This window comes from Enoplosus armatus, chromosome 2, assembly GCF_043641665.1.
Source record: "Enoplosus armatus isolate fEnoArm2 chromosome 2, fEnoArm2.hap1, whole genome shotgun sequence".
Classification (NCBI taxonomy): domain Eukaryota; kingdom Metazoa; phylum Chordata; class Actinopteri; order Centrarchiformes; family Enoplosidae; genus Enoplosus; species Enoplosus armatus.
The window spans coordinates 13,913,449-14,193,250 of NC_092181.1; the positions used below are offsets into that span (position 1 = coordinate 13,913,449).

Here is a 279,802-nt window from a genome sequence, read left to right on the forward strand (position 1 = left end):
CATGTAGATGTAGACTAAAAAAGAGACTTGCCTAACCTCAAGGCTCCTTTCTAGAGACTAGCACTGCAGACCTGGTGTGCGAGATGTATGAGAGAAAGAGAGAAAAGCACAGGGCAAGGGAGAGCACAGCTATCAACTCCTACTCCAGATCACATGGATTTTGGAGTGTGAAAATACAACCTGCAAGGGGACTAGCTGTGACACAAACTACAGTAGGTTCAAGGGCTTATCCATGAAGACAGGAACATTTTAACGCTCATGATTACATCACCATAACTTGCCCTCTGCTGGCCTCCTGGGGAACTACAAGTTTTATATACACAAGTGAGTCCACAAAATGGCTGACCTGTATCATGCTGTATAATGTCAGAAGACTGCTAAAAACTACAGACCACATATTGTTCATTAATGTGATGGATTTGATTTTTAGGACGTTGAGAATGAAAGAGTTTGTCTTTGTCTTCTTGTGAGAATCCATCCATAGTGCCAAAAAAAAAAATTAAAAAATTTGAAACACAGGCTAAAAAAATTACCATTGCAGGTTACCACACTAGCTGGGTTAGTATTTTTCCTGTAACATTAGGTTGGACTGTTTTCTCGTCTCGTGTGCCATTTTTTAACATTTTTTAAAACCGAAATTAAACAAAGCGCAAACCACTCAAGGTCACTCACATGTTGGGTAGTTGAACACATAGAGGACAACTCAAAACACTTACATCCCTATGATGCATCACCTACAAACCTACAATGTCACCACTGTCTGTAGTGTAAGTTTACAGACAATGTTTCAGACTGTTGTTCACCTGACTCCTCCTCCACAATATAATCCCTCCCCCTCTGCCCCACAGTTCGTCTGTCGTGGACAAATCACACACCCCTCCCTTTCCATGCTAATACTCCCTGTTGTCCCTGGTTCCAACCGTCGGCTCTGTGAGGTTGTTTCGACTTCACTGCAGTTTGATTGCTTCAAGCAGAGGTGCTGCTGCTCTAAAACACGCCTGATCATCCATACAAACCGATCTATCGCGTCCTGGAGCTGTTCATACATACCTTGCCGGCTTTAGCTACCGACTTCAACACCGCCGCGAGTAGAGAGACTGGAAAAAACGGAAGAAGACTACCGTTCAGTACGAAGGCAACGGTTGGTCAACGCGAGCGGGTCTGTCGACCAACCGCCGCCGACGGCTGACGTATGGTTATGGTGGATTTTTTTTTTGTGCACGAAAAGAGGAGGAGTCTATCTGAGAGCGAAAGAGGACAGCAGTCGGTTGAGTCCGCGAATGCACAACTACACAGTTGTTGTGGCATAGCTCACTAGTTTACCAATTGAATGTTGAAACCCATGGACTGATACCACATCCTGACAGCAACGGAGGTACGCAAAAGGGTCCGGGAGAGTTCCGACAACGGCAGGAGGTGGAGGAGGAGGAGGAGACAGTCTGCTACAGACTGAGACTGAAAATCGCGGGAACATCGCTTGGCGACGCGTAGAGTCGGTGAGTCGTGGTATTGCAACTAGCATGCTAGCCAAGCAGCTCTCACTTGCTACAATTTTGTAGTGCAAATGGATAATATCCTTCTTTGAACTTGGGCGCATGAATATAAATGAAATACATTTGATCATGAATTATAAAACAGATCTCTCTGTTTTTGGTATGTGGATGACAGGGTGAGATTGTAGCGGGCGTAGAAAGCAATGTTAGCTAGCACTCACCTAACATTAGTTACTAGTTTAATGGATAACACATATAACATTTTAATGATAGCAATGTTACTTTTTTCACTTTATGGTAAAATACAACCAGCTCACGTCACTGAAATGTTGTCATTAATGAAAGCGTCCTCACGAGTTTCGGAATTGCGTAAATTGCTTTTATGAAATAATTTAATTAACTAATGGATATGAATTCTGAATGATGTTCTGTTAAATATTACCTTAAGGGAACATTTTCTTATTATACAGGTTAAGTGTCCTTTTGTTTTGTGTAAAACAAATGAACATAGCTGCTTTTAAAGTGTGACGCTATTCTTGTTGCTAAGCTAACATTTACTTGGTTGAAGAATGCTTGTATACAAATTCACACACAAGCATATGAACAAAAAGAAAATAAGGACCCAGTTCTGTGTTTGTTCAAGTATGAGATGCCCTCACACCACTCAGTCTAATGTAATTAATCAAATACTTTTTGATGTAATTCAGTGACTTCCCCATTTAGCAACTGGAAACATACATTTGCGTCTACATTGCGAATGTATTTGTACCTCACTAGTCTCAAAGGTCCAACTAAATCCAGCAACATCCAGCATACTGCAGAGGTCACACTTTGGGGGAGGGGCAAAAATGAAGACAGATTTTGGTGAGATGTTGTCTGACTTGAGATAATAAGTGGTGTAGGTGATAGAAATATGATAAATTAGCTTTGTTACTTTAATTATTGCCCTTGGTAGAGCTTTAATGAAGAGTTTTTGGCTTCTTTTAGATACTTCCACAATTCAAAGAAGATTATTAGAGAGCATCCCCACATTGAAAAGCAACACTAAATTGGGGTCTAAATGGCACAGAATAAAAAATGTGCTGAAGTGAAGAGGAAACTGCTGCATTCCCTACATTGTGCAGTTAAACCCCCCTCTTGGTCTAAAGTGGTACAGCCCAGTAATTTTCCATGCACCACACTGTCCCAGGATGTGGGTGTGGCTTAATGTCAATGGCAATACAAGAGTTTAGCAGTTTTTCATCTTGCCCTGTTCTGGGGGATTTTAAAAGAGAAAAAAAATCTGCATCTTTTTTGATTTAGTGAAGTGATGTACAGATAAGTGGCCAATTGAGTGTTTGCTATATGAACATGAGAGCCACAAGTCAGTAACAGTTTAGGGAATTTGGCAATGTGCAGATTTGGACTATTTCACCATATTCATGATGTGTTTTTAAAAAATGACTCAATTTAGTCCCTACAAAGTGAGCTGTTTCAGGGATACTTTTACCTTTTGGGAACATGGTACAGCCCTGTTTCTACTTTCACCTCCCCCACTTCACCCAGTGGCAGTGCTCACATGGTGCACTTGTCTGTTTTCTTTCTGCTGAAGAGGAAGCAGCCTCGAAAGGCTCCACCTACATTTTTCAAAAGCTTTCCTGTAGATGTTAGAAATGATTTGCTTAGCTTAATTTGTTTACCTCTCATCCAATGCAATCAATGAGAATTTCCTATTGATCATACAACTGCTCAACAATTTGCAGAGCTAGCAACATTCAAATGTATACTAATCAAGAATGTAGGAAAATTTGAGGTTCTGCCTGGCTATAGTTTAAAAATGAGACCTTCAAATGTCCTTCATATGGGGAAAAAGAAGAGTTTATGTGCCTGGTGGTGGCACCTTTTTCCATCCTGGTAGATGTTCGAGAGGAAATGGTTATCTTGACAGATGTTCTGTAGAGTTGGAGTTAACCCTGTCTATATTTTTTACAATTCAAAAATGAAACACACGCCATGGATGACAAATCAGTCATTTCATACAATTTATTATAAGGGTGCTACAGTACAGTAACCCTATATTTACAGACAGAATTGATTAGTTTGTCTGTAATGTAAAAACAGTCTGCAGCGTGTCTCATCTCATCATAATTGAAAATATCTGCCTAATTTTAATGCCATATTTTACAGACTTTGTTGATGTAAATCAATTCGGGAGTGATGGTAAGTTTTTTAAACCATGTCAACTCCATAAGATCCGGTTTCAACCAGTTACAGCCGGTTTCTTTTCTTCAAGCTGAAAATGCGAGTGATAAGAAATATGATCTTAGTTAAGTCTCAAAATACCCCGTGTTTGTTATTCATCATTCATATCTTGCTATGCTGATAATTAGCCTTGTTTAAATTAGTATTTTGCATTTCACACATAGGCCATAATAAATTAGTCAGGCATACATGTTTGTGTGTCTATTTTAGGGGGCCCTATTACACAAATTGTATCCTTATTTGTAATTTTTATGGACTACATTAGTGCTTACAATGTGTATACATGCAACATATGAACAATTCAATCATGTTCGAAGTAAACAATTTATTTGTCATTTAAATATAAACTCCCATTTTAAAGAGAGGTTGGGGCAAGAGCAGATGTCTCACAAATATGTTCAGGCTTGCACATAGATACACCTGTCTCCTCCCACTCCCATTGCCCTGTGCATGTTTCAGTGTGTCTGCACCATTCATTTAGTCGTGGGAGAACGCTGTCTGAATTAACAGCGCTAAGGCAACCCCCTCTGCGCAGTATTGCCCTATTTATCGCTCTTTAGCCCCTTTCAGACATGCACATCGTTATGTAAATGAGAAGGCAAGTTAACATGTTGCTCACATGTCTGCATAAGTGCCCAAGACATGGCGGCAATCTCACTAGGTTGGATCTAGTAAAATGTCTGACACGTGTCTGAATTGCCCTTAGATTAACACGAAGCCCACAGCAGCACAAGGTAAAAAATGCACAGAAAGACGCACGTCGTCTTGTTCGCCTTACCAAGAGCACTTGATAAATTATTACTTAATTATCATTTCCTTTTTGCACAAAGGGAATAAAGTCCGTTTCATAAAACATGAAACATTGTAAGTAAGCCAGTTTTCATTTGTTGAGGAGATTGTTCTCATGTCAAATCAGTCTTTAAAAATTATTTTTTCCTCTTGCAGTGTGAGGACAAAGAAGGAAAAAACAAAAAAACATCCTCCTACAACCACAGCATTAATTGACCAACAGAAAACACTCCTTCATATAATTTATTTACATGTCACCACAGTGGACCGAGTGCTAAGTGCAGCTCTATTGGAAAAAATCCTGTCATGTCTGAATAATGCCAAAAGGAACATTTATTTAATAAACACCTATGTGTGAATTACAAAAAGCCATCACTTTATTAGTCTGCATATGCGAGCGAAAATGAGTGTGTGAATGTGAAAAATGAATTGGCCCCCCGAAGTCACCAAGGAATACACAGATTTGCTAAATTCGCAGGGTCAATGCTGTTAGCAGGCTTCTTAGTTTTTTTCCGAAGCTTTATAAACATTTATTTCAAAAAGACCAATGGGTGTGTTGGTAAATAGCTTACTGTTCATGTCATTTTCCAGCCTGTATAGTCTGTTTACCTATCTCTGGTTTTCTTTTCCATGGAAACTACTGAGTAAGCTCATTTTATTAAAAATTGTGTCGTTAACTTGCAAGATAAACTGACTGGATTTTGTAATTCACGTCAGACGATGGGTTCAGAAATTGCATTTCGGCCAATGCGTTCCGCCTCTTTTGCTCTTTACACGGGCTGTTTAGAACCTTTCCTTAGTTTTTACCTTGCATTTTGATTTGATCACTGGAATGTTTGTGCATTCTGTCTTCAATAAACACCAAATATACCGACTGAGATGTTTGCCGTAAGCTAGCTAGCAACATACAACCCTGTGTGAAGAGTGGATGTGTGTGTGGCAATTGCTTTGCCATTGTGCCATGTCTTAAATGTGCTTTGCTTTCTGTCTGAACACACCATTCGTGTGCTGATTTTGTTTGTTATGGTGGTTTTAAGGCTTAAGCATTCTTGAAACAAAACCATGTCTAAAGACAAAAGTGTTTATACTTATTCCAAATGGCCAAAATTGAAGGCAGGGCAAAAATCCAGCAGTTATAGGCTCTTCCGGGCTGCACGACAATGCCTCCCTGATCTCTTTCCACCCTGGCTTTTGCTGGTCTTTGTAGTCTTAACCCCAAGGCTGACTTGTTCAGAGTTATCTGCAAGCTTGAGCTGCTTGAACAAGTTATCTCAAGCCACACTTTGGCCATACTTTAGAGAGAGATGCTTGTGGTGCAAGGGGTTTCAGAAACCACTGAGGAAGAGCCCACATTGCCCACCACAGCTCTACCAAAAACTCTGGGTGGTGGGTTGGTGTTAATTCCTGGAGACTTGAACCAGCAACTACCTTTCTGGCTTGTAGTTCTGCCAAAGAGTCTAATGTAAGGCAACTGGGTATGGTAGTTCCCCAGCAACAGTTCCTTCGTGTAATGTATAGCAACTGTTCAGTGTGTACGCAAGTAGCAATGTTGGACCATGATTATGACTTACCAAATTCATCTTTGGTGGTAGTTGACAACTTGGCGCCTCAAGCTTTTAGAGTCCCAGTCAGTTGATGTGGCATTCTGAATCTTAGCACAGAATCCTTCCAGTCAATCTAGTCTTACTATTGCATTATCCAAAAATATTTTGCAGTGTAATGTTTTATTGTCCCTGTTGGGGATGCTAATTTAGATTTTTTTCCCCCGACTGATAGCCGACCCTTGTTTACCAATGATTAACCCTTAACCAACAAGAGTCAAATTTAGTATTTAGGATGGATGAATGTCTGTGGCCTATTGATAAATACCAGTAGGTCTACAACAAATGTTTTTGTTTTTCAGAAGGTTTTTAGAAAGGGTTTATTTTTACATGTGCAATAGCAGCATTAACAACAGAACATGAGGATTCACACATAGTAGACTGACTCACATTGAATCCTCTAGCACTGATCGCTGTGTAGAACCTTTAGTAGGTATAACAGCGTAAATCTCCCGTGTAGAATTTTTTTATGAATTAAATGTATAATATATAAATAAATAGCCTAGCAACAGGAGCCAGACTTTTGTAATAGGCTAATCAATCAAAACAGCCAACAGGTAAACAAAACAGAAACTTGTGGTCGCATTTTGGCCAGGCCTACCTCAATCCTGACTCGTGGACAGCTTGTCTACTGATTTTTATTCAGAAATATCAATGTGTCGACATGCTATGGGGTTAGTCTGGTGCGCAGTCCGTTGACTGTGGGACCCGCTGCAGATAATACCCGCTCAGATGGTACTGATGTCCGGGAAACGCCGGGATAGCGCCTCGCTCTGGAAGCGTGTCTGAATACTTTTCCACCGGTCAAGAGTATCCAATGAGGGGGGATTGTCTCTCATACAGGTGTCCACCTCTGCCTCTGGGTCATTAGCTTGATGACGGGTGCTGTAGTCGTCTCCCAGGAGCAACATCGTGGCTATTATATAATTTTTCTTTAACTGTTTTAATTGGTCAAAATTCGTATTGTCGGTTAACGGTTAAACGATTCATTATCAACATCCCTAGCTGTCAGAAATCTCTACTAGAGCTGGTGTTAAGGTTACATGTCAACATTGTCTTGCTGGCATTATCATGGGTTTCCTTGAACCATCAAGTTTAAGCAGCTGTAAGGGCTGTGGCATACTCGATTAGAACTAGTTTCTACGATGTGTTGTCCGACCATGTGGGAAAAATGTGTTCATGGTTGTTCCAAACACCCACACTGTAAGATGTAGTGAAAAGCCGGTTGTCATAGTGATCGGGGAGATGCAACGTTGTTTAAATATGGGTAAAACAGTGCACATTTTCAGACATAAGTTTCAACCCTGGTTCCTTTCTCACCACTGCTTAACTGGCCTATGACGACGTGAAGTGGGTGTGGATGTCTGATTTTATGTACTTCCATAGTGATGTTCCGTGACACAGTAAATTAGGCTCTTACTAGCCACTAACTGCGCCGGCCCCTCTGCACACCACCCCCACACTACACAAATGCATTATCTCGCTCTCCTTCGTTGGTTGGGTATTGCATCTTTGGGTACTTGTATTGGTCAGTTGTTGACTCCCTGAAGCTGAAATAAAACCTTTGCCACAGACAAATCTGTAGCTGGCTCGTGAGGAAGAACATGATTAGCTTAATCTTGAAGCATGTCTGCGTACAAAGTGGTGCGGTCATGGTGCTGCCAATCGCCAGAAGGCAGAGGAATGCAATTGTCGTGCCGGAGTAGAGTGTTTGAACATGGTTTGGAGGTAGGAAGAAGCAGTACCCTTAACTTCCTTGTAGGCCAACAGAGTATTAAACTGGATGCGAGCTGCAACAGGGAGCCAGTGTAGTTAACAGAGAAGTAGAGTGGTGTGGCCTAGCTCCAGGTGGGAGGTCAGGTGTCCGAAGCGGCTCCCATAGACTTAAGGAGGGAGTTGCAGTAGTCAAGAACCTGACAAGAACCTGCATGAGCACCTGGACCGTTTCACTTGGATAAAGGGGCGAATTCTCCTGATATTGTACAGGATGAATCTACATGAACGGTTTACTGCTCTGATGTTTGCTGAGAACAACAGGTTGTCATAGGGTAACACCCAGTTTGCTGTCCAAGTTGGCATCACCACAGTATTGTTACTGGTGATAGACAGGTCTCGGAACAGGCATTCTTTTGTCTTGAAGGAACACAAGTGTGGTCTTGTTTAGGTGGTGCCTTGGTATTCACTGCCAGGAAAGCAGTGATATGAGCTTACACCTAAGCGTCAGATGAGCGTAATGAGAATAGTAAGGCGTTGTCAGCATAGCAATGGTAGGAGCTCAAATTCGCGGAATTTACGGTGGTAAAAAATAACTAATGGAACCAGCAGCTCATTTTCATTTTGCAACTCTGTAGTCACGCGATAAAACTATCCTATGTAAAGAAACAATATGCTAAAGCAAAATTTGGATATTTTGATTTATCCATGCAAGGCAACTCACGCTAGTTAAGTTAGCTTGCTTTTTATACTACGGTTACCTGCAAGAGCACCAGTCACAGCTCCAGTTGGTTGGGGTTGTCCAGTGTAGAGCTTGAGAAAGAAGTTAAAATCCTCGAATTGTCGATTTTGGAAATCTTCAGAACAACCCTCTAGGGCTTTACGTAAAACGCTGTGATATCTCTTAAAATGAATGGCCAACAAAAGTCTCCATCTCAAGAAATTTTCTTAAAGATAATTGTAAAACTATGAAAAATACAGGATAACAATTCCAATGTTGTTGTTCTATTTGTCAGTGGTGCCTAAAATGATTGAGGACTGGTGTAGCCTGGCCAATCTCAGAACCCATCGGCTTTCGTCTGACGACAATTTAGCCGGCCACTGTTTCGGGGCTTCCAGTGTAGCAAGCGGATATCCAGATAACAACGGGCTAAGGCTTCCTCTTCCATGCACTGATCTTTGTTTGCGGTCTGATTAGCAATCTTGGAACGCACCGGCTATCATCTGACTACGATTTGAATGCAGATACATTTAAAAAAAAGTTAGTAAAAAGCTAATCTCTAGGGTTCCAAGATTGATAAAAAGCTAAATCGTCTTTAGACGATAGCTGATGGGTTCCGAGATTGCATTTTGGCCAATGCGTTCCACCTCTTTTGCTCTCCACATGGACTGTTTACTGGCATGCAACTAAAACAAGATTGGACTACAAATGGAAACCAGAACGCTTCTGATACCAAAATCTGGTCCTTGCCTACAGATTCTACATTCACATGCGGATATGTGTTCATATTATAGCCTAGCTTACTAGTGATATAGTTGGTAACATAACTTCCACATAAAAGGTTGCAAATGTAAGGAAAAGGTCACAGTCTGAACCTTTTATAATTATTTAATATTACTGTAGAACATGGTAGTCCCACAATACACTATACAATAAATTAACATTCACCGAGTGTTGCAGGTTAAATACAGAATACAAAATGCAACCCCTTGCAGATCAAAATAAATCTTAACACCTCAAGAGAACAAACAAGCAGGGAGAAAAGCAGCAATATTTTTTAACTAAATAGAGTAACAAGATACAGTCACAAGCAGGCAAAGTCAGCCGTGTTCATGAAAAAAAGGGATATTTTTTCCTGCTGTAACTGTGTACAGCAGCAGCAGCCATTTTGTGCTGTAGCATTCACTGCAAGCAATCTATCAAAGGGAAAGGAGTGGGGGTGGGGAAAGTGTCGAGCAGGCTAGCTTGTTGACTAATCCAAATCATTAAGCTCAGGAAATATTTGTTGTTTGTGATGCTGTTATGTTTTTCACAGATAACAATCTGTATTTTTCCTCATAGCTACCTTCTCCTCATGCCTAAATGTGTGTTTTTGGCTGAGAGGAAAACAGCAGCTTATAGCATTGGATTTATCCTTCCATAAAAACATCTTGCTTTTCATGTAACAAACTTCTGAGAAATGTGCCATGTTTATACATGAATATAGATGAGTTATTGCTACAGAGAAAGAAATATCTTATTTTTTATTTTTGATCAAATAGCTCAAGGAGAATGAGCTGCTCTTTCAGGGCCAGGGTTGGACTTTCTACCAATTTAGGAGAACTAGAATTCACTAAGACTTTTCCTGTTCAACATAGGCTAATCTAGTTTTGAATGTCTAACTACAGAGCTTGGATCGTTTTGTTAATTTGTCATTCACCTCTCGGGCTCCCTCTCTTGTAGGACACCCCTCTGCTGCAATGGTTTAGTCCATGCTTGGCTGTAAACTCCAGACAAGAGCAGACTGCAGGTGTGGGGGAGGGGTGCTGGCGCTCTCTGTGAGGCTGTAGACCTCAGTTCTGACTATGTGGTGCTAGCTATAGCTTATGCGATCTATCTTAAACTGTGGTTACTCCAAAGATGGTCTTTAGGTTGTCAGACTTTTACCAGAAAAAGGCGACTTAAGGGACCCTAGATTACCTTGATTTCGCACCTTGTTTTTTTGTTTATTCTGTAGGATGCCAGTCAATGTTCATTGGCTTTTTTTGTAGCCATGACATGAGCCTCCTTCAGGAGTGCATGGCTAAAGAATAAGCAACATGTGCTTGCTTGATTCACATGGAAACTGCCCACCCCCACCCCCACCCCATCCCTATTTTTCTTCCCTTTTTTCCTTCTACCCAGCTCTTGCTAGTCCCCACTCATTTTAAAGAAAATAAATCCCGCGTACAATGTTTGGGCAATGGTAGGCTAAGAAGCAGTGCTTTTAGACCATTGGTGAACGGGTTTGAGAATAGCTGTCTTTTAGACAGTAGTATTTTGGCATGTGTGAATTGTTCACCCTTACGTTCTGTCCTTGTCATTTTTCTACTTAAAACATTTCACTGAATCTCACAGGTCTAAAATAAAGGACAGATTCACTAATTTAATTGCTAAGATGAATCAGTGTGTACGGTAGAATGTTTTATTGGAATTGATTATTGAATACCCATCTGAATGGATGGAAAATTGGATACAAATAGACATACATGAAGGAATGTCACAGGAAAGCTGAATAGTCAGCTGCTGCTTAGAATAACTCCAAGTCTTGGCTCCATGTGGTTTCCTGTTTGTCGAATAGCAGCAAACATAAAACTGTCTGATCTTATGGGAAAGTACGAAAAGAGAATGTAGTAGGTGGTAGATGGTACATGTTTGACTGTGTTCAGTTTTCTGCAGGCCATGAGTGAGCTTAATATGATGTGCAATGTGAAGCAAATGGAAGCAATTCCACTTCACCAGGATATTCAAATGCATGATTAATATTTACTTTGCCTGGCACTTCACTTTGTTCGTGTGTGTATATCAATTGCAATTGAATGATTGATCTTGTTGCACGAATTTGCTAGCACTTGCTAGCATATCTAGAATGTATTATCACAGTTAAAGTCCTGTATTAGTTAATGTTTCTCTTGGAAATATTGGAAAATGATTACATCTATTTTAACAAAATTTTAATACCTTATATGTACAGCCCTGAACATTATGATATTAAAGTACAATAATCACACTGTATCTTTCTATGTATCCATTTAGCAGTTCATTCGTATTGCTTGTGGGATTTCACATTTAAGTGCATTCATCAGAACATTTTCTATACCTCTTGCCTAGTTCAGGGTCGTGACAGACCGGACCCTCTCCTTGAATGCATTGGGCGAGAGTCAGGGTACCTTCTTGTACAGGTCGTCAGCCTGTGACAGAGCTAACATCTTGACAGATGAACACATCCACACTCACCTCTCTGGGGTATTCAGTGTTTCCAGTCCCCCTTACTTGTCTTTGGACTGCGATGGGAAATTAGAGCTCCCAGAGGAAACGCAAAAAAGGGTAGAACATACAAACTCCATAGAGAGGCCCAATGTGACTAAATCTAGGAGTTGATTACATGGAGGAGCTGTACATTGCCCAACGCAGACACCCTTCCTGATCACACAATCACTGCAAGTAACCAGGAGGTTTTTGGTAAAAATCGGTTAGCAAAGGAATATCAATGGTGACTAGACTAGACTAGACCATAATAACATTTTTCAGCCTGAACAATGTAAAAGTAAAGGTACAAATGAAATTAGTAAGTATAATAATAATAATAGGGATGCAAGGAGGATCCAAATAGGAAATACAAACAGCATTTTAACAACTTACACAGCAAGTGAATGTTACTTCAACCATTTGCAAACAGTTAAAACCGAATAAAACACAGACTGGTGTAACAGCCACATTAGTAAGCTACCTGCTTTTGGAGAATCGTACGAAATTAGCTTTGCTGTCTTTTAGCTAAATACTGTAGTAGGTCCATTCAACTAATATTAAATGTCTTGTTGAGAATTATGCACATAGGAGTTACTTTAATTGACGTGGCGCTGCCGTAACATGATAAGATGTTATGCAAGATATAACAGGCTCTAAGGGCTCTGTGTGGCTGCGCACAGCAGACCAGGTGGCCATTTTGAGTTTCAGTGAATCCAGATGCAGGCAGTGAGGGTGGGGGAGGGGAAGACTGCGCACTGTGCGCAGTAATGTTGGAATGCAGGCTCTGCTCTCACTGGCTGACATCTTTTTTCCACTTAGTATTTAGCTTCCATAGAAAATGTCTAACATTACATAGCTGTTAGCATTTTTTAGTGTTTGTTTAATTAGAAATTAAGACCAATAATAGCCTCTGTGACAAACAGAGACAGCTAGGTGTCAGGTTTACTGGCATATTGGTTAAAGCACTAACTGCACCCTGAAGGAGAAAAAGCATTATTTTATTACCCAGTTATCTATACTTCGTCTTCATAAAACATTTAGGAGTACAGCTCTTAACTCGTGAGGTGAAAAACATGGAACCAAAGGGTTTTGTTAACTCTTTAGTCATACCTTAGGGTGTTGCTAAACAGTGAGCACAACAAATTTGGGCTGTTTACAACAACAGTGAAACTCTAAACCAGGATCTAGGGGTGATCACTATGACATATAGAGATAACATTATTTGAAATCATTCAATCAAATTTGCTGCTTTAGAAGCAAGTTTTTACTCAGTTTTCCCTCAAGGAATGGGTATGGAGATTTCTGCAGATACACAGTACTTGTTTTTTGTTTTTTTTTAGGAGGCGGGGTTTGATATAGGATCTGCTCATGCCTGTGCTCAGCATGCTGCTCGCAGCAGCGCTGGTGGCCATTTTGTGTTTCTGCAGTAGCAGCAAGGAGGGCTGGGCAAAGAACGCACTGCAAGGTTTCATTTACTCTCAAAACAGGGCTTTTGATGAAGACAGGTGAAGGTTGCACATGAAAGTTCATTGTAATTACGAATGACATTTCCAGCTTACTTCTTCAATAATACATTTCTCTGTCTGTTTTGAGTCTCAACTAGTCAAATCAAAACTAGTTAATATACACTAGTTTGTGAAGAATCCATTGGTGCAAACTTCAATGAAGGAAATAATAATGTACAAAGTATAATTTAGTTTTTATGTGGGTGTTCTTTGTTCCTCTTGAGTAAAGAACCACCCCCGTGTTGGAATGGTTCAGTCTGTTCAACAGCAGCCCTCCCTGCTGTGGGAGAGGCTAGGCGGATAGAGGCTGCTTAGTGTGTCAAGCTGTGCTCTAATTTCTTGCTGTGCGCAGCTAGCATGAGACTGTGAGGCAAAAAAGCGATATTTCTTGCTTGTAAATGTAAAGAATGCTTGACAAAAGAACTTGATACCGTTTTTGCTGAGATAATCTTTCAACCTCCAACCTCCTGTAATTGTAGCTAATCATGAGAAGTTCTATTAGTTCTATTAATGTTTCTGAGAAAAGTGCTTATTTGGCTTATATCGACTTGTTTTAAGGAATTGCACCAAAAAATCTCAGCTAAAAAAGCTAGCGGTGGTATTTCACTTTTTGTGTGAAAACCCAGAAAAATAAAACTCCTTGCCCTCATATAGCAAATCTTTAACAGCACATGTTCAATTACTTTAATACTTTATCCTTTATCTCTTTTGTTAGAAACGCCCCACCCCCACTCCATCCCCCCTTCAGAATGGTTCAGTCCATGTTTGACTTGGAGAGGCTGTTACAGAGAGAGAAAGAAACAGTGTGTGTGTGTGTGTGTGTGTGTATGAGCGAGAGAGAGAGATGGGGGAGGGTGGTTGCAGCTGCCTCTAGGTTGAGTGTGCTGTGGGTGTGCAATTTAGCGCTGGCTGTGCGCCGCTAGCTAGGCCTTAACTAAAGTGCACGCTGTGCTGCTTTGTCATGTTAAAAGTGGTTTCATTTGTTTTGTATATGTTTTACTGGTTATTGTTTGATAGCATGTATAATGAGAGATTTTCCACTATTTGGTTTGTCGTTGTTGCCACAGATATGCCTTTAAGAAAGCATAGTTGCTTTAAAAAAAGATTAAGTTTTTAGTTAGATGGAACAGTCTGAACTAGGCTCCTTCCCTTTACCTTTGACCTTTTCTCTGGTTTGGGCCATGTGGTCCATTAATAAGTTCAACCAAATATTTATCTAACCCCTAATGGAGGCCCCAGTTTCTCAAGTCCTCCTCTCTAAGGTGAACTTTTCATAATTTTAAAAATATGTTTTCCATCATAATTGTCCTTCCCATTAAAACAGACTCTTTTTTAAGACTCTCTAAAGGCTGTGTTGATATTTTGAAAGAGGTAACACAGTGGAGATAAAGTAATGGACACAAGAAGCAGCTAGGATGTGTAGCGGGACGTGTTTTGTCTTGTTTTTACAAAGAGAACATTCAAGAAACCCATCAATACCAATGATTTTCCTCAGTTGTTGATGGATTGGCCTTTAGCTTGATCTATAAGTGAGCTGATATGTGAGATCATATTACATCCTCTGTAGTCCATAGTGGTCGGGTTATTAGAGGAATTGCAGTAGGCTGAGGCTAACCTGGTACTCAGCTCAGTGGCAGCGAGTGCTCAGTTTATTGCACATAGTACCTCGGTTATATCTGCAGCTCGGATAAAATCTGTCAAAGATTCAGTAGAGGGGCCAGAGGAGGCAATATAAATTTCACTGAAAGGGATTATTTTCAGTCAGGGTTTCTAATTTTGTATTTTGATTGACTATGGTGAAAATAAACTATTGTTGCACCAGAAACCATGTTAAAACATGGAAAATAATGGATTTAAGCAGAGCTTTACACTTTAACTCAGTGGGGGGGTGAACCCTCAACATATACAGAACTACAATAAAGGTTAAGCACTGCAGACTAGTAGTATTTCTGTTTTGTCCTTGACCTTTTATTATCATTAAGCTTTCTTTGCCTACGGTGTTATTTTAGAAAGGAGAGTCCCCCCTGCCCTTTTGTTAGAATGGTTTAGTCCGTGCTGGCTGTAGATTTCCATACTGTGGACTAGTTTGTGCTAGAGTTGGGGGATGGGTGTTGCTAAGCAACAGTCTGTGCAGTGTACTTCCCCTCTGTCTGTGCGCTGCTAGCTAGGGTTGGTATTGATGATCACCACGCTGTACTTTAAAATGTTGTAGACACATGATTTGTTTGTACTTGTGGCACCTGCAGATAAATCATGCTCTTGATAGGTGCCATCAGAAAGGAAAAAAATATGAACCTCATTTTTGTTGTTTCATATTATGCATTGTGGCAGACTGCTGTGTCTGGAGCGTTGTACTGGCTTCGCTTTTTCAAGGGTTTAATTGATATCTATTATAGGCTCACATAGGTCACACACACTTTCTAGAACATACCCCTGCAAGGAATAAGATGGACTAGTCCTAACTGAGTCCCTCCTCCTTTCTTTCATGTTCTCCTGCTGGCCTCTCAGCCGTACCCTGCTCCCACAATCAACAAATACATGGAAGGCCTCAATCCTTCACATCCTGCTAAAGGTTGTCATTTCTTTGTTTTTAAAGCATGTGTAACATTTCTCTCTATCATTTAAAACTAACTCAGCTTTTGTCATTGCAGCTTCACACTCTTCTCGAGGTTAGCCTTTCATACTTACTATTAGAGAGTGTTGTGCTAGTTAAAGAAAGTAGACTTTTGGCTTATTATTTATGTTTGTTTGTTTGGAAACATTAATTTCAGATGTTGTATATGCAGTATGTCAGGGAGTGTGCTGTAAATGTTCACTAATGTAGCTGACATGTTGTTACCTGCAACACTTCGCGCGAAACCAGGAGTACGCATGCTTTTTAAGCGCTGTTCGGTCCGGGTCATACTCATATCTTTGGGCTCAGTAACGGAAGTTGTCAACTTGAGTCATGCATTTTCTCTGTCCATACGCACAAGTGACTATACATGTATGTATTTATACCACGGTCAACACATTTTGTAGTTGTGCGATATATTTGGTCTGCATGCGCTCCATTGCTAACAATCATTAAAGGGGCCATTGAGTTTTTATTTGTATGTTTTATCTTCATGCAGCAGTGTCTGGCTACATATCAAACCCATAAGATCACATTCATTCAGATAAAAGCACAATTTCTATCACTGTTTTTTAATAGGGTCCCATGGTGGATCAAATGGTGCTGTGTGTAATATCCATGGAGTGAGGAGTGTCAGAAAGCTTTGAACAGGATTCGGGCAACATCTCATCATCCCCAACATGAACTAATTGTAGAAGCATTTATGCAGTTGTCCAACAACAACGGCATATTGGAGTCATAGTGCTCCTTCAAAATGGTGCTTGAATTTCTTTTTTGACTTAAGTGGCCCGATTTGGTCCGTTTGCTGACGTATCCTGTCAGTGTGTATGTTTTCACTGAACTTGCATGTTGCTGTTTATTTGTGCATGCCGCATTGGGGTTCACTCAAAGACATATCTGTGTGTGAAGGAACAAGTTCCAGTGTTTTAATGGATCACAATATTGCGTTTTTGAAAGCTGGTGTAGCCAGAGCACAGGTTACATTAAACATAGGTTTGGAAAAATTTCAAACCAGATGTGGATGCATTAAAAAATGCTTTCATTTGTACCAGTCTAGCTTGTTGGGCAGGGACATACCCAGGGACAACTGGTATCAGAGATAAACGATACCTCATTAAAAACATGTATCACAGTCTTGGTGCTGTTCTTTGGAGGCCAACATGCTTTGCCAAATTGCACATGCATGTCCATGTACTGTATCCCAACCAGAAATGGCTTGAGATTTTGGTTTGTGATTAACTTCCCCCATTGTTTTCAAAACAGCCTTGAATCATGTTGGGCAAGATTTGATGAGCAAGATGTCATACTGCTGAAATATGGTTGCATCTTCTACATTTGAACCAATAATGTGATACTTTTTGTCCTAAAAGAGAAAGATTTGATGTTCCTTTTAACTGTGAGTTAAGAATGCCAAGTTATTGTTGTTTGCTCGGCAACAATCACAGAGGCTTAAACTTGAGTCCTCCTGCTCTACAATTATTTGGAGTCTGAGTATCTAGTCACCTGCTGTTGAAACAGTGGGTTGCAGAGGCAACGTTCTGAAACATCAAGCACCTATTTTGCAACTTCAGAGAAAAGATGTTGGCAAAACCCAGAGAGAGGTGGACATCTCTCCTTGTCTCCTGTTTTTGATGCAACTTAGCATGAAGGCATGTGGATTGAAGGCATGTGGAAATTCCCGCTCATGTATGGTAGCCTAGATATCAAAGCTTGACTGAAAACACAATGCAGTCGAGATATAAATGAAATGTGCTGGAAGTTGTGTAGGCCCTCTCTTGTGTGCATTGAAATCCGAGTATGTTGGCTTGTTGTATCCAGTTACGAGCAATCGTGCGGGTTAATGTTTTGTGTCAGCAGTCAGTGCATAGTGTCATTGGAAACAACATTTATGGGGTGTAAATTTAAACCCTTTCACTCAGAGGCATCAATTTGCATGCGGTAGGAATACAATTTGGAATTGAATATTCCTATGTGGTTATCAAGCTTTCCTGAGCGTGAACCTATGATGTTCACCAGCATTTCTCTGAGTCGGGTTCAGCGGAGGACTCACTGACGTAGCCGCAGTTAGCCCTGTTTGTAAATATGGGCTGATGAACTTGATATGAGCTTGATAAAACAAATGTACATTGAGTTCTTATTCTTACCAAAGTGTTTTATAATTAATGTACATAAAATGTATTAACCATAAAAAACATTACTTAAACCAACGCTGGTTATATTTGAACCCCAGTGCAATATAAGTGGCTGAGGATAAGCTGTAGCATGTATTATGGGGGCTAATGGGTCGGACAAATGGAAAAATAAACATTTTGATAATATTTATCTTCAGCTTATTTTCTGTTTCTGTTTTTATATTCTGGATTTTGTTTACTTTGCCAACTTGCTGAAGCCTCAGGCCGAACAGAAAATCCATATTAAACAGGGTGGTGCTGCAACCTGATATATCTGATGGAGAATCCTGTTCAGCTAGCTACTGAGAGCTGAGTCTGGCAGCAAACAGCAGAGCTGACGGCCATTTTGAGTTTCTGCACTGAATCCAGGCGCAGTAAATGAGGCCGTAGGATGGGGGAGGGGGATATTGTGCTCTGCGCAGTGTGCAATAACATTGGAATGTGAAGTGTACCAGTGATCGTGCTCGAAATTTACACTGCTCTTTATTAGTTTATGCTGACTTTTTGCATGATGCTTTTCTCAGGTTAAAATGCTGAAATATCTTCCCACTTGTTTTACAATAAGCAGTTAATTGCCATTGCAGGAAGCAGAAAGCTTTCTGATATGAAAGCAGAGTAGGAATGGTTTACAGTGTTGTGCGTATGCGCCAGCATCTCAGTGTGGTGCTCAGCTTTACGGTGTAAAGTATACACTCGGACTTCCTAGTGAACTTTGCATTTTTCCATGCACACGTGACAACCTGCTAAGTTTGCAGAATACACATGGCTACATTAAACAAGTCCTTTTCAGATGGCTCTGTTAGCTGCAGTCTTGCAGGTCAGCAATGCAGTAACAGTAAAGCTAACCAACTTCACAGTGTAAAACTGAACAGCTTATTGCTCTCACCACATAAGATTTGAAAGATCACTTGAATAATAACGGGCTTTATGAGTTCTGTTCAGATTCTGACAGATTTAACTACAATCAGTATTTACCATTTGAATACGTGTTAACAGACAGACTGATTGATCTAAGAAAATGCAGTCAACATGTTCACAGCTGAAAAGTAGATCCCTGTGGATGGACATTCTCAAGCTCACTTTCACAAAAATGTGATTTGCGTGAAAGCCTCTTTGTCGCAGTTAGACAGTTCCCTGTTTGAATCTTTTTCTTCTTCACCGTTGTGTGCGCTTTAATTACCATGTCACGTCTCTACCTGGGATGTCTTAGCCAGCCGTCTTGACTGCAAATAGCATTTTAGTCACCTGATACGTTTTTTATTTTATTGTATTATCGATTTTAGTTTTAAATCAAGCTTTGTCTTAATACTAATGCTGAATAAGAATGGTCATCAACAGTATCAAATTTTCATGTCTCAATTGTGACGTCCAAAATATCTCAAATAAAAGCATTATCTCATATTTAGCTAAAATGAAGAAAGTTAGCTAGAATTTCTAAAACTGCAAAAAAACAACAACAATCATTTTACTTTCAGAAACATGAAATAAAAGTAGAAAAAGTTTTACAATTTTTGTTGGCAAAGATAAGTGTGACTGTTAGCTCTTTTAATTCATGTCTGTGGGCTCTAGAAATCATATATATATATATATATATATACATATATATATATATATATATATATATAAATTTAGGGTTACTTTTCATGATCTGTGGATTTCATACGTAGTTGCTCTTGTCTTCCTAGTTCGAAGCAATAATATATATAATAATGTACTAAACAATACGTCTCTTTTCCCCTCAGGTAGCCGAAGAATTCTGTGGTAAATCCATGACCAGGAACCTTTCGGTTTGAAGGTGAGTTATTCATAGATGATTTGATAAGTGTATGCACTGCTCGTTACTTAATATCATAGCACATTTCTTGTTTGCTACTTATGTAAAATGAGAATAAAAAAGCAGTCTCCTGCAGCACACAGCTTTTCTGATTTAGTTTGACTTCCATAAGAAGAAGTTAAAATCCTCACATACATGTATACAACTAAAATGAATATACATAAAATGAATACATATAAAATATGACAACTAGCCTCAACACTACAATGTGTGTAACAATCAGAACTATGTACGGAAAACCCTTCATGTTTTGCATAGCTTCTTTACTGCTGACAACACAGCTTCAATTTGCCCGTTCTGATTCGCTGAGGTTTGAACCAATTGGAACGTGGGGGGATGGGAGGAAGGTTGGGTTGCTGCTGTTGTTAACTTCAATGTCATTTCTGTTCTTTGGATCAGGGGTTAGGTAAACATGAAATCCATAGGTTAATCAGAAAATGACGGAAAAGGGAATATGTCAGAGCGGTTAAAGCTTTTCTGACTGCCATGAAAAAGGCTCTCCGGCTTACTGAGCTGCACCTTGACTGTTGTCACTTTAGGACAGATACAGCAAAGTGTAATCAGGCAGTAGGGATCTGTCTGATTTGGCTTGGATACTGAGACAAATTTGTAGCAAAGAAACAGGCTGTTAGGGAACCGACCAGTTTGGTATGCAGATCTCTGTGAAAGAAGAACCTTCTAGAAAAGACCAAACAAGAAAGCCATGGGGCTCTACAGTGACCTCTAGTGTTTTCTGTGAAACTCTGCAGCCATTTCTTTACCATGCAGTGCGTAAAGTCCAGGTTCAGGATCATAAGCGGATTAGACTGCTGTTTACCCTTGCCGCTATCACTGTGTATTTTCTAGATTTTTCTTAGATTTATCATGATCTTCTGATAGCATCTAATCTCTCCTTGTCACTCCACAGGCAGCAATGGAAGTTGTTGTAACAGAAGAAAAAAAGAAGATTTTCCGTGCTCGGAAAACCATGAAGATCAGTGATCGACAGCAACTGGAGAGTCTTCACAGCACTTTGTTGACAGCTGCTCCAGGTTTGTCCGACACATCTCCACCACCTCTAATGAATGGCACACACAAGGAGGATGGACAAAAAGTGGTTGACAAAGAGCAAAACAACATCTCGGACTCAAACTCCCCCAGCGCTACATCCCCCGCCTCTCCGACTTCTCTGAGCTCTCCTGCTCCTTTCCTGTCCCTAAATCTATCCCCTTCCCCTGCCTCTTCACAAAGTCCAAAGGCAAAGGATGAAACTCTTGCTTCTCCCGCATCACCATTCCACTCTCTAAACTTTGAACTGAAAAAGATGGAGGGGGAGGAAGAGGAAGAGAAGAAAGGTACTTCGTCATCCTCGTCAAATGAGTCTGTTATACCAACATCACCAGAATCCAAGGAAAACCAGGAAAAAGACACAGAGCCGATCCCAGAGATGGAAAAGAAAGGGGTAAATGCTTGTAATCCGTTCTACAATGTAGTATCAATGACCTGGATTTGTACTGGATTTGTTCACACTGTGAGGGTTGAAATGTAGATAGATTGAGAGAACCTTTTAATAAATTAATGGTTAATTATGCTCTTCCTCAGGAGGAACAGACTACAAAAGAGGACCCAGCTGTGGATTTGGCAAAGGATTCTGTTAAAGGTTCGGTTCCATGTTCGCCTGGGCCACCTCCGGTATCTGACTGTACAGAACCAATGGATACAGATAATGATACTACAAAGGCCAAGGATCCTGAGGCCTCCCCAGCCAAAATGAAAGACAAAAAGCCTTCTTCCCCAAAATCTAACACTTCCGATTCCTCTCTTCCTTGTCCTTCGTCTTGTCCAGCATCCTCTTCATGTATAGATGTAAAACAAGAAAAGGAAATAAAAGAGGAGGACATAAAAGAAGAGAAGAATGAAAAAGAGGATGTGAAGAAAGGATCAATAAAAGAGGAAAAGATGGAGGAGGACTCTGTGAAAGTAGAGACCAAAAAGGAAAAAAAAACTGAAGTTAAACAAACCACAAAGCCATCTCGGCCATCGTCCACTCCACCATCTAATACAGGTATGAGAGAGTGGACATTGTGTCAGATAGCTTCAAGATAATTGGTCTATATTGAAATTGAAACCAAAAGTGTTAATATTAGATTCATATATGCAGAGCTTTGTGTTCTACAAATGAGGAGGCTATGGAAATTGTAGGGTCCAGGGTTATTACAGAAAGACTCTGCCTGGCAGTTGCAGGCTATATTACATGTTAATAAGATATAATTTAAAAGCATTTAAATTACATTTTAGGACGTGTTGGTCAAAATCAATGCCATGCAGACAAATATATCTTTTTGGCCCAAGTATGTAAGTAAGCTCCAGAAACACTGGATTCCATAACTCAACTCTGTAACATCTTTTGTTAGACCCTCCCTACCTGCTAAACACTCTTGTCAGTTAAACTCCACAGCCACAGTTTGTCAAAAAGGCTTTCTGTCAAAAATGTGTACTCTCCAAGCCTGAGATACCCAAGTGATGTCACTCGAGTAATTTTGTTGGACTTTACAAAGCTACTCCAGAGTCACAGAAGACATTACACTGTTTCCACAGGCTGTGACGTACTCCCTGTGACTTTGAAAATGATTTTGACATGTAAAGATGATACAACAGAAGCTCATATTTTGCTAGTCTATAAGTTAAATAAATCAGATGTTAAGGATAATAAGAACAATTTCATGTTGTATTAAATGGCAAGTATTACGCAAGAAAATAAGGTAGACATAACTGCTTGATCTTCAGGAATTTATCTGATGATGTCGCACATTTTGTATTGCCAAACCCCTTACTACCCTACAAAGAAGTATGTTACACTACATCCTTGCAGCCATAAAAATAATGTAATATTAAGACTTTTTACAAATGACCGTTGTTAGTCTGAGATGGCAAACATTTGGGGGTAATGCAAAGGACCACCACAAATAGATCCTATATACTTCTCCTATACTCCTTATACTATATTATGTTTATTTCACTGATTTCTGATAGAGGCCCAATTTGGTATTGCTTACACATCTAGTGGAAGGTTCAGTTTAAACAGAATTGGACTTGGCTCACAGTTATGCTAACTGCTAACTTTCAGAGACAAATGTGAAATTGTGAAAGGTGAAATGATGCAAAAATAAAGTAAGACACTGACTTTAAACATGAACACGCAGTTCACGCAAGAAATCCTTAAAAGCTATTAGCGTTGTCTTACAAACTGAGACTGACTGAAGACAGAATAGTGCTGGAACGCGTGTTATGCATAAAAGATTTAGGGCAATGAATGGCACATATAAGGTACTAGTCTGCCTGTGTTTTTGTTTCTCAAGCAGTGCAAGAGGAGAAGGGCTCCACCTCTGGACTGAAGCGCACTTTGTCAGAGGGTTACGAAAAAGATGGACAAACTGTAAAAAGAGAAGGGAAGAGGCCCAAGGTGGAGCGTGAGGAGTTGGAGGCACAACTGGAACTTAAAATTACTGCAAAAGCTGGCAGCCACCATAAACTTGAAAAGGTTTGTATGCACACAGATTCTTTTCCCCGAAGTCTAAGCCAACTGATCTCTGCTTTGATGCCAGTGGATATTGAACCTTTCATTACTCCATTTTGCTTTTTTTTCCTCTTTACCCGATATTCTTTCTCAGATTGTGCAAAAGCTAGTGGATGAACGGTTGAGGGTCTTGGAGCTGACCATTTTTGACAAACATTTCGAAGAGCTGAAGGGCAGAGTAGATAAGATCGACTGTGCCACTAAACACCAAACTGCCATTAACACTCTCCAAGTAAGTACACGCAGCATTGTAAAATGCTCTTTAGCTACTAAAATTCACTCCCCACACATAGCAAGGCCCAAATGTAAACTCTCCACTTCTCTTTCTTCCACTTGTTTAGGCCAAGATAGCCCGACTAGCAAAAAAGTTTGGCGAGGCCAATCAGGCGTCAGAGAACAAAAGGAAACAGGAGGTAAGACATGTTTTTCCTTTTGTTACATGCTAAAGTCTTTGCACTGTGGGATACTTTTGCAATGCATTCATGTGTAACAATTATAAAGAGTACGGTCTAGACCTGCTCTATATGTAAAGTGTCATGTGATAACGTTTGTTGTGATTTGGCACTATATAAATAGAAGTGAGTTGAATTGAGCACACAGTGAAGTTTTAACCAGCTGATGAAAGTCTTCAGGAATGTTAGATAAGACACCAATAAATCAGTAAGCCAAATGTTTTTGTTGTATCAAGCATGATCTAGATTATACTAGCGTCTGAATCAAGGGGGTACCAGTGTGCGCTCTACATGAAGTGGGAGGATGATGTAGATACCATTGAGTTCAAGAGAACACCTGGCATGAGAGAAACACTAAACAGGATTAGATGATGTAACCAAAAGGCGCTCCCAGGACCAGGTCGGTATATTGTACTACCAGAATCTGAAAACCTAGTAGTGTGTTTATAACAGATCTTGTGGCAGGGGACTTGAACCCATCTGGCCCTGGTGAGGGCTTCTCCCACAGCATCTGGTATACAAATGCTTTTGTCTGAAAATGTTCTGACAGCGTTGCTGTCTGATTTCCACAGGCACTTGCTGCTGTAACTGCTGCTGCTGCTGCTGCTACTGCCGCCACTGCTGCCAAGACTGCTACTGTTGCAAGCAACCCTCAAGCTCAACGGTAAGTGTGCCCAGAGCAATTTCTCACCTAAATCCTTGTCAACCGTACTATATATTTTAATTTGTGAATTTAGCAATGAGGTTCTCAGGTTTGTTTGGAAGTGGGGTTTTTTTCCATCACTTCACTGCAAGCTCACGTTTGCAGGCCATTTCATCATGTGACCAAATATTTAGATTTATCCAATTTACAAATGTATTTAAACATGTTAGCAGTCTGCACTTTGATATTTTGTGTGAATATAATTTGGCCTTTGTATGAACGTGACAATACCGGACTGAAGCCAGTACTACACACGGAGCCGCTCACAGCGTGAATAGTTGACATTGTCCCAGGTTGCTATCTGTAATCACTAGAGACTGAATTTAAAACTAATGGACAGATAAAGAATCCCTACGTCCTCCAAATCCATACCTTTTTGGAAACCAAGATTCCATGTCCCTTGTTCGGTTTGTCAGGATCAACTTTTTAAAACTCTTAACTTCACTCAAATATTTCTTAAGGCTGGTTTGGAATAAACAAACGCTCGTGCCAGTCTGTGTTTTGCACCTGCAAAGTAACCCCGCGTGGGTCCAGGTCCTGAGTCTTGTGACGTTCTACAATGTGAAGCCTGAGCGTTTCTTCAGGCAGTGCAGAGTGTAGTTAAAACTGCACCTCTCCTCCCAACAGCGTGCTGCGTCGGCAGACAGTAGAGCCGCAGCCTGAGGTGCCCAGAGAGGGAGTGGCGCCCTCTGTTGGTAAGACTCCTGAACTGTCTGTCAGAAAGGAGAAGGAGCAAGAGGAAATGGAGGAGGAAGAGGACAAAGATATGTCACGTCATATTGCCATGGCAAAAAAGCTGGCAGAATACAGTGAAGGAAGATGCAGAGCAGACATTAAACTCCGCTCAATCACTTCCCACTTGGAGAAGGTGCTGTACCACAACTGCAAGAGAAGCTCAGGGAATCCCAGGCCTGACCGCTACGCATCCTACATATTCCGCTACTTAGTCCCTTATGACGTCTACTGTGACTGGGTTGCGAAGGTCAATTATGTTGGATTATTGGGCAAGGAGGCACTGCCCGCAAACTTAAGGAGAACAATGAGAATGTACATTGAGCGTCGATTCCCCGTACTGTCTTGTGACAGCTGGAGAGAGATTCGTGACGTTATCAATGAAATACTGCGAGTGAAGAGAAGACCGGAATTTTTTCGAGAATATGATGAAAGAACTGCTGTGTCTTTTTGACAGTCTTATGTTACAGGAACAGAAGCATACTGGGACAATTGTCATTATGCATCATTGAAATTATTAAAACATTTGTCTAAATATCACTCTCATTGCATTTAGATTCTTGTCACCCTGGTGACTTGTACATAAGAAGTATAAGAGTGAAATTGGCATCACACTCAACTCTCTTCAACCAAATGTTAAACTAGAATTACATACTGATAAATGCTTTAATGAAAACATGTACTTCAATTATGTGGTGGAATCTCGCCACAAGTTGTTCAAAGATGACTGTATGAAATTGAATAAAGTGAAAGTATCATACAACATTCAGTCGTCTTCCTGTTGTGGACATTGACAGCTCTAAGCTTGAACAGCTCTAAGCATAAGCAATCTTTCTAAACAGGCCAATCTGGACGTCCATGGAGGTAAAGCAGACTCCAACAACTGTTTCTTCTTCCATCACAGCTGGTAAGTAGCAGGATTTCCTTTATCCTGGATGTTGTGTTGGTCTTTTCCTTTCGATAGAATAACTGGAGGCACAATGGTTAGCAGTGACACCTCCCAACAACAAAGTTGTGGGGTTTGAATCTTGGTCCTGTTTCTTTCCATGTGGAGTTTTCTCTGTGTGTTCATGTGGTTCTGTCTGGATGCTATAGTTTTCATCCACAGTGCAAATATATGTTTTTAAAGACCAAAACCAACTAGGAATTGATTATACTAAAAATTGTCTGCAGCCAAACAGGTAGTCATATGTTTCTTCATTACCATTGATAGTTTATTTTGAGTCTATCCGACGTACGTTGTCCTACTGAATGAAAGTGTTGATTTGTGACCCATTTTTAAAATGTCCATTCAAAATGTCAAATTTTCAGTAGGAATGAATGCCATGGAGCTCACAGACGGAGGAAGTCGATAAAGTATTGAGATATGAACTGACATATTGTTGGTTTTGGTGTGGGATTTATTGATGATAACACAAATATAGAAAAATCCCCAGCCTTATCCTTTAAGTTTCCTGGAGGTGTGTGCCGTCATGTGATTGAATTTGTCTGCATGTCTACCTGTCTTTTGCCCATTGCATGGTAGGACAGGTTTTAACTGCCATCACCCTTGCTAGCAAAAACAAAGGGATGGATATAATGAGGACTAATCTGCTTCTGGTTTTTGTACCCTTTAGTTGACTGTAAGTAAGAAGGAGCAGATGAGTAAAGCAGCACAGAATGCTGTTCAATTGAAAATCTCTGTGACGCCTCCTATCACGTTCTGAAACGAGACATTTTCCTGTTTTCCTCAGCAAATCCAGCCCTGGCAGCTCTGCCATCCCCTGTTTCAGCTCCAGCCCCAACATCCACCTCCACTGCCATGGTTACACAGGCTCCCATCCTCCAGCTGATCACCTCCTCCGCTAATGCCTCCACCTTGGCCACTGGCATCACTACTCAGAGTCCCACCGGCACCCTGCTGCTGAAGACGGCCCCCGGGAGCAGCATGATGGCCACGGGCCAGCCGCTCCTCATTCAGCTGCCTTTATCAATGACTAACGGCCAGGCAGGAACGCTGGTCAACATCCCTGTCTCCTCTTTGTCTGCGGCCAGCTCACTCAACAAGGCTAAAACCACTACTTCCACCGCCACTTTTATACTTAAGCCTGCTCCTGCCATCACCACGGCACCAGCCTCTGCCCCAACCGCTGTCACTGTCTCAGCGCTCCAGGCCTCCTCTGCCCAGATCTCTCTTGCCCGAGCTGTGTACCAGGGGGGCGCTGGGGGGATAACTACGCCAAACGCAGGGGTATCCGTGACCACAGCCAAGACGCCGGCTCAGTCTGTCTCTGTAGCAGGAGCTATGTCTTCAGCCTCTTCACCTGCAACCTCTGGACCGGCAGCAACAGGTTCCACTGCTCCAGGACCGCCACAAGGGACGTCTCTGACATCAAAGACAGGTGGGACTGTATTTGATTAACAAGGCTATTGTCTTTAGATGTATTCAAAATATCTTAATTGTCCCGGAATGGCTTGTAAAGACATCACACTTGGCTTTCCTTGTTTCACATGACACTTAAAATGTGTATTATGTTTGTTCAAACAGCAGCGTGACTTTCTGTGTCATCTCACCAGTAACACTGCGAACAACTTGTGTTGCCCGATCGGTTGTATTTGTCTTTGCCAAATAATAGTGAGGTGTTGCTGGCTTTTTCTTTTCTTAATGTTACGTCAACATTTATATCATTCATATATCATAACATTTATTTCTTTTTTTTCTTATATCAGACAACCAAGCTACAGGATTCACTCTATCCAAAGCAGCTGCTCCAGTAGCACGACCCAAAGGCTCTGTCATCGATCTCACTGAGGATGATGATGATGTACAAGGTAAGGTTAAAGTGCTCCTCTTTTACTAATAAAATTGATTTTTATTTCATTTCGATTTGTTTTCTCTATCTTAACACATACTGTATTGAAAAGCAGCCTTTAGTCTAATTATGTTGTACTGTATGTCCTCCAGTGACAGGAGTGAAGAGTGCTTCTGTTGCAGCTCCCTCACCTACCCAGCGTCCTAACCCAGTCATCAGCATTCCCATCAGTAAGACCACCACATTATATTGAGGGCATGAAAGGGAGATTTTGTGTATGCATGTGAAATTGTGACAAAAACATAAACCAGTGCTCTATACTTCATTCTGGCTATTGGGCACCTTTATGATAAAAAACAAAAATCTAATTTAAAATAAAAAAAAACTTGGTTAAATTGATAAAATGTATATATTGTGTAATTTACACATTATACATCTACGTTATCAGGTGCAGGTGCAAGGTCGTCCCCGCAAAGCAATCAGACCTCTTCCAGCAATCCTCAGTTGACAGTCCACCACCGCCCCCCACTGGTGAGGATTTAGTACTACATTTTACATATTCTGCACAACTGCAGTTTCGTAATTCTATAACTTAACTGATATTAAATGTGAAATCTGTGGATCTTATGCTGACAGGCTGCTTATAAGGCTACCATTAGTCCAGTTGTCTTTGCCCACCACACAGACTTTTGACTTTAAAAGCTTTAATTGTCAGCTGTTTGGAAGTTGAGAATTTATTTATCCTCTCCTATGGAAAATCCACTTTCTATATGAATGATTACTCTGTGCTTTTTAAATTATTCAAGAAATGGTGGTCATAATCACATTTAGCCCCTGCTATTTGAACAACTCCTGACAACAGTTTTCTCTTTTATAGGACTCTCCAATGAAATCCCGCACTGTAACTGCTAGTATGCCAACCCGAGGCTCCAGCATGGCACTGCCCCCTCTCCCCGTTGCACCCGCACCTCCACGCTTACCCCCAGAGGCTGAGCGGTCCTCACCTCCTCAGCAACCTCAGCTGAAGCTGGTGCCAAGTCAGACCGGTATAGTGTTGTCCTGGTGTGTGGCAGAAACTGATCGGACCTGTGCAGTTGTAGACAGCTATCACCTCTATGCCTTCCATCAAGACAACTCTAACAGCAATGCAGCGCAGCAGCACTGGAAGAAGATTGGGGAGGTGAAGGCCCTTCCTCTGCCTATGGCCTGTACGCTGACCCAGTTCCAGTCTGGCTCCACTTACCATTTTGCTGTTCGGGCCAAAGACATCTACGGGCGCTTTGGCTCCTTCTGTGAACCTCAGTGCACAAATGTTATCAGTTCCAGCTCTAGCTGAACAGTTGAGGAATGAAAAACATTTTTTGCATTTGAAAGTTCATGACTTCCTTTACTTCTTTCTTGTGTCGGGAACTCAAATATTGTGCTTTGAACACTTACAGTATCTGTAAATATCTCTCTGCATAGCAACTGGACTTCTGACTGACTTGGAGAATGGAAGTGGAAAACGGTGGGTTTTGTCTGGTTAATGTATGTAATGTATTTTTTGTGATTTAAGCTGTTGTATATAATTGAATTACTTTGCCCCTCTACCAAGTCAGATATTTATGTTGTTGACTCCTGTTACTCTGACCTGGATGTCTTTGTTTTACTTGAGAATACAGGATTATCAGTGTAAACTCAGAATTGCACAGAAATGTATAAATGTGTGGTAGAAACTGAATGATAACTTTTGTAAGTTTTGTCTGGCAACCAGACTTTGACAAACACAATAAAAGGTTTTATTAAAGTCTTGGCTTACTAAGTTTGTGACAAATCTTCTATTTTTCGGTTCATAACTCTTCACCACCAATCTACCACTTTGAATACAACAATGTCCCACAGAGACATTAGCACTCTGGTAACAGGATACAGAGATGTCTGTGACAAAAGTCCCATGTTTTACCAGTTCAAATGGATATACAGCCCTTGGCACAGAAGCACTGAATGCTTTCCCTTGCATGGTGATCTAGATAATTGGGCTGATATGCTGCCAATGATGAACCACAGAACTGCCAGCATTAGTAGTGACATAAAAAGTTCCCCGTGGCGTTTTAGACCTGAATTAGTGCTGTGGAACTGTTTTTCCATGAGTGGCTCCACATTTTGTTTATCTTGTGCATATGCACAAGGGCGCATGTGCAGGTGTCGCGATACACTGCCCTACCAATGGTGTCACATTTCCACTGTTCAACCGTTGGCGGTAACACGCCAAGATATGCTGCAACGTGCCAGCAAAGGCATGGAAGAAGACTACACACTAGTAAACATCGGTGTAAATGCTGAATTTAAAATACTTAAATCCGCTTTGTAAATGTTTTGTCAGGAAAGTAATGCACCCAACGTGTTTGTTGGACTTCAACAATACACAAAATGCGTTTTGGTGAGAAACACTACATAAACATAACTTTTCTTTGTTTACAAGAAAACTCCTTAGGGCACCTTTTAACTACAGCTCTTATCTTTCAATTTGCTGCACATCAACCACAAGAGGATGTCAGTGTGTGGTTATCTTGCATATCTAGACTTATTTCCACACTTAGGTTGAGCCAGACCTTTCTCCTATCATCATTCATTCTGGGATAGGGGATGGCCAGATGGTCCATGTAAGGGTCAATGAAGCTAACCACACAGCTGCAACAAAATCAAGAGAGGAACGGGTTGCCAGAGTACCTGGCTCAGAGATTCTTGGGGAAGATTGGATTTAGGGGAACTGGTCTATAGGAGATGAAACTTCTGAGATCGCTGGCCTAAAGAGCAGGAAACTGGAGGGAAAATGCACACAGAACTGAGAAGTCTACCACAAAGAACTGAGAGAGACAGACTGTTGGGAGCCTCAGAAAAATCATAGAGGAACAGAAACTGAAGTAGGTTCTGACAGAAAATAATCCAGATTGTGGAACAGGTACAGGATCTAACAGAGGGATGCAGGCTATGGTAGAGAGACAGACTCAGGTTCTGAGGGGCCAACACAATGTGAGGGACTTGACTGGCGAAGGAGCTGGTAGGTGAAAACAAACACAGACACTCCCCTGCAGCTGAATGCCAACCACAGCCACCTCCACAGTAAGTAACAGAGAAGTTCCTTTCCAGTTATAGAAGGGTTGAAGTACATTAGACCAAGTAAGGGAGAGGCCAACAGTGTAGTTGACTCTAGGGGTTTCCAACAGGATGACTGAAGGTGCAACTTACAATAAGGTTCTGGAGTGGTTGACGTGGACAGACTGGTTTACTGGGTAGTGAAGAAACATACCTGGATTCTGGGTGCTGCATCAATGTAAGCCCTGGAAGATGACAAGGCACGAGCTCACTAATGATGCCTGCTAGAACGTATGATGGCACTCCTGCTGATCCACTAAAAGGTTCAGAAATCTGACATAATGGGGTAGGCTCCTGGTGTGCCAGAAATTCAATGGCTGACATGGAACAGGCTGATGACTAGTCAACAAGGAAACAGACTAAAGGCTATCCAACAGAAAAACAGGCGGAGGTCTAGCTTCCTAAAGCACAGGTAACACAGGTAAAGAGTTAGCTGGCATACATGGGCATTAAGCATGTCATGAAACCCAGGCTGAGTGGAACTGTTTTGGAGGTCATCAACTTAGAATGAAACCACATGTCATACATGCAAAGTGAAAGGCTGTGATTGTTTATTGGGCATTTGCATTGAACAGCAGTTCAGTTCAGTTCTTGAAATCTCTGTGTGGTGTCTTTTAGAGTGGGCCACTTAGGGACTCCATGGTCCTGGGGAACTTTAAATGCTCTCCTGGGCAATGATAGAGAAACCTGTAACTGAGAGGAATGGCCTGTCTGATATGAAGTGGTATTATTGGACGTCTGTCACTGCAAGTCATGGATATTTCTGAACAAACACCATGTTCAAGCATTAGGTAGTTCAATGTAGTCTTTGTAGCTGTATCATTAGATCTATGGCCATATGTCATGGACACTCAGGTGAAGGGAGGAGCAGTGGACAGGGAATGTCTAATTGAGACCCCTACCTGTAAAGTCTTCAAACTCCACCTCTGGAGGACTTTTTCTTGCATCACAGAAGAGGCTGGGGACATGGAATCCAACTGGGCCATGTTCAAAGCCTCAGTTATGCAGGTTTCTGTGAGGAGTTGTGGCCAGAAGGTTGTCTATCCCTGACATGACACCAAATCTAAGGACTTCCTGGTTGACACTAACAGTGAAGAAGGCATCCAGCTGAGGGAGGCCTTTTGGGCATGATTAGATCATGGGACTCTTCAAGCTAGAGGCAGGAGGCCAGAAAAGACAAACCATCAGATGACATCAGATGAAGGGTAGACAGGCGTTACTCCAGACTAGTTTTGCCGTCGGACAGTGGAAGGAACACTTTGAAGAACTTCTAAACCCAACCAACAAGTTGGAGGGCACTGGGGAATCCTAACCCACCTTTCTGGCAGATGTAAATCCCTGCTGTAGCAAGGCAGCAGAGATTTGCCTTGAGATGTTGACATTGACAAGCTTCTTCAGTGTTAGGTTGAGGCGAGGTACCGTACCTACGGACTAGCAGACAGAAAACGAGAGACTGTAGGATGTACTCCAGTAATCGGGGTATCACACTGCTTAGCCGTACCAGGAAAGCTTATACCACTCTTTAACCTTGCAGGCTGAGTCCCTTGCAGGTGAGACACGCCCATCCAGTCCACGTGCTTTGTAGATTTACACATTTTGTGGAATTGAAAGGGTTTTCTCTAAAATAAGCATTTGTGCCACCATTCAAATGCACTTCATAAGATACATTGAGAAGCGCATCACTGGTCATAATGCTGTGACTTTTGCGATGATGCTGACGGTCTTCTGTTCAGTATGTAGCTAGTTACAGCAGTTACTTTCAGTCCAGTGCAAAACTAAGCCTATATAAGAACTATAATTTCAGTTTCACTGTCTTTCAGCAAGCTTTGGCTGAGCTGCCAACAATGCTTTCAGCCAGTGAGGGGAGCTCTGCAGCTAAAACCCTCTGATTCGTTCAGCGACATGATTTGGTAGTCAGTTCAATTTGAAGATTCAGTATTGATTTTGTACACGTCATTAGTGTAGCCTGACTGATACTATATTTTTGACGTCAAGATAGCGATATTTGGGAGTTTAACGATATATGGACAGCTTTGCAAATTTGATTTAATTAACCAATTTATAATAGCTTTTCTAAAGTGTAAATGTATGAATTGAATGTAATTAAACTTCAAAAATTGTGGTGGGAGAAAAAGTCACTAACGTTTTTCACCGCAGCAGGTGCGTTCACTGTCACTGCCCATTCAAGTGTCAACAATTCAACAGCACTAGCTGCTATATTTTCACCACCTTGTGAAGTGTTGGATATTTGGATCGCGCTGAGTGTCCTACAGAACTGCTGCTTCATTCAAGACCATTCACAACGTGGTAAGTTTGTTTGCATTTGTTTCGGTGTAACGAGTGACCCTGTTTAGTTTTTCGTCAAAACACACCTAGTCTAGTTTGAGGAGACGTGTCATAACACTCAGTTGCATTTTGAACGTTGCTTGTTTTTTGAACGTTGCTTGTTGTTACGGAATTTGTTGAAAACAGGAGAGCAAGTTGCTTCCAACAGCTGTCGTAACGACGACAACAACTGACGCATTAACAGGGTCACTCGTTAAACCGAAACACCTGTCTCACCTGAAGTTACCACTAACGTTACTTGCAAAAAGTAGCTCGCTAACTTAGCTAAAGCCAGTAGCTAGCTAGTTTACGCAAACTCAGCTTTTGGTTGTATTTCGGCCTAAAAGAAACATCAAATTCAATGACCTTAATTGGGAATTTTATTTATTTAGTTAAAGAATTGGCAATTTAGGTATTTAAACTAATTGTTATATTGCCACTGCTAACGGTTCACTAAAGATGGCGTAACGTTATTCAGACATCGTTATGGTAACACTTTTTGATAGCTAACTAGGTTACCTGAAGTGACCCTTCAATAAATCTACTCATACCACAATGGAAACTCACTCATTTACAAATAAAAGTACTGTCTTTTCAAAAGTACAGAAGTAATGGTGGTAAAATTCACTGAAAGAACAAAAAGTATATTTGTTATGCAGAATTGTCCCTTTAAGAATAATTACAGGTATTATATTGTCATATGTCATATCATATGTTTGGATATAAATGATTAATCTGTAAAGTAACTAGTAACTATACCTGTAAAATAAATGCTTAAGCAAATTGAGTGCCTCTAAATTTAACTTAAGTACTGTATTTGAGTAAATGTACTTAGTGACTGGAGGACCATTGCTGGTCTTCTGATCAAATTACAAACAAATGAACTTTTCTATATATATATTTCTAAACTTCAAGCATTCTGTAGCTACATTGACTTTCAAAATTAGCCAAATATAAAAATGTCTTCAACCAGGCTGTTAATTTGTGATCAGGGATGTAGTAATTTACCCACTGTTAGGTAGATATGAACTTTAATAAACCAATTCATACCCAACATAGCAGGAGGCATTAAGCTGACATCATAACCCTTTGCCTTTCAGAAGAATGTATTGTTTACAGAGGTGTTGGTCTTAAATTGATCATCTATTCTCCATCTAAACAGTCGATCATTTTATTTTCATCTCTGAGCACAGCGCAACAATAGAGGGAGCCATTGCTTACTTTGCAGAAACAATTTGCTTGACAATTGTTGCAACAGCCCTTCTTTATTGTAGCATCTCTGTAATTCACAATCCTATAGAGGGACCCACCTCCACATCTCTCTCTGTCTCTCTACATGTCTGTCTCTTGCTCTCCCTCTCCCTCTCCCTCGCTCTCTCTCTCTCTCTCTCTCTCTAGATGAGGGGGAGGAGAGAAAGTGAGTGCAGTTGAGTTGTGCTCTGCGCTCTTTGCCAGCCAGAGGTGTGTTTCGGCTCCACGCTCTGTATCTCTGGGTAGCAGCACCCCACCATGCAGCCAGCCTGAGTCCCATGTCTAACAGCTGTGTTGGCAAAGGGTTACAGCTCATCTGAAGGGAAGGTGGCATCTTGCTTTGAGGAGGACAGAAGATAAAAAGAAGACTGAACAGTTGCAGAGAGAGGGGGGATATAACTGACAGCCCCCCCCCCTCGCCTCACTAAACAGAGCAAAAACGGAAGGCTTTGGAGTATTCAATTTTTTCTTTCGTTTTATATTTTTCTTATTCCTCATCGCGGTGCTGGGAGGTGCTTCATCTTTTCATATAGTCTCTCTGTCCGTCATTTGCCTCCTCATCTATTTCTCCATCTACCTGGTGTATAATTTCCTCTATTTATGAGTGAGAGAAAAGAGAAAGCAGGGAGGAGTTTTGTTTTAATTTTTGTCCTTTCTTTCCTCCTCTCCACTCCTCCCTCCCTTTCGCCAAAGCACATCATACCTGTCGGTCCCTCCTTGCCATTTCATTTCTAACTGCTGCCATCAGTTCATTATCCCCCATCCTGCGCCTCTTTCTGTCTCTAAAGTCTGATGTTATATGAACTTGGATGAATTTTCTTCAAAGACAACTAAAAAACTCTTCATGAATGACTCTTTTTTCCCCCCTTTTCCTTCTCTTTTGGTCCCTCCACACCCATTTTCTTTGCATCACACTCTTGCGGGATTCTTAAATGTTACTCTCTAGGTAGGTTAACTATCGTTTAGTGTCTGTCTATCTGTCTGTCTGTGTGTATTTGTGTGTGCTTTACGTATACATAAAACACACATTAACACACACATGCACTCGCACACTAAACTATGCCTAAAAGATCAGTGTTCAGTGAGTCGATATTAGTCTGGTCTCGCACCGTTTGTACACCCTCCTCCTCATCTGTCCTTCTCATCATGGCAAAGTGCACCCATTTTTAATTGTTGTCTTTGAGAAATCTTTTTATCTGTCCACTTGTCATGTCCCTCTTTTCCATTTGATAAAGATATCAATTTGTTTTGCAAAATCTGTTGTGAAGTAACAAGGGAAGAAAAATTAAGTTTTGTCCCGAGGGAGAATGGAATTAATTTCCAGGCACTTTGGGGTCCTTTTATTTTTGATTACAATTTGGCAAAGTTAGGAATATTTTGTCTAAACTAAATGAGATTCTCTTCATGTTATTTATTGAGCTGCATTCAAAGTTTGGAGCTAATGGCCATCTCAAGTCATTAAGAGTGTATCCCATTTCATGCTTGATTTGTGCTCATTTTCATTCTGCCAGTCCATCAGCAGCCATTAGTTCTTTTACTGCCCCTTCTCATACAACCCTCCCCACACACATACACACAATCCTAAAACCTAAACACCGTCCTTATTATCATCAGAATATTTTTCAGGATTTAATACTTGTGCTTCTGCATGTTTTCAATCTCCCCTTCCCTCTCTTCGGTTGGTTTTCATCCAGAACTGGCCATTTTTCATCCCTTGAAGCTCGTCCTCCTCCACTTGTCTTCATTCTCATCCTCTATCAGGCAAGAGAGACCGGTTGGCATTAGTTGGATGTTGAACAGTGGATTAAGTGGGTAATGCCTTGTGGTGGATTTGAGGTGTAATAAGACAGTGTGCAGGTTGTAGATAGAGACAGACTGATAGACAGATTAAAAATAGATAGCACTCAATATCCCATCACATCACTACCCCTCTCTTTTGCTCTATCACATTTTCCTTCTCTCTTTACGTTGTGTTTGACGCTTCGTCTCTACTTCTCACTGCCACACCTTTTTGGGAGCGCTGTTTTAAAGCTTTGCCACTGCTAGGCTGTATGTTTTTAGCCTGTATATCCATGGACATCTACCTGAAATTGACTGCACGCTCAGCCTTAAGGTGAAAAATTACACTTAGTAGCGTAGGCCCACACCAGCCACTTTAGTCTCCTTTTTCCCCCCTTTCTTACGGACTGATAAAGTGGCTTAATAAATACCTCTTTCTTGCTTGTTCTGAGAGTGGGATGTCATCATGAAGGAATATGAAGGACCACTCGTTTTGCTCTGTCTTTGCTTTTGTGTCTCAACTCTGCTCCTCTGTAAAACATCTCCACTACAGTCTATAAATTATGTGTTACAGAAAAGAGTTAATTAGGTGAGTAGTGAATTAATATAGCACTCACTTCCTCTTCGCAACTGAGTGTATGCACATGCATGATCAGTAGGTGTGTGCAATGAATGTGTGTGTGTGTGTGTGTGTGTGTGTGTGTGCGTGCTAGAGTATAGCTAATCGATTAAGAGTGTGCATGTGTTGGTGTGTGTGTGTGTGTGTGTGTGTGTGCATTTGACTGTCTGCATGACACTGATAGAAATGTATTCTGCATGAACTTTCATCAGCAGGTTCTCTGTGAAGGGTATTTTTATATTTTCCACCACGTTTGCTTGTACTGCGAAACCTTTCTTCACCCTGCTGTGACTAATTGGCTGTTTATCAGGCCATGCGTTTGGTCTTTATCCATTTTCTATATATTCACTGTTTTATCTCTAAGAATTTCACGCACTATCACTTCTCTCAATTTGGTGCAAGAGAGATTTCTAACTCAAGGGCTATTTGTAATTCTTGGCAGAAAGCAGCCCGACGTACTCAATTAGTTAATTTGGTTAAATCTCTCTCCACCAGCTGACATCAGTTGACTCTCTCAATTAGTCCGGTGCAGTGTGCAGGTGCATGCGTTTACATGCATTCATTTGAGCCCTCTTCCTCTCCTTATTGTGCATTTTTAGTTGGTTGAGGTTTGTTAGCCAAAGCTATGTTGATGCCCTCCTCCTCCTCCTCCTCCTCCTCTTCTCCCTCCTCCATTACATTTCTTGTTCTGCTCGATGGATCTGCAACAGATCTCTGAAAATGAATCACAGATCTAATGTGACTCATACACCAGCTTTACTGTATCAGACTCTTCAGCATGACCTTAATCAGCACACTGTACACTATATATGACATCCTCGGCTGTGCGTCTCAGAGTGCATCATGTATTGCCTTAGTGATCCAGTGCTGTGGTAGCTTTTCTTCCACCAGTCGTCTTATTTTCAGTTGAAAAAGTTTATTAACTAATCAACTAAACAGCTAATTAACAATGGCACAGTTATCCTAAAGATGATTAAAATGCACCATTAGACAAAACGAGAACAAACTGAATTCACAATTGTTTACACATAGAAAGCAAAGTATGAATCCAGTCTGTATAGCATGTTTTGCCTGTGCTAAAGTATTTCTAAATAAGGCGATTCCCGTCAGTCAGGAGCTGACCTTAACAACACAAAATACTTAAGTGTCTTAAGACGTTCTGCGTTCACTTAATATTTAGAAATTAAATATTTCTTGACATTGCTCATATGCAGACTTAAAACATACCAAGGATCTTGTGGCGACTTCCTCTTAAATATTCTCCATTAACAGAGTGAAAGACTGAGCCCCTGTCCTAAAAGTTTCAAAGTTGATTTTAACTGAGCATCTTTTAACCCGAACGGTCTAAATGATTTAGGACATCCTTCAAAAGAGTGGTGTGATGTTGCCACGCTGTGAGCACACAGTAGTTTAAATATAAAGGCTTAAAAGGGCATGCTCACCTCTCGGGGTTTCGGTCTAATGAAGGATTTATGTTCAAAAGAGAAGTCATTAGGACTGTGTTTAAGATGCCGAGCACATCAAATTAGTTGATTTCACATCTAAACGCTGCTGTCCATAAAGCCAAAAATGAAACATTGTACTGACCAGAAGAGGGAGGATCTAGGAAGAGGTGTTTCATTTTTGGACAAAAAAATATATTTTGAACCACATTTTGGCTTTTTGATAAATTGAATAACATACATATGAGCATTAAAACCTTTGTTTGAGTAAAAATAGCTTTCTGGAAGAACTCACACCAAATAACGTAATTCAACATTTTGAAAAGCTGTTGATACATAACCTAGTGAGGGTACTAAACAAACAAATAAGCCTTATTCAGTTTTCTTATGCGAGGGTTTATTTAAGGATATACTGTGTTATTCTGCGTGAGTCAAGCTATCAGTGTCATTTTAATACTACGAGAGATAATTAGACTTTGAGGGAGTGAGAGAGAAAGATGGATTTTAGTAAATAAAATTTGTTGAATGAATAATTCATTACACTGCCAGACAGGATTAAAATTCTACACATGCAGATATCCTCTGACAATTTTCCTAAGGCTAAATTGTGTATACCTACGTAGCCGACTTCCTCAAAAAACACAGATAAACACACACGCGTTTCCCTGCGAGCATATACATGTTAAAATGACAACTCTTGATCTGCTAAAGACTTAAAGGATGAAGCATCAGACAGAACTTACATTACTGTAGCTGTAACTAACCATTCAACTTCATCTGTTGATTATTTTCTTAAATGAATTAATCATTGGCCTATAAAATATCAGAAAATAGAGAAAAATATCCATCACAGTTCAAGCTGAGTTCAAGCTGACGTCTTAAAATGTCTTTTTTTGTGCAACCAACAGTCCAAAACCCACAGTTCAGTTCAGTTGACTATTGTAGAGGACTGAGAAAACAGCAAATATTCACCTTTGAGAAGATGGAACCAGGGAATAATTTAACATTTCTGCTGAAAAAAATTACTGAAATAATCAATGACCAAAATGGTTGTTAATCGACTAATCGTTTCAGCTCCATTAGAGAGATTACAGCCATGCCAAAGTTATTTTCAATTTCTCCAGAAAGTCCTGAAATGTTTCATAACATAGCAAATAAAGAGTTGCCCAATTCTTCTCCCTACATCTGTTAAATTGTAAAATCAATTGATACTTTAGAAGCATAAAATCGAAAGTGAATCATCACAAATGCTACTAACTTTTTGGACCTGGAGAACCTTTTTTCACATTGGATAAAATCACAGGTTCATAAACGTTTTGTGACCCAGTATTGAAGTTCATTGTGTCCCATGGACCCTAATTAACCATCGTATATGTATCTATGTTTGCCTAAATAAATAGATTTAAACATCTCACATGTCAAACCTCATGAGATTATTTACTTAAAGTGAAAAATCTTGGAAAGTTGTCCCAGTAACACACAATATCAGCAGCTATTAGTGCAAAGGAGGGTCATATCTGTGAAAACAAACACAGTTTGAAATAATTACAGAACATTAGGAGTAGACGATAAAATCTCCACTCAAATCAAGGTACTTTATCACATTGATGCGGCGATCATGTAAGAAGCCAGTAAGCCATAAATCAGTTCTTCTCATTGAGTAGCAACAAGTGACCCAATATAACCAGAGATTTTAAAGAAGGGATACCTTGATACAAACAATACAGCAAATGACTAACCTAATATACATGTCAGGATAGCGTGTTGGGACCCGCCCATAAAGCCTCTGCCACCCACTCTGAGTCAGGACCCGTAGTTTAAGCAACACTGGGTTAAAGCAAGAATAAAACTAAAGCACTGTGAGCATCTCCTGTGAAAGAAATAGCACAGTAATATTACTAGGCAACAACGTTCTACACATTCAGATTGCAGTGAAAGGGGGCATGTAGACACGACGGCGTGACTGAATTAAGCCTTGACCTCAGAGGCAATTGGCTTGTGTACAGAGTGTCATTCAGCCTTCACCAACAACACATCCATCCACAGGCGTACTCTGCCGTCTGACTTTCTCCTCTTCTCCCCTTCAGACTGAGAGAGGGAAGAGCGCAGAGCGGGACGGCAAACTGATGATCATGACTGGCTAAAGCAAGCGCAGGCAAGGGGTGAAAGAAAGCCAAAAAAAAGAAGGAAGGGAGGGAAGAAGAAGAAGAAGAGGAGGAGGAGGAGGAGGAGTACGTACACACTAACAAACACACATATACAAACACACACACACACACACACGCACACACACTGCTGCTCATCTCCTCATCTCCACGGCAACTGTGTTCACACGCTGGCAGACTTCTGGGAGGAGACCTCGGCGAGCTGTATCACCAGCGCTGGAGGAAGTGGAAAGAGAATCGGATGGGAAGAGACGAGTGAAAGAACGTCCCTTCATCACTCACCATCTATCATCTTTTAGTTTCTTTTATTGAGTTCACGTGCACGCTGACATTTTGAGTTGACGGTCAACTTTTAAATCCCTCTAGGATCTAAGTCAAAAGCATATTTCAACCGGGTTAGATCTGCTTCTCTGCAGATTGGCCTCTTTATATGTAAAATCCTCTTTTCCTAAAAAATAACAGTCTTCATGTTAACATTAATAGTATTTTAACGAATGATTTCATGCTAGTCATTGTAAATTTTGTACATATTATTACACTTTAAAAACAGTCGTCTTCCCCCACACTGGTAACGCCCCAGCATCGCCCACCTCCACCCTCATCCAACCCAAGACTGCTCCGCCCTCGCCCTGCAAGACCCCACTTCAGTCTTCTGTGCGTGACTTCATCTGTCTACCATCCCTTCATCCGAGGCTATGAGAGGAGGAGTCGAATCCCAGATCACTCCATCATGCCAGTTCTGAAGAGTAGAGAGGAGATCCGGGCTGGCAATGTTCAAGGTAGGCCGGCCATTCCAGTAATTGGATTGTATTTGTGTGTCTGGGAGCATTTCCTGGAACTTTCCTCCAAAAACCCACTCGCTGTTTATTTGCCGAGGTGAATTTCAGCGGAACTTTTGCTTCAAACCATCAAAACTGGTCCTAACTTGGGCTATTATTTTCATTATTGATGATCTATAGACTATACTTTTGATTCTATAGACTAAAGTCTGTAAAACATCAGAAAATAGTGAAAGGTGCCTGTTACAGTTGTCCAGTGTCCAAGGTGACATCTTCAAATGGCTTGTTTTGACAATTTGACAATTAGACAATTTACTTGTCTCACATTTATGAGCTAGAAATGGAGAATAGGATGAAAATGTCCTAATATCTTTCTGACAATTGATCAACTAATCGTTTCGGCAGTAGTCCTAATTGTGTCCGAGAATCTAAAATAATTTCCTGTGTTGAGTCACCACTGTAACTGTTATATCCAACAGTTGTGAGAGTTTTGTTTCCTGTGTTGTTCATTAATTTAACCACCTCACTCATGATAATTTCAGGTTGTGTAAATTATCAGAGAAGGTGGAAATAATGGGTCGAAACACATCTACAGATGTTTCTTGTTGGATATTAGATAAAACAATATGGTGTACTTTGTGATGATCTGGTGCTTCTAAAAGCCTCAAGGATCTTCCTCATTGTTTGTTTTGGTCTTTTATTTTTCTAGTAGGGAGCAGTTCACTGGGCTGAACAATTTTGTGACGGCGATCCTGCGCGTCACACCATTAATAACAACTTCTAGAAACTGTTTCTAAACAAAATGTTGTAGATGCATTTCTTTGTGTTTTTCACAGATCTCTATGGGAATTTTTTTCAAAGTTGGTAAAAAATCATTAGGAAATAGTTTGACAGATAAAGCTCAGTATGTGCACAAATCTTAATATTCAAATGTATGTGTTGAAGCCTATGGCAATTCTTAATTTTATTTTCATTGTAAGCAAGACCAACAGAGGACAGGAAAGAGAAGGACAAGAGGAGGATGAGGGAAAAACATTCATAGAGCGAAAGACAAATTGTCTTCTTTCGTCACACATTCTCTCTCGCGGTGCTTTGTGAGCGTGTTGAGATAAGGGATAACGAGGCAGTAGCTTCAATAAGCCCATCAAAACGACGAGTTGTGCCGCTTCACAAGGGAAAACAGGTCTAGACAATAGCGACCGTATAAAGCAAGAGAGTGGGGAAGCTGGCGCCCGTTTTATTGCTGAGCTTGTGCTCCTTTCGGCAGCCGCTCAGGAGTTTGACTGATAAAAGGCACATTTAAAAGTTGGAGGGGCGTGTAAAGATAATGGAAAGACTTGTCTAAGAGGCAGTGTGACAAGTACAAGAGTACAAGAGAGGAGATGAAGTAAAAGTTCACACATGACTTTTAGACCAGTGGAAAGTGTGTGTGTGAACATTTTTGTAACAGAAAATGTGCAAAATCCTGCGTTCTGCTACAGTGTCCGGCTGCTGCCAATGGACCAAGTCCAGGATTTGTCTCTTGGTGGCATCACGGATTAGATTCTTGGCTGGATTGTTTTTTAGCTTTGGGTGAGACTAGTTAATGCTCACAAGTCTAAACTGAGCTTCTCAAAATTTGCATCCACCGACTCAGGATCTGATGTAACTATCTAATTATAATGCGCCTCTTTCTTGAAGCGTGACTTCGAGGAGGTGTGTGACAGCTGGTTATGTCCCTCCTTCACAACACAACAGCTTCAACACCAAGGCCTACCGTATCCTACTCCTCACTCACATATGCTGCACAGACACTGCGCTCTACAGCACCACAATATTTCAATCAAAACTTCATCTCCCGTCTCAACAGTTGGGTATTGGCTGACACTGCAGGCTTGAAATGGCTGCCTGTGAACTGTGTTTCTAGGGCAGATTTCCCATCTTAAAAAAAAAAAAAAGAAAAAAAAGGGGAGAGAACATGACAGAGAGCAAGCAAGGGGTTAAGGCGTGGCAGACAGAAAAAGAGACAGGCAAAGATCCAGGCGCAGGCGGTAAATCCAGAGGGAGCTTCACTGACAGTGGATGAAGGAGGCAGCTTTGTAGACAGATGTAGCTCTGAGTGCGTAAGCAACAAGGCCGAGGAGGGGCGTGTTGTTGCAGCGTCGTGATACTGCATGTCTTTGGAGAGTGGGTTGGGTAGAGGGGATTATGGGATCCGAGCGTTGGCTCACTTGTCAGGCGGGCCCCTGTTTTGATCGGTGGACCGCGAACAGAGCGGCGGCAGTGAAGTGTCATGAATATATGGGCGTCGAGATGTTGACGCTGGGACTCGCAGACAGCCAGCTGAGTCAGTTTTGGATACGAGCCTCATGTGACCAGCTTTACAAATGTTGATTGAGTCGTTGAAGGATTACAGGTGCTGAGCAGCCTGGTGTTTATTGTTTACTCAGAGCCAGAGAGGGAGAGAGAGAGAGAGAGAGGGAGAGAAGTGCAAAGTAGTTACACAATGCCTCAGAAATGCCTCCATCATCCGTGCATTTCTTCAAGAAATGATCCGACACAATCTGAAAGAAATAAGAATGTATTATTAACTCGGCCAGTTTTCTGCACGTAGGCGAAGGACACGGGGGTCGTTCACAAGGCCCTTTCTTTTATACTTGTACGTACAACTTGTGTAATGTTTACATTTTTTATTTTGCTCTTTCGAACCTGCCTGGATCAACCACTCAGCTTGTTTGACATGCAGGTCTGCACAACGCATTGTTGAGATTTGGGAGGTGTGTGCATCAGCTCCTCTGTGAGCTCTCAGAGGCATAATTCCAGCTTAATGCAACAGACTTGCATTAATAAATCCTACCTTCATGAAGGTTATAAAGTTTAGTTTTTGTTAAAACTGTTTTAAAGAAGTGTTTTGGAGGGTTAGGGGGCTGTTTTTGATATTTTATCCTATTCATATCGATGAGGGTAGACTAAATAGAAACACCTTTCAGTGTAAGCAATGCAGTTCAGCAGCACCACAAACTACAGCCTCCAAAATGGCCCCTGTAAAACTGTTTAAAACAGTTTAAACATTAAAACATCGAACACATTAGACACACCACTCGTAATCACTCACTTGAGTTACAAGCTAACGTTACTTGAAGTCAGCAAACAGCTTCAACGTCATCCATGATTTTTTTTATCTGTCGTCAAATACAAAATTCTTCTTCACATCACTTTTCAGATGGTTTGGTGTTGTGGTTGTCTTATCAGCTGGGCTTGTAGCATTCTCCATTTTGCGTTAAAGAGAACAACAATAGCCTCAGTATCATTTGCTGAAGGCAGCAGGGCATGCAAGGTGTCAGCCTGTTGCACTTATCTTGTGCACTGTGCATTTTGAATTAAAACAAATGTTTACAGATTTAATGTCAATTTCCCCCACATTTAAATGGTAGTTAAATATAAAAAAGACAGTGCAGACAGACGGTGTTGAATAAACTGGAGTGTTAGAGACAGAAACTCAAGGTGCCTCTTCTTCCTCTCCTCTTCTATACCGAGTCATGTGTGACTGTGAGAGAAGGAGGAAGAGCTAAGAATAGAGAACAGGGGGCCCAACACTGTGATGCCGCCTCTCCCCTCTAGTTGCTCAGCTTCTCGGTGTGCCGTTCTGCTACTGAAGTCAGCAGGCGCTCAACCAGTTTTCACTGATGTCTGTTTGTGCAGGCTCTGCTTAAACTGCACACAATACAAACTGTAGCGATTGTATAAGTCATTTTAATTTTCATTGAGGTATCAGATGCAGACATGGAGCTACAGATCTGTCTTTCACCCTGTATATGTTCACTAATAACATGATCAGAATGCCAGGGCTGGCACATGCACACATTTCATCAGAAACTGTCACTCTTCATGTCGTGCCAAAGGGAGGCCTTTTGAAGCTTTTCCAGTGACAGTCAGGGATGAGAGTCAGAGAGTTTTTCTTTTTCCCCCCATATAATTTTTTTCTGACGAATGGAAGAGACTGAACAAAAGACAAGATCTGCAGGCTGCGAAAAGGGTTGAGGTGCTGGAGATGAGAGGAACCGATGGAGGGTTTGATAGCTGAAGGAGATTGAGTAATATTTGATGATACTGTCCTCAAAATATGCTCAAGAAACAGACATCCGGACTCTCAAGAAAGCATGCCATACACATGGGTTTGTTGTAAGGAATGATAATTATGTTTTCAAAGAGAGAGAGGGGAAAGATGAAAGAAAGAAGAGGCACAAAACATATTTGAATCAGAGGAAGAAAGAGGTCTGTGTGATGTTACTCATCAACAGACTTAGTTTACTTTAGTGAGGAGGAAATCCTGACAGGTTCAAATTGTGCTGATTGCAGCTAATTTATTTGTGTAAACTGCCATGCATCAATAATAATACCTGTTGGAAGTAAGGGTAAATTATTATAATTAGAATATCGTTTTTATTTCCATCTTTTTATAAGGGAACCACGAGAAAAACTATGTTACAATCAGATTTTTCTTCACCACTTGCACTGTTGTCTTCTTGACGTTTCACAACTTTTTAGCAGTGCTATTAGCAGGTGGTAGCTATTTGACATCTCCAGTGGCCGTGTTTGCTAACCTGTGCCAAGTGTCAATGAATCCGTCTCCATTTAACCCTCAGTGGGGGCACCTTGTCAATTAATTATCTGTGACTTGAGACTGGGAGTGGGTTTGGAGAGCAGACATCTGCAGAGGTGAGGAGGAAATTGCCCCTCCACGTATAGAGACTCGAACATGAAGGAAGAACACAAGCTCAGTGGGGAAGAGCTGCAGTTTTCAGGTTTTTTTTTTTCTCCTAACGAAGCAGAGTAACAGGCGATCAGCGAGACAGAGGCCAGGCTGAAAGGTAGAGCAAACCTTTCAGGGGGGTAAATTGGAAGGTGAGGAAAGAGAAAAAGAGGGCATGTAACCATTCGTCTGGGGCTCCGCTGCCACATTTAGGCCTAAGTGGAGGGGAGTGTGTGGGCTTATATTACGGAGATTTGTTTGTGTGGGATTCGGTGTGTGCGATTGGATCTTGAAGTAAACGTTCCAGGTTCATGTTGGATGAAGAGCTGAGATGATTTGAAAATTAATTGGCAATTATTGTGGTGATTGTTTAAGTCATTTTTCAGGCAAAAATACCCATGATTACCTAGTTTCAGCTTCTCTGGCTTTGATTTCTTTGTTGAATATCTTTAGAAAATGGAAGATGCTACATCGGGCTTTAGGAAACTATGAAATTTTCACTATTTTCTGAATTTGTAGACTGTAATGTTTGAAATGAGAACAGCTTAGCCATAAATTCTACCGTTACAAAGATTATAATGTTCAGTTTTGATTGATTGATGCTGTCAGACAGGTATTAATAAATTATAGGTCTATTACTGGGGCTGTAGTTTGCAGTGGTGTTGAACTGGGCTGTTTATAATGTTTTGCCAACATTTCAATATAATGCACTCCAGTAATAACATATAGCTAAATTAATAGCTATCTCACAGTGTCAGTCAAAACTGAACATTATTGTCTTTGCTAAGGTAGAATTTATGTCTGAGCTGTTGTATTGGATTGCATTAGATTTTACAGGTGGACCTAATAAAGTGGCCAATGAGTGTACATTTGTGGAGAATAAAAACACAATAAAGCTACAAAAAAACAACACATTTACTAAATATTGATTATATAACAGCCATTTCTTAACCAAGAGTTAAAACCCCTCTCACTCTGCTTTTGTGTCAAGGATCCTACTAACCTAAATCTAAAAGAAATAACATTAGTTGAGCTCCCTGAGACTAAATTAAAATAGTTGGAGCTGAATTCTTTATAAATCAAAGAGACCTCTGCTAACAAAAATGATCAAGTCGAAGATATAATCAGTTGTGTGTCTCGGGTTATCAGCAACGAATGTTAAGAAAGGCTTTTTTTTAATGTAAAAGCTCTTTTAGACGAGGCAGTTCATCAAGAATCAGTAGATCCACTTCGATTTAAATGAAAGTCCAAAATCATAGCGTGATGATCACTTCTCATATAATCTTGTGTGGTATGATGATAATGAATGAGACTGTAAGTGGTTTTGGCCAATAGAACCAGGACCAGCTGCTGTGTAGACACATTGGCCCAGTCCAGTCCAATAAAAAATGAGAAGTAAAGGTCTGTCTCTACTTCACCTGCAAGTATTTGCCTCCGTTGGTGAATATATTTTTATGGCCATACCTTAGAAAATACTTAATGTGTTTTAGAAAATTTAGGAATTTAGGAAACAGCTGTGAGTTGTATTTTGAGTCTTTCCACCTTTTTCAACCTTGTAATCACACAGCAATCAGCACTAGGTCACATGTTCAAGGTCAATAAGGGCATAACTTATACTCATAACACATTTGCTCAAAGATACAGACATCAAGGTGTGCACAAAATGGGTTGGTAAAGTGGAATATAAATAGAAAGGTGTGGTTATTATTAATAATTCATTCTCAGCCAACATTACTTGTCACACCTTTTAAACAGCCATGCGGATCACAATGGTGCCTGGTGTGCTCGGCTCACCCAACGGAGAGGAAAGTGCAAACCAGGTTCTCCAAGGAGGAAAACAATGTAGTTGTCTGGCAGATTCAGAGATGTGAATATACAGCGGCACAAATATGCAGCTTTTTAAGTTGAGTGGATACTTAAACCCAGTCACCATGTTTTCTGGTAAAAAAAAAACACCCATTAATCTGTAGCTCAGTAGAGATTTTACTGGAATCCGTACTGTAGTAACATTGTCTTAATTTTTAATTATTAATTAACTAAATATGTTGACTGATTGGAAGATATATTTTTTTGTTTATTCAGCATTCTGTAATTGCCACACATATCTGTGTCTGCGTTTCGTTTGCTTTATCCTATAAAATCACAAACACATCATGATAAGATGTGATGAAAACAGATCTGGTCCAATATCACAAAATGTCTCAAAAATGTCTTCTTTTTTTTTTTTTACACCATGCACACTCTGCAGGACACAAAAATACCAAACAAATGGACCAAGAACGTTTCAATAACGGGAAAATAACATGTCGTAGCCTTACATGTGAAATGTGTTTTTGTACACCACAGAGGGGTTTGTGGTGACTGAAGTGACATAGGATCGTTCAGACTTCCTCTAAGACACATCAAAAGTGTGCTTTCTTTGATATGTATTATCAGTATATAACAGCCTGGGTATATTGTTAGCATAGCACTTAAATAAATTGACATGGCCTGGCACAGAGGGCTTGCTCGCAGGCAGTGCAGCTACAGGTGCTGGCAGAGGTGTAAGGACGCCTTGTGGGAGACTACAAAGGTCTCGGGCCTCAGGTAATTAAGAGGAATTATAAAACAGACAAAGTGGATAGTTGGTCTTTTATTACAACTAGTCTCATGGGTCTTCGGCGCCATAGGCTTGCTCTCAAAACCTCAAGAGAGCCGTAGCGGTTGAACGCTCAACTTTCTGCCACCAGTAAAGTAGTAGATTGGCTTAGAATGTGGATCGAACACTCTGGTATCATGTTTCAGCTTCTCAAAGTCCAGTGAAAGAAACCTGAGAAAATACATTATGGGCCGAGGCTGAAAAGAGCTTGTGTGACCGGCTCTTTATGGACTGCGCTGCTTCAGATAAAAAGGTAACAAGTGTAACATATTGTATCACAGTGAATTATAATACCCTTTAGAAAAGAAAAGAACAGGCTGGAAACCAATAGTGTCGGGCATGGACTCTTGCGACACATTGTACAGATTGCAGAGACATGGCATAGGTCTACATGCACTGTGTAGCTATGAGACATTGGTGGTCCAGATCCTCTTGAGGCTGTAAAGACCCCTGTATTTCTGCAGAGAGGGACGCGTCACTTTGCTGCTAAATTAAGTCCAGAGCAGGAGATATAACCTCAGTGGAATAAATGGCTTCAATGAGGTAATGAAGACTTCGGGGGATAGATAGATCCTGCCTCAACCCTGCGCTTTCTTCATCCTTGTTGCCTCTGAGTGTGTGTATTTTGTTTGTGTATATATGTATTACACTGGTGTGGTCGTGTGTGTGCACCTCGCAGTTTATTGTGTGTGTGTGTGTGTGCGCTCTCTGTCTTTGGTCAGTTTATTTGCCTCTGATGAAGAGACCATATAATGTTATTTAGAGAGCTGAGGCAGCTTCAATACGACAGTAGAGATCCGTAGTGCGTCTCATTATAAGTGCAATTAGCAGAGAGAGGATTCTTGACCAGACTAAAGTGCACTTAATGAAACACCCAAGACCCTCTTCAATAAACTAGTGATTTTTTTTCCAGCCGTTCTCCTACAAGAGAGCAGCGAGGTGACAGATTGTATTAGAAGATTACTCAAAGACTCTAATGATACTACATGTTACATGCTATCATGATTCGCACTGTCCCGTACATGTAATATGTTATATTCCCTGACTGATCTGTTTTCTCTTGCCTACACTGCTTTGCAATTAATTCTATAACAGTGTCTCCATCTTTCCCCTCCTTTTCTCTCTCAACCCACCCTGTTACTAAATTAAAAATCTTTAAGCGCCCAAAAGAATCAGCATGATTTCAGGGATAAGTTTGATGATGTTCTATATTTTTCTCATTGTCAACAATGAAAAGAAAACCAATAATGAATTGATCCAACAAACGTGTACCGTCTATGTAGCCAAAGCCTGATATAGTTTATTCCTCTGTGCCGTAGAGCTCTATTCTTGTTCATAAAAACTATTAAAAACACATGAATTAGTCACACCGTTGCACTGGGTGACATGTTCCTTCATTATAATGAGAAATAGGCACTGCAGTTTATTTCTAGTCACTCTCAAAATAACTTTCCTTGTGCTGTAAATACTCACAAGGCCACTAAATATGTATTAATCCACAGCTGAAAACAATCCCCAATCCCAAATCCTCTATTTACTACTTTTTGAGTAACTTTGCTTAAAACTTTAGTGCCCATCTGCTTTAGGAAATTACTGAGCACTTTAAAAAATTAAACTAGATACGTATGAGCCATTTTTAGAGAGTTACCTCTTCAGTAGGACCAAATGGGCCCAGTGCTGAGAGCCACAGACGGGGTAGGAAAGTTGGAGAGTAAAGAGAGTCGAAGTAAAGCCGCATTCAGACTGACTTTAGCCCTGTGTGAATGAGGAGAGTTCAGCGACGCAGCTGGGTGCCGACACACAGGGCTCCAGCAAAAAACATACACAGGGTCGTCCGGCAAAAACTTTTAGTTTTTGCCTCAACTTTTGCTGGACTGCAATGTCATCTGATGAGAGATAAAATGATTATAAGCTATTTATAAGCCTTCATACTCATGGATCTGTCACTCAAATCTACTCTCCGTGGATCATATTTCATGTCCCACCTTTACCTGAAACAACGACCTCGTGTGGTTTTAACGCGTTGCTTGTTTTGGTCTTTTCATAGGATTTGTTGACAATTGGATTAAAATGTCGAAAAACATCATCCTTCAATGTGATTGTTAAGTCATTTGATGCCACAACATGTTTTTTTATAATAGTCCTCAACGGCAGTATAATATGTATTTATTCTATTATGACCATGGCAGCGTAGTGGAGAGTCAGTATATTTTATAGCAAACACTGAGCTCACATTGACAGTTGATTTTGTGAGAGTGAATTGAATAATTACACAGGATGTAAATAGAACTTGTGTTGGCTTCCACCACCCCTGCAGGGGAGTCATTACAGCTGCATGATGTCTGATTACCTGACTGAACACAACAATGTCACACAGCTCTGACTGACACATCACAGTGAACGTCACTCACCAAAAACAACACAGTTTCTTTGGTGCGGGTGATTTAAAACGTTGTTTTTCTTAAGCAGTATTTTGATTCTGTATTGAATAAGAGTCAACAAAAAGGGTACAATATTAATATTAATAATATTAAACCGGTGGGGACACACGTGCAGTTTTAGAGGCAACAGACAGAGCTACAGATGCAACAGAATGTTTTGCTCAAACCCACAGGATGCTGTCTTTTGTAAAGTCAACAAACTGTAATTTTCTTTTCCTCTGCTTGCTTTTATTGTATGCAAAGGTCACCTGCATCGAAATTTGAATACCAGCATTTACCCAAGGATAGATCACGTGCTAACACCAGAGATGATGCCCTGATTGTGTCACTTGTTTACTCTTTTAAAAAAAAAAAAAAAAAATAGTTGTAGTCTTTTACCCACAGAGCATTTATCATAGGAAACATGTTGGGTGGATGCGTAGAAAAAACATTCTCTAGTTAATAAAATAGTACATTTTTGAATTATTGACGAAATATTGGAGTTGTCGTAAACAGAAATGTCAAACATTGTCACCTGCTGTGGCATCTCTCCAGGGGATATCTAGACCAGTAAATGAAATGACAACTCTCAACGATCTTTCTGTTTTTACAGTTGAGTCTGTAGTAGTATTGAAATGCCTTTTATAATTCATTAAATCACACTGTTATTTCTTATTTGTTTATTTGTTATTATCTATAAATCATGTCTGCTGCAGTGTGTGCTTCAGTGGAGATGACAAAAGTACAACTCTTACCTGTAACTGACCACCCACTGAATGTAAATGGGCTCCTTAATAGATATGCCTGTCAGCTTATGTTATCCACAATGCCTTTCAAATGCTATACAGCGCAGCCCACCACATCAAGTCTCTGGGGATATAGTAGAGCCTGATAATGATGGCCTACGTGTGTTTTAAATAGCGTGGCAGACTCCGTTTTTAATGTCTCTCAGGCTGCTGCTTGGAGCCTCTGCAGTATATCCACTGTAGTCTGTAATCCCCAGGAAAAAACATCTGACCATTAAAGTCCACACATATTCATTACTGTGGGAACTGACGGGGGACGAGCTGATCAAGGCACATGGTTCATGGCTTGATTGATCATGTGGAATCTTTATCGGCAGATTGGAAGTCCATGAGTGTCTCAAGCAGCTCTGGTTATTCTGTTGGTGGTTTGTGCCATTTGACGGAGTTCTGTGGTCAATGCTTTTTGTAAATGTTAAGTGTGACATGGCCGATGCCTCCGTCTTATTGGCATGATGTAGCTCAACCCCAGAGCCTGCTGTGTGCACATGAACCTCATTTTGTGTGTGTGTGTGTGAATTTGTGCATGTATGTGCATACGTAAGGGGCGCACACGTCTTTTCATATTGGAAAAACAGAAGACGGAGATGCATCTGGAGGGCTCAGATGTCATCTGACCCAAACAGTGTTTGACCCACAGTGCATATGTGTCTTTCTCGAGCACCTGGTAGAAGGTTACTCACGTCTGCAGTAAATTACTGGATGCAAGCAATGCACACGTGGGTGTTTTGTGTAGCCATTCATCGCCACTTATCCATGTTGTCTCTGCACTGCATATGTTATTGTAATTGCTGTGTAAGTGTTGTAATGGGCACACGAGAGCACATAAATTCATATGTCAACGTTGACGCAGTGTTAGATGGTTTACTTTTGTTCTATTATGCTGTGAGTATGATCCACTCTTGACACCCTCCATTTAAGTGTTATTAATTGGGAACCGTTAATGACAGTGGAGATGCTGTATGTAGGTCTGATTTAGTACAAGTGTCACAGCAGCTCCTGCTCTGTCTGCTTGCTCCCTCCATCGTGTTATTTCTGTTTATTTGCCTGTAGCCCTTTTGGAGATTCATTTTTAATGTGAGGTACACTAAAAGGCGGAGCAGTGGATCATCTCTATCTGCAGGAGTGCATTAAGTTAGCTTGCATGTGTGTATGTGGGCGTGCGTGCACACGTTTGTGCGAAGGCAACCGTGCTATTTATTTTATGTTACAAGCGTTTTATTTTTGTCAGGGAGAGTCGGCGCAGCGATATGCGCCAGCTTGGATAAAAGTAAATTGTGTATTATTAGGCGAGGGCACGCACCGCATGTAGTGTACTGCATGAATTAGTGCGAGTGTGCGAGTTGTGTGTATCTTCCTGTCCATCAGGAGTGTTATGTGGAGGCATATTTGAATTGTTACTATGGAAACCGAGCACTGCTGTTACACAGAAACGCATATCCGAATGGGTCTCTGTCTCTCTCTGCTCCCTCGTTTACTGTCACACTTCTTGCATTATTTTTAAAGATTTTTTTCCAGTAGCCCCCCCCCCCACCAGAGCAGATTCATCAGCCCTTTTTTTCCAGCACACTGTGGATTGAGACCATTTCTTTCCTTCTTGCATAGTTTTTCCTTTAGATTTCTTTAACCTCCTCCCCACCCATGACTCTTCTATTATCATCCTGTGCTAATCATGTCCTCTTTTCATCTTTCTTCAGCTGTGTTGCCCTTCCACAGCCCCCTCCCTGGCTCCCTCCCTCCTTTGGGTTTCTTATTGCTGTTCCTTCCTCCACCTCCATCTCTTTTGTGTATGTCTCTATTTATTCTCTCCCTCACCCCACTCCTCTCTCTCCTCTTCTCTTCTCTCTGCTGCCTTCCTCCCACTCGTTTCCTCCTCCTCCTTCTCTCTCTCTCTCTCTCTCTCTCTCTCTCTCTCTCTCTCTCTCGGCTCCACTGTGGCGCCCCCATGGAGAATTCAGCTCGTTTACAATTAGCATGTGCACCTGCAATTAAGCCTGACAAACCTCTGGTAATTAGACCTTTTAGACAAACTGTTTTTTATGCGGAGATCACATTTCCTCCTCTTCTGATTTTCCACACTGTCCGGCCTCTTCTCTTTGTGCTCGCCCTGTTTCACAGATTAATCATTGCTTTCTGTTTTCTGCCACTTCAGTTCTCCTCACAACTTCACTCTTTCTTCTCTGTTTTGTTTGGACTTTTATTTTTGGTGCTGACTCGATCAGCTCCACGACACACGGAGCACTTGATAAATAAAAGATTAGCAAAGGTGTTGTGCGAGCGAAGAAGAAGAAGAAACCTTTTACTCTGCTCTTCATTTGTCCCTCTCCTAAAGTGCCCCCCTGTGCTTAATTTAGAATATGAGCATGAACATGTACTCATTAAGATTCCTCGTTCTAATCTTTGCAGAAAATATGTACAAATTTGTACTCCTGATACACTAGCATGTGCGTGTGCTCACACACATACACACACAGTAAGAAACCACAATTTTCACATCAGGCTATGACTAATTGTGTTTCTCCGAGCCTGTCACCTCCCTCTGCTTACATCTTTCACTCCGCCTCTCTCGTTCTCCCTCACTTTTATTCCCCTCTCCCCTTCCTCCATCATTTCTCCTCTATACTCTGCTCCATTGCGCTTTGTATGGCTGCTAATAGAGGAGCAGTAAATAATAGCAATAATAGTAAATAATAGGTCTGCAGACATCAAAGAGCAGCGAAAGGATCTCAGAGGGTTGGAGGGAGCAACTGAAAGAACACAGGTTCGGAGGGTTAAAGGGAGAAAAGCAACGAAAGCAGTGTGGGAGGGAGAAAGTGGGGAGAGAGAGGGAGAGACGAAAAAGAAGAGAGAGAGACTCGGTTGAGCCCGGTCCGGAGTGTCTAATGGTCACTTAGCCTGGCAGCTAGTCCATGAAGCTGTGAGGCTGTCAATCTGTCAAAATGCACCCAGTGCTGTCCTGACTCTCTCAAAACACACACACACACACACACACACACACACACACACACACACACACACATACACTCAGAGCTCACAATCGCTTTCCCGCTCTTTCTTTGATGTGTGCCACAGGGTTCCTCCAAGGAAGTAACAGCACAGTATAATGGATGTGGCGTTGTCACTTGATGCTCTATGAGAGCTTACAGACCTCTCTCAGTGTGCGGTTTGATACCAGCTATGTGGGTCACTTAGTTTGGCAATTACAGGGTTGAATCGTCTGTACATTTTAAGATCCTGACCAATACTGGATTTTCTTAAAGTATTCGTTATTAGCGTTATCCATAACAGCGAGCCGACAGCGATGGCGTAATTACAGAATATTTGTTCAGTTTGTGAAACAGGCTCTACCCAGTGTGGATCCATCAGATGAGAAGAAAAAGGAAAAAGTCATTAAAGAATGAGTAAGTTAATATACACATGAACATATATAAAAAAGTAGAGCAAGCTCTGATTATCAGTTTAGTAGGAGATTGATTTAACGTAGTTCAACCATTTCATCCAGCTTTTTTCATACGAACAAAGGTTAGCTCTTGCTTCACATTTTGTGTTTGCCCATTTTGACGGTTTTCACAGCCACTCAAATGAATAACCTCATCTCTTTTGTGACAACCTCTTCTCTCTGGGTGAATGAGTGTAATACAGAACAAAAATCGAATGAACCGCTCAGTTTCGTTTTGTATTATTTTCTAAAAAGACCAAAGAATATGCATAAAAGTGGTGCAAGTTTCTCCACAGTCCCTCCACAATTGAGACAAAATTGATGATTATTTAACTTCCTGGGGTGTAAAAAAACGCAGCTATATCTTCCATGCGTATACGGGCAGATACCAACATCAACATGCAGTATGTACTGAGCTGGACATCTGACAGTTGAACAAGTACTGAAAAGACATTTTTGGACTGCAATTCTTTGTTATTTATCATCTGACATGCAATACAAGCCTATATGATATATCTCTTTAAATTGGAGGTTTTTACACTTTGTGGACACTCATGTTTTAATGCTTTTCACTTTTGGTCAAATCTGAAGTGTTTTACATAATTTTCCTCTGTCTCTTTTTCCCTCTCCTTCCCTCCAGGGACGGCATTTACACTCCTTCACAATGCTTGTCAGCCTCCACCCTTCTCCCTCCCGTCTTCAGGACAAGCGCTTCGTCTTCCCCTCTTCCTCCCCCCATCACCCTCCTCCTCCTCCTCCTCCAGACCAGCCCTCTCATCATCCTTGTTCTCAGCCTCGGCTGACCCTGCCCTTCCTCTCCTTGTCCTTCTCTCTACTCCTCGTCTCCATACTCCTGTTGCCCGTCTGCGAGTCTCGCAGGGGTGGAGGTCCAGGTACAGGGCCTGGAGGTGCCCCAGGGGGACAAGGTGGTCAGAGGGGAGGCGGCACCCAGAGGGGTGTTGTCATCCCTCCTCAATACTCTCCTGGCTTACCGGCTCTTCCCCCAATCAGTCCCAAACTGATCAACTCCCTCAGTATCGCTGTCATCCTGGTGGGCAACTCTAGTGAAGTAACCCTGGGCGTCGGACTTGAGAAAGAGGACTTCCTCCACATCCCTTACCCTCCCAAAGTTGAGGTGGTCACTATGAATGAGACTGACCCCAAGAGCATCATCAATCGGATCTGCGCACAAATGACAAGGAACTCTCTGCAGGGCGTAGTGTTCGGTGATGACACGGACCAGGAGGCCATCGCACAGATCCTGGACTTCATCTCTGCCCAGACACACATCCCCATCCTGGGCATCAGAGGAGGCTCTTCCATGGTCATGGCTGCCAAGGTAGGAAAACCTGTTCTTTGCTTTTTTTGGGGGAAGGAAAAAAACAAAAAAGACATTGAATTGTGAACTGTACATCAATAATTGAACCACAGTGCACAAACATCAGGGCCAATATATTGAGTGAATAGTGTTGTTGCTTCGTCATCCAGCAGTAATTACAATAATGTTTCTTGGATGTGACTTCCATATCTTATTTTAAAATACTTTGCGTTGAGAATAAAACACCTGGCCGGGTCTCTGGATTAAATTTAACAGCCACCTTCAAGAACCTGCAAAATCATGTTAGCTGCAACAGCTTTAATCAAGATTCACCGACTGAAAACAGATAGCTGAATCTTTTATTTCCAAGATAATCTGCTTCTACAAAATCCATAAAAGTCATCATATTAGTGCATTAATTTAGGATATTTAGTTTTTTGGTTCATTAAGCAAATTTTAAGATGCATCAGCCTCTCACCCCTCAGCGCTGCTTCTCATTCTAACCCAGCCTCTCTGCTGATTGATTTAGCTGTTAATTGACCTCCTCTGTGAGCCTGACGTCATATTGAAGCTCCTGACAGCGAGTCGACTCAACTCTGAAAGGACTCACAGCGTGAAACAAAAGAGTACATAACAAGTCAAAAAAACATCTCTGTGGGATCGGGATAGAAGAGTGTTGGCACAGACGAGGCTGCACGAGGAGGATCTATGATCCACAAATGGAACAATGGCTTTGAAATGTATGCTTAAATAATGTGTTAATAGGCTTAGCAGTGTCGTCCCTCACAGGAGAATGACAGCATCCGTACGACGCTGAGGTTGGGTTTTTGTTTGCACCTTAGAGGAAATGGGATGTACAATAGAGATTATCTGCCGTTGCCGTTTTGGTATGAGTTGTGGCATTTGTAATTTACTGTATGTTTGGTTTTCAAGGGATATTTAGTTTAGTATAATTGATATAGGTTGAGTAGGTTCAAGATATTTTCTATAATTGAGTGTGATCTTTTCTGACCTTGGAAATAACTTATTATAGCTTGTATTTATTATTATATATAGCTTTTCCAGCTATGAAGTGTACCTTGAGTAAAGATTTTTTGTCTGCAATTCGGCATTGCAGCTGGTGAAGACTTAAAAAGAGATATTTAACTTCAATGTACTCCAACGTCTCAATCTCCGAACTAAAACACATTTAAATTAAATTACAGCATTTCAAAAAAAGAGTACAAAGTCATTCAGATTCAGAAAAACTTAATTATGACACAATTATCACATCAGCCTGCACACAGAGTGAAAACATATTGGATAAATATTGTAAATATTGCTGTGCAAGAGATAGATAAGTGCATAATATGTGCTAGTTTAGCTTATAGAGATATATATACATATATATATATACATGTATATATATATATATATATTATAATGTTGATGGAAGTTTGTTAAAGAAATCTGTAAAAATCACTGAAACACTGTAGGCCTACCTGCTTCTATTAAATTGGTCATTGTCAGTTTTACTTTGTCCGGCTACTGTGGTACATGTTACAGAGGACTCTGTGTTGTCATGAGACATTGATTATTGTATGAAGGCATTCTTGTGAACAAAACATCTCAAACATCACAAACTAATACATGGCAGAAACTCCATTCTTGCCCTGCAGTTTTCTTCTGTAGAGCACCGGATCTGATTAGATTTCGGAGGACCTTGCTGCATAAATCTGCATGATAATTAGACAAAGTGATTTCTTGCAATTACTGTAGTTAAAGCTTTCACATTTATGGAATTCATGTGTAATGGGAAGACAGGTATCTTAACAAACATATTTACCAATGTCATTATCAGCTTACTAAATGCCCTAATTAGAAAAGCTGGTATGTTTGATAAATTGCAGCGATTATGGTGGATAATAAGCAACTTTTTGGAGCCTTAAAGCAGACTGTTATCTGGAAATCAGCTCTACCGGCTTCACCTGTTGCTTCACAGAACATTTAAATCAAGGCCATCTCAACTTGAATAAAGAACGAATCAAAGAAAAGGCTCCAGTTTAAGGAGATTTGCTTTAATGTCCCCACAGCAAGGCGATTCCTCCAGTGGTCTCCGGGATGTGTGTCAGGTTCAGAAACACTCATAAAGCCTACAGGGCCTTTTCTTACTCTCTTCTATACAAGTCAAATAGTGGACAAAGATGTTGATGGAGGTAGAGATGATGGGGAAGGAGAAGACGAACAACAACGGAGTGATGATACTACAGAGATAAAGACGAAGAGAACAAGAGAATAAAGAAGAAAGAAGAGAGAGAGAGAGGGTGAAGGTTATGAAATAACACGACTTGTGTGGGTGTGAAGGAGGAAGAGGATTTTGCTCAACATATAATTACCACATTTTGCAGCTGACAGAGAGTCAAAGAGCACAAACTGAGAGTGACAAGAGGGAAAGCGTTGATAAGAGTGTACCAGACATGTAAAAGCACTGCTGAGGGAATACAGCACATGAGAGAAAAGATGAGGGGGGGGGGGGGGGGGGGGTCTACCTGCATTACCCCACATCAGTGATAACCGCTAAACCTTTACTCATCCTATGTTAGGCATGTTCTCTGTCAGTCACTCACACACAAACATACATGCACACACAGAACGAGAGACTGAACGCAGTGGACACGGTTGGCATGGCGACCACTTGCTTATATATTTCTCTCTACATACAGTATAAAAGCAATTTAGAGAGGGAGAGACAGAAAATAAATGACTATTTCTGAGTCTGACAAACGCAGTGCCAGACGGGAGAAGGGATAAATGATGCCCTAGTCATGGGGGGGGTTGAATAGATAAATGAATAGATAAAAGCATAAACACAGAGGTGAAAACACAGGGAAAGAGGATCAAAAATAGGGTGGTGAGGCTTGAGAGGATGGAGAGGTGGATTGCGTTTCACTGTTGTGACGTAGTGATTGTTAGTGCTACTGTAGCAGTTTCTATGTTTTTTAATGTTTTATTTATAGCTCTTCAGTCACACAACATCAAAACATATCACACCTCAAAAAGAAAAAAAAACTAATGGACAATACTAGAATTGAAATAGCTAGTAATTCGTCGATTGTCAATAAATTAATTGGCAACAACTTTGATAAGTGATTAATGGTTTAACTTATTTTTTGGAATTCACTGATTCCAGCTCACAAATATTTTATTATTAATATTTCTATGTTTGTAAATGTATATCTTTGGATTTTGAACTCTTGGTCGACAAAACAAGCAATTGTAAGACTTAATCTTAATCAAGAAAATAATTGGCAAATAAATCAATAATGAAAATAATAATTATTGGCACTTTTATACAGTACACAACGAAAAGGAAGAATTAAAAAATGACGATCAAAAATCTAATAAATACCCTTACATAACACAAATTTACCACAATACAGAATATTCAGTTCTTTTCAAGAAACAAACAATATTAACCATGAAACGATTAGTTGATTCATCGCTAGGTTGATCAAAAGTACTAATTAATCATTTTTAAGCAAAAATGCCTCATTCTCCGGTTCCAGCCTCTCTAATATGAAGTTCTGCTGTTTTTCTCTTTATTGACCAAACGATTCATAGAGAACATTTTTTGGCAGATTCGAAAAGGACAAATTTTCCAGCTATGTCATATCATTTTTTTCCTACGTGCAGCATGCTACTTATTTCAGTCAGCCAGGATTTAAACAGAGATATGGACTCTTAACATTTTATACTGAATCAATACAATCTTCAAAAAGTCACAGTCTGCTAATTTTGCTGAACACTCTAAGATTGCAGTTTCTGGATTGTGGGTGAATTCGTTAAGCGCTGGAAAACCTCTGACCAGTACTTATGTAGTTAATGGGACGAAGCCCAAGCTGGTGATCTAGGGACCCCTTACACATAAAGGAGACACTGATGGATGTCTTGAGTGTAGTTTTATCTGAGAATAGTAGCCCATGAGTCACTTCATATTGAATTAACTGATGCCTTGAATTTACAGTTACTGTTTCTATGCTTTGACAGAGGACCTTTTGTACTGATTTTATGTCTTGTGAGCTAAAGACAGTCTTCTGTCTTGGTGGACAATATCTATCTATTCTAGATAAAGGAATAGGGGAGCCTGAAGAGCGTAGAAAACACTGACAGAAATCGCAGATGGAGAGGCAAAGAGCTGTGTGGGTGAGGTGGAACATGAAGCCTATAGAGTCATGGCAGGGCGTTGTGTGAACTTAATCATGTGTGCACATGCTTGTGTGCATACGTCTGCGAAAGAGCGAGTGATTTTCCAGCATCAATAACTCAATTCCCTTCAGGTTGCCAAGTCCATTCCTTATCAGTCCACAATTATGTCTAATCGACTCTGCTCCGAATCCTCCTGAAGTCCTTTGCTTCAGGCTTCTGTGTGGAGAAAGAAACACTTGATTTCTCCATATCTTGTCACCAAGCAATTTGATTTCCATTTAGAACAACATTGAACACACGTGTCCTTTTTATGGCATTTGATCTTTAAACCGCATTATTCCACATGTTTCCACAGTCTCAGTAGAGATGGTGCGGCCAAGTAAACTGGCCTGATACCTCGCAGCACTCCTGGCTTTATTTTCCTGTCCAGTACCTCATTATAATGAATCAGTGACAGATGCAGGTAGGCCCATTATGCACCAAACAATTTGCACGCTTCCATTTAGCCATTAATTCACTCCGTGCCATGTGTTGGTATTGGCATAATAGGACGACAGAGTTGGCCCCGGCCCACACTCAACTCAACGGCTCTGCAGACTAATGAGGTCTTCCAGATCTATTGTTGAGACTTAAGCTGTGTGTGTTTGTGCTTTTGTGCACATGTGTGTCTGTGCATGTGTGTGGACATGTCGAGCATGCTGGTGTTCAATGATAATAGCCTCTTTGCCTGTGTTTGGGGAGATTACAGCTGTTGTTTTCACTGCAAACAAGGTACCTAGAGGTGCAGAGCATCCTGATGCCATTTCTCATGAATGGTCATGTCCTCTTAAAGTTGATCCCCCCCCCCCCAGGATTTTGTTGTTCCATTCAACACTACCTACAAGTTTCTTTTTAACCATGGAGGGGGCTTAACGTTCTTGCTGGTTTCATATAAATCTCTCCTGGGGTGAATAACTGTGTGTCAGATGGTCAGTAGTAGAACTTGTGGATGAATGGACCGCTGTGCCGTGGCTCTCTTGTTGTGTGTTTTCTCCAATCAAAAGAAAGGCAAAATACTGTGTGTAAGAAGAACAAACTGTTATTGTGCTGCTTTATAAAAGAATCCTTTTCCTACACAGACGTAGCACTGTCTGTCAGTGAAAACTGACTCACCACTCCTTGATTGATTACTACAATTATACACCCTCTCTATCTTTAAATAGGCATCCTTTGCGCAGAAGTGTGTGAGGTCTTCTTGGTAGACAGACATGACCAGGGAAGTAAATTATTTCGCGGACCTGTTTGCCCACTTAGACCTCCATTATTTGACATCAGCCAGACCAGCTGGTAGCTGTACAGTGATACGTAGGTTTTTGCTAATCTGTTACAGCTGACACGATTCCTTGAGCCAAGGGTGCACTCTATTTCCTCATCCTATTGTTCTCATTCCCATTTTGTGGTTTTATGAGTCCCCTCCTGTCATCCTGCATGCACCATGTATCCCATTATTCTTGCTGGGTTGTACATGAGGGGATAATGGACTGCCTCTGTAATGCCCCCTTTTGCAATTAGGACCAGTCCCAAAAGACAACAGAATTAAGGAACCAGCTACAATAATAAACTGTGCAGATTGCACCTTATGCAGCTGTTATCTTGTGACATTCTTCAGTATTCTTGCTTCTGTCACTCTTCATTCTTAAGTCCTATTTAGGCAGGATTAGTTTGCAAGAAAATGGGTGGAACGTAATCACAAACGCGGGACATCTGTAATGTGAAAAGCCAATTTGCGCAGGAGATCTCTGTGATCAGAAATTACACAGACCCGGAGAGTCTGCTCCACTTGTGCGTCGTCGCTGCAACAAAGATGCTCCGTATGTCAAATGTAACTTCCACAACTGATGCTGATGCACTTGAACAGCAACAATATGGCTTGTTTACAAGAGCAAAGACTGAACAAGTCTGTCAGTTTGAGCTGGTGGTCCTTCCCTAATTTAAATAACACGGTAGCTGTTATCAGACAAGACTAGTTTTTTAGATAATTATATTGGACATGATAGGATTCCTTTGTAGGAACAGTGAATAAAATGACCGACCACAAGAGGACTAAAACAACAGACACGCTCCAGTGAAGATTACTTTGCCCATCTTCTCCCTGTAAAACTAATCCCAGCCTATTAGCTTTAAACACACTTTCTTTCTCTCTTACCTACTCTGTCTTTGAAAGATACTATGGCAGTCTGCCTATGATTGATGTTCCTATTTTCCAGGCTTTGCCTGTCGTACATTTAACCCTTTAAGGGTCCAACAGATGGAGCCTGGCAGAAAATCTGCCCTCAAATAAAATTCCTTCTATTGTGTGTCATTCCTGTGGTCTTTGAGAGCTAAATGTAAGTACCATACGAGGACTCACAGCACTTGGTTAAAGTTGGGCAAAGATGGTGGTCTTAGTAAATAACTGTGTTAAGTTGTACATAAGCACTAGGGTCCTTTGAGATAAATACCAACATCAGCATGCTGACATGCTCAAATTGACAATGTTAGCATGCTGATGTTTAGCAGGTATAATGTTTACGATGTTCACCATCTCAGTTTAGCACAGCTGAGGCTGATGGGAATTTAATTAGTTTTGCAGGTATTTGGTCCATAAATCCAAGTATTGAACAAATTTAAACAGATAGATAACTGGATATGTCAAAACCTGCCTTTGACCTACTGGTGGTACTAGAGGAAAAGTCAGGGATTCCCCTCTGTCCAAAATGTCACGGCAATTCATCCAATGGTTGTTGAGATATTTCAGTCTGGACCAAAGTGGTGGACCAACAGACATCCCCAGAGCTGTTCAATATTTAACCAAAACTACGATCTTTCCCTACCCTTAATCAAAGTCCTTTTGTTGCCTAAACCAAACCATATGCGGGACTCGGGATGCAAATCCCGGTCTCTAGCGCCACAATGCATCCCGACTACCTCCGTAAACACGTAGCACTTCCTTCACTGGAAAAATGTGCCAGTGAACCTAATTCATACAGCAATTACTTGTACTCTTTAAAAACATATTTGGGAATAGAAGTTAGTGCTATATAATGAATTTCAAGGAGACAGGGTCTTAACAGCTGTGTTTACAGCAGCAGCAACAATTTAAATTGCAAGTTTGTGGAGCTAAATATTTCATGTCTGCGCTGCATCCTGAGAGCGGGCCAGTAAGATTGTTTTCAGAGTGCTCCCAGGATGAGACAGATTCATGTCTCTCAGACTCATCATACTGTCCTACACTCCCTCACACACACACACACACACACACACACACACACTGGAATCAGTAATCAAGGTTGATGTTCATGAAGCTAATATCCTTCCCCTTCCTCATCACACCCTTTTTTTCATCCTTTTCTCATCTCTGTCCTCCTCCTCATTTTCGCTTCCTTATTGCATTGTTTTCTGAAACGACATCCTGAACTGTTTATGAATGTGGTCCCACCTTCACCGTCCCATGAATTCAGGCTACACTCACACAATGAGCTTTTCACTCTCATTTTTTCCTGATAAATTTCTAAATTTTAATTGTGCCCTTCAAATGGGCTGCAAATTCTCTCCTCTCCCTTTTCCTCTCTCTTTTCCTTTTCTCTCCCTCGTCTTTCTCTCCGTATAATGAGTTCGTTTTATCAGCGGCCGTGCTGTGCGTGGACAGGATGAGTAATTTTGGAGATCACAGGAGACTTCTCCGCATTGCACTCGGTTACAACAGGTTGTCAGAAGGCTTTGGTAGCCTTGCCTGCCTTCTCCCTGCCAGCAGTAACTATCTGGCCTTTTAACTGGCCCAGCATATGAGGCCTAATTACCCAGCTAATCTTATTATGTAAAGATGCCATATTATTCAAATGAAACAAGATTAACCTTTTGTGACACAGAGTGACAGTAGTGAGCAATTTTATTTCAGATGTTTGAGACAAATTAAATGTCCTCACAGGAAAAACAACAGCTGATCATTTGCCCAACTTATGTTTACTTTTACCTGACAAGGACCTCTAGTGGACATGTGGAAATAGTGGACATAGTGAATTATGGCTCTTGTCTGTTAGATGCCAGGACAGAAGTAGCGCAACGTTGTTATAGAGCCGCTTACATATGTACAGTGGATGGTTGGGTTATCAAAGCACTTTGCTTTTCACATCCTGTTTCATAGTCATCATTGGTTTCCTTTAACCATGACCATGATCGTTCCCTAACTTTAACCAAGCTGGCTGTGTGGCTAAACATAACCAAACTGATTTGATGAGATTTTTTGGAGGCAGTGCACCAAGCTGTAAACACAACACTGACATATATTATTGCCACATAAAGTTGATATGGCAAAGGCATTAGCAAACAGTTGCTTGTATACATTCGCCAATCATTTTGAGTCGTGTTTCTGGCAACGTGACATCCAACACTCGTCTCTTTTTAGCTCCGTTTTTGTCTCCACCAACTCCTGAGGGAAATATCTGGCTTCTAACTGCTCCACTATGTTCACCAGCTAGTCACTAACTTTGTCTGTCTGCTGTTTGGTGTTGAGTAGGTAGCGTTTATCAGAGCTTTTGCCACTAACAACTGCTACCTGCTGCTGCTGTAAACAAAGTTGGCGAGCTGCAAAACCAAAAGAGCCGAGACTGAGAGCTGAAACGCTTTGAGGGGAAGCTGAACTGAAGAGCCGGGTGATGATTCTCTGTGGGTTTGTCACTACGAGCAACTCCTCTCACATTGTATGTTATTTGACATCATTGTTAATGTAAAAATATGTATTGTAGCAGCTTTAAATATAGCAGTGGCAAGAAATGGCCATATGAATGATTTATTTAATGGTAATTTCTTTTGTAAGGCACACAGAAACTGTTCTGCCGATACGGACGTCAGATTAGGAAACGCTCAAACGTGTTGTTTTGGAGGGCAATGACAAACAGCATATTTTGTTGTGTAGTTTAGAGGGTTTGTTGTGATCGCTGACTGACAAAGAATTTGTTCCCACGGCCTTTTGAAAAACAAGCATTGATCAGATTGAGTGATGGACTGTTCTGTGTTATTCTGTTTATGTGCCAATCACAGCAGCTGTCTGCGTTGGTTTGAAGTCAGACCATCAAGTGGTTGCCAGTGGGATTGAACATATTAATGCTGACAGATGTCTCAGTTATGATATCATAAAGCATTTACCTGGTGAAGCCAAGGTGCTCAATATTAAAATCGTTGTACAGTAAAGAAAGTCAGCAGTATAGTAAAGGCTAACACATAGTACACGATACACACCAGTAACAGGACTTTTGGCTATGAATTTCCCCCCTTATAGCACAATATTCATGCACATTTGATTAAGGCAGTGCTGTTGCCTCAAAAAGTTCAAGATGACCCTCCTACAGTTTTCACCATTCAGTGTCATTAGGGGTTCAAACTTAAAACAAACTCTCGCTATGTTAAATTCATTTTATTCTGAAGCTGTACATATTAGAGGGACCTCTGGTACCATACGCTCATGCCTTTGAGCTTCATCATGCAGTGTTCTTTTTTTATGTCAGGGGAATACAGAGAGAAAAAAAAACAGTCAGTGAGAGATAAAAGATACAAAGATAAGAGCCAGTGCAGAAAAAAAAAATGTCACATAATGTGGTGGTTTTCATGGTTTTGCATCAGGCTGAGGAAGGGCTCTTAAATACGAGAGAGAGACGGCTGACTTGTGGGTATTTAATCCCAAACAGGCAGAAAGGTTGAGTTTGTTCTAATTGCATGGAGCTGGGGAGGGCAGTCATTTACATTCATCAGTGAGCCTCCGTTTGTTGGGACTGAGATAAGGAGAGAGAGAGAGAGAGAGGGGAGCAGTGGAGGATGCAGGGGAAAAACACAGCTTGGTGCAGAAGAGAAGTTTAGTTCTTATATCAACACAAGCCCAGTTAACCTCCAGAATGAGTCCATATTGGTGCGTATGGATACATTTCCATCCTGTTTTTATGCACATTTTCAATACAGTTTAAAAAATCTATGCAATAGCAGTGTTTCTAAATTACCTCACACATTTTGGAATTTCTCTACTGCAATTTATTGTTACTTATTGGCCGATATATACACAGATATGCATCTTCTTCCTCCTCTTCTTCTACTGTTTCCAAAGCACTCATGTCAGGCTGCCACTCATTGTTACATGCAGCCCCACTGCATCCAAAAATCCTAAAGATAAAGAATATAAATATAAAGTATTGGGGTGTGTGTAACTGCAGTGTCCATGTTGGTTCCCCTGTTGCATGTCGCAAAACAAAACACATCTTAGGTGAGAGGCAGCAATGAAATGCTAGCTGTTCAAATACATTACATTGCATCAATTTGGCAGCTGCGTTTGTCCAAAGTGACATTTGGGGTTCAGTGTCTTGCCCAGGGACAGGTGGTCATGTGTGGGACATGGGACGTGTGGACAGGAAATGTCTGGGATTGAATTACCAACCCTACAACTAATGACCAACCCACTCCACCACCTGAGCTACTGCTGAATAATGTCGTCTTGTCACATCTTGAATATATTTCCATAAAGGAAACAAGCACTGATTCTCATTTCAATTTGTTAAAATCTTTCGAAATTGGCTTAAAACATTTTGGACTGAAAACACAACTTGTGTCTGTGAGCACGAACATGTGTGCTGCGTGTTTCTGCGTGTTTTCTTGGCCACATGTGTTCGTATTCCTCGGCTTGTGTGTGTGTGTTAGCGATGAAGAGCGGGAAGTCATTTCTGTTGGTGACAGCTGGCGAGTCTCTCTAGTAGCAGGGACTGACACATGCGGCTCAGTGGTCTTTATCTATGGTTGAGATTGACACCCAATGAGTGGCACCTTCACTGGCACTCGTTCACTCACTCTTCTCTAATAAGCCTTGGCCTGATTCTCCACACTCAGCGCCACGCAGCACTCAGGCCTCCCGCTGCGCTTTACGACAACACCCGTCGACCGTGAGTGTACACTTGAAGCCTCGCTTTGCTTAATTCCACTCAGGTGGAAAACGCACAGTGTGTGCGTGTTTAAGGTAACTTCCGTCATTCGTATGGACTCCGTCGTTACACAGTTGCCGGGCGCTGGAGCCATCAAGCTGTCACTCTGCAGAGAGCTGAGTTTCCAAACTGTCGCTGAGACAGCTAAACAATGACAATGATGGAGTTATAAAATGCCTCTTCCACATAATACCTCATGTACTAAATATCAGTGGTTCTCAACGCCGGGGGCTACTTTCTATATTTAGTACAAGGGATTTGAAAATGCAAGTGCTCGGAAAGCCTGAAATACAGTCAGTGTCAGCTACTGCAGAGGTATTCTAACACTACCGAGACTTATGAGGACAGTGTGAAGAGGAAATCTGATATCTATTTTCATCTTAATTGATATCTATCTCTCACACAGCACCTTTTGAGAGAGCTGTAGTCGTGAAGAGTCAGGTTTGCTTGTCTTATGAGTGTGCACTAGCTGAGGCTGATTATACCAGGGCGAAGGCAAGAGGTGATGTGACACTGCAGCTGTTAGCCCCTGCAGAGTGTTATCGCTGTTTATTCAACACACACTGGTGGGGAGTGCCAGAGTCAAAATGTTCAGCTTTACTGTATATGGGCTGCCTGTCTTTATAATTTTCTTACTGTGTCTGTGGATTCCTCACCGTCTCTCCCTCTCTGTTTTACTCTCTATCTTTATATCACATCTTTCTCTCTCGGCTTTTCTCTCTAATCTCCCTCTCTTTCCCATTTTTTTTTCTCTCTCCTCTGTTCTGCTTCAAAGTAAGCCAACGCTCTCCGGCAAGCACCGGCTCAAAGCTTACATTCTCACCCTTCAAAGCCACTGCTTGTGTATAAGTTAAGAAAAAATGAAAAGTCATTTAACATTTTTTTTTTGTTGCATTTTTGACACTCTGCGACGAAATGCAAGTGTAAACGGGGAATAATATGAATGTGATTCATCCTCCTTCAATGACTGAGTGAACACAATACCTGAAAATAATATTGCACTGCATTATGCAGCCGGTGATACATTCATTTTCTCTGTTCTTACACACAGCACACAGAGTTGAACCGTAGCTCTGCAAAACCAGGCCTCCTTTACATCAAGTGCTGGGAAATATGAAGGAGATCTGTGCAATCGGATCGCGGCTCATGTCTGCTGCATATTTGAACAGCACAGTTGGTGATGAACATCAGAGGGAGATTACAAACTTAAATGTGTTGGCCACTGATACAGAAGATGAGTGACCTGCTACGGTCTCATACAAAGAAGACTCTAAAGTCAGCTGATTTATTGCTTTTCAGAAGATGGGGAAGCTCAGTATTTCTGGATTTAAAAGCCAACCTTAAGTGGAAGTCATTTGCTCCTGTGTCTGAATAGCCAGCAGCCAGATTTACCAAATCTTTTTTTTTGCATGAAATGAACACAAACAAATGTTACTCCGCCACCAATTAGGCAATGTGACCGGAGCACAAATCAGTTTCAGTCATTTTTCAAGCAAAAATACAGAAAGTTCTCTGGCTTCAGCTTCTCACATTTGAGTATTTGCTGCTTTTCTTATATATGACAATTTGTCATATATATATATATATAACATTTTATAGACTAAATGATTGATCAAGTAATCGATTAATAGAGAAACTAACTGGCAATTATTAAGTCATTTCTTTGATTATTGTGAAAAATGTTTACTATATCTGGCAACCTCTAATACACAGCACCTGCCTGCCAACTGAAACCTATGTCTGTGGGATTTTTGTATCACTTGCTACTTATTGGTTAGGACAAAACAAAACTAAACAATCCCGTCTTGTCTCCCGTTTGGCTGACAGCAACACTATGTCTCATGCTTTTTAAGCTTTGGTAATGTTTCAGTGAAAAATTTGTTTTGGTTCATCGTGTTGTACATATAATTAATTCAATTAATCAACAGTAAATTAATTGGCCTTTTTAGTCATTTTTTTAAGCAAACATTCTCTGGTTCCAGCTTCTCAGTTGCATTTGATGCTTTTCCTTTTCTTACATGATAGTAAACTGAGTATCTTTTGGTTTTGGAGTATTTGTTGGACAAGACATTTTAAGACATTATCTTGGACTGTGAGAAATTCTAACATGTATTTTGCACTATTTTCTGACATTTTGTAGACAAAACAATTCAACGATTAATCGAGTAAACAATCTGCAGATTAATCAGTAATGAAAATAACCGTTAGTTGCAGCCTTTCATAGTATGTTATTGTGCCTGAGGGGAGGGTGTGGTGGTGTTCAGAGACATTTTGTTCTGATAAAGCAGTGACATAACTCTGTCTCTGTTGTGATGAGGCCTCATTATATTGAATCATCAGCCATCCACCACAAAACAGCAGAGATGGTAGACGGACATCTGCACATGACTCGCACATGCAGTTCTTTATTGGCATAACCCCCCCCCCCCACTCCTTGCCCAAGTACATACAACAAATAGGCCTTTACATACAGTCCACTTCTGTCAGCCCGAGTTAGCTTGTGTTAGTTATATATAGTGTGTGTAGTGTGTGTGCGTGTGTAGATGAGTGGGTGGTCCCAGCCTGCAGACTGTCACGGTCAATGAAACTATATATGGAGAATTTTGCCCCTGCAGCCTAATCTGAAGGAACTAATTTGAGAAGGGACGTCACAACAAAACTCAGCACTGCAGCTACGAGTACAGCTAATAATATTAGCAAGACAATTTGTCACTTCTGTTCCCCGAAGGTCCAAACCTATAACTGAGCTACACCAACATAAGTGGCCTGTAATTGAGCCGTTATAATTGACCGCAGGTGTGTCAGCAGGTAAAACCGTGTGTGCAGGAATGCGCTCGTGTGTCCTCTCTTATATGAGTAACTGCAAGTGCCGTCTTTACGCGTAAGAACGGATATGTTCCCATATTTGTGTGCATACAGTGCAGTAGAGTGTAAGTATAGGTATTTTTTTCACACTAATGGCATCTTTAGCTAGACCGTTTCTATGGAAACCGAGTTGCCACGGAAACACTGCATGTCTCTTTGAATTAGAAATGTCTTTCTCTAACCCTCACTCCTCCCTTCTCCGTGTGTCTCTCCTTCACTCTTCGCTTCCTAGTCCTCTTTTTCCTGACTTCCCCCGACTTTGACAGGCCAGCTGCTGTCAGTCAAAAAGTCTTGCACTGTTAAAGAAGACGTGCACCACAAATGGAGGGAAGATGGATTTGCATCTGCGCTCTCCAAGAAAAAAGAAAAGAAAATGAGGAGGGAGGGCATCTTTTTTGGAGGGTGAGCGGACTTGGTTTTTAATCAAAAGCAACATATTGAAATAGGAAGGAAATGTTGAATGACATTCAAAAGATAATGATGACGAGGACGATGCCTCGAACAGAAGAGCGGGAAGATTGAAGGAGGAAGGGAGGGCTACAAAGACAGAGAGGAACAGAGATAGCTGATGAAAGGGAAGGGGAAAAGTGATTGATTTTTGCTCTCTCTGAAGCCTCTGGTATCTGTGTAACCACGCTGCCACACTTATCCAGCCTATCTGATTTTTTCTGCACGCGCGATAAAGGGAAGAGAGAGGGGAGATACACGCATACAGAGATGGAGAGTTTCAGAAAAAGAGCAACAGATTGAGAGAAACACAGATGGAGACAGAAGAGAATGGAGTTATTGGGGTGAGGATGAGAACGTGGAGGAAATCACCCGCGTTCCCCAGCTGCTGATGAATGTCTAAAAGTCGAGGACGAATGAGAGCAGTGCTTCAGGGGAAGTGGAGGGGGCGAGGAGACACAGAAAGGGAAACGAAGTCAAGACGCGTCGAAGAAAAGCGCGTCATGACAAGGTTTTGAACCGCATGTCTCTCATTGCACGCTGCGCTTGACTCCAGCCTGCACTCTCACCCGTGTGCTTGTTAGAGAGGAAAGCAGGATTGAAAAGGCAGGGCGTATGGATACAGGGAAGATAGACGGAAGAGGGAGGGAGATGCAGAGGGAGGGAGAGGGCAAACGTGCGTTTTGACACGGTTAAAGGCTGACTAAAGCTCTTACACCTGTAGATCAGCCAAGGAACGTGCAAGTAATACACTGCAGTGGAGAGCATTTGATACGTCATCATCATTTTTATTTCAAATTTTCATCAGTGATCGCAACTCGGGGTCACAGCACAACACTAATGTCTTATTACATGTACCGTAATTTCTCAAACAGTGGCCGTCATTCGTCTGGAAGGCAGAGAGAAGCAGACCTTTATTTGAAACAGTGGAGTATATTCTATCATAGTTTTAGTTAGAAGCGTCCCAGTTTTCTGATCTGCCCCGGTTTTAACTTGCTGATGCTGTTTGCTGTCAATGTAAACTCAACACTTCCTTCGTGTTCACCTGTTGTCGTGACAAATTCAGGATAATGTACATTTCCACAGCTCTTATGCCATCAGTACAACATCAGAGTCATGTCACTGCACCCACAAGTTTTAGAATAAATACTTTTTTATTTGCTGTTAAGATACTGTCAGTAAAACAAAATACTTCCTGTTAGTACCCTACCGCAAACATTGCAGTTGACTTTGGGAAAGTGTATCAACACTTTGAAACGGTCCTTCATGTTCAGTCAGTCTGTCTTGTTAACAACTCTGTCGCTGAGTGAGCATGTGTTTGTATATGTCACCAGTTTGTTTTTTCTGTAGTGTCAGAAAGAGGCAAAAGAGACTCAGAGAGATAGTGAATGAAGGATTTGTTAGATAGTTCACAGTCCATATTTTACCAACTTAGGAACCAGAACTAAAACCTGAACCCATCCATAATAATTACACAGGACCTGCAGTTATAAGACAGGGATTTTGTGTGTGTGCGCTTCATGCAGGCTAACTCACTCCTGTGATTCCTCGTGGGAGTAACTGTTATCCAAACTGTTCACTCGAGTAGTTTAGATGTGTTTGACTGGAGCCCGGTCATTGTGAAGACCTCACCTTCGATGTGCGAGTGCAGAGAGAGCAAATGAGAGAATACGAGTTCATTTTTCATTGCAGACATTTTGACTCATCATTACAGGAAAAGCACAGGTGCAACTAATAACATTAACGATGGCTCAGTTCCAGTAAGTGTCCCAGCAAGTTATTCCAGTAAACAATAACAACTTGTGTGCTCATCATATGAAGAGTCGTGGCATCAAATTAAAGGGGCATTTCACAGATTTTACACACAAAGTTCAGTTACCAGTTAAATTACCATGATGCATTACAAAGATGTGCATTATGGGAAATGTAGGATGTTTCTGGTGTTAGGGACTGTCAGGATATCTCAACCTCTGCTGCTCAGAAAGCCTATGAGGGTGAAAAACAGGTTAAAGTAATTGAACCAAGTATAAAATCAACAGAAAATGCAGCTCTGTTTACTTTAAGGATTTATCTGAAAGCAAAACAAGGTTTTATCAATATTCAGTCTCTCTCTCTCTCTCACACACACACACACACACACACACACACACACACACACACACACACACACACACACACACACACAGGCACACAAACACACATGCAGATGCTAGCACACCAGTTGGTTAGCCAGGTCATGTGGCACCCGGGGTCAGGTCTAATTGGGTCTCTGGCTCGTTTTGGACTGGTGGGATCTGGCCCATTCAGCACGCGGAGCTCCCATGTGTCAGTGATTAATTACCTGCGTTCTCCGCTGTGCTAACGAGCTTAATCAACTCCTCGTGACGGAGCTTTCCATTAACTTGCAGGGCCAAAGGTGGTGCTAAATTGACTTCCTCTCTACCCACCTCCTCCCCTCATGGTCTTACTAGGCTTGCTGTTTCTGACAAGTTTCCTTGTGTTAGTTTTTTTACGCAGTGATTTTTTGTGTGCAGCTAATAGGTTTAAATTTTTCTTCTGTTCTTCTGTTCGTTTCATTACTTTGAACTGTTTCACATCGGTTTCTTACCAGTCGCTCTGCGGACTTGATTTCATCTGTTCTCCATCTCCATCTCTGCCACTCTGTGTTAGGACAAGGCTTTGGGCTTGACTGACATGATGTGAGTGCTGCCGGAGCCTCAGATGTAACAGTGGGAGATTGAATCAGACAATTAATTGTATCTTCCTTGTGGTGCACACAGTGACCATAGCGATGGAGTGGTGGAGAAAGCTTGAGGCAAACACTAGTTTCTTGTGCTTTCAGAGGAGTCTTTATGTGTGTGTGGGTTTGCTGGGCATTGCATGCCTGTGGGTGTATGTGTGCGTGCGCGTGTGCGTGTGTGTGTGTTTGTATGAGAGTGAATGTGTCTGTGAGACGACGAGATTAATTTGTTCTGATTAGACATTCAGTTGATGATTATGTTTCAGTAGCTAGTGGTGCAGAATTGAAGACATGATGGAGTCTTTTAGGGAAGATAATAGAAACCCTCTGGTGTTTTAATGGATTCTGATGTTAGAGCGCCAGCTGTGGCTTCATCACATCTGGCTTACAGTAAGAGAAGGAATCATATTGAAAAAAAAAAACAACGTCATGCTAATGTGCAATATCTAAAATATATGTCTGTAGAGTTTAAACAATTAGTCAATTAGTTAATCGGTTAGTGGATCAACAGAAAACAAATCTGAGTCAGTTTTGATATTCAATTTATCGTTTGTCGTTCTCTAGTTCCAGCTTCTCAAATGTGACTATCATCTGCTTTCCTTTGTCTTCTATGATAGTAAATTGAATATTTTGGGCTTTTGGACTGTTGCTCAGACATAACAGGACATGTGAACATGTCACCTTGGGCTCTGCGAAATTGTGATGGATGATTTTCACTATTTTTTCTTACAGAGAACAAATGATTAATTGTGAAAAGGATCAACAAATGAATTGATAATGAAAATAGTTGCAGGTCAATATGCATGTATCTTAAAGTTAATACTGTTAGATACTGAATATCTATAGCTAATCATATAAGGCATTAAAAGTCTCTGCTTCTGGTAGTGTAGGAGAGCTGTTTGTCACGTGTCCCTTTTCAATTGTATTCAATCTGATTAAACAGAGGTACAGTACGGGTGTCACTGTCAGTGCTCCAGCAGGCCTCCAGGCATATTTGCATTTCATAATGGGGAGTAAATAAATGAGAGTATTGAACGCATTAATTGAATAATTGGCTTTTAAAGTGACAATTTGAAGTTTAGTATGAACGTAAAACCTTCAAATAGAGTGCAACACAAGGGACTTTTATTCCCTGAGTGACGACTGAATGCAGCCGCCTCCTCCGAGTCTGTCAGCAGTGGGCTAACACTGCTCGCTTAGCCAAGTATAAGCCATGTGGCTCTCTGCCTTGTTCATTTCCTCAGCCAGCGATTGAGCCTATGTCTCCCTACTTGGTATGAGATTTGCAGATGATGTCATTGTTACTAAGTGTCATATCAACTCGATGAATCAGGATAAAGTTGACTCATCTAGACAGCTTGTGAACATGTGGCTTAGTCGCTAGCCGTCAGATACATTGTGGGAAATAGATACTGTAACTGGTTCACTGAAAATGATTTATTACATTTAAATAAGAGAAGACCTGCTCGAGGTGGCAGTATTTACTGCAGTGCATCACAGAGTGTAGGAACGTGTGCTGAACTACATCTTCCCTCCCATTAGCAATAGAGGAGATTAAAATCAAACTGGTTTATGCTATCTGCCTATTAGACTTCACAAATACATTGTATGCAAAATGTACTTTGTGTGTTGATTGTGGACCTATAGCAAAGAGTGGGTAAGTGTTCATCCTGTAAGAAGCATGAATATTCTCAGTAAATTTACTGGCAGTTTTCCCAGCAGAAATTTGGTCTGATGGGGGTTTGAGAGGAAAGGTCAGAGAGTCTCCACAACTCAAGCTGTGAGATGACAATGAACCTTTACAGTACATTTAATGGAAATCCAAGCCATTACTTTTTGAAATACCTAAGAAAGACCAAAGTGTAGATCAAGGAGAGGTTTGACGTAAGTGCTGGTTGAAAGGTGAGGTGGGTCACTCAAACCATTGTGGGGTAATATGAACATCCATACCAAATGTCAAGGCGTTTCATCTGTGCTCCAAAGTGTCAGACGGACACCAACACCATCCCTGTTAGCTTTGCTGCTAACAGGGAAAACAAAAAACAAAACATGTGTTATCTCCCACTTTGATTAGGCACACATCTTCTATCATTAGCATATAGTCATACAACCAAATGTGCAAACATGCTGATGGCAGTCAGCATTGTCGGGCAGAAATATGCTGGGGGTTTTTTTTTTTTACCAATAACAGCTTTCTGCAGGGAACTGGTGTAGTGAGTAGGACATGATTTGCATGATTTGATTTGTGAGCTTTACTCACCAGGTGGGGAGGAAGCGAGTAAAAGCTGCCTTCCAGTCACTACTGCGAGAATCAACATATAATTATACATATATGTCTTGATACACTTTCCAGACCATTGTTGTAAATAAAGCTTTAAATGAAATGAAAATCTCCTGCAGTTCAGATCTGTTTCTATAAAAAAAACTTTAGAATTTGATGCTTTTCTGGGTATTTTTAGCCCACATATTTTGCTGAACCTACAGTACCTGGCTGAAATGGCTATGTGGAAAGGGCAGGGCACTAGAAATGATTTTAGAAAACATTTTGATATTAATAATATTTTTATATTTTAATAATAATTTGTGCCTAATCTTCCCGCGCTCACTTTTAGAATCAGAGTCAGATCTCTGCTGGAACTGTAGAGCGCTATTTTTGTTGTGCAAACTGGTAGAAGCTTGTTTCAAATCTTGTTTCCCCTCTGGAGATATATATTTGTGTGTGCGTGTGTGTGTGTGTGTGTGTGTATGAATGAATGTTTGCCAGCTCCGACTGCGTTTCATCATATTTGTAAATTTGAAATTATAAAATCTGTGTGAATATATTCTGCTTTTCATAAACATCTCTGTACAAGCATTTGCTCTTTGATTTTGTGTAGTTCCTGTGTGTGTGTGTGTGTGTGTGTGTGTGTGTGTGTGTGTAGTCAGTCCTAGAAATCTCTGTGTCATGTGGCCTCTGTTGAATCCTACAGAGAGGTGCAGGTTGTGTCCTGGGGCGTCCGCCTGGACCATTGTCTTGTTTTCTTGCATGTTGTTGCTGCCAAGTGGCCTCTGGTTCTTCTGCAAAGGTACACAAACTGTTTGGAAGTAAGTACACACTGTTAAATGCATCAAAGGCATTCACGCTTCACAACACAGCTTGTTTGTGAAGGTCACCCCCAGTGGCAATGTTGATTTATCGCTGAAACAAAAGAGAGATTTGGATGAAATTACTAAATTACTGGAAAAAGCACAATTATTTACAGAATTTCCTTCCTCTCTCACATCTAAATGCTGCTTCTTTATTTTGACCGTAACGTATCAGAATTATTCAAGCTGCACTAATGAAACACAAAACTAAGAACATCAGCTACAATTACATTACAAGAGGCAAACCATTGACTAAATGTGTTTATTGCTAGGTTGAATTCATCAATTATGTTTACACACATCACAAAATGAGCAAATGATATACGAATGAATTATAGTGAACAAATAAGATATCAATTTTACACATCAGCAGCACTTAATCAGCAGAATCAGACTTTTAAAAACAATCCCCAGTGATTATGAGTTAATACATTATATTTCTGTCTGTGTTGTTGCTCACCATGTTTCATGTTATCAAAAGCAGCCTTGTATCCAGAAGATGGTCCTGTATAGAACGCGCTGCCATCATCATCATCATCGCTCCACTGGCTGCTGTGGGAGTGAATCATATTTCAGCGCTTCTGAAATCATTTCCTCGACAAAAATAGCAAGAGTAATTCAATCAGAGCATTATGGGATGTTTAAAATAAAGTGTGCTGAATGAAGCCGGGAAAGAGACGCCGCAACAGGGTCATTGATAATTAAACAGCCGAATATGAGATTAATTAACACACTGTGTGTGTTTGATTGGAAATGTGATGATGAAGCACGTTGGGCTCAAACTGAGGAGGATTGACAGCAGCGGCGGCGCTCAGACTGTGAGGAGGAGAGATAGACAGAGGGAGGAAGATGAAAGGTGGAGAAAGACGAGTGTGATGAAGTGGAAAAAGCTGAGTGTTGGAGGGAACGATGTGTACACTGCCACTGTTGTGTGTGTTTTTATATATGTGTGTGTGTGTGTGTGTGTGTGTGTTTATGAGCCCCTGCCTCTGAGTTCTAAGGGTTTTGCCTGTTTTCTCAAGCGAGACTCTTCTCTATCTCTCTCAGCCTTAACTGCCCCCCCCCCCCTCTTCTTTGTCTGCCTCTCTCTTCGTCTCTCTACCCTCCAATCCTCTCCCACCAGGGCTTGTTGAGCAGTGGGCCGATATGTCGCTCTTCCTCTGCAAATCTAATTGGAGACAGGCTTTCATTGGCATGACATGGAGATGAGTTGCCAAATCCTTTCAGCCCTCCTGCTTGCGGCTCGCTCCCCTCAGCTCTCGTACAGTACTGCACACTGACGCAGCAGCTGCAGCCGCAGAGGCAGGCTCAGCGCCGACTACGAATCCAAAGAAGTGTCCGTAACAATCTGAGTGAAATCAAACGCACCCAACGCTCACTGTCTTAATGGGTTTAAATCATGCAGCAGCCCCTGATGCTTCACTGGCAGACGTGTTTCATTTAAATATGACACTGAGGGGGAGAGACGTCAGCACTGTGCAGATCAATCTGTGAAAAAATAGAAAACTTTGTGTTTTATTTACACAGACGAGTGTGTACATTAACATGCTGTGTATTTCCACCATCCGCTGGGCCTCCAGTGAGTTCATTGAGAGTGTGGAGTCACCGTCTTAACTGGAGGTTATTCTCACATGTTAGGCAGCACTACAGTACCTCAGGGAGCAGGAATGAGACACAGAGGTTTGTGTTACTAAGCTAGCTCTCTGGTGCCATATCTGCACAAAGGTTGAATAAAGCCTCCCAAGTGATTCACTCCTCTACCAGCCTTTTTTGGGGGGGCTTAATTCACACATCGAACTGTTGCAGAGTCAGTGCCACTACACCTAGACTATTTTGAGATTCCTGTGCTGAGGCTGAAGCACCAAAGGAGTGTTTGATGTGACTCAGGATGAGAGAGAAACAAGAAAAAGAAAAAAGATGCAACAGGGAATGTGTGATTAATGCTATGAAGAAACAAAGACTAAACGGACAGTAATACATTAAGTGGTCCTGACCTGCCACATCAGTGGATATGAGACTCTCTTTTAAACCTTTGTCATAAATTTACATGATTTTTTAAAATTAAAATGCTCAACATATAACTCTTTACCTGTACTGAATTTACCTGTACTCTGTCATCTTAGCATGATAAACATAATAAAGCAAAAAGCAGAAAAGAGGGGAAAAGCAACCCGACCAATTCCCCTATTAATTCTGAGATACAGGCCTACATGCTTTATTGATTAAATGAGTTTGACAGGTACCAAACATAACCACATCTTTAACACAAGGTCGACACTCCAGCAACCCCAGCCAACATTACCTCAGATAGAGTTACGTTGGCCAAGCACATCATTAGTCCTCATCACAAAGGTTTTTCTCTTGTAAGAGTGAAAACATTCTGTTTGAAAACATGCAGAAATATGTAAGCTTAGCAGCAAAACAGGGTAATGTTAGAACTAAATAACTGTGATCTGACATTTTTTCTTATCATACTAACTAGGCTCTATCTGCAACACAAGAACAATGCTGCTTTATTTCAAGTCTTCTATATGGCTCATCAACATCCCTTTTTGCCCGGGACATGCAGCTTTACCCTCTTTACACTTTCTTAGCACGGTAGCATGATATCATGTATGTAGTGCATAATTAAGACCCTTTCAAAAGATTCATGTCTTAAAACGAGTCAGCTTGAAACATTAAAAGGTCAGCTGGAGATGGCATTTTCAACCTTGTTATGGAGCTAACGTTAATTAGCTTAATTAGCTAGTTAGCTAGAGAGATAGTTGTAATTTCAGCCAGTCGCAGATTAAAAATGAGAAGTGCTTTGGTCTACTTCTGTCTGATATGAAGGACTTGATATTTACTACATTACTAAGAATTTCGAGTGTGAAATCTGCCACTATTATTGTAAATTGCATATGTGCCGTGCTAGCGTGTTTTTCACAGGGTAGCAACAGTAACTAAGGAGGGCGGGGCTTAGTGAACAGTCAGTTAACACAAATATATTCAAGTTGCGCAACTTTGTAAAGATTATATTATAAGATAATAGCTTGACAGTCTGCTTTTATCCATGTGAGTTAAGTCCCAGACATAATCTTAAATACCTTACACCAAAAATATTTGAATTGTAAAAGGCATCTTCAACACATCTAGCTTTTGTTGTGATTTATTTTTAAGAAGTCCTTTGTATCACAACTAGAGAGACACGCTGGTGCCCATGCAATCCATCACTTTCAACACTGTCTAACCAAATCTGACAGCACAAATTACAAACTGTAAACCACCTCGCAGACAGCAACTTGCAACTTATAGAAAGGAGACACAAAAACAGAGCTTGAAAATTAGGTGACAAACCTCTTTCTAGGGCTCATGGTTGAGCTGTGTATGATGTGAAACGACAGGCAGGAAAAGCAAGCTGGCATGGAGGCGAGCGGCTCCGGTAATGACCCACACAGACTGCGGCCTGCCCCACAGGACACTTCACACCTCTGTAATATGAACTAATGGAGCTGCAGGACATTATGTAAAAACAGAGTAGAGAGAGAGGAAAAAGATAGGGTCAAGAGAAAGAGAGGGAGAAAAAAGCCTGACACTAATGCCATGTGAATAAAGGATAGAAATAAAATAGAGGTGATTAGGATATGAAAGAGAAAGTAGAATGAGATGATGATTAGCTGTAATCTAAGAAGGAGAGAATGAAGTAAGTAGTGCCCTTGCGATCCCTCTGAATGGCAGGTTTTGGTCTCACAAGTGATTACACCTCTCTGAGCCCACTTTTAGAAAGAAAGAATCAGGAGAGAGCGATAACGAGACAAAGAGGGAGTTTAGGGGGTTGAAGGAGAAATGGATACCGAGTGAGTAAGTAAGTGAGAGGAAATGAAAAAAGCAAGATCCAGAACAGCAGTAACAGTAACTCAGTGATGGAAAAGACAGAAGTGGTATCTGCCAAGACTGACTCTCGACAAGAGAGAAAATGTATAAAGTCGAGCTGAGGAAAGTCAGTTCAGCCGAATAAATAAAAATATATTTACTCAATTACCTCTAGTGGTATCTGGCTGTTTTTCAGATATTTGTCTCTGAGATTTCTGCTGCCAACCAAAATACAATGGAGTTGTGGAATTTCAGTTGTAGTACTGAAAGCATTGAAAAATGGCATGTAAATAATTCATCATTAACGTGTCTTTCCAAATTCAATGTCCCGGTTAGTCTGGATAATGAACAGTTTTCATAGAAACTACTTTCTGCAGAAGTGGCCAGGATTTTAGAAATACTGAAGTCATGAGTCGTCCTGACATGCACCAAACCTCCCTCTGACTTGTTTTTTTTTTTAGTACTTGGACATTTTATTTATTCAATTAACTTCTCAATTATACATAAAGGTCTAAATGTTGTATTAGAGTCAGTTCTTCACTGCCAGGAACACAAAGATGGTGGAGAAATGCTAAATGCATAAATAAATGCATAAAGTAGTCAAATTTAAACTTTTTGAATCCAGGAAAACTGGAAATGCCTTATAAAATAACCTCCACATGTTGAATGTAGAATGTGAACTTCCTCACATTGAAAAAAAACCCCAAAGTATGAAATATGTATTTTAAATAAATGTCATTGTACAGTGGAGTGGAAGCAGAAACTCAGAAAAATCTCAAAATCGTGGCAAATAAAACCACAACTGAATGGTGAGATACCACTAGAGGTAAGTGAGAAAATATGTTTTGTCTTTTAAGACTGGCTTTATTCTATATTTATCATACTTTCAACAAATCCAATGAAAAGCCCAAAACCAACAATGCCTCATAGTCCACCTGTCCATTCTTTTCGATTAACCTCGCTTGTTGCACCCATCCTAAAGCTCACTTGTTCCTACTGAAGACGCAAGTCTTTAAAAACTGGTCTTAAATATTTAATTCAGTTTTAATAAAAGGTTCAGTAATTTTCCAAAACAGCTGGACGCTAGTTTTTAGCAAACGTCACGCAATCAGGAGTAAATAGCAGCAGGACGGCGTATGTGGAATTGACTCAAAATAAACTACAGTGGCCACATTCATCATAAAGAAGGATCATGTGCACCCAGTGCGACAGTTAGGCTCACTGATGTATTTTTAATAGTTTTCTGACAACAAACTGTCACACAGAGGAATGAACTATATCAGATTTGGCTACACAGACAGTACATGTTAGCAGGATCAACTCATTATTGGTTTTGGTCTTTTCATGGGATTTGTTGACAATAAGAAAAATAAAGAATATCACCAGCTTCATCCTTTGAAGACAGGAGGAGGTGTCTGTGTGGTGAACAGATGGACGAGCAGATAGTGAACGTGGTTAAAGGAAATGACTGGATCCACAGATGGAATGATAGCGTTAGGGTAAATGACATGTAGCGCTCATCTATACAATTCATTCACTCAGCATGTTGAAGCTGAAATGCTCAAACTATGATGCAGTTTGATGGAAAGTGTGAGGTTAGGGGTGGATGGTGCATTAGCTGTCGTTCATGCGTGAGACGCCTTCATTACCTTCCCGAACACAGCGGAGAGTATTATAGTACTGTCAATGTAGGTAAAACATCAGGTTTCAGCTTGTGCACACACACACACACACACACTCTCCTTCCCCCCTCATTTCCACCACTGCCAATCCCTCCACCATCACTTGACACTGCGGTGTTATTACCTCATTACCGTGAAAAGTAGGTAACAGATCATTTCTGTCCCTGTGGGTAAAAAAAGTGGAGGAAGGGGGCGATGCGCTTTGATGTAGAGTGGAGGTAGCGCACCTAAATCAATGATTGCTCAGCCTCCTGCATGACTAACATGTATGACCGATTGCACACGTGGATGGATACACGTAGTTCATGTATGTGTATGAATGCATATGAACATTAAATCGCACATACACGGAGTGTAGTAGTGCATGCAAGTGTAAGTTGTTCTTGGGGGCACGTATAAATAACCACTGGCGAGTGAATTTTCTTAATTAAGCTTTTAATTGAACATTAAAGTTCAATGCAAGTGAAGTGAGGGAGAGACATTTGATTAAAAAGCATATACTGTAGTCCTCAATAATCATTATCTGAACTGCAGAGTAAGTACACAGCAAAGGTAATGGAGAGATAGATGAGAAGATTGATACCACTGTCATGTCTGTGCATTAAGTAATGCGCTGTTAGCCTAGCTTAGCATTAAGACTGGGGGCAGGGGAAAACAGCTAGCCTGGCTCTCTCCAAAGCACCTCTAAAGCTCACTAATTAAGATGTAGTATCTTGTTTGTTTGTTGATAATTTGTGATTTCACAGCCCTATGCCACTTCTGTGCTGGGCAGACTTTGTGCTTAGTTTAAATAGGTAAGCTTTAGAGGCGTTATTAGGTGTATTTCTAATGATGTTAGTGGCGTGGCTCTAGTGATGGCAATGTTGGTCTGTCGTCCACTACTTTGGTTCAGACTGAAATATCTCAACAACTATTGGATGGATTGCTATTAAATTGTGTGCACAGTCATAGCGCCAAGAGGATGAATCCTAATAACTTTGGTGATCCCTTGACTTTCCTCTAGCGCCACCATGAGGTTCACAATTGTGCTTTTGAGTGAAGTGTCTTAGCAACTTTTGGATGGATTGGATTGCCATGAAATTAGGGACACGCATTTATGTTCCCTTCCAGGATGAATTGAAATAACTTTAGCTCAAAGAACTGCTGTGTCTATTTACAGCCTCACAGAGACGCTAGCATGGCTGTAGACTCCTCACTTTGGACAGAGCTAGGCTAGCTGCTTGCCCGTTTCCAGTCTTTTTGCTAAGCTAAGCTAACCAGGTCCTGCAGCTCTGTATTTAAAACAGAAACATGAGAGTGGTGTCAACCTTCTCATTTGACTCTTTTTGTATTTCCCTCAATGTGGAACTATTTCTTTAATCTAAACATTTCTTGAGACTATGAAACCGTTAAACAGCAGCCAGTGTTTAACCGTGACCCACCACCTCCAGTCATCTCAGTCACCTTTCAACAGCATATTTCACTCTGCACACACAAGAGGACCCCTGACATGATGCTGTTCTCGTTACAGCCCCTCTGCCGCGTCGCCTCCGGTCACCAACATTCGTGAATAATCCATCTTGACTTCTGTGTCCCGATGAGTTGCTTGGTGGTTTTACATGGGTGACTGACCTTGACCAATCCATGGCACCAGACATCAGGCTCCTGGAGCTCCAGGAGCTCTTCTTACTTTGTCTCATCCTCCTCTTTCCTTGGAGAAATATGTTTTGACAGAGCTGTCTGTAACCTACATTAAATATCATTGAACCAGGTGGCCATCTTACCTGTTGTGCTCTCTGCAGCATACTAAATGAGCTAAAATGGCTTTGATAGGGCTCCTTGATAAAGAATGAGTCACCTTGGCTGTGTTTGAATATTCATAACTATTGGCAAAACCTTTTTTGACATTGCACGGACATAAAAGTCTCTGATTAAAACATAAATACAGTAGACGAACTAGAAAAATATGTCATATTGTTGCATATTATGGAGCATAAACAGAGAATGCACAGCTCCAGGCTATAAACAGGACTATATTTGAGGCTGAGGCTAGCAGTAGCTGGACACGCTCCATAATCATCTGTGCCCTACCTTCCAGTTCTCTCTCATGCTGTATGACTCATGACCTTGTTTGCTGATTGGCTCCGTGTCTCTGGTTTCCAGGACGACCACTCCATGTTTTTCCAGTTTGGTCCGTCCATCGAGCAGCAGGCCTCCGTCATGTTGAACATCATGGAGGAGTATGACTGGTACATCTTCTCCGTAGTCACCACGTACTACCCTGGTTACCAGGACTTTGTCAACAAGGTAAATAAACACATATACAGACACTTTGATGAAGACATGTACTACACAGTATGTACTGTATACAGTATATATGGACATATAGCAGTAGATGGCACTTATCTGGTACATTATCACCGAGGCAAATGCACAATCTTTATACATGATATACCACTTGGCAATAAGTTGAGGCCGAAAATTACGAAGGATATTATCTGCTAAGATAAGTGTATTTGTTTGATAAAAACTGACTCCAGAAGCAGCAGGAGCGTACTTATTGCATCTACAGCTAATGGCCGTAAACTTTTTCAACCATGGCTTCAAATGAGAGATTCTCTTTCGCTCTGGGTCCCCAGCACATTAGGTATTATTACTTTTGTCTTTTGGGGACCCATTACAAGAGGCCTTCTCACATTGTTTTCAAATCCTTTGATAAGATGTGTGTCTTATCTTTTTTATTTATTTTTATTGTTTATTTAGCTACGACTATGTACAATTGATGAAATGATCATAACATCCTAACAATGAGGACATGATTGTCTGAGTTTAAGACATCATTTCAAACAAATGATACGTTTTGGCAGCGTCTGATATAAGTGGGCGAGTTCCATTTTCTGATTGCTTTAATGGAAAAGGCAGATTGGCCGAGTGGCTGCTTTTTTTGAATGCAGCCACTCAGTGTGGCTACAGCCTCCTTATCTCCTGGGCTGAGAACTCTTTAAAGGGGATGGTATGAGATCCTGAATAACTTTGAACATCAGACAAACATCTGAAAAGAATAAAAAGTTATTGAAAGTCAGCTAATCATATTACTTAATGTTGCAGAAATGGCATCGTCTTTCCTTTGAACAAAGTTAGAGTAACAATCTGGTTTAAAAGAAAAACATATTAATCATCTAAGTGGAGACTTTGAATGAGGATATTTAGTGCCCATACTCCATTTCATGCTAGTCAAATTAGCTCTATGTTGAATGTTTATAATGCATAGAGTCTATTATTAACTGGTATAGTTTACTGTCTCTACTGTATTTATATCAGCATCATAAATCTCATTCTATCCTGCTGTCCTCTCTCAAGCAAATGTCAAGCATACATATAAGGTTCAAGGTTTCTTTTTTTCTTTCAATACAGAAGAAAATTAGTGTTTTCATGGGATATACTACACACAAAATGCTTTGTTCTGCCTGTTGTTCAACTTGAACTTCCCTTTTCCATTGATTCCCTTAAGGAAAAGCTCAAAACAGAATTGTTTCTTTCATCTAAATGCCATATACAAGTTAGTAATCCACAATCCTAAAACATCTTGCTGCACATAATCTATTAACCCCGTGGTGTTGTGATCTGGGATTACAAGTTCCCATAGAAAAATACAATAGGCACTATCTCCATGAGACTTTCCTCTGTGCGTGTGAGGATGTGGCCTTAAGATTTGAGAAAAGAGATTACCTAATCTCTTGTTACATTTAAAAAAATCAACCACTGCGTCTTTCTCCCAAGAGACGTGTAAAGACAGAACAGTTCTGCAATCTGGGAGCTGGAGGAGGAGACATCTCAGTCAATTTTGTTCCAGTATCTCTTCTTAACAACTCCACTGCACAGCCTACACTTTTTAAAATCACACCTCCCTTTCCCATGTAGGTCCGCAGTACCATAGACAACAGCTTTGTGGGCTGGGAGCTGGAAGAAGTCCTCCTACTGGACATGTCAGTGGATGACGGAGACTCCAAGATCCAGAATCAGCTGAAGAAACTGCAGAGTCCTGTTATTCTGCTTTACTGCACAAAGGAGGAGGCTACCACTATCTTCGAGGTGGCCCATTCTGTGGGCCTCACAGGTTATGGCTTCACCTGGATCGTGCCCTCGCTGGTGGCTGGAGATGCAGACCACGTTCCCTCTGTCTTCCCTACAGGTACACCCAAAACCAGGGACCCGTTTCACAAAGATAGACTTTGACTGTGGCTCAGATCTATATCCGATGCACAAAGCAGTCCAGTTATTGACTATCTTAAGTAGGACCACTGTAATTTGCTATGAATTGTGGGTAAATTAACGACAATGTTATCAGTCGTACCATTTCAGGGTTTAAATAGAGATCTCAGCTCAAAAGTATTGTACCATTGCTGACTGAAAAAATCCAGCTAATTAAGGTTTTGCAGAGAAAGCTAATTAAGTGCCATGTGAAATTTTAAACATGAAGTCACCATTACCAAATTAATTATGATGCTTTGTTTCTAATCATAGCGTAAACAAATAAAACCAAAAAAACTCTCGCTTTTACTCTCTCTCTCTCTCTCTCTCTCTCTCTCTCTCTCTCTCTCTCTCGCTCGGTTACTGTATACAGTATAGCTTTTAGGTAGGTGCAGTTTCGTTGTCCTCTTACTGCTTTGTGTCATCAAGCATCTTCTTTTTAACTGTAAAGAAATCCAGACAATTCCCTTCAACTTCCAACCCAGGGCATAAAATATAATGCAGATGCGGCCAGGGCTTCTCTCGTTTCTTCACAGTAGTCGCAGATTTACATCTTAATAGTTTATGATTGTCGGGGTGCCCCTGTGCTGAGCACAAACCTCATCAAGCCCAGTTCAACTCCAGTCGGGGACCTTTGTTGCACTTGATTCTGCGTCTCCCTACTCTCCTTTCTCTCGTAAAGGCACTTAATGTTATTATAAAATTCTGTGTTTCTGCTATCAGTTAGATACACTCAATCACAGTGGGCTGTCAATTCATTTTTTTAGAGCCACAGCAATCCCCAACGTGAGGTTACTTTACATAAAAGTGATCCCAAAGAGTTTCACACAGTGACGTTTACAGATTTTAAATATGAGGAAAAGAGGGTGCTGATTAGTACTCAGTATCAGCAGAAACCCTGAGTTTAAGAATCAGGAGAGAAAAAGTGACTTCCTGAATCATAATATTTTTGTAAGCACACGAGAACGCATTATTGATTGTGCAATAAGACAGTCAGTCAACATATCAGTATATTATATCATTGATTCATGTGAACGTCCTTTTTACATACTTTGAATTTAAGCATATGCAGTATGTACAACTTTATTGAAGGACTGTACCGACAGGGTCAGTATCCCACCAACTAATCTGAGGTTCAGAGATCAGACGTTAAACCAAAGGGGCCAAACTCATGTAAGCAACTCCTCTGCTTTAGTGTTTAGTGTGCAAAACACTGAAATCTGTATGACATTATTATGTGAGAAGTTATCCAAAAAGTTTGAGTTAAAATTTGGGCACAAGTGACAGATGGGCTTGTTTGCATATATGCAAATGTTCTCCTGGTGTATTTGCACTACGCTGTGCCAGTCAGTGCTAGGGTGCATACTGATTTCTGTTAACCTCAGGTAAGGGAGTTTGTGATTTGTTTTGCAGTTCATTTGGTCATATCTGATCATTTTACGTCGACTTATTACACAATACCTCACATAAATATGAGATAAATGTCGACTGACAAGCTTCACTTTCATATTGTGGCTATCAGTTCTAATAATAGTCTGATCTTTGGCCTCACTGGAGTCCATCATTAAGAGAATTCCCAGTGATGTTGTTGATGGGAATCGGGTCAGGCAGGAAAGAGACCCCTTTGTCATTTTGCAGTGGCTCTTTATTGCACCCTTCCCCTCAAACCAAGCATGTTTGAAGCAGTTTATTTGAAGCATTTGCTCCTGTGGTTCCATTTGCTTGGAAAGGTGAAAATAAAATCACATTTTAACATGTGTGTGAAGCCAGTAACAACACAGAGGCTGCCTGAAAATGCAGGTTTGCCTTTTTCCAATAGATTTACGGTGCGGGTTCCAAATGTGAACACATAATCCAAACCAGCCACGGAAAGTGACCCGAAAACGCAGTTGTTTATGGGTGTAAGAAATAGATGCTGACATCTGATAGCCAGCAGTTCCTTACGCTTGGAAAGCCAAGCATAACAAAATGAGCTGAGAGATGACCACGGTCTCGACTGACGCTCATATTCAGCTATTTTTCTCAACATGTACGAGCATTTGTTTTAAAAATAGCTTAGCAAACAGCTCCACCCTGGCTTGGAACAAATTAAAATATTGTAGCTATGATTGCAATCTTAATTTTATCTCAGTGTTTTGCCACTTTTCAGCCTCCTCTAAAATGTTTTCATTTTTGTATATCTTTCCCCCCTCTGGCTATTTTTCACTGCACTCTGCCTCTGCTTGCCCATTTGTATCCTCCCTCTCTTCCTCACACTTTTCTGTCTCTCACTCCCTCCTTTTCATCTTTCTCCATATTTCTTTCTACTTCTTTCTTTTTCTTCCCACTATGGAAATACATCCCTTCCTCTCACCTCCCTCCATCTCTTTCTCTGTCCCAGGGCTTATCTCGGTGTCATATGACGAATGGGACTACAACATCGAGGCCAGGGTGCGTGATGCAGTGGCTGTCATTGCCACGGCGACCTCCACCATGATGCTGGACCGGGGGCCACACACCCTGCTAAAGTCAAGCTGCCTCGGGACACCTGACAAAAAGAGCTCCAACACCGGCCACTCCAAGGAAATACTGAAGTGAGTCAATGCTACCGTGATGCGTCGTCATGGGAGAGCAGGGCGGAGGGGCCGGGATAGACAAATGCGAAAATTGGTTAAGTCAGCTGAAAATGTGGAAGTGAAATCACGCACCCAAACATTGTTTGTCCATTCATGGATTACCAACGGCACGTCGGGTCTGCCAAGCTTTGGATTTCTCTACATGCTGAAGGCTCAAGTGTTTTAGCCTTTACAAAACTAAAGACACGAGAGCAAAAGTGTACATAAGCTAACATGTTAGCATGCAGGCTAACCAGCTTACTACCTACAGTAGTGACCTAGCATTATTTCCAAAGTTTATTAGCTAACTACGTTAATTAGTGAGATTACAGCCAAACTTATATAAAATAGTGTTGCATTTGATTCCTCATCCTCAAATCCTGTATATGAATAATAATAATAATAACTTTAACTTTGCATTTATATAGCGCCTTTCAAGGGACCCAAGAAGGACATTTAGGAGGCATACAAAACAAAAACGTGAATATGGATGATAGTAGCAGTGATTGTCGAGATTTTTAGGTTTTTAGAAACGTTTTGAAGATGTCCAAAGATGTAGCATTGCGTGGTATTATGTCATGTAAGTAGCCATCATGTGATATTTAAGACCCTTTTACAGCGTTATCGTTTCACAACAAAACGTTAAGTCCACTGTAGACTAAGAGTTTTGAACCAAGTGTTAGCATTACCTTACGCTAGCTAGCTACAGCTGATACAATTTGCTTGTGACAGTGACCTCAAAATCTGTGTTTGCCCGCTAAAAAAGAGAAGCAACAGTTGTACACCAGTGAGAAATCAAGGATCCGTTGTTTCAGAAATTACTGTGAATTTTGGTGGTAAGCCATCGTTATCATTGCACGCTGCTTATGTGCCGTGCAAGAATGGAAAGCTTGACAGACGGTAACTAAGTGGCTTTGTGAACGGTCAGATGAGTAAGGATCAAAGGCTTTGGAATAAGGCTGCCAATTGCCCCGCAAAATGAACAGGTTTGCTTTTCCATCATATTTTCAGCTCAGATCTTTTGTCTTTGAGAGCCTTAACTTCAAACAAACAATCTGTGCTTTTGATTAAATATGGTTTCGAGTTTGAGCCCAGGTCCAGGAAAGACAATCTTCCCTGCTGAAAATAATATGGCAAATGAAAAAGCAATGAGCCATGTTCACCTAGTTTTATAGGCTTTGAAATGTATTTTGGTACAGAAAATGAGCAGGTCGTCATGCACAATGCAAAAAGATGGGCTGAACAAAAGCAGATGAAATCTTTTTTTTGTATTCATATGAGTCCGAGCCAAAGGAACTGGCTGGTAAAATAACTGGGAGAATAACAGTGTAGTTTGGTTTTTGGTTGCTGAAGCGTTTCAAAATGAAACCAGCAAATTCTGCGACCACACACATGCAGTACAACATGGACTACAAATACACACAGAAATGCAGACACGTTCCCTAAAGAGTTTAAGGTGTTTAATTAGCCAATAAAAACTTAAAACACAAGATGAACTGAGACATCAGCTTTCAGACTTATAACAGCATCTTGTCTTATCTTTAGCTTAACCCACAGCCATCTTTAAAGGAAAACATCCTTCTTTTTCCTCTTCCTCTGAACCTCCCTGTTTTGCTTTTTGGCACATTACAGTACAAGCAGGAGCATTGGTATTCAATAATTAATCCCCATTTAACTTCATAGGGCACGCTTTTACTGTTCACATTGATCAGAGATTCCACAGCTAATTGAATGCTCGGGGACAACCGGATTAATGAAAAAAGTGCCAAGGAACAAGAGTGGGGTTATAGCTAGCACACAGAAACACACATGCAAACACACACACACGTATGTTGTTATAGCATGACATTTAACTGTTCTTCAGGCCTTAATCTAATTAATCTAATAGAAGTTTAGAATGATATCATTCTTTACGAGATGTATTTTAGCCTTACAAAACCTATGTGCCTGCCTGCCTGCCTTTCACCCCCCCCCCCCCCCCCCCCAATATTTAACATTTTTCAGTTTTTGCTTTGTTTTTTTCATTGTCAGTTTGAATTTGAGGAATGTGAAGAACCAGGGAAACATTATGCAACCTCCCCTGCCACTACTGCATTAATCTCCCGGTTGAGGTTGATGTATTACTGTAAATTTTGGTCTTGTCTTTACCCGTGTTTCTGTTTTTAATATCGGGGGCACTTGCGCGTGCCGCCTAGGATTCCTGCCACCAACAGGACTGAGATAACAATAACACAACAACCATGAATATTTCAGTCCCCAAGGGGCACTATCAGACACAGGGTTAGCTCTCAATCATCCTTCAGGCACACACCTGGGACGCTACTGTGCTGAGTGTGCGTGTGTGTGTGTGTGTGTGTGTGTTGAGAGTGTTGTGTTGTGAGTGTGTTTTCCAACCAGCCATTCGATTTTTCTTCATTCGACTGAGCAAAGGTAGAGAATTTGGATGGGTGGATTTTGGTGGTGACCCCAGAGGCTAGAAACAGCTTAACACAGACACACACACACACACACACGCACACGCACACACATAATTCCACCTATTCCATCCCCTCACCCCCAGAGACAGAAGCAATAATAAGGCCATATGTCTCTGTGCCGTCCTATATAGCTACAGGCCACAGTGGGCTGCATGCACGCTGGATAAGCATGCCATCCTGTCAGCGCTGATGGACGGAGATGGGAGGTCCCAGTGAGTCACGCTCTCATATTTGTTTAGGGGCTGCTTGACCTTACGGGGGGCACACACACACAAACATGCATGCATGCATAAATACATGCACACACCGCAAGCACTCACACGCCCCAGCACAAATAAGAAAACGCACACGCAGAGCTCTAGAGGCCATCCATTGTTTCCTGCCAGACGGAGAGGACAGGAACGCTAGGATAATGAGAAAATGTGCTCCAAGTGGCTTTGGATTGAGGCGCTAAGGGGCTTATTTGTGTGTGGATGTTGCAGGGAAAGGGATGTTTTCTCTTATTTGTTTGACTGTGGATGTGCGCTTGCATTCAAATTCCCTCTCAAATCCCTGCGCTGATATAAAATGCCGCACTGGTAGATATGATGTAAGAGATGATTAATATTTTGTAGTGAGTTTTGCTTTCATGTGATCTGACGAGACATTTGTCTTCATGTCTGTGGGCTGGCTGCTTGCGCTCGGTCCGAGCCTTCCAGTCGAGCGCAGTGGAAAACCTTTTCTGCAGGCCATTTGACCTCTGTGCTGCCTCTCATGCATGTACGGCGAATATGTTACTCTCGTCCTATTTCACCTTTAAAGTTTTTTTTTTCCTGTAGCGGGAAAGCTGTAGTATTGTATTTCTTAATAGGCACAATAAATGTGGCTGTCTAATAAATCCTGGCTCTGTTTATTAGAAGGCAAGCTGGGCATTTCATTGTGCTTCTGGGTATCTAGAGCACAAATGACTCTTTTCAAAGACCGTGGAAGTGGGTCAGACATTTACACATCTGTGTCACTCTTCACTATTTATTTTCTTTTTTGTGTCTGTTTTCCACCGAGGTCTCTGTCTGGACTGTGTGGATTCCTAAATATTCTCTGCTCTTCACCCATTGGTTCTTCTTTCTTTTCCTTCTCTCACTCTGTGATGCTCCTACAGCAGGCCATTGTCACTGAAAAGCACTTTCAATTAAATGAAGCAAAAACATTAAATTGGAGAGCCATACTGGCTCTCCTCCATCCCCCCCTTCATCCCCCCCTTCTCTCTCTCTTCCTCGGTCAAAAAACTGTTGATCCTAATTTTCTATATTTAAATACATTGTTAGGAGGGAGGATTAGTGTGTTTAAGGACAGGATTACTTTTATTGAGCCTGGATTCAATTTTGCTCATTTGCTCACTATTTCCTGTGAGAGACACTGAAATGCCAGAGACATAACCAATCAATATTTCATATGGCCTTGTACTTATTGGAAGGTTTACTTATTGGATCAGTGAACACCATTACACATCTGTTACATTGCATGTGCTGCTCAATACATGTTCGGAGCCGTATGTGAGATTTTGTAGGTGTATACATTCACAGACTGATATGACATCACTTTGTCTAAATTTGACAAATTGTCCTCAAAAGTAAGAAAAAAACAGCTAAATGCAAAGTACATGGCCATTATCTAGTTTTAACACTGACTGAAGTGTTTATAATGGACCTCTTCTTTAATGTACCCTGCAGCAGTGTTGCCCTGAAGACGTCTCTTTTAATTTTGTTCCAGTGTTAGCTCATAAAAATGTTGTATTCACTTATTTATTTCATTGTATTTGTTCTGTCGTATGTAGTAAGACAAGGCTCATGCAATCAATAATTTGGCACTTGTTGGAGTTCAGACAAACAAATGTGAACGGCTTTGTGCTCTTGAATCCAGGTTTTTCAAGAGGTGGTGTCAGGCCAAGATAAACCGTCCCATATCAATGGAAATAATGTCCACACACTGACTTACGAAGAGGCTCTTCAGATGCAATAAGAATCAAATTGAAAAAAGTGAATGTTTCGGTCATAGGACCGTCGTGAGTACAACTTGTAATTCCAGCGACTTATGTAGTTGTTCGAGTTTCCCTGTTGTGTTGAAGTATGCTTTGGTAAGTTTCCACAAGTAAGATGAGATCATCAGAGAAAGTATTAGAAAGCCTTTCTGACTCACTATGTGCCAAATTGCCTCCTTTTCTCTAATAATAACATTTTTAGTAATGACTGTTCATGTGCTGTTAAGGACACATTATTTTTTTCTGAGATTACAGACGGCCACTAGAAAAAAAGCGTATATGAGTATTTGAGGTCTGCAGACTGTGGAAGGTCAGTGTCCTCGCCTGTTGAGCCCTTGTTCACATTTGAAATGAGAGACGGCTCTCTGTGATACAGTGCTCCCTCTCTCCAGACTCCACAGGTAGCTCTCTGATGCCTCCTGCTCAACAGGGGTCCTCATGGGCCCAGATCACATGGAGCTCCTGTGGACTCACTTATTAAAGGCTGCAGCTCAAAGAGATTCAGAGCCTTACATCTTTTCCTGTGTGCCGTCCTCATCAGTCTGCGTGTGTATTTATGCTGTCAGAGCTGCGCCACCAGCAATAAATGAGTCAATAAATAAACAATGAATTTATCTTTTTGTGTTTAGAAAAAGTTATTGTTATGTTTGAGTGGAAATTCAAGTGAAAGCCTCAAATTTATGGTGCAGAAAAGATTTTAGTTTGTTGGCTACTTAGGAATGGCAGACGATCAGATAACAAAATGTTTAATTATGACACATACTGGAGACACCAGCAATCATGAAAGTTATTACAAGTTAATAAATTATTTACAACTAGGCTTTTTTATGCAAATGATTACAGGCCCCTGTAGCGAAATAGTTTTGCCGCCCTCCACAGATCGTTAAAACAAAATAATGTTGAAAAAAAGTCATGATTTTTTAAAGAAATACAATAATATGATGGTACGGCAGTGCAATTTTGATGTGAATTTTTTCTGAATTCTCGTACTGTGAACCTGTTATATCTGAAGGTAACAATTGCTGTGGTTTTGTAAAACGGAGGATAAATTGATTTGAGCATCACAACCCCAGCGAAATGATTCGTTTCACTATCAGAATTTGAACAATTTGGTCCGATAACATTTGGAAAGCCTAGAATGATTGAATTACTTTATCCCCATTCAAGTTAGCATAGGGCTAAACTACAGGTTACCCATCTTTCATAGGAAATAAAACATGAAAGACAAAAGAAGTGACAATAACAATTTCTGCAGTGTTACTTACCGTAAAACATGACACAAAATGTGCTAAACATTTGCATGTTTTTTTGTGTAGGTTAGGGTTGCCAATAGATACATATGTAATATGGTCCCTGAGGATAAGTCCAGGGCTGAATGTCTCTCGCAGTACAGCCCTGTCTATAGTTATACATATTGCACAGTCTCCTCACACCATCACTGCTTCTATCCTACACATTTCATCAGTAACTGGTAACTCTTCAGAGGCAGGTCTTCTGTAGTCATCCCAGATTATGAGTCATCCACCCAAACCTGATACAGTATGTACATGCGTGTGTGTGTGCGTGCACGACAGACTTCCTTAGACACATGCACAGCAGGGATATATATTTTTGCATCCCTGCATTTGCAGCGACAGAGAATTTGTGACCCTGTACGGCTTCACTCAGAGATAAAAGAAAGTCATATCGAGTGGCTCTGAAATACGTTTGAAGAGATTTTTAGAAAAAAGAGGGATTGTGTCCATGCCATTGATGATTCAGTGTCTCTGTTACTAAAAAATAAATTCCCCTCACAGCCAAGCGATTAGTTGGGGAACAGTTGGTGAGCAAGGCGCACACAAGCGCTGCATATGGCTGTGATGAAGCCGCATGAGGTTCTGTTAGTAGCTCGTCCCATTAGTTTTATATTTTTTTATTTTTTTATTCTTCTTCCAGCAGTCAGAGTCAGAGGGGAATTCTGACATGAGGAGGGATCAAACGGCACATAAAAGCTACATCAATAGTACAGGGATACAAAATGATAAACAGAGCAGCCTCCTCTGCTGTAAATTCACAGCATGCATCAGTCTTTGTAAAGGCACAGGTTAACGTACGGGCAGATGAGTCCTATTGATGTGTGATTCGACGCACTACTCTGAGGCGAGATGGAGGGATTGATCTGAAAGTGAAAGACAGCATGAGGGGAAGTGGGTAAACACTCAGATTTAGACAGAAAAATACTCCTTTCTCTTTCTCGCTTTCAACCAGCCTCTCTCGGGTGAGATTACTGTTCCCATGGCAACGCAGCTGATTGCATGAAAATTGCTGTGTGGTTGTGGGTGCCATGGCAACACATTACATTACATTATACCGGTGTTAAGAGCCTCCCTGCGTGCCTATGTTGCGGTTTTTGCGTCTACTTACACATGTCACACCGTCATGACGACACACACACACACACACACACACACAGAGGCCGCTACTGGTCGCATGGGTCGCCATGGCGTCAGGGCGGCAACAAGTTGGACCTCCTGAGCCTCCACCCACGCCGCCTTGATCTTTTTGGTTCCCTATTCAAACTGAGATTATGCTCTAATCCCATGTTACACGCGCATTACAGCACTTTTAGTGTGCTAGCCAGCCAGTATGCAGCAATAGGCATTTCACGGAGGCTTGAGTCATATTATTGACTTGCTCAAAGCATGTAGCCTACTTAGGTCTGTGTGTGTGTGTGTGTGTGTGAGGTGGGATATAAATATAGTCGAAGACATTACAGATAGAGGTACTGAATGTTCTAGTAGGAGGTACTTGCGATAAAATCTTGGGTAGGTTTCAGGCCCATTGCTCATCTGTTGTCTGCGTTTGTTTTTTTTTATTCACTCATGAATAGATTTATTGTCTTTTTTTTCACACTGTTGACTTGGTTGGAGATGATGGTGGGTAAAATGTGCATGGCACCTCCTTTAAAAAGTCTGCACACACACACACACAAACGGCCCCTCACTCCTTGCATTCAGACAAGATATTTATTTCTCCGGTGGATTGTTTCAGAGGCAGAGCGTCTCCATGGTGATGGCAGCCCACAGATAAGGACGAGGAAGAGAGAGGGAAGGAGGCGGCAGAGAGAGAGAGAGAGAGAGAGAGAGAGATGATTCCAGCCTATCTGCCACTGCTGTACACTTGTTGACACACATATATGCTGATGTGTATTCACACAGGCGGTTAATACACTCTCTGCTCCTTCCAGCTTTCACTCCTGGTTTCTTGTTGATCTCCTCGCCCTCCCTGCTCTCTCACTTACTCTCACTTCGCCTCCCTGTACTCCTCCTTTATGTGTCTCAGTCTATCAGGTGCCATATGTTTTGGCAAGCTTCAAACTGGGCCATCTTTGCCATACTTTACGCAAACGAACCACCCTTTGCACCAATTAGTCAATTAAGGTGGACAACAGCAGCATTAGAAGCAGTGTCCTTGCTTTTAGTTAACGTGATCATGAAGTTGAATTCTGTGCTTCTGCCTTTTCTGTTTTCATCGCCTCACTTCATAAATAACATACATACAGTAGATACAATATATGTGTGTGTGTGTGTGTGTGTGTGTGTGTGTATATATATATATATCTTTAACTAGAAAATCACCTCACTGAGATTTAAAATGGTCTTTCACAGGTCCTCGTCAAGATAGCAAGGGTGCATGAAACAAAGGTTACTACTGCTACTATGATTAATAATGACAATAACAAACAAAACAATAATACTAATAATACAAAAAACAAACATAAAACAATATAAAATGATAAGAAAAATCAAGAGTACTCTGAAAAGGGATAATAAAATACAGATATTTACATTTATACACAGAAATATACATATGAACACGTACATGTGTGTCTGGGTGTTTTACCAGCAAAGGCTTAGTCCTAAACTTCACTATGGGAACAACCGATGGGGTCCAACCTGAGGACCTCAATCCGTCTTTTAAAGGCATAACACACAGAAATATGAAATACATACAAAATATATAAATGGAAGAAAGTAATCAAAGATCAACAAAGCAAATGTGTTCAAAAGCATACTGTAAATCCCGTGGGTGTCAGATATTATACATAGCCATCTCCAGAATTTATTTTCTGACCCATGTACCGACACATTTCACGAAAGAACATTACTAATATTTCACTGCCAAGCATTTGAACTGAGCACTGAGTCATTACAAATACCAGCCGAATACGCTTTGAGATTGAAATGTTTTGGCTCAATATTTCAATGTTCAAGACATTTGAGAATATTTATAAAATAGGGCCCCCCCCCCTCCACACACACACTGTTTTATAGTGTGAGTGTATTAGCCTTATGAGTAATCAGTAGAGAAGTTACCAGCATCTTATAGCACGGATGTACTGGTACTTCGCTTATGTTGTATTATTGTGCTGCATTAATCAACATTTGATCATGTGCAACGTGGAAAGGTGTCGCTGTGATGAACCCACAGAGAATTTTCACTCGACTCTTCAGTTCCTCTCAGCTCTTCGGAGCGTTTTAGCGCCTGTCGGCTCGTTGTTTTGGTTCTACAACGCCACAACTTAACTGTTTGGTTCAGTGTCACAGCTCCCATGAACCAGCTGTTTTCAGCAGAGAAGCTCTGGACACCAAAAAACCTGAGCTAAAAGGAGAGATTGAGAGATAGATTGGACATATTCACCAGATGGATAGAAACACGACTATAGATGAATGCTAATGTGTGTCTGCTGGATGTGTAAACAAGCAACTGTTTGCTAACACATAGCCACAACAACTTGGGTGATAATATGTCATTATATATATATATATATATTGATATACCTTATATATACAACATGTTCAGTTCGTCTTGATGTCACCTTTGTCAGTTGTTTAAAAATGTATGAATTTCATTTTAAGTTTGTTGAAGGGCCTTATAATATATACATAATGAATTTGTAAACCTGAGTTGTGGTGAAGAAGTAATGTCAAAGGTCTAAATTCTGCCGACAGATCAGTTCATATTTCTGACTCAAACTTGAATTGTCATCCTCAGGTACCTCATGAACGTGACATTTGAAGGCCGAAACCTGTCATTTAGCGAAGAGGGTCACCAGATGTTCCCCAAACTGGTCGTCATTCTTCTAGACAACGAGAGACAATGGGACAGGGTGAATATCTTCTCCTCTTCTACTCTCATCCCCTCTCTGCGTCCTGTTCCTTCCTTCTCTCTTCCTCTAATCTGTCTGTTTTTCCTGGTTTGTATTTTTCGCCCGCTGTGATGTGTCTGCCACTTTTTCATTTGGAGTGTCTCCCTGCCACTTGACGTACCCGTTACAGTAGCCTGTATATCACACAGACCTCCTCCCACTCACTCATGCAGGTTGGCAAGTGGGAGAGAGGCTCTTTGACGATGAGGTACCATGTGTGGCCTCGCTTTGAGCTGTACTCGGGAGCGGAGGAGCGGGAGGACCACCTTTCCATCGTGACTCTGGAGGAGGCGCCGTTTGTCATTGTGGAGGACGTGGACCCTCTCAGTGGGACCTGCATGAGGAACACTGTGCCGTGCCGCAAACAGCTCAAACTCAAGTGAGAATTTAGAGTTGGATTTGGACATCAGAAAAAAAAATCGTATTAGGTTTTGTTTCCTTTTTTTTTCCTTAAGACATAAATTCTATGTCTCACAGGAGTAAAAAAAAAATCGGATTTCTTTTTACTGTATGAATCCAGTAGGATTATTACAGAGGCAAGTGCTAAAAATAGAGCTTAATGAAACGTAGTGTGATTTACACATCAATATGGCTGCAAAATTAATGATTTAAAACTTTTCTGGTACACTGTGTAACCATCTGCATGTATTTAAAGTTACTTGTCGTTCCAAATTAGTTATAAAAAACAATAAAACACCAACAGCTGCATCTGTAGTTTAGCAGAATATTATGCAAACTGTGAATTTTAACAAAGGAAAAAAGAAACGAATCAATGCTTTTATTAAACCCGCTCACAGTCATTAATGATTGTACATTTTCCTTGAGTTTTCAATTTTTTTGCATGTCTTTGGCTTATTTGTTCATTATCTTTCCATCACTGTAGCATGCTGTCGTGATTCTCTTCTTCACTGCATTTTAAAAACTTAAAAAAATAATTTCATCCTCTCACCATCTCTCAGTGTCCTGTTATTACCTCCACTTGCTTCTCTACTGCTAACTAGACCATTGTCTTGGTTTCTGTCCCCTTCCCCTGCCTCTTCACCTGACCCTCTTGCCATCCACTTCTCCTTGGTGTGTGATAATGAATTTTCTTCATTGGCCTCCTTTTCTATCACTGGCCTACCTGAAATCTCCTGAGGGTGTCCTACATCTTCTGGCTCAGTGGTTTTTTTATTGACTGATCTTTCACCCTGTTCTTTCTCCTATTCTTCTATTCCCCTTTTCTCCCTCTGTCTGTCTGTCTGTCTGTCTGTCTGTCTCTTCCTTCAAAGGCATCCCCACACACAGCATTTTAGAGATAGGCAACAATATGTCACAGAGAATATGCAGGATTTCTCTCCAGCCAAAAATACTCCACAAGCCAGATGCACGGAGCTGTGTAGATTCGTCCTTGTATGCGCAAAAGCAGAAATATGTGGACGCAGCCTTGGATAGATAAACCCCTGTGTCCACATTATTCCATGTTATACGAAGCGTTTTATCTCAGTAATCATGAAGGTTTTCATCATCGATTCATATAATTATTTTCTTGATGAATCATTTGGTCTAAAACATTTTAAAAATGAAGAAAAATGCCAGGGCCTGAGATTATGTCTTGTTTTGTCAGCCCAAAGATCTAAAGTTTATCATAAAAGACGAAGAACAGCAGCATATCCTCACATTTGAGAAACGGCAACCAGTAAATATTTAGCATTTTTGCTTAAAAAGTGATTGAAACGATTAATAAATTATCAAAAGAGTTGCCTATTTATTTTCTGTGGATCATTTATGCGTCTGACCCCAGGTGTCGTCTTTTTTTAACATGCGCTCATCAATGAAACAACCTGGTTGGAATGAAAACCTGCATACTGTCAGCACATGGCACTTGTCCTCTCTCTTCTGAATCTGATGGTTTTATACCTGAACCCAAAAGTAACGTTAATGTCAGATTGCTGAAATCTTTTTTCCTCTTTACTTCCTCTTCCTCCCTCTTCCTCTCTGTCCCACCTACCAGTAATCAGACGGGTGATTCAGGGATTTACATCAAGCGCTGCTGCAAAGGTTTCTGCATTGACATCCTGAAGAAGATTGCCAAGGCGGTGAAGTTCACTTACGACCTGTACCTGGTCACCAACGGCAAACACGGCAAGAAGGTGAATGGGACATGGAACGGCATGGTTGGAGAGGTGAGGACACTTCGCTTTTATTTTACACATAAACACAATCACTCCGTTTATTCCTCATGTTCTTGTACAACTAAACTCTTGCTCTGATGAGCATATCCCAACATCAGAAGCAGCAGCTTTGAAATAGCCACAATGACAGTTTGGTCGATTTCAAACAGACCTGCTGGCACATCAGCTGATGGTGGATTTCACAGCTGGTAGGACGCTGGAGACCTCGCCATACAACCATGACTGAACCAGCAGAGTGACTAAATAGAGCAGTATACTTAAAATTAAATTATATTCGTCGTGTTCCATCAGACTTCCATCAGAACCAGTATAGACCACCAGTATATTCACTATTACTGCAGTTCTATTTACTAATTGGCGTCCATTTAGCTCATCATTGTGTGGTGTGTCAATGTGTATGTGTTTAACTATACTACTGAATTGAGCATGCCTCCCTGAAGACGTGCAACACTATTTTCAATGACACAGCGAAAAAAAAGTGATATCCCAAAAAATAAATATCTGCTTCAAGTGGCAGGGATCAAGTTTTGTAGAGTGAGAAAAGTTGTGATTTCAGAGTATAAACTGAGAATTTGGTTAGCAAGCTTCTCTCTGTCACTGCGTTTGTTTAATGTACCCTGATGGAAGACATTTAGAAATTCACTGGTATTTACCAATTTGAAAATTCTCTCTCCATGACGGCACCAGCGTATATGCCAGGATTATGGAAACCTCCGTGGAAGTAAAGTGGAAATTAATTTACTTCACTTCATTTACTCGCTATTGTTGTGCCATTCAATTCAATTTGCACAGTACTTTGGACTCTGGTTGTTTTAAAATGTGCTGTATAAATAAACCTGATTTGATTGAATGTTGACCATTTGCAGGGGAGCTGCAAACAAGGCTACACGAATATTGACAGAAAATACCAGAAAACTGTGGCAATTAAAACCAAAATGCAATGCTTCAAAAATATAGCTATGGATTCATATGTCTTGAATTTAATGCGTTTTCATTTATTTATTGTGCTGTATGTTTATTTATTAAACGTATGTTTGTTGCTTTTTCACTCTCTTTTCCTTTGCTCATCACTTTTGCTGCTCTTATTCTTCTCACATTTCTACTGTTAAGCAGTTTGTAATTCACTTTTCTTTACAATATGAATACAATGCACAGACTGAATTGCTTTTCAAAATTTAAAAATAAAATTAAACAAGCAAGTAAATATGTAATCTAATACTAATACTAACACTGCAAGAAGCAGGGAGAGTGTTTTGGTGCCCATAGGAATTTATTTTTATAATAGGGCTAATTATAATGTCTGAATGTCTCTTTCTCTGTCAGCCATCGAACACTTGTTCCCCTCAACCTGGCCTGAGGGGGAGCTGTGATCAGCTCCGCAAAAACCTCAGGAGGAGGACAATGAGGCTCCTCATCGCAGATGGAGAAAGAAAAAGACAGATAGAAAGCGATTGAAAGAGAGAAGGAGAGAGGGAGAAAGCAGCCTCAGGGAAAGACTCACTTCTCTCCTGCACACATTAGACATTCAGCACAATGCAGCCTTTACAAATCGATGTGATGTCCAACTTCATTGATTATGGCATAGAGCAAGCAACTTTATTATTATCTTGAAAACTTAGATGAGTTAAAATGTGCCGGGTAATATAAAATTACAGTAAATCCACCTACTGTAGATTGAGTTATAAAATTCATGAAATAGACGTCAGCATAAAGTCAATGCTATGTAAATGTACAGTGCATGCATGTATGCCTGCATTAGTCAATGTCCTTGAATGCCTAAGCAAGCAGCTAATGATTTCATTTGAATGGGGGAAAACAGGACAATAGACACAGAAAAGAGAATGAGAGAGAGAAAAAAAGAGAAGTCAGGCCTAAAGAAGTGTGACAAACAGAGGGAAAAAAAAGCAGTGCGTAGGATTCCTGCTCACTCTGGCATACATATCCCTCATTAACACAGTCTTCTGTGCTCCATTTTTATTCATGGCCCAAGGCTCCAGAAACTTAGGGCTAAATTTACCTGAACACACTCAGAGGGAGGCCGGGTCATGGGGAGTCGAATACTGACCCAGTGTAGAAATTATCCTCCTGCTTCCATGTGACCAAAACAGCGTGTTAAATACTTGGCAAAGATGGTGGCTTGTGTGTGAACTGCAGCGCTGAGATACTTTTCCCATCATGATTGTGTTTTCAATATTGATCCCTGTGTGCTCACTGACCCTCCATGTTCCCCTCCGGTCTGTCTCTGTCTGTCCGTGGTTGACCTTCAGGTGGTGTTGAAGAATGCCCACATGGCAGTGGGATCGCTCACCATCAACGAGGAGAGGTCAGAGGTCATCGACTTCTCTGTGCCCTTCATTGAGACGGGGATCAGTGTCATGGTCTCCCGTAGCAACGGAACCGTCTCCCCCTCCGCCTTTCTTGGTGAGGAGAAACGCACCTGGTGCCTCTGGCAAGATGTACAACACAATTTAGAACATTTATACACACACACACACACACACACACACACACATGCACTCATCACATAGTAACGCACAATCACAGAGTACAAGTACATTTTTCACGAAACAAGTGTGATGTTGTGTACTCATGTTGATCAGTGTGTCCTAGCAGCACAAAACATAAAATGTTTGGTTACATAAAACGAGTGTTTTTCTGTGACAATTACTAAAAACCAAAACGTATGTACTTGTACGTTATCTTGTGCAATGGCTGAGACTGAAGTTTTTATTCTTGACCTCAGGAACAGTAGTTGACAAAATGGTCTCACCACAAGGTCCATTTAGTGGCTATTCTGGAGCTTTCAATCGTATCACACACAGAAGTTGTCTTTAAAAAAGTGTTTTAAAGCCCTTGTAATTGTAATCCTAAAGACTTCAGACCTGGTTAGTTCCATTACTCCCTGCAATATTTAAAATGGACCCACAAAATGCCCAAAAAGTTTTGTAGACGTATTTTTGATGAACGATTGCTGTCTGTGCTAACCTACATACATTACGTTTTCTGTTGCTGCTTCAAAATAAAAGCCACCCTGTGTTTCACCAGTCAAACACGTTTAATGTGAACGAGCAGCAGTAGGAAATGTTCAGTTTGCGTCAGTGGTAAGTTAATGCAGCTCTGGTCTGGCTGTAGGAGAGTGAACAGTAAACAATCAGGCTGTTATCAATGAGATGGCAGACTCCGCCACTAAATACAACTAATATATAGAGTGGTAATTGTAAATACATTGAATGGCTTTTGCTGAAAAACATTGTCAAAAGTGGGCATTAATACAATTAAATGCTCAGCAAAATGAAACCTGGGCAACTCCATCTGCTGATGGACCTTGTAGTGAAATTGTTTAGTTAACTGCAGTGCCGTGGTGTTTGTCACAGTCTATTCTGTGTGTGAAAATTGCAAAGCAGAGTCCAAGTGGTGGAAAATTTTTGCCCATTTCACTGAGTACATCTGTCCATTCACACCTACCTACCTACCTTCCTCACAGTTTCTCTCCTGAGAAGTGCCTGTTAGTGTTCACACACACTCAATGTGTGCAACAATAAGCACACAGTACATAACGTCTGAATACAAATAATCATGTTGATACCAGGGGGTGATTTGATCATTTTCTTTAATTTGGTTTAATGAACTTCCTCTCTCTGTCTTCCCACAACCCTCCCTCCCTCCCCGTTCCTCTTCCTCTGCACCCTGCTGCACCCTGTATCCCCCCCCCCCCCCAACCCCCCCCCCCCCCCCCCTTCTCTCTGTGTTTTAGAGCCCTTCAGCGCTGATGTCTGGGTGATGATGTTTGTGATGTTGCTGATCGTGTCAGCCGTGGCTGTGTTTGTGTTTGAGTACTTCAGCCCGGTGGGTTACAATCGCTGTCTGGCAGATGGGCGAGGTGAGAGGATTGCACATACGCACACACACACACACACACACACACACACACACACACACACACACACACACACACACAAACACAAGCTCAGACCCAATCAATCCATGCTCCAAAAAGGTGACAATGAGGCACATTTTCAGGCAGTCTCGTGTGCTAGAATGAAGACTTGAGTTGGCATGTTTTGTTACTTTGAATTCTCCATTCAGACAGAGCGCTCCATGTGCACAATCCCTTTTGAATGAGTGCAACTGGAGCGCTGGGACTCGATGTCTTGGAGTACTTATCTACATCTACAGTCACTTAAGCTCTTTCGCTAATGAAAAGGATCATTGACAAGAACCAGATAGGTGATCTTAAGTATTCTTAGCATCACTGTGTGAACAAAGACTCCACTTTTCTCACATTACAATGTCTTTTTTTATTGTTCTCAAATATTACATTGTTACACCACCACATCTAGGGCTGTAAAACCAATGAATACACTTGAGTAGATCTATTACCATACATTGAAAATATGTGTCAGGTTTAATGGTGTCTGACAGTATGGAACAACACTAGCCTGTTGAATCAAATTCGGTTCCAGCAGGCCGTTCAAATCAATTTGCCCATCAAAATCAATGGTTCAGATTCAATCAATTTTTTTCCTCCAGGTTTTATACACCCGGCTCTGTTTGACTCTCGGGATTACATTACCCTGCCGCGACGGCAGCCACTCAAGATAAAATCAGAGAAGTGTTATATTGCTGCTCACGAGAGTAATGGTGTTTGGTTTGCAGTCATGTTTCCTGCCGTAGTGTTTTCTGTCACGGCAACAGTTTATGGTGTGTGTGGTTTAATCGCTGGGTTATGTAAGGCTGTTGTCCTATACTGCTGCTCCAGCTGTAGCATAATTGTAGCCTGCTGTGTGCCCACCTACCCCCTCCCCCCTCCCTCTCTTCATCCCTGTCTCCGATGCCACAGAGCTACAGTAGGTAGTGTTTCCGTCCTGCTACCTTGTCATACTGCCGTAGAGGTAGGTGGAACAAAGTTACTCTGTAACTGTGGGTTGTCACGGCAGCGGCTGGAGGAGCAGATGTGGACCGCACAGCACAGCCTGCGATCACTGACAAACTAAAGGATGGGAATAAATCTAGTCTTTGTCGCAGCCATCCATCAAGTGCCTCCCACAACGGCAGTCATGAGTAAATACAGATAAAGTGAAGTAGTACCTGTGATCTGTGAAACTAACTTTCTTTATACCCCTCCTCCCTCCCTCCCTCCCTCATCTTTTATGTCACCCTCCCAGAGCCCGGCGGTCCCTCCTTCACCATCGGTAAAGCCGTCTGGCTGCTTTGGGGTCTGGTTTTCAACAACTCCGTTCCCGTGCAGAATCCCAAAGGCACCACCAGTAAGATCATGGTGTCAGTGTGGGCCTTCTTCGCTGTCATCTTCCTGGCCTCCTACACTGCCAACCTGGCTGCCTTCATGATCCAGGAGGAGTACGTCGACCAGGTGTCGGGCCTGTCGGACAAAAAGGTGTGAATTCAAGGCAGTGTGAGGGGTTGTGGGGTGGAGGAGCAGGTGTGTGAAAGTACGTAATGTGGGGCGTTGTGAGCTCATCATTCAGGGCTGCAACTAATGATTTTTAATCATATTTTCCAATTTATTTTATTCAATCTTTATTTATACAGGGTAGGTCGGCTGAGCGTACATGAAATAACCAAGACCAGCTCGTTATTTAAAGAGAAAATAATAATCGCTTTATTATTTATTTATTTAATCATTTAGTGAAGTGGTTCCCAGCCTGACGTAGCACCACAGCACTAGTAGACGAGGACCTAGTGATTGACACCATCCATCATGATTCAAATGTGTTAAAGTAATAAAAAAGTGCCATTTGACACTATTATATGAAAGTGTATAATATTACAATATTTTTTCATACACTTGAATAATCAATGTTTTGGTAGGTTTGGTCACAAATGTAACTGTATGACTACTATTTGGTGTGGAACAAGCTGCTTGTTTCAAACATTTATCCAGAACTTGTTGCTATTTTGACCTCTCTGTTTGCTTGCTAACTAGTTGTCATGCTCTCTCAATCGATCTCAACTCTCTCAATCGCACCAGGTGGTTTTCAGGGTGGTGGGCCTGTTGTAGCTGGTAGTTTATCGGTTGTTGTGACAATAAATATACTAAAAAATAGCCTCACACCAATTTGTAATCCTGTGTGTGTGTTTATTTGAGCCATTCCACATATTTTCTGGTACCCCCGGAGTGGAAGGTTGACAATCATTGGTGAAAATGGCGATCACAAGTTCTTAGAGCCCATGATGACAAATTGCCTGTTTTGTCGAACCAACAGTCCGAAACCCCCAAAAGATATGAAAGAAAGAAAAGCAGCAAATCCTTAGATTTGAGAAGCTAAAACCAACAAATGTCTGTCATGTTTGTTTAATACTTCAATAATTAAATAATTATCAACATTGTTGTGGATCGACAAAGCTTTTTTAATTGTTCTTCTGTGAGATTGTACAAACAAATACAAATAAACCTAAACTTAATCGACTAATTTAGAGCTGAAACAATTCGCTAATAAATCAATTAGTCGAACAACAGAAAATGAATCAGTTGCTATTTTGATAATAGATTCATCAATTTGAAAAAATTTTCAAGCAGAACTGCCAAAATGCCAAATGTGACTCAGTTACAGCTTCTTAATTGAGAGGATCTGCTGCTTTTCTTTGTAAACTGAATATCTTTGAGTGTCACTTTCTCAAACATTTTACGGACCAAACGATGAATTGATTAATTGAGAAATTGAATTGATTTAATCAGTAATGAAAATGATCAGTACTTGCAGCTAATTGTTTCAGCACTTGTCTGCTGACCTGACCATGACCTCAATGGTGGATCTTTATTTTTGAACTCGATCTGGTGTACTGTACATGTTTGTCTAAATGTGTCCTCCAGATTCTCCCTTGTTTGTCTGTCTATTGAGCACAACTCGAAGCATTTAGTTAATTTTGAGCTTCCAAAAGCGTAGTCCCATTCTCCTGCTCAACAGTGCATTAAAGGCTATTTGATGCGGCTCAGTGCCTTCTCCATGCTAACGAGCACTCCTCTGTCATTTTCTCTGTGTGGTTTCTTTTCCGGAAAACCCCCACCACAGTTCCAGAAGCCTAACGAATTCTCGCCGCCATTCCGGTTTGGCACGGTGCCCAATGGGAGTACAGAGCGCAACATCCGCAACAACTACCGGGACATGCATACTTACATGACCAGCTTCCACCAGAAGAATGTAGATGAAGCGCTGCACAGTCTGAAGACCGGGTGAGGAGGTAGAGGGGAGGATGGAGAGACGGATGGGGGATGTGAGGAAGGAGAGAGTTGAGAGGATCTCAGCAGGGAGAAAAGAGACAGTGTTATGGAGCTGTGAGGTCCTGTACTGATGCAATACAGAGAAAAGATGATCAAGGAATAAGGAGAGGGAGACAGAGGAAGAGGGAGCATTCTGGGCGATGTGGGTGGGCAGCCAGTGGATCTGTGCATCTGCCTGCCACTGGCGCCCAGAAATAGCAGCGTAGCCTGTGGTTGCTGTGAAAGCCTCTCAAAAGCTAGCTAATATCTTCCTTTCCTATTCACTCTCCCTGTCTTCCAATGTTTTCATCAGCAGCTGCTAAAGAATTAAGACTGCAAAGCAGTGATGTACCTCTGGTGTTTGAGCTGAGTGACCACAGAGGCCTGTAGAGCCCTGAGGCACCATTTGATGGTAGTTTGTCACCAAGCTGGAGACTGTCATGTCAATTTACCTTTATCAAATCACTCAGTGTTGATATGGATAGAATAGAATAGAGTAGAGTAGAATACAGGGTGTCCCTGAGATATTACAGGAGATGTGATGCCACAGACCTTGTCACAAGGTCAGTTTAGTTATTAGGTCTAAACAATCATGCTTGAACTTGAAGGTTAAATCCTGACCTTGGGAGCAGCAATTTGACAAAAATAAAATTCAACACAATTCCATACTTAGGTCACATGATAAAACCTAAACTATCTCTCTATTCACTGAGGAAGACCACAAGATTGAAAGTTAGATCTTGACTGTTTTTTTTTTAAGATGTTAGCAAAGGTGGTCTTTGTTTCAGACTCAGTGGCCCCCTTGTAAAACCCTACGGGAAACCCAGGAATAGAACAGAACAGAATAATCAGTGATTGTAACCAAAATAATTCCCCATCTGTTTTCCGATATTTACTTCATGACATTTTATTTAAGTGTACGGAAAAAGAAAAAATCTCACAATGAAAACAAACAATCAAGTGTCAATAGCATGCACACTGCCTTTTCCTCAATAACCCTCAATGCAATGTTTTGCCTGGTAACACTTTTATGGACCCATACATTTCTAATAATGTCCTTGTAAGTTTCCCTGAAAGAACTATGTGGTTCATCATTAATTATAGCTAAAATAGAGAAAGAGTTCAGTTGTTACACTTTCAAGTAATTATTTCCAATTAAATGCTAAGCTAGCGTTTTTTCAGCTGAACGTGCAAAAATGTGCACAGGCAAGAATACAATTACACAAGAATGTAAAATACAGTTTCCAATAATACATGAATGATGAATGAATATTAACATATAGCGGTTCTTACATTACGTTATTACATACAGCAGTTATTTCCAGGAAACTTGGAATTATAAGGAAATAACAAACCCATAGAAAGAAGTGTTATCATTAATAGATTTGTTAACCGGGATCACACCAGCTGACGTTCCGAGTACTCAGTAATCATTACTACATTATTACATGAGTACTACACCCGCATACTAACAGCATTTTGTGAAAACATTCATTAAGAACGACCATTAACAGTGATCCACAACTTAAAGCAAATGTGGGTCAGGGGCACACATCTCAAACACACACCTGTAAAGGTTTGTGACTGCATCTTGCACGGTTGTGATGCTATCGCATTGACAAAATCTGTCCACAGACAGACAGACCTATAAACGCTTGGCAAAGTACTCAAAACCACTTCTGTGGTTGTTCCCGCTACAGTAGGTCTCTCCAGGACCACAATTTGCCATGACAACATACACACAGTCGCAGCTGGTTATTAAAGTTGGGCAACACTACACATCAGTGATGACACAAATCATGGTGAGTCACAAGTATCCTAAAATCTCAGTTTATTATAAACTATGGAGTGGGAAGAGTGAATGAGGGAGTGATTTTGAACCCATTCATTTACCGTCACTATGATGATTTGAGGTGCAAGAGGCTCCATAACACAATGTAAAAGTGTTCCTCTCACACATTTTCCTTCCATCGTGCTCTGCAGCAAACTGGACGCCTTCATCTACGACGCTGCAGTGCTGAACTACATGGCGGGCAGAGACGAGGGCTGTAAGCTGGTCACCATCGGGAGCGGCAAGGTGTTCGCCTCCACCGGCTACGGCATCGCCATCCAGAAAGACTCGGGCTGGAAACGAGCTGTGGATCTGGCCATCCTCATGCTGTTTGGAGATGGTAAGAAATAGACTTTTAGAAATAAAGGCTTTTAAAGCTACAAAGATGACATTTCTATTTTACATTGCTTTTGATGTAACAACACTAATCCAACAGATAATAACAGGTTTTATTGTTGCTGTTGTTGATTGCCACTTTAATGTAGGTGTTGCACAAATTGTACCAAATTCATACGTTTTTGGAAATAATGGTTTAAATGGAAATAATGGTTTAAATGGTATTAAACTGTATTGTGCTATCCTCACAGTGAATATCCCATAGCTAAACATCACTACACCATCTAGGAGCTGTAATGTTGTGACAAACAAATAGATCCACTTTTTAAGAGATTCCTTTGGTAGCCTTAATTTATTTCACTCAGCAAAACCAAAAATTAACTTCCCTTCAGCGTTGAATCACTTTTACAGATTTCAAGAAACAGAGCACAGCGATCATTCGGGTCGAGAATCACAAAAGTAAGTTACACTCTCATCAGTGTAGTAAGGTTGAAGACGTGGAGTCGTCAAAGTAGCTGTAAAGGAGCTGTGTGACTCAGAAGGTGGTCGGTGCTTGTTACGGCGGCAACCCAAGAACCTGCTGGTAGATCCCTGCAGTCAGTGAGGCTGCGGAGCTGCAGGATGAGGCCTCCTGAGCCAGGTTGGCACGGCTCGGTCCTTAATCAACAGCGAGGCAGCAGCAGGCCTGAAAGTCGACACTGTAGCATCTCAACAAGGATGGTTTTTCAAATTTGTCAATGACAGGATTTGAGTTTGAGAGCTTTCTGATATGAACCACATGTTCGTGCTCTATTTCAATGTGTTTTTACTGTTGTGTAGACTTTAAAGATGTTCTCTTTCTGATAGCTAGTAAGCCACCTTAGAAGAAGCAGATATAAAAGCGGTAAAGCTCAGCCTACGGTTTTGAAAAGTGCATAAATAATTTAAACCTTTACCACCTCCAATGGTTGGTCAGTGATGTGCAGGGAGCGCAGGAGAAGGTTGCTGTGAGTGGAACCAGCACAAATACTAATGCAGCAATGATCTCAATTTGTTTGTCGGGTTTTGTTTTGAGCCCCAGCTGTTGTTGTGTGTTTTGGGTAGTGACCGAGAGAAGCCAGCAGGGCGTCTGGCGTCACTCTGAGAGAATGACGAGTGCAGTGATCCACGAGGGTCATGATGAGAGGATTGAGCCAGTTGTGGTGGTTTGTGTACATGTTTAGGATGCCCATTTGGCACCTCTGTTTGAACGGGTTCTGGCCTCAGATGAGGACACAGAGGTCGGGGGTGATGCAGGACACACTGGAGGGACATTTCCCTTCAGTATGGACAGATAAGAGACACATAATGAGAAAGTAGACCCTCAGGTACAGACATAAGAAACAACACTCGCATCTCAAAACTCTAACAGTTTGAAAAATATTACAGGAAGCCATCAATCATCAATTCTTAAAGCCAGTTATTCTGCTACCAAACTTATTGAAATTGTTTTACTAAAAATTCGACATGTGTGACTTAACTTCCACACTTAAGTCACATGATAATAACTAAACTGTTGCCACGACAACTGAGCGGACTCCATCTGTTGAGGAACTCCAAGATGTTTTTGAAAGCTTCAGGAAAAGCCAAGTAAGTGGTCCTTGAGATGAGAATTGCTTTGTCAAACTTCTATTTCCAAGGTCAAGAATGAATATTTTTGAATGATATTTAAATAGCTTTACTTGTTTTAACGTAGGCTTACTTTAGTACATAAATATAATACAAAATACACAATGGGTCAGACTTGGTCTAGAGAGAAAGGTTAGTTACAGTCAAGACAGACAAGAAGCTCTGGCCCAGGGACCTTTTTTCTATCCATCCATCCATCCATTAGCTATACCTGCTTATCCTTGAGATGGTTGCGGGGGTGCTTGAGCCCATCCAAGCTGACATTGGGCGAGAGGCGGGGTACACCCTGGACAGGTCGCCAGTCAGTCAGAGGGCTGACACATAGAGTCAGACAACACATAAACACAGAGCACCGTGAGTGGTCACATTCATACCTAAGGGCAATTTCAAGTCAATTTCAAGTAAGGGCAATTTTAAACTGCATGTTTTTGGACCAGAAAACCAGAACACCTAGAGAAACCCCACACCAGCACAGGGAAAACATGCAAACTTTTCTGTTTTCTGATATTTTATAAACACAATGATGAGAATAATCAGTTGTTGCAGCACTCAGTCTATCCACACTTTGGCGTCCTCTAAGAAGAGCTGAAGGAATTTGGTGGGAAAACGACGTATCTGCTGCTCTGCTCGCCCTGTTGCCACAGGGGCCCTTTAAGGTGCTAAAAAATGATAGAAAATGGATGGATGAATGTTGTAAAGCATATTTGTTGTTGACTGACAAGTAAGATCATTCTTATTTTGTGGTCAGATATGTAATGAATGTATTAAAACACATAAGCATCAATTACTGCTCTTGTATTGCCGTGTATCCTGTACTTCCTTCAAGTGTTGCTGCTTACAGAGAAGGAGTGATCTATGGGGAGCAGGGATGTGGAATAAAAGATTTTAAAATGTATCACCAGCCTCGACTTTGGCAGCACTTTTACATTTTGCGCCTCAGGAAAAGCTTCATGTAAAAGATATGATTGTCCCTGATGTGAATCTTTGCCTTTGGAGAATACACCTACAGTAGCACTCCACCTCCAGAGACGGCATGTGCTCCATACTGCTCACCACCTGCCAGATCATATATCGCACAGCACATTGACACATGCCTTCGATGTGCTATCACTTTCCATCCCGGTGTGTGTGATGGATGAAGGGGTCAGTGCAGAGATAACATTCACCTTGGATCAGATCTTTAGGAGCCAAATGGACTCGACGTGCACTGTTGAGTGACGTTCACTAAAGTGCCGGTGTGTGTGTGTGTGTGTGTGTGTGTGTGTATACATGGGGTGTGTTTGTGACATGTGACTGTGTGCATGCTCGAGTGTGTGTTCCCCAAAGATCAGACAACATGTCTGCATAAATTTAATTAATGGAAGTAAAGTCTCATTGTTCTGTCAACTACGTACATGAGGCCAACACATCAGACATTAACTCTCATTACTTCGTGCGGACTGATCGGCTGTCAGCACACATGCGTTAGTCCAGGTTAGCAGGTCAGACTCATCGATGTTTGGTCATATCTGTCACGTCCTGTTAAGAGTCCAAATATGAACATGATGCAAGTCATACGTGCAGGAAGAGAGGGTCAGCGACGGCCTACAAAGTGTACTCCATCTGAACAGACACAGGATCAGGATCTGGAGGAGGAGAGGGATAGAGAGATTTCAATTACATTATGCATTGTGCTTTTTGATCCAGTTGTTCAATCAAATCTTTCAGTGATTCTAATCGGTTCTGTTGAGTTGAAAACAAGTACATACAGATTTAAAATCATAGAGTGAGCATCCAGGAGAGCGTTTGTCCTGGATGCTCACTGAAATATATCAGTGAAATCTGTTAGTGAGTTAAACTGCTGACACAGAGACTGGAACTGGTTCTAAATGGGAACCAATTTGCAGTTCCCTTCGCTGGTCTGAAGATGTTCTGAGGGATATTTGGACATCCCTAGGAATTCATCTAAAAACAGGAGCATCTCGCTTTTTTGTGATTGTGTATGTTTCTTGTTTTTTTGCTGGTGGTCTTGCACCACTGTATCACTACTTATTTAGAAGGACATTTTGACTTGTCATACTAGAAAAAGCACATGTGTTACTAATAACTTTAACAATGGCTCAGTGAGACAGGTACTTTCATTTGTCCTTTGAAATGCTTCTCATTAAAGGACTAGTTAAACATGGAGAGTATGCTTATTCGCTTTCTCAGAGTTAGATAAGAAGATTGATACCACTCTCATATTTGTGAGTTAAGTATGGAGCTGGAGACAAGGAGGCAATCAGCTTAGCTAGCCGTGCATAGAGACTGGGAGCAGGAGGGAACAGTGTCCCGGGTCTGCCCATAGTTCAAAAATACACCGACCAGTACCTGTGAAGCTAATTAATTAACACGTTGTATACCATTTGTTTAATCCGTAACCAAACAGAAATGTAAAAAGCTGCATAGAAGTGCTGGGCGGATGGATAAACAGTTTGTCAAGAAATAGTTCCAGCATGTAACTCCCCCGAAAACCAAAAATTGTTGGTTGTACATTTCTCTTGTTTATGGTTTAAACAAAGGAGTAACGTGTTAATTTGAGCTTAGCCAGGCTAGCTTTTTCCCCCTCCTTCCAGTCTCTATGCTAAGCCAAGAGTGAGAGTGGTATCGATCTTCTCATCTAACTCGGAGAAAGAAAATGAGTGTATTTCACAAAACATTGAACTATTTGTTTCATAAACAAAAGAAATTAAAGTAAGACACCGCAAACTATATTACTTTTCCCTTTGCTTCCAGATGTTTCTGTTTGGTGCTCATCAGCATGATAACAACTGATGACCAATCACCTTATGACTGCCTCCTGCCACCATCACTGCACTTTCTTTTCTCTTACTGAGGTTCATTTAAAGAGAGTCTTAGTGGAAACTAGTTTGCGGCTATCTGAGACAAAAACACACACTCATCTGAACAAATATCCATACACAAAACAGTGTTATGCAAGCAGCAGGAAAACATGTACCCCCTTGATCTCACACAGACACACACAACAAAACAGACCATCGGTGCAGATCAAACAAATCTCTCTGGGCGTGTCCTCCCCCCTTAGCGGTCTCCACAGGGATGTGGAACTGAGGGGGACACATTTTAGAGGGCGGAAACACTCGTCACATGACCACACACACACTTCCTCCCTGAGGACTGTCGAGTCCCAGCAGGCAGTTGTGTTTGTGTTGCGTTTTCCCACAACAAGGAAGGGATAGCCTTGCATAAGCAGTCCTTAATGAGGATGATCCTCGGGGGGTGGGGGACGTTCAGTCAAAATAATGCATCATGACATTTGTTGCACGTACATGAGACCTGAGTTGTTTTTGGCATCAACTCCCCATTCTCTCTTTTTGTGCTCACACGTACATGTTCAGACACCGACGGGCAAACGCATCCAAGTGAGCAGGTCACACAAACAGCAACACCAACACCTCCATACAGTAACCTGTGCATGTGTGTCTCTCCTCCCTGCAGGTGAGATGGAGGAGTTTGAGGCCCTGTGGCTAACGGGCATCTGCCACAATGAGAAAAACGAGGTGATGAGCAGTCAGCTGGACGTGGACAACATGGCGGGGGTCTTCTACATGCTCGGGGCCGCCATGATTCTGTCATTACTCACCTTCATCTGTGAACATTTGTTCTACTGGCAGCTCCGCTTCTGCTTCATGGGCGTGTGCTCCGGAAAACCCGGGTTCACCTTCTCCATTAGCAGAGTGAGTGCGCTCGTGTTTTATTTTAGGTCTGACCTTTGTCCTCCTGACAGAAAGATCACAGGAGTGGTTGTTTTAAAACCACTGGCTGTGGTTGAGGTGTATCGAGTCAGTCAGGGGGATACGATGACTCACCTGACTTACCTGTGACTTTTTTAGCCCAGGCAGTTGTTCAACAACATTGCAAGTCAGTGGAGCACAGTATTACAATAATGTAATATTATTAGCAGTGCAAAAAGTAATTTGACCCTAATCAGTCCCAGTCAAAAAACTTAATGTTTCCTACTTCCATTCATGTGCCTTCAAAGTTCAAAGTTGTATTGCACATTTTCTTTATTAGGATAATCAGGACTATTTGAAAATTAAGAAATGTCTGATGGGAATAATTGCATTGAAAATTTATGATGATCATGGGTTCAGTAACACAACTAACCATTAAAATCTGTGAGGTGTAACTGACTACGGGCTAACAACAGACAACAGACGTTTACACAAAGTGAAGGTGTAAGTATGCTCGAAACAACCACATCTGAAGGTGAAAGTGTTTACACGGCCACACTTGAAAGCAGGATGAAAAGCCAGCCATGATAGAGAGGGGCGAGATGCGATAATCATGTCAATTTGGGGATAACAGCACACATTTTCAGGCAGTCTCTACTCAAAGGCATTCATTGTGTTGCCCTCGTTTTATACACCAAAAATAATTTGGCTAAAAGTGAAAAAAAAAACACCCAGAAAGTTTAAGAGAGAAGCCTAACCCTGTTGTCCTATCTTTCTCTCCTCCACACCCCTGACCAATCGCTGCATGACGTTGGCGTGATTGTCGGCTTGTTGATTGGTTGCAGCAGTGGGTGGGGGGGGCGGGGGTTAAAACACTGTTTGACCATGCAACTAACATCCGGTTTCAGCATACTGCCAACTTCTACTCAGGTTTTACTCAAGACAAACTTTGTCACTAACCTTTCTGACTTCACAGAGGCCAAGAGTGAACACCTAGAATAGTTTACTAAAGCATCATATCAACCTCTTCACCCAGTAAAAAAAACAACTAACCTTTAATGTGCACATGTCACCTGGATTGCCATAACAACACAGAAGAAGCAGTTACATCAAGCATTATTACTCGTGAGGACCATCTCTATCGATAATCAATATGTTTATGGACAGCGAGACAAAGCAGCATCAGCATCACTTAACCCTCAGTCCCTGACAGGGTTAACAGTCTAAAAGTCCTCTGTTTGTCAACATAATGTTGCTGAAATAAAAGCTACTTACTATGCTGCACATTCTCAGCCAGTGACCTGAAGGTGTGTTTGTGTGGATGTTGAACAGCTCGTCGCAGCGTGGTTACGACTCTGTTCAAATGGGTCACTTAACAAGGTGTCACAGTGTTATTGATGCAGGCTGTTTAGGCTCATATAAATAATCACTTGAGGTGTAATTCATTTGCATAATGTTAGCTTTTAAGAAGGGGGGTGGGTTGTTGTTGCATGCAAATTGTCTCAATTATTATTTGCCTGAGAAAAGGACACAAGTGTTTATGTGATGTGGTGGTGAGGCTGAAGGTGTTTCTAATTGTAATGTCATTTGGTTTACACCTACTCAGACTAACCTGACAGAGCTTAAAACACAGATCTGCCCTTGAGCACTTCACACTGGGTTTTTTTTTTTTTCATTTGATTGGCAGCAATCTTCCTCTGTCTTTGCAGCTTCTGAAACAAATATTTTTTTATGCAAAACATCGCATGGTAGCTTTAAGATTCACTTTAAGCTCGATTGTGCTTAAGATTGATTTTACTTGTTGCATTACAGCATCCATTTTAAGTGCATACACATTTCAAAAGTGGTTCCACCGCCAGATATCTGCCTGGATTAACACACATGTTGCGGTGTGAGAAAGAAAAAAGTATTAAATATAAAGAAGAAAAATGCAGTTCATGTACAGTGTATAGAAAGTGTCAGGATGGACAAGTGATGCGAATATAAAGGGCTAATAAAATACAGAGCAAGAAAGAATAAAACCGGTAGCAGGACAAAGGCAGAGTAGAAAAGGATAGACACAGCGGTGTGCCAGTAACCTCTATTACTGTTCACAGCAGCTGTAGTAGCTAAAGATGTAGAGAGATAAAGACAGACAATCCCATTGGAGCGGCTGCCGCTCACCCGAGCTCCCGGAAACGGAGATAAAACAGACACAAAAGAGAGAATGGAGGCATAAAGGGAAAGAAGGTTGACGATTCAGATTCATGAATGTAGCTTGGCGACGGGGAAAGTGACTAAGAGACAGACGGAAACTGTTTCTGACAAGTTGACGCCTTTGAGGAATGCTGGCCCGCGCGCTGTCTGGTGGGTAGTGTGTCCTCGACCTTTCGGATTTGGCTGTCGCCTCGACCACAGATTCCCTCAGCCCCCATTTGAACACGCTTATTTGACTTCACTCGCGAAGGCTTTCCCCTCTCTTGAAAATCCAAACAACCAAAACAAACACACACACACACTGATGGATAATGACATTTAAAATAGATGAGGGTTAATTAATTCACATGTCTCTGACATCGATAGAACGCCAGACAAACTTTTACAAAGTGATTTCCTTGACAAAGAAAGGAAGAAGAGTAAAACAACCCTGAGGTAGCAAGCCAGTGGCACCAGTGTCAGCCTGAATTTAAATGACATTGATTACACCTATTGATTGGTGGTCACAACCATAAGCTTACGACACCCCTGGTGTTATCAATCAAGGCCCGTTCCCCTCTCATTCAGTTCTCTGTGTCTGAGGTGGAGTGCTGAGCAGCAGCTGCGAGGGTCCAGGCTGTTCCCCTGAGAAAAGTCATTTATGAACTCAGCCCCTATTACTGTTTAATAGTGTGTAAACAAGAGGGTGGTCAGCGAGAACATGGCAATGCATTAACCTCTCTCCGCCTCTGTCTGTCCCTGTTTGCCTCTCTCGCTCTGTCTGTCTGTCTGTCCGTCTGTTTATGTGTATGGTGTTTGACCTCCTCTCTCTAACATTAAATCCCCTGTGGTTCTTGATTCCTTGCACACATTTGACTGTTGTTTTCTTCTCACTCGGGCTTCATACCTTACCACTCTCACTCGTATTCCTTCTTCCTCCCATGGCCTGTCTCACCCTCTCTTTCTCTCTCTACCTCCCTTTTCTTCTAATTTTCACACTCCAGGGTATCTACAGCTGCATCCACGGGGTACAAATCGAGGAAAACAAGTCAACCATAGACTCACCCTCGGCCACCATGAAGAAGAACATGAACAACACCCACTCCAACATCCTGCGGTTGCTCCGCACTGCCAAGGACATGACCGCCGTCCCGGGCATTAATGGCTCTCCGCACGCCGCTCTGGAGTATAGCCACAGCGGTCGTGACTCGGCTATCTATGATATCCAAGAGCACCGGCGCAGCTTGGTGGGTCACCCTGTAGACTGCAAGCCGGCGCCACCCTACCTGCCAGAGGACAACATGTTCAGTGACTACATCAGCGAGGTGGAGAGGACTTTTGGCAACTTGCCCCTGAAGGACAGCAACCTGTACCAGGACCATTACCTGCACCACCACCCGGCCTCGGCTCTGGGTATGTCCGGCCCCCTGCCAAATAGGCCGCGTAGCTTAGGCAGCGCTAGCTCGTTGGAGGGGGGCATGTTCGATTGTGACAGTTTAGGGGGAGGGGTAGCGCCCATCTTCACCACCCAGCCCCGCCCCTCTATGACTCACAGGAATACCAATAAATTTGACCTGATTGCTGGCCACACCCCTGCGGATTCCAACCAGGGTGGGTTCAAGGGAAGCAATGTGTACGGGAGGTTTTCTTTCAAAGGAGGTGCATCCAGCACGGGGCTCATCGGGGGTCATGACAGGTACTGTGGTGGGGGTGGGGGAGGCTCGGGGGGTGATGATGGGAACATTCGCTCTGATGTTTCGGATATCTCCACGCACACCGTCACCTACGGCAACCTGGAGGGCAACAACAAGCGGCGTAAGCAGTACAGGGACAGCCTGAAAAAGAGGCCAGCCTCGGCCAAGTGCAGACGGGAGCAGGACGAGATAGAGCTGAGCGGCTTGAGGAGGAGAGCCCACCACCACACCGTCCACCACCACTTCCCCCACGGTCCCCAGGCACACCGCACGGTCTCACCTCCCCTGGAGCGGAAGAGGGGAGGAGGAGGGGGTAATTCTTCACCTTACTTGTTCCGCAAAGACAAAGAGAACCTGAGGGATTTCTATGCGGACCAGTTCCGCTCCAAGGAGGGCAAGGCCAAGTGGGAGCAAGAGGGTGGAAGTGGAGGAAGCGGTGTGGGCGGTGGTAGCGGTGGTGGTATCTGTAAAAGCTTAGTACCTGTGGAAGACTTCCTCAAAGGTAAAGGCAAGAAGCCGGAGTGTAAAGGTGGGCTTGGCTCAGTGTCGGCAGGGCAGCAGGCCCACACCTGCTGGGAGAAGGGGGTTTCTGGGATAGGAGGGGGGGGCATAGCAGGAGGTGACTGGGAGTGTCGTAACTGCCACAGCGTGTGTCACCACGGTGGAGGCGTAGGAGGAGGTGGCACGTGCCCAGCTAGCGGGGTTGGGGGTAGCAGCAGTCGCCCCAGCTCCGCTGGCTGCAAACGCTGTGACTCCTGTAAGATCCAGCCAAGCAACCTTTACAACATCAGCGAGGATAATAACATGGTGTTCGCTGGAGGGAAGAGTAGCGTAGGACCCAGCCAAACACAAACTCAGGCACAGCGCAGGAAGCTAGGGCCGGGTGGGAGGGTGTTACGGAGGCAACACTCATATGACACATTTGTGGACCTGCAGAGGGAGGGGGCAGGCCGCATGGGAGGGGCTGGTGGGGGCGTTGGGGGGCAGTTTCCTCAGCCCCGAAGTGTGAGCTTGAAAGACAAAGACCGCTTCATGGAGGGCCCCAGCCCTTACGCTCACATGTTTGAGAGGTATGCAGGTGAAAGAGAGTCTTCCATGTTCGGAGGAATAGGCGGGGATAGGGCGAAAGGAGGCTCCTCCTTCAGTTTGTTCCGTGGAGGCGAAGGTGGGTTGCATCAGCGGTCGGTGGGGGAGAGAGACCTGAGGGACAGAGATAGAGCTATGATGGGAGGTGGGGGCTGTGGTGGTGGTGGTGGTGGTGGAAGCAGAGGGGCCGGGACTTACTCCTTGTCTAAATCTCTCTACCCAGATAAGGTGAACCAGAACCCCTTCATCCCAACCTTCGGCGACGACCAGTGTCTATTACACGGTGCCAAACCGTACTACATCAAAAAGCCACAGACGCAGCAACAGCAGCAGCAGCAGCAACTTCTCAACAACAGCCGAGGAGGAGGGGACTTCCGCGGCTCCATTGGGGTGACTTCCTATTTGCCCACGTCCGCCACAGCTGGGGTGATGTCCAATGTGGCCCCCAGGTTCCCCAAAGAGCTGTGTCTGGGCGGGGTGGGAGGGCCCATGGGGAACCACCACGGGGCCAGCAAGCTACTGCCTGTGGGCAGGGACACGTTAGGTTTGGGGCAGGGACAGAGACCCTTCAACGGTGCCAGCAATGGACACGTTTATGAAAAGCTCTCCAGCATTGAGTCAGACGTCTGAGGGTGAAGACGGAGGAAGACAGAGAGAGACGGGGGAAGATGAAGTGGGTGAAGAAAAGAGGGGGGACAGAGAGAAAACATACAGAGGTGGAAAAAAAGAGAAACAGCACAGGCTGACGACCTCTCTGTGTGAAGAGAATGAGGAGACACGATACTGTGTGTTGTTCTCACTCCACTAAATGGAAAGAATTTGGACGATGCACAGAGGCCACTGCAGGCTAAGCTGTGGTGAAGTCCGGCGGGAGACAAGTTTTTAATGAGAAGAGAGGATTCTGGTGCTGCTCCGACGCTCAGAGGAAGATAGGGAGGGAGGGAGGGAGGAGGGAGGAGGGAGGGAAAAAAAAGTGAAATAAAATCTCCAGTCTCTGCTCTCTTCACATGCTCATTGTCTTTCCCTCCCTCCAGCAGTTCTTTAACACCAAAACAAACATTTTGTTTAGCAACGGAAATACAATCATGAATGAGAAATCAACGCTTCTGTTGAAGTAACAGGGTAAACTAATAATAATTGTATTGATAATGTTGATAATATTATTGAATATTATTCCAGTGTTTAATGATGATCGGTTTGGATTGTTTTTCAATTTTATTTATTTAAATAGTTCATGTGACATATTTGTATGATGTTAATTATTTCTTAGCTTACCAATATTACAGGAAACTGGTGGACCAGTTTATTTTGGGTTCCTGTAATTTGGACTCTTCTTTGCTATTAATTCTTCATGTTAGATTTTTTATACTTTTCTTACTTTCGAGTGCTGTGAAGTGTATGTGAAAGGCATGACTTGCTGAGTACATTCTATGTACTTAATAAATTTGCAAAGAAGGTCCTTTTTTTCCAGCTGCAGAAGCAACATCATCATACTGATTTGCCGTTTCCTCTTGTTTTTTCTGCTCCGCAGTAGCAAATGGGTCTCACATTTTGAGCTGGATGTGCCTTAATGGATTAATACTGATTTTTCTACACACAAGATCTGTTCTGTTGGTAGACAGTATCCACCTGCAAACAATTAGTCAATTGATTTGAGAGTGAAAATACACCTGAAAAACGTCTGGTATGAGGGTGGCGTTTCATGAGCATAACAGACTTTTAGGCATTTAACATGATGTTATAATACATATAAGGTGAACATAGAAACTGCTGCAGAAGAGGAAGCTTAAATTCCTACATAGATCCCCAACAATAAAAGTAACCAATAGCAGGATCACAAGGGTTAAAACCACAGTGCCATGAGAAATAAACATTCCTGTTCCCCCCCCAAAAGTCAAACGTGACAGAGCCGCTCCGCTGTATGTCAAGATTTAAAAATAAAATATGGAGGCTGCTTCTTGTACAATTAACTCCACAATTAATGCAAGTCAATTTGCTTTAAATCGTTTAGTAAGAAGCTCAGTAGGCTTCATCACTCCTCACCTCCTCCTCAGTTCATTTTTGCATAACAGATGACCCAGGAACCAACTATCCATTAAATACATGTAAATCACATCTAATGTCTGCCTGTTGCTCTCGTCGTGTTTCATTGGGTCCGACTCAATTGGCCGTGACAGTTTTGCTGTTCAGGACAGGCGCATAATGGACTCTCAGAGTGAGGCTTCCGTTGCTGTGGATGAGCAGCCTGCCACACTAATTATTTCATGATTACGGCCCTAAGCCCTGTCTGCTGTATGAGACGGTCACATTTGAATGATGGGAGGAGAACAAGTGTTGAACATTTTCACTCTGCTGGTGTAAAGGACCACAGCAGGCTCATAGAAATATCAACCACGCTGTACAGTCTTGCATTTATTCATAACTCTACACTCTATTTTTCTAACAAAGACAAGTGTTTCTAGCTTAGAAATGGGTTGAATAGTACAACATGTTTTAACTCAATATACAGCTACTGAATAGTGTTACCCTGTGATTTAAAGGAATAGTTTGACATTTTGGGATATACGCTCATTTGCTTTCCTGCCAAGAGTTAGATGAGAAGATCGATACCACTCCTAAGTTTGTACAGTATTTAGGAAGCTGCAGCCGGTTAGTTTAGCTTAGCTTAGCATAAAGACTGGAAAAAGGGGAAACAGCTAGTCTGGCTCAGGTAACAAAATCTGCCTACCAGCATCTCTAAAGTTCACTGATCAACACGTTATATCTCGTTTGTTTAATCCAATCAAAAAATGGTATAAAAATTACATTTTGGAGGGTTATCTACAGGACTTTCTTGTCGTTGCCATGACATTGATGTGCAACCAGTCAGTCAAGAAATAGTCCGGCACATAACCTCCCACAAAACCACAACTTGTCAATTTTACACTTTGGTTTTTGTACAGATCAAACAAACAAGATAAAAGGTGTTGGTCAGGGAGCGTTGGAGGCGCTGATTTGTTACCTTTGGACGGAGTAGTTGTTTCCCTGTTTCCAGTGTTTTCTTCCAGGGTAAGTTAAGCTAACAGGCTGCTGGCTGTAGCTCATATGTAACACAGATGAGAGACCAGGCTCAGCTTTTCTTCCAGGCTAACTCAGATGTGAGAGTGGTATCGATCGTCTCATCTATCTCCTCAAGAAGCATATTTCCCAAAATGTCAAACTTTTCCTTGAAGCTATTTCCTTTCAGACTGAAGAGAACCAGGATGATGTAAGTCTATCCCTGTGTGCACTCAGTCATCATTTCTCCCACCATGTTGCTCAAACTCACATTTTTCACCAAACAGAACATAAAAGATAATTTCAGTATGCACTGTAACCTCGATTTCTCCCTCCACCGGACCATAATCTGTTTCACATGCTGAGATTTTGATGAAGGAAAGAATTTGCCCTCAAGTCCAAGGCCCTGTGTGGACTGTGTCAGCTGCAGACATTTGAGGAGAAGAAAAGAATAAAAGAGGAAGACAGGAGAAAGTAAACAGCATCCCAAAAGCAAATGGTACATTTAGGAAAAACTGATGGACTCGTATTTATTTTGATCAAAAGGCAGCTCCAAAACGCACAACATCAGACACACAGGTCACAATTTAAGACAGCTATTCTGCATTTTCCAGTTATTTATCATCACTTAAGCCTGACTTTTAGTCATATTTCCAAACCAAATTTTAATACCGAAGCACAATCTGACTGAATGGGTCCAATATTCAGTTGTTTAGTTGTACATCCCAGTCAAAACTTCAGAAGACTTTCCTTCTCTTGGTTGACAAGTCAGTATGTATGATACTAGGGGGTCTCTAGTGTTTGTGAGGACTTGCATGTATACACTTGTTTTTTTTTCTTTATTTCTGTTTTTTAATCTTAACTTTTTGCCCAGAAAGAAAATGGGTGTTTTTGAACAATATTTGGAATTTTATCAATTTCATTGGTACTGATGATCCATGTAGTACTGTAGGTGTGTGCGTGTGTGTGCTTGTTTGTGCAAGAGAAGACACCAATCTAACAATCTAAATTTTGGTTATACTTAATTAAATATGGCTAAATTTGATTACAATTTCACTAGGATAGAAAACATTTTTTTATTGTTAGTGTTATACAAAGATCAATTTTCTTGATAGTTTGTGTAAATGCTTTTAAACAAGGTTGAGGTCTTGGTTAATACATTCATCGTCACTGAAGAAGCCTTCTTCATCTCAACTACTTTTTCCTATTTTTCTTTCCTTTGAATATCTCGTTTCATTATTTCTGTTATTGTATGTGCCTGAATACATACGCTTGATTACCTCTGTGTGTGCTCATGTGGAAGAGAGACAGAGTGTGTGTGTGTGAGAGATAACCGTTTATTGTACTTGTATTATAAAACTGTATGTAAATACTTTACCTCACGCTCATGGACTTTTGATAAAAAACTGTACAAAACGGCAGAGGATAGATCTATTTGGGATAAATCTTTGATTCGTAGGTCCCCTTGCAAAATTGCTTTTGTACCGACTTCAGGCCTGGATGTGTGCAATCATTTATTACCACACAGATAATGTGCACATTTAATAAGTCGAGGTTTGTTGATGTGTTTTGATTTTCTTTTGGCTAAGAAGGTTGTTTTCTCAAAGGACAAATTGTAAAGCACTATCATTCATCGGTAACACAGAAAGCACAATAGATCATCTATTGCATTTTTACAAGGTAGTCTCGTTTCTTTTTTCCCTCTTTGGCTAATCTTCTGTTTTTGTGTTTTTGCCACAGAAGATCGAACGACTCCACCCCTGAGCTGTACAGATTGTGAAAAATGTACATACGACAAAAATCTAGTTCACCCTCGCATTTTTTTGTATGGAGAGAAATTACTTGTGTGAAGAGAGTATTTCAAATTTGATTGAATATTTAGTAATATTGAAAATGAGATTAAACACAGTCAATGTGAAAATAAGTGCTGAGAAATATTATTCTTCTGTCTCTTTGGAATAAAAGTGTTGAGTATTAATAAAAAATAAGAAATCTCAAACTTGCCTTGTTCTCTTCTTTCCCCTTCAGCATATATATATATATATATATATATATACATACATCTATATGTATATATGTATATCATGTGTTGTGACCGCAGGTTGGCAGCAACGGGACTTCTTTCATGTGTGTTTGTATCTGACATTCAAATGTTTTTTCTTTGAGTACACGTTGTAACAGATCATATCATTATGTCCCACAGGTCATCAGTGGATCTGAGATAATGGCTGCAGTGTCATCTTCAGCTCTTGCATCTTTTTATCCGTCTCTGTCTTCTCATCATGTGAGGCTGATGTCACCCACCATGTTGGACAAGTGTTTTTGTAGACCAAAGAGAAAACAAATAAAGAGATTTGAGGATAAAAGGTGGAGCGAGAGAGATGGGGTGGGGGGGGTTATTGAGGGAAGGAAGAAGTGATGCAAACTGAACCGAGCAGCAGAGATCAAAGCCCTCCTCCCCCCCCAAAAAAACTCCCCCTCACTCCTCAGACTCTCTCTTTACTCTGAAAGCCTTGTCCAGCAACAGGAGTTATTTAAAGAAACCCGCAGGTTTGAAAATGTACCGAAGCCTGGTGTATAGATTTGGTGGGAGAATTTTAACATCTGCAGCCCCCGGACGCTGACACAGAACGAGGTGAGGCGGAAGAAATAATCTCATAATCAGTTTTATCTGCTGCTTCTTAAAAAAAAAAGACAAATCTTTACTATTTTCCCTCTCAGCCGTCTATTCTGCTCACTTGTTCGCTCCTTACACCAAACCCAACAACCTCAGGATGCATTGCAACACATGTAACTACTTCTTGACAATTAACTGTTACCTAGCAACTGGCTCTTTTTTCCAGAGATGGGGAGGGGTGAGGAGGAGGCGGGGGAGGGAGGGGTGTAGAAAGAGAGAGAGGGAGAGAGAGAGAGAGAGAGATTTATACAGTATTCCCACAGCATCTTAACTGGATTGGATGCAACAATGCATTGACAATACAATACCAAAATGGAAAGTACAGCCTGAGCTTAACGCCCACACATGGCAGTGTAGAGAGGAGAGAAGAAGAGAGGGAGGGGAGAGAAATAAAGAGGAGGAGGGGTGGTTGATGTACAGATTACAGTATGATGGGGGGGCACAGGGAAACAAAAAGAGGACTTGACAAGCGGCGAGTGTTCAGACGCAGGTCGAAAATGAGAGAGAAAAAAGAAAAAGCCACACTGCAGTATGTGGTGTGGATGACAAGTGGAGTTGTAGAAGAGAAGCGCCGAGAAACTGGTTGCTGTAGAAACACTTGGCAAAGTTTTAATGAAGGCATAAAGTTCGGATGCCTGTGCCCACAACATGCACACACACACACACACACACACGCACACACGATCACCATACACACAAACAGTATAATTATGTTAGCAGATAACAGGCAGGGGCCCATGAGGACCGTTCCTCACTTCAGCTGAGCAGAAACAAACGATCAAGCCTCCATGAATCAGTTGTAATGTCACGTCTGATTACGGCAGCATGCGAGCACTGACACCCTGTGGCAAAAACATGGCATCCCCTGGTTACTTTGTGTGCGTCCTTTATGACGTGCTGCACAGGTAGAGAGAGCATGGACTTGGTTTCTCTAATGTTTTCCTGTCAGATGATAGATGCTACTGGACAATCAAACGTAAAGTTAAGGCGCACAAAAAGTTCTGGGAATTCATTGTCTTTCTCGACTTGTGGACACTGGTGAAATCAGAAAGGCTTTATTTTGTAGTTATGAGTAGTTTTTTTTTCTCATTATATGTTATTAAAGGGGTACACCAGCATTTTAGTATTACACTTCCTTTAAATTGGGAGACTCACGAGAGACAGATTTTTAAAAGAATCGCAGCAGTAGAGGTAGAGATGTCCTGGTTCAAGCTTCAAAAACACTGGATCCTACATTTCCCACAATGCAGTGGAAATTAGACCCACTCTGGCTGGTAAACAGCCCATAGCTGGGGCTGGGTGTTTCTCCTCCTCCTGAAGGTGACGCGAACGTCATGTGAAAAATAGGTGGAGTGTCCCTTTAAAGGGGAGCCCTCTGTACATGCCTGCGGCTTCGTGGCATCTCCTGTCTTATATTTTGTTCTGCTTTTATTCTGTTTACATGTGGGCGACCCAAAGTGTTCAATTTTAACTGAATAAATAAGAATAATCATATTAGTAAATACAGGCAATATAAAAGATATTTATGAAAAATCATCCCATTCTTCTCCATCTTTTTCTCACAATAACAGCGATTATTGCATTTCATTTTTGAACTTTAATTTCAGTTATTTTTCCAAAGTCCTTTTTTAATTTCATTTAACGTGGCCTTTTTTCCAAATGGCCATTTAATTTCATAAAGCTATCATCTTTTCATCGCAAAGTCACAAAGTCGACAAGCGGTGGAGCCAGTTATGTGAGTGGGTTTATTAAATTAATACTGAACACTTGGCATCTCCATATTTGTTTATGTGCCAATAAACGAAAAGGGATAAAAAAACAACAACTAAACTATCTCCATGAGATGTGAGCAACGCCATCTGCTGAGGAAGGCCATGACATGTGGCTGAAAGCTAAAGACAAGTTGGACCTTGTTTTGTGTTGACAGGGTGTTTTTCGGTCAAGCTGCTGTTTCCAGTGTCAAGGATGAGCCTTCTGTTTCTGTTTGTGTCCTGACTTTAAACTCAATCTGACATGAAGAGCTGGACAACAGCATAGTGATGATCAATAAGTTTATTAAAGACACAAGTTATCTATCAATACAAGCTCCAAGCCGTATCTATATATCATGTTGTTATTTAAAAAAAAAAATGAAATCTATACAGTTCAAAACATGGATTTCTTACATTATATAATATTTGCGGGACCTGCTACTCTTCACCTCCCTCCATCAGTGAGTGTCTCTCTCTCCCTCTGAACCAGCTTCGCTCCCCCTTTCTTGAGGACTCTCACCCGTCTCCTCCTCACCACCCGGCTCCCCCTCGGCGGACTCGCCCTCCCCGCGGTCCTCGGGCTGTACCGGGCCAGGCTCTGAGGTACCAGAGCCCGGCCGCCTCCTGCCTCCTCCTCCTCCTCCCGGTAGCTGTGGTGACGGAGGAACGGTTCCAGGGTTGCTAGGCGATGAGTGAGCTCGGTGATGCGCCTGCGCAGCAGGGAGACTTCTCTGAACAGGTCGTTGACGGACTCGGACAAAGGGCGCACCCTGCAGGACGAGCAGAGGAGGCTCAACTTCACCCAACAACTCACACGTCTATGAAGACATACTGATCTCAGATCTGGTGGAGAACAATATATGACCTGAGCAAAGATATGTTAACATCCGGGAACTACTGAGAGGAGCAGTGTCTTGTAACAGGGCTGCTGAATGTCATTTATTAAAATTAGAGGGAACGTTGTCAAACATTATTGCATTTCCAACGACACTCTCCGTCCCTCTCTTACTATATTCTTTGATGTCACTTTCTTTCTTAGATAGGCTGCAGCATAACGTAATGACGTCATCAGGGCCATAGCCAGGTTTTTAGTTTTAAAAGATTATTTTTTTGTGAGTCCAAAAAACAATCTATTTAAAAAAAAACATCAGATTTAATTATTAATTTCATCACTTTAGTTGTGAAAATGTCACCACAGGGTCCATTTAGTAGCTACTCTTGAGCTTTTGATCACATCACATCATCTTTATCAGCAGATGAGTTTGTCATGGAAATGGAAATGAACAAATTTCCAATATTTTTTCTGAGCAATGTCAGGACTTCTCGTCTATGTTGGCAATTATATGACAACTGTGTGGCATAACTGCTGAGGAAGACCATGTGATATGATCGAAAGCTTCAAAAAAGCTACTAAATAGACCTTGTGGTGTTTTGTCAACTGCTGTTTCCAAGGTCAAGAATGACCTCTGAACCTCAGCTTTTGTGTAGATTTTATCTCCCAATCAGAGACAAAAGCTGTTTTAAAGACTTCTCCACACTGCCAGCAATATAAGATATATTATGTTAAATAATTTTGATGGACAGGTCATGTAATTTTGTGTTTTTAGATTGTTTTTACGCATGCAAATGAATTGCTTGTGTTTGCGTATTTATGTTTGCATGAAAGCATAATAAAATCGAAAGGATTGTGCTCCTTCTGTAGACACAAGCTGCTCACGAGGGACTAAAGGACCTGTGATACACATGGACAGACCTAACTAATAGTTGTAGTAAATGTGTGAACAGGAACCAACTAATGATGTAAAAGTCACAAAGAATGTGTTTGAAGAGGTGATGGAGCAGTATAAGCCGAGCTCAGACAGCTTGTTTCAGGATGTATTAGAGGGTGACACAGGTGTTAAAGCTACCTGGAGTAGTCAGGCAGCAGAGTGCTCGGCTGAGAGTGCAGCAAAGTCTTGATCTCATTGAAGATGCGTTTTCCCCAGGCGTCTAACACTCTGGTCACACTGCGCACTGAGGCCACATTCACACTGTCAGCTGAAACCAAAACACAACACCATCAGGCTTCAATCTGAAGGAAACAGCCTGAATGAATCATGAATATCATTGGCCACATGTGCTGTAATGAGTTTCTTCAGTTGCTGCGTTTCATTCAGTTCACCAATAAATTATCTTCAAACGTTTCGTCACTCTGTGATTTACAGACCCCGAGATCAAACGCATTTACCTCCTTCTCTGTAGTTCCAGTACCCATAATCCAGTTCATTCTCCTGGCTGGCTGAACGGGCCCCAGTTGCTGTGGCAACCACCATCAGCACCATCAACAGAGAGGGAGGGGCCATGACGGGCAGACAGACACCGCCCCCTTTAGAAAAAAGGAAAAGAGTAAAACAAACCTTCATGTGTTGAAAATGAACAGATAAACTTTTGACATGTTTTTTTCTTTTAATGCAGAGAGAGAGATGGAAATAAAAGAAGAGATGAAACACGGACGTCAAGACTCAGCAGCATGCAGATGTGCACACACATCTGTACCCACTGGTGGAAAGTAGCTGAGTACATTTACTTTAGTATAATATGTTGATATACTTCTACCTTTCTTACTTTTTACTTTTACATTTTAGGGGGAAATATTGTATTTTTTGCTGCAGTACATTTATTCAACAGTTCATAGAACATGATGCATTTTGAAGCTGTTGAATTAAGATCCAGCTATAACAATACAACATTAAATATAATGTAGTAATATAACAGTGACAGGAGCCATTCCGCATAACAAGTGCTTTTACTTTTTAAACTTTTAGTTACATTTTGTTGATAATACTTCTGTACTTTTTTATTTTATTTGGAGGTGTCTTAAAGTCTTTCAACTTAAAAGCAACAAATCCATAAATCAATACAAGTACACTGTGATTACAGCTACTACTACACTTCATAAAAGAGCAGGTTGTGAGACAAAAAAAAAGTATGTAAGTCTGTCCAACCTGGGTAGAGCCTCAGTGATATGAGGAGAGAATGACCACAGTCCAAAACAAAGGAAGTTATTTTTTTAACTCTAATCCCATGACTCCAGGTTTGAGTGGAAAAACAAGAGAGGAGGTGAAAGCAGGCGACCCAGAAAAGAGGACAACGAAAGAGAGAAAAAAGCAAAAAGCAGGATTGCATCCACATGACAAAGCCTGTGAATCATACTGGACAATAATAAGCCGATGACTCACTGTTGAGGTATTATAAATGTTAGGGAATATGAATTTGGGGGCCGATCAAAGGCCCTGTGAAAATTAGCCGAACAATAATCAGACACAGCTTGTTTCACATCTGGCCAATCACATCAACAACACTGAGCACAGCAGTGTCCCTTCACTGTGATGCAAAACTACATGTTCAACTTTGCAGACTAACAGTGCACTGGTGGAGGCATCACATGCTGGAAACTGTTCTGGACAAACAGAGCAAATGAGCCCCGATACTCACGACTTGAAATGATGATGATGATGATGCTCTGCAGGAAGTCCTTGCTCCGATCTGTAGTTTGTAGACCAGATGCCTCTGCTTCTCTCGCTTCTCCACTCTGTCACTGCCCCGGTCTTTTCTCCTCGTTTTCTTCTTATTTTCTCTGCTGCTTTCTCCACCCTCGGCTCACAGCTGTAATGTAATTTTTTGGAGGAGAGTGTGGCAGGTCCAGTGCTGAGCCACTCTTAAATAAAACTCTGTTGTATCTTTGCACCCCAACACACGCCCAACTCCTACTCTCTCTCTCTCTCTCTCTCTCTCTCTCTCTCTCTCTCCCTCACACACACACACACACACACACACACACACACACACACACACACTGTGACATGCAGCTGCTGCCAGATGAGTTGCACGTCCTCTCTTCTTTCAGATAAGTCCCATAATTTAGCCTGTTTTTGTCTCTCCTCTTCTTTGCCCTCTGCAGGATTGAGTTTCAACAGAAATGTCCTGTGGTCTCCTCAAAACTTGAGTTATGGACCTTTTTCATCTGTCTCTGCTTCCCACTGTCTGCCCTTTACCCTCGCAAAAGCAGCGCGGAGCCTCAACACACCTTAGAGCCATGTTTTGTTTTTGTTTTTTTATTCTGCCTCGTGAAAGAATGCAGAAAGATATTGTTTACATTTGAGGGGGAGCAGGTGAGAATATTTGAATATTTACTCTTTGTTTACTGCGTGTAGGAGAGCAAGAAGTTGTCCTTTACTTCACTGAGTATTTCTGCTGCTTTACACTTCTACTCCACCACATTTAAATATTGTTCTTTTTGCTCCACTACATTTATTTGAGAGCTATCGTTACTCTGCAGATCAAGATTTACATGCAAACATATGATCAGTGTATAAAATACAATAAAATGCTGCTTAAATCAGAAACAATAATGGAAGAATATATCACACAATATATACACTCTTTTAATACTTTAAGTACTAGTGGTGGAAGAAGTATTCAGAGCCTTTATTTAGTAAAAGTACCTTTACTGGAACACATTATAAGAACAATCCATTACAAATAAAAGTCTTGGAAGTAAAAGTACAGAAGTATTGGAAACAAAATGTATTTACACTATCAGAAGTAAAAGTAGTCAATGGCCCCAGTCAGTGTTATATGTAATTGGAGCATTATCATCGATGCATTAACAAGTAAGCTTAACTTTAATGTAGAGCTGCAACAATTAGTCGATTAATCAATTAGTTGATAGATAATTAATCAACAACTATTTTGATAATTGATTGCTGCTCCCAACATAGTCAACTGAATATTTTTGGGTTTTGAACTGTCGGTCAGACAAAACAAGATATTTGAAGATAGATAATTTTATAGACCAAACAATTACTCGATAATCGAGAAAATAATCAGCTGATTAATCAATTATGAAAATAATCTTTAGATGCAGGTACTTTAATGTTGTAGCAGGCTGAGGTGACGCTACGTTTAATGACTCCGTAAACTTTGGGGTAGTTTAATCTATATCAGTGCATCATATTTTATAAACTGATCATATGTTCTGTGTATAAAATCTTTTTTTCTGGAACGAGGAACTATAGCTCTAAAATAAATGTAGTGGAGGAAAAAGTACGATGTTTTCCTCTGAAAAAATAGTGGAGTTTGAGTATAAAGTAGCAGAAAAATGGAAATAAGTAAAGTTCCTCAAAATTAGTACACTATTATACTTATTTTCCACCACTGAAGACTTATGACATCAGGGGATATTAGACAATCCACACCATTTTACACTTACAGTAAACAACACTGACAGATCAATCTGCTAATCTGTCAATGTTTTTGTAAAGTAGAGGATTTGTGTACTTTACTCCTCAGGAAAGAGGGGAGATAAAGAGTGAAGGAGACAGGATGTGAAATGGAATGAATAACTCTTTATTGACTGGCATCCAGATGTTATTCCAGCTCTCTCTCTCTATGTGTCTGTTTTCATGCTGTGGCTGAGGTGAGGTCAGACTTGGCCACCAATACAGCCGGAGAGAAAATGGTGAAGAAGTCAAGTGTTGAGGAGAGAGAGAAGAAAGGGGGAGGAAAGGTAAAAAGAAAAAAAACAAACAGACAGACAAATGGGGTTAAATAATAATAACTGCTGCACTTCAACATCTGCGCGTCTCTCCTGGCAGCCTCAGAGAGCGATTCAACAGAGAGTTACTGCTGTGAAGCCAGTATACCATCCACAGCTGGTTCACATTAACAACAGGCAATTTGTCACCTTCTGCTGAATTCCAGCCTCTCTCTCACACACACACACACACACACACACACACACACACACACACACACAGTGAGTCTTTCCCGTCTTCTGTCTTTTAAAAACCACATGACGAGGTGTGCGCTCGTGGCTCACACTCTTATTTCTCCAGCAGTATCTCACTGTGGAGGAAAGCCAACATCGCATTTCACAACCAGAGGCTGACGTCAGACAATAATGCAACCAGCACTTCTCCCCCTTAACACAACACAAAGAAAGTTAGAGGCCGCGTTTGTACGACTTTATCGTGGGTGTATCCTCATGGTGTGCAAGTGCTTTCAGGCTTTGATGTAATTGTGAGTTGTAAATCTGTTCATTAGCGATCCGGCCCCCTTTGATTCAGTGTCCCCAGCGAGTCAGTGTCCAGAAAAACAGAAAACTAACATTTTGAGGAAGTGGCTTTGCCAGAAACAGGAAATCCAATGCTGCAGTTTATGTACCGAGAAACCTGAGAAACACAGAGTAGATACGAGGAACAACCTCAACGAAGAAGACCATTAACCAAAGACTATAGACTATAAATCCCAACATGGAAGTTCAACAATTTTGGCATCTCTCTCTCATGTCGACCTGGATATTTGTCTTTTTCTTCCCTTCTGTGTGCTCAGGAATAGACACACCAAGTAAGCCATCCAAACTATACCCTGATACTGTACTCAGAGTGAAGGTTGACTTTTGAATTATTTGCAACCAAAGATGTTCAGATATATATATGTCTTCAGTGTCATATCAACAGCAAGTACTGATTATTTTCATTACTTATCTATTGTTTTATTAATTGTTTAATCTATAAATGTCCAAAAAAATGTGGAAAATGTGTCACAATTTCCCAAGACCCAAGGGGAAGTGTACAAATTACTTGTTTTGTCCGACTGAACAGTCTACAACCCAAAGAGATTTAGTTCATAATGATACATAAAAGAGAGAAAAACAGCAAATCCACACATTCATTTTCTGTTGATTAACCAACTAAGCATTTCAGCTCTAATGTTAACCTCTATGTATGTCCCCTCACAGAACTATACCTGGAAAGCACAGTCTTTGTGGCCCTCGCAGGTGAAGACCTCAACATTGTATCTAGCTTGAAGGGACCAGCAAACCAAAGTGAGGTCTTGAAGTGCTTCGATCCTCTCAACATTCAGATATACAGCTATGATGTCGCTGGGGCAGAAACTGGTAAAATGACATTAGAGCTGAAAAACCTGACGAGTTCGGGAGAATACTATTGTCAATACAGAACAGCCAAGGTGTACTGGTTTCTTCAAGTAAGAAGTGAGTATGAAAAAGAAGACAATGTGAATGAAAGTAACTAGAAACTAAAAAGTTTTTTTTAGGGCAGTGACATGGCAGAGACCAGATTTCATTTGTCCAGTTCTGTCTTTGTATTGAGATCGTCAGTTGGAGGTGTGAGCTCTCTGTGAATGACTTCATGTAAATAAATGTCATGTCAATAAAGTATGTTAATAATGATTTTGTAATCTCAGAACCCTTAAAAAGTGTCCTCGACAAGCAAAAACAAAGTGCTGATTGGCACAAAGTCACATAAATTGTTGGTGAAAGTTGTAGGTCACTTATTCACACAGTGTTAGCTAATGAGCTAGCTACTCGCTAGTTTGTTTGCCACTGTCTTCAGTGTTTGAGTGGACATGAGTTATGAACAGTTCAACCAACTATTTAATTTGAAGGATATTTGGAGCGCCCCAAAAGCAGAAAATAGCATGTATTTCACAACAAAAACTAAACTGAAAAGTCAGAAAAAATTAAAAACTATAAGTTTGTGAAACAGAAATATATGTTTTTCTTTCTTATTCTTGTTATTATTTTTGTGGCCCTTCAGATTTATCTTGGGACCGCTTGGAGGGTCCCGATCCCCAGCTTGGGAACTACTGTACATGTCAAAAGCCATGAGCGGACTGATACTGCTGACTTTTAGCTAGTGGATTACTCTCTTGACAGATGAGGAATTTATCAGCCAACCTCTGCTGTCCAGTTATGCATTCCTGGCACTGACTGACATTGAATGGTGTGTGTTTTCCAGATGAGGGCTACAAGGAGGTCGTAATGTTGCCTGACTCGGAGATCATCATAGTCGGCATTTTCACTGGCATGCTGCTGGTTTTCAGCGTGGTCGGCTCGGTGTGTGTCTTCAGAGGACATTGGGTAAGACACGTCCTTCTTGTACTCCGGCAGAAGTTAAGAAACAGCATGTTGCAAAATACGAGTAACCAGTAAAGAGTATTGCTTTGTTACAGACTTAAACTTTGGTGTGACGTGAAGCTGACAGGCCACATTTCAGTCCATGTCCTTTTACATTGTTGACCATACTACTTACTTGACATGGCATAGTGTTGTTTTCATAGCTCAAAGATGGACTTTGAGGATGGAGTAAAGGCAGGACTGCCCTGTGATCGAGCCAAATTATTAGGAGCAAAGAATTAAATTCAAGCATTTGATAATTAACTGAGTCCAGTCACAAGACACAAAACTAGAGAGATGTAATAAGTAAGACGTAATGCCATATCACAAGAAAATCCCTATGTGCCTCATAGTCTAGTTTGTGTGTTATCCAGTCTTTGTTATTGATTTTTTTTCTGTTGATGTATTCAATTGTAATTTTTAGAAAGAACGCATCATTGAAGGTGACAACAGAAACAGAAAGCAGAACAGAGAAGAAAGGAAGGAGAGAGAGACGGAGGAAGCTGTGATAACAGCTCAGTCTACGTCTTTCTATGCTGTAAGCACCTTTCTACTCATCAGTATATAGACAGACACGCGTCATCTTTGTCCTCCATCTTCCCTGCATTCATATGTTCATTTTTATATTTCTGGGAAACTGATATGAGAAATTCCCTCAGAGTCTAGAGCCTCGGCCCAGGTCCATTTATGATGTGCTGGACCAATCGGCTGCCAACAGAGAGCCAGACCAAAGCAAAGCTAAGCCCAAGAAAAACGAACCCCAAAAAACGGTCAGTGTGAACTTCAGGAGTTTTGTCACATTTTCTGCTACCAGTGGAAAACAATACAACTTTTTATTAAGTTGACCTGTCTCCTACTTCCTCCACAGATGGCGCAAACCACACAACCCCAGCATGAAGACGTATTTGAGTCTGTCTATGAGAATTTTTGAATATATAATTTTGTAATATAAATACAAAAGTATTATCAGAAAAATGTACTAAAAGTATAAAGGCAAAAGTATTCACTATGCAGGCAAAATGGCCGCTATCAGTGTTACATTACAATGTATTATACTGTTTGATTATTATTATGGATGCATTCATTTAACCGTCATTTTAATGCTGTAGCTGGCTATGGTGGAGCTAATTCTAACTATTTTATTTACTGTTGGGAGGTTTAATTTACCGTATAATTTACTGTGTTTTTAAAATGTGAATCTGCAAAATAACTAGTAATTATAGTGGTCAAATAAATGTAGTGGAGTAAAATATAGTATAAAATAAGAAAGTAGAGTATTTCCCTCTGAAATGCAGTGGAGTAAAAGTATAGAATAGCATAAGTAAAGTACCTCAGAATTGCAATTTGCTGTTACCTACTACAGAAATTGCAAAAATATATCTGTCACCTGTCTTTCTCTGATTTCTGTCTTGAAAACACAAGACAGCAATTTAATTTAATTTTATTCTATTCTACTTTAAATATTTGTATATATGTTATGTGTGTGTAGCATGAAGGGGCTGCAACTTACATTTCACTGTGCATCCCTGTGCTGTAAAATAACAATAAATGAACCTTGAAACCTTGATTTCTGCGTTTCCGCAACATCTTTCCTTAAGTGGGCATTTCCTTCTATGATAAGCGCCACCCTTTTTACGTACGCTGACCAATGAAATTGTGAAATGTCGAGTCTACGAGCCAATGCCAACGCTCCTGTCTGTTGGACTTCCTGGTTTGGTTTGTTGTGTTTTTCTGCATTGATCATGGCTGCAGAGGGCGATTTTCTGGCGAGATACCGTGCTGTGTCCAATAAACTGAAAAAGTAAGGCTTTGAGCTCCATTAGTTTAGATAGAAAGATGACCGAATATCAGGATTAGCGTAACGTTAAATGACAATAATGCTACAGATAAGTTATACAGCTAACAGCTAGCGCTGATATGCTAGGTTAAGCTAACTGTCTAGCCTGTCACTGTCATTACTGTCAGTGCCACATGACATTATTTAACCTAACTTTGTGTGTATTTAATGTCTTATGCAAATATAATGTTGGTAGATTTTAATTGTTTAGTTAAGGTTCATATAAAGTGGTAACTGATCTGTTGTTGCGTTATTCGACAGCTAACGGTAACATTAATTTTGTTAGCTACAGTCGCTACAACTGGCGAAGCACACATTCATTCCTTTGTTTGGCACCTTAACAGAAGTGTATTTACGATAACTTCCTAACTAGCTAATTGGGTTATTTTAGACGATTGAAAGGCTTGTGTTTCCTTGTCGCAGACGTTTTCTCCGGAAGCCCAATGTAGCGGAGGCGAGTGAGCAGTTTGGTAAGTGTCTGCCAGTCAGTCAACAGTATTTGTTCAATACGCACGACATGACACCATCTCCAGCCTTCCTCCTTTTTCTCATCCACATTACAGAGAGTATATGTCATCAAACAGTTTCTTCTGTTTGTCTCATAGTGATTTCCCTGTTTCCACCTGTGTTTCAGGTCAGTTAGCCAAGGAGCTGAAGCAGCAGGACTGCCTTCAGTATGCTGCCTTCTGTAACCTGGCCATGGCTCGGTGAGTGGACACTCCTTCTGCACCAGATTGACCTGAACCATCTCAGTGTCTAACACAATACAGGAGACACTCTATGGCCAAAAGTATGAGCCACCTTTGTCCACTTACTTTTGTGTCCTTTTGATCTGCAGCTATTTTCATGGTTTGGGTCCCTTAGTTCCACTTAAGCAACATCTTTATGCTACAAAATAGCAGAAAGCATGATATTTTACACAATAGCCAGCTTCCAAATTTGTAGCAACAACTTGGTTACTTTTCTGTGTTCGCTTTACTAGCTTTCAGAGAGCGCTGACCTCAACCCTTTTTGAAACAATGCCAACTGCAAGCCAGACCCAACATCAGTGGCCGACCTCATTAATGTTCTTGTGGCTGAATGGGAGCAAATCCCTCAAGACAAGTTTCAAATTTTTCAGCTTTTTGGAAAGCTTTCCCAGAAGAGTGGAGGCTGTTATAGCAACTTATTAATTCCCATGGCTTTAGATTTAGTTTCGGCAATGTAGCGTACTTAAAGTCCTACCTTCACGTCATTAAAGATTCCTCAAGTAACTGCTGTTTTTAGAAATCATGTAAATGTCATTTGTGACTCGTTAATCACAGCAGCCTCACTATAAACAATAAATGGAAAAGATGTAGACTCGTGCTGAGCACTGTGAAACTTTCTTGAAAGCCTTATTGGCGACCTGCTGCAAGACAATGATGTGATTTTAAAATGTAGAGTCACCACATTAAATTGTCATTTGGTAAGTCATTGGAGTGATTATTCTGATGATGCTGCTCACCCTGCTAGGCAGTTAAAACATCATCTGCATCTGTATCTGTACATTAAATCATTTGTCAATTCTCCACTTGTCAGGCACATCATATCATGTTCGCTACGAAGTTTTGGAGTCCTTGCTACTATGTTTTCAACTCACTAAACACTGATTGGTCTGAACTACATGTTAAGGATTTAGTAACCACTTTGTCAGATCATCTCATTAAGGCACAGTCCAGTGAGTGATGACTCCTCTCTAGCTGTTCATGTCCCGTACAATAAACCACCACAGGGTGACAGAGGTGTTTGTGAGCCGGCATCATTCACGGTGATGACATGTTTACTGCTGATGATGCATCTGTTGTTGTAACTCATCCTGAATGTCTTGCAGGTGTGAGCAGACTCTTTTTAACGCTCCTGGAGAGGCTCTGGCGTTAACCGATGCTGCCCGCCTCTTTCTCTCGTCTGAGAAGGAGAACAGGGCACTGCAGGCCCCGGGCTTTGATGAGCACCTTCAGGCTGCACTCAACTGCTACAGTTTTGCCATCAAGGTACACTTTGATTCCTAGTTTTTGATGACATTTTAGTGCTTGAAGCAACAGATTTGCAGAATATATTAGGGAGTACTTTCCTGTATTGTTTCCACATTTCTACCGAGACTGTAAGATAATGGTGATGTACAAATGGCTTACAGGTGTACATTGAGATGAACCAGCCTGTGATGGCAGCCAGCCTGTGTCTAGAACTTGGCAACGCTCTCAAGGTAAAACTTCAGATCAGCTAACCCTTCCAGCTGTCCCTAAAAATAATTTATGTTGATCTTTGATTTTCTTTTTTTTAAGTTGAATCAAATGATGTGTTAATCTCTACTCCTCCTGTGATTTCAATAGGAGATGAACAGACCAGGAGAGGCTATTGTTCATTATCAGAGGGCTGCAGAGTTGCAGACACAGACGCCAATCGAAGCTCTGCTGTCCATGGGAGAAATGGCCACGTGTAAAATTCTTACCCGTGAGTTCAGTCTGATGTGTGTTTTATGTGTGTTATATATGATTTGGTTTGATTTTCTGCAGTTCAACCTTGCATGTCTTGTGCGTGTGTTTTTTTTGCAGGTGACTATGACGGTGCTTTGTCAGTGTTCACAGAGATGCAGCTGATGTGTCAGGAGAGAGGACTGCAGCTACCAGGCACCAGCACCCCTATTGGTGAGGCTCTGCATTCATCTACAGTATCTGCCTGCTGAAAATAATCTTATGTATGAAAGAATCCACAGTGATACACTTTTCTAAATGGAGGCTGAATGCAATATGTCAAAAAAAATGTAGGGAAAAGAACAGTTTTAATGCTGAGACCAGAAGATGGATGTTTAAACAAAACTAAAGAAAAACCTCTCCCGTTCTGCTTTATTATCATTGTTGTATGTTTCATTGATTACACTGACCAGAAAATGGTGAACTGTCTTCATTTCTCTTCTTCTATCTTAATTTTCCTGAAAAAAAGGTGCATTTCTGGACATTGTGGCAAAATGTGAGATCTCCAGAGTGCTACTGCTGATGTTGCTTGAGGTAAGCACTTTATTTAAGCATACTATTTTATATATGAAGACAAGATATTGCAAGAAAAAAACAACTGTATCACAGTGTCTTTGTAACTGAAGTGGAAAATACGCCCTCAAATAAGGGAAAATACCTTTTTATAAAGGATGAAAACCAGTTCTGTATTTTTAACAGGTTTTATAGGTAGTTGTGATGAAACACTATGTACCCCGTGCAAAGTATTTTTACCACAGATGCACAGCAACATGAACACCTGCCAATACTTCAGTGTCAAACAGCCATCAACTAGCCAAAGGGTGAACTTCCAGAAAGCAGAACAGTAACATTTTAAATATTAAAAGAAGGAAACGCCTCCACATCAGCAACAGAAAATATTGCATTACTGATGCCAAGAGTATTGATATTGCATCACAATATTGATTATTTGTCCCACATCTGTACATTACAAACTGGTGCAGCAGCACTTTATTGGTCCAAACTTGCTGTTTTCCTTTGCAGCCTCCGCCTCAGAAGTTGTTACCAGAACATGCCCAGACCCTGGAGAGATATGCATGGGAGTCTTTCGACCCTCACAGCCAAGGTAAACGCAGCTCAATATTGAGCTATTATTAGAGCAAAAACGTATAAATTGTATATGTTCTCTTTTCACTGGGAATGCAGAAATTGCAGAAATTGGATCTTGAACCCTATGAGTTATTTTATTTGAAGTGGTGTAAACATGGATCTCGTCCTCTCCTTCAGTGACCTTCCTGCCTGAGAATGTTTTCCTGCTCCTGCAGTCAGTCGTGGTGAGTTTCATCATCCACATACTTGAACAGTTCACAGGATTTCCTGATCCTTCCTGCCTCATACAGGAAAACTGATGGTCTTCACGGCCTTCACACGACAGTGACAAATGTGCTGGAGTTTGTCTTCCTTTGCCCATGGAAGGAATTTATTCTATTTGCAGGTGGTGACAGTGTTAGTAGATTATTTACCTATGTCCTTAAAATCAATATTCACAGTTCTTGATTGATGTTTAATCGTGACTTAAATAATCTTCATAAAAAATATTCTGTAGAGAATTGTTCTGGATGAACAGGCTCTATCCATGGAGAGTTAAAGAGCTATAAGAGAGCATAAACATTGACTAGACTCTGAGAAGTTGTCAAGGTCATCTGAACGTGCAGTCATGGTTTTATTTGTGCAGTGTATAACAGCAAATCTGTTTTGCAGATGGCATGTCAGGAGAAAGACACAGAGTCCCTCAAGTCTCTTCAGACCGAGTTATGGTAAGCATTCAGAAATGTTAATTTCCATCATGTGATGGGGATTCAGCAGCATTTTTATTGCTTCTTAATTTTAATTTTCCATATTGATTGTGTGTTTTTTCTCCCCCTCAGGCCGTTTCTGAGTGCTGAGCAGAATCACCTTCTCCACCTGGTGGTTCAGGAACGCATCACGCCGTCTGGGCAAGGCATCTAGTACAGTCCAGTTTTTACTCACTTCCTCTGGGAACGATACTTTATATAATGGAACATTCCTGTTTCTGACTGGGTCTGTTGTAAGGCCCAAAGAAGTGTTGTTTTCAAAACCTCAATGTTGTAACTTGCACTCAGAGAAATACACGCAATACAAAACTGTACCCTTATTAAGTAGTCTGGCAGATTTAGAAATTAGTGAAAAGCTAGAAGCATTTTCTAGAACTGTATGTTGTCCATTATTACCCTGATGTGAAAGTATGTGATAAGATGTTAACTTGAGCCTAAATTTAAAATAATTTGAATGAAATCTTGTGTCCTCTTACTTGAGTGAAGGCTATAGAACTGTACTGGTTCATGTGTATTTATTATGTAATAGTGACAAGCAGTTTATTAGATGAAACATGAAGGCTTTGTGATATAATTTGTTTTATTAATAAATGATATGGCTTAAATTGCAATGTAATTACAAACAAAATTTCCTATTGCATAGTTATGAAATACGGCGTAATGAAACACCGTTGTCCTCCATCCCTGGTTCACTTTAGGTTCACTTGTACAAGTTGCATGTACTTTTCTTATGATAGCAGCCAACTACAGACACAAAATCAAACATGGTAAATAAAAAATACACTCAATACAAAATGTTACAAAAATATAATGGTTACAATGTACATAGATTAAAAAAGGATACACTATACTTCAGTAATGTTACATGATTAAAACTACTTGTACTGTAAATTAAGGCTTGTCTTTCCTGATTTTTCAAGTTCTACAACAGGAATGTTGTAGTTCTGCCAACATGCTGTACCTTCACAGATAGTATTTTTTCACTCCTCTCTGGAAAGCTGCAGTAGTAACTGTCAGCCTCATGACATGATTATACAGGATGATAAGGACTTAAATCTCAGATTATTTTCAACTGCTACATCTCTTCCCCTCCCACATGGTCAACTTTGTTAGACTCTTAAAGGAATAGTTTGACATTTTGGGAAATAATTCTCTTTCTTTCTTGCAGAGTTAGCTGAGAAGATTGATACCACTCTTCGGTACGGTAAACATGAAGCTACCTCCAGCAGCTGGTTAGCTTAGCATAAAGACTGGAAACGGGGAAACAGCTAGCCTGGTCAAAAAACAATACACCAGCCAGCACCTCTAAAACTCACTAAATTCTTAAAAAGTGCTCGGCCAACAAATAGCCCCGCTCATAGCCACAATTTGTCATTTTTACACTTTGGTTTTTGTACGGTTTAAACAAACAAACCTTTGGACAGAGCCAGGCTAGCTGTTTAGCCATTTCCATTCTTTATGTTAAGCTAAGCTAACCATTTCTAACTTAACACACGGATATAAGAGTGGTATCGATCCTCTCATCTAACTCTCACCTAAGACAGTAAATAAGTATATTTCTCAAAATATCAAACTATTCAGTACTCATGGGTATGGACTGAGTTCTCCAAACCTTTATGTAACTACCTCCTAAAAGACAATGGAAATAAATGATTTATTAGTTATTTTTTGGTTATACTGCTATGAAATGAGCACTTTTAGGGGTTGCACCCTCCTAATCACAGCCATCATTTTGTAGCCCGCACTGCCCTCCTGGTGGATAAAATATTATCCTGCCCTCTTCTCTCCTCAACCAAATAGAAATATATATGAAGAAAAATAGTCAAGTTCAGCCCTTCATGTAATGTAAGCATGGGTTCCATTTCAATTTATAATATTCATAATATAAACAAATGGCTCTTGTTAGCAATTGAACATTAAACCCCCATTTTCATAACTGCAGATCAACAATCTCCAGTTTTTTTTCTTCTCCAAATTTTGAAACAAATCCAATTCTTTAATTTCCCCAATTGAAACTGGTAACATGATCCCAGGCCTGCCCTCCTTCCTCTTGTCCTCTCACTCGCTCTTCTTCCGCAAGATGAGGTAGGTGATGGCTAAGATGAAGGTGAGGACAAAAGAGATCCAGGCCAGGACATAGGAGTGTCCATACCCTCCCTCTGTGTCGCTGGTGTGAAGCTCGGCCGTGTAGATCGAGGCTGCTATCATTATACACAGGCCTGCAGGAGAGAATAAAGGGGGAATATTGTCACATGCACCCAGACAAGGCAATTAAGAAGTAATTATTTTTCCTATTATAAAATGAGGCTCATCAACAGGGACGGTGTAGCAGACACTCCACTGAAATCACAATGAAATGAGAAACATGACAGTTTCACCTTGCTAATTTTCCAGTTATATAAACTCATAACAATAAATGTTAAAATCCCATTATTGGTGCTTTCTGTAGGCTTTTTTTTATGCATTAGTAGCAGTGCCAAAGATAATCCATAACTCACCCTCTTTATTTAATTGTATTGTGACAGATATTCTCTCTACATGAATAAGTCATTTTTTTGAATATAGGATTATGTACTAATAAAACGCCTAATTCAGTGATGAATGTGACTTATCTTCAACATTAGATTTTCCACACTCTTGTGAATCTTGTAACTTTATGACAGAATTTAAGACTCATTATTTACTTTATTATTACAATATTCTGCCCATGTTGACCAATAATTAGTACCAGAGCTGAAACGCATAGTGTATTAATTGATTAGTTGATCAACAGAAAAATAATCGGCAACAATTTTGATAATCTAATGATAGTTTTATACATTTCTAAGCAAAAATGGCAAAAAAAACTCCCTTGTCCCAGCCTCTGAATGTGAATATTTGCTGTTTTTCTTTGCATTCTATGATAATAAACTGAATACCTTTTGGGTTTTTGACTGATGGTTGGACAAAATAAGAAAACTTACCGAAGAAATTATGAGCAAATCAGCAAATTAATCAATAATCAAATCGTTCATTGCAGCCCTTATTAGCACGTTTAAAAAAAACCCCAATATCTTCCCAGATTTTTTCAACCATCACTTCTCCGCCCCATTTCGTAAAAGCAGCCTCTCTCCTCAAAAGATATGATTTTGGTTTCAGCCTCAGACATGCTGAAGTTTGAGAATGTTCAATTATCAGTTTTGACAGGAGCCAAGATTCACAGTCACATAAGACTAATTTAAAGACACGGAGAGTACAAACTCTACTGCTGTGATCTTTACTCTTGAACCTGGATGGCACATGAGTGAAAATCACTGACCTTCTGCATCCATGTTTGTTTTAACACTATCCTGCAGAAACACTGTACATGCTGCAGCTGAGCTCTGCTGCCATGGAGTTTGTGTCAAATGTCATGTGCAAACAGAGGAGCAGACATGCTCTCAAAATAGTTAGAGACACACTTCAACTTATTAAGTTTTGCTCTTCCTCACCTCCTCTGAGAGAAAATCTGTATATTTTAACACATTGTTCTGTTGGAAGCTAAGACATTTTATGCTCAGTTCTATCAAATCAAAGTATTTACAGATACGCAGAGATACAAGTCTAAAAAGATTGAGGTCTCAAACAACTGTTGTCAAGCATTTAGCACATCCTCCATAGAAATGCACAAATCTCAGCTATAAGAAGCAAGTAAATAAATAAATCATTACTTCTTAACAGCTGCAGGTCAGACGTTTTGACTCCAGGTTACTTACAGGCGATTAGCTGTAAAATGCCAGTGAAGGTGAACCTCTGGCCTTTGGGCAGCGTGAACAGCTGAGCCACAAACACAAACAAGGCCAGAATGGAAAACACACAGGCCAGCACCGATGTGGCCTGAACCGCCTGGAGATACTCTGCAGCAGCAGGACGACAGAACAGACAGAGAGGGGTCAACAACAACAACAACAACAACAACACAGATACAATGTTCACCTACATCTTCATAAATTATTATTCATGAACTTATTGTATAATTGTACCAACAGTTTTAATAACATATGATGTCTGATTTCTGTTCATTAGTGATCATTTCTGACCAGCTACAGTCCCCGATCAGCATCCTGTCTGTTTCTACATCTTAACATCTGGAATCTCCAGTCAGATCAAGTCAATATATGAACTCTATCGTGGCAAAAGCAAAAGCACTCAGATCACCCATCCCATTCATTAAAACATTCATGGAGTTTACCCTCGGGGTAGTTTTTCAGGTTGGTGTAATGCCACATTGAGTTCGTCAGCTCCCACCGGCCCCACAAGTCAGTCGACCCTGTATTAGTGATCCACCAGCTCTGGAGACACAGATGAAGATGAGAATAAAAACTAGATATCAAGGTGCACACACTGGTTGCATCACATGGAAAGAAATGTTTAGTAACAGTTTTGCAGATGTATAGTGTTAACAAATGTACCAGTGTTGACGGACCTATTCAGTGTCAGTTTTCTAATATTCTGTAAGTTTTTCTCTATAGATGTGTAACACTGTGGGTGGCAAAATACCAGAAAACTGTAGTAAATGAGTATTTGGGTTTTGGACTTTTGGTTGGACAAAATAAGTTATTTGAAGGCGTCACTTTGGGCATTTTCACAATTTTTGTGACATTTTATAGACTAAACGATTAATCGGTGAATCGTGACAATAATGTGAAGATTAATCGATAATCAAAATATAGTTGCAGCCCTACATGAAGCCTTTCTGTTTTTCTTGTTCTTTCTGAACACAGGCGTGTGCTAAATGAGCAAACCAAAAGACATTAATATCCACTTACATTATCGATGGTGGCCACCAGAAGCAGGATGACGGTGGTAATGTGCAGAACAACGATCCCAGCCAGCATCAACATCGTGGCCTTTTTAAAAAACTGATAACCGGGGAGAGGCGGAAAAAGATGCACACCATTATTTATTTTCCACGCACGGACTCAACGTAACGCAGGCTTGTTCATGAGGAAGCATCAATTCACACAGCTGTCCCAAATAAATACTGTCTAAAACAGAAAGGCAAAAAAAAAAAAAAAACCTCCTGACAGAGGAGAGCCGTTGCATGCAAGCCCAAACTCGCCCCACAACTCTCGCAGACAGACACATTTTTGAATCACACACACACACACACACACACACACACATCTGCTGTCAAACGCACCGCAGCTTCCCCGACAGATTCACCTCTCTGCTCAGATAACTTTCACATCTTGGAACTCTATCTAAAAAAAAAAAAAAAAAGGTATTTTCTATAATTTGACAGCTCAAATGAATTCGCATCTATTTTGTAGCGCCCACAAATACTTATCCGTCCGCTTAACGACTCATTCTTCATGAATGTTAAAAGGTTTCCGTCGACAAGAAAGGCGCATTTGTTTAGACGCTGTTTGGGCATTCCCAAATGAGTGCTGCTCCGTCACACACTCACACACACACACACACACACACACACAGGCCCTGTACTACAGTCAACAACTTGAAAAGAGCGCGAGAACACCACGACAGACAGTGATGATAAACGCACCTCTAACGTACGTACATGAATATAAACACGGTTGACTGTTCAACTCTGTGTTCATCTGCACAGTTTGGAGTCGGACGCGTCCTTTTAATACTTTTTTTTTTTTTTTTTTTTTTTACGCACAGTCACATCCGTACAATTCCTCAAAGAGCTCTAGAAAATCTGTTCAACGCTCAAGTGAACTTTTCTGCACTCTACACATACAAAAACACACACACAAATAGCCCGTAAGACCGTAACTTTATAAAATAATAAAATATAAACAACAACGGATAAAGCTTACCTGAGAGTGCTTTAACGCACGGGAGTTATTTGGGAATGTGAAACACTGTAGACCCACCCAGCTTTGAATTCACAGCACACACACCACCCTGTTTTCCCTCTCACCAAGCCCCACCCATAAAGTTTCAAAAAAAAAATTTCCCTTCAATGAAACGTCCAGACGAACCAAAAGGCTTCAGGTTGCCTCCTTCAACTCCAAACTGAGTAAAGAGGACTAAAGTTTTAAAGCCACTCATTGTCACGTGGGGTTTGAACACCTCCAGCTGTATTTCTGTGTCTGCTCTCTTTTTATTCTTCCAACACCCTCCCTACAGGCTGCCACAAACTGGTTTCTTGTAGCTCAGTTTCTCACCTGGGTGTCCCATCTACACAACAGTCTTTTCCTCTGAATATGTAATATTAATTTGTGGAGATCCATAAATATGTCTTGCAGAGCAGTGCGAGTGTCCCTCTCACTTGTGCTTCCAGACACTTGCCGGTTCATTATTCACATAAAACGACTTCTCTAAAGATGGGACATTAAGAAATGATATAGACAGCGGCGCACTCTGAGCTCCAGACGCTGGGGACATCTTCATCTCTCCGACAGCACTCACACTCTGATGGCAACATGTTTTCAAGCGAGTCTAATCAGCTCGTGTAGATGCAGTTTCGATTGGTGCAAGAAAGTGGAATTAAAATCAATGTGAATCAATAAAAAAGCCTTCAACAGATTATTCAGTGTGTCTGCTAGTCAATCTCCTCTCACTAGACCACATTGATTCTGCTCTCATTGCAGTAACACATGTTGAGCGTGTTGCCAGCAGACTGTGGACAAGAACCTGTGAAGGAAAGTGATGGGATCTTTCAGTGCGGTTCTCACGGTCCAAAACCATGACAGTCAAAATCCTGCAGTGGGTGATTACGTCACTGAGACGTGTACATCTAGCATTCACAAAAGATAAGAAAGTTTAAATATGACTAAACATTGTCCTACGTTCCTGCCGCACAGCCCATGACACTCACTGTGCCCACTTCATCGTTTTGGAAAAGCTGCATTCATCCCATACACATCGTTTTAACATTTAACACCCTGGAAGCCGTTGTGGACAGAGAGAGATGTGCTTTTACAAATTTAGCCGACCTAATGTGGACATGCTCTTAATTCAAACCATGTTGAGCTACTGTACAACCCTCATACATGATCAGCCCAGTTTATGGGTTTTTAAAACCCATTTTTGCAGATGAAGCTAATACTCTGCCCTATGACATACAATGACATACAACGACATACAACGACATACATGAAGTGAACAGATATCAAAGACTCAAGTCACATAAAGTAGTTGCATCACATGTAAATATTCTGTAAAAGTTTTGCAAATCTGTTTTGTCATAAAATGTCAAAACTTGTCTTTGTTGTCATTCCTCACATGTACATCTATACCAGTGTAGATAGACCCTTTCACTGTGCCCTTACATGAGCTCTTAATACTCCAATTCTGTAATATACAGTGGCTTGCAAAAGTATTCAGCCCCCTTGAACTTTTCCACATTTTGTCACGTTACGACCACAAATCTAAATATATTTTATTGGAATTTTATGTGAAAGACCAACACAAAGTGGCACACAATTGTGAAGTAGAAAGAAAATTATATATGATTTTAAAAAAAATTTACAAATAAAAAACTGAAAAGTACGGTGTGCAAAAGTATTCAGCCCCCTTTTCTCTGAGTGTAACCAATTGCCTTCAGAAGTTGCCTGATGATTGCTGAATGATCGAATGTTGACCTAATGACTAAATAGAGTCCACCTGTGTGTAATCTAATCTGAGTACAAATACAGCTGTTCTGTGACAGCCTCAGAGGTTTGTTAAGAGAATATTGGGGAGCAAACAGCATCATGATGTCCAAGGAACACACCAGACAGGTCAGGGATAAAGTTGTGGAGAAGTTTAAAGCGGGGTTAGGCTATAAAAAGATTTCCCAAGCTTTGAACATCTCACGGAGCGCTGTTCAATCCATCATCCGGAAATGGAAATTGTATGGCACAACTGCAAACCTACCAAGACACGGCCGTCCACCTAAACTTACAGGCCGAACAAGGAGAGCACTGATCAGAGATGCAGCCAAGAGGCCCATGGTGACTCTCGACGAACTGCAGAGATCCACAGCTCAGGTGGGGGAATCTGTCCACAGGACAACTATTAGTCGTGCGCTGCACAAATCTGGCCTTTATGGAAGAGTGGCAAGAAGAAAGCCATTGTTAAAAGAAAACCATAAGAAGTCCCGTTTGCAGTTTGCCAGAAGCCATATGGGAGACACAGCAAACATGTGGAAGAAGGTGCTCTGGTCAGATGAGACCAAAATTGAACTTTTTGGCCTAAATGCAAAACGCTGTGTGTGGCGGAAAACTAACACTGCACATCACTCTAAACACACCATCCCCACTGTCAAACATGGTGGTGGCAGCATCATGCTCTGGGGGTGCTTCTCTTCAGCAGGGACAGGGAAGATGGTCAGAGTTTATGGGAAGATGGATAGAGCCAAATACAGGGCAATCTTGGAAGAAAACCTGTTGGAGTCTGCAAAAGACTTGAGACTGGGGCGGAGGTTCACCTTCCAGCAGGACAACGACCCTAAACATAAAGCCAGGGCTACAATGGAATGGTTTAAAACAAAACATATTCATGTGTTAGAATGGCCCAGTCAAAGTCCAGACCTAAATCCAATCGAGAATCTGTGGCAAGATCTGAAAACTGCCGTTCACAAACGCTCTCCATCTAATCTGACTGAGCTTGAGCTGTTTTGCAAGGAAGAATGGGCAAAAATTTCAGTCTCTCGATGTGCAAAGCTGGTAGAGACATACCCCAAAAGACTTGCAGCTGTAATTGCAGCAAAAGGCGGTTCCACAAAGTATTGACTCGGGGGCTGAATACTTTTGCACACCGTACTTTTCAGTTTTTTATTTGTAAATTTTTTTTTTAATCATGTATAATTTTCTTTCTACTTCACAATTGTGTGCCACTTTGTGTTGGTCTTTCACATAAAATTCCAATAAAATATATTTCTGTCTGTGGTCGTAACGTGACAAAATGTGGAAAAGTTCAAGGGGGCTGAATACTTTTGCAAGCCACTGTACATATATATATATATACACATATATTTCATCTTTTTAAAGGCACACAATATATGAAAACATGACTACAGAGATATGTAGTGGCAAAATACCCCAATATATGTGACATTCAGCCTGAGCCTCCACTGGAAATATATTAGGGGATATAATATTATATATACTATAACGTAGGAACCTTTTTCTGACATTTATAAACTCACAAGTTGACTATAAGACAGTTTTTCCTCTGTAACCTGGCTTCTGTTAAATGGGAAGACAAAAGGGTAGGAGTGGATAAGGAAATACACTTAGATTATCAAAGAGACAGCAGGAAGGAGTATATTGACATACTCGACTACTCAGATCATATTTCAACCACAAACTGTTATATTTTGAATAGATACTGTCAGATAGGTATTATTATTGGCTGCAGTAAAATGGTACCATGTTATTAGGGGATTACTTGGCAGACAGTGCATCTCTAGTAAAGCTTTTTATCACCTGTCTCAGATGAGAGAAAGCATGAGTAGTTATAGGTCTTCTTATTTCTACAAAGAAGCAGTATATAGAAACAGTAAAAGAACATTTATGTAAAACATTTCTTTTCTTCTAACAGGCCTCATCTCGTCTCTGCCTCGGTCTCCCTTTAGGCTGTGGTCTCTCAGTGAAGACCACATGGACGGAGGAAGTCCTGATCTGAGTACTACAATGGCTGCTTTATCCTCCTGGAGGTGGGATGAGGATAGATACCATAATTGCTTCCTTTGCTCTTTTACTGACCACTCCCTCATATGTTGACAGTACAGATTTTCTCAGTACGAGGTCTAGGATCCAGAACTATACTGACACTTCCCCACTCAGGTCATCTGTGGCCGGTACAATAATATGAGGCAAGAATCAGATACCCAGTTTACATGGCTCACTGCCGAAAGCACAGAAGGTACAGTATGTACAGCTACCATGATTTAAGTAAAACAGGAAGTGGACTGTATTTTCTCTGTGGTTTGGTGTGGATCTACTCTGAAGGCTCCCATCTCCTAAAACGGTTTGTATAGTGTCTTTGCTCTTTTTGTAAAACAATAACACGTTATTTTGTATGAAAATCTATAATATTGGAAACGAAACATCAATATATACAAATAGAGCTGATATTAACATTTTTAGTTTTGGTTCATGTTGTACAAATTGAGCAAGGGGAAATATCATTCCAGCTGCCATCTTTGTTTTGATTAGGTAACAGCTATGGTGGAAGTATTCAGATACTTAAGTAAAAGTAGTAATACCACACTGTAAAAATACTTCATTACAAATAAAAATCCTGCATTCAAAATGTTACTTAAGTAAAAGTATAAACAGTTACATGTACCTAAAGTATCAAAGTAAAAGTACTATACACAGTAAAATATAACTGATATATTATTATATATGACATTATTACAATGTTAATATTGATGGATCATTGTGTACGCAGCATGTTAATGTTGTAGCTGCACCAGATGGACCCAGTTTGCACTATTTTATATTGAGCTGCAACTAATAATTGCTTTTATTATGGATTAATCTGCTGCTTATTTTCTCAATTAACTGATTTCCTGTTTGGTTTGTAAAACTAGGTTTTATTGAAGTCTAATATCTGTGGATGAGACCAACTGGAACCAAGTATCTCTTTTAGAGTGAATACATTTCTCACAAGTTCTGTGTTACATAACGTTTGTGCAATGCTGACTGGGCGCTGATCGAGCCATTAGTGTAAGTCTCAGTTTTCATTATAGTACTGCTGGGATGAAAATCATTTGAGAGCCAGTTTTATTATTGTCAGAGGGTGTAGGAATGGACCTGGAGATGTATTTTCTCCTGGCAGTAAGTCTGAATAGAAGTCAAGACTGAAACCACTATATCTGACCCCTGATGGTTTGTCATATCCTCACAGTGTGAGTGGGTTCTTAGCACTGCTGGTTTCCCTCGTACGTCACTCCTGAGTCACTGGAGTTTTTCTATTCCCATCACAACATGTGGGCCTTTACAGAAAGTACTATCTAACATCCATTGTGCAGTGGGAGTCCCCTGGAAAGACATTATACAGAAGTAGCTGCTGCTGAAAAGACCTGATTTAAAATAGTACAATCTTTCAGGGATAAATTCTGGCAGTAATCTTATTTCTAACTTTTGATTGTTTTTTTTGTGCTTTGTCTACAACATTCATATTAAATCTTGAGAAATTCCTCATCTACCTTGATATCTCAACAGGCTGTAAAGTGCGGACATCCTACCACCAGACCAACAAACACAAGCTGTCAGACACAAATCCACACTTTGACACCTCTCCTAAAGAGGCTTATATTCAAGTTTTAGCCATGCTGACAGCATAAAAGACTAAAATATCTCAGACTACTTGACGGATTGCCATGAAATTTTGTACATTCATGATTTCTCCTAATGACTTATGTGATCCCCTGACTTTTCGTCTAGCTCCACCATGAGGTTGAAATTGTGGTTTTATGTGAAATGTCTCAAAGATTATTGGATGGATTTAATTAACTTTGGTGATCCTCTGACATTCATCTGGTATAAATTTCAGTTGGTTCAATACTTTGGTTTATGGACTAAAACCTGCGAAACTAATGACATTCAGCCTCAGTGGTACTATGTGTTTAGTGCTAATTAGCAAATTTTAGCATGTTAGAACACAACACTAAGATGGTGCACATGGTAAACATTACAACAAACACCTGCTTAGCATCAATATGTTGGCTTTGTCATTGTGAGCATGTTAGCATGCTAATGATAGCATTTAGTTCAAAGAACAGCTGTCTCTGAGCACAGCTTCACAGAGCCGCTAGCGTGGCTGTAGACTATTAGTATTGTTTCTCTTAAAGCGTCACCCAAGATAAACAGCAGAGGCCACATGCAGAAACAATGTGCTGAAGTTGTTACTCAGCTCACATCTTCCCACAACAAATCCATTTGTCTTGCACTCCCCAGCTCCCAACTCCACCCAATTCCTTCTGAACTGTCACTGCGCATTCCCACAATATCCAATCAATTACTACAGCCGTCACTGCAGACTCGAATTTCCAAAAGTCTGAGCTTTTCAAATTAATTCCAGAGGTTCTCGTTGCCTCTGGACACTCGGGCTTACAGCCTATTGCAAATCTGCCACGACACAATAATGAAGAAACTCACATTTCTTCATGACTCATACCAGGAAGACGATCCCTTCACTTTTCATTCCTCCACCTCATGTACAAAATGTGGTTCCCAACCAAGGGGAACCCACATGCGATTTTAAGATAAATCTGAGGGGTCAGAAAATATTCAACAGGAGAAGAAAGCAGAAAAAAATGCCAATTTCCTCTAATCTTTCTTTTCTTTTTCATGAGAATTACTCAATAATTTTATTTGATTAAATAATCATTATTCATGAATGATTCACACTTTGGTTGAAATGGTCACAAGTCTTAACATCTGTGCCTGGTGACGGGAGGTCGTAAGTAGACACTGTTTCACTTACAGGGTCACAGGCTAAAAGGTTGGGAACCAGGACTAGGACTAAACTTTGCATCAAAGCATCCAATTGATGTTGAGGTTCCGGAGACGACTTCTTCTTCTCTCAGCTGGGACACCAAACGGAGATTGTCTATGGATGAAAGAGTGCAGATTCAGTATTGTCTGCTGATTTTCAATAAAATATCGTTTGTGTGTTTGTTTCTCAGGATTCGTGGTAATCAAATTTGATACAATGTGTTATTGAGAGCACAAGCAGTACTGTACAATGTTACAGAACATGTAAGGTCCAGCATTGATATACTGACATACAGTAAAATATGTAGTAACCAATACCAACTTGACAAAAGAATAGGCATGGGTCCAACAAGATTTGGCAGCTTGTGAAGAAGGCAACTTTGTGATGTTTCTAATTAGCCTAATTAACTGAACACCACTGTCAAATTGGCTGCAGAGTAAAACCAATATTTCCTTAAGATGGACATGTCTGAACTGCTCTTGAATAGATTACTGCAAAAGAGTTACCATGCTTAGACTGAAATAATTATTCATGAAAAAGTACAGTGTCACTATGATGACCAAAAGACTAACCACAAGATTTACTAAAGTATTTGGGTTTATAACATTTCTTAATCAGTTTACCTTCTGTTTTTTAATTGGTCCACTCTTGATGACTCTTAATTGATCGCCCTCATGTTCAGGTGTCGCCTCTGTGCGCATGTGAGCAAAAAGCATCAACAACCCGGCGATGTCTTGCGAACAGAGAAGAGAAATAACTTTGTTTTTATTTGTGGTAACCGTTTATTTTTACACGTTTCAACTTTGTCACTCGGTAAGTTCAGGGCAGCGGGAGGATGGTTTAACTGCTTACCAAGTTCAAGAGTCAACCAGGTGGCAGAGGATTAAACAAGACGACGACGCCCAGCAGGTAAAGCGGCACTTGGTTAAACAGCCGAGCCCGATTCTGCGCAAATCCACCCAGCCGGGTCTCACGGAGCTTCGGCCTGAATCTGCTGGTTTTCCCGGAGAACCACTTCCATATTTCGCTGTACCGAAACTTGATGAAAATGACATTAACTTGCTTAACAGCTTGCCTTGGACTATTGGTAATATCAGCAGACAACACAGGACTTCAGCTTCACACTCTGAAGATGGATATCAAGAAGATTTTACAGGTGAAAGCTACTTAAAGGGGAACTCCACCGCTGTTTACAGGCGTTGTAGAGTAACTTAACGTTACTAAGTTGTATTTTGAGGCTTCAGAGTAATTGTCGTGACGTCTGATAAATTGCCTCAAGTGATGTCCCCTGAGTCAGTGTGCGTTGGGTTTGAAGACCACAAGTTGGAAAAAAAAAAAATGAAAATAACTCTGGGGGTGTGGAGTTAGACAGACCTCTGTCGCCAGCTCCCCCTCTCTGCTTGAGGCTAGCAGCTCAAGGCTACATTGGCCGCTACTAGCATAACACCAGCATCTCAGATCCAACTGTCGGGGGTTGAGTTGCATTGTGGGTAATGTAGGCGCCAATTGGGAAAATGAATGCATGGAATTAAAAAGTTGTGCTACATCAATTTTTGATACTTAGAAAAAAACATTTACATTGTGAGTCCAGCAATATTAAATCACAAGGTACTATTTTAAGAGATGCAGGAGTGCTTTGACATGGAGCAGTAGTAATGCCTTCTTTATTTACATGCCATTTTATAAACTTTAGGTTTTGATGGAGTCCAGGGGAAGGTTTTGGGCCCGTCATTTTACTCCAGTCCACATTTCTCTGAGTGGCTGGCTATGAGGCCTTTGGTGCAGTGTGATGATAATGTCATGACCTTCACTGCCACTGGAGAAGGACTCACACACCTGTTGGTGGACAGAGGTAAGATGGTACTACTTATGAAGGTGGCAGTGGTGTTTGCACTGGTGCTGTTTGATTGTAGTGTAACAGGCTAAGGTGGAATATGCAAATGCTGGGAAGGATGTCTTGATGCAGAGGATGACTGTATTTCTTGTTCTAGGGGCACACAATTTCAGTGCAGAAACTAAAGGCCTTCACTTCACATAGTGAGGAGAGTGAATGTAATACATATTTTCAAAGGTTGAATATATATGAGGCTGTTTTGCCTATCTTAAGCTGGAGAAAATAACAGCAGCAGCAAAAAGGTTTTATAGACAGATAATTTAAAATGTATGTGAAACTCTAGGCTTTGTGTTGGAAAGCTATAGTGTACTATTGTTCTTTCTTAAAAATCAGATAGTAACCCCTTTTTTTCCCCCAATTAATTGATCATTTGTTTACACTGTAAAGTGTCAGTAGATAATCCCATCAATATTTTCAAGGGCACAAGATAAAAGTCCTCAAAGTGCTAATGTTGTGCAACCAACAGTCTAAAACTCAAACATATTCAAAATACAGTGATTGACAGTGATAGTGATCATTTTAGAAGCTGCAACCAGTAGATATTTGGTATTTTAAAGCGTGATAAATGCTTAACCCATTTATCAATTATCGAAATTGCACGAAAATTACATCTTCTTTACAGAGGGAGCGTCTCCCATCTCCCTGTTCCAGTTACCTCCATACTGTGGTTACTCAGTGAGGACGTCATGGAGTGACCTTGAGATGATGGTGCCTTATGATGCATGTTACATTACACAGGAGGTACCAACAGCACCTGCATTAAATTTCCACCAGTAGTTCTTCCTGTGCCCATCATCCCCTTGTTTTTCTTTCCATCAGAATGGCAGTTATGTGCTGCCCCTGTTGTGGTGGGGCAGCCCACTGAAGCTCTCCTGCCCGGTGCACATGTCCACTCCTGACCCCCCCCTTTCCCACTCTGCCCCCTCAGTCCTCTGCTCCCCCTATGGCATGGCAGTTCAGATACATGGGCAGGAGCAGGATATAGCAATGCTGGGAGTCATAGGTACGTTTGCTTTCTTGGGGGATTAATGCTGAGTTGTTTCAGAAAATGATTTTAGTATCGGCAGAATTTTTAAGAATTGATGTACTTCAATGTGACTGCTTTTTGTTATTTATTTTATTTTTGGGGAAACTTGCCTTTGTTTGACGGACAGGAAACACGGGATTCGAATCATGGACATTGCTGTTCTGTGCCTTTTTTAATCATTAGGCTACCAGGGCACCTCAAATGTGACTACTTTTAGGCCAACAAAATGAATGAATAAATAAATAAAAAGGATTCAGTGTATCCACCAGAATTTATTCCTGGCAGCATGAAGAAGTCTTTGAAACATCATTTAGACCTTCATTTTGGAAAATAAAACAGTCATGCTTTATTTTACTCTTCCATAGAGGTGTCCTGGAAAGAACTGAATAATAGTACTAATTACAGCTAGAGAGTTAATTGTGTTCAGTTTATAATTGGTTAATTTCCAAATGAATCTCAGGATACACATAAATGTTAAACTGAAATGAAACCTATTCAAATAATATATAACATCTATAAATATTTGACATTTTGTATTTTATTTCAGTTAGTAGTTAAATTATACTGTGTGCAAGTTTTGTTTAAATGAAGCAGTTCTTTCAAAGACAAACACATTTAACTGAACTCTAAACTCTTACTCTGTAATTAGTACTATTATACAGCACTTTCCTACCAAGGAAATTATGGACTAGTAAAATAAAATTACTGTCTTATTTCCTTCATCAAAAGGATACACCTGCCAGTGTATGGAGATGCATCGGCAGGAAATATACCAATCATTTATTTGATTATTGATTTTGTTGGCCTAAACGTTGTCACATTTTTAAATATACTGAGTCTAAAAAATGTAATAAAGAAAATGTAACTTAAAAATGTGTATGTTTTTAACTGTAGAATGTAAACTAACCTGAGATTATCACAACCCCAAATTCCCAGAAAAATACTTCAGTGGTAGCTACAGCCCTGAATCTGAACCTCTATCAGTCAGACTGATTACAAAAACATGTGCTTTACAGTGAACGGAGATTGGGGTCCATTTGTATCTGAAGAGTGTGCGTACCGTGTCCATTCTCTTCATGAGGAGCTTACCTTCTTCATCTCCTACAGTGCACTGTGTATCACTAATGGAGTAAGTTATTTAACTTTAATAGATTATTGTGGCGAGCTGCTGGCACCAATAATATTTTTATTTGATGCTTTTTTTCAGGATGGTCTTCATCTCCAGCTTATATTGGATGATCAGGAATATATCCTCTCCTGTCCAGTCAATCCTCAGTTTCCCTACGTCCCCTCTCCTCCCTCGTCTCCTCCTCTGGCTCCTGGTGACCCCCAGTTTCCCTATATCCCAGATCCTGTAAGCCCTGCACCCACCTCTCCTCCTCAATCTCCAACTCAGGGGCAGATTGCTCAGCTTCCTGACTACCCCCACTACCTATATCCTGGATTCCAGTACCCCCAGCTTCCCCAGGTCTACCCTCCTGGCCCACAATTTGCCCGTCCCCCTCAACCCACTCCTAACAGTCCTCCTGGGCCCCAGCAGCAGCAGTCTGTCTACCCCACAGGGCCTGGCCAGCTGCCCTCCTCTCCTGGAGAGCACCCAAAATACCCTTCCCCTCCTTACCAGCCTCATGTGGTGGCACAAGCTCCATCCTTTCCAAATCTTACCCCAGTGCAGGATAGTTCTCCCCATCAGGTTTCCAAATTACCTGTTGGCCCTTCTCAATATCCATCTGGTGTGTATTACCCCTATGTGCCGTTCTACTACCCTGCAGTGACACCAGCTCCGACCCCTGCAGCTAAAAAAACTACTACCACTGTTCCTCCAGCTACCCAGCCACCCAAACCTCCGGCAAGTCCTTATTTCCCTCAGTATTATCTTCAGATGCCTTACTATTCTGCACCCACTGCAGCACCAGTGACCCAAGCACCTGCTGCTCTCCCGCCCAGCCCACCGTCTCTTCCCTCTCCACCAAAACAACCTGTGGGTCCACAGTACCCAGTCGGTCCATTCTATCCCCCCACTTCTTATAGCTCTTACTATCATTATGGACACCTTTTCCACCCAAAACTTGGTCCTGAGGTGCAGCCTGCTTCCACCTCATATCCTACTATTGCTCCACCTTCCCCTCCTCCACCTCATACCACCTCAGCTACCACCAAGACAATGGTTCCCAAACAACCTGACATACCCAGCTATCGCTTCAGCCAGTTTTACCCTCACAACCCCATTTACTTCCCATTGCCCACACCACTGCCGCCTGCCAAAGAGAAACCTCAAACTATTCCTCAGGAACCTCAGGAACCTCAGAAACCAGCGGCTCCACAAGCCACCTGCCCCCCTCACACTCACACCATTTGTGGCTACTACCCTTATCCTTATTATCCCTATTACCATCCTCTCTACCCACCATACTATCGTCCACCTTACCCCCCTGTACCCCAGTATTCAGAGACTCAACCACCAATGACCACCAAAAAGCCTTTTACCACCACCACTACTACTGCAACTCCTACCACCACAAGTTCTACAGCATCTACCCCAACTTGGCCCACCTCCCAGATCCCCCATCTCCGATGTCTGGTGGGGAGGATGGTTGCCTTCTTGCCTTTTGCTCACCCAGACTCCGTCCAGGTCAGAGGTCAGTGTTTGTTTCAACATAAGAGCTCTTTTTGTTAGTGAGAGCCAAAGAGGGCCAGTTTTAGAAAGATCCTTTTTTTTGCCAAATATCCATCTCCAGCAAAAAAAATCTCTTCAAGGCCACATGTAAATCATTTTTAGGCTTGCTGGCTGTATGCCTCTAGGGATGGCAATGTCAGTCTGTCTGTCAATCAGTTGGTCCACCACTTTGGTCCAGTCTGAAATATCCCATTAACTGTTTGATGAATTCTGATGAAATTTTATGTACAGACATTCATGGTTCCCAGACAATGAATCCTAATGACTCCCCTGACATATATTCTAGCCCTTGGATCAAAGTTTTCACTTATCTTTTGAAATATCTACTTGATGGATTGGCACAAAAAGCGGCGCAGACAAATGAAAAGGATATTCATTTTGTAACAGATATAAAAGCTCTTAACAGACATTGTTTCTAACATCAGACCATAGGAAGACATGGCTGTTCCTCTCCAGTGTGTCTCCACTGTGTGGGTACATACTACAGATGGCTGAGGGCTCTGGGGTAATCCTTCACTCTCCTCTGCCTGCCTGCCACAGCCAGCAACGGGTGAGATCCTCCAATATGCCTCGTCACTGCCTGCAAATGTGTCATCTTTTTATAATTACTTTACTTTAATCCCTGTTTTTGAAGAAATGATAAGACTATGTTCCTTTGATGTGGTTTTTAGTTATCTGATGACAGGATGAACTTGTTGGAACACTCATTTAAAAAATCTTTTCTATCTCTAAATTTAAAGTCCCCATGAAATGGAAGCCTTTTAAATCAGGATATACAGTAACATAAATGTTCTCACAGTTTCAAAAAAGTTCTTGGACACCATAAAGTCTTAGTGACAGGTGGGTCGGATCAAAAACTCTTGACTTGGAAAGGAAAGAGAATCCTGCACACTGTCCATCACTTGGACTCACTTTATTGATGACTTTTCAGTCCTTTTGATGAAGGTCAGAAGTTTGATCTATATTAAACAGATTGTCAATACAATTAGACTCCTACTTACAGAATGACAATGACTGATATTATAGTTAATGTCTTATAACATCAGTAGATGCATTTGTTATAGAACAGATTATTAATGACGAAGACTAAAAGGCAAAAAAATATGTAAATGGGATGTATGGTAATTTTGGATTCTGTATTTGTGGAGGTGGTGTTATTAGATTACATTGTATTGCATTGTTTCGTATATGTTTTCTATATGTGTGTATGCATTGTATGTGTATGTGGGTGGAAAAAATGCATAAAATGTCTTAATGCAGTCCAATACCGTGACACTACAAAGTACAAAATTATGTTGGATTGCTGACGCTGGCGGTTTGTGGTTTGTACCACTTTGGTTGTCACTACAGCGATTTATGACACCAGTCCTGCTTGTATAGTGAACACAGACGAGCAGTTTCTTCCCAGTCAGCAGCTCATTTTTACAATTAATCCCATATGGACTAAATGCAACATTTGCTCTGCATACATCTGTACTGGGTGGAGTTTTTTATGTTCTGTGCAACCCAACTGGTGATAATTCAGTTGTTTTTTTTGTGTGCGAGTTGAGCGCTCAACTTGCAGACTCTATTTTTAAATACAGAAGCTTCAAACCATGCGTGGTGGTTCATACTGACTTTATTGATCTCCCTCTCTTTAGACTCTCACAACCATTTCCTTACCTCTGAGGTTTTGGGACCTTTCTTTGGCGCAGTATAGGACTCTGGACCTGCAATGCCCGTATTCAACTACCCCTGAAACCCCTGCACCAGTTACCCCATCAGTGTCCCCTACCCCACCCAGCGCCACCAAGATCAGGGCGTCTGTTGTACCTAAGCCAGAAGTTTTCTGCTCCTCCCAACAGATGACTGTGGAGCTGCCCCCTGGTCCCATCTCTGGAGTTGTTGTTAAAGGTGTGTGTGTGTGTGATCCAGGTGCATATGGTTACCATCAGCTCTGCATGAGTTGAATTTAAACATGTTTACGGGGGGCCGCTCTGCTGTACAGTTGAAATGGGGGTGGGGGGAAAAGGTAGGCTTGGTTTTTGTTTTGACTGTGCAACACTCCCATGCCTTCACCATGCTGAGAGCTATAATTGTGCCAATTAAAGTGCACACAAAAATAACTTATTGTATGTTTCCACGTGTACTTTCTCAGACACCAAAGGGAACCAGATCAACCTCCAGGATACCCCAAAGCACTGTGGGTATTCTGTAAGAAAAGGCAAAGATGGCAAAATCCGTTTGAGCCTCCAGTTAAACTCTCGCTGCCACATGAGTGTGCAGGCAAGTATTGACTCAGATTTCACACTGAGCACATGACCTTTTGTGTAATTGACCATTTGCTGTACCCATTAACTCTCGTATAAACATTTTCTCTGAAAGGGTAAAATGTACATCATTACTGTCGTCTACATGACAGTAAATGGAAGACGGGAGGCTCAGTTGTCCTGTCCAGTTGTCATCCCAGCGTCTGGACAAGGTAAATGGATTTTATGTTTACACCTCTGAAAGGCTATTCAATTTGCCAAAGGGTGTTTTCTCCAGGCCATTCAGAGTTATTTTAACTGTGCGGCTGACATTTGTCGTGCTGTCCCTCAGAGTGCAACCTTCCCAGCGAACAGCGTCTCCCCTGCGGACCCGGCTCTGTATCCCAGCCACAGTGCATCTCCATGGGCTGTTGCTTCAGCAAGCAACCCCCTGCCTGCTACTACCCCATGGATGGTGAGCTGCAGTTTGTGTCCCCCACTGGCATTTTCACGCCACTTAGCTGAGTACAGTTGAGCCATTTTGGGTACGGAAATGTAGGCGCTGCAGCTGCTGGATGTGTGAAGAGGCATATTCAGGGCCAGCATAGAATGATTCAAGCTGGCAGTGACACAGAATGTGAAAAGGGTATAAGATACCTTGGGTCTCATTATCAATTGCCTCCTGAGATTTCTGACCTTTTGTTCATTTGACCTTTATATAACTGTGCATGTGTATCTGTATGTGTGTGTCTTCCTCCAGAGTGCACTATTGACCGCCACTTTGTCTTCTCCGTGCCTGCCTCCCTCACGGAGCCCCCTCTTTCCCCTGCCCTGCTTGTCGTTGCTGGTAACTCCACCTGCAAACCTCAGAGAGTGACGTCTGATTATGCCTTGTTCAAGATCCCGATGGATGGCTGTGGGACACGCAGAGTGGTACGCTTTTAATGAATGAAAACATTTCCCAAAATATTGAAAACTTGAGTAAGTCCATGAGTAAGAGCTGCAAGTTTGGACTGTCAACAATGAACTAATCCCGGCAAGTATTTCCTGTGTAGTCTAACTTTCTTAACTGACCTGTCCCAGTCAACCACAGTTTTTGGACCACTTAGTATTTTACTAGTGTCCATATACTAAATTGCATGTCCGATTCTGACAGATGGTGGGGAAAACCATGATCTACATGGTGGAGATCATCAACAAGGTTCAAGCCATCAGCCTCAACTATGGCACCATAACAAGGGATTCTCCTGTCAGGTTAGAGCATTTTGCTTTTTATTGTCAGAGTAAAGGTTACCTGTTCAGAGAGGATTAAGGGTTTCATTTGGACCAAACATTAAATAATTTTTGTAAAGTTAGTTAGGCTCTAAAGTTACTTTGGTTAAACCTGCATTAACGTTTTTTTGGTCCATTTGGAGAAGTAGAAACGGTTGTTTCTGACCACCTGATGAATGCAAGTCCAATATTTACTCTCTTTTAGCTCTGTTTTTTGGTCTCTACCAACTCCTGGGGGAAATATCTGGCTCTTTTAGCTGCTAAATGCACCAGTATGTTCACCAGCTAGTCATTAACTGTGTCTGTCTGCCACTTGGAGCTGAGCAGATAGTGTACAGTGTTTTTTTTTTTTTTTGTTGAGCTTTTTCGCTGTAAAAAGTGGCCTGCTGCTGCTGAAAATGACTCTGTGACATTGGTGAGAGTGAGCCAAACAGTAAAACGTTGTGGGCCAGACAGCTAATGAGCGAATACTCCCTGTAACGCTCTGTAATGCTGAGGGGAGCTGCAGATTCAGGTGATAATTCTAGGTAGGTTCATCACTATAAGAGACCCCTTTGATAATGTCATTGTTACACATTGTTATAAATGTGCTGCTTAAAGACATCTCATTGAGACCAAAATCTCTTGCAAGAGACCTGAGAAAAAAATTATTAAATATATGGCGAGTCACTAATAAAACAGTCATTTAAGGTTTTTACATCCCTCTTTTATACCCATTAGAAAACTCAATCACACATAGTCATTTTTGTCTTGTTTTATTGAACTCTTACTGCCAAGATGCGTACCATGTGATTGCAATGTTCCTGGTTTGATTCCCCCTCTCTCCCTGCATTTCCTATCCATTTGCATAAAGGCAAAAACTGCCAATAAGTAAAAACAAAAGCACACTGAATAGATTTCCGTCGCTATGTTTCCTGTCTCATACTCAGGTTGTTGGTGGAGTGCAGGTATCTGCCAAGCACTGTTCTGAGTGTGAGCTACATGGTTAAAACTCCCTCCCTAGGACCTGCAGTTCAGACCCAGGGGGTGTTTGGAGTCCAGCTCAGGATTGCCAAAGGTAGATGGTCTTCATTTCAATCCAGTTGAGATGGATGGCAATGGATAATAATAGAATAAAAAATCAAATTATTATTTTTTTTTCCCAGCATTTCAGCACCGTGTGAATGCTTCAAACGTATCCTGATCAGCTGTAGGAGAACTCCTACCTAGCTTTGAGTGGGTGAAATGTGGTTCAAGAAATAACCTCCATATATTCCAACCCACCTCCTCTCATTCCAGATGCCCAGTACAGCAGCTACCACCCTCAGTATCACCAGCCCCTGCAGATGCTGCTGGGGAAACCCCTCTACCTGGAAGTGCGACTGATCAACACCCCGGATCCCAGTTTGGTGCTGCTGGTGCACTACTGTGTGGCCTACCCCCGGTCTGGAAAGGCTGTGTGGCTGCTGCTTTATAACGGGTACATCCAAACAGATACGCTGCACATAAATATCCCATTTTGAAAATGTTTTTCACGGGAGGAGATAACAGGGAAAATGAAGGGAAGTATATTTTTGATAGCTATTGTCCTGTTATCTAATTGGCTGACAAATACAATGTTACTCCCTAGATGTCCCAACCCCTTTGACCCAGCCCCGCAGCAGGCTGTGCTGTTTGATCCTCGACCGCCCTCTCCTCAGGCTCAGACCCGCCGCTTCACCATCAGCACCTTCCAGTTCCTTGCTGATGGTGAGTTCAAGGACCCAGATGAGGAGGTAAGGATAAGCAGAGACCCTTGAGTTCTATAAATAATGGTGGTATTACAATAATAACTGTGTTCTTTTCATTAATTTTCATCTTACAGTAGTGTCAATTTCCTTCTTGGTGTTCAGACTTGCTTTCTTGCGGAGAGTAAGATTAGAGAATTGGTACCACTCTCGTATTTGTAGGATAAATATGAAGCTACAGTAAGATGACCATTAGTGTAGCTAAGCATAAAGATTGGAAACAAGGGGAAATGGTTAGTCTGACCCCATCCAAAGGTAAAAAGATCCACCTACAAGCACCAATACACGCAAGAATATAAGAATAAAAACACAGCAGTAAGGTGATAGTCTAACCACTAGAACTACTACAGAGAGCTGTCACTATAGTGTGTTATAACAGAGTATGGGCTTACGGAGGTGAATGTAAGGTGATTAAAAACTAAACAGTGCAAGAATAGTATAAAATACAATTGAAGATAAATATATAAGCACATACAAATGTAAATCGTGCATAAAGCTAACAGACAGTAACGGGTTTTATCTAGTTTTTTTTAATCCATACAAAAACTGAACTGTGAAAATGTCAAGTTGGTTTTGATTGTGCTTATGAAGTGCTATTAGGGGGATTTTTTTTACCTTCAGACAGAGCCAGGCTAACCGTTTCCCCCTGTTTCCAGTTTTTATGCTAAGCTTAGCAAATTGGCTGTTGGCTCTTGCCTCATATTTAACGGACAGATATGAGAGTGGAATCAATCTTCTCATCTAACTTTTGGCGAGTAAACTGACATGTATATCCCAAAATGTCTCACTGTTGCTTTAAGCATGCCTCCCCTACAGTTTTTATGTGTTGTTGCAAGGGAGAAAAAATAATAAAACGTGCAGCTGTCGGCCTAGAGTGCCTGTGAATTTTCCCCCTGGGAATCCATGAAGTCTTATCTTAGAGTGGCAGTAAATAGCAAATTTGTATAAGTATATTGCTGCTCTCTCAGTGCAAATTCACACAGGTCTTTTTATTTTTTTATTTAGCGTAGGCATCTAGTCCATGGAACACGAAACCACTGACAGCTGTATCTCTAAATCTCTTAAGTCAGCATTCATTACAAGGAGATGTGGAGAGGCCATTTTGTAAACTGCAAATTCTGGCCAAATCTCGATTGGCAGCAGCTGTTTGTCATAGTACACTGCACACTCTGGCGACTGGACACTACATCAAATCCTGCCCCACTTTTGCCTCTCTCTCAGATCTACTTCATGTGTTCCACTGAAATCTGCTCGCCCCGTGATGGGCCTTGTGTCGAGGGATGCTTTGGCCAGTGACGGTGAGGAAAAATGAGCGCTCTGTCCTCAAATCACCCACCACATCCTCATGAATTCTGGAAGAACACATAAAAACACACCATGAATGAGCCCCATTACAACACTCCTGCAGTTCCATATGACAGCAGGACAATGATTTAGTAATGAGGAGTGTTTTGAATTATTTATTAAGACTGATCCATTTCCTGTTTTTCAGTTACGACATGGAAGATGCTTAAAGTTGGTGGAGATGATGGTCTGGTAAGCAGTATCAACTTGTTCAGCTCCTGTGTAAAAAAAAAAAAAAAAATATATATATAAAATAAAGAATAAAAAAAATAAAATATATACACCAATGTTACATTTCTATACTGACCATATCTCCTCTTGTCTCCTCCTTCTCAGTCCTCAGACATCATTCAACCACCAATAAAAGCTCTTAAAGGACACTGAGTGTGTGTTTTTGTTCCCATGCTTGCAGCCACTAGGTTTTACAGCAGGAAGTGACACTCCATCAAAAGGTGGGAGGCAGCATTGTTTACATGAACACTTGGTCCTTGTGGACTGAGCATGATTCTCAGACCAACTTGCTTTGTTGCTCTTTTATATGGAATATACAGTAATACAGCAATTAAAGTATACATGTTTGGTTATATGCAAAACCTCCAGTTATTACTCAATGAGCCGTGCGAGAGGGAAATTAAATACAACGCAAGTTTGCGTTTAAAAGGGAATGGACAGAATATTTCCACCAAAGCTTGATCACACAGATATGACCAGATTAACTTGGTTGGGGGCTCTGAGACAAGAATGAGCTGCTGTGCCCCTTCTATTAACCCCCACTGTGCGATGTGTACAGTATTCCTTTGCTGGAACACTACATAGCCCTTGGGTTACTGTGTGGTAATTTGATTAAACCCATTAATTTAGGATTATGCACTGTGTAAGCACACTATCAGAAGAAATGACATGGAGTCTTTCTTCAAGGAGAGGCTTCAAGATCAGGTAATAAAGCAAGACCTGCCGTAGAAGAAGTTAGGTTTTTCCCCTAAATAAAATTACAATTAATCAAATTACCACAAACCACTTGACACACAGTGAACCTGGGGCTTGTGGTGCCCTGGTTGGTAATCCAGCCACATATACAGATTCAACTTTAATGTATTTATAGTGCAGATCAAGCAAAGAGTGCACATTTTACATCTTTAAAATATATATGTAGCCCCTGAAGGCTACAACTAACAGCTGGTTATCTTGGCATAGAGATTGTAAACAGGGAAACTGCTAGCCTGTGTCTGTCTGAAGGTAAAAAAAAAAAAGAAATCCAATCCACGTACCAGCACTTTAACACAATAACGAGTTGTGGTTTATGAGATAGGCAAGCAGTGCTGACTTTAGGAAATCACTGCTCCCAGCCAAGAAAATGGCTCAACTTGTAAGAATTGAACAAACAAGACACAACATGCTAATTAGTGAGCTGGGACAAAAGCAGGCTAGCTGTTTCCCCCTGTTTCCAGTCTTTATGCTAAGCTAAGCTAACCAGTTGTATTGATTTTCTCAACTAACTCGGTAAGAAAGCAGATTAAAATATTTCTCTAAATGTTGAACTATTGCTTTGAGGTAACTATGTCAAGTAGAAATCAGTTGAATTGAATGTTTAATATGAGGGACCATAACAGAGAAAACATGATTTTATTTAATCTAGGAACAGTTAAATAACCAGCATGTAAAGTGTACATGTACATCAGAAGTGTGTGTGTGCGGGGTGCTAACCCATTTAAAGCCATGCAAGTCTGCAAGGGAGAATTTTAAAACCAGCTTTAGCTTGTCGTGTAATTTGCTCCAGCAAATTGCCTTTGAAGTGTTTGCCTCTCATGGTAGCCTTTGACCACTGGGTGTCATCCAAGCAATAAAAATGCCAGAGGAACATAAGGTACTCCATGCTGCATGACTCACAGCTGGGCTTGTGTGAAGACCTTGGCCTGTGTGTCGGTTGTGTAATGAGTTAGGAATGAAATCTCGTGGAGCTGGACTTGGGTGGTAAGCCCACCCTCTGCTGTCCTGCCATGTAACGTGTGTGACCACCATTAAACTCCGCTTTAATTAAGTATATTTTGAAAGTGTGCGCCATTTGATTATGGAGCGAAAAGGAGCACTTCATGTAAAGGTTTGCTGCGTACTGTAAAGAGCATGGCAGTCTCTCTGGGCTATAAGACCCCCCTCTCACACACACACACACACACACACACACCTCCCCTCGGTGAAATGTATGGAAGCACTGCGGCATACTGCGTGTGTTTGCAGGCTGCATGGCTGCCTGGCTCCAGCGTTCACACGGAGAGCGGAAGATAGGAGGAGGGGAAGGACTACACCAAGAGAGCAGGAGGAGGAGGGAGGGGGGGCAATTTCCTCTCTGTAACGCACACGCTACAAGATCACACCGGGAAAACGGAGAGAGGAAAGAAAAAATAATAGGCGAGAGAGAGAAGGAAACACCGCAGCCAGTCTGTCCGTCCGTTGGTTGTTGTTTTTTTTTTTTACGCGAGAGAGAAATCGTCTTTTCTTTTTAACGCAGACTTGCGGACTAACATGGGGGGAAGAGAGCGCTCCTGACGAGGATTGACTTTCAGTGAACCTCTTGCTCTGTGGTAGTCTGCGGCTAATATAGACAGGGAGGAGGAGGAGGAGGAGGAGAGAAAAAAAAGGCGACAGGGAAGACATGTTGAGGGCTTTTTCGTCTTGAGGTTGCGGTAGGATGTTGTGCTTTTAAAACAGACGTGGCTCTCGTGGAGAAGAAAACCAAAAAGAGGGCAAATGGAAATTGGGCGGTAGGCTATGCTCAGGAGCCATTGTTTTTAATCGGCGTTTATTTAATTGGTTTGTTATGATCTGAAATAACGTAGGCCTCTTAGGCAGCCCCGCAGTAAATAAATACACGGTCAGCAAACAGGGGGCTACATAGCTGGAAATTAACCCGACAAGCCTGCTTACATTTCAGGGGACATTATTTTGATTTGAGCCGCTGTGTTTTGTTGTAAGGTATAAGCAGTGTTTATGAGCTGTTTGTTTTTAAAGCCAAACGCGGTGCTTAGATTATATTTCTGAAAGCATTTTCAGATACATCAACTCTTCAGGAGGGGGGGGGGGTCATACAAAGGCCCGGTGGAAAACACAGTAAAGGCTACTTGGAAGCATTAAAAGATCATTTTTTTTACTGCATAGAAACATCGTCCACAGGCTGGCTGTAAGCACAAAGGTGCACACGAGTAGGTAGGTCTATTCGCCCCTCCACCAGTTTAGCTGAAGACAGGGGACAAAAGAAGATTTTTAAATGTTAATGTCGACCGACGTTGCATCCATCATGCTGCCTGTGTCCCGGGGTCTCATGGACCGGGATAGAGAGCTGGACACCATGGCCGGGGTGCATCCCAACGCGGGCGGCGCTCCTGCAGTTGTCCGGGGCATGAAGCGCGGAGACCCGGAGCCCGACGGTCAGACAGCGGCGGCTCTGGTGGACTCGGCCGGGGCGGAGTGCAAGCGTCCCCGGATCGACGGCACAGGAGGGATCGGCGAGGTTGGTCAGGTGAGGAGGGGGCTCTTTTGTCTAAATACAGTAATGCAGGCACGACACAAGCGTGGTGCAAGGGTCTCTTGATGTTTTGCGTGCACGGTGACAATAATTATAATATTTATAAATGCTCAGTTATTATATTGTGGTGGCATTTGTAAGCTGTTCACTTGTCTAAGCCACTAAGCCACTGTTGTAGATACAGTAGCTGCAGTTGTAGCTGCAGCAGAAGGGCCCCCAGTGGCCCACCATAGACTCTGACCAGTCCATTACCAGCACTACAGGAAATACCACCACATTTCACAACGGCAAATGACTCTACATGCTGTTAATTCAGTTTTAAGAGGGGATTGCAATAGTAAGAACGTAATCCATTGTGTTCATGGACCGTTAAGCAGCTACAGTATAGCGTTGTAGCTGCTTTATTGCAGCTCAGACATTTCCTTTAAGGTTTAAGGAAGACTTGCAAAAAGTCCAATTTGTATTAACTCAATCCAATATGTTCACTGGGTTGTTGCATTGCTCCTCAGACATCCTGTTGCTTCCAAACTCCCTAAAGAGTATCTTCAGTTTCATGAATATCCCTAGTGCCCACACAGAGTCCCAGCAGAGACTGGCAGATGTAAACAAAGTTGACCTTTTATTATGCAAAAAAGAAAAACCTCTGCCATGTGGCATCGTGGTGTGGGCAACATTTGGTTTTGGATGGAAATTGTCTGTGTTTGCTTGTGTGATCTTTGAGGGGGGAGGGCGAGCAGGAGGGTGTGTTTGAGGTAAACAAAAGCCTCCAATTTTATTGGGCGGCGGCGGCAATCAGCCCAAATGTAATCAATCTAATTACCCTGATCCTCAGACCCCTGTTTTTATCAGCATTACTGCTGCAGTGTTTGGCCTCTCATTCTGTGCTTGGATCAGCAAATGTGATAGACCCTCTTGACCTCTTTTCTTTCAGTGTCAGTCAAATCAGTTTGCTGGGTTTTTTGCCCCTCAGTGATCCAAAAATGGTCACATATTTCCTAATAGAGCATCACAGGAGGGCAGGAGGATCCTCTGGACATCGTTACGGTGTATTATGTAGGGTGCAGCACTCCATTGGAAGACAGAAAGCTATTTCTCCGCCACTGAAAGTGCCAGTAATGGAGGTGAAGTGGCCTGTTTGGAAAACTAAATGGCTGGCTTTACATCGTCATGTTGTCCATGAGTGCTGACAGACAGGCTTAGGAACGTAATGCACTTAAAAACAGATGTGAGTGGAAGAGTGTGTGTTTGTGTGGGGGAGTGAGAAGCGCAGATCAATAGCTGCAGCCCCTAAAATGTATTGAACGTGAGCTGGCTGGACAGTCCGGAAATGAGAGTGGGAGAGATGCCCCCCCCCCCCTCCTCCCTCCATCGCCTCCCTCTCTGTTTGGTGCAGGAACAGATTTGCCCTATCACTGGCAGTAAAGAGGCTTTGTTTCCAGCTAATGGGATCACATCTCATACTGGAGGGGGCATTATAACCACACTGATCCTGAGATCCTTATCTAAGCAGAGGACTTATACAACACACATGCACAAACGCAAACACATACGTTAGTATGATGAAGATTATAATGTAATAATTTGTTTAGAGCTGCATCGATCGGTGGAAAAATCATCGGAATTTATTTTCATAATTGAATAATAATTGAAGCCATTTTTCAAGCTTAAATGCCTAAAAATAGCCGTTTCCAGCTTCTCAAATATAAATATTTCTTGCTTTTCTCTTTTTCATTGTGTATTGAATATCTTCTTGACTGTTGGTTGGACAAAATGAGACATTTGAAGACGTCACCTTGGACTTTAAAAAACTGTGATGACCATTTTATAGACTATACGATTAATTGAGAAAATAATTGCAGAATGAATCAATAGTGAAAGTGATTGTTAGTTGCAGCACTAAATTTGTGTTTCACGGCTCCCAAAATTATATTATACTGGATGTCAATTTATAAGCTCAGCTTTGAGGTTTTAAAAGCTTTTAAAAGGATTCCTCCATATACACAATTTTTCCACGGTGGTGTGTGCCTCACACACAACAACAAATCACCCTCCGTACCCCAGTGTCTGTATATAAAACCCTGTGACGTATCTTTATTCCCCGAACCCGCTGACACCATTAATATTCTACAAGCAAATTGGGTTGAGTGACGTTCAATTTTCCTACTTTTTTAAAACGGAGCACTTTTGGCTTTCAAAGAAATGTCTATAAAAATGCACACAAGCACTTCTGTAAAGCTAATCTTCAGAGGATGGAAAATATTACAGCAAACAGCTCCCTGGCTCTCATAAAGCACAGCGTCTCCCTTCCTCCATCCCTGATTTTTTTTCTTTTAAAAACCATTTATTGCAGGCAACACGGCAGGAGTTGAACTCTGACCTGTAACTGAAGCCGACACAATGGGGTGTGGTTGTGGCAAAGAGCAATCCATTTGCACCACTGCAGCCCAATAATGGGATCTTTCCCATTTGGCCATCGACACTGCTGTTTTTCTCATTAGGGTATGATGTCACCACAATGCGGGGGTGGAAAGGCTCTGTCAAGTCAAATCTGCAAAGTTTTAGCAGAGCAGCAATGCATGTATAAACCAATGCAGCATGCAGTACATGACTGAATGCTCAGCTAACGGGGGCGAATGAAGCTCGCTGAGTGCATTCACTTCAGCACGAGTTCAAATGTTCACTGCTGCTCATAGAAATGATATGCTGGCCTCCTGGTGCTGACCCTGTGCTCGTCCAATAGTATGGATTTTAAATGAATATTAAGTTGCTGAACAGACCACAAGCTGGAGTGCTCCCAATTTTAAAAAAAAAAAAAAAAAAAAAAAAAAAGACAACACAAATTCATTTTGCAGTCCAGTGCTGCACCGGGGGAAGTCCTGCATTTTTCAGGATGACGGGGGATTCATAACAACACCCCGCATCTCCAGCCCAGATTTTGGGAAATGTTGAGAGGAGGTTGTCTACTTCAATATCCATCCGGCATGCTGCCGAGCGGCCCATGTTTTGTTGTCACTGTGCGTAGGAACCGGGGCTCTCTCTAAACCTAATAAGGTCTTGCCTGGGGTGACAGCGCCGAGGACAAATGACTTGACTCGGACATTAATGTAGGTGGATCACCCCTCTGTACTTTCATCTCAGCCCTGGCACTGAAATAGAATGAAAACGTCAGCAAGAAAAATGTACTCTTGCTGCGAGTTGAGAATATTTATTTAGTTCTTGGGCCCCTGTTTTTTTCTGAGATAAATTGCTGGCAGAAGTCTGTTGACTGAATTATGTTTGAGAGAGACCAGCAGAGAGACCCCTGCATGGTTTTGGTGCTTAAAGTGCAGTTATCCTCACATATCAATTGAGAATCAATCAAGTGATTTATTACTCTAAGTTTTTTTGGTGTTGATAATATTTATGAATATATTGATTTAGAACTTGTGCTCCAGGCTCTGCATTTATTTGTGTTTTGGCAAAATTATCTTTTTATCACACAGACACGGAAAAATAAAAATTAAAACATTTTGTATCAGAATTGAAATTAGTTGATGAAAGTCAATCTTCTATGTTGTAATTGATTAATTGTTTAGGTAATTTACAAGCACGACTGACAAACATTTGCTTTGTCTAGCTTCTCCAATGTGAAGATTTGCTGCTTTTTTGACGTATATGAAAAGTAAATTAAATATATTTGGGTTTTAACTGTTAATTAGACAAAAAAGCAAATTTGAAGTCATCACAGTCTTTTGCAATTGTCTAAAATTTCATTGATGAATCAAGAAAATACTCGCAGATTGATAATAATTATTAATAGCAGCCATAGACATAATTCACATAGATATGCTTGAGATAATGTAGAAATCTGGTCATTATTACATAGTTTGACCAGGTGTTTTCAGTGCCTGGTACTCAACAGGTTTGTATAACTGCCTCTTTGATAAACAATTCTTTCATAATGAATTTTAATGAATCACTGCTAAAAAGTCAAAACTGAAGAGCAGCCAATTGTTTCTATCAACAGTGGTCCCAAAAGTCCAGTATCAGGCGCCAGTTTCAGCAGAATGATGTTGCGATGAAATGATGATGTCGAGTAATTATGACGGGCAATTATGTCGTGCAGTAAATAATTGCATGCAAATTCTAATCTTCTCCAATCAGATGTGAAATAAATTGCAGGATAAAAGTGACTCTCCTTTTTCTCTTGAGATGCCGGTCAGTGCAGTGGACGTCAGTTTGATTATGTTGCATGTGATTTGCTAGCTGATACTGCTATATGATTATTATTATTATGATTATTATGCCAGAACTGTAGAGCTTCCAAAATCCACTCTTGACTGCAGCCAACACCCCCATGAAAAAGCACGTGTAGGTTTACTGTGGAAAGTCGGATGGATGTGAAGTACATTGAGGGAAAATAAACTTCAGATCATCTGGCCGACTGTTTGGAGGCTTAGCACATAAGTGCTCAGTGGATGAAATGGATTCACATCCTCCTGAGTGTATGGAGTGGCCTGCTTTGCAGTGAGGTAGGATGACTCTTCGAGCAGTGAAATGTAGTTCCTCTCCTACTCCTCCTCAGAACAGCAGCAGTCCCAAGGCACGATAGGAATAGACACGAGTCTTGTGACTAAATTAGACATCACACACACAAAACAATCACACACACACACACACACACACACAGACACCTACCACCACCTGTAGTTTTTGGAGAAGAGTAGCAGGGTTCATGTGTGAAAGGGATTACTGTCGCCTTGTGAAAAGATGGCGTGAAGGAGGAACTTGGAGCTAACTGAGCTTCTCGTCCCGCGCTTGTTTTCAGATTTCATTATTACAGGGCCGGTCCTGTTCCCCATCCACCCCCAACCACCCCCTCCCTAAGCTTGTCTCTCCTCACCCCTCCTCCCCTCTTCGCCATCTGTTGACTTCAAGTCATTTTGTTACTTTCTCCTGATTGCTCACCCGGTCTTCCCCTGCAGTCTCTTGTCTTATTTTAACCTCCCCACCCCCCCCCACCCCCCAAAACCACCACCATCACCACCCCCAGACGAGAATCAGCTGTGCTGAACCATGATTAACTATCGCTGCGTTAAGTACAACATCTTTTTTGTTTCTCATGTGTGTGTTGAGAGTGAGACTGATACACAGCCTCCATGCAGCCCTCCCTCTCTCATTCCTCCCAGTTCCTTAATGAAGTTAAGCACATGACTCCGCTCATGTATGAGTCATTGTCTTTGCTCCCTCCATCTCTTTCCTTTTTTTTTTTCTTCTTCTTCTTTGCTGTCCATTTCCCGTTGTATTTCCAGCTCTGATTCCTCCCTCAGCCTCTCGCAATATGAATTCCAGATGTGTGTGTTTTAGCAACACCTCCCCCTTCACTCTGACACAGCGTACCGCCCCATAAATCTTTTTTTGTCTCCTCTCTTCTTCTTTTTTTTTTTTTTTTGGGTTTTGTTTTGATCCTCTGCTGCCTACCTTCAGTGCGTTGAGTTTAGAGTTTGGCCTCGCTGTAAAATAAGGTTTATACTTTATTCATGTTATTCAAGCCTCTAAGAGGTGATTCATTATTTAGAGCTTCTACCTCCCAAAGCCAGTTCACTAAGTACATTTTTGGCTCTGAGATAGACTCACACAAACTGCATTTTTCGATCTCGAAGACTCTTCCGTCTCCCCCCTCCCCGACCGAGCCTCCTGCATTTGGAAACGTTGTGCTTGGTTTTAGTGAAAAGGCCCCATGAGGTCCAGAGTTAGATGGCTACAGTATTAATCAGGCGAACTCAAGCTGTGAAGCGCGCAGAGCAAAGTGTTCCCCTTGGGGACAGAGCAGATGAGGGACATTGGTTCCAGATGAAAGGAAGATCAGGGGGGAAGGACAGAAAGAGGAGGGAGGAGCTGAGTTGTTTTCTAATCTAGTGATATGAAGCCAGAGATAGGCAAATCTGTTTCCCCCCTTCAAAGCATGTTGTAATTGCTGTGAAAATCTCCCTTTTTAATGGGATATATTAGCATAAAAGCTGGAACACGGTGTTATGAGTACAAATAAAGTGAGTTACAAACTATTTTAGGGAGTAGGGACGTGATTTCTGTTTAATATTTGGCTCCAAACAAAATGAGTTTTCTTTCTAATGCGTCTTGTTTAACTGTAATTACTCACCAGATGTTTGATGTATCCGTCTTTTGCTTCGCGCAGCCAGAACATTGAGAGGAATGTGTGGGAGATTGCATCAGGGCTCAGGATGCCATTTCACACCAATGGGCTTCATGCTCGCTGACACTCCTGACCTATTTATGATTTAAGAGCCGTGGTGACACTCGTTCTCTCTGCCCCGTCTTTCATCTCCTGCTCGCATGATCTCACTCGCCCCCGTTATCACGTCTTTACAAGCAGACAAAAGATCCGCTGGGTGGAAAACTCTGGAGGAGATGGCAGGAGTCTGTCACCGGGGGAGTTAATTTGATTAGGAGTCAGTAACACCACAGATCTGTAGAGTCAAATAACGAGGAGATCACAAGAATAAAGTGAGTGAATAAATGAAACGGCATTCCTGAATCTTTGTCTTGTCTTGCTTTGCAAACTACTCACCATTTTTCCCAAAATTCTGCTCTCTTCTCTTGCAGAACAACGACCCCTTGACCCTTGGTTACCATGGCTACCCGTCTCATAGTCAGGTAAGGACACAATTTCTTCTCACACATGAAAAAAAATTCATGTTTTATCATATTCCTTTTGTTTCCTATGTGGATACAGTATTCATATGGCGTTACTATGGCTCAGTGAAGCTCTGTAAACCACAAGGTGGGGGTGTAGATTATAATTTATCAGTCGTGTAGAAGAAGACTTGCCTCCACACCCTTCACTCTTACACCCTCCCACTACTTTTCTTTCTATTCTCAACAATCAGCAGTTTTAAAAAGTGAAACATGTCCTCAAACAAACACTAATACACACCCATGTAAACGGAACGGACTGTATTGTGTGTGTGTGTGTGTGTGTGTGTGTGTGTGTGTGTGTGTGTGTGTGTGTGTGTGTGTGTGTGTGTGTGTGTGTGTGTGTGTGTGTGACAAGCTGTTTACTCGTGTTTGTATTAGCCTGCTGATTGTGTTATTAGACTGTTCAGTTTCTGTGGTTAATCCTTAGATCATCCTCAGTTCATCCACTCATCCTCTCATGCTCTGCCCATAATCCCCTCATCCCTCGCTCCCTGTGATGCCCAACAACCTCTGGCTGCTTATCTGCACTTTATCTGCCTTAAGCCTTCACTTGTACGCTCTTAATTGCTGCAGTATGAGAGATATTTTTTTTCCCCCGGCTGCCTGTTTTACTGTTACCAGCGGATATTGCGGAAGCCTGGAAGCCAATTAGCCAGTTTTCATTTCACTGTAAGATGATAAAGCTTTGATGCGTTTCCTTCTTAATGGTAATGTTCGAGGAAGAATCATAAAGGCGGTGTTACCTTGTGCGAGCAATCTCTTGTTGCGATGTTAAGAAGTCAGTCAAGGGCCACTTGAGGGATTCAGAAGTGTGAACTGGCCTCTGACCAGGGGAAAAAAAAAGGCAGGGAGGAAGAAAACAATGCTGGGCAGCGGAGGCTCCCACAACACTGAGGTGCTAAACTGTCAACAGCAGTGTGAGAAGGATGTGATCAAAGCTCTCCTGAAAGGAAGAGCCTGGAGAGCAGTAGAGGCCTGATGTGTGAAGAGAGACATGAGCCCTTTTCAGACACGGGATATGAAACTTTGCTGGCTTTATCCATCTGTTAAAGTTTTAATGGCTTTGTTCTGATATGACACGACGTATACGGAAAAAAGCTGGCAATGATTCTGCAGCATATTTTCTCATGTCCAACAACATCAAAAACAAAACAAATATGACTTTCATTTAGCTCCTATTTGCTTACATGTAAAGCATTTGGCTGGGTGTTCAAACTGTAAGCAGTCGACAGGATTTCAAGTTGAAACTTGGTTCAAACTGGTTGTATTTTTTTTTGTTTAAAAATTTAAAAAGCCGGAATGAGATGTGTATTTACTCTCCATGCGTATTTAAACCTTATATCAAACCCTGTTATAGCCAACATGGGAATCACAGGAAACGATGCATCTATTGGATGTCGTGCTTAAAGCAAATTGTGTGCGACTTCAGTGTTGACCGTCTTCTCTAGTCTCTTTTAAAATAATGTGACACGCTGAATCCTCTCAGCCTGCGGTTTGTTTGGCTTTACTGTACAGAGATAAGCAAGTCGTTCTTCTGTTGCATTTCTGATAGAGTAGCTGCCCCAGGCATGTTTTCCTGTCCCAAGTGGTCGATACATGTGTCATTTAATGTGTATGGGGGGAAATATCTGGCTCTTTAGCTGCTAAATGTTCCACTATGTTCACCAGCTTGTCGTTAACTTTGTCTGTCTGCTGTTTGGTGCTGAGCAGGTAGCATACAGTGGGTTTTCAGAGTTTTTTCCCCTGAAAACAGTAAAGTAGAGCTGAGAGTGAACCAAAAGAAAAACCAAAACAATAAGCTTAAAGATGCTAAAACACTCCGTAAAGCTGAGGGGGGAATAGTGGAGTGGGGTTTGAGCGTTCCCTTTTACATTACATGTAGTCATTTTACCGAATGTAAAAATATTGATTAGTGCAGCTTTGAAGATTAAAACTTTAATGTGAGTTTTCAGACTTGAGCTGTGTCGACAGTGTTGTGAAAATGTTACAAACATGAGACAAACATGAAATCGGCAGCGCATTTATGTAACAAGGTGTATGTCTGTAAGGGGCTAGAGAGAGAAAGTCTTCACTTCCTCTCCCAGTGGTGCCAGCAGCCCCAGTTAACTCACCTACATGGAGAAAGAGAACAGAAGAAGAGAGAGAGAGAGAGAGAGAGGAGGGAGGGACTGCGACATGAGAGGGAAGCAGAGGGGAGGGGAAAGTTTGCAGGTGTGACAGAGGCAGAGAAATAGGAGGGGGGAGGCGTCAGGCTATCTGGGTGAGAGAGGAGGAGAGGAGGAGGACTGGAGAAGAGAGAAGAGATGAGCAGGCAAGGGCACAGCAGCACAACAGAAGGCTGGGGGTAGAGGGAAAGGAAGGAGCGAGTGGGAGAGGGAAAGAAAAGAGTGAGTGGGAGACAGAGAGACACAGAGAGAGAGAGAGAGAGAGAGAGAGAGAGAGAGAGAGAGAGAGAGGGGAAAAGAAAGAGAGTAAGCAAGCAAGCGAGGGAGAGTGACAGGGACAGAGGCCAGCAGAGGAGGAGGAGGAGGAGGTGGGGAGGGAGAGAGGGAGGGGGGGGGGGGGGGGGTTGGCATGGCAGACAGAGCGAGCGGGGGCAGAGAGAGGGAGATTTTGAATCTGTGAGACAGACAAGAGAGACTGAGCTGGTGAGGTGACACAGGCTCGGAGAGAGGGAGAGCGAGCGAGGCAGCGTGAGAAGAGGAAAGGAGAGAGAGAGAGAGGAGCGACGACAGTTGGAGTTGTTGCACAGAATACGATGATGGGACTGTACTATCCTTCCGTGTTGTCGGTGAGTGTTTATCTTGATATCTTTTCATATCCTCCTCTGTGTTGCTGCGTCTGCTGTATCTCTTCGCCAAGGCTCGGGCTCCACTGTACATGAAACGGCATCAGAGCGGGCAGCGCTGTCATTGAGCATGAAATGTTAATTAACTACTAACAGATGAGGACTCTACTTGACCCTTTTTACTGGAGTGGTCCAGTCGGGGCATTTCAGACTCTCGTTAGGACTCGGCGGCCAGTTTGCTACGAGGGATGTGAGCGCCGAAACTAGTGTAGTAGGCGTAGATGACAGCGAGATACAGGCTGGAGATTGTATCGCTACAATTATGATTCGCTCTGGTGGAAGGCACGGGCGGCGATGTATTAGTGTACGCCGTTGTTGTGGCATCTGTTCTCCTGCCCAGAGCTAGAAGCGCACGCAATCTGAACATCAAGAGCTGCCACTGCCAGAAAACTGTGCTCTGCCATGTATTATGTATGCTCAGAAGAATCTATGTGAACATACAGTACAGCGTGTCAGTCTGTGCAGCTGGATGTAGCAGTGTTGGTAGGCTGTTTCTGCGGTGAAGTCTTTAGACATTTCTGAGGGGAAAGAGTGGGGGGAAACGGTGAAGGAATAGGGGGAGGAGAGGTAAGTAAAACAAGTCTTTCTTCTTTATTGCCTCTGCAGCTGTCTCTGTACATCGCTCAAGCCTGTGAGCGAAAGGGACAGGTGTCCCCAGAACAGTTGTCTCTGTCTTTTTTTTTTCTTTTTTTTTTAATTCCGACTCTCTCTTTCTTTCTCTCTCTCTTCCTCCTTTCTACATCTCTTCTGTTCAGCTAACAACACCTCCTCACTGTAATTTCTGTGTCACACATTTCACAAACACACAGAAGCTCAAGCACACAGTGGGTTGCAAAGTTGGTGCATGAAGTGTCACGTTCGTATCATTTCATTTGGTGTGAGTCAGGCTCTCCATGTGTGTGTGTTTGTGTTTCTTCCTGTCTTTGCTCGCGTGTGTGTTCGCTTCTCTTTCAGCTGTACCTTGGATTCCTGCTCTCTTTACTGTTTGACCTCTTTTCTCCCTCCTCTTGCTCTCCCTGGGGCCCTGGCAGCTGTTATCTCAATGTTTTCCTCCAAGAGCCCCTGGAAGAGGGGGATGGGTTGGAAAAGAGAGAGAGAATGGGAGCAGGAGAATAGAAAATTGATTTTTAAGGTGACGGGACACCCTCTGGCAGTTACCAGGGAAGCCCGTGGATGAGGAAACTCAAATTATGCAGAGATGGGCAAATGAGAGGATTTGAAAGAGATTGATAGCAACATGGAGATTTGACAATATTGTAGGTCAACTGGGGGGAGCTAGTTTGCTCAGTGACGCAATTTCAGACTGTAGAGCTGACTTTGCAGTTACTTGTGCGTGTGTGTGTGAGTGTATGTCCGGAGTTGCCTCATGACGGGGGTCATTTATTAGCTCTTTTATAGTGTCTATATGCTAATATTTTTTGGCCCTTCCTGCGAGAGAGTTCAAGCAGCAGATCGGGTGTAAAAGACTGAAATATTTTCTCAAGCCCCACCTAAGCTTGTGCCCTAAGGCGAGGGAGAGACGCCTACCTGCTGCAAAACTATACACACACACTGCCACGCTTGCATAAACTAAAAACGGGTTGAGAGGTTTCAACCCCCCCCCCCCCCCCCCCCCCCCCCACCTTCCCCAAATCGTGTTATTGATCCTTTGCAGGGTTAACAATGATGGTCGTTAAATGATCCCAATGAGCCGTGTTGCCGTGGCAACTTGCATGAGTCATTCATTTTGGTACAGATTGTTAGATGGTTCGAGGCGTGAGGGAAACGTCGACAGGAGAGCCATGTGAGGTAAACACCTTTTGCACTATGCCTCTGAAAAAAATGAAAGAGCGGGAGGGAGATGGTTATGAAAACCTCAGGTTGCCGTGACGGTTATGCCTCTTTAGCAGCTATTTTGCATCTCTAATGGCTTTAAAAGCACTTACTGTGAAACATCTGCGTGGCTTTTTAAAAGAGCCTTCCTTTGAAATGGATAGGGGTTGCCCTCGCTGACTCTTTGGATGGTGCGGTTGACAGTGACAGCCCCGTCCTACGGCTGGCTTGTGTACATTTTTAAAACCACACTGGACAACCCAGGCGAGTGCTGTCTTATTACAGAGTCCTACCTGAGTGCTCTCCAAACAAGACGGACTCGTTTCATGGTCATACCTAATGTATTGAAAGAGGCGTGTCCATGTTGGGTAAACACACGTCTGTCTGCGAGTTTTGTGTGCTCACCTGCACATGTGTTTGTCCCAGGTTGGCGTGTGTGTGGTTTTTAATGAGAAATAAATGTGGACAAATAATGTCATCGTCTTTTTGTTTTGGAGTGTTTACCTTTCATAAAACGCTGCGGTGGAGCCGAGCGGACCATTGACACGGCTAGTGGAGAGACGACAGCGAGAGTCAGTGATCGTGTGTGTATCCCTGCGCACATGCATGTTAAAGCGGAGTCTCCCAGAAATGGAGTGCAAGGAAGGGGACTCATATGCGAGACCCTACAAGGAAAAGGATGGGGGTGGGGGGGGGGGTGTATTGGGAGGGGTTTGTTTGACAAGCAGACATGTTACCCTATAAGGAGATGGAGAAGAGTGTGGGAGGAGGAGCCCATGCATCGCTGATATCCTGTTGCTATGAAGCAAATGGGCTTGATTGACATGCGTGGGGGGCGGGACGTATGCAAGGGGTCCCGTCTGGATTTTATGAAGCGTAAAGAAGCGACGCACACACAGCAGAGAGAGTGGGAGGAAAGGGAGAACAGCAGCAAGAGGAGCGGAGAGGAAGAGCAAGAGGGGGAGGAGGGAGAGTGATACTGGAGGAGGAGGGGTTGATGTGGGATGGAATAATTTAACAAGAGGGTGTCTCCTGGCTCATCGGTATGCCACAGACACGCTCTAAACGTTTCTCCAGCTGTTTGCAGCTTGGATAACATCAGCACGGAGTCAAAAGCCAAGATCTGAGCCGAACACAACTTCCCCAGTTAATGCCATTATTGAGCCAAAATGTGAGTCGCTGCTAACAGCATGAATCACATTTTCCATCATTCAGTTTGTTGAATTAGGCTATAGACTAATGGCTGGAGGCCCCCGAGAAAGTAAGATACTGAAATGTCATTATTCATGTGAAATGACCCAGTGTTGCCCTAGTTAGCTCTTAGCCATGTTCTTCTCATCCCCTCTCCTCTCCTTTCCTTTCTTTCCTCTCTTTTCCTCTCCTCTCCTCTCCTCTGTCATCCTCCTCCTCCTCCCCTCCTGTAGTGTAGTGAGACTGCTGCAGACGGGCACATTTTATAACATGCCTCCTCAGACACACTTGCTGCTGCTAACTGACCCGAAAGTAAGCCAGCTACCGCTCTGAGTCACTGGCTTTGCCTGGCCAACGCATACACTTACACAACCCTTAATGCCTAACGCCTTAACGCCAGGGGAGCGGACGCATAAACACGCACACATGCTGGCATGCACACGACATGTACACAAACAAAACGTACACAAACCTGAGTGCTGGCACAAATGCGCAGCTTACAGTTTTTCTGTCTACAGGGCAGCACTTCTCTTCAAATTGACCAAGAATGCCCTCTCTCGTTGTCTTTGTGTCCCTCCTCTTATCCTGCGATCTATGTGCATTTATTCAGTTGCTGCTTTTTATCCTGATGCGAAGCACAAAGGCGACACGCATTCAGCAAAAGGCCCATAACTTGACGTTTTGAGAGGGAGGGAAAAAAAAGCAGCACGCAGTCACACACTATTTTTGTAGATACCGGGCTGTATCAGGTAGAGAGGGGGCTGTTGAGATGCGGCTAAAATGGATCTCCTCTGAAAAGGCCAATCGTCGAACACAAATACAAGGTTGTTTTTGGCTTGTATTCCCGCTTCTATTTTGGTCTGGCAGAAGGAGCAGCAACAGCCGGGGTTGTCCATTCTCCCGCTAGGCTGTAGTCTGTTTCCGTGCATGAGCAACAACAATGAGGAGGATGTTATGATTGATGGGGATATAATCTGATCAGCGGTATAGACTGTGGAAATAATATATAGTGTTGCAGCCAAGATATCAAAACCTCAAGTCCTCAGTGTGCATGATTATAATCCAAGACACTATTATTCTGTCTGAGTTGCATCACAACTTGTCAAGTCCAAGGCTGACTCATCTGTAGTTTAGTGAGTTGAGTCATGAGTCATCAATGTTGGGACTCGAGTGCGACAACACTGGAGCCGTGATGAACATCTTAATGTAGAGTAGGAGGGTAGTTTTCCCAACAGAAATTATATAAGGTAGAGTTGGTAGAAGTGATTTGTAGTCAACAATATTTTCTCCACCAGCCATGATGGCAGGGGGATCCCTGAGTAAAGCTTCCCAGGGTTTCCTCAAATGTTTTCCTTCCTTCATTTTTGCTGATTGTTCCAGTTCCAGGCTTATTGTCCCATGGAAGGCAATTAATTTTGCAGCAAGTAGCACACATAATACACATGATAGCTTCTGATTTTAAAAGAGACTAAGCATCTACAGCTGTGCTAGTGGCTCTGTGAGGCTGAACTAAAAGCGCTGGTAGACGCTGTCAGTCTGATGGTCAAATAGCTTCGGGAACCTCCTCCGGAATGTGTCCGACAAGTTCTGTAACTTTCTGAAACTGAAGCTCCGACATTCACATCCTGCTTCACGCCATGATTGGCCAGCTGTGCGGAGGATAGAAACTATGGGTTTGAGCTTGAGCAAAATCTTGTTTTTCATTTGTTACACAACACTATGATTCTTCATTTTGGTTTAGCCTGTTAGCATGCAACATTTGCTAATCACCACAAAACACAAAGTACAGCCGAGGCCGATGGGACTGTCACTAGTTTTGCAGGTTTTTTAGACAACATGAAATTTTGACCTGATGATGGCGCTGGATGAAAAGTTAAGGGATTACCAAAGCTGTGACGATTCATCCTGAGGGGAACGTAAAAGTGTGTACCAAATTTCATGCCAATATATCTCATAGTTGTTCAGATATTTTTCATCATCATCCATAGAGCCATGCTTCTAGTTTTTGTTTCCATACTAAGCTGTTGACACTTCACCCACATGTATACCAAACGTGTTACCTCATTGCTGCAAAAGTGTATCATCCCCTTTCTACTTGACCCAACCTGTGTGATCAACTTTCCCTTTCTAGCAAGACACAGGAGCGGGTCTAGTTTCTCTATTTCTGTTTGTCATCCAGGTGAGCTCTTACCTGGAGACTAAGAATGCCTCGCCCCACCCGCTATCAGTTCTGCCTCCGCAAATGCAGCTAATCTAGGATGAGCTGATGCAAGACGAAGCCATCCAGTGTATCATTTAGCACATAATGTATTTTGTCTCCTGCAGTTGAAAGCCTGACTAAACTGACTCATTTCCTCGTTTTGCTCTCCTTTTCTGTCTCTGTGAATGTAATGAATTCAGGATGTCTCATCAGAGGATTTCAGCTCATGTTCACATTATTACCATCAGTGATGTAACAGAGTGGATCCTTTTTTTTAAATTTTATTTTACAACAAAGAGAAAGCTTCTCCACATATTAACAATTTTCTGGTCTATTTTGAATCCTTTGTTCATTAATTAGGGCATACAATTACAACTACTATTAAAGGAAAACACATTGAAAGGATGGGTGGAATAATGTATGGAAACTGTATCCATCAATACAGTCTATTATGTATACAATTAAATAACAGCTCTTTATGCTGAGATTTTGCAGACCTCGATGTATACGTACTTACATATTTATATTATATAATCAAAACCTGTGACTGTGCAACATTTTCTGAAAACAAAGGTGTAAGACGGTTGTGTGCTGCCGTATGAAACTAAGGCACGACAGGAAGGCAAGGATGTGAGGGATGTTATCACTTAGCAAAATCTTAATTTGGATGCTTGTGGACAAGATTGGAAGGGGTTCATACAGCTGCAGGGTTTAGAGGAGCGGACACAGCTGCTATTTGAAAATGTGAATGAAGTTAAACTTGGACTCTGTGGTCAGTAATCTGCGAGGCACTGAAGATGGAGAACGTGGTTTCTATTCTGGCTGAGGTGGAGACTCTTCACCTGGCAGGAGAGCAGCAGAAGCAGTTTGGGGGGGGGGGGGGTATGAAAGGAGAACGTGTGCAGTGAAGAGGCTGGCAGCACAGTTTGGTGTTGAGATTAATGATAAACACATATTTACTGTATGTTATCAGGGAGAGGAGGGAGGGAGATAACCCTGCTGAGCACAACAGGCCAACCAGTGCTGCAGCCAAAAAAGGTTGAGTTCAAAGCATTTTGTCTCAAAGCCTCTGATACTGTTTTGTTTGTTCTTACATCAGCAGGAAAAAGAGGAATAGCCACCAGGTAAAGTAATTACTGATGGCACAAGGAATTGATTAAAACGTGGCGTTTGGGCCACAGATTTGCAGCGTTGCAGGGTTGTTGAGCTGCGGAGAGCCTTTCATTTAAAAGTAGTAAACAAAACACAAATAAAAATATCTTCAAACATTTTTTTTTATCACAGTTAGATGTAATGTTAAATGTGTTATTAGATTCATGCCGGCTTGACATATATAAATTTTATTTATTTGTCCCAGTTTTATTTATTGATATTATTGAGGTCTCATATATAATTCCTATTTATATTTACTTAATTATTCAAAGAGGCAATACAACTTGTAGTAATGCCTTTACAAATATATATCTAGGTATAAAGGAAGCTAGGGTTGCATTAAAACCATAAATTGAGGCTTTAATAAAAAAATTTTAACACCTTTATTTCCTTTGGTATGTTGATGCCTTCAGTGCTGTTGATTATGTAATTTCCTTACAATTTTACATCTAATAACAAAATAGTTGAAAAATAAATTCACTATTCAAACGTTATTATTAAAAAATTGTCCAAGTCAATATAATTAATGATATCCTCCCAAGAAGATTGATTTAAATGGAAAAGGGTGAGATTCAAGATAAATAGATCCACTTTGAAAGCCAAGTCATAATTAATTTGATGTTTATTTCACATGTACTCGACCCAGTGACAAGATGCTAAAATATGTTTGAAAACTGCAAAAGCTTACAGCTGTAAATAACGATAGTAAGTTATCTTGATTCTTGTCAATATTCAGTATAATACAGAAAGTCCAGTTCTATTTTCTTTTGTGTATCTATGCTATTTACAAGACAAAGTTTTCCTCTCGCCGTCGACTCGGTGCAGCTCTGCTGTCGCTGCCCTCATGTCACAATATCGATGTGATCCGTGTCGACCGTGAGCATCCCCTGGTTTGTCACTGAGTCGAGGGGCCCGGCTACCGTGTCACAGGTGTGACGCTGAGAAAGGTCAAAAGCTGGGAGACAGATGGCACGCACGCACGCACGCACACACACACACACACACACACACACACACACACACACACACACACACACACACACACACACACACACACTCATACATGCACACCCTCCCACACACTTTTAACACTCCCAAAGGGACAGAGATCTATTGTGCAACTCAGATGGGCATCGCTGCAGCCTGTCACTCACACACACACACACAGTGAATGTAGCCAAGCAGATGTCTTGTAAGCATGGAGTCTCTTTAGTGGTGATATCCATTTTGGTGGTGCAAAAAAAAAAGACACAGAATATTACTTCAACTACTGAATTATTATTATTATTATTATTATTATTATTATTATGACTGCCTGCGTCTAGTGCGACTATTATTGCTGCTACTGCTAATAATGAAAATAATAATGATGGTGATAATGATTAGAAGCGGGAGGAGAACAGGACGGTGAACAAGGAGATTAAGAAGACAGAAAAAGAGTGGCTGCCAGATGCCAAAGCAAAAACATAAAGCCATATGTTTTTGTTTTTATAATCTACCAATATTTACATCTTTAACTGGTTTCACAAACGGAGTCTTTTATGATATGAATTTGTGTTTTGGGTGTAACTTTTTACCTTATTCTGCTTTCTTAAAAGATTTTATCAATAATTTGTTCAGGTCTTCAGTTCTTATTTTCTAATATATCTTAAAGTCAGACAGTAACAGCCTGTCTCTGTCTTGATGAAGGTTATTGGACCGTGTCGTTATGGATAGAATGATTTCATCCTGGTGTCTACAAAGTCTGATTTGTTGTATTTTTATTAGCCATGTTAACGGCATGCCATGACATTTGGTACACACCTTCACGCTCCCCTCAAGATGAGGTGCTTTGGTGGTCCCTTCACTTTCCACATAATATCATCAGATCAAAATTTAAATATGTCCATACTTCGGTTTATGGCCCAATACCTGCAAAACCGATGACATTCCCATCAGACTCAGTACTTTGAGTTTGTTAATTAGCTTAGTTAGCATGCTAACACAGTAAACTAAAAATTATGAACATGGTAAACATCATAACTGCCAGCACTGTGCCTAAGTACAGCTTCACAGAGCTACTCGTGTTATGAATATGTTATAATGTTGTCAATAAACCAAACCAAAAGATTTTCTCAGTGCAGCGCAGTCATATTAGCGAGTTATAAAAAGATCTGGAAGACAGTGATAGTTGGTTTATCTTCTGCAGCTATGGATCAGAGGCAGACCATACCTCTTCTATCAGTCATCACCTTTTATCGTCCATCCCCTCCTTTTCTCTCCCGTCCCTGCTGCCTCCCTCTGCTCTCTAACTGTTACCATTTAGGGTATCCATGCCCCACTGCCAACAGCAAGGAATGTGTGTGTGTGTGTGTGTGTTGTGTTATGTTATTGCCTGTGTCGTGTTTGTGGTTTCACCATGTGTCTGTATTGTCCTCCTACGCACTCGAGTGTCGGTAACGTTCGGTAATTTTCTGGGGGTAATAATAATGTGCACAAAATGCTTGGGCAGGTTTCCTTACTAACAGTTGGTCTCTGTGCGAGTGTTTAGGTACGTGGGTGTTTGCGTGTCAAAGGTGGTTTGTGTGCAGAGGCGTTTGTGAGTGTGTGTGCGGGCGTTAGACACTCACCATTGTACAACACTCTGAGCATGGAGGCATCTGACCCTCAATAATAGATGTGGCTGCAGTGAATATTTAATGGGTGGGGGGTGTAGACACATGCACGCATTTACACACACACACATACACGGGGAAATGGGAATATAATATCCATGCCTGTATGACTTTTAGACTGAGGCTCTTGGGAAAGTGGTCTCTGTGTGGTCGGGTGATGCTCGCAGTAAAAGATACTGTGGAAGTTCGCCAGCCGGCTACTTTAGCTTTCACTCCTTCCTCACTCTCCTCTCTCTTTCTTCCGACAGGGCTCTCAGGATAGTGCTGGCGGTCAGGAGGGACTCGTACCCCCACCTTTCTCCGCGTTCCCTCCACCTCCACCGCCGCCCCCCCAGAACGGCCTGGCCCTGGATTACGGGGGCAGCCTGTACGCAGCGGGGGCCGTCCAGGGCCCTGTGGAAGCGGGCGTAGCAGCGAACAGCGCCGCCAATGCTGCCAACAGCCTCAGTGTTCAGGTGAGTAGCAGCCTCTTCCTCTGTGTGCAGCCCACGTCAGGTCTTTGCCTTGAGAGGGCGCAACGAGAGCGGAGGAATATGTGTTATAGATTTAAAAAAATTCCACTAAGCCACTGGGATGTACCAACCTGACTTTCTTCTCACGATACCTATTCTGATTCCCAGAATCAGCGTGTTGACTGATACCACAGACCCGATGCCATTGTCTCTAAATTAAAAATCTGTAAACCTCTCTGTGTAGAACTGATTCAGATATTTATAAAGTATATAGTAACAGTATATAAGTATATAAAGTAACATGGCGCTGTAACTATACATTCATCCTTAAAGAGCAACTAGCTTCAACACGCCCCCCTTTCAGTTCAAAACATGCATTTGAACCCAAAAATACACTATAACACTATATCACTGATCAACACTGTAAACTAGCTTAATACTAGTAATATTTCTACTACTTCTTCTCTCAGTTGCAAACTCAATCTGTCTCTACACTGTCCAGGCTACTGACAGTGGATGGCTGTATTTGCACTCGTTTGCCAGTTTATTAGGTACACCTAGCTAAACCTAATACAGTCTAATCCAACTGTCCCACAATAAATCCCACCTTCATGAAGGTTATAATGTTCGGTTTCTGTTGAAAGTGTTTTAGAGAGGTGTTGATTCAACGGCATGCTCATTTTGGAGGCTGCAGTTTGTGGTGCTGGTGAACTGTGCTGTGTTGTACCGGCAGCTGTTTCTATTATTTTGGCCACCCCATTCATATCAATGAGGGTAGGCTAATGCTGACAGAAACACCTCTCTGTATAATAAAGTTGAATTCATTTAATTGGTAACTACTTTGATAATAAGTTCATCGTTTTAGTCACTTTTCAAGCAGAAATGCAGAATATTCTCTGGTTTTAGCTTCTTAAATGTGAGTTTTTCCTCTTATGTCATTTTAAGTTTAATATCTTTGGGCAACAGTCTAAAGACTGATAAAACGAGCTATTTGAAGACGCTACTTTGGTTTTTTTTTGTGTGGGCATTTCTCACAATTTTCTGACGTTGTCTAGACAAAAAGATTGAATTGATGAATCTAGAAAATAACTGGCAGATTGATGGATAATAAAATAATGTTTAGTTGTAGGCCCACAGCTACCACAGTGTAAACAATAAAACCTGATGACAAATTTCTGTCAACTCATGGTGAGATTTCTGTCATGTCATCGTCTCTGCCCAACCCCACAAGACATCACTTTTCGGCTTTCCCTCTCTCCTCATTTGCTTTTGTGTCTCTTCCTTTCGTCCCCGTCCGTCTGTCCCAGCAGTCCGATGTGTCCTCCCAGATTGATGGTCAGTCAGGGGTCGGCTCAGGAGGAGGAGGTGGCGGAGGGACCGCTGGGGTTGACACCGATGACAAGGGGACCCCCAAACGCCTCCATGTGTCCAACATCCCCTTCCGCTTCAGAGACCCCGACCTAAGGCAGATGTTTGGGGTATGTAGACCAAAATATTCCCCTCTTTCACTTTGCATCATCACATAACGACAACCCACAAAAGTAGCTTTGGATTAAAAGCAGAAAATGCGGCTGGTAAAAATAATGACTCAAAGGACGGATCCAGTGACGTCAGCACTGTGGCCTCAGATTCCTTTTCACTCAACAAGGTTCTGTCATTTCTGTTACAGCTAAAAGGAACCTGTTTTTGTCCTATTTGACTAAAAAAAACAAAACTTTTACTTTGAATGTCATCTTGTAGAACAGTTATTTAAAGCCAGGTGTAAAGATGCGTGTCTTTTTGTTTTTTTGTAAGAGGAATGTCTCTAAAATGTGGTGCAGAGAAAAGAGCAGAGGCGAGGAAGATATGGTGGAAGGAAAGACTAGCAGAGCTGGCTGGGTGCCAGCTCATCATGGTTGAACAGTGCTGACCCCCCGTGGCAAGATGCAGCACATGACTCACATGCTGGTTCAGCCTCCTCATTTTTCTTCTTTTTTTGTTTTTCAGCAATTTGGCAAAATCCTCGACGTCGAGATCATTTTCAATGAGAGGGGATCCAAGGTAGGAACTTCGGTTGTAATTCCTGAAATGCGTTAACAAAAGTGAGCTCGTCTAAAGCTTAACAGCTCTCTTCAACCATCTCTCACTCCCCCCCTCCTCCTTTTTCTTTTTCCATTCTCCCCTCTCCTCTGCTCGCAGGGCTTCGGTTTTGTAACATTCGAGACGAGTGCAGATGCAGAGAGGGCCAGAGAGAAGCTTCACGGCACGCTGGTGGAAGGACGTAAAATCGAGGTAACTCACCGCCCTCGCCCCCCTTTTTTTGAAACGGTGACCATTTTCTCCTCTGTTTCCCCTCCATGTCCGACAATGAGAATGCGTTTGTTTCTGGTCGTTTCTGCCCCAGAGGTTTCCGGATGGCTGTTTGTGTTCAACTCTAACCCCCCTCTGGCTTCACTATAGCATGGTGCAGTGGTGCCGCACACACAGACGTCTCTCTTTTGACGGCACTTCCTGTCGATGTTTATGCTGTTGTTGTTGTTGATGTTGTGGGCTGTCCATTGCACCTTGATCTGAAAGCTGTGTGGTTTGCAAAGCATGCTGGGTGGAGTGGCTACACAACAGGCATGGCCGGTGAGACGTCACTACTACACCACGGTTGCTGAAGATATCCGCTTCTGTCACAGCATGTAGGATCTTTCTTCTTCTTTTTTTTTTTGGTTTTCCTGCACCTTTTCCATCACCATCACCACTTCTTCCATGATCACGATGATCGGCCATTTTTGGTTTATGGTTGTGTTTATGACTGGAAGGGCAGTTAATAGCCTCTCAGTTATTTTTCCTCTGAAAAAAAAGTGCTTGCTGGTGTCTGTAAGAGGCTACTGTGTGTTGCATGGATGGATCATGAGGTCGGATGTCGTCTGGGAGTTTTTCCCCACTCTTTCAGTCAATAATACGTGGGAGCCTCTGGGTAGCAGTTTTTTTTTTTTTTTTTAATGTTTGATGTGTGAAGAGACTGATGCATGATGGGGTCATTTTCAGGGGGCAGTTTTTTGGGAATGAGACTGCCGTGAGAAGTGTGGTGTCATATCTGATGCTTCAAAAAGCTGACTGCTTGATTTCAGATGTGCGAGATGGATGGTGAAAAAAAGAGAGAGAGAAATGTTTTGTTTACACACACACTTGCATCCACCACTCTTGAAAAAGAACACCAGATCTCATGGAAGTGCATTTTGTTGACATCTTTTCTTTTCTTTTTCAATTTGTCAGCATGAGCTCAGATTTCAGTTGCAAAATGGCCTTAAATATACCATGCTTTTGCCATTTGCTCTGGCTCCCGGTTTTTAAATCACGCTTTCTTTTTTTTCCCCTTTTTTTTTTTTTTTTTTACTTGCTGCTAAATCTCCTCTGCATGGTCTCGTCCTGCACTCTTCTCTGTCTCTGTGTGTGGGTGTGCAGAATTAGAAATATGGAGGGCGGAGAGAGAATGAACATGTGAAGAGAATGCAATAGATAAGCTGTCCTTCCCTCTCCTTTCCTTTTATTTATTTGTATTTTTTTATTGGTTCTCCTCCATCTCTCTTCACTCTTTTTCACCAGGCCAGTCTGTCTCTCTGTCTCTCCCAGTTTGTGTGTCCCCATATGCACCTGCATTTCTGCTGTCCGTCCCTTCCCCCATATCTCTGTCCATTTCCCTGTCCTGTGATGTAGTCAGGTAGCATAGCAACGAGATTAAGTTTGATTTTGAGTGATTTTATTTCGTCAGTTATTTGAAAATGATCGGGGCAATAATAACGGCTAGTCTCCCTCCCAAGTTAGATTTTAATGTCTGACATTTTCTGTTTCCATTTGTTTGCTCCTTTTATGTAAACTTTTATGATCTGTGTTTTGTAGTGGGTTTTAACCAGTAGAGGCTAGATTGTTGTCCAATGGCTGATACTTGTAGCTGACTGTTGACACGTGACCTGTTACATCACTTCCTCTCTACCACAGGGTGGGGGTTGCTTTTCATTACCTCGTTTTTGTTTATGTTTTCTTTTCTTCTTTTTTTTTTTTTTTGTTTTGGTTCATCATTTCTTTATTACATATATTTTCTCTATTTCCCTGATGATTTTTGTATGTTGTTGTTGTTGTCAGTCTCCACGGTAACTGCTCGCGTGTCCTCACGCCGTTTCCCTGGCAACGGTAAGTTGTGTACACATGGCATCATCTTTGAATGACCCCTCCCTCCACCCCATCCGTCAAAATTGAAATAAAATGCACCCAACACCCAAATGAAGGACTCCTCTACTGAAGGGAGCTCGATTGATTGATTGACAGAACCCGATTGGCTAATCCTGTGATTGATTGGGGAGGTGGTGAATGAAACGATTACGAGATTAGCCATTGACCGCATGGCATTATAAAGGCCACTTGTATAACTGAATGTACTGCATCTATCTGCAAGTGCAACAACTATGACTACCACTTCTTATGCATTCATTCCAATCACCTCTCTAACTGCATTCAGCATTTAATTCCAGAGCTGTATCCTGCATGGTTTACTCTCTTTCTCGTCATCTGTATGACGCCATATAGTACTATGTCATCTCTCTGTGTCATGTGTCAGCCAATAGCTGCATTTCTGCACCTTTAGTGGGACAGCATGCTGAAGCATGAGTGCTATGTTAGCTTTACTGGAGAGAGGATACTAGTTGTCTGTATATCATGGTGTACTGTAGTACTTGATATTCACTTTCTGTACCACTCTGTAGGCTGCAGACAGTTGTAGAGGTACGGCTGCTTAGACTTAACATTCAAATTAAAGATATATATATCTATATTTAAATGTGGATGAATAGTGTGCGCCCCAAAGAGGATGCAAGCTTATTCAAATGTACTCTTCATATGTATTATGAACACTCTTAGAGCTTTATTTGAGCCTTTTAAGAAAGATATAAAGCTGTCATGAAATCATTTGTATCAAAGCAAACTTAAATATTTGCGCCACTGATAGAGTAACGGCAGCTTTTCTTTGTTCTGAGGTGTCCTTGTTTTACTTTTTCATCAGTTTGGTTCTGGATGGTGTGTGTTGGTGGTTGTGTGTTTCGAGGTCTCTCTGGTGTGCGACACTGATCTGGAATGCCTGGCAGTGTTTCACAACCATGGTTTGATTTTTGATTTTTTTTTTTGAGGAATGATATTTGCATCCCCCATCCTCTCTCTATCTTTCTCTCTCTCTCTCTCTCTCTCTCCCCCTCTCCCTCTCCGTATTCGTTCTTGCTCCATTCATCATTTCTCCATTGTTGCTCATGTACAGTTAGATCCAATGTAGGCAAACTGGTCAGATGTATTTTGTATGTGTGTGTGTCGCATCTTGTTGTTTCTGTTTGTTCATTAGAAGAATTGCACATTTGGATGGATTGTTCACTCTCTCTGCCTCTCTCTTCTCCACACCATGTATGTGTTTTTCTGTGTCTTTTCATGTGGACTGGCTCCTCCTCCTCCTCCTCCTCCTGCATCCCTCCTATGTTTCTGTCTTTTCTCTGTCGTTCTCTCTCCCTCCCCTTCCTCCTTTTTCTGTATGATGTGTATTTGATTGGGAGGGCTGCCAACCTTTTTTGATTGGTCTCTTGCTGCATCTGATGCTTGCTGATTGGCTAGTTTTGCTCACCTCTGGTGATGTGATGCGCTCTTGATTGGCTGCGTGTAATTTGTGTATGAACTCTTCAATGGATGTTTTTTTGCATTGTGTTCAACTGATAAATCTGCCGCTTAATTCACCTTCTTTTCCCCTCTTTTTTTAAAGGTAGCAATATAATGGTCTTGGATTTCTTTTTGAATGCTTTTGTTCTGAAATATTTTGTGGTTTTCTTTGTTCTGTGTGCCAATGGTTGCATTGTTTGTGTGCAAAACTGCCTGACTACTCACCAGGATCCTTGTTTTCAATGTCTTTCTCCTTCAAAAGAAGCGCATGCATCAAATACCATCGCTGCTCATCAACAGAATTAACCTCTGTCATAAGTAAAAGAAAAAAACTGTTTATAATGACACCTCACACTTAAAGCGCAAGTTTAATATGAAAACTCTGATCATCATGTATGCAGAAAATATATTCAGTGTAAGAAAGCTTAAAACACAAACTATAACGTGATTGGATTCTGCATAATTTTGATAATTCCTCAATACTTGTTTATCTGTTAAACTGGGTTGACTTAAAATCCTGACCACTTTCTCTGGTGTCCAGGTCAATAATGCCACAGCCAGAGTGATGACCAACAAGAAGATGACCACCCCTTACTCTAACGGAGAGGGCCTCGCAACTCTGCCATATGGTAACGCCCTTTGAACTCAACAACAGCCGAGTCTACCTTTTTGTTTGATTTGTGGGCTGGGCTGAAATTAATATTGCCATATAGAAAATAAGTATTGGTTTCCAATTCTAATTATATATTGCAGTATGTTACATTTTTGCAAAACTACATATAGGATTTACTACATTCCCCTGATACCTGTTCCACTGTAATGCATTATATCTGACAAAACAAATGAAAGAGTCACTCTTTTTTGTTTTGTTTTTGTTTTTGATGACTCTTTTGGACTATATGTGGACAGTAGGACTTAAAACACATACATTATAAAACAATAACATTATATATAATAATAATAATATTGAATTGTCCTGTCCTGGTAGTGACGTCTCACAGATGTGCCCTGCACAATCACGAAGCGTCATACATACCTCTCTTTACAATGAACACTAAAATGAACGGCAGAGATCACCGTGAACAAAAACAAAAGTCCTAAAGTATCTGGTTGCTTCAGAGAGAAATATTGCTTTAAATGTACATTGTCATTTTCTTTGTTGACTACAGCTGGATGGAAGTTGAGTCCCATGGTTGGAGCCATGTACAGCCCTGAACTCTACACAGGTATGACAACAAAGATTAGCTTCATACTTACAGAGACAATAATATTTATGTGAAGGTATTTAAGAAGCTGTACTTTCTTTTCTCTCTCAGTACCGGGGTTTCCGTACCAAGCGGCAGCAGCAGCCGCCTCCACCGCTGCGACCTTTCGAGGCGCCCATCTCCGGGGTCGCGCCCGGCCGGTCTACAGCGCAGTCAGGGCAGCTGTGCCACAACCTGCCATCCCTACCTACCCGGGGTAAACACACACACACCCATAAACATAAACAACAACTGATCGCCACAAAACTGCTATTGATGATAAAAAGTAGACATAATATTGTGCATAGGACTGCCTTCTTAAAAGCACATCTCCACTTAGTTAAAAATAGTTCTTCTTAATTGTGCATGCTGTGTGTTTTGAATAATATTTTTATTGAGATGATGATAGTTTGCTGAGCTGAAATACCATTTCCTTGTTCCTCAAAAGTGATGATATACTTTTTAGTGAATTAAGATCAAATTGAGCAGTATTTTCTTTTAATAGAAGTTTGTCTCACTGGCTGAAGTAACAGTAGTATCACTCTAAAGTCGGTGCATTTGTATACAAAGAGGTGGTATTTTGTCTTGCATGTTGCACGGTGTGTAATAATCTCACCCTTCTTTCTTTTCTCTCTTTCACAATCTGTTTGGCACCGTTTTCTCACCCCTCTCTCTCACCCTCAATCGTCACTTTTGTTTTCTGCAATGCCCACATGGTGGCGCATCACACCATTTTTTTGTTTTTGTTTTATTTGTTTGGACTTTCCACCACCGCTCTTCTGTACTCTCTCCTTTTCCTTCCTGTCTTGTCTCTCTCTCTCTCTCTCTCTCTCTCTCTCTCTCTCTCTCTCTCTCAGTGTGATGGCCTATCAGGATGGCTTTTACGGTGCAGCTGATCTCTATGTAAGTATACCTCTCTCTCTCTCTTCCTGCCTCACTCCTCACCTACTTTCCCCCCCTCTTGCCTGTGGGTTTTCAAGTGTGAAACGCCACGGACCAAACCCCTAGAGACGTGTACTTTTGGGTGTTTTGATTCATCACATCTAGACATCTTTTGTTCTCCTGACTTCATCTTAAATTCTCTTTGTTTTATTATTATTATCATCACAAATAAATTAAGCTCCCCACTTTTCACATAATATACAATCTCATATGAAATGTTCCTTGTGTGAAATGTGTTCAAATATAAAAATAGCACTCAGCAGCCCAACACACACACGTTTTCATGAAAGTGTTCATTCATGAGTAGACTCCTCTAGGGTTTGTCTCTGTGCATTTGTGAGTTAGTTTGTACCAATGTGATTATGAGTGTGTGTGTGTGCGTGTGTGTGTGTGCGTGCGCGTGTGTGACCAGGTTGACAATAGCTGTTTCTGTTCTCTCTGTAGACTAGTGTTTCAGGACATTAGTGGCAGATTGCCCCAGGTAGGGTTTACACACTCTGTGTGAGAGCCAGTGTGCATCCTCCTCGTCTCCAATGACTGCGTGCTGCTAGACATTATTGACCATCTGAGATTGAAATGCCTTCTCTGTCTTCTTCTACTAACTCACTGGATTCTGACATGGGTGGAGTTGCGGAAGGGGGAGAAGTTTAAATTTTAGTTCTTGAAGAATATACTGCATAAAACCTCCATTCACTAAATATCTACAGCAGAGATGGATGGACATTTTAAGGTAGATTAAGTTCAGTATTGATGGTCAATACTTGGAACAGTGGATCACTTTCTTTAGCCAAAAATCTGCACTTGTGATAGAGTCTATTCCCTGACAACACATCCAGCTAACTATGTACATTTTGTATACCATCTTATTATTTAGCTCAATCTTAAAATAATGTGTTATATTGGTATGTCCCTTGGTGACCAGATGTTAACACCTCACAGCAAAATTCATCTATGAATGAAAAGATATTTGAATATCTTGATTTCGTTATGTTCTTGAGGCAAGATACATTAAAAACAAATGAACATTTTATCATATTATTTGGCATTTTCATCACACTCTTTTATTCCAAAATCAGTGAAAAGAATTGTCCAAAACTGGTATAATTCATGTCGTCACTTTGTTATCCTCTTTCCATGAATTCTCCCTAAAGCTCTTCATTGTACACAAACTTTATACATCATGCGCATCAGTGAGGATTATAACGTGTCAGCAAGCTGCGTTGCCATGCTCAAAATACAAACCAGACACGAAATGAATAAGACCTGAATAATGACACTGAAACCCGAGAGCTATCCAGTAGTCAGAGAGATGTAGGACAGTTTGTATCCGCAGTCAATTCAGACCCCTTCCAGGAATCTCCCTATCTGTTTCACCTGTGGCATGCTAACTGAATCAATGTCGGCATGCAGACATACTTACAAGGCTGACTCCTCCCCCCAGTCCCCCCCCCCACCCCACCCCCTATTTTTTGTGTCATTCTTTAGTCCACGTCTTCTCTGTTTCATTCTGTCTTCTTTCCTTCAAGTGTTGTGCCATCTGGCACTTTGTTCTCCATCTTCTACTCTCTCCTTGCTCTGTGACTCTTCCTTCCTTCCTTACCTATATTCTACATCCCCTCCTCTCTCTCTTTATTCCTCTTTACATGTCATCCTTCTTCACCTCCTTCCTCTCCCCCTCTACCTCCCCAGTCCAGCCTTCCTCCCATAGCAGCAACTGTGTGGTCCTGAATGCGGGGACTTGGTCGTGACTGATCTTTAGGGTAGAATGCAGCGGTGTGTGTTTGTTTAATTTTATAGGGATGTTTGGCCTAATCCACTGTATGTTCTGAGTTTGGGAAAGCATGCTGTGTCTGTCAGTGATTCGTCGCTGGCCATGTGAGCGTGGTGTGTGTGTGTGTTCCCTTTTTAATCCAACTGGCTGACTGTCTTCTTACACCTGTAGTTGTTTTTTTTGTGTCTGTTCATCAGCTGTTCATCCAAACATAAATAATGACACAATCATCTTGCCACCCCTTCCCCTTTCTTTAACTGTGTGTTTTTGGTAGGGGAACAGGGGTGGGGCACAGTTATGGGTATGAACTCTCTCTCCTTCCATGTCCAGCTCACAGCGGGAAAGATGATGCACTTTAATGTTGCACAGGGGAATGCTACAAACAGCAAAACGCATAATGAACAATTAAAGATGTCTTTTCCAAGTTAGTCATGGAGGGAGAGACCCACACAGAGCCTGAGCTACATCCTTGTGAATGCTGTACTGCACCAGATTAGCCAGTTTTGCTGACTGTCTGCTTGTTAATCTTTCGCTCTCTTCTCAGCAGTTTTTTCTCACAATGTAACCCTTTAGATTCACTACTAGTCTGTTAGTTTGTAAAGGAAATACAGCAAACGTTTAACAAGAATTTACTCTCGTTTCTGTTTCGTCCCACCTCTCCCTCCATCATTTCTTTTTCCTCTGTCACACACACTACCCCCCCCACCCCCTTGCTGTCCGCCATCTCTCTCCCCTTCATCACCTCAACACAGGGCGGATATGCAGCGTATCGTTACGCCCAGCCAACTGCGGTAGCGACTCCTGCAGCAGCGGCAGCTGCAGCAGCAGCTTACAGTGACAGGTGAGTGGGTTGTCCGGCACATCTTGAAGCCTCCTCTGACAGGCCTGCAGAATGAGGCGATGTGTCTTGAAATGTTGGCTGCTTGCTTGCAGCACCGTCCTCTGTCACTAAGTAGTCAAGTCACTTGATTTAAAAAGCACATTTAACGTCAGCACGAGCGATGTACAATTATCAAGGCAAGCTGTGGAAGAACAAGCAACACAGATGGACCACATGCACCGGGACAGTCAAGTCCAGATGAGAACATGTAGTGAATGACATCTACAGGACAAGAAATGAAGTTGTGTGGATTACTCTCCAGATCATAAGAGAGGAAAGACTTCAGTAGTTTGGGGTTTTATTCCTACACAAATCATAGACCAGGAAGTGAATGTTGAAAAACAACAACCCCCTTTCCTCCTGCAGTTAAATTTTTTTTCCCCCTTTAAAATATAATGCAACACCTGCTTGTTGTGTTTGCTGCTTTTGATAGCTACGGACGAGTTTACACGGCAGACCCCTACCACGCTGCGCTCGCCCCAGCTGCCTATGGTGTTGGAGCCATGGTAAGACCCTGAAGCTCATATACTGTCAAGCTTTCAAAGGATGAGTGATATTCTTTATTTTTCTTATTGTCAACACTTCCCATTCAAAGAGCAAAACCAACAATATGTTAGTCCATCTCTCACTTTATAACTTTATAACTTCCCTCTTCTGTCTGTGGCACTGGGGCCCCAAACCCATCAGTTCCTAAGTATATAAATATCTAAAAACAGGTCACAAATTTATAGTTTTAATTTGAAAAATAAAAATAAAAATAAAAAACCTCTGTAATTTCCTAAAACAGCTGGGCACTGTAGTTAAGAGCAAATGTTACTCAGAGGAATAAAAAGTGGCTTTACGTTTCCTGTTTGCCAACTGATTTGTGTTAACTTATATTTTGTTTGGCAATGTGTAGCATTAAAACACAATATCAGCTGGCGTGGTGGGGCTTTTGAAGAGTCCTTGTGTCAAAGTCATTGCTGTTTTATTCTTTTTACAGAATCTATTGACAATAAGAAATATAGAACATCACCAGACTGCTCATTTAAGTGAATAATGTAATTTTGAAAAGATTTTAATCACTCAATCACTGTCTTTTGTTGTTTCACAGGCCACACTGTACAGGGGAGGCTATAGTAGATTTGCCCCTTACTAAAGACACTACATTTCCCAGGAGCTCCTCTCTTCCACTGAATTACTCTGAAAGAGCTCCCTCTGTTGTCGTGGAGATGGACTGCACCCAGTTTTAAAGTGTGGAGTCACAACAAAGATATTTCAGATCCCACCCCAGAGCAGTCCCACGTTTTCTTATATACGCTACTACAGAAATAGAGGAATGCTGTATTAAAGACTGACAGATGGCCTACATAAAAAAAACGAAGAAAAAAATAAAGACTTGGCCATCTTCCCTATTGCACGGCTGTATTATAGTCCCCCCCCCCCCCCCCCTTCTTATTCCCTCGGCACTCAGCAGCACAAGACTCGGGATGGGGCCCAGATGTTCTTCCAAAGGCTGTATGTGGATAACTGACATTTAAATAGCTGTCAACCATGTGTGAGAAAGAGCCGAGTGCTGTGTGGCCTGCACACACTCAACATTAAAGGAAAAAGAGAGGGAAACGAGCAATCAAAGTGTCCACAAAACGTCGGAGCGGTAGGAAGCAGCAAGGTGCATCGAAAGAGCACCTTAAAAAACATTTTGAACCACAATGATGAGTCACTAAAATGATATAAAAAAAACACAAAAAAACTCCCACTGATGGATTTTTATAATTCCTCCTTAACGTGGGCGATTATTACTGAGAGAGGGTTTCCATCCTTGCTGTGTTCTGGTAGTGGGAGACTGAACATGGCGGCTTGGAGAGATGATGTGACGGTTTATAACGCTACAGAAATCAAGCCCGAAAGCTGAAGGAAGGGAGGGTTATTAGAGCTGTTCCTTACCTCAAGTTTTCTTAGTATGTGGAAATGGTGAACCTTTAAACTTAAAATTGTTATGATATGCAAAGAAATTAGTTTAGAGAAAAAAGTTACCAAATTATTATTATTATTATTATTATTATTATTATTGTAATTATTCTTATTCTTATTAAACCATTATTTTGTTTGACTCAGCAGCCACTGCTGTCATGGGACATGTAGGTCCAACAGTGAACCTTGGGGTTACAAATATCAGAGCAGGAGCATCTGTGTTACAAATATTCCACCTTTTGACTATATGACACAACTATAGTCACTTCATCCTTCTCGTGCACAGGACTTCACTACACTGTGTGAGCAGCCACCAATAAACACTACAAAAAGCTCAACACTACACTTCAAACGCTGTCTTCTTGAATTGATTTTTAGCTTTAGATCCAAACTAAATCATCCGCCTACAACCCTGGGGTTCAAGTACTTGTTGATCCTTTAATGTAGAGAATTATTATTTGGATTTTCCCCTCATGCTCCATCTTTTTATAGAGCAAAGTCCAACATTGAATGAGTCTTCCTGAAACATACTTTAGTTGGTAATTGTGTTCGAGATGCTGCCAGCAGCAATTACTGAGCAAGAGAGAGATTCTGTCGGTGAGTTAATAGAAAATATTTAAATGCAAAACACCTTACTATTGTGCATATTTCTATACCGTTGTATTCTATATTTCCAAAACGTGGCTTTTTTTTGGGGCTTTTGTTTTTGTTCCAAAGATTTGTAGAAAGCACATTTTTCTGCCGTATGTATAAATATATTATCTTTGTTATTGTTATGATCATAATCCTTGATAATCCTATTGCTGTCTTCATTTACTTCTTTTTTTATCTTCTGTTCGTCTTTTTTTATATCCTTAGGTTGTTGTTCCTTCTCCAGTAAGGTGCAAGTTAAATTTCAAGTTTCTTTATTTTGCTATGGAGTAAAGATGTTTGAGCCGAGAGCGTACCTGAATAGTGACAAACTAAGGGTATGCATGTAACACTACCAAACGTTTTTCCTCTTAGTTAAATATTCAGTCAATCCAGGTGTGTTTTTTGTTTTTGTTTTGTTTTGGGTTGATTGTTTGATTAATCCACTGGCATGACATTTGATTATATTTCAAAATATACAGGAACAGCTGGACTTTTTCTCTTTGTGTCCATATTTTTGCAGGTGACTGAGACATAAAGGAATGAATGAACATAGGCATGTAGCACTTTTGGTTAAAACCAAATGTGGTCCTTTTCTTTGTTTTTGTTTGAGTTTTTCCGTTGATTTTAATCCTTACATTTCAGTGGTTAAATCTGCCAGCTTGGCCATTGGGGCCACTCCAGGTTTGTTTGAAGATATGTCTGAAAGTGTTATCTCTCATACATAAACCGGTTATTATTCCAACATGGTGAAAAACAAAATGTCATTGTGGGATATGATCTAAGTTGTGTGTTAAATGGGGCAGTTATGTTTTTTTTGTTTACCCGTTAACTAATTTAAAAGCTACCATTGTGTTTTCCATTTGTCACTCTTGGAAAAACATGCAGGTCAATAAGAAGTTGTTGTTTTTTTTGTTTCTTCTATTAAATGTGCTGCTGTTGGATTTTCACATGACATTTAACATTTCTTTTTAAATATCTCCAAGTTACTATAGAATGTGCTCTGGACAAAATGGGGGGAAAAAAAAGAAACGTAGCCAAAGATGCTAACTAACAGTCCCCAGCACGTTCTGGTTCCCAACTTGAGAAGTGCTACACAAAATACACAAAGATGGACTTACAAAGCCACTGACGGCATGGACAAACCAGCATGAGCGATACTTGTCAATTTAAAAAAAAAAAAAAATTGTTTTGCATGAATCTTGTGTCTTTCATATTTGACCCCTGAGCAGCCGAGCCCAGTTGCGTTCTTCTTTACCACTAAACTCTATGGAGAATGACAGGCAGCTAGCGGTTTGAAGCTAGCTAACACAAAGAGCACAGTGCTGTTTGGCAAAAAGGCCTGCTGACAAACAAAATGGCTGCCGCACAAAAGAACACGTGGCAGCTTCATTTTCCTGTCATGGTTTTCTTGCCGCTGTATTATAGTAAACTATGTGGCCATTCTTCATAGTTGCTATGGCTTCTCAATGACCAGTCCTCTCCCTCTGTCATGTCTATATCCCCTTTGACTGCCATTATGTTTTTTTGTTATTGAATGTCCATATAAAATGTTTTATATAAAAATGTTTTGTTGTGATCAAGCTTTCAGGTTGTTTTCTCTTGGTATTCTATTTATTTAGTTGAATGGATTGAGTGTTGTTTTGTAGTTTCTCGTATTATTGTGTGCGTGCTGGTTATTAATTTGAATTTTAGTATTGATCACCGTGTCAGTAACATAGCTGCTTTAAACCGGCTGCAGATTGCTTGAGGGCAGTAGAAACAAGCTGTCCCCACAAAACTTGCATATTATCATATTTTAACTTTATATGGAAATAAGAAATTGTGTATTTACACAGCCAGCAGATTTGGACCAACATTATCAGTCATTTGAAGTAGTGTCTCTGGTCTCTGAATGACATGTCTGCTGAATGTAAGTCCAACATCTATAGTGTGTTAGCATGCTAACACTTACTAGTGTGGCTATTAATATTGATTATAACACATTTTAATGCTGCATATATCATGTATGCTGGAATTTGTTATAGGTTTTCCCATTATTTTCTTCACGATCAGCCATAAATTCCCATAACGGGATACTGTGTGCTTAAAGAAAAAAAACATTTCTTTGGGGAAAAATATTTATTGACATTTCTACTCAACTATGATAGTGTGCACAAATTTACATTCATAGTTCATAAAAATAAAAATACATATCATAAGCAGCTGTACATTAAGAAGGAATAGCTCCAAAGAAGGGAAGGTCATGGAGTAGAAAAGGCAGGAGAGAGGCGCAGAGGTTTTGTGGTGATATGTCTATTGTACAAACAGCGATGAAGCCCTCTTACAACAGATTTAGTCCATTGTCTCTCAGAAATGCAGTGTTGGGGAGGAAGTTTGGAGTTATTGCTTCAAGCAGGGACACCTCAGTGAAGCATATATAGATACATAATTATAATATTTGACTTTTTAAAATTACATTTGCCATTTTTTCCAGAATTGTGATCCACTTTGGATATCAATTTTTGTGCAATATTTCCCAAAAACCCATGTGGGCCTAACACAACAACAGACATCAGGTCAGGTATTTTGGTCGGTGAAGGAGAACAGGGCGAGAGGGGAGGACTGGGTAAAGGGAAATCAGTGCAGGGAGGTAAAATAGTTGTGAAGACACAGTGGGGTTTCTAGACGATTCCGTATTTCGCCAGGTCGCTGAGCTCCATGTCCCCAAAGGCTTCCCATGGGCAAACCACTGTGATGTCTGTGCCAAGACCCTCCATGCCGGGGATGTCGTCTCCGAATCTGAAAAAGAAACAAAAACATGTCTTAATTTTCTGGGACCTTGATTTCTTTTATGTGATATGAGACTTTCAGTGGTGGAAGAAGTGAAAATACTCCACGGACTCCCAAGTCCTACATTCAAAATTCTACTCAAGTAAAAGTACAAAATGAAAAGCATAAGAAGTAAATGTACTGGTTCTGCAGAAGAGTGGCACCTGTGAATGTTGTATTATCATCTCACAATATTAGATTGTTAATACTGATGATTGATCAATGTGTAAGCAGCATTTTACTGTTGCAGATGGCCGAGATGCAGCTAGTTTTAACTACTTTATATACTACTGGGTAGTTTAGTCCAGTCGTTCCCAACCTGGGGGTCAGGCCTCTCCAAAGGGTCACAAAGTGGCCCTTTTTTTTAAAAACCTTTCTCTAATCTTTGATTTTTTTGTTAAATAATGGATAATATGACCTCTTTGGGCCTCAATTGGAGTTAGTAATGAAACCATGTGAGAAGTTTTGAGGGTAAATGTCTCTGGTGGAACGCTAACAACAGACATCTGAAACATGACAAGGGGCCTCAACTTTTTTGCAAGAGAAGTAACTTCTGTCAGATAAATGTAGTCAATGTTTCACTCTGAAATATATGCAGCAGAAGTGTGAAGTAGCAGAGTAAAGTAAACTACAAGTACCTCAGCATTGTACTTAAGGTACAATATTTGACTAAACTAGGTAGTTACTTTCCACCACCAGTGTCTTTAAAGTCCGTCTTACCCCTTCTGGCCTGGCTTGGGGGCTTTGCTCTTGAAGGTACGAGCGGCCCTCTGCTTGAACTTGGGAGGTGCCTTCTTGTCGGCGGGAGTTGCAACGGCTGCGTCTGCCATCTTTTATGCACTGAGAGAAAAACAATTAACGGTCAATTAGTGAGTCTTGATGTGTAAGACCCTTCCTCCTCCTCCTCCTCCTCCTCTAAGCCCCTCTGCCCTTTGCTTGGATGATATAACACCCACAGGTTGGGTCAAATTATAGACTAAAGCTGTCATACAGATCTTAAGACCCTGTTACACAAACAGCTTTGTCTATTTTTAAACCTTGGCTTTAAAGATTACTCTTGGCCAAGTTACACACTGTACATCTAGAGATCAGGTTGTCACCAAGTTCACCTAATTCCATAGTTAGTGTGAAGTCAACACACACACTGTATGTTTAAGCAGATTTTGTCCGGAGCACCTCATTTTCAATCTTCTTTGATCCGACTTTTCTCTGACCTCAGTTATTGGTCTTATCTTGCAGGAAAGCTCATCAGTGCTCTGGACCTTACCAGAAATGTACTTTGACCTCACTGACGGCATCTTTCAACACGCAAACCAATCGTGTAACTTTCTGGAATCTGTCATGAAGTCTCAGTAAACCAGTTACTTCTCAAATGTCACACCCTTTTTATACTTCCTCATTTAGTTGCAGTGTGCCCCTGATTTTGATTATCCACAGCTAACAATGTCAGCATTTATTGTGTGCAGATATACAGGATGTACATCCTATATGACTTATGACTTATTAGTACTATTGCTTGTTACGTTTTCCAATTAACGGCTTTTGTTTAGTAATGTCTGAAGTGTCTTTTTTACTGTGCAGGACAGTAAAGACTGAACTAAACTAAACTGAAAGTAAGAAGTTTAAAGAATATCCTCAATCTTTTGCACATACACGATCGGTCCCCGTTAAGACTTATTTTTATATACTCATATATTTGAAACTGAATATTCAAACTTTCCATTAAATCAAATGAAACTGTGTTTCATAAAATCTGAAGTTTCTGGTAATTTATTTTTATTTTTTTCTTTGTAAATGGCAGAACACGTCTTAAACCTGCAAATTAAAAGGAATGACCTCTGACGAGTTAATGCCCAGACAGTCCAGGGCCTTCATAAGGTAAAAAGTAATTAATTAAGTAAATTTCACTTATGTAATACTATTTTAACATGCCTTACAGAATGGAGAAAAGAAAATGAGGTCCTCAAATAGACACACAAGATAATGTATAAAAACTGTACAACTATAAGGTGGAGAAAAAGCCAAAGAAAAAAAAACTGTGCTTTTAAAAAAAGTGCACTGATTTGGCATCTGAGGCTTTTTTTCCCAAAATTGATTAGCAACAACAACACAAGTACAGTCATTTCTACACTGTTTCTGCGATTAAAAGACCACCTCACAGTATCAATCTGAAGTGACGCCTTCTCAGCACGCTTCCGCCTTCTCATGTACGCTCTTAACCTTAATCCTTACAGCAGAACTGAAAGTTTGCCAAAGCTCGCAGCTGAGAGAAGGTCAGAGTTTGATCTTACCTGTTTTTGCAGTCACACGGTTGCTCCGGTGTCTCTCTGGTCAGTTTGTGTCTTTCTGGTCTTCGTCTGGCTGTCCTCTTATATACTCACCCCTCGTAATCCCCCTGACATGCTCATCCATAACTCTCTGGCCCTCTGATTGGCCCCTCTGCTCTGTGAGATTAAGGAGGGGGCTCAGGTGGCCACCTGAGTGTGTCTTGCCATGTGAAGATGTTTGCAAGCTTACATAATGAAAAACTAAATTGGATTTGCTGAACAATATGAGTTGTTTTTCGGACCTGAGTCTGAATATATGAATGTTATTTTCTGGACGGGTTCATTTTTTAAAATAATTCAATAAACTGTAAAGTAATAATAGTAAAATAATTTGACAGAAAAATCTCAACTCTAGGTCTGCTTGCTAGTTTTTCCTGAGCTTTCACCCACCTCACAGTCTTAATCAGCTAACGAAAAGAATGAGAGACTGCTGGAAAACGCTAGGAAGTGGCCTTTAAGTTACTGAAGATACTGAAGATTTGGGTGCAAAATTAAGTGCTATAACTAAATCATGAAGCATATCTTTAATATTTTACCTTCCTCAGACACTTCTTCTCATGTCACATTAATAATTGTTCAGTTACCTGTCTCAGCTATTGTCCCTCTTTGACCTGAGTCTGCGTCATGAGGCGAGGGATTAAGAGCTGATGGTTAAGAGTTCCTTATTTGTCCCTAAGTGATTGATCACCTGTAGGAAGCTCAGGGCGCCGCTGCTCTTGTGTCACATGCTCCAGATCCTCGTTCAGGATGCTACGCCACGACACATGTTTGTTTACAAAGAAGGTGAAAGTTGATCCCAGTCTTGTATGATAGTTGCTCTCGTTCTATCAAACCTCCTTGATGTTTGAACACAGAGGCATGAGTCAACTTTTATATCATATCAGTATTAATGTGTGTATAACAAACAATAAAGGCTGTGTCAATGTAACCAGAACTGCTGTGAGGCTTCATGTAATGTTGGGAAATTGCTCTTTTCAAATCTCTTATCAGAAGAATCAGAATCAGGTTTATAGCCAAGTTTTCACATGAAAGGAATTTGCCTTTGTCTTTTGGTGCATGACACGTCACAATAAACATAACAAGAGAAAAGAGAGAAAAAAAACTACTACTGCAAGTCAAGAATGTTAAGAATAAAATAGGAATTTACAATAAATATATCTGCTTAAAAATGAAAAGGCACAGCAGTAAATAAACTGCATACATAGTGGACAGTGAACTAAAAGCTATATATTCAACACCATCAGACATGCAGACTTTTGGGTGAGTTGCTACATATAAACAAAGAGAAAAGGAAGAGAGCTGTCAAATGCAGAAAAGTGGGACGATTTATTTTTCATTTATTATTTATAAAAGGCTCCAGAGCAGCTGCTGATTCAAGCCTTTTTTTGTGCTCTTCAAGCCATTGGGTGCCTGTATTTGTGCACATTTAGCAAAATAATTCTGCATTCGACGGCTCCCCTTCTTTTTTCTTTGCAGCCTTTTTCAGCCTCATTAACCGTGACATTTGTTTTAACACCTGCAGTTATTTGTCGTGTACAGTCAATAAATCATTCCTGTGACTAAACCAACATGAACAGCTACTTGTACTATGATGTAATGTAAATGTACTCTAATACTAAAGGTTTTCATGATACAGTGCAGTATGTGTGGGTAAAACACTGATGCGCGCTTTGGGCTGTGACAGACATTGAATTTCTTTCAGCAGCTAATTGCTGTCACTCACCACTGCCAATAAAATGGCACTTCATTAATTTAATTCACTTCAAATTCACAGGTTGGCAGGCATATCTAACCTGAAATACACCTTGTATTTATATCCCGTCCCTCTTATCTGGTCTATTTGTGGCTGAGCTGGTACAGAGTTGGTACATGAAAGGGTGACAGAGTGAACGTCTGAGGGGATTAGCAGCTCGGAGGACTTTAAAAAGGGACAGTTGCGCTGAGAGAGGAATCCCACAAGCGAGAAACAAGCGAGGCGCATCAGACAGCATCAGAAAAACACTTCAACCAAAGGTAAGATGAAACTGCAATTTTCTCAGCTCTGGTGCAGTGAGCTGAGGCTTTCACTGCTTTGATGACATGTAACAACTCACAGAAGAGACAGACAGACAGAGTGATTACTCTTTTTTTCTTGAGTATCGTGGCTGAAGTGGAGCTGGAATGAGATCTGAGATTCTTGCTTCACACAGAGCGGTTGTTTGAGCTGGATTTCTTGTTTGTCCCAGTCTCTACCTCTTTATAATGTCCTCAGGCCTTTTTACTGGACGGATTTGGACGAACCCAGAGGAGTTTTGAACACTGGTTGTGCATTTCTTTATCAAGGCTTAACGCATTTTCACTGGTGATACGTCTGGTTGTTGACAAGCTTGCAAAAGAGGATGATAAATACAATTAATGTGTTCACATTTCACAGTGGGGAATGATTTTACTAATTACTGTAATTATTGGTTGATGATAGCAGAGTTTATTTGTATAGCACCTTTCAACAGCAAGCTGTTAAAGTGCTGAACATTACACTTACAAAGGCATTAAGACAAGATATAAGATATAACACATGACAATATAAATACACGTGTAATAAGAGTTGCAGTAGCAGTGATAAACAGAAAAGTCTGACGCCTATCTTTAAAAGAACTGAGAGTTATTATTGAGATCTCATGTATTTTGTTCTTCCTTCTTTTTCTCTTTCAGGAATCAAAATGTCAGACGTAGCCGTTCCCGCCGACAAGAAGGCACCTCCCAAATTCAAGCAGAGGGCCATGCGCACCTTCAAGAGCAAGGCGCCCAAACCAGGCCAGAAGGGGTGAGACGAATTTAAGATTAGACAAACACAAAGAAGCCTCTCCTTTGTGTGCCGTTTTAGGCCTGCTTTCAAGCTCAGTTTGCACTCATCAGATCTTTTTTTGTCTCATGCACTCAGATTCGGAGACGACATCCCCGGCATGGAGGGTCTCGGCACAGACATCACAGTGGTTTGCCCATGGGAAGCCTTCGGGGACATGGAGCTCAGCGACCTGGCGAAATACGGAATAGTTTAACCCTCTTTCCTCTTCCTTTACCCCTCTTGCCACTATTGTCCCTCATGTATGTAACAATGGTTGACTTGACATCTGGAAATCTTGTGTACTTGCGTGCTCCAGAGAGGAGGCAGCCTTTGAGGATTTAGATGATTGACCTGTATTAAAAAAACCTCTCTCTTATCTCACGCACTTTATTCAACCCCTTGACCGTCCTTTTCTACTTCAGCCCTGCCTTCCCCGTTTCCCCCTGAAACCCTCTTTTCCAATGATTGCCTCTCGTAACGAGAGCTGAACTTTCCACACAGGAAAAATTTTATCGAATGGAGTATATATTTTGAAAATATGAAAGATGGTTTGATATCTGTCATTGTGCTCTCCTCTTCTTCCACATCTTCTCCTCAACGCTGCTGATTCGACATGCACAGAACTCTGTTTTGTGTGTTAGCAAAATGAAGATATATTTTTATGAGAAAGTCTATAATTCACTTCAGTCTTCAGTGAAAAAGATCAACTCTGTCTATTTTGTCAATAGAGAGGAACAACATAAACACAATAAATGTTTATATTTTCCAGAGCAACTGTTTTTGTGTCCTTATTATAATATAATAATATACTGTATATATGCTATTATTACACCAAATGCTACACTGATGTAACTGATTTTAACATTTCATACTCAATGCCACAGACACAATAACAAAAACACAACTAAACACATGTTGTTTGGCCTCTTGCATAATAAGTCACTTAATCCATCACTGATGCTGGTGTGGCCGCCACACTTGCTAGCATGTAAAAAAAAAAAACTAATTTTATTCACTCAAATTGTAAAAATAAATCTGGCTTCAAGGACAGAGGGTGAGGGAAGATAACTGGAGCTGTTGTTGCCATGGCAACCAACGCTGCTTGTTCACTGGCAGTGTAGAGTCTATTGGTTTCCTCCACAAGTAAAGAGAAAGGTTTTACAGAGAAGGTGAACTGTTTTAAACACAAACAAAGGTCAGATCGGGTCGAGTGCCAACGAACATCAAGTTATCAGAAATCTGGCATTTTAAAGATGTTTTTAAGAAGACAAAACAACTTAAGAAGAGATGGTCTGTCCGAAAAAAGACCAAACCATCATCAACTTTTAAAATGTACATCCTCAAAAATCATAACGTGAACAGAAGAGGAAGAGGAATCACAAATCAAGATAAAACAGACATACATTTTGTCTATCTCATGGACGTGTGTGTAGCCTGTGAAAACGGTAAAAAAAAAAAAAACTCATAATGTAGGCCCCAGTGTTTATATTATATCATATATTATTGCATTCATTATCACAGATACATTACTGTAGAATTTGGTAAAGATAATTTCATATAATTTATTTACTATCGGATAGTTAAATCTGTAACAATGCATCACGTCCTATAAACTCATTACAGGTTTTGTATGTAAAATATAAAAGTCAAATAAATGAAGTGGAGTAAAAAGTATAATATATTCTTCTGTATGATATGGAAGTAGAAGTCTAAAGTGCTCGCACTATACAACTGATATTGTGTTATATAGAAACTGAATATATAATCTACACAGTGTAATGTTTATTAGCAGCTCCTCTGGTCACAATTGTGTTGGTGCGTGTGTGTGTGTGTGTGTGTGTGTGTGTGTGTGTGTGTGTGTGTGTGTGGCCCCCAGATATCAATGTGCATTTGTGTCACTGCACCAATTAGCTGTTCAAGCCTCTAAACAGTGAGTCGACAAAGGGACAGTGCCTCGCGCAATGTGGCGTAAATATAACAAACATCGGTTCAAAACCTTTGGTCACTTCATTAGCGGGGACCTGAGGGGGGAGACAGACGAGAGGCAGTGGGTGAGGACAAAGGAGGAAAAGCGAGGGAACATGACTACAGGGCCTGTATGAAATGGAGGAAAATATGAGGCATTTCAGCAGACAAGTGAGCTTCACATCACCAGAGCCTTCCTACAGATTAACGTCTGTGATGTGTAAAACAAGGTATCGTCTCCAAGTGTGATTGGCCACTACAAAATTGATCCCAAAGAATCAGGATATTAATTAGTGTGAATATGAATGAATGAAAAAAGCAAAGACTAGAGGACAACCTGAAAAGATTACTGAATTACTCAATAATCATACATTAACGGTCTGGTATGCAGAATATTTTGAAGATTTCTTGACACATTTAAGGAGGTAAAATTATTATTATGCTAAGTATTTCCAGTGATTGCCACTGCTTATGGGTTAAAAAGCCCACACCTTTACATACAAAAGACAAATGTAAGCCGCTTAAAGACTGCCATGTAAGATATTTAAGTCCTTCTTGTTTGAAGTGCGCCTGCCAAGTCATCTTAGAGTGAGATCATCAGTCTGGGCCAACCGCAGCAGCTTTATGAGCTGCAGTTTGCTCTCTGGTTGTGTCATGGTAGTTACGAGCTGCAACAGCTGCATCTGCTGGTTACCGAGAGAAAGAGGAGTCGGTTCTCTGCCATGTTACCTTGTGACAGCAGCCAGAGGTGGCTACATATATTATGGTTAAAACTAGGCAACTTCTGACTGTATTTACGGGTATCTGCAGTAAAATGATCCTTTGGTGTCTATTTTTACACTCTGGCTGGATTAGACTTTGCAAAGTCACAGGCAGCACATGCACAGTAATCATCATCATCATCATCATCATCGTCGTCACACTGTGTACCTTCTTCTGTGTCCTAATGTCACTCTGTCACCTCCACATTCAGTTTCTTCAGGTTTATGTTCTGATTCTGCAAAGATAGATTCACGGCTGTCACAACCAATTTGAAGCTGCTCTGACATTTTCTTCTTGTGTCCTGAGGCATAGATGAGTATATTCAGTATAATGCATCAGATCTGCTGCATTATTTTCTTTGAGATATGCTGCACAAGCATAGACTATTCTGACTGCTGGCATGGGTTTCGTGGAATCACATATTTATGTATATTATTATTCTCTTGTATATTATTTTAAGATGACTCAGTTTAAATTCTTGTAACAGCTCCTGAAATCATCTGGTTTGAAGATTTGATGGACCAAAACCCTGTCATACTCATCCTGCAATGCAGCAAATTGTAATATTTTCAACTTCATCTTTTCTGTCCTTTTTTCGAAAAACATTGTTTCGCCGAAAACTGAATCCGAAAGTGTACCTTTTTACCAGTGAAGCCAGAAAACCAAGCGTCCCAAGCATTTTATGTTTTATTATTGTCAAATCATGGTGGCAGAAAGCCTGAAGGTTTCAGAGAGGCTGTACAGCAAAAACAAGCTGACACAGAGAGTGAGAAATGATGCACGCCCGGCTAAAAGTGGTTAACTCTAGCTCTGGTCTAAATCATGCATTGCAGTATCAGGGACTGGCCTCAGATACCAGCAACAGCTTAAGTCATCAACCTGAAGTTTTAGTTGATATTTCTGTTTGAGCATCAAGTGTAAATATACAAACATTTTGCATGTGTCATCAGTGTGTATGTACAGCAGTGTAGTGTCATATTACTGCCGACAGTGAAGCAAATCTTCCTTCAAACATCCAGTAATCACCCACAAACTATAGCACGTGTATAAAATTAAAAATAGCGAATCATAAAGTCCATGTGTTTGTGATTGCAACGTGTAGACTCTGAAATAAATGCAGCTCTGAAGGCCGAGCAGAAATCTCAGTGCAGAACCTGTCAGGTGCTGACTGGTGCTTTCCTGTTTGTCACTTTGTTCTTTGCTCTGACACGAAGGTGCGACTCTTCACTCTGAGGCGAGCTGGCAGCTTACTGGTTGTAATAGGATTGGGACATGTCCATATGGGTCAGTGCAGACAGACACAGTACGTGAGTGCAGCGTGAGAGTGACTATCCTGCTAACCCCGAGCTAAAGTTGGCCACGCTTGCTGTAACACATGCACACATTCAGGGTAGTGAAGTGCCAACTGGGCTATTTTTTTCTCTCACATAAAATAAGAGATTCAAAAGTGTTGTTTGAAATATGATCATGCACTAATAATCATTTTTAAACACGGCACCTCAACGCAGATCTGGATGCGTGCTCGTGCGCACAGTAAAAAGATGTCTGCATGTGGAAATCATTGAACATCACTGCATGTAGTTTAGTGTAATTTATTATCAAAAGTACAACAGTGCGCATGCAATTAATGCATACAGTAGCTTCCGATATATTTCTATATCCGCAGGAGCTTTTGTAAACAAGCAGTGACCATTTTGCTCCATTTCGCTGAAACCGAAGTGTTGTCTTTAAGTACCTTTTTCACTTATAATAAAAATGACTTCCAGTATTCTCAAAAAAATAAAGCCACCCATCAATACATTTTCAGATTGTGTAATTTATGGACAAATTACTGGTTAATCATTAGATTTTCAAGACAAATCTCAGACTTTTTTACGCCAGAATTGGTTGCAATTTCTTTTTAGTAGTGGATAAATTACCAGGTAATTATTAGTTAATTTGCAGCCTGTAGTTTTCAGTGTCAGCCCATGTTTTTAGTCCTTGTATTACACACAACCCCCCCCCCCCACCCCCCCCCCCCCCCCCCCCCCGACATAAACTGTGCATCTCCGACAGAGATGAAGGATTACACAGTGTCATACGGGTAATTAAAGTGTCAGAGGGCTTCCCCATCCTCCGTGGACCCCTGACATAACCATCAGACAGTCTGTGAGCTGTTTCCAACCCACCCACGAAATCCATACTGCAAACACACAGCTGACACAGTAACCGTGACCCGCATCATATTAATCCTCAACCCCCAGCAGTTTGACACTCCAGTCCAAACATCCCAGTCAAAAAAAGATCAGAGACATTTTGGATATTATTTTAGATTTATATGATTTTAGATGATACAAATATTGCACTATTATATGTAGTCCTTTTCTCCAGGAAGTTGTTTGCTTATATGGTTGTTTTTGTCTTCAGTCTTTTGTTATGTTTCAGTGAAATAGTCCCTTTCAAACTCTTCACAAGAAGTCAAAAGTAATCATTTCAACAATCTTCCTGTTTTGATGGCTTTAAACGTGTTCCTTGTTTCTTAACGTTTCTAAATCTCCATGTTCAAGTTTGCATGAGTGAGACACTGGCGGTGTGTGGAGGAGCTGAGCAGCAGGGTCTGAGGATTAATGCCACATGATGTGAGAACCTTCACACACGAGGCCACGTCAAAGCCTAACAGCGTTAAAGGTTGTGTAACTGATGTTTGAGAAACAGTGACAGCTTTAACCTGGCCACAATCTAAACACCAGTAATCCATCAGCCTCAGGTTACCCGCTTTGCATCACTGATCTCTAAACCACTAAACTAAACTTTCTGTCTGCATGTGAACTTAGAAGAAGCACAAACTCTCACTGATCTGTTGGGAACAGATCACGCAAACTGTACACAGCATGTTTTTAGAGTAGAGACACAGATTCGGTCCAAATATCCATCCAGCAACCTCCTGCATGTTTAACAAAAGTGCAAACTGAAGATTTTTTAAATTAAATAATAGATAAACAGTATTAAAGTTTTTAAAGGTTGGTACAGAGCTAAAGGGGTCATGTCAGCAGCTCTTAAATGAACTTGTCAACTTAAAACAATTAAAACAACTTTATATACAAACAAATGTTTTAAAAAATCTCATAATGTTGCAAAACTTGTATACACAAAGCAAGAAGCAGAAACAACATTCATTCAACATTTAAGGGGATGTGAAATGATTAAGCAAGACTTAGTATTGTATGCAATTAAAACCTTTTTTCTTTTTAGTCCTAAAACCAAAACAGTATTGTATGTATGTAAAAGTATGGATACAAACAAGACAACCAAAACCAAAAAGCAAGTCCTATTTCTGTCTTTTCTGTTTTGTGGATTTCTGACACAGAAAGTGACGGCTGCTCGCAGGTTACAGGAGAAATGCAACGTCAATTTGAATGGAAATCTGTCTGTAAAGATGGTCAGAGCGACTGAACTGTTTTTGATGCAACTTAATATCTTTATTTATATTTTCCAGATTTTACACAAACCTACTTTTGACATGAAACACCTTTAATGTTTTGAAGTTTGTTTCACACTTGCACACGTTTTAAATGCAGCTTGTCTTCCTTCTCTCATCGTGCAGGTTCCCCCCCTCACATTCTGACTGCGTGCATGTTTACACCAACATGCAGTCGCACCGTGTCTTGATCCATTCATCCATCAGTAAAGTGAGTTTAAAGCTCCAGTGGGAAGCTGACATGATCGTCACATGCTGCTGCAGCTGCTGTGATGTACAGTACGCCTGCCTCTGTCACCTGGTGATCATGTGACCTCGCTCGCGGCTTTTCATTAGTGCTTCATAAAGGAGCGATGACAGATTGAGGACACCAGGCTTTTGCCAAGTGTCACTAAAGTGAGGGCCTTTAATCTTTTTATAAGTTTATCTTCAATTATTGTCTAAAAAAAAACATTATCTTCTTGGTGGCTTTAATTATAGTATAAGAGGGGTTGTTTCATTTGTATTCATTGTTTAACACGAATAACACAAAAACTCTCAAACAAAAGAACCTGTTACATGGTGCGATGTGTCGGACGGTATTTGCAAACGTTAGAGCTTTTTAAGTTATTCTGAAAAAGATCAAGTGTCACCACAATCCATTTAGAGAAAACACATCACTACGCCTGTTTTAAATATTTTTTTATTTCTGCTACTGTGTGTGTTATAATCATCACTTTTGCTTTGTTTATTTGCAGCACCAACTATATGAGCAACTGGGCCTGTAATTTTAACCTAAACTGCATCTTCTCTGAGCTCGTTGAACACTTAACACTTGTCCACAAGGAGTCAGACTTAGCCAAAGACAACATTTTATATTTGTATTTCTATCCTTCCGACTTTTTTTTTTCTCTTTCCTTTTCATAGTTCATTCTCTCTAGTTTGTGTCAGGAATGCTATAAACACCGCTATTTTGATTGTATTAAACTATGAATAAACTAGAGGACAGATGCAGAAAAACAGAGGAAAGATGAAGTTAAAATATTTGATCTTTCAGTACAACATTTAAGCCTAAAGTCACTAAAAGTTTTTGTCATGATTTTTACATTATATCTCCAAAATTACAGTTAATCCTTACCTGACCTCACTAGGTAACGACTTTAGATTACAGCCTGCAAGTTACCGGGTGAATAATTTGTACATGTGCGGTACCAAGGACCAAGGAAATACTTTTACATGCAAGTGCAGCAAACAAGGGGGTAATACATTTATCTTTAAGGGGGGCCTAGAACTAAATTACACTGTAAGTACTTTTTAAATTACCCAGTACTTATTGAATAATTACAAGGTACAAACTAGCAGATTTATTCTGTGTCCTTTCACTACAGATATATCATGAAAAACTATGCGTGGCATTTAAAAAATGAATGATAATTAACAGTCATACTTTCTGTAACTACACAACATCACAGCGAAAAGGGCCACTTTATGTTACAGCCCACACATTCTCAGTAATTTATTTCCAGGTCCCTCTTAAAAACAAAGTTGTTGCCCTCCTCTTCCCTGACCTGTTCCCTGTACTCCCTGTAATCTAAAGTCTCGACCGTCACTGTGCTGTGACGCTAGAGGACAGAATAAGTGTTTGTAAGAAGCTTTATTTTTCAGATCCTCACCTGAGAAGAGTTGCATGCTCATGCTACGAGTGTCACTGCTGACGTCTGTGTGTGCATCTCCCATAAGTCATAAGTCATATGACGTTGGGTGTTGCCCTAATTTGCAGTATTAGTGTTGCCCTGATGCCCGTAAACCCCACGTGAACGTCCATCATACACACCGGCCCTGAGAATAAGGTCTGTTCACAGCTTGGAAACACACGTCTTTTAAGTTTCCTGGTGTTGTGATAATGAACAAGTTATGAGTCTATAGTAATAATTACCCCACTATATGGAAATGCCTGTATTTCAGTATTTCAAACAAATGTCTTAGTAGTGAATCAGAGGAGAATCAGTACATTAATAGAATTATACGTGAAAGGTATTTGGATTTTATTGACACATAAGAGAAAGTTTACAGGGTTCAGACCAAAACTGTTGCTACCATTTTGTCCTTAAGAGTTCTTTGTATTTTTGTGCATCCAGCTGTTTTTTCTGCTCTGTGGTCGACCAAACTGTACATTTCCTGCATTTCTTTTAGCAGATTCCTTTTTGGTGGGAAAAATGAGTAAAAAAACAACTTAAATCTTTCTTTTTTAATTTGGTTTAATATTTACTATGGTGCTGTTATAAATACATCTGCATTTCAGAGGCTTTTAGTTTTTGTTTTAACATCAACACCAAAGACAACATTTCTGTGGTGGTTTGTGGGAGCTGCTGTACGTCTGTGAGCTTTTTCTGTCTCTCTACTCTCTCTGTATTTTCTTTCCTATAGATTTTAATAGTTATTCTTCCGTTTTTGTTTCAAGTTTTGAAAAAAAAAAGTTAATTTGCCATCATGGTATTTGTTTGCAGAGGGAGTGTGCACTTACTCTACTCATGAAAAGTCCTGGGGGAACAAACAAACAGTCTCATGACTGTATTAACTGGTGACTGGTGAATGCACCTCTGTCCCACAAAGAGATCAAGGCAGCAAAGCTTTCACAGCATTTCCACAATCTGTTATCAGACGCTTTCATTTCTGGGACTGGCATGACTTCATAGTGCCATGTGACTTTTAGAAATAATGAACTTGAATCACTTTAAGTTATTCACTTGATCTCTTGGGTGCAGATCCAGGGAAAACATGTAGTTAACACCCTCAATAAATTATTTCTAAATACATTTTGTAATTGAAAATATATATATTTAATAGAAGCTGACTCCACTTTTGAAAAAATTCACACATGAACACTTTTTGGAGGTTTTGTTTATGTCCTCGGTCTGAACCGTTCTACCTATCAACAGAATAAAAGGTTTAAAATACCTCTATGTCTATTTTCAGAGAATTAATAACTTGACATACGCTGATATTATTGATGTTTCTTCCAGAAAATACTCTGTTTGCAAGAATTAGCCAGGAGGCTATTTTTCATCTGTAGTCCCTGGCCAAGGTGTGAAAAAGGCTTCCTAAAATACATCAAAGCAACAACAAAAGCTAAGTGGAGCTAAGTCATGGGTGACTTTGTATTCCATCACCATACCATCACCAAGCTCTAGTCCGTCACTGGCCTCCTCACTGGCTCTTTGCATCCTGCCTGGGAATAAAGCACAAGCATTAACCAGGCTGCCATGTCAGCAGAGCCTCCCACCCACAACAGATTTATGTAACACGCTGTTAAGAAGATGCTACTAATGAGACGCGCCAAGACACAAGAGAAGGTGTGCGTTGTTTCACAAAAGCAAAGGTCAGTTGGACTAATTGTATCATTACTGACCATAGTGCAGACACACACTCTCCCCTGTCCCCTGCTGCACAGTGACACGTAGTCCAACGTCCCAGCACCCCCATTTATCAAGAACACCTGGCTGGTTCTCATGAAGCCTCCAATCACATCCAAGAGAAGTTGTAGCAGCCACGGCCGGCTGCCATGTGGCGACCGTCAGAGACAGAGCGGAGGTGACGCGACTCTTCCTACAGAGTCAAACAGCCACAAAGTCTTCTGGGCATCGCTTGCTTTCCTTTCTTTACCTGCCTCCCTGTCGAATCATTTGAAACATGCTCGTCACTCTGTTTTTCTCCCTGCTGGTGTCTTCTGTCATTGCCACAGAGAAAGGTAAATTCGTTTAAGTAAACTGTGACTTGGTTTTATTCTAGATTTCTTCTCTCTGCTTTCAGTGTGGAAAATCAAACGTAATATAATCTGTGCCTTATATTTTAATCAAAGTGTTGCAACTCTGCTAATATACAGTTTTATCCATGAATTTCACTTGGCATTTTGTTCAATTTTGTACATGTGGACTTTAATAGCTCCTGGAGGCTGAAACCTAGTGATTTTGGTGATCCCCTGCCTTTACCTCTCGGACCACCATGGCGTTGACATTTTTGTGTTTTTAGTAAAATGTCTCAACAACTGTTGGATAGATTGCCATGAACTTTTGTACAGACATTCATGGTTCCCAGAGGATAAATCTTACTGACTTTGGTGATCCCCCTGACTTTTCCTCTAGTGCCATCAGCAGGTCAAAATTTTCAGTTATCTGATGAAATAGCTCAACATTGATGGATTGCCACAAAATAATGTCTAGATAGTCACGGTTCCCAGAAGATGAATGTCCCTCTCAGGAAGAATTGTAAATTAATTGTGAGCCCGACTTTTCCTGTAGCTCCACCATGAGGTCAAACTTTTAATTTGTCCAATACTTTGGTGCAACACTAATGACATTCAGCCTCAACTATACTTTGTGTAGTGCTAATTAGCATGCTAACACGCTAAACTAAGATGGTGAACATGGTAAACATTACACCTGCTAAACGTCAGCATGTTTCATTGCGAGGATGTTAGCATGCCAACGTTAGCATTCAGCTGTTTCATAGCGTCATGGAGCAGCTAGCGTGGCTGCAGACTTTTTAGTATTGTTGAGGCAACGTCTGGGACTGTAAGGTACAAACTATGGTGGATCGTGTGTCTAGTGTATCTCGTGTCTTTCTCTCTCAGACAGTGCCCTTCCCCGGCTGACTGACACCAAAGCTGCTGAGGCCTTCATCGACTCTGCCGAAGTGGTGGTCATCGGATTCCTGGAGGTCAGAGAAGAAAATTGTATATGGAGGGGAAAAAAAGTCTCAACCATGGGCTCAAATAAGCTCTCATCTTTTAAACAAGCCCACAAGGGCTGTTTTACGGCTTAGTTTATTATGCTAACATGCATGCGGCAAACCAGACATGATCAGACAAATTAGCTAAGAGTGAGACTGTGAGGGCTCCAAAAATACAGCGTACATTACATTTGTTTGCACCCTGGTCTCGGTGATGCTGCTGTCACGAATAGATTTCTTAGAAGAATGTATTTCCTGTGGCCACACCTTTGGCAGCGCTGGTGCTGTGAGGACAGAGAGTGGCTGGCCGTCCTACAGAGGCCAGCCCTTTGGCCAGACTCTGTGTGCGGGGGAAGATGGAGGGCCACTTGACAGGAAGACTTGTGGGATTGGCTCCATTGACCCCCTTGTAAACAAGTGCAAGCAGGGAGAAGGTTCATGAGAGGGGAGTGGAGGAGAGAGACAGAGAGCACATGAGGATAACACATAGTTCGGCCGTGATGCTGAAGGCAAAAAGAGACCAAAATACTGGAGCTGTGACTCACTGGGAATGAACACATATTACAGGCTGCAAAATGTTAAAACACCAGAGCTCATGCAATGCTGTCTCAGAAATAGACGTGATTCACCTTCCTTTGAGTCAGCCTCATCTCTCCCTTCCCGGTATATTTCTTTCTGCTGCCTTCACTTTTTTCAAATTAAAGTTTTCCTTGAGGAAGAAAGGATGGTAACAGGAGAATACACCTACAGGTAAAAATATGTCCTCTCTCTAAAATTATCCACGGTAGATATGAAGATATAATGTACATATATAAAAATCTAATTCCAGGCACTCAAGTGGAAGGTTAAAAATAAAACCTGAGTAATGATGATAATAACATGTGTAAACAATAATAATATATTTAGTGAACACAAAAGTCTGCAAGTGAAAATGGCATGTGGCAATATTATATAATATTATAATATTAATCTGTCCATTTTAAACATAACAGTACCTGGACTTACTGCTCCATGTGCTCTATTTCTATGACAGTGTTTGATTTGCTATTAATAATGATATTAGTGTATATATTAGTATTTGTATATAATATGATATTAGTACCTTTTTTAAAAGAGGTTGTACTTTTGCAACCTTTTACTTTTACAACTTTTTACTTTGAGCTTAAGCTTAATATCATCTTTTATTTTCATTAAGAATAAAAATCCTTTAAAAAAAATATGGGCTAATACATTATCCACATATCAACGGGTGAGAAGACATTTCAGATTTTCAGCTTTTTTACACCTTTTTTTAATAATCAAAGTAGCAATACTTTTACATAAGTAAATTTCTTGTATTCAAAATGTATAAAAGTATTATCAGCAATATGGACTTAGGAATGGCTCCCATCATTGTTATACTTCTATATGTTATATAATTGGATTATTATTACTGATGCATTAACATGTAAGCAGTATATTAATGTTCTACCTGGCTGGACGTCAACTGCTTTAGATACTGCTGGATACGTTTCGTGCAAAGCAATACATCATATTTATAAGATAATCTAATTAGTTTCTTAATTTTTGAATTAAATAATATTGTAGGCTTGTCAGAGGCAGCGGTTTCTTCCCAACTCTGCCAGTGCATATCAGCACACTTGCCCTCCTCAAGGTGTTTTAAAGTGCCTGAATAGATTTAGATCTTCACATGGATGACGACATATTTTTCCTTAGAAAATTCCGTAGAATTTATAATTTGACAACGTCGCCAAAGGAGGTTGAACAAGAATCACAGTATCACAGTATCAACAGTATGATACACCACAAATTTTAAGGAAAGAGAAATTGTATCAAAATGACGAAATAGTGAGCAATGATGAAAGAAAAACAAAATGTGGAAAAATATAATAATAAGTGATAAAGTAATGTAAGTACATGATAAGATGAGACAAAGTAACTCCCTCTTGTGTCTCAGGGAGAGGAGAGTCACGGCTATCAGGAGCTCGCTGCAGCTGCAAAGCGAGTTGACGCGGTCCCTGTTGCCATTTGCACTGTGAAAGAGGTGTGGGCCGACTACAGCCTCTCCTCGGACACCATCACCCTGTTCAGAAAGGTATTCCACGCCATCAAGACTGAGCATGATTCTGTCAGCAGGAGGCATCTTTTCAATAATAAATGCGATGTGTGCTGTCAGTTTTATGATGATGATGACGACGATGTGTGTTACGTGATCCAGGCAGATAACCAACAGGAGAACCTTGTTCTCGCCGAGGCCAAGAAGGTAGAAGCTGATGGTCTAGTAAACTTCATCACCATCAACGAGGTCCGATACATCACAGAATACAACCAAGTGGTAGGTCCAACTCACGTCTTCATCACCATCATGTAAACATTTTACTGGAACCAACAGCCTGCCTATGGAAGATGAAAAATGTCAATTTATCAATAAATAACTAAATATATAAATGCATTAATAAATACAAAAATAAAGAAGTGATTGTATAAATAAAAGAATAAATGGATGCTGAAATAAATGTATAAATAAATACATACATAAATAAATAGATAATTGCATAAATAAAATGATAACTGACATTTTCCTGTCATTTATTCCTTAAAGCTTTACTTCTTTCATTTTACAAAATACATTATTATTGAAGACAAATGCAAAATAGGAAATGAGTAAAGAAAAACGTTTACATTTTATTATTCCCCTCCACCCCTTGTCAACAGTATTGTGTTCCAATAATATAAACGTATCCAACATAAATGAAAGGGCTAATATAACAACAGTAAGTAGGCACACAAATGTCAGTGCAAAGAGAAAAAAAAACCCAAAATGATTATATCATTTGTAATTAGAAAATAAACCGCCTCTCACTGATCTTGTCAGCTGACAGAGATCATCGGGCCGGCCAGTGTGGATATAACCTCTCCCCATCTTAACCTCTCTCCTCAGACAGCAGTGGGCCTCTTCAACTCGGAGGTGAAGTCACACCTCCTGCTCTTTGCCAACAGAGGGAGTAAAGAATATACTGAGCTCAAGGAGCGACTGGAAGCTCTGGCCCCTGAGTTCACGGGCAAGGTGAGAACAGGAAATTCACCGACAAAACAACAGGGACACTTTATATTAAGGTACTCATATTCACCATTAACTAGTTGCTTATTAGCATGCATATTAGTAGCATATTGGCTCTTTGTTAGTCATTATAAAGCACTTATTAATGCTTTTTTCTGCATGACCATATTCTACAACTACTAGGCCATTAACTAAGAGTTTCCCTGAATAACCTTCCAATTACTTCTTATTGATAGTAAGTAAGGAAGTTGTCGTACATTCATTAATATCTCCAACATGCTTTGCTCAGTATGGGCCTCATAAGGTGGTCGAGGTACCACGAGGAGGCAACTTTAGAATAGTAACAACAAGTGACACACGACTAGTGAATTAGACCTCACTTTAGAATGGAGAACATATTCTGTATAATATTCTGAGAAAGACTTAATTTAGAGTTATTTGGACTCTATTAACACTTGTAGTTTTGTGTTTTGTTACATAAGAATAGATTATATTTATTAAATGTTATTTAGGGAGAATGACTTTTTGCCTTATAAGGCCCACACTGAGCAAAGCATATTAAAATCGTAATCCTTCCTTACTTACTATCAATAAGCAGTAATTAGGAAGTTATTGAGGGGAAACTCTTAGTTAATGGCCTTGTAGTTGTAGAATATGGTCATGCAGAATAAGGCATTAATAAGTGCTTTATCATGACTAATAAAGAGCTAATTTGCTACTAATATGCATGTGTACCTTAATATAAAGTGTTACCAACAATAGTTTACAGGTTGGGAAAGTTCACATGGATATATCCATCAAATAGTAAATGCATTTGCATGCCACTAATCAAATGCAACCAAGTGATTTTACATGGTTCTGTGGTTACTAGACTTAATCAATAATGAGCTAAATTAACTGAGTCTGTGTTCCAGTTCTTGTTTGTGCTGATTAATGGAGCACTGAAGTCCAACTCCCGCTCACTGGGCTACTTCGACCTCAAGTCTCAGGACCTCCCGCGAGTTGGTATCTATGACGGTGACTCCGACATGAAGTGGCTCCTACCTGAAGGAGAGATTTCTACCGAGCGAGTGCGGGAGTTCTGCCAGTCCTTCATACGAGGGGAACTGAAGGTGAGCAGCCATTTAGATGCTGCTCATTGCACGCAGAAGACCTATTTTCTCGCGACATGTAGACTTTTGAACCATTTAAAGCAACAGAGAGCAGCCAAGAGATTTGAGATTCAACAGAAGCAGCAACAAGAAACTGTTCAATAAAAACGAAACAGTTCACTCGTCATGTGGCAGACAGGAAAGTGGCAGTGAGTTTGGAGCACACCAGTAATGTGCAACAACAATAAAAGCACTTCTTGCTGTCACTGTAAAGTATATGTGCCACACGAAAGACAGGAAACCTCAGCGCTAATTTGCTCTGTTGCACCAGACAGAGCTCCAACTGGGTGTGACGCAGAGTCTGAAGCCCCACAACAAGACAGAGGGACCAGATTTAGTGCCGAGATGTCAACAAGCTGTGGTACCAAAAAGACTGAAATCATATAATATAAATTCTAACTAGGCGGACAATAGATGTCATTTAAAATGGCATCTGAAACAAACTTCATGTGTTTTTCGAGAAAGGAATGAACTGATCAGGACTTCATGATTAAAGGACAGACGATGGAGTAGTTCTTCAAAACACCTTCTTCAGGTACAACACAAACGATTTCAACCTTGAAGCTGAAGGCTGAATCACAGTTTCTGACATTTCTATTTAAGCTTTTATAATACCTGGACCTTTACCTACATGTAAACCTGGTAACTGTGGTTTACAAATTCAAGTCAAGTCAAGTTTATTTATATAGCCCAAAAAAATGTGCCTGAAGGGGAGTACAGCACACGACACCCTCTATCCTTAGAGCCTCGTGTTTTTCCTCGTCTGTTAAATTGCTATGTTCTTCTAAAACTGAATAAATTAAAATTCTTGACAGATAAAACTAGAAATGAAGCAGAACCTAAATAGATTAAAGAACATCTCATAATGCACCAGTGCTGCTGACGTAGATGACGGTAATTATCATATGAAGGCATTTCTTTGAGCTCTCCTCTGATGGAAATTCAGTCCAACAGTAGACTTTTTAATGTCTGTGAAACGTTACAGACAACAAACTTGATGTAGGTACAAGCGTCATATAGTCCCTCTACGCTGTATTGTCTGCTGCATTTCACTTATCACAATTTTATTTTGTCTTTCAGGAGGTGAAGCAGACAGGAACTGAAGCCAAAACAGAGCTGTAGGACTCAAAGAAGGAATGTAAATTAATTCATATAAAGTAAATAAAAGACTAAATGTGTCTGATGTGAATTCTTTCTTCTATGAAAAAGGCTGTGTGTGTGTGTGCTAGACTGCGATTTCTTCCCAACACTTTGCAAAGCGAACATTTGCATGTATGCCTGTGTATATCATGTCTCCTCACTATTCTATCTACCGGTGTTTGTTGTGTTTTGTCTGTTTACGCGAGTGTGAGCCCGTCTGCGGTCTGGTTAGCGGACCACAGGTCACACTGGCCGCAAGTTGCAGAGATCTGGCGGAGTTTGTTAGTCTGTCTGAACCACAACACACCGACCTCAGAGAGAGTGACAGAGAGCAGACTGGGAAGATCTGGACCAGGGCAGTCAAGATTTGGTAGTTAGTGGTCTCTCATATGATTCATCCTGAACAGAAAAGGGTGTAAATAAAGTGAAAAACATCGTCTGTGCGGGACAAACTAACGTGGAAACCCCCAATGAAGAACGACAGACGCAGCAATCACACACAGTTGAAAGCAGGGCATCAAATTCAAAAACTAAGTTTGAGAGATTTCACTCAAAGACATATCAGGTTCTAAATATGGATAAAAGAGAGTGTATTTAGCAATGAAGGCTATAAAAGCTCCATAAAAGAACAACAGATGGGCTGTAGACATCAAGAGTGAAAAAGTTTGGGCTTGTCCCCAAAAATATTCTCCCAAGCGAGAAGGGAATTTCAAGGCCCAGACTGGGATCAGTATAATTAGTGGTGTTTTGTTGCCAAGCGGATGCATCCGGCGGAATTTGGGAAAGCCTGGCAGGTGGATGTTTCTCAGAGACCAGATGGAAATATACAGTATGTGTCGGCTGCCATTTGAGTTTGTTTACGGCTGCAATGGAGACAGTGTTACATAAAGCACTGATGGGGGTCTCTGATGGGGTGTTTCACTTTTATACCATCACAGGGTGTAACTGTAAAATCAATGAGTTAGTCTCATAAATGTATACATTTAGATCATATTACAAGCTCATACCAGAAACAATATGGCCACTAATGACTGGTAATTAAAAATCTGATTTATTGTTCAATTGTGTTGCTTATTATCATACTGTTTCTGTCATTTTAATAAATAATCTCCAATTATGTTCAATTACAACTGCTCTGAATGTACAAATATTTGCAAAGCCTCCTGTTTAGGATCATAAACAAGCAATGATCACCAATTATGTCATTTTTTGATCCATGTCCATAAGTGAGTTCACATATTATCTATAGATAAAACACTTTCCAGAAGGAGGCCTACCTGTGTTTGTGGTGATGGACACTAAAGTAAGTAAAAAAGTAATACTAAATGCCTGAACATCAATAATATGCAGTACAGTTAGTGGACATAATATGGTCTGCTAGTTTGGATTGTGAGTAATCTGTCCATCTATAACAAAATAGTGCTTATACTTATATTATGTGTACTTTGACATCACCATTCATTTTAAATATGCTGTGGTCGTTCAGGAGATACTGCGACCTCACTGACTACAAGGATTACTTTATGAGTTGGCAAATATTGCACTTTTTACTGCTCCACATTTGTCTGACAGCTTTAGTTACTAGTTACTTTTCAATTTCATTACCTTCCTGTCCAGTAAAATCCATGTATATCTAAAGTGTTCCTTTATATGTCTCCTTCTTCTAAAGTAAATAAACTAACTCTAAAACCTTGGATTAGCTGGAAAATGCTTCGTCAAAATGCTGAAAACAGGGCTGTTTTTCTGAGCTCGTTAAAAAGTTAAGAGATATATGGTTCTCACTACAAACACATGATGGTCTTATGAATATAATACATTGCAGTAGATTAAACTACCCAACAGTATATAAAGTAGTTGAAATGAACTCAACCAGCAGTAAAATGCAGCTGTAATTAACCCAAAAACATACTTTTGATGCTAACAGTAGATTTTTGCTGACAATACTTACATACTTTTACTTAAGGCTTTGAATGCAGCACTTTTTCACAGTGTGGTATTAGTACTTTTACTTAAGTAAAGGGTCTGAATACTTACTGGTGAGAAAACAAGCCTTTCTTTCATGACATGTCACATGTGAAGCAACTGTACTCCTCCATCTCCTGCTGAAACCAAACACACGAGTCTCTGTTCTCCAAAACACAGCAAACCCTGGAGATCTCACCCTCCTGCTGGTCTCCTGTTGGTCTCCTGTTGGGCTAAACTGAGCAGTAACTTGGCTCTTACAGACCCAATGAAACCACATAGATCTTCATCTAGAACTGGTCTCTAAGTAGGACTAGTCTCTAATAAGTAAGCAATAAGTATACTGTAAGTCTAGTCAAGTCTCTAACCGGCACTCTTCTCAGGATTTCAAAATACATCAAACTTTTTAAAATGTCATGTGATGCTTTCTGTTTGTCCTTCCATAAGGTCATCCTGGTGCATTCGACAGAAAATAAAAAACACTGTATAGTACAGTTTGACTAAAGGAATAGGTTTCTGGTCCTGCAGGAGATCTGAACCACCAACGAATGGTTAACATGGTAACTTCTTCTCTCTGCCTGTGATAGAACAGTAGATCTATAGTAGTTTTACAGTATTTGTACAGCAGACACTCAACACATTCCTCAAAACATGAGGAACTGTGTTGCTGCATTACTTAACTTGAGTTTAAATGAGCTTTTATTTATGTACAAAATCACACATCAGACTTTTGTTTTTATCATTCAGTTGTTGCGTTACAGCATCTTTCCCTTTAGTCCCTGTCACCTTGCTGAGGTTACACTTGCTTACCTACCTACAAGAGGACATGTTCTCTCTGTTATGTTATGAGCGTCCACACGCACAGTGAGGTAATGGTTTAAAAAGAAAACTTCAAATGCACGCCTGTAACTGCTCATTTAACTCATTTAAAGGTTGTTGGTTGCAATGATACGCTGCATTGCATCATGCAAGAGGAGCAAAGCTGGCAGGGACAAAAGAAGGAAATTTACGATGAAGATCCTTTGATAAAAACTGCTCCAGTTACTCACGATTTAGACTCTGTGCTGTGCTGTACACTTCAGCAGAGCACATACAGACTAGTTGGGGACCTGATCTATTAGGTCTGAGGTCCAGGGTCATCTCCAGCTCAACTCAACTCAAAGTCATTTCATAAACAACTGTCATATTTTCCAGTGCAGACCCCAGACTTTCCCAAAGGATGGGAAGGAAGAGAAGAGATATGTGATAACTATGAAAGAAAAGTTTCACTGTGTTACTGAAAATAACCCTCAAAACCTCCAATACACACACAGACACACACACACACACACACACACACACACACACACACACACACACACACACACACACACACAAACTTTAGAACAAACTGTAAAACAATTTGAGATGAGAAACAGAAATGATAAAACCAATAAAATAGATAAAGCACAATAACAAATAAGACAGATAAAATGCAATAAAACATAAAAAAAAACATTACTACATTAAAACATTAAACATTAAACATTAATACAATAAAATAAATAATCAAATAAAATTGAAGTAAGGGCCATAAAACATTCTAATCAAAAGGCTAAAGAGGTAAAGTCTGTGTTTAAAGACATCAAGAAGACGATTAAAAACAGTTTCAGCCTCCCTCAGATCCTCGGGCAGCCTGTCCCAACAACGACTTGGGGCATAAAAACAAAAAACTGCCTTGCCAAATGTTTCTGTCCTGCACTTTGGAACAACCAAAAGACTCGTGCCTCAGGGGGAGTGCTTTAAAAACAAGACAGGGACCCAATGTAACAGCTTTAAAACAGATGTAAGGTGTTCCCTCCTTCAAGGTTCATTTATTTGTCATTATACAAAGAAATGCAAGCTGTAGTCCCTTCATGCTACACACACAAAACAAACCCTAAACTATTATTTATGTTGGAGTGCAGAGGATGAATTGAGGAGTCTCACAGCCTGAGGACAGAAGCTGCTCTGTTGTCTGGTGGTACGGCAGCAGATACTTCTGTAATGCTTGCCAGACGACAGCAGGGTGGACAGGCTGTGGCTGGAGTGGGTATTGTCTTTTTGTATCCTTTGGGCTCTGAGCAGACACCTCACCTCACTGATATCACCGAAGCTCCGTCTGGTCAGAGTCAGCATAAGGCCTCGTCAGTAAACACACTATTATATTTGACCTGTGAGGACAACAGATCATTTAATATAGAAGAAAATAGGATGTTTATTACTGATATGAGTGATTGGTATGATCACACACAGTATGGTGTCTGTCGTGTAGTATGTGTGCGCCTGTGCATGTAAGTTTTCCACTTTCCGCTGGACAGACAGGACATGTGTAAACCCAGAACAACAGTAGAAAACAGCCGAGATGCAACAACAACAAAAAAAGGTACTGAGCAAAAATGCCTTAGACACTGTATTTCCTGCCTATTCAGGGACGTTGTGGCGTTTGTTTTCTCCAACTGTGTCCCCCCCGCACTGAAATGCATCCACAAAAATGGACACTGGACCAGACATTGAAATTACACGGCACGCTGTCCAAAACAAATCCCTGACACCAGGAATAACGCAAGACTATGAAACACGAAGGACGGCAAGGTCACTCTGCAGCAGCACTGAACTTCTCACTGCATGATGGATGAAGCCGTCTTGTGGGCCCTCCGAGATATATATATGTGAAGTGATATGTGTGCATAAATGTTTGGTTATCTAGACAGTATTTAAGTTGCAATATGGTTCAGGTCTCCAAATACCTTTTTTTCATATCATAAGCCACAGCTGAAGCCACACTCACTGTATCGCACAAACAGAAAGCTGCATCCAAACCCGCATGCATAACGCTGTGCATCCAACACATGGGGGTGGCCTATATTTAGCTGGATGCATATGCTGAAATACATCAGGCGAGGCTGTGCATTGGGCCACTGGTTGGCGTTGGTAAGCCGTGGCCGTGCCTGGATCTGGCCAGGAGCTGGACCGAGATTGGATCCGTAAATAGTGGCTGACTGCGGTTCTGGTGGGACTCTGCAACACTCTAATTAAGCCCTGTCGCATAATGAGGCTCACTGCTGTTCCGTGTCACTCGATTAGTAGCTTGTGGTCGGCTCAGGCTATAGTTTGAGGTTTGTGGGGGTGGGAGATCAAATCTGGGGCAAGGAGTATGGTGACATAACAGCAATGGCAGAACTGGCAAACTCAATGTTAAAGAGGCAACCCTGCATCGGGTCTCCCTGATTAAAATCTAATCTCATTCTAAGGGTACTTTATAGAGATCAGTAACACCACTCATTTGGGGTTTCGTATTATTTATACTCCAGCGATGAGGGGTGATGATTGAAAAGGAAGTTGAAAGGGGATGTACAGGATTGGTAAACAAGACGAGTATAAAAATGATTTGATTAGATCTCAGAGAATGATTGACAGGGGGAATGGGGGCATTTTTGTTGGAGAAAATTTGAGAAAAATATTGTTTAAATATTGATCTAGTTTACCCAAAAGCCAGAGAGAGAAACTATTTTAAGAAGTCACTTCAGTAATTAAATTTGACATTTATCTGTGGGTTATGTGAGGTCTTTAAAAATGGTAAACCATGTTATATTTGTGTGTATGTGCATCATGGTGAGGGGGAATCCCCTGAAGGGCACAGTTAAACTTTCCTCATGTTACTCTGTTTGTCTTGGACTGGCTTCAGTGTGAAGGCTTACATACATACATACATACAGGTTCACATACAGCACATGCACTGTGCATACAGTCGAATGCCAGGGATGTTTGCGGCCGTGTAAGTTTCTGCGCGGGTGAATGAGTTTTTGGACTCTGTGCCAGGCCTGCGTGGGTGTTTATGGGAGCTTTCATGACAAGTGGAAGCGGAAACATTGACATTTGATTCCCCAGCCAATCAGAGGGTCATCTCATTGTGTGGGCCTGGTCTGACAAAGGAGGTGGACTACACTATATATTGACCTCGAATTGGGGGAAAGAAACAGAACAAGCCAAGGAAAGCTACGAAGAGCAAGCAATCAAGAAAGCAACTTCTCCACAGAGAGAAACTAACTACGAGGCGCCATGAAGACCCTGACTCTCCTCTCCATCTGTGCCTTCCTGTCGGTGTGCTGGTCCATTGGAGGTAAGGACAAACTCATCGTTGCCGTCCTCTGTGTTATGTGGAACAATATAAGCACCTACATGTAAAAGTGTTTTTTTTCTGCGATCCCCAGCTGTTGAACCAGCAGTTGTCTCGGACAGTTCTTCCGACTCATCTGATGAAGCTGCTGCACCTCCTGCACCTCCTGCACCTGCTGCACCTGCTGCACCTGCTGTACCCGCAGCCGCCCCTGATGCTGCCGCCCCTGATTCATCCTCCTCATCCTCCTCATCGGACTCTTCGGACTCTTCGGACTCTTCAGACTCTTCAGACTCTTCGGACTCTTCAGACTCTTCCTCTTCCTCGTCCTCTTCGTCCTCTTCATCCTCATCCTCTGAATCTGACTCCAACTCAAGCTCTGACTCGTCCTCCTCTTCCTCCTCCTCCTCCTCCTCCTCCTCCTCCTCATCCTCCTCCTCCTCATCTTCCTCGTCTTCCTCCTCTTCCTCCTCCTCTTCCTCCTCTTCCTCCTCTTCCTCCTCCAGCTCTGAATCTTCTTCCTCCGAGTCCTCCTCCTCTGAGTCTGACTCTTCCTCCGATTCTTCCTCTTCTTCTTCTTCCTCTTCTTCTTCATCCTCCTCGTCTTCCTCGGAGTCAGACAGTGATGAAGGTGTGAAACACTTTTGTTTCCAGAAAGAATCTTTGCATGCTTTAAAGAATTGATTGAAGTTTTCGTATGACTGTAAAAATTGTGAAAATTCAACAAGGTTTGAGTTTGTGATGTTCGTCCCCACAGCGCCTCAGGTGGTTGTGAAGAGAGACCTGGCTTCTGTCATCCTGAGGAGAAGAAGAGCCCCAGCAGGAGACCTCACCCCTCTGCAGCTGGAGAGGTACTGTTATTTACTCTAATCGGATAAAACTGACTCACTACGCAAAAATATATGTTGAACACTATATGTCGACATAAAGTCCGTGCTGCAAAGTTCTCACCTAAGATCAAACAATCATTTTATGATGTATTCTGGCGTATAAAACACAACTCAGAAGTGAAACACAGAATCTAAGATGTGAGATGTCACAAGCCTTCTAAGCCCCTTTCTCTCTTCTGCCATCCAGCCTGAGAGAGGTGTGTGAGCTGAACATCGCCTGTGACGAGATGGCCGACACTGCTGGCATCGTCGCCGCGTACATCGCCCACTATGGACCAGTCCCCTTCTAAGTTAAAGACTCCTCTTTCATCCACATGTCATTCTTCTCTGTCATTTCGTAATAGAGCGGGGAAACAACTCCCCCTGAAACCAGACAAGGAGCAGACAATCACAAAACAAATGATGCTAGATGGAGATTTCTTTTCTTTTTCTTTTTTTAGGCACAAATCCTTGCACAAGTGACCAGCTTTAGTGGTCCTGTATGAAAAGGCCTCCTCCAGGCTTTCAGAGAGAGGCACATGGAAACACAAGCCTGTGAAGTATGTAGTAGCCCACACAAGATTAAATTATTCTTCACGTCTATAATATAACACAAGGAATGGTGCTACAAGTGCAGATGTATTGTATGTTAATGTATTGATGTTTTTATATCGTGCTTAGTCTTACTTTAACTAGAAGCAGCAGTTCTAGTAAGTAGTGGCTGTAGTAATGAGGTACTGTAGTTTTAGTAGTAGTGTATTGATAGTGGTAGTGGTAGTGTACAGTGTGTGTAAGATGCACATCACATTAACTGTAATGACTGTAACCACAAATTGCCTCTGGGTTTGGAAGTAATAAATTATTTTGTTTTGTCGAATTGTTGTTTTGTCCTCAATGTTTTGATGGTATCCCCTGATGTAGGGAATGACATTATACCTTTAAAGCGGCAATAACTGACTTTCTGGCCACGTGGGGGAAGTGAAAACAACCTGTAAACAACGTTAACCTTATAAAGTTAATATGGTGAACTTGTCAGCAAACAGCTTATTTACACATCCAGCAGACACAGAGCAACATTAGCATTAGTTTGTAAAAATATTTTTATTTATCATTCAGCAGACGGATAATATCTTTTTGTCCAGATGGTTAGAAGAATCTTTGGAAATACCTTCAGAAGTTTTTAAACGGCCTTCTGGGTCACAGGTTAATTATTCCTTAGAGAACCTCTAATCTCTGTATGTATGCCAATAGATGACAAACTGGGGCTGGCTCTTCAGCTGCTAAATGCTCCACTATGTTCACTAGTCAGTCACTGACTTTGTCTGTCTGCTGTTTGGTGCTGAGCAGGTATACAGTTGGTTTATAAGACAACAATATGAGAGAGAACCAAAACAGTAAAGTTGTGGGACAGAAAACCAAAACAATGAGCTGAAAGAGGTTATAAAGCCCCTTAGAGCTGAGGTGAACTGCAGAATCGGGTAATCATTTCCGGTGGACGGTTGAAGACGCTTTAATGCAGGCTCATCATCAGCAGCAGCAGCAGTTTTTACCTCCCCTTTATTGAGCATTTAGTTGTCCTCATCTGTGCTACTGCTCATATTTGCCACTAGATGACAGTATTAGTCAGTCAAACAGATTTGAGCTGCTGTCTAATGTTTTTAATGTTTTATTTGACAAAATGCCTAACTCGTCTTGGTATTTGGTAAAGACTTGTTTGAGACTCTGAGCTGGAATATGACCTGGAAATTCACTGCCAAGACCTGAGACTGGTAAAAATACATGACTTTATCATTGAATCGGCTGAAATCATTGTGATATAAACTGATATATTGCTGTAGGTAAGTTCAAACTCATGACAATTTTAGTTCACTGGTGGGCAAACTGCAGTTCACCCAAACCCTCTGAACTTTATTTTAAATTCAATCGGAGAGCTTGTAGTTTCCAAAGACACAAGATACATAAAGTTGAATTTTGGAGAAATGTGTGTAAAATGGTGCACAAGACATCTGATTTGATGATAATTAGTAAGGAAATCACACTGTTTTGCTAAATGCCAACAGAAATTCAGTGTAAGAATAATACATATTTACTCAAACTTTTATGGATTTCCCCTTCGAAAGTTTACAACTAATGGTGGTAATGGTAACTGAAAGAGAGAAACTTTACCCCTTCAACAGATGAAAGTGAAAACAGCCTTCTAGTGTCAAATTCTGCAGAGTGAAGCTCAAACCAAATGAAGTAACATAAAACTTTAATTGTTTTTAAGTCTTATTTTTTCCAGTTCTTTCTTTAACAAGATGTTGGAGATTTCAAAATATTATGCCTTGAAGATGCCAAAGTATGAAAACAGTATGAGAACAGATAAGATTAACAGTGTGCAGGCCTGGTCAACAGGTGTTCCCTCTGTGATGTTATAGCTACGACACACCCTGTCACGTGCTGAGACACCAAGTAACCTGTGGATGAGTGCCCTGTGCCACTGTTTTATCATTAACAGAGAGAAAGACCATCCGCTCTTGATTTTCTCTGTACACAGAGAGTCATAATCAGATACTTTCCCCTAATTTTAAACATATACATACATATTCCTCCATATATGCACATGTAAGTAAAACAAAGTGATGCCTACATTTACTAAAGACAGGCGAATAAGTTTAGCATATTGTCTGCCCCACTAAAACTCAGTTTTGGAAGTATAACTCCTGATGCTATAGTGACTTCCTGTTTACAGAGCTGATTTCTTTTGATTGGACATAGCTACAGATGTTTCCTAGCAACAAATGTACACATTATTAAAGTGTTTACTAGCTAAAACAGGTTTGCTGGTTTAGTAAAACATTAGTTTGAAACTACCAGTGGAGAGAGAAGTATTCTGATATTTTACTTTAAATGTAACAATGTCAAAACACTTTTACACAAGTGAAAGTTCAACATTCATGATCCTGCTTAAGTAAAAGTACAAGTATTAACATGTTCTTAGAGTATCAAAAGTACTAAAATGGCTCCTGGGACTGATATATTATTATGCAATATATTATGTATTATAATTTTTCCTCCTGATGCATCAGTGCCTTAGTAACATTTTATTGTTGGAGCTAGGAGGAGCTAGTTTTAACTACTTTATATATTGTTATGTAGTTTAGTCCAGCGGTTCATAACCGAGGGGTCGGGCCCCCTCCAAAGGGTCACAGGATAAATCTGAGTGGTCGAGAGATGATTAATAGGAGAAGAAAGAAGAAAAAAAGTTCTGATACACAAATCATTCATTTTTTGGACAATATTTTGGGCATTTTTTGGGCCGTGAACAGTTATATAAATGAAACCATGAGATGTCAAATCTTAAACCGAAAAGTAAGTAGTAGCTTTCAAACAAATGTAGAGGAGTAAAAAGTACAGTATTTCCCTCTGAAATGTAGTGGAGTAGAAGTATAGTGTCATTAAATAAAAAAGCTCAAGTAAGGTACAAGTAATGTACCTACTTAAGTAGAGTACTGGAGTAAATGTACTTAGTTACTTTGAGTGAGTGTCCATGTGGAAAGTGTCTCATGGTTGTTTGTGCGCTTTGGCACAGTTGTGCGCCCTCGGTATTGACATATTGATAATCCATCTCATGTTCTTTGCACATGGTTTACTGACATGTGACAGTATAGCAGTCAGCACAACAGTTTCCTGGACACTGGCTGTGTTGCCCAAGACACTTAAAAAAAAAAAAAAGAAATTAAAAACTCCCAAATGCAACAGAACGATCATAAACTAGAACCAGCAAACTGCCTGACTCTCTGAAAGACAGCCATTACAAAAATTGTGAAATATCAATTATACTGACAATAATAATGATAAAGTTTATGATACTTTGAGATACAGAGCATGTTTGCTACTCTGAACTCTACACTCTCAATTCTGTTTCTTCCTTGTATTGTTGCTATGCTTTACTCAGAAAAACTCTTCAGATAACACTGATAGGAGAGCAATAAATATCTCCCCTATCAGCCCTTAATACAGGGTCAGTTAAACGTTTTTGCTAATGAGGGAACATTTAAAACGATGAGTCTAGTGGTTTCTGGTGAAATGTGAAATTAATCTTTCAATTATGTACATTTATTTCAAAATGTTCATGTAGGTATTGTTGAGACACAGTATACAACCCAACATTAAGCATTAAAAGTTAAAAACATTTAGTTAAATGTACATTCATCTAATTTCAAACTACATATTCCTTGAATACAATTATCCGCCTGAATTACAAAATAATTTTTACACCTTAAAACGATGTGGTAATGATCTCAATGTGTTGTTTATACACAGTTAAAAAAAGATTTTTCTCTGTAAAAAAAAAAAAAAAGAGAACAAAAGATTAAACCTGATAGAAATGTAGAAATATGATGAGCATCTTTTCTGTGTCTGTCAAATCAAACCCAGCAGGACTGACTGACTGCATTTACTGTATACTGCCGCACAAGTATAATACAACCAGCATGTGCTGACCAAATGCTGCCACTTGTTGGTTTGCATTTGCACTTGCATTGTTCTGCTTTTTCAAGTGTTTGTCATGAACGTCACTTATTGACTTTGTTCAACATTAGATTACATATACCTAATTTGTATTTCATTATTTTAGTAATCTCATTGTAAAATGAGTCCAATATTTATAATATATATATATATATATATCTGGTACATTTTAAATTTGGGATTATCTTTTTACGCTATCTAATTGGCAGCTTTTCAGCCTATTAGAGCTAAAGTTTGAAACTCAAATATTATAGGATAAGTCTGGTGTTATTCTATGTTTTTCTTATTGTCCACAAATTCCATTAAAAGACCAAATATACACGATGAATTGATCCTGCTAACAAGCATTGACAGTGTAGCCAAAGCCTGATTATTCCTCCATGACAGAGACCTCTACTGAGGTCTTTGTACCGAACAATGAATAGAAAATTGTGGATTAAGTAGCTGTGCACACTTATTTACAAGTATTTGCTAAAGTGGGAAAATCAAACTAAGCGGCTAGCATGGCTAAAAACTAATAAAACACATTAACGAGCCACGTCGTTGCCCTGGGTGACATGTTCCTTCATCATGATGAATTTGGGCACTGTAGTTTGTTTTTAGTCAATCCCACATACACCATCCTGCTGCCAGAAATACTCACTAGAATAGTATTAATCCGCAGCTGAAAATAGTCCCCAACGTATGCGCTATTTACTCCTGTTTGAATGATGTTTGCTAAAAACTGTTTTAGGGAATTATTTAGCTTTTCTAAAAGTGAAACTATATATTTGTGAGCCATTTTGAAAGATTTATGTCTTAAACAGGAGTCAATTGGCTTGAGGCTGAAAGCCACAGACAGGGTATGGAAAGTCAGAAAGTATTGAGGGATGGCTAATGCATTGTTGGTTTTGGTCTTTCCATGGGATTCGTTGACAATAACAAAAAAAGAATATCGCCAGCCTTGTCGTTTAAAGGCCACTTCAGTTAACACATACACTTTCCTGCATGTGTTTTTTCTTTGTCCGGCTCTTGATACGCTGAGAGTTAGTATTCTCTGTATAACCATTTCCCACCTTAGACTAAAGGATCTACTAAAAGTGATAACATAAATATTATGGAAATTTGAAAATGTTGCCTAAATGTGTTTGTGCCATGACCAATGCACTTCTTTGCATCATACACACACACATATATATATAAAATCTCAAAGCCGGGTCATTTTCAGAATCTGTAGCTCTATCTTTATCTCATTTTCCACCTCCTTCTCTGCACTCATCGCAGGGTTATCGTACGCCTCTGTGTGTGGTTTCTTGTTGTTCCTCTCAACAGACTCTTTCTCTCTGTGTTCTTGGTCATCAGCAGCAACCTGGCAGCATTTGCAGCAGCAGCAGCATTTGGCAGTAATCACACCAACTGCTTTGTCCCAGGGAGCCAAAGAGTGGGCCCAGAGAGGGAGGAAGTCCCAGGTTCGCAGTGCTGCAGGCAGACACCTGGGTTTCCGTTTCTGGAGGATGTTGATCACTATGATGATGATCAATATGATGACTAGAGGTGCAGCCACGCCTACAAGTACCTGCCAGCCAGCCAGTGACAGGCTGAAAACGAAGAGCGGCAAAATGAAGAAGCAGCAGATGATGTAGACGGCAGCAAACCAGCGGTAGGAGGCGGTGATGTTGCCCAGGCCTTTAGCCAGCCGGATAGGGACGCGGGTGAAGGGGATTGGATACCACAGAATGATGCCAGAGATGTTGAACAGGAAGTGCACGAGGGCAATCTGGAGCAATCATCAACAAACTTTATTGATATGCGTCAGTCATTATTTTTCTCTTCATAAAATAAAAACAAATTGAAACTCAACATGTACAAAAGTCCAAAGACTTTCAATAAAAATTAATATTTACTTGGTTTTAAATGGCGCCATTCCTTAAAGGAAATTCCTATTTTCCCCATATTTCATGCCTTCGGGATTTCACAATTATTATGGATATCCCTTATGGGTCATGATACAATTCAAAAAGTATCAATTTAAAATTGGTAATTTGGATTTCCTAAAGCCAAATATATATTTATAACATTATTTACACAAATATAACTTTGGAAAAAACTGGCTTCCTCTACTCTATAGATTTTATATCCCAGACAACTCCCAAAAATAGTTAATATAAAACTTTAGTCAATCTGTTCCTTTTGCATGTGTGCACGTCTTTTGTGTGAATCACTGACCTGTAGAGCATTAGCCAGTGTCTCTCCAGGACTAGCCATAGCTGCCAGGATGGCTGTGGTGGTTGTGCCAATATTTGAACCCAGAGACAATGGGTATGCTCTTTCTATGCTGATGACACCAATACCTATTCAAACAAACAGGACACTAGTTAAAATACATATTTTCACAACCTTTCTCTGTGTCTCCAACTACTATCACTTCCTATGTCCTTCCTGTTTTTACCAGGAAATTAGTTAATTTTATTCAAGTCTGACAGCAAGATGTCACAGAGAGAGAGAACAAGATACAGAAACATTAAGAAAAGCAGGATCAGATCGTTTATATGGGAATTTCAGGTGCAAACTGGTACATAGTTTTTTTGAATGAAAAACACATAGAGGTGATGAATGAAATGGATAGATGGATGGATGAGCTCACCAACAAGTGGAGTGATAGCAGAGGTGAAAACCGAACTGCTCTGCACAATAAAGGTCATTCCAGCTCCGACTAAAATGGCAATGTAACCAGTGACCCAACCAAATGGAAATGGGAAGTCTGCACACACAAACATACACAAAACATCCATGTATTACGAACCAATGCAACCACAGTCTCATTTATTGCACTTGAATATACAGTATTCAGAATCTGCTCACCGGTGTTGAGGATCTTCTTGATGACTGTAGCCACCTGTCCCTTCAGCATGGAGTTGAGCAGCTTGACGATCAGGATGAGGCAGGAGCAGAGCACCAGCAGAGAGAGAGCCAGCAGTATCAGACCCACCGCCAGGTCAGGCAGATTCACATCCACAAAGAGATGCTTACCTGCGGACACACAGAAACACATACATGAAAGTTCTGCATGGATACGAACCAGGCGATGTCTTGTATCCTCCTTGTTTTAAAGCTGCATTAAGTGATTTTTTTGGGAGCACTTGGGGGCAGAACAACTCCACAACAACCTGAAAAACATGCTCTCATATATGTTATCACTTAACAAAGCTGTTAGAAATGAGAATAAAAAGCTCCATCAAGGCAAGGATGATGTTACTGTTACTGCATCGTTAAGCTGCTTAGTTAGTTTAAACACTTTTGCCATGAGAAATGAAGCCATGAGAGTATTATACATTTTACGTTAAGATTACATTTTTTGCAATTCACATCGGCAAAACAAAAATAAACAAAACACTGGTCTTACATTTCTCGACATTGTATGTTTCAGAAACGTTCTTCAGTGTGAACGTGTAGTTGCCATCCACCCAACAGAAAGACGGAGATGTGCAGTTCTCTGGACCAGGAACTGTAACGTTCATTAAGGTCTGAAACACAGTGGCAGTTTGACAATAAAGATTTCAATCTTGATATTTTTGAATAGTCGGTACGTAGCTGACATGTTTTGGTCTTACTGTGTTGGTATAGGTTTGGCACCATTTCTTGATCAGACTCTTATTCCTGGCTGCTGGGTCTCCGGTGGCAATCCCACTAATGACAGACTCATCCAGCTGAGTGAGAGGGAGAGAGAGAAAGAAATGTATAACCATGATGAGGATAATAATGTTGTATAATGGCGTCTTACCTTTCTGATACGCTGATGATTTCTTTAAGAGAGTAAAAACAACACAATTCACTCACATTCGACTTCCAGAAAAGATGTCTAATACTGCTTCATGGATTCATGTATCACATTTATACCAATGTGTCCTTTTAAGCTAGAAGACGCTACTGCGGAAATCCATTTAGATTATGTTCACCCTCTGTCTCGGCTCAGGGACGAACTAAAGAGCATGACAGTTGTACAATCAGTTGAGCACGCAGTTAATGCGGCCAAAAGACAAATCATTTCATTCACCTGCTGGTGATGAATTGATTGACACTCACTGGTGGTGACAGGTTCAACAGACTCAACCCTTAAGCTGCTATACACTGAAGGAGGCAGAGCCAAAAGGTCTTATACATTAGTTACTCAAACTCCAGCTTTCATTTTGTGTTTGGTTCAGTGCAATGTTTTTTATGTATTCTACCAAAGGCTAAAATGGGTATCACAGTGGTTAGTCATACAGAAGTGATATTATGAAATGTTGTGGTGGATTGAGCATAATGTGGTATTATAATGCCAATATAATATATATATATATATATATATATATATATATATATATATATATATATATATACATATATATAGTATTCCTGTTTTGTTGTTTGATTCATGCAACAAATATTAAAATATGCATTACAAACAGAGCATGAAGTAGTTCTTCTGCATCATGTTAGTTTTGTAGGCTATTCTGATCTTTTGCAGAATCTTTTATGCAATATAATTTGTAATGATCTGCAAGTGAAAGGTTAGAGGTTTGATCCACTGTATCCACTGACTGCATTGCCAACTGAGGGTCCTTACAACAGCATTAGGCCCTACCGATTATTGGAATTTACTCTGCATAATAGTGCTAAATTTCAAAATCATAATGGTGGTCAAATATTTGTAACAACAATCACATCTATACATGTTAAAGGTGCCCTGTAGAGTTTTCTCATAAACAAGCAAAAGTTATGTTTAGGGAACAACATCATCAGAAATGACATTTCACCTGTATGATTGACTCAGTGAGGACATCAGTGATCACATTTAACAGGTCTGGAGCATCTCCGCTCTGAATTTTGAAGGAGTCGACGATGAGCTTGGTGACCAGGTACAAATAACCCGTGGCGACCTCCAGAGGCAGCAGCACCAGCACAGAGAGCCAGTTGAAGAAGTCGTGCACTGTAGCCCCGGCAAAAGCCCTGGGTACATTGTGAAAGGAGGTAGATGAATGCAAAACAAATTGACCTTTGATCTTTCTAATGGGAGCTACATGTCATTGCTGTCCAGTGAAAGGTCATCTAGTACGAAAGTAAAAGTATTACTAGTACAGTATAAGCATTTTTCAGATAAACTTGAGGATCATAAATTATAGATTGAATATCTGTGGTTTTTAGATAAAGGGAAGGGTTAACTTATGTAGATTAAGTATTGAAGATCTTAGGGCTGATAAAACTCTTTAGTTCAAACAAGGCAGTTTCCTTAGTTCATCAAAAGTTGGCATTTTGGATATGCTGTGCATGTTTTTTTCTGCCATGAAAGTCAGTTTTGTTACTTGCTGTTCTGATGCATCTGTATTTCTAGCCTTTTGAGTAAAGAATTATATATATATCTATTTTATAACAGGTCAATGTATTTACTGTTACAGCAATAAAAGACAAATCATCAGGGTCACAAAGGAGATACTGTTGCAGATTATCTCTGCATATTCTTGTAATCCACAGCAGAACGCAGTGTTCTTGAGAAAATCTTTTTGTGGGCTTTCTGAACCGCACAGAGAAGGAGTCAAGGAAGCTACCCATCAAATACAAAGTGATTACCTGCGAAAGGTGCTGCGGTCGCCAGCCTGCGTCATGGCGACTAGTGTGTTGGTGACAGAGGTGCCGATGTTGGTGCCCATGATGATAGGAACCGCCAGCTGAACCGTTAGCACTGCCAAAGCACACCTTCATCAGTCAGTCAGTCCTCCTCCCTCTTCTCCACACCTCCGACGTCATCATCATTCAGACATGGATGTGTATATGTGTGTATGTTCGTGTAGTGTGGAGGCTCATACTCACATCCAGAAGAGACCATGCTGACAACTATGGAGGAGGAAGTGGACGAGCTCTGGACCAGCAGGGTGACCAGAACACCAATGACCAGACCAGCCAGAGGGTTGGACAAAACGCTGTTGTCCTGAAAGATGTCACCTGCTGCTTTACCTGGACAAGGTGAACATAGCAGCATTTTCAAAAACATGCTTTGTCCCCTTCAAATCAGTATACTGTGGAGAGTGATATGTGTGGTAGCTAAGACAAAGCAGCTACACAGTAATACTATGTTAAAGGCCTTTTTCACAGCAGACATTTTGACATGACACAGTAAGAGAAGCACAGGTATAAATCATAATATCAATGATGGGTGAATTCCATTTAGCTATTCCAGTTTTAGGGTCCTAATATTATGCATGTCGGTTCATTGCCACGACTGACTGGGACACCTGAATTGAATGAAGCCATCGTTAATGTTTTTAGAAACACCTGTGCTTTTCAAGTCAAAATGTGTCTGTGAAAAAGTTTGTAGGGTCATCAAAACACCCACACATGGCTTCAGACAAGTGTCAGTGTGTTTACCTCCAACAAGCTGGAAAGCTGAGCTGAGGATGTCCAGAGAGCAGATGAACATGTAGAGGAAACCCAGCAGCAGGATCAACTTCCCCACTGACACCAAAACTCTCAGCACCTTCCCTCTGGTGTCCAGAGCTGAGGCAGAGACAGGACATTAGTGCAATCAAACACCAAATAAAAAAAGAGAAAAACATTTTTAAAGATTTATCCAACTTTTCCTACATGGGCCTTTTCATTTGTCATAGCAGGAAAAACACATAAATTAAGCTGAATGGAGTGCAGCCCTTATTAACATTATTAATCACACCTGTGGTTTTCCTGCTATTACATGTTCAAATATCTGCCATAAAAAAAGGCCTGTTGCACAGAGTTGAGAGTCACAGGAAATATGAGAAAAGAGAAGTGTACCCAGGATACCCCCCAGGTGTTTAGGATCCAAAACTTGGTAGAGAGTGTAAACTGTAAGTTGACACGTTTCTTATTGTAAGAAACCAACACTCAGTCTTGCAGTATGATGCAGTAAAATATAACTTTTAAAGACTTCAACGAGTCAACAGTGACTTTGAAGTCACTGTTTAACTTTGACATCCTGTCTGCAGCATGTTGGCACAGGCTACTATCTGGATCCCATCCATAATTATTTATAACCTCTAATCAGATCAGTAACACTGATTTGATTTATTGTCCGTCTAACGAGGCAATGATGTCTTGGAAGCTCTGCCAACTACAGTGCACTGTAAGAAGGAGTAACTCCAGACTAGTTATACTGTATATACTGCGAATGTCTTAATGTGTGATGTACAGATATGTGCTGGTTTATGTGAATGCACACAACAGTGGGCTTGACAGCTCCTGTGTGGTTGTGTAATACCTTATCATATCTACAGTGGGCTACATGTAATCCATCAGTAGGCATGTAAATGTATTACTCACTGACCACGTATATCTAATCAGGACACAGATGTTCCTTTAAAAATACAAGGACTTGTACTGGTAATAATGTTACACAGGGACATTACAAGTCTTCACCTGACCATGGGACTCCTGTGTCCTTCAGCTCTGGCAGGTCCCATGGGTCTTCGTCCTTCGGCTCCTCCTCAATCAAAGCCACAGTGGAGTGTGCGGGGCTCGCTTTGACCTCTACGGCAGAGAAAAGGCCTGAATACATTTACTGTCCTTTTTGTACAACTATATACATTACATATAACATATAACTGTAAAATCAATAGCCTTCCGTTGCATTTCATACAATATGAAAAGTACCTTTGCTTTTATTTCCATGCCTCTCATTGGGGTCTTCCTTGGATTTGTTTTGTGCTGCCATTGGCTGTAAAAAAAAAAAGAAAGAAAGAAAAACATTACTTAAGGATTTATTTCCAGAATGATATATATATATATATATATGCGTATATATATGTAGTAGAAAATGTTTGCTTCTTAAATGTTATTTGTCACTATAAAGGTCTCAGAGGATTCTTTCCAGGAATTGTTTGTAAGTAAAGGTCTTATAATGAGGTGTCAGTGTTTTCAAATGGCGACTTTATGAAGAGATTGCAGTTTAATCATATATGCCAACCTTTTGGCCACATACATCATAATGGTGGTTGCATCAAGTCATGTCATTACATTTGACAGAACTTCTCAGTCAGTTGTATTTAATCCCTTGTTAACTGTTGGCCACCTCCATCTAAGTATGTATGAACAAAATCACCATTTCTGTTTGACTGTCAGGGTATTAGGTTCAGAAATATCACACACACACACACACACACACACACACACTCACATGCCAGGGTATTGATCTGATCGTCACATGGTCTAGCTGCAGTAAAATTCCATTCACACAACAGTATGACACAGAAAGAACGCTAAATCAATATTAAAGAAGTGTTACACTGAGATATGTTTCATCTGTTTGCTATTTGAATGTGTTCATTAACTTCCCTTTCATATAGATTTACCAATTACTATGTCACATTGTCATAAGTCATGTCATTTTGCCAAAGCCCTGTTTTCTATAATTACTTATGTCTATAACAGTATCACTACATCATTTTTATTCAACATGAATTTTATCTTTCATGTGCTGAGTTTCAGTGGTTCGTTTCCAAGTTACATTTCAATGTGTTCTGTCATCAGACGATAAAACAATTCCATATTAATGTTAATTAATTGCCTCTTTCATTGGCCCTGATCCATTTTATCACGTGAGTTTAGAGTCCGGACACACACATATTTTGTGGTCTGTCTGCCAACTCATCAAACGTACATTTGTAAAAATATACGTTTTAAGAATTCTTAACTTAAAAATGTGGCTTTGTTTATCAAACTGTCCCTCTTATGTTACCATAGTAGTAGTAAAATGTTACCATCATAATAGTAACAACACTAATAATGGCAATCATGTACAAATGGTACTATTCTCTTTGAACATTGAAGTAAAAACAATGAAATGTGTGAAATATTTGAAAGTGTATTATTCAGGTCTTAATAATAAGCTGTAATGTACCCTTGAGGCATATGGGCTTTTAATTGTATTCAAACTAGAAAATACTAAATTGATATTCCAAAGATTTCATGTGAATAAAGCATGCAGATTGATGGAAACCATGCTTGTCCTCACCTGTGGCAGGTGTAGTGAGTCCATGCTCCGTGTGTGCTGAGCTCACCTGGGCTTCAGGTTTAGAAATGCTGCCTCCACGCAGGTAGAGTGGAAGGGTGGGGGGGTCCGTGGAGGGCAGAGGAGTGTGTGATGTGCAGCATTCACATCACCAAGAACACTTCCGTCTCATAGATAAGCTGAACACACCTTTCAAACCTTGATTAGTCTTACCTGACACTGCAAGTTGTGTCGCAATCCAACTCACATGCTACCTGATAAGTCTTGAGTCGGTGGTGTCTACCTACACCTGCTCTAATCAACCTGTATCACTTACCTAAATACCTTACTGGTTTTACGTCTAATATTCATAAGGAGTTCTGTTGTTTGTTTGTCCGATTTGCAGACGCGTCCATCCATTTAAAATATAAACTCCTGCAGAGAAATGATCCCCTGTACCTGATAACAAACTAATTGCTCTATTACATCTGCCTTGCTCAGCCCACAGAGTGATGATAGCTCCAGCTGGTGGACCCACAGATTAACCATGGACCATGGGATCGGAGTGGCAGAGAGAGTGGCTCCCCTGGCAAAGGTTTGTCCCACTAACAGGGGGGGTTACAGGATGCGCACTGTGTCGTACAGTGTACGCTGTGTATGTGGGTATGTTCTATTTCGGGCACACAATGAGATTTTTTTGTAGCAATCTATTGATTCTCTTAATACAGCTACCCATTGTTCAATACTTCAAAATATCAATGAAGTATAGAACTATAAAACTGTTGATGGTGGTCGAGAAGAGGAGAGAAAGTCCACCCAGGCCACACTGATGCATCGACTTTCCATGGAAGTGTTAGGTGAGGACAGGAGGGGAATTCAACATCCTGTCTGACGGCCTCTATCTCCCTCTGTGTCACTGGCACACACAAACATACTGTCACCACCACCACTGCACTTTTACATCTGAATGCACAAGTGTTAAGCTTTATTTATCCAGGGTGTATCCATGTCCTGATGAAATGCCTCCATGCTTGATTTCTACCTTCAAAAAGGTTATAATGTTTGGTTTTGAGAGGTGTTGATTCAATTTTCTGGTCGTTTTGTAGGCTGTCGCTTGTGATGCTGCTCAACTGTATTGCATTATACAGAGAGGTGTTTCTGTTATTTAGTCTACCCTCATTGATATAAATGGGTGGACAAAATACAACCTGTCAGTATAATGCAATATGAAGTTTCAAGAAAAACCGTTCATTATAACCTTCATGAAGAAGGGCTGTTGTATTAGACTGCATTGGTTTTAGGTAGGTGTGCCTAACAAACTGCCGACGAGTGTGTGTTTGTTTGTTTACGTATTGTGGGCAGTGTACATGTAAAAACACTGACATTTTGAAAATATCAACGTAAATGTGCCAGGCTTAGCTCAGCCGGTGATTTGAAGCCATGACGGCGTACTTCAGTGGCCCAAGTGCCCATCAAGTTAGCTCAAGTGGCCCCCCCAGGTGACCCAATTGATATCCAACGGCCCCTAGCAATCGTCATAGGTGAACCTCTGCAGCCCAATGCAGCCAAGTACCCTGATGGACCAAACTGCTCCCCAAGTGCTGGTGGGGTCGGCCCAAGTGTCCTGCCACACTGGTGTGACCTTAGGACAAAAACGAACCATAACCCTACTCTGTCACGCACACCAGCGCAGATTAGACACAAATTTATTTTGGTCTAGCGCTTCCTGTCATGTGGATGATAACTGGAGCGACAAAGGAAATATCTATCTAAAATACACATCTATTTTTAGTTTTATCAATAAATGTTAGCCAATAGATTGTAATCTAGTCATTCTTCTTCTCCCCTCTGTCTCTTCCTCTCTAGACCTGCTCTGGATAAACAGATGTAATCTGTCTCGAATCTTCAGCTTTACCAAGTTTAGAGTACAGCATCAATTTTTTTTGTTACTTTATGCAACTACATATAAGAGCGATCAGAGTCCTCTGTGTCAAACAGTGTGAAAGTGCAACAGCATCACCTAGGCACCATACAGTGCTATTACAACATTGTACCATTCTATTCTCATTGACAACTTCTTGACATTAATCAGACACAAACAACGTGACTTACTGTATTTTGTGACTCAGAGAAAACGTGAATTTCTTTCTTTCTGAGCACCACATGGCTGGAATACACTTTCACCCTCGGGCCAAAGCCTCAGTCAGACATTGGGGGGAACTTGTAATGGTATAAGTCATATGTGATGTTTAGTCTCATCTGTTGTTGCAAAGTCATTTTCGTATGCCCTTTGTATGTTCTCGGCTTTCAAGTTGCTTTTCATTTATACTGTATCCTCCTGTATGTGCTTTGATATTTTTTTGTTTTGTGTGCTTTTGTCTCTCTTGTTTGTTTCTTTTAGCATGTAACATCAATCTGTCTTAGGGGTGCCAGTGTAAAGTAAAGTAAAGTAAATCACACATGTTACATCAGCACAGAGACGGGCTCCAAAGTAAGAAAATTGATTTTATTTAAATTATTTACTTATCTATGTAATTTAAAAAAAGTGAGAGTGATGATATTAAAAAGCTATACACAATATATACGTTACAATGCCTTGGACTATACATGAGTGAATTGTGCAAATACTGTGTGAAAGAAGTCCAGTTGTGCAAAGCCATGATGTGTGTACTATATATAAGTATGGTATATAGACAAGTGTGAATAATAAATACACATAATAATGTATTAAAGTATATAGTGTTACATATAACATATGTGCACTTTATGTAATATACACACACTATAAACTAAAAACTGGAAAATACTACCATATATGATGTAGCATGAAAATACAATAAAAGCGATATAACAGTAATATAGTATTATATAGTGATATAAGTAACATAAAGCAATGTAATATAGTGTTAGATATGTCACTACTACTTTGTATTACCATGTAATATACCAAAAAGTCAATTATTCAATTCAATTATTATGCTGGGATGATTCATTATTGTCACCACTAGAGGACGTAGGTCGCCATTTTAATACTTTTGCAACGAGACCTTTCAAAATAAAAGATCCAGTTTAAAAGTATATTGTCTAAGTAATGTACTCTTTTAGGACTTCATACACAAATAAAACAGGAGCAGTAATTATTTGAAAATAATTTGCCCCGATTCTTCTTTCTGGATGCTCACAATCGAGCGGTAGTTGTAACAACACTTTTCTCGCTATAAACGCCAGTTGTTTTTATTTCCGGGTTGTGTCAGTGTTGGCCAGCGCAATGACATTGTACCAAACAGAGAAGAAGTGAGACCGCCTAGTGGCTGACAGTGTGTTATTTCACATGCTTTGAAAGCTTAAACTAGCACCGACATTCCCGTCAACATGTCGTCTACTTCTACAAGTTTTACTGCGGAGCGGCAGAACAGAGGAGCACAGGTACACACACCGATAAACAGGCATTAGCTAACAAGGTGCTAATGTCTTAGCTGGCTAGCGTTGAAATCCCGTTACTAACTGCCTCGTTAAGAAACGACTCGTGTGGTTGTCTGCTGTTTAAATCTCATTAGTTTATCTGTGAGGTGGGACTGTCTGTGTGGCTTGCCAACACGTCTAGTGCCAATTAACTTACGGAATTAAAGTTAACGCTGGTGTTGTGTGTGTTAATCTGCAGACCCCAGTGGGCATGGAGTACATCCCCACAGAAGAAGAGAGGAGGGTGTTTAGAGAGTGCAACCAGGAGAGCTTTTGGTACAGGTGTAAGTTTCTGTCTTTCGCATACAGATCAGCTTAATGATGTTATGTTAAATCCCAGGCGAAAAGGAAACGATGTTTCTTTGACACCTCTGTATTGACTCTGACATCAACATGCTTCCTTCACAGCGGTGCCCTTCTCTGTGGTCAGCATGGCTATCACGCAAGCCCTAGTTGCCAGAGGTAATGCTGTACATAATGTAGTGGAATCAGCAACATATCTGTAAAACAAACATAAACACACCTTGAACATTAAATTGACCTTGTTCTGTTTACATTTGTAGGGACGCTGTCTGCATCTCCAAGGTTTGGATCTCTACCCAAAGTGGCCTGTAAGTTCATGAATGTTAAAGCTGGAGATGACACACTCAGCTGCCTTACATTGTTGAGTAGATGAATAGTATATTAGAGACACCTCTCACTATATTGCAATAAAGTTCAGCACCACAAACTACAGCCTCCAAAAAGACCATCAAGTTGTATCAACACCCCTCTAAAACAGTTTCACCAAAACAGGACATTATTAGATAGACATCTCCTTAAAGGCTTTATTACCGCTTAGTGGTGCTTTGAACTTTGAAAGTTTGTGAACTTTTACAGTCTAGGTGTGTGAAATTAACAGTGAATGCCTATACCTGTTTAGCTACAGTGTCATATTCACGTTACTAACAATACTTTTCTCAGTGATATCAGCTGCCCCTTGTTGAAAATTAAGTAGTATATGAAAGAGCAAGTAGTCATGGCCAAAATGTTGTCACATAATCATTACTGGGGTATTGATACATAAAATATTAATATTCAAAATTTGTCACAAGCATGGGTAATTATTCCTTTGCCTCCTTTTGTTTGCCTCTCCAGTTGCTGGCTTCTGTGGCTACTTGGCTGGGAAAATGTCGTACATGAAGACGTGTCAGGAGAAGTTCAAGAGGTTGGAGAACTCCCCTCTGGGAGAGGCCCTCAGACAGAGGACAGGATTGCCTCAACAATAGTGAGCACCACACACACACACTTGATAGCGATACTATATGTTTTTATCCACCAACTACCTCTTGACCGTTTTTCTGTTCTCCTCCCCAGTTCCAAGGGTCCTCAGTCAGAGTTGAGTGACCTTGACACCGAATCATTTGACCCCATGTTCCAGCCAGCAGAAGCCCCAATCCAGAGAAGCTTCACTTCAGAGTCACCCATGCAAATGGGGAAAGCAGATGACTTCAGCGCTCCAGGTACCACAGAGAGCTACTGTATAAGTTTTTAAAAACAATGTAGTAATGATTGTTTGTTAGTGCAAATACAAGACAAAAGTAGCTCATGGGCCCATTTCTTGTTAAACATGTCATTTGGGTGATAAAAGCCTAGCCTTTGCAAGTTATAAAGCTTTCATATGGCAAACAACGGGGCAAAGATAGAGATGTAGCAAATCACTAATATATTGTTTTGTTTGTTTCCTCAAGCTAATGGCAACGTCTTATATTTTTAAACATATATTGAACTATACTGATACTTATATTTGCATGTAAATCTTCAAATTCAGGAAGACAAGAGATTTTGCTTTTGGTACACTGTGTGAAACGTCCTTCACACCACTGCTAAGTTTTTGTCAGTAAGTAACTTTTCTGTCAACTTTCCTGGATAACCTTCTTTGTCCTTTTTGTTGTCCCTGCACCTTCAGTCCAGTCATATGTGGAAGAGGAGGAGCCCACGAGGAAGTCCATCCTCTATGAGGACCTGAGGCTCAAGAACAGAGAGAACTACGAGGTCACGCTCACTCAGAAGGCTGAGACACTGCTGAAAACATCACCGGAGAAAGAGCCAAAAAGACCTAAAAACGAGTGTAAGCTTCTGCTGCGAAACACTTAGGAATGGTTGAGGTGTTGATAGTCAGATACATCTGTTGTTTTCAAATTAATCTGTGAAAGACTGACTTACTCTCTCCTTTTATCTCTCTTATGTTACAGCGAAGAACATCTATGGAGACGCCTGGGAAGAATGAGTCCTTATTTGAAATTAAGATGTCATCTGTATTCTTGCATCACTGACACTGCAGTAAAGTAGGCAGTTCGGTGGCCATTTTGCTCCAGTGTGACTTAGCCTCAGGTGTCATGAAGTTATATGTGTTTCTGATCATTATGTCTTTGCAAGTGAGTCAATTAAACCAAATTGAATGAGGTCTAAAACTGTCTCTCTGTGCTTTGACATTTGAATTTAGTGTTTTTTATCTTTACTAGCACAAAAATTTACATTACAAAGGGGAAAATAATATTGAAGCTACATTTTACTGCTATTAGAGCACGACTGAGATAGTTTGTTCACAAGCAGCGCTGGTTTCAAAACATGGGTGTTCACTATGAAACCAATGATGTAAGTAGAATTAAATATCCGTGGTGTCTTGATTTAAGGTTTTAAATGGCAAAAAATGCATTAAAGCTCTCAAAACATGTTCATCCCGTTGTCTTCATCAGGTATAAGGCCAACAAGACATGGTATATGGCCACAAAACTGATTACATCCTGCTGACGTCACGGTCAAGTGATTTAAACAAAATATATTAAATTACAATACAACTAAAAACCACTCTGGTGTGTGTGTATGGTGTTGTCATGTTATGCTGTACCCCTCCACTCCAAAATATGTTTTGAGTTTGACACCAGAGGGCTGTTTTCTCTGCTGAATGGGGGAAGTTTCTCTGTGCTCACCTTAAATCTGAGTTTAAGACGAGGACATACCAGCAGGACTTTGTGACATCACAACTAGTTTGGAGCCAACCATGGTCCGCTATGAAGCTTACACAAGTGTGACATGGAAACTTGAAACCTCCAGTGCACGTAAACTGAGAATGGACTTTTCAGTGAAGTAGGAGACTTCTGTTTCAGTAGTTAAACTTTCATTTTGGGAGGGGGTCTTCTTACAAATTATTTGCAACTATTTTGATTTTTGTAAATCTATCGTGAGGGCCGTATTGAATATGTTTCGTTTAAATACTTGCCCATGACATCAGCAGGATGTTATTAGTTTTGTGTCCATATATATCGTAGGTGTACCTTGTCCATTGTTATGTCTGATGAAGACCTGGTTTTCTTTAATTCAGTATGCATATTCTCACAGAAAATAACATTTAATCTGTTATCCTGCACGGTTTAAATATAGTACAGGATGTGCACACAACCCTAAAGACGTTTTTCATGTATAAATAAGTTGTTTTTCTAGAGAGTCTCTCTCTAGAGTTTTCTTTGTATGTTTTGTACATTTTTATTTGTAGAAATTAGGGGGGAAATGGTACAAAAGAAGAACATTTTTTAAATGTATGTACAAAAGTCACCCATAGCATGTAAACATTAAGAGAAATGACATTTAACTATATAGGCAGGCAGACACTCCACAAATACTGTAGAAGCCTACTGTAAAATCATCTTAATGTGACCATGCAGTAGACATCGTAGACGACACAATCCAGTGACAACAGATGCTGCAGGTGCAAAAATAGAGCAGTACTGATAGAATAAGGCTTATTTGTATTGTTGGAATGATGACAAGCAATCAAATAAATAACCATGACTATAGTTGACCATGACTATGGTTGTGGTTGCAGCTGTGGCCAAAACTCTGCTCTGAACGGTGTCCATGACTTAGTCCAAAGCTATGTGCTGAGCCATGTCCATGAGGATTGAGAGGAGTTGTGGGACTGGACAGAGCACTGGTTGAGCTCGGCCAGCCTTCGTAAAACTTGGCCGCGGCATCAGCAGTGTTAATGCTGGACAATGGCGCGTAAGCCTGGACCGGGTAGGACCCAGGTGTTGGATTGATTTGTGGAAGGAGGGTCTTCCTCCGCTCTTCTGTGGAAGCAGGGACAAACATAACGCCGCTCATGCTCCTCAAAAACCTGAAAGGTATCATCTTCTCCAGAACACCAGCCCTGGCCTCAGACAAGTCCAGTCTAGAGAACCATCGTTTCCCATACATCCACCCAACCAGGATGGCAATGATGTTACAGGGGAGGACACTGTGAGGAATGAGGGCAGTGGTGATGATGAGGAACACCCAAGGGAGAGCCACGGTGGGGAAACTGACTCCACACAAGAATCCTTTAGTCATTTTTGTGTGCATGGTAGTTAGAGCCACACATGCCAGGGCGACAGGAACCAGCCCCTCTGTTTGACTCTGGCTGCTGTCACCCTGCAGAAGATCCAGGAAGCTGTACAACAAGCCAGTGGTGGTGGACAGCAGGAGGAACAAGAACAGGAAACGGACAGTGCCAAAACCTTTCTCCAAACTGCCACTGAGAAACACCAGGGCTGTAATGTTCAGGAGAAGCTGAGCAAAGGTTTTGTGGTAAAAAGGGTACGTCAGGAGTCTGTGGAGGTGTCCATTTTGAAAAACAGTGGCACCAACACTGAGGATCCCCTGGGTGAAGTTGAAGTATGTTTGGATACCAAACAATGCACACGATATGAGTACCACTGTTAAAATTCCGCTTGTGAGGACAGGAACCGTGTCTTTGAAAACTTGACAGATTATTTTAAAGTGCTCAGTTCGTGTCATCTTGCCAAATAAGGAAATCCACGGCTAAAAAGTTAAAGCAAAAGTTTACCAGGATTTATCCAAACCGACTGTGGTTCAATTGTCTCCACACCTCCTAAACAGGAAGTACTGTGGTATCCAGCCTACTTGCAGACGATAGATACCGTAAACCTCTCGGGTGGATGTAGGCCTTTGTGGATAAATAAAAGGTTTACAGTCATCGATGAAGGATTTTGATGGCAACACTTACACAGCTGTTGTGCTGTCGCAGCTCCCGGAAGTAACGCTACATGTAGCGTGATTGTTAAAACACAACTTCTGGTCAAACCCTTCAAAGTAAAACATGTATTGACGCACAGTGGCACATTTTGTGGAAAAGTTATATTTAGCTGCGTAGCAAATTACAACGTCTAAGCTGTATGTGAGCCAGGGCTGACAAAACTCAGATATCCATAGCCTGAAGGGTTAAAAGGAAGGCTAAATGGAACTTCTTGCCAGCGGACATGTCATATTGTGAAGGGGAATTTGCTCAACTTCCGATTTATTATCCTCACTATTATTATTTACGCATCACTACTACAATTCTTTCACAATACTTTAATACTTTAATTTATTTATTTATTTGATGTGTAAAGATCTTTCACGCGGAACATATTATATAGAATATAATACACTGATCTGATTAAACTACCCAATATTTTATAAAGTAATTAAAATTGGCTAGACATTGACAAACAACATTAAAATGTTGCCTACATCTTAATGCATCAGTAATTCTGCATAATGAATACTTCTTTTGACACTTTATGTACACTTTGTTCATGATACTTTAATATTTCTCTTCTTTCACTTAAGTATAATTTTGAATGCAGGACTTTTTTAAATTGTAAAAGAATGAGGGTTTTTTTTACATGTTATTGCTACTTGGATCTGAATAATTTGTACACCTCTCAAATACACATATTTCAAGCTACGTTTAGTTCACTGGAAAGGGGTTTGTTGTTAGAATGTATATACAGTGTGTATACAGTTATATACATTTATAACAACATGTAGGTAGAGTTTGTCCTTATCGTACCTGCTGTGGTCAAAGAAACCAACCAAAATAGTTACCTATTTAAGTGAAAAAACATGACAAACTCTGCATGTTGCAAAAGTATTCTGTAAACTGTGTTTTAGGAAAAAAAGAAAAAATCAGTCGGACGTAAGCACGTCTGTCCCCCTTCCGGTGTCGTATGGTTACTGCGGCGGATGTTGATGTTTTGTTTCGGAGCTTGCTGAACGATGTGAGCTGTATCGTCTCCGGGACGGGTTGATATTTTTAGTAGTTGACTTCACGGTTCTCTTTGTACTCTTCTCTCGGTAAGGTTTCGCTGTTCGTCGGCATCGTGTCTCTCCCGGTGTCTCTCCCGGGAAGCGCGAGGCCGAGTCGTGCGATGATGGAGGACTTTGATGAAATCTACGAAGAGGAGGAGGAGGAAGAGGAGGACGAGGACAGGGCCGCGGAGGAGCAGCTCCTCAAGTACGCTCCGGACCCGGTGGTGGTGCGAGGGTCCGGCCACGTCACTGTGTAAGCAACTGGCGACGCTTACGGGTATCGAGAGAGGAGTTTACCGTTACCGTGAAATGATTCACAGCCGCGGTCTCCGTGGATAACGGGCTGCTAGCTAAGTTAGCTACCGCTGTTGACCTAGCGTCGCCAGCTAGCTACTAAGTTAGCAGCGAGCTAACTCTGCGAGCAGGCGAGGAGTGGCTGATTTAGATTTAGCTTTCGTTTTAGCTGAAGTACATGGTCTAATAAATATGTATTTTTGTGTCTAATGTTACCACGTGATATGTTGTGTTAGCTATTTTTCGAGACAGTTTGTTCCCGTTCTTGGTTCCAGTATTTCAGGACTTGAAGACGGGAAAGTAGGTATAAAGGGTACAGATTTAGCTAAGTCTTGCATACAAGTTGGTACATTTAACCTGTTTTAGTTAATTAATAACCCACATTACCATCAATAATGTTGTTGACAGACAAACTATACCCAGCCAATATTAACCTAAAGTTGTAGTAGTAGTAGTAACTGAAGTTACTGGATGTTGTGTAGAGAGTGTAGCTGCAGGCTAACAGCAGTGTGCTACAGTAGTTTGGGGTTCAAACTACTGCAAGCATTCACCCAAATTAATAGTGTTAAATTAGAACATTGATTCGCCTCACCGCTCGCTCTTACACATAGTTTTTTTTAATACTACATCGGATGTCAGCACTATTTTAATACTCTTGTTGGCCATCTTTGGCTGCTAGTAACACTCATGTGGCTGTGTAATGCAACCCAAAATAAACAGTGAAATGTATCAAGTCGTTTGCAATCTAAATGGGCTGCTTCTGGACAATACACTTTTACTTTGATTTGTGGCCAAGACACATGGATATAGTTGGGGTTTCGGGTGTCAAACACATCTATGCATAATCTTTGACATCCCTAAAATATTGTATATGAAATATCAGATCGTTTCTGTTTCAATACTATAATAATGTGTTTGAGCCATGGGGCTCCCTTTAAAACTCAGGAGGTTTATCCTGATGCATATTATAATTTGAACAGTAATAATTTACCCCTGATACCTGCTGGGTTCAGTAGGTTTACCTTTGGCTAAGTGGAGTAAAATTTTACCCCATAGGAGGCCTCAAATGTAAAGATGAGTAGCATATGTGGTAGGCTTCCACTTGATGACATTTGACAAACGTTTGTTTATTCAAGGCAGTTATCCAAATAGAGTGTGTGTGTGTATGTCTGCTTATGTTTAACAGTCTACTTTTTTCCCTCACCCCCACAGGTTTGGGCTTAGTAACAAATTCGAGTCAGAATTTCCTTCAGCACTTACAGGAAAGGTGAGTGTCTTGTTGTTATTCATTGGTACTTATTAATTATTGCAAAATTACATCTCACATTTGTAGCCACAAGATGTAGCCTACATTATATTCTAGCTACCAGCCAACATATGATACATAATTTGAGAAAGAAAAAAAATTACATTAAAATTGCTAAATATTCTTCAGTGCAGCATGTTGTCTTGATGCATTCATTCATCTGATCACCAATACAAAACACAGATTCAGCTTCTGTTGTACAGATAAAATTGGTGTGAACACTACATAACATATTCCAACCTGCCATCTAAGAGCATTAAATGTTACTGTATTAACTATACGACGTATGTGCACTTTCTCAGGTGGCACCAGAGGAATTCAAAGCCAGTATCAACCGTGTGAACAGCTGCCTGAGGAAGACGCTGCCAGTGAATGTGCGGTGGCTCCTGTGTGGCTGCCTATGCTGCTGTTGCACATTGGGCTTCAGTTTGTGGCCCGTCATCTGCCTCAGCAAGAGGGTGAGATCTCTATCCATGATGCATTTGCAACAACATCACAGTTAAATCCAAATCAACTAGGGATGCAGAAAAAAGATGAATGTGTTGATTTTCTTTTGAGGTATGGAAAGAATATCATTCAATGTCACTGTTGCCTTCCAGACAAGACGATCTATAGAAAAACTTCTGGAGTGGGAGAACAGCAGGCTTTACCACAAGGTGAGTAGAGAAGGCAAGAATGGATACGTGTGCATTAATATCGTACCTTGTGAGGACGTGTTACAAAAAATATCTGATCGCTATTGCACTCTGTTTGCAGTTGTGTTTGCATTGGAAACTAAGCAAAAGGAAGTGTGAAACCAACAACATGATGGAATATGTAAGTACTTATTGGATGTTATAAACAGTACTGTGTAAGAAAGATCCAAAGGGCTGCATTGGGTTGAGCATGTTTCAGGTACTGGTGAGATGATAATATAAAATACAGGGAGGATGGACGAGTTGATGATTGATGAGTTTGGCTTATCAGGCACCAAAAAACAGCTTTATAATTCTATGAGGAAAGATTTTACAACTGGAAATATATCATGGCTGCAATCATTTTATCGTTTATCGCAACAACTGCACTGTCAGCAATGTGTGTTGCGTGAGTACATTATTTAAAGATTCAATTGAAAAACTAAGATTATCAGATGGAAAAGTATATGTTTGGATAACCCAGTAAATTAATTACCTGACACATTAATGTACTTTATCACATTGGTTTGCAATATTGCGTGCAATGGCCCAGTGCGACCTTGGATAGTAAAGTGATAGCTACTTTGGTAGAAACACTGTAGCAAAAATCTTAACCACTTGAGAAATCTCTATCGTCTCACAGTAACAGCCTTTTCTCTTGTCCACTGCAGGTAATCCTAATAGAGTTCTTACCTAAGATCCCCATCTTCAGACCGGACTAGCCAGACTGCGACTGATCTTAATCCTCCACTGCTGCACCACAATGGCTGTCCAGCTCCTGAATAAATACCCCTCCCAAAATACTCCCAATATTTTTGTTTACAGGGTAGCATTGACACCCCCCATTCTCCCACACATAACTTCTCTTCACCCTTGTTTACAAATCCAGCATCCCAACACTTGTTTTTGGAGCGAATTCACCGTTGAACAACGACCTATCGGGCGAGCTGGCACACTGTCAAGCCATGCTAACCAGCACCAGCCTGTGGGATGTCAGGGGAGAACCAGCCAGGGGCAGCGTTATGGATTTTGCAACTCGAGCTAGAGACTGGACTCTCAAATTGAGTTCTGTGAGCTACAACTGGAATTTTGTCACTTGTGTGTTCCCTAATCTAAGCACATGGCACAGTCAGACCATGATAAAACAAACACTTTGACATTACTTACTGTCTCACCACCAACTTCACCTGCAAAAAAATACACCCCAGTGCTTTTGTAACAGATTGGAGCTCTAGATAATTACTAGAAGCTGTGGAGACAACATAACATGGAACTCCAAAGGAACCTTCATCCAAATCAGCTCTGCAGCGGACAGACTAGTCTTACAGGAACATGTCGGGCCCGTGGCCAGAACAGCGGAACTCAATAATGTCATGTCTTCGTATCAGCTACCAGACATCCTTATCCTCTCATATCCTTTCATATCTCTGCACACTTCACTGTGCATCACCCTAACCCAGTGACAATCACACACTGACTGTACTCTCCGTAGTATGAATGAGTCTTTATGCTACACAGTTTACCTGGAACACTTTCAGCATTGTGTGTGTTCAGGTGATGGGCTGGCTGCCTAGCAACTGCTTCTGAGTTGCAACAAGTAAGTGGAAAGAAGGCCACTAGTGATGAAGAGAACCTTTATTTCCTTCTTTTTTTTTTTAGTATTTCAAGTTTTGGTGAAAGAGAGGCAGTCAGTGCTTGCAAAACTGTTCACTGTTTGTTGTGTGTGTGTGTGTCTGTCAGAGAGATAAACATAAGCAAAAAAGAGACAAATCAGACATGAAGAGATACTCTTTACTCTGTAAAGCAGGGTTCTTTCACGTATTTCTTTGCCATAACCGATTTTTGTTACTTTTATCGTTGTAGTAATTTATAAATGCGTGAGTGCGCATATGATATGTGCATTTGTGAAATAGGCCTCAGCTGGTTGTTTTTCCTTTTTTTTTTTTTTTTCTCAAAGGTTGATTCCTTTTTGTCTTTATGGTCATGTGTCAACACTGAAGCACACAATCGCTTTGTCCTTAACACCTTCACATGGCCTCTCTTCCTTATCTACTGACCCTGTGTTACTTATGAGTGTTTAAGTTAAGGATGTGGCTCTTGTGAGAAAGCTCCTCTGTTTTAGACATAATCTGACTCATCACTTTCAGAGTTCTGGGGTGACCGAGAGTGTCAGGTCGTCTTGATTAGGTGTTAGGTAATACCAGGGCTTTGTATCATGAAGCAGGATTACTGAAGTTAGCTTGAAGTGCACTGAGTAATACCAGACCACTCCCCAATCAGGAATATGGACTTAAAGCTGCATTAATGAGTATTTTCATATTAACAATGTAAAATGATTATATGTAATGTGAAAGGGGTTACTCTTAATGAACTTACAAATAATTTAACCTGACTCTGCAGCTCTCCTCAGCTCGACGTGTTTTAGCATCTTTCAGCTCATTGTTTTGGTTTTTGGGCCGGCAACTGTAATGATATGGTTCAGTTTCTCCTCAGTGTTGTTTCCTGCAGCAGCAGGCAGCTGTTTTCAGAGAAAAAGCTCTGATAAACCCACTTATACTACCTACCCAGCACCAAACAGCAGCTAAAGGGCCAGATATTTCCCCCAGGAGTAAATGTTGACCAATAATGGAGATAAAAGGAGAGTGAATAGTGGCCTTACATTCTTCAGGTGGCCAGAAACACAACTCCAAATGAATAATAATGTTTCTCTGTGTCCACTGGATGTGTATTGTTTGCTAACACATTTGTTAAATCAATATAAGATGATAACATGTCAATTAATGCAGGTTTACGTAAAAAGACTTGTTCCAGCTATCTACCTAACGATCCTGCTTTGTGATAAAGGCCTAAGAGTATTTTAAAAACTGTTGACATAAAATATAAGAACCACTTGCCAGCAAGTAGGAGAAAATGCAGAACAGGAAAAGAAGGCCCTTTTGAATATGGTATATATTTAGTTTTAACTGCCCCACACACCTCTTGGTTTATAAAAACATCCAGATACTGAGACTGAGATTCAACCAACCACAAACCACGTTTTTGGTCACTCAGCCTCTGTGATTGTATGGGTCATGCTCAGGGGATTATACTAGATGAACAACAAAATGTAGCCTTGGAAAATCTCACTGTCGGGTATGTTCAAAAGTTACGCCAGAAGGGTCAAGTATACCATACAGATCACACATTACTTTAATAATTGTAAAATGAGGAGTTTGTTTTTGAAATTAAAAAAATGTCCCTAAGATAAAGACAAATCATCTTTCTGTGGTCTTCCTGTGTAGATAGCAAAGGAAGCACATATTCCACGGACCCACAAAGCTCAGACATTGTGTTGGTTCATATGTCAAAAGACCCAAATTCACTTGACTACCACTGGGTTGCCTATTGGTTCATCAGTCACTTTTCTATATTTTTGATTGTGGTCTGTTCTATGTAAATCAAGGCATAAGGCCATATGCAGATATTTGTGGTGTGCGTGTGTATGTGCACAGTGTATGCAGAGGCAAATGGTCTTCGTAGATCTCAGACTGTGATTGAACCCTGCACAGAAAATGAGTCCTTTTTATATATTCTGGAGCGTTCTGTGTGTGTGTGTGTGTGTGTGTGTGTGTGTGGGAGAGAAAGATATATGTACATATGACTCATGAGCAGGTGTATGTACAGTAATAAACTACCAATAAACAAGGCTATGGGCATCCTCCTCTGTAAGTTTTTAATTGTAATGTGAGTTCAGTTTTCCTGCTTGTTGACGTAAAGTCTCTGATGATTATCAATCATTCGAGGTCACAGATTTGCTGTGTTAGTGTTGACTATGTTCACACATCAGCTCAACTGACTGGTGGGCAGTTCTCAACATGAGCGTCATCTCCTGATGAGTCTTAAAAGGTGCGTAGCCCAACACAGGAGGGCCAAGTTCAAAACACCACAGTCAAGGAGAAGAACAAAGGACGCTCATTCAAAAGATAGCAATGGACACATTTTGGACAGTGAAGACATATGGTCAAGATGGTTATATATATATGTTAAGCTAGAACAGCCATCCCTGAGCAGAAGAGGGAGGCTGTAACATCTCCTGATACAACTTATGGGAAGTCAGTGTGTTAAGAACCCAAAAGGGGTTTAAATGCCTGGAACCCCTCGACATGTCAGAAGAACTGATGAAGCCTCTTGGATGAGAAGAAAAACGAGATGAATTTGCTAATTAGCACAAAACACAAAGTTCAACTGAGGCTTTTTTATTGACAGAATTGTCAATTGTCAAAATGAGCAGCAGCTAGTTGTTGGTGTTTTGTTAAGAGGTACTGTGGGAGGGAGGACATTTCTACAAACTGAAGCCACAGTCGTACATCAAATTCATTTAGTATCTTTTTTATTGACAGAATTCTCTCACACACAGCCTCGATGCAGTTAGTCATTTTTTGAAATTATGTCAGAGACCATTTTAATGAGATTTTCTTTTCCACCTACACTGTCGATAATCTTCTCCGTTATGTTTCCGGGCTCAGTCATCTGTCCATTCAGAAAAAAACGTGGCTCATCTGTAATCTCCGTTTCTTGAGAGGGAATCTCTGAGCAAACACCTGTAAGACAGAGAAAGTGTGAATTCATTTCATAGAACAGGTTGTGGACAGCATGAATTAGTGAATACAGATTCCTGTAGATCTAACATGGTTCTGCTCAGTTACCACAATTACAAACTTGCTGCAGCTATTATATTATTTAAGGTACAAAACACTGCAGGTATATTCATACCTCCTTCTGAGTTCAGGCTAAAAGGCTGTGGAAAGTTAAGACATTCTGCCTGCTTGTTAAACTCTTCCAGCTCAGCAGCAGTCACAGTCCTTCTCTTTCCTAAAAGACAAGAAAAATAAAATGATTTGATGAACGATTTGCACATGTGTATAAACAGTTAATAATGAATGTTTAAGGGATACCAAAGCAGCACTTAACGCTGTAAATTATTATCTTACTCAGTAACAGAAGTCCTCTGAGTTTCCGTCCAAACATGTGGTTTTGTGATTGGAGCACAAGACTGTCAGGACAGCCAGTTTTCAGTATGTTTATTGCAGTAAAAGTGAGAACAGAATCTGGGGAGCAAGCAAACAGACACACACACACTTACACACACACACACACACGCACACACACACACAAAGTGATGTTGCAATGATAGACACAAAGTTCAAATGTGTTTGTGCAAGTATGTCAGACAAAATATTTGCACAGCATATTGGTGCCACCATGACAAGATGGATATTTGAGATTGAAACATGGGCATATAGCCTCATGAGTAACTGTGGGTTTTATGGGAGAGGAGGGGGGGCAGCCGACACAGGGCCCAGACTCACTAACAGGCCAACAAAGGTTAAACCAGTTTAATGTAGTGGATTTGTGGCTGCAACACTGTTCTGCTAATTTTAGGGATAAGCAGACAATACTGGTGGTTTTATTCATAATGTATTCAAATTTTTGCACCTTGAGGTAATAGGATAAAGAGGCCTATTAGTTGGCGGTTCAAAGAAGAAAAGGTGCTGTTGCTGGACACACAGTTCAGGTCAGATGTGTAGTGTGCAGATCAAAATATTTGCACAACAGATTTCATAAATAATACCAGGCTGGAGAGTGTTGTTTTCCAACGTCGACTTAATTCCACCTGTGACACAAAATCCAAACCTTTCACAGGTAGAAACAAAAATGTAAAGTTACAAACTGAAAAAAATGCTAACCTAAATTATTGTGGTTTGGATTATTGGACTTGACTTGATACAATTCTTAGATTTATTACGCTTTTGTTGTGCTCATGAGAGTGACGGCATCACTCTCGTTAGCAGCAGTGATTTTCATCCAGTTGCTGTCCCGAAGCGTCTTCAGCATCAGTCCAACATCTCTGTTGTTTGTGCTTTCTGCTATGTGCATCCACTCTCCCAGCAACTGAAACAGAAGGTGTCTCCCTCAGTTGCACAAGATGACAAATGGTCCCATTAAAGGACTGTGTGTGATTTTGAACAAAAAACATCCAACATGCAGAAAGTGAGACTGTGAGAGACAGGTGAAAAGTCAGATGAGAGGGTGTCTTACCTGCTCTCTTCCTTGGATTTCAGCAGGTTGGATCAGATTCTCGCAGCTGGACACAGGAGCTGACTGTCCAACAGACAGAAGACTGAGCACAGCCACAGCAACATGAATAAACCCCATCATGGCTTGTCTGCTGATAGTGTCTGCTTCAAACTGGTGCATTAAATTCAGAGGCTCATCCCTCATGAAATGAGTCCTGAGTGGTTTACACGTATGTTGTAATCCGTTTTAAAGGTGGATAAAGTGGGAGTTTTAGGCCTCCAGCATCTGAAAAGTGACATTTATGGTCACTAAATCAGTGTGTTGATGTAAGTGTACAGTATTTTAACTGCTCTTTAAATAAGTTCTGTAAAAGTCCTGCATTCAAAATGTAACTTTTTTTCAAGCGCAAGTATAAATATTATAAATATAATAAATATATCAGTAATGCCCAGTTTGTTTTACCTTTATTAGCATCTGGCATGCTGAATTAAGATTCATCAGTGGAGAAGTTCAGCAAGATCTTAATACTTGTCCAGATTAGATGCTGGTGATGTGTTATGCAAATTCAGTGGAGGGATCTTCTTGCTTCTCTAACTGGGACTGCAATTTCCAATACAATAAAAATTCAAATGTTCAAAAGATTGTCAATTACAATATAGAAAAATGTAAAAACTCTGTATTAGTTTGATGATAGATATTTTAAAACAAATAGTAAAAGACACACAAGAACAACAGTCTTACGTTTTTTACAGTCGTTTTTAATGGCAGATATCTCTTTAGACAGAGATGGCCTCTTCATTATGTGAGCAACATGACATCATTGACAATGTTAATTTTCTTTTAATCCTGATATGGTGCTGGAGACCATTTTGAGGAGACTCTCCAATCCACCTTCACTGTTGATAAATTTGTCTAATTGATTCAAAACTTCAGAGCCTGTGCCACTCAAGAAATTGGTTAGATCAAGTGTCTCTGTTTCTTGGGAGGGAGACTCATCTGGGCAGAAACCTATGAGGCAGAGAATTGTGAATTAATTTAATTTATTAAAGGGAAGAGGGCTTTTCATGAATGTGCAACCTTATCATCCATGGGGCTAAACAAGGCAGAGACAAAGAATCAAATTCGGCTAATCAGCTTTGTTTGATGACAATCTTTCGCCCACTTGTGTGTGACTTTCCCATGGCCCTGCAGTGCTGTCTCATACTTGAGGAGGTGTATTGCAAGCTTTACCTTTTAGGTGATGTGTAGTGAAAACCTGTTTCTATAAAATAAATGTGATCTAATATAAATCTAACTTCAGTTGTGTCTAAAAACCTATTTTGAGGTCACAGTGACCTTTGACCTTTGAGTCAAAAGTGTCACCTATTCCATGTCCGACCAACTGTGAAATATGGTTATCAATTCTTGAGTACTCGATTCTTGAGAACGTGTTTAGTGAGGTCACAGTGACCTTGACCTTTGACGTAGCAGTGAAAACCGGGACAATTTGGTAGTGGATGTTGAAAACCGGGACATTTTAGTGTTTTACAGATATTTTTCGGGACTCATGACACCCAGCTTGAAACCAGGACAAACTGGAACGAAATTCTAATCAGTGTATCCTTTAGTCCAGGTGGATATTTGTGCCAAATATGAAGAAATGTCCTCAAGGCATTCCTGAGATATGGAGTTCACAAGAGTGGGACGTACAGACCAACAGACAGACGGACAACCCGAAAACATAATGCCATAATGGCTACGGCTATTGCCGGCGCAAAGGCATAAACATTAAGCCTTGAACATTTCATTATGAAGAAGTCCAAACTAAGCATACTCACACCCTCAGGGGATATTGTGTTGAAAAACAACAGAGCCATAGCGTTAAGAGCCTTGCAGACAGACTACACAAGTGAAAGTTCATACCTTTTTCTGGGTCCAGGATAGCAGATGGTGGCAAGTTCAGACACTCGACCTGCTTGGTAAACTCTTCCAGCTCAGCAGCAGTAACCTTATTTCTCCTGCCTGAGAGACGGAACAAGTGTATGCAAAGGAGCTCAGTCAAGTAACTTCAGAGGAGATGAACTGAAAAAACTCACTCTGTCTACAATGGATTGTAGTGATATTTTTGTACAGACATTTATGGTTCCCAGACGATGATAACCTTTTTTTTTTTCTCAGCATGTCTGACTCACAGTTGGGCACTTTGACAATATACATACAGTATATTATGAGGCAGTGGTGGAAAAAGAGAGTCATGAGATGTTTAATTGGGTTGGAAAGAAGAAAAGTTCTGCGTCACAAATTTTCTGCATCAGTGTGAGGGAGTACCTTGACTTGTCAGGCATCTAATTCACTAGAGTTTCCAGAAGATATGTGATATAATGTGATATAGAATTACCTATGGTAAAAGTGACCAATGATTTTAACCATATCGTCCACCCCTAGTTTAATACAGTGTGTAAACCCTCAGATGTCAGTGCAAATCCATTTACAAGTCACTCCCTAATACATCTTGTGAATTATTTTTCATGTGAAAGTGACAACATTTCTTCTACATTCATTTGATCAGTCTGTAATGTCTCAAGTCTTACTTATGAGCTGGAGACCGCTGTATGTGCTTTGTCCAAGCGTGTATTTTGAGTAGGTAACAAGGCAATCAGGGCAGCCAGTATTCAGTAGGACCACAGAAGAATTGAGAGGTTGCCCTGGGGATACATACATACACACACATCAACCCAAACACGAAGTGCTGTTGCAATGCTGGACCCAAAGTCCAAATCTGTTTTTGCAGGTATATGGTCAGTCAAAGTGTTATTAACACTACTCACCCATAGAGAGAGTGTTGTTCACCAAGGTCACTTTAGTTAAGAGACTGATGCAGCGGCCAAACCTTTTATAAGGAGACATTTTAAAAAGTGAAATGACACACAAAAAACATCACTGGACCCTCTACATAAGACTTTACCTCCAAAATAACCCAAATCAAATTTAGGCTTAAAATTACATTTTTTGAGTCTGAATAATATTGACGACATCACTCTCGTTAGCGGCAGTAATTTTCGCCCAGGCAGTCTCCACAAACATCTTTGTCAGCACTCTGGATCCGGGGATGTCTGTGCTCTCTGCTAAGTACGTCCACTTGCCCAGCAGCTGAAACAGACGGCATCTCCCTCAGTTGCAAAAGATGACAACTTAAAGGACTGTGTGTGATTTTGAACAAAAAACAGCCAACATGCAGAATGTGAGACTGTGAAGGACGGGCGAAAAGTCAGATGAGAGGGTGTCTTACCTGCTCTCTTCCTTGGATTTCAATAGGTTGGATCAGACTCTCGCAGCTGGACACAGGCGCTGACTGTCCGACAGACAGAAGACTGAGCACAGCCACAGCAACATGAATAAACCCCATCATGGCTCGCCACATCTACTTACACAAAGATCCTAAATCTGGGTGTCTTTGCGTATCGCACTGATCGTAGCTTGAAGCTGATTGTGTCTGCTCCAAGTTAAAACTCATGCACTGAAGTTCAGAGGCTCAAACCACAAGGTAAAAGTCCATGTTTACTTATGGTCGAAACACAGGCAGGCAGATCAAAACAGGCAAAATTATCCAAAATGGAGTCGGGCAGAGGTCAAAGGGTCAGGCCCTTCAGCCCAATATCAGCCCGATAATAGCCTGACCCGACAGACGTAGGGCTCAACAACGTGACTTTCACTTGCACACCAGGTCACTTTAGCTGTACATACTGGTAGAGTCTGGCAACTGGCAAGATTTGTATGCATAGTTTTGACCTAATTTTAAGATTTGTATACATATTGTATATACTGTATATAGTTTCATTGCACTAGTACAATTATTTGATTTGATTTATTTTTGCACAGTAACTGAGCATCTCCTCCCCTCCAGCGTACACATCGTTTTGGACGCCATTTGTTCAAAACAAATTTAACATAAATTTAGAAATAAGAGTATGTACAAAAATAAGATATAAAAAATAAGAAATAGAAAATAACAAATATACACATTTACAATATTTAAGTGAAAATATGAGTAAAAAATATATACAACAACAATGTATATGTCTGTATATGTATGTATGCCTGACCAGTACATCATGGAGAGGATGTGAGACATTGTCCAAGATGACCCGTAGCTCGGACAGCATCCTCCTCTCTGACACCACCGTCAGAGAGTCCAGCTCCACCCCAACAACGTCACTGGCCTTGCGGATCAGTTTGTTGAGTCTGTTGGAGTCTGCCACCCCGTAGCCTGCTGCCCCAGCATGCAACAGCATAGAGGCAGTAGTAGTATAGCACTGGCCACCACAGACTCATAAAACATCCTCAGCATAGTCCGGCAGATGTTGAAGGACCTCAGCCGCCTCAGAAAATAGAGACGGCTCTGGCCCTTCTTGTAGAGGGCATTAGTGTTCTTCACCCAGACCAGTTTGTTGTCAATGTGAACTCCCAGGTACAGAGGTAATCCTCTACAATGTCCACACTGACCCCCTGGATGGAAACAAACGGCGCCTTGGCCCTCCTCAGATCCACAGTCAGCTCCTTTGTCTTTGTCACGTTGAGCTGCAGATGGTTCTACTTGCACCATGTGCAGCTCAACGTGACTTAGGGATTGAACCCTGCACAGAAATTGAGTCATTTTTTATATAATCTGGAGTATTTAGTGTGTGTGTGTGTGTGTGTGTGTGTGTGTGTGTGTGTGTGCGTGAGGGAGGGAAAGATATGTACATATGACTCATGAGCAGGTGTATGTACAGTAATAAACTACCAATAAACAAGGCTATGGGCATCCTCCTCCGTAAGTTTTTAATTGTAATGTGAGTTCAGTTTTCCTGCTTGTTGACGTAAAGTCTCTGATGATTATCAATCATTCGAGGTCACAGATTTGCTGTGTTAGTGTTGACTATGTTCACCACAGAGGCTTCATCAGCTCAACTGACTGGTGGGCAGTTCTCAACATGAGAGTCGTCTCCTGATGAGTCTTAAAAGGTGCGTAGCCCAACACAGGAGGGCCAAGTTCAAAACAAAAGGACGCTCATTCAAAAGATTCAACAAGTATAGCTTCAAGAAATTAATTGAAACCTGCCAGCCAATCAGAATCAAATTCTCAGTTCACCACCCTCATGTTATAAAGGGAATTATTTTATAGGCTGTAATCATTGTTGTCCTAACAGGTCTTTCCTGTTGTTGGCTGAGAACTGAATGAGCTGTGATCTGCCAGACAAAATGAGCAGCAGCTAGTTGTTGGTGTTTTGTTAAGAGGTACTGTGGGAGGGAGGACATTTCTACAAACTGAAGCCACAGTCATACATCAAATTCATTTAGTATCTTTTTTATTGACAGAATTCTCTCACACACAGCCTCGATGCAGTTAGTCATTTTTTGAAATTATGTCAGAGACCATTTTAATGAGATTTTCTTTTCCACCTACACTGTCGATAATCTTCTCCGTTATGTTTCCGGGCTCAGTCATCTGTCCATTCAGAAAAAAACGTGGCTCATCTGTAATCTCCGTTTCTTGAGAGGGAATCTCTGTGCAAACACCTGTAAGACAGAGAAAGTGTGAATTCATTTCATAGAACAGGTTGTGGACAGCATGAATTAGTGAATACAGATTCCTGTAGATCTAACATGGTTCTGCTCAGTTACCACAATTACAAACTTGCTGCAGCTATTATATTATTTAAGGTACAAAACACTGCAGGTATATTCATACCTCCTTCTGAGTTCAGGCTAAAAGGCTGTGGAAAGTTAAGACATTCTGCCTGCTTGTTAAACTCTTCCAGCTCAGCAGCAGTCACAGTCCTTCTCTTGCCTAAAAGACAAGAAAAATAAAATGATTTGATGAACGATTTGCACATGTGTATAAACAGTTAATAATGAATGTTTAAGGGATACCAAAGCAGCACTTAACGCTGTAAATTATTATTTTACTCAGTAACAGAAGTCCTCTGAGTTTCCGTCCAAACATGTGGTTTTGTGATTGGAGCACAAGACAGTCAGGACAGCCAGTTTTCAGTATGTTTATTGGAGATAAAGTGAGAACAGAATCTGGGGAGCAAGCAAACAGACACACACACACACACACACACACACACACAAAGTGCTGTTGCAATGATAGACACAAAGTTCAAATGTGTTTGTGCAGGTATGTCACACAAAATATTTGCACAGCATGAGTCATTAATGACTTAGCCTACTCACCTGGTCGGTCAAGGGATTTCAGGGTCACGTTGGATATGCCTGACAAAGAAGCAAAAGGTAGAAATTGACATTTGATTTTTCAATGATTTGACTAAAAAAATTGACCTCCCCTATTCAAACCTACAGTATACTGGTTATATATACAGGGGGCCCTGACTAACCAAGGGTGTAATGTAGTGGATTCGTAGCTGCAAAACTGTTAAATGCTAATTTTAGGGATAAGCAGACAATACTGGTGGTTTTATTCATAATGTTAATGTAATCAAACAGTTGAACGTGAGGATGGTATTTTCTGTTGCATTATTTATGTTTGTGCTTTTAAGCACATAACTAATATTAGATTAGCCTACTTCCTGATTGTATCAAAGGTCCTCCAACTGTAACCAGCTTTAAATCCAGACTTAAAACACAACTGCTCTCAGGTGCTTTTTTTTTTTAACTGAATGCACTCTACTTTCTATGTTACTTTAGCTGATCTAATGCACCTTTTATTTTCACATTCTTTTAACTGTTTTATTATATACATTATTTTATTATTATGTATTTTCTTTTATTCTTATATCTGCTCATTTGTTAATCACTTTGAATGGCAGATGTATATGAATTGTGCTACATAAATACATTTGCCTTGCCTTACTCACTAGGCTGGAGAGTGTTGTTTTCCAACGTCGACTTAATTCCACCTGTGACACAAAATCCAAACCTTTGACAGGTAGAAACAAAAATATAAAGTTACAAACTGAAAAAAAATGCTAACCTAAATTATTGTGGTTTGGATTATTGGACTTGACTTGATACAATTCTTAGATTTATTACGCTTTTGTTACGCTCATGAGAGTGACGGCATCACTCTCTTTAGCAGCAGTGATTTTCATCCAGACGCTGTCCCGAAGCGTCTTCAGCATCAGTCCAACATCTCTGTTGTTTGTGCTTTCTGCTATGTGCATCCACTCTCCCAGCAACTGAAACAGAAGGTGTCTCCCTCAGTTGCACAAGATGACAAATGGTCCCATTAAAGGACTGTGTGTGATTTTGAACAAAAAACATCCAACATGCAGAAAGTGAGACTGTGAGAGACAGGTGAAAAGTCAGATGAGAGGGTGTCTTACCTGCTCTCTTCCTTGGATTTCAGCAGGTTGGATCGGACTCTCGCAGCTGGACACAGGAGCTGACTGTCCAACAGACAGAAGACTGAGCACAGCCACAGCAACATGAATAAACCCCATCATGGCTCGCCACATCTACTTACACAAAGATCCTAAATCTGGGTGTCTTTGCGTATCGCACTGATATTGAGGCTGCTTCAAGCTAAAACTGGTGCACTGGAGATCAGAGGCTTATACTCAAGGTCCATGTTTATATGTGGTCGAAACCAGGGAGGAGTCAGGCAGAGGTCAGAGGGTCAGGCAGGGATAAAAGAATAAATAAAAAAAAGGCTGGAAGGCTAATGCCAGGTTCTAGCTAGCTGTAACTAAGCTACGCCACAAGGATCTGGACCCCTGGACCTCGAGTCTGGATGAATTAGCTGGCGTTATCCACTCAATACAGTATTTTTTCCTACGTGAGCTATCTAGCAATTCGTCCGCGTTAGCAAGCAAGCTACGTGGACTTTGCGTTGGACAGTGTTTTGGTGGGTGCTAGTCATTTGTTGACATTAGCGGACTCCATTTCTAAGCTAACGTTAGCTTGTGTCGCACACTGTTAGTGCTGTATATAACATCACATTCTTTGGATTTTCCTGGAAAAACCGTCCCGAGTCCTTCACATAGAAATCAGTCCACAGTCTGTTATAGGCAAATGAGGTTGTTTGGAAGGGTCTTATTTTTTAAGTTACGTTACAGTCCACACACACATTGGCAGTGAAAAGCAATTAATACATGTAAATTGTTATATATGGTACCTTTAATGTAACAAAGTTCTCAACAGCAGCATTATATTATATTAAAAGATGCATTTTTGTGAATGCCGTTCAACGTATTGGGTACACCTAGCATCTCCTTCCCGATGACATCACGTAGGTCGTGAAAGATGGCATGCTATGATTGGTAATTGACCTACGTGTAGTCTATCATGTCTCTTGGCCAAGTCATGGCAAGAATTTATGACTGTATAATCCGACACAGTGACCATCTAGGAAACAACTTTTTTCAATATTCAATCAATATTTGTATTGACAATGGATCTGGCTATGTCTAGCTGTTTTCAGTGATATTGTCCTGTCACCAGCAGACAGACAGAGTTAGCGACTTGCTGGTGAACATAGTGGAGCATTTATCAATACATACATACATATATATATATATCAGTGCAATACATACGTACATATATATTTCAGTGCAATACATGACATACATACATGCTGAACGATGTTACAGGCAGCATAACGTTCTCCACGGCTTCTCCAGACCCGTTCACGTCAGTCACATTTGCTCAGGGTGAACCTGCTCTCATCTGTGAAAAGCACAGGGCGCCAGTGGCGGACCTGCCAATTCTGGTGTTCTATGGCAAATGCCAATCGAGCTCCACGGTGCCAGGCAGTGAGCACAGGGCCCACTAGAGGACGTCGGGCCCTCAGGCCACCCTCATGAAGTCTGTTTCTGATTGTTTGGTCAGAGACATTCACACCAGTGGCCTGCTGGAGGTCATTTTGTAGGGCTCTGGCAGTGCTCATCCTGTTCCTCCTTGCACAAAGGAGCAGATACCGGTCCTGCTGATGGGTTAAGGACCTTCTACGGCCCTGTCCAGCTCTCCTAGAATAACTGCCTGTCTCCTGGAATCTCCTCCATACTCTTGAGACTGTGCTGGGAGACACAGCAAACCTTCTGGCAATGGCACGTATTGATGTGCCATCCTGGAGGAGTTGGACTGCCTGTGCAACCTCTGTAGGGTCCAGGTGTCGCCTCATGCTACCAGTAGTGACACTGACCCTAGCCAAATGCAAAACTAGTGAAAAACAGTCAGAAAAGATGAGGAGGGAAAAAAATGTCAGTGGCCTCCACCTGGAAAACCATTCCTGTTTTGGGGGTCGTCTCATTGTTGCCCCTCTAGTGCACCTTAACACCAAAGCAGCTGAAACTGATTAACAACCTCCTCTGCTACTTAACTGACCAGATCAATATCCCAGAAGTTTAACTAACTTGATGCTATACTCTGATTAAAAAGTGTTCCTTTAATTTTTTTGAGCAGTGTATTTGCCAAGAGTTTGACTTCAGTAACTGGTTGCTGTCGACTTACTTTATTTCTGTTTCTTTTGTTTTCTTACTTGTGTAACTGTGTCCATATATCTTCTTGGGGGGGGGGGGTTTGTGAAATAAACAGAAAATAAGTCTTGTTTCTAAAAATATCTTATAGAGTGCATAATGTGAAACATCAAACAGCAAAAGATACAACAATAATGATGCCACTACTACTACTACCATTAATTATAATGATGAGAAAACAAGGCTGTTCCTCCATCTTAATTTTATTAAATGTACTTGATTACTGCAAAAAATTGATTACTATAAAAGGACTTATTTACTCAAAATTTATTATAAATCAGTTCACAAACATATCAAAAAGAGTATCCAGAAGTCTTGCAACTCGATGTCCCATCTTTGCCTCTAATAAGGAGTTGAAGGCACTCAGCCCCTCTGAGGGCGAGATGTTGTCTGGGCAGATTTCTGTGTACATACACATTAAAAATAAGTCACATAGCAAACAGCTCTGTATGACATTGCGGCACACATTAAGGCACAGTGAGCAGAGATTAAAAAACAAAACTTAAAATTCTCACCGTAGTTTGTGTCTATCATTATGGGCGACGGCATCCCGAGACATTCTGCTTGACTCTTGAGCATCTCCACATCAGCAGGTGAGACGCTCTTTCTCCTGCCTGGAAATAAAGACGTCACAAGCAGGTAACTTAACTTAACTTAACTGTCGCTGCCTGGTTTAAACTGATTAAGTCAGTGTTTTAGGACCAATGCGTGAGTGTTTCTTACTAAAAAGCAGAAGACTGGTGAATGTATCTGTGCCAGAGATAACTTCTTCATAGACAACCAGACAGTCGGAGCAGTCAGTTGCCAAGTAGACCTCCTTGAGGTAGAAAGGTTGCTCTGTGAAAAATACACACACAAACAGGAAGTCACCAGACATTATGTGAGTGTTTGAATGCAGGTTTCCACTCTGAAGAATCTCTCTGAGACATCGTGGCTCTTCTTCACTCACCAATTAACATCGTGCTGTTTTCAAAAGTCACATTGTATGTTAAGCTGGAACATTTGCCATATCTGTGAAGAAAAGAATAAAGGCTGCATCAGAACATGATATCAGGATTTTGGCAGAATGAAGCAGTTTTATATATATATATATATATATATATATATATATATATATATATATATATATATATATATATATATACGTTATATATTTAAAGCTGCTATAATCAACATGGAGTGTTGTGTGAAAGGCTTTGCTTGTAGTGATGAACCCACAGAGAATCATCACCGAGCTCTGCAGTTTGCCCTCACGTTATAGTTTCTTTTAGCTTGTTTTTTTACAACCCTTCTTCACTCTCGCCGCTCTCGTCAGTGTTGTTTCCAGACACATTTACCAGATGGCCAGAAACACGACTCCAAATGAATGCTAATGATGCTCCCTATCAACCAGATGTGTTAATAAGCAGCTGTTTGTTCACCATAACAACTTTATAAGCTCATAATATGTTAATGCTGTTAAATATATAATATATGCTAAATATATTTGCACTATATTTGTATATTATCCCAAGACAGATACATTTATAGGAGATTTGATTTTGACATGACTGATTTTATTATTTATAAATCATGACTAACTCCTAAAACTTTCCAGCGATGAGATGTAGAGGAGGCATACGTGCACGATGCGCACACACCTTTGCTTGTCTCCTGATATACTTTATGCGTGAAGTTGCAATGAATTGTATGCTGTCAAACTTGCCAAGAAAAGTTCCTCCTTATAAAAATGTTTTTGAATAGAAACTCTACATCGCCATGTAGACCACAGTGGAAATTTGGTTTGTAAAAACACGTTAACTGGAACCATCAGGATTCATCTTTAGAAGTTCCTATTGGTTGGAGATGTTTAATTTCCCTCAAACAGCGGAAACATGTAGTCTTCAGCGCCGTGGTGTGATTTACATTCTCTGAGTCTGGAAGATGTTGAGGATGTCACTCTGGCTGGTGGCAGTGATGTCCAGCCAGGAACTGGTCAGCAGGCGGCCCAGGGAACGGCTTCCTGGGAGGTCAGAGCTCCCCCCGATGTACAGCCACCTCCCCAGCATCTGGAGCACACAGACAGAGCACAGGATATTTTCATCATTGCTTCTCAATCTTTGGGCCGGGACCCATATACTAAATTAAATGTGTTTGAAATGTAACATCAGTGTTATACATTTGCAGGTCCCTTCTTAAATGTAATCCCAATTGCTATAGCATAACTTAGCATAAGACCTTTAGTCAGTGCACAGCAGGTCAGTTGAACATGCAAAAATGTGAAATTTGAATATTAATTAAAAACGTAATGATAAAGCAATATTTATCTACATACGTTAGGTGCTTTTCTTTCAAGGACATTCCTGTTATCTTTATAATTTGTACCATATTACATAGTTCTTTCCTGGAAAATATTGTAGTGTATTTTGTTAACTTTGGTGGGAAAGGACAGAGGAGTTGTAACATTGCAGGCCTACGCCTCTACTCATTTACTGTGCTTACAAACAGATGGCAGACTTCTTAAACAGAAGAAAACTGTCATTTATCTGTTTAACAGGGCTGAAATAAAGATACTTACGTCTTCATGGCTGACAGTTATTGGTTTAACCAGACCGTCACAGCTGCTCAGAGGAGCACAGTGTCCCAGTGGCAGAAGACTCAGCAACACAACAGTAGCAACACACTTCATCCTCTAAATGGCTCTTGTGTTTTTCTCTTTCCTTCTTCTATGAGCCTCCCAGTTTCTCTTCCACACTAGGCTTTTATTTTGTCTCCAGGTGTATCTCTTCACTGCCTGCCACACACTCTACATCTACTGTCTCCCCCCTGAATGCATCGCACCAACATTTACTCACTGTCCTGTGAGCTGATGTAAGCAAAGCAAACAGCCCAGAGGGAAGAGAGAGGGGAGACTTTGACCTGTTTGAAGAACTAATGGAATCTTGATCCGATCACATACAACAGGGAGCTTAGGCTGTTGCAGGTATGCTAATGTATTTCATTAATCTCTCTGATAATCATGTCTGATCGGTCACTGAGACTCAGAAACACACGCAAGCAGTACAAAAGCAGTTTATACTCTGTCCCCGCCCCTTCGTTTTATTACCATATTCATGTTTTGGTGTTTTCAATAGCAGCAATAACAGCAGTTTTCCTACTAATAAAAGCCATTGAATGCTTGTTATTTATTATTCTTTCAGCCAGAGGCGGTGGTGGAGGACATATTCCGATCATTCACTGTAGTAAAAGCAACACCACAAAGCAAAAATACTCCATTAGAAGTAAAAGTCATCCAGTCGAGTAATTATTTAATTAGTTGTTTATATTCAATGTGATCCTATTTATTTTGTCTTGAGATTATAGGAGAGGTTTTTGTTGGCTTCAGCTTCCTACCTATCCTGCACAGGCGTTTCTTTACTTTTAATTCACGTATGTGTGTGTATGTGTAGTGTGTGTGTGGGTGTGTGTGTGTGTGTGAATGGCTTTGTGCACATATATCTTTTGTAATAGTTGTTTTTTCTTATTGTGCAAACAAATACAAAAAGAAATTAATCAAAGTAAAACATGCAACTTGAGTGTTAAAATATAAACTGTGTAAGTAAAACTGTAAAATTGTAGTTTTAAAATGGTACTGGCAATTAGATATTGAATATAAAATAAAACAGTAAAATAGTATGAAAGTTAATTTAATTAATTTAAATAAACAGTAGTTTGTTTTCATGGCCAAGAATGAACTTTCATGCAAAACTGTTGATGAAATTGTGTCAAATGAGCAAATCCAATCTGCTGAAGAAGACCATGTGATACGGTTGAAAGTACTGGGAAAAGCCAGTAAGTGGACCTTGAGTTGGCATTGTTTATCAAACCATTATTGTTTTATTTTTGACACATTGACATAGAAGCAGCATTTTAATGTTGCAGCTGGTACTTAACTGCTTTATACAGCAGTTTAATGTATAACAACCATATTTTTTTTTTAGGCTGATCACTTAATGGAAGCGCCATGAAAAGACATTATTACTATTATGGGCTGTAGCCAGGATTTTAGAAATACTGAGGTCACAAGTCCAAAATCCCCCCCAAGCAAAACTCTTTGGTTTGGAGCATTTTCAAATCAAATATTAATTTGAAGTTGACTTGCACTTTGTCCTTACCTGCTGATCAGTCCAGCTGTGCTCAGTTGATCCCCACAGAGAATTGTGACCTTTTAAGAATGTGTTGAAATCACACAGTTATTAAGTACACACAAAACATATGCCTCGATGTGCACATGCACAGGAAATAATATAAAAACTCCTCAAAAACGCATGTTCCTCTTGAAGCCAAATTATCAAATTATATCAATGCATTTCATAGTGAGATTTAGTTTAAGACATGTTTTAAAGACATAAAAAGCTGCTTTAATAATTTATGTCCGTTTTTCCACAAAAAAGTTAAATGACCTCATTAAAAACTGTTAAAGTTACATCTACTCTCGTTCTCCCTCATTGCAGAAATCCAGAAACTATAAATATGTACATATTTTTCATTTAAAAACTGCAGGACACAAGATCTCTCACACATACACGGAGACAAAGTCCAGTTTCAGTGTATGTGCACTGGTTGATTGTCCGAGCACATCTTAAACTCAGATTTAAGTTGAGTACAGAAAAACTTTCTCTCTTCAGCAGATGAACATGAGAACAGCCTTCT

General features: G+C 41.0%; 15 protein-coding genes across 19 annotated transcripts; 10 read left to right on the top strand and 5 right to left on the bottom strand.

Annotated features, from left to right (window-relative positions):
* Positions 1–1,266: 1,266 nt before the first annotated feature.
* Positions 1,267–29,970, top strand: atf7ip (activating transcription factor 7 interacting protein). Of its 3 annotated transcripts, none has more exons than XM_070923873.1 (14): positions 1,267–1,496; positions 19,858–19,910; positions 20,857–21,390; positions 21,531–21,993; positions 23,288–23,469; positions 23,600–23,737; positions 23,847–23,918; positions 24,530–24,621; positions 26,235–26,299; positions 27,126–27,773; positions 28,102–28,203; positions 28,337–28,414; positions 28,633–28,715; positions 29,062–29,970. In XM_070923873.1, the coding sequence occupies exons 3-14, from the start codon at positions 20,863–20,865 to the stop codon at positions 29,518–29,520; spliced, it is 2,910 nt and encodes a 969-aa protein (XP_070779974.1). In that variant the 5' UTR covers positions 1,267–1,496; positions 19,858–19,910; positions 20,857–20,862; the 3' UTR covers positions 29,521–29,970. The 3 variants fall into 3 exon arrangements, with proteins under 3 accessions (XP_070779974.1, XP_070779992.1, XP_070779983.1); XM_070923891.1 differs by having other exon boundaries at positions 23,291–23,469; XM_070923882.1 differs by having other exon boundaries at positions 20,861–21,390.
* Positions 29,971–56,855: 26,885 nt separating this feature from the next.
* grin2bb (glutamate receptor, ionotropic, N-methyl D-aspartate 2B, genome duplicate b) lies at positions 56,856–121,914 on the top strand. Its single transcript, XM_070915400.1, has 15 exons — positions 56,856–57,050; positions 85,046–85,189; positions 86,804–87,074; positions 89,514–89,706; positions 99,256–99,370; positions 99,583–99,788; positions 101,403–101,574; positions 103,851–104,004; positions 105,338–105,463; positions 106,749–106,978; positions 108,615–108,775; positions 110,786–110,973; positions 116,094–116,332; positions 119,509–120,727; positions 120,797–121,914. Exons 1-15 carry the CDS (start codon positions 56,856–56,858, stop codon positions 121,912–121,914), a joined length of 4,731 nt encoding a protein of 1,576 aa, XP_070771501.1.
* Positions 121,915–129,113: 7,199 nt separating this feature from the next.
* LOC139290423 (uncharacterized) lies at positions 129,114–131,090 on the bottom strand. Its single transcript, XM_070912204.1, has 3 exons — positions 130,976–131,090; positions 130,656–130,785; positions 129,114–129,518 (listed from the first exon to the last, which is right to left on the bottom strand). Exons 1-3 carry the CDS (start codon positions 131,088–131,090, stop codon positions 129,194–129,196), a joined length of 570 nt encoding a protein of 189 aa, XP_070768305.1. The 3' UTR covers positions 129,114–129,193.
* A 4,674-nt stretch (positions 131,091–135,764) lies between these two features.
* nfam1 (NFAT activating protein with ITAM motif 1) lies at positions 135,765–137,700 on the top strand. The gene is made up of 5 exons (XM_070926840.1): positions 135,765–135,784; positions 136,551–136,672; positions 137,133–137,246; positions 137,368–137,478; positions 137,577–137,700. The coding sequence occupies exons 2-5, from the start codon at positions 136,574–136,576 to the stop codon at positions 137,637–137,639; spliced, it is 387 nt and encodes a 128-aa protein (XP_070782941.1). The 5' UTR covers positions 135,765–135,784; positions 136,551–136,573; the 3' UTR covers positions 137,640–137,700.
* A 732-nt stretch (positions 137,701–138,432) lies between these two features.
* f8a (coagulation factor VIII associated) lies at positions 138,433–143,722 on the top strand. The gene is made up of 12 exons (XM_070915231.1): positions 138,433–138,509; positions 138,969–139,015; positions 139,180–139,252; positions 140,398–140,557; positions 140,701–140,769; positions 140,897–141,017; positions 141,119–141,211; positions 141,507–141,571; positions 142,061–142,142; positions 142,304–142,350; positions 142,778–142,833; positions 142,945–143,722. Exons 1-12 carry the CDS (start codon positions 138,451–138,453, stop codon positions 143,024–143,026), a joined length of 954 nt encoding a protein of 317 aa, XP_070771332.1. The 5' UTR covers positions 138,433–138,450; the 3' UTR covers positions 143,027–143,722.
* emp1 (epithelial membrane protein 1) lies at positions 143,435–148,700 on the bottom strand. Its single transcript, XM_070915243.1, has 5 exons — positions 148,677–148,700; positions 147,660–147,752; positions 147,083–147,182; positions 146,607–146,747; positions 143,435–145,091 (listed from the first exon to the last, which is right to left on the bottom strand). The coding sequence occupies exons 2-5, from the start codon at positions 147,732–147,734 to the stop codon at positions 144,931–144,933; spliced, it is 477 nt and encodes a 158-aa protein (XP_070771344.1). The 5' UTR covers positions 147,735–147,752; positions 148,677–148,700; the 3' UTR covers positions 143,435–144,930.
* A 22,044-nt stretch (positions 148,701–170,744) lies between these two features.
* On the top strand, positions 170,745–201,922 carry LOC139291232 (RNA binding protein fox-1 homolog 2-like). Of its 3 annotated transcripts, none has more exons than XM_070913202.1 (13): positions 170,745–171,017; positions 177,627–177,677; positions 189,825–190,031; positions 191,336–191,506; positions 192,015–192,068; positions 192,207–192,299; positions 196,231–196,318; positions 196,859–196,915; positions 197,006–197,150; positions 197,791–197,836; positions 200,399–200,487; positions 200,960–201,032; positions 201,620–201,922. In XM_070913202.1, the coding sequence occupies exons 1-13, from the start codon at positions 170,766–170,768 to the stop codon at positions 201,662–201,664; spliced, it is 1,371 nt and encodes a 456-aa protein (XP_070769303.1). In that variant the 5' UTR covers positions 170,745–170,765; the 3' UTR covers positions 201,665–201,922. The 3 variants fall into 3 exon arrangements, with proteins under 3 accessions (XP_070769303.1, XP_070769311.1, XP_070769319.1); XM_070913210.1 differs by having other exon boundaries at positions 191,339–191,506; XM_070913218.1 differs by lacking the exon at positions 177,627–177,677 and having other exon boundaries at positions 170,745–171,008; positions 189,825–190,025; positions 191,339–191,506.
* Positions 201,923–205,772: 3,850 nt separating this feature from the next.
* LOC139298790 (retinal cone rhodopsin-sensitive cGMP 3',5'-cyclic phosphodiesterase subunit gamma-like) lies at positions 205,773–206,750 on the bottom strand. Its single transcript, XM_070921561.1, has 2 exons — positions 206,641–206,750; positions 205,773–205,890 (listed from the first exon to the last, which is right to left on the bottom strand). Exons 1-2 carry the CDS (start codon positions 206,748–206,750, stop codon positions 205,773–205,775), a joined length of 228 nt encoding a protein of 75 aa, XP_070777662.1.
* Positions 206,751–210,946: 4,196 nt separating this feature from the next.
* LOC139297236 (retinal cone rhodopsin-sensitive cGMP 3',5'-cyclic phosphodiesterase subunit gamma-like) lies at positions 210,947–211,285 on the top strand. The gene is made up of 2 exons (XM_070919812.1): positions 210,947–211,050; positions 211,168–211,285. The coding sequence occupies exons 1-2, from the start codon at positions 210,947–210,949 to the stop codon at positions 211,283–211,285; spliced, it is 222 nt and encodes a 73-aa protein (XP_070775913.1).
* A 9,639-nt stretch (positions 211,286–220,924) lies between these two features.
* On the top strand, positions 220,925–227,296 carry LOC139302307 (endoplasmic reticulum resident protein 27). The gene is made up of 7 exons (XM_070925970.1): positions 220,925–220,982; positions 221,865–221,950; positions 223,920–224,057; positions 224,181–224,297; positions 224,904–225,029; positions 225,938–226,135; positions 227,255–227,296. Exons 1-7 carry the CDS (start codon positions 220,925–220,927, stop codon positions 227,294–227,296), a joined length of 765 nt encoding a protein of 254 aa, XP_070782071.1.
* A 6,060-nt stretch (positions 227,297–233,356) lies between these two features.
* On the top strand, positions 233,357–234,594 carry bglapl (bone gamma-carboxyglutamate (gla) protein, like). The gene is made up of 4 exons (XM_070925026.1): positions 233,357–233,417; positions 233,509–234,045; positions 234,172–234,265; positions 234,492–234,594. Exons 1-4 carry the CDS (start codon positions 233,357–233,359, stop codon positions 234,592–234,594), a joined length of 795 nt encoding a protein of 264 aa, XP_070781127.1.
* A 5,387-nt stretch (positions 234,595–239,981) lies between these two features.
* Positions 239,982–247,817, bottom strand: slc34a2a (solute carrier family 34 member 2a). The gene is made up of 13 exons (XM_070914569.1): positions 247,794–247,817; positions 246,434–246,497; positions 246,200–246,310; positions 245,177–245,305; positions 244,622–244,765; positions 244,382–244,493; positions 243,571–243,763; positions 242,386–242,481; positions 242,178–242,298; positions 241,637–241,804; positions 241,419–241,535; positions 241,001–241,125; positions 239,982–240,551 (listed from the first exon to the last, which is right to left on the bottom strand). Exons 1-13 carry the CDS (start codon positions 247,815–247,817, stop codon positions 239,982–239,984), a joined length of 1,974 nt encoding a protein of 657 aa, XP_070770670.1.
* Positions 247,818–251,035: 3,218 nt separating this feature from the next.
* On the top strand, positions 251,036–253,907 carry LOC139297343 (OCIA domain-containing protein 1). The gene is made up of 8 exons (XM_070919973.1): positions 251,036–251,195; positions 251,431–251,515; positions 251,640–251,693; positions 251,795–251,842; positions 252,369–252,498; positions 252,588–252,733; positions 253,180–253,341; positions 253,466–253,907. Exons 1-8 carry the CDS (start codon positions 251,142–251,144, stop codon positions 253,498–253,500), a joined length of 714 nt encoding a protein of 237 aa, XP_070776074.1. The 5' UTR covers positions 251,036–251,141; the 3' UTR covers positions 253,501–253,907.
* An 873-nt stretch (positions 253,908–254,780) lies between these two features.
* rhbdd2 (rhomboid domain containing 2) lies at positions 254,781–256,046 on the bottom strand. Its single transcript, XM_070915922.1, has one exon. The coding sequence runs from the start codon at positions 256,044–256,046 to the stop codon at positions 255,063–255,065; it is 984 nt and encodes a 327-aa protein (XP_070772023.1). The 3' UTR covers positions 254,781–255,062.
* A 1,325-nt stretch (positions 256,047–257,371) lies between these two features.
* chic2 (cysteine-rich hydrophobic domain 2) lies at positions 257,372–263,316 on the top strand. Its single transcript, XM_070915935.1, has 6 exons — positions 257,372–257,595; positions 258,849–258,903; positions 259,245–259,400; positions 259,542–259,598; positions 259,699–259,758; positions 260,288–263,316. Exons 1-6 carry the CDS (start codon positions 257,462–257,464, stop codon positions 260,336–260,338), a joined length of 513 nt encoding a protein of 170 aa, XP_070772036.1. The 5' UTR covers positions 257,372–257,461; the 3' UTR covers positions 260,339–263,316.
* Positions 263,317–279,802: the final 16,486 nt, after the last annotated feature.

Coding starts and splice junctions, on each gene's coding strand:
- f8a (XM_070915231.1), top strand. CDS start 138,451: ATGGCTGCAGAGGGCGATTTTCTGGCGAGATACCGTGCTGTGTCCAAT. Junction 139,253..140,397: donor TGTAACCTGGCCATGGCTCG/GTGAGTGGACAC, acceptor AATGTCTTGCAG/GTGTGAGCAGACTCTTTTTA. Junction 141,212..141,506: donor AGGCACCAGCACCCCTATTG/GTGAGGCTCTGC, acceptor CCTGAAAAAAAG/GTGCATTTCTGGACATTGTG.
- emp1 (XM_070915243.1), bottom strand. CDS start 147,734: ATGTTGATGCTGGCTGGGATCGTTGTTCTGCACATTACCACCGTCATC. Junction 147,183..147,659: donor TGGTGGCCACCATCGATAAT/GTAAGTGGATAT, acceptor CTGTGTCTCCAG/AGCTGGTGGATCACTAATAC. Junction 145,092..146,606: donor CATTTTACAGCTAATCGCCT/GTAAGTAACCTG, acceptor TCTCTCCTGCAG/GCCTGTGTATAATGATAGCA.
- atf7ip (XM_070923873.1), top strand. CDS start 20,863: ATGGAAGTTGTTGTAACAGAAGAAAAAAAGAAGATTTTCCGTGCTCGG. Junction 21,994..23,287: donor CACTCCACCATCTAATACAG/GTATGAGAGAGT, acceptor TTGTTTCTCAAG/CAGTGCAAGAGGAGAAGGGC. Junction 23,919..24,529: donor AGAACAAAAGGAAACAGGAG/GTAAGACATGTT, acceptor TGATTTCCACAG/GCACTTGCTGCTGTAACTGC.
- LOC139290423 (XM_070912204.1), bottom strand. CDS start 131,090: ATGGCCCCTCCCTCTCTGTTGATGGTGCTGATGGTGGTTGCCACAGCA. Junction 130,786..130,975: donor CTGGAACTACAGAGAAGGAG/GTAAATGCGTTT, acceptor TTTTGGTTTCAG/CTGACAGTGTGAATGTGGCC. Junction 129,519..130,655: donor CTGCTGCCTGACTACTCCAG/GTAGCTTTAACA, acceptor CTCGTCCTGCAG/GGTGCGCCCTTTGTCCGAGT.
- bglapl (XM_070925026.1), top strand. CDS start 233,357: ATGAAGACCCTGACTCTCCTCTCCATCTGTGCCTTCCTGTCGGTGTGC. Junction 234,046..234,171: donor GGAGTCAGACAGTGATGAAG/GTGTGAAACACT, acceptor TCGTCCCCACAG/CGCCTCAGGTGGTTGTGAAG. Junction 234,266..234,491: donor ACCCCTCTGCAGCTGGAGAG/GTACTGTTATTT, acceptor TCTGCCATCCAG/CCTGAGAGAGGTGTGTGAGC.
- rhbdd2 (XM_070915922.1), bottom strand. CDS start 256,046: ATGACACGAACTGAGCACTTTAAAATAATCTGTCAAGTTTTCAAAGAC.
- LOC139302307 (XM_070925970.1), top strand. CDS start 220,925: ATGCTCGTCACTCTGTTTTTCTCCCTGCTGGTGTCTTCTGTCATTGCC. Junction 220,983..221,864: donor TGTCATTGCCACAGAGAAAG/GTAAATTCGTTT, acceptor TTTCTCTCTCAG/ACAGTGCCCTTCCCCGGCTG. Junction 226,136..227,254: donor TCATACGAGGGGAACTGAAG/GTGAGCAGCCAT, acceptor TTTGTCTTTCAG/GAGGTGAAGCAGACAGGAAC.
- LOC139297236 (XM_070919812.1), top strand. CDS start 210,947: ATGTCAGACGTAGCCGTTCCCGCCGACAAGAAGGCACCTCCCAAATTC. Junction 211,051..211,167: donor CCCAAACCAGGCCAGAAGGG/GTGAGACGAATT, acceptor TCATGCACTCAG/ATTCGGAGACGACATCCCCG.
- chic2 (XM_070915935.1), top strand. CDS start 257,462: ATGATGGAGGACTTTGATGAAATCTACGAAGAGGAGGAGGAGGAAGAG. Junction 257,596..258,848: donor GGGTCCGGCCACGTCACTGT/GTAAGCAACTGG, acceptor TCACCCCCACAG/GTTTGGGCTTAGTAACAAAT. Junction 259,599..259,698: donor ACAGCAGGCTTTACCACAAG/GTGAGTAGAGAA, acceptor CTCTGTTTGCAG/TTGTGTTTGCATTGGAAACT.
- LOC139298790 (XM_070921561.1), bottom strand. CDS start 206,750: ATGGCAGACGCAGCCGTTGCAACTCCCGCCGACAAGAAGGCACCTCCC. Junction 205,891..206,640: donor CCCAAGCCAGGCCAGAAGGG/GTAAGACGGACT, acceptor TTTCTTTTTCAG/ATTCGGAGACGACATCCCCG.
- slc34a2a (XM_070914569.1), bottom strand. CDS start 247,817: ATGGACTCACTACACCTGCCACAG. Junction 241,126..241,418: donor TGCTATCACTCCACTTGTTG/GTGAGCTCATCC, acceptor TTGTTTGAATAG/GTATTGGTGTCATCAGCATA. Junction 240,552..241,000: donor CACTGGCTAATGCTCTACAG/GTCAGTGATTCA, acceptor TGATTGCTCCAG/ATTGCCCTCGTGCACTTCCT.
- grin2bb (XM_070915400.1), top strand. CDS start 56,856: ATGAATGAGACTGACCCCAAGAGCATCATCAATCGGATCTGCGCACAA. Junction 85,190..86,803: donor ACCAGGACTTTGTCAACAAG/GTAAATAAACAC, acceptor TTTCCCATGTAG/GTCCGCAGTACCATAGACAA. Junction 116,333..119,508: donor TCACCTTCTCCATTAGCAGA/GTGAGTGCGCTC, acceptor TTCACACTCCAG/GGTATCTACAGCTGCATCCA.
- LOC139297343 (XM_070919973.1), top strand. CDS start 251,142: ATGTCGTCTACTTCTACAAGTTTTACTGCGGAGCGGCAGAACAGAGGA. Junction 251,516..251,639: donor GGAGAGCTTTTGGTACAGGT/GTAAGTTTCTGT, acceptor CTTCCTTCACAG/CGGTGCCCTTCTCTGTGGTC. Junction 253,342..253,465: donor AAAAAGACCTAAAAACGAGT/GTAAGCTTCTGC, acceptor CTTATGTTACAG/CGAAGAACATCTATGGAGAC.
- LOC139291232 (XM_070913202.1), top strand. CDS start 170,766: ATGTTAATGTCGACCGACGTTGCATCCATCATGCTGCCTGTGTCCCGG. Junction 192,300..196,230: donor TGGAAGGACGTAAAATCGAG/GTAACTCACCGC, acceptor TCTGGTGTCCAG/GTCAATAATGCCACAGCCAG. Junction 196,916..197,005: donor CAGCCCTGAACTCTACACAG/GTATGACAACAA, acceptor TTTCTCTCTCAG/TACCGGGGTTTCCGTACCAA.
- nfam1 (XM_070926840.1), top strand. CDS start 136,574: ATGTTGCCTGACTCGGAGATCATCATAGTCGGCATTTTCACTGGCATG. Junction 137,247..137,367: donor AGTCTACGTCTTTCTATGCT/GTAAGCACCTTT, acceptor AAATTCCCTCAG/AGTCTAGAGCCTCGGCCCAG. Junction 137,479..137,576: donor AAAACGAACCCCAAAAAACG/GTCAGTGTGAAC, acceptor CTTCCTCCACAG/ATGGCGCAAACCACACAACC.